This window comes from Diaporthe citri, assembly GCF_014595645.1.
Source record: "Diaporthe citri strain NFHF-8-4 chromosome Unknown scaffold_6, whole genome shotgun sequence".
NCBI lineage: Eukaryota > Fungi > Ascomycota > Sordariomycetes > Diaporthales > Diaporthaceae > Diaporthe > Diaporthe citri.
Genome location: NW_025064851.1, coordinates 2,906 through 246,698, shown reverse-complemented (window position 1 = coordinate 246,698; position 243,793 = coordinate 2,906). Strand labels below are relative to the sequence as shown.

Here is a 243,793-nt window from a genome sequence, read left to right as displayed (position 1 = left end):
GCCTTTCTTTTCCCCGGCTCGGCCTTTGGTCTCAGCAAAGCATTTTGTATCGTTGAGGAAGTCCATGACGGAGGTCGTTGTCTTGTCATTGCCATTCGCGGCAGTCGGACGACAATCCGTGACTGGACGACGAACCTCAACTCGGAACCGGCTGCACTTACGGAGATCGATGGCGGGATCCGATGCCATCAAGGATTTCTTGCTCTTTCCCGAAATATGCACGGCTATATCGACAAAGCTATCAAGAAACACACATTCGAACAAAACCCCATTGAAGAACATGTACCACTTCTGGGTCAGCCAACGAACATCATCTTCACAGGCCACTCTTCGGGTGCGGCTTTGGCACAGCTGATGTTCAGTACCATGTTTCGATCATGGGCTATCGGCTTAGGTGAGTAATTACATCTTTGAACCCCCTTTTCCATATCCAAGGCTTATAATGCCGGCATGTACAGATAAGACAATTGGCCAAGTGGACTGCATAACGTTTGGCGGTCCTCCCATAACATCACAGCCGCTCCCAATTCCCTCTGACGCTTCCTGCCTATTCTTGAATCTTGTGAATGAGGGCGATCCCGTTTCGTTGGCGCAACCGGCTTACATGGAAAGTCTTCTGGAAGCTTATACGACGAGTTCGACACCCACACAATCTGAATGGACGCTTCCAAGAGGCCTGCCTTATCGTTCTAGCGGCTGTCAAATACTCTTGAGGGATGTGGCTGAAGATGACACTGATGAGGAAGAGCCGTCCGCATTCTTGGTCGAGGATATGGACAGTAGATCAGTCATCTTTGGGAATCCTTTACGGCATAGCATGACACTGTATCTCAAGCGAGTTGAGACCATCTGCAGCCGGCTTGCTGAAGACAGCCACTTACAGTCCTAGGTGCTTAGGAGGACGGGACGTTAAGTATGACTTGTGATATACCCCGTACATAGACGCCGGCTATCCGCTCAGTGAGCCCCGACAAAATTGAATCAGGTTGAACTGTCAAGTTCGGAAAAACTTCCGATCTGCTGAATTGTCGATATCTGATCATATGTTTTGTGGCATTAAACCATATCCGTTCAGAGAATCCCCCATTGATCACACTGACAACGTACAATATAATCGTATTGGGGCGGATATATTAATTGCTTGCCATACGCGCCATCCTGGCCATACCCACCACAAAACTCCATGAAATCGCTGTTCAAAAAAAGGCCTCCCAATATCCCCGCTGAGCCATCATACATACATAAAACCAGGTTCTCTTCTCCCCATGAAGCGGACAACAACAGACTACACACACACGCAGTAGCGAGTACGCCAGAGGCTCAGGGCTCATCACCAATGATCCGCTCCTCTTCGTCGAGCAGGGGGTCCGTTTCTTCGAGCCCCCTCAGCATACCATGGATGTCAGAGGGGTCCGTAATCGCCCAGACGCCGCCGCCCTTGACGGCGTCGGTGCCCCTCATGCCGACCTCCTTGCCGACGAGGTTCCGGCCGACTTTCCCGGGCCCGATGCCGATCCAGCGCCGTACCTTCTCGTGCTGGTCGACGTAGCGGATGCTGTCCCACCAGCGCACCGTCTCGAGGCACGAGCGGGCCAGCAGGTCCTTGAGCTCGGCCTTTGAGCCGAACGGCCGCGCCGACACGTTGCTGATGCACTGCACCTTGCCCGGGAAGGTGACGATGTCGTCGGCCCCGCGGCCCGGGGCGCGGCTCTTACCCGCGAGCAGGGAGCGCATGGTCGCGACGGCGGGCTTCATGAGCGGGCTGTGGAAGGGGGAGTCGCTGTTGAGGCGCACGGCGCGCGGGTCGTGGCCCAGGTACTGGCGCACGTGGGCGACGAGGGTCTTGATCTTGGCCATGTTGCCGCTCAGCACGATCTGGTTCTTGGAGTTGATGTTTGCGATCAGGACCTGCTCGATGGGCGGGACGTCGCTGTCGGCGCCGCTGTCGGCCTTGTCGCTGCTGGGGTAGGCGACAAAGTTCTCGACGGCGTCGATGAGCTGGGGCAGGTACTCGGGCTCGGTGACGATGGCGACCATGCCGTACTCGCCGCCGTACTCGCTGCGGGCGGCGGCGGTGGCGGCGGCCATGACCTCGGCGCGCTTCTGCACCAGGTGCAGGCTGTCCTCGAAGGTGAGGTAGCCGCCGGCGACGAGGGCGGCGAACTCGCCCAGGCTGTGGCCCAGGGTGAAGTCGATGCGGGCGGCGACGTCGAAGCAGAACTCGACCTCGAGGATGCGCAGGATGAGGACCGAGGTGGCCATGATGGCGGGCTGGGCGTGGGGCGTGGCCGAGAGCTGCGAGTTGGGCCCCTCGCGGATGATGCGCGTCAGCGAGTAGCCCAGGACAGAGTCGATCTCGTCGATGATGGGGGCGGCGGTTCGTGGGAAGGCCTCGAGCCAGGGGTCGATCATGCCGACTTTCTGGACGCCTTGGCCTGGAGGACACCATGAAGGGTTAGTCTCGAGGCGAGTCAACAGCTTAGGGGAAGTCAGGATGGGATGGGCGAGGCATCGAAGGAAAGGGCAGCACAAGGAGTGTTGGCCAAGGAGGGCGCCCCGCACCTGGGAAGAACAAGGCCGTCTTGGGCCTCCTCGCATGCTCTGAAGCATGGCGTCGCTGTTGATGTCCGTTCCGTAACCGTACTCGACTGGCGATGGGCGTGATGACTGTCTGTTGAAGCGTCGCGTGCCGGGGCACGAGGAGGTGTGAGCTCGAGGCACCGCGCCGGCCAAGGCCCGTCACCACTGCGCTCGTCATCGTTTCCTCTCCTCTCCTCGCTCTTGCTCTTGCTCTTGTTCCTTCTATCCGTTCCAATGATTAGCTTCCAGAAGATGCGCCTCGCCAGCTAGGGGCAGCCAGAGCTGGAGGGGCGGGATCCAGGCGCCGTCGTCACGGCATCAGAATATAAAGCAACAGCTTCCCTTGGTGCGAGTCAATTGCGTGGGACGCAAGAGAAAAGAGTCACAGCGGAGGGGCCGAAGCAGGGACGAGGTGAGGTGAGGCTCGGCTGATCAGCGTCATGGTTAGTGGGGATCGCGTTCGGGGGGCCGCGCGGGACAGTGGAAGTGCAGGGGACAGCAGCCTTGAAATGTGGAGGATCAGCCGCTGCCACTCACAGCCGAGGTCCACCACAGCTCCGGGACGGCAGCGAGCGTTTTGTTTGCATTTGCCGCCAGGGTTCTTCTGCAGGCCTACCCTAACCTATCTGGACTAACGCGGTGGTTTACAGACACCAAGTTGACTCTTTTCGTGTGCTTCACGATAGACCAACAGACAGACATAGAGGCAGGAATTCAAACTACGACCATGGTTCGGATAACTTTCAAATAAAAAGGTCACTAGAGCAACACGTATATCACATGTTTCCGTCTTCTTCTCACCCCGTCTCACCACCCACTTGAACAGCCCATTAGGTAAGTAAATAAGGTAGACTACTCATACACCACCCAGTTACCACCCCATGGACTGCCATCATCCAAGCCTGTCTAATCAACACATTAGATAGACCATATCCACCCATTTCCTCGCCTGTCAACCTCCCGTCCCATCACATTCATCCCTCCTAAAAACATCCCATGGAGCCCTTTCCGTCCGCCCGCCCACTGTCCACCCATTCTATACCTGTCTCCTTCTGTATGACCCTGCCTACATATATACCCCTCGTAAATGCCTTTTGCAACAGAAAAACAGCAGAGGAAAAGCAAAGCAAAGCAAAAAGGAGACAAATGGAAAGTGCAAGCCCAAAGTCCTCCTTCAGCCTCTCACACAATCACGCCATAGGAAGTGACACTGAGACAGCAGGATGCCAGGGGAGAGACCGATGATCGGGACGTAAACAAAACGGCTTTTTTTTCATAAAGGGCATTAAGTGGGTATCTTGGGCAAGCAAGAACAGCCGGGCAACAGTTCGAGTAAAAAGCAGATCCAGAAACACAAGACCAAAAAAAATCAAAAAAAAAAAAAAATCAAAACAACATAGAAACAACACATGAGTGACGCAAGAGAACTGGGAACAGCCCTCCCCGTTTCCCTCCATCATCCCGTACAATCAATCAATCAATCAAATCAATCATCCATTATCGTCTCCACCAGGTGCGACGCCAGCCCGCGCTTGCTCTCTATGCTCTCTCTCGCGCTCTCTCTCTTTTCTCATGCGTACATTGAGGCGATGCCCCTCCTGACCTTGGCAGGGCTTCCGGCGACGATGACGTGCGAGGGTTGTGACTGTAGACACGATCAGTCAGTTATCATCATTATCATCTTCATAGCATGACCAAGGAATGTGAGAGAGGCAGAGTGGAAGAGAAGGCATAAAAACATACCTTGGTCACAAGACTCCCCGCGCCCACCGTCGTGCCCCTGCCGATCCTCACCCCGCCGAGGATGGTCACCGACCCGCCAATGAAGACGTCGTCCTCGATGACAATGCTCTTGCCCGTGCACGCCCCGCGCGCCCCGTTGCGCCGCCGCGGGTCCGTCGTCATGGTCGTCGTGTAGAAGCTGACGTTGGGCCCGATGACCACGTTGTTGCCGATGGTCAGCTCGCACGCGTCCAGCACCGTGCAGTTGCGCCCCACCATCGTGTTCTTGCCGATCGACACGTTGTACCCGTAGTCGCACGTGAAGGGCGCCTCCACCACCACGTTCTCGCCCACCCGCCCCGTGTGCGTCACGGGACTCGACTGCGTCGGCGACAGCTGGATCGGGTCCCGCGGCATCAGGATCTCCCGGAACAGCCGCGCCCGCTCGGCGGGCGACACCCCGTTGTTCGGGTTCGTGCTGTTGTTGAACCGCCAGCACGCCGCGTTGCACCGCTCCCGCTCCAGCACGAGCTCCTTCTCGAACGGGTAGAACGGCCGCCCCGCGATCATCTCATCCTTCTCCCGTCGCCCGGCGTTGTTGCTGATGCTGCCACTGCCACTGCTGCCCGGTCCGCCGCTACCCGGCACGCCGCCTGCTGCGCCGCCTGCCGCCTGTACTATCGGCGAGGGGAACTGCGACGTGTGCGACAGGGCGAGCTGCGCTGTCGTCTGTGGGTTCGCACCGGACTGCGATGTCGCGATCGGGCTGTTGGTGCGTGTCGCGTGCATGATGTTGATATGCGGCAGCGTCGTGCTCTGTGGCGTCAGGTCGGGCTCGGTCCGGGTGAGGTCGTGTAGCGGCGGCACGCGCTGGTACTCCTTGGGCCCTCGCTCCGGGAATGGCACTGGCGCGGCGCTGACGGGCGTCGGGAAAACGTTAGCCGGCGTGTTGGGGTACGCCGAGGACAGTGCTGACAGCTTCTCGTTGGGGTCCATCACGGAGGCGGTCGGCAGGGTCGAGGCGGTGAGCCTGTCGTCGTCGGTAAGTACGGGGCGCCCCTGAGGTGGTTCGATCCGCAGCGGCTGGCCTCGGTAGGACGGTAGGGGTTCACGTTTCCCCTGCTGGTGCGGGAATACGGCCGGTTGCGGCATCCCGTACGCGCCTGGCGGTACGTAGTTGGGGTCCTTGGACTCGATCTGGATGGTCTGCACCTTGCTCTCGGGCTTGGGCCACGTCCCCCGTTGCGGAGGATACCCAGCGCAGACAAAGCCGCCCCTCAGACAGTTGCTGCCTATACAAGACTCAGTGTTTGCTCTCTAACGACTCGACATACAGAAATCACACTCACACTCTGGCTTGGCCTCGTCGCACTTCTTCTTTCTCTTTCGACACGTCAGGCAGCCCGTCTTTGTCCGGTTGCTGAAGTTTCTTTTCCTTTTCTTCGGGTCCGACTGGATCACGCCGTCTCTCCTCTGTTCTGGGGTGTACTGTCCAGAGTAAGACATCGACATGTCATCGCCGTCCGGGCTGGTCTGTGGGTAGTCCTCCGTGGCTCTCCGCAAGGCGTCTCCGATTTGCTCTTCGGTGTTTGCCGAATCTGGCGCCGCCGAGGGTGGCTGACTGTAGGGATCCCGGTCATCCCTTCTCTCATGGGCAGAGTACCACGAGTCTCGGTCCCGCTCACGGTCCGTCTCGCGTCCACGCTCCCGCCCTTCGTCGCCGTACGATCGGTAATGCCGTCCTCGCGCGTCACGCTCGTATGGATCCCGCTCCCTTGGTTCCGAGTCCTGTGATCGTTCCAGACGGGTGTCCTCTTGTTGCCTCTCGGCCTGCGTAGGTGCTTCTCTCCGAGGTGATTCGGCAGAGCTTGACCTCTTGCGCTTGTGTGAGCTCTCCATGTCCGCATACTTCGCTGGAGAGTACTGCTGTCGGTCATGGCCTGGGCCGCCTTGGGCCCAGCCGTCCCGCTCCCTGTGGCTGGTGGTGGCGTCACTTGAGGACTGCTGTTTGGGCGCCTGATCTGAGCTCTGTGCAGGTCCGCTGGTCCGCTCCGAGGAGCCTGCACGCTTTGCAGCGCAATCCCCATTGGCATTGGCAGCCTTTGGTGACCCAGCCCCATTCATGGCTGTGAAGGTTGCCATTTTCATTCAATATGACGACAAGCTGTGCGCACGCGACTCGATGCTCATGCCCTCGGCACAATTTGTGGTGGCCCCGCAGGGTGGCAGTGCCGAAAATCTCGTGAAACCGGCGCGCTGCAAGAGTGAATATGCTGGACCATGCAAAACTTTCGTTGTTGTGTCCCGAGACTGATCGAGATGTCACCTGCGACAGCTAGGAAAGATGGTGCCGAGGATGCTTCGGCCGCGGTGTGAGCGGGGCCCACGAAGCGGTCGGTAGAGGCGGCAGTTTGGTGCTAGACGACCAGATTAAAGAATAGACCTGGGAAGCCGCGTCGATAGACCTCGTCCTCACAGAGGCGGGCGCGCTGCGTGGTTGCTGAGACGATTGAGCCCGCAAGTCTCGAAAATACGTCGTTCTGCCCGGAGCCCACTTCCTCGCCGCCCAAGTTTTAAGCGCCGGGGGTCGTTCCTCAACCCACGAGCCGAGGCCGCCTGCTCGTCAAAAGATCGTAAGATGCTGGGATCTGGGATCAGGTCTCACGAGAAGGAAATTCTAAATGCAATGCGGCCCAGGGAAGGTCTGTGTGTGCGCGCGCGCAAGAGTGATCGACAGGAGCCGACGTCCTGGTGGTAAACCCAAAGGGTGGAATGAGGAATAAGAGGCTTTGCGATCGTCTCGTGTGAGATGAGAATCTCGGATGAATCAGCGCGACTAATGTGTGATCAGCATGAAGGATTGGCCGTCTCCAAGGTTCAACAGAAAGGCGCGGGGGTTGTTCTGTAGTGTGGAGAAGAAGAGAATGGACAGGGGGGGAGGCGTCAAGGGCGCGGTAGTACTGTGCTGTACCGGACTGTACTGTACTTTGTAGCTCCGTGGTAGGTCTGGCGGCACCATGAAAAACAGCTATGCCGGACAAAGAATAGACGCTGGACGTACCTCCCAGGGTCGTCACCCAAGGTTACTTCGACTTCCGTGCCGATCGGCACCTGCGGCCGCTCAAGCTACGTATGTGGTACTGGTCTCGGTGAGACCTGTAGCCGACGGTGATTCGATGTAATTTGCTTTGCTTTGCTTTCTGACAGATGGTCAAGACGCGAAGCCCGGAGTCCTGTGGACTGTTAGAATGACCGTGTCGTGTGGTGGGCCGAAGCGCGGGAAGAGCAGGCACTACAGTGGCAATAGCTTCAGCACTTGGACTGAGGCTGATGTGATTTCTGACCCCAGGGTCTCATCCAACGTTGGTTGAGCGGTGCTGCACAGTAGACGCAGGACTAGACCGGGGGGGACTGCGCGGGTGTGAGGCACGAAGTCATCTCCGTATCTGCATCAAAAACCTGCACAGCCGCCGACCCTGACTCTTGACACGCCGCTTGGGAGCTTGGGCTAGGCGCAACGGGATGGGGCCTGGGGGGGGGGGCACATGGGAAGGGAAAGTCGGGAGAGGAAAGGTGATAAGAAATTCGGATGACACGTCAGAGGCACAGACACAATGCACTGCACCACAATGGGGAAGACGGTTTCGTCAACTCCGCTGGCTACCACCATCCGCGCATGCCATGCACGGATATAATAGTGAGCAATTGGGGAGGGTGAGTGGTCGGGACGAGTATGCATACAGGGGATGGCTGCAGAGTGTGATCGGGATTGCGTACTTGACTGTGGGTGCAACTCGCCCAGGCAAATAGTAAAGGCCGACCGAGCAAGGCTCGCCATGACAAGTTGGGCATGCTGCAGAGACTAAAAGGGAGTCTTTGGATGGTGGCACTTGAGAAAACGGCTGTGAACCTACCGGAAATAAACGAAGAGCTCGGGCTCGGGCTCGTTTGGGCGCCCCCAGCAGTCCCAAGTCTGTCTGGATTCGAACAGGCGACCGTCGGTCGTGAGCAAGCAGCTGCCAGTCTGCAGATGGACGGCTAGAAGTGCCGGGCGATGTCCGATAGGATGTGGACTGAGAACCTTGTCGTCGCCACAGCCCCTCGTTACTGCGTTATTGTGTCTCGACGTTTCGACTTGGTTTGCTATGCGTCGCCTTTTTCTTTGGACCGAAGCTTGTTGCCGAGCGTCTGCTGCGCTTGACTTCCGCAACTCAAAAATGGCCGGCGTGAGGTGGTGCTTTAGGGATGCCCTGCGGGGGAGAAGCGCCGTGAACGGTCTAAAAGCTCAGATGATTTGGGGTGCTGTGGCAGGATGCGGGCGCGCTTGGGGAGCTTCAGCTTTTTGACGCTGACGCGCGTTACGCCGGCTGGTCTGGTTGCGGGCTGAACCGGTTCTCGCTTCCTTGACAGGATTAATCGCAGTACAGTACGAGCTGTCAACGATTTTGAGCTGGCGCTGCACTAGAAATCCTGCCCTCCACAATACATCAGGTAGCCTTTTTCGATTTTGTGGTGTTTGCCCTGCAGGTCTTTGCCCACTCGCCCTGCAGATGGGCCGAGAAAGTTTGATAGGTTGACGCAAGGGCGGCACAGCTTGCAAGTTTCCTGCTTGCTCAAACGGGCGCGCCGGCGCGGAGGCTGAGTGTGAGCCCAGATACAATGGGGCAAAAATTGTGAAGTTTCCTCTCTGTCCTCTCCACGGCAGCAGCGAGCGCAACGCACAAGAGGGTTGGCCTGCTCCTTTTCGCTCTACGCGATTCGACCACTCGAGGGGTCCTGCTCACGATGCAGGGGATAGGCCGTGGCGGAGTCGCGAGGTGAGGTAAGATCAGACGGTTGATGCAGGTCCGCAGACAAGCTATGAAGGGGTCGGAAAGTTGAAGCGATGACACAGGACCTCAACAGAAAGTGGGATGCGGACCCAGCGGTTGTTAAGGCTGTGGCACGGCTTCAGTCAACCACTCAGACAAGGCCAAACTTTGTGTTTGATGAAGGCCCAAGTCTCAGGGCCCCCCAAATCCGTCAGAACGACCAGGCTGGAAAGATGGGTGCGGGATACGAATCGAAGAATTGTTCTGTAGCATGGGCTAGTCGATCAATCACCAAAACTAGGGAGCTCTCGGCAGTAATCTCTTCTCATCGCAACGAGGCCCTGAAGTCAGCAAGAGCACATGCCATGCAAGGTGCCATCTGGCCCAAGGCGACCAGGTGAGGAGCTGGGCTTATTAGCGAGCGGGTACATGGCGATGCTGGTACCGGTACATGTCGCCAGTTTCGATACCCGCAGGGCATCGCTAAGCCCGGACCGGCTCCAATATTGGGCGGCATGGCGCTTGTTGTCAGGGCGGTCTGATGTACCTGCCACCGGCCGCTGTACATGGGTACATGCGCCCTGCAACGTTGACTGTTGGCTGCAGCTTCTCAGGCATTTCCATCGACGGAGGACACCCCCGGACCTCCAGAGACATCCTTCAGCACCTCAACACAAACCTATTTAGATCGCCTGTGAAGTCGTTCGTGCTAAAGCAAAGACACGGGCTGGTTACTTGGTAGCGGCGCGGCCTCCCGCCCATCCCTGGACCCGACTCCCATGCTATGGCGGCCAGGACCAGGACGGACAAGGACGAAAGGATGTCAGGGTCGCCGACAGGGCCTATCCCTTGTCGCTAATCGCAGCCGCGGGCGGATGATAATCCCTCCCCATTGATGCTGACATATATCCCCATGTCTCGAAACCAAGCTTCATGGGTGGTAAGCGACAGCCGGGGCGCTGACTGGCTGGACTGGCCGCTGTCGCCGTGACGGGCCTCTCGAAGCCGGCGACAGGCTGTCTGTGCCGTCAGTAGCACAAAACCATACCGGCCGCATCGTCATCCCAACTGTGTGGTGTTCCCTCCTGGCCCCGGCCGGTCTAAAAGGTGCTGGGGCACACTAAGAAGAGGCGCTCTTTAGGCACCTCTGCGGCACAGCACACCCACCAACCGGCCTGTTGGTCCAGCAAGCGATGTCATGGTGCCAAAAGCGCTGCCCCGCTATGCTCTCACAAGCCAAACAGTGAGGAGGGCCTGCAGCTTCCGTCTGTACGCAATATCGACCTGCATGCATCGGGAGCCGGTCGGCTTGTACTGATGATCTGGGCCATGGGGAATCTCGCGGTTGCTGACATGATGTCTAGAGCAACCCACAGATTCATGACGCCTGTGCTGTACATTAAAGTGTCGCATGGATGTGATTTGCAGAAATTGCCCATGACTTAGTCTTACATGACCTTCCTGATGCGGCAACCCTTCAAGGCGAGAGTTGCACACCAGAAACGAGGCAGTCAACAGATGCTTGTCTAAGCAATTGGGCCTTGGTGACTGACCCGCGCTCTACTAGGCTACACGCGCTTGCCTCACGTTGATGAGACCGCCGGAGACAAGGAATGCTCGTGAACCGCAAGGTTCAGCCTCGCTCGATTCAGTGTTGTTGCCGCGATGTTGGTGGCCGTCTAGGATCTGAGGAGGCTTGCGGTACCAGATGGGCTGCCTCACCCTTTTCGTGCCCCACCGCAGCGGGGTTTGTGGTCGATGAAACTTCACAGCCAGGTGTCATTTCGCGAGGCTGGAATGCCCCCCGGCTGGTTGGGTCATAAAAGGCCCATCATAGTGTTTGGCCGCCACAAACGTGACGACGGGCACTTTCGTGGCCCGCTTGACCCGAACGAGGCCACGAGCCTGACATGCCGTCTTGTCCGGTTTAGGTGAAAACATGAACCGCGTGCGAGTGGGGTCTCGACCACCCGTAACATCGTAAATAGTAACATAATCCCCCTGTCGTGGTGGCAGACAGCGGCTTATGTCCTGCGATTGGAAGGGATAGGCCGCTGCATGGGGGGGCGCATTCGACCCTGGGCTACATTCTGGCACAGAAAGTTACCTGGGAAGTCTGTCAATCATAGCTCCCTCTCAAGGCAGATGCGTCACAGACGCCGAGAGCCAATGCCAGCGGAGGCAATGGTGTGGCCTGGATGCGTAAAAGGGAATGCACAAGCGGCAACCAATGGCACGCCCACGACAGGGACTGCCAAAGTTTCTATCGATTAGCGCGGGCAGGGCAAGTCTCAGCGCCCGGCGCAATTTGATAAATGCCCGCAGCGGTAGAGAGCTTCCAGTCGAGCCGAGTAGTATGAAGACCTTAACCAGGCGAGACCATGCTCACTAATAATCTGCGCGGGTTCCTGATTGTTGCAGAGAGTTCGTATTGCTGGACTGGACAGCCGCTCGAACGCGGCTGTGCAGCGATTTGTAGCGAGCGGCGGACGTCGGCAAATCCAGCCAAGACGCGCCTAAGCCGGCTTGATTAGCGGATGAGGACGCAACCCCCTCACTATCATCTGGCCTGGCGGGAGCTGAGTGGTGGGTTACCTGAGATGCCTTGCGCCGTCGGCTTGTTGATTCAAGTATCAGCTTGGTGCGTTCTCGATGTTGCTGGTGGTGACATCGTTGTATGTGGCGAAGGCCGTATGGGCCAGATGAGCAGAGTAGGGCGCCAAGGAACCAGTTCCAGACTTGCCAGAGCCTATTGTTCGCGTTCGGAAGTCTGTGTCTGGCGTGCCACCCCGGCCTGGATGAAACAGCCGAAAGGGTGATATTTTTAGCAGCTAATCCTCGTCCCCATCTCCGAGGGACTGCCAACCAAGCCTTTTGCCGCTCTGCTCCGCCTTGCCTTGCCCGAGATTAAACATGAGCTGGGCATCGTGAGAAGGCGAGGTGCTGGTGTTCTCGGTACTAACCAGGTGCGTGCCAGGAGTAGACAAATTCCGCAGAAGAGGCTGCAAAGCGGACCCGCCTGCACGCTGATGGCCTCGATGTGATGAAATTGAGGCGGCACCGTGGCCATGATTGGCTGGGTCAATACAGCATGCTGGCCTATGACAGGGCCGGAAAGTAGTAAAATAGCTGAAAGGGACCTGTGCGCCAAGCTCCATGGAGATAGAACTGGAAGTTGGAGGGCAGCGAGGGTGTGATACCAATCTTAGAACTGTAACACTCTACAACCGGGGGCATGTCCCGCGAGGAACGAGGGAAACTGTTGCTCTGGCGTTCGATGTGATGACATCCGGCTGCATTGCAGGCGCACCCGCGTTAGTGCAAAGCTGACGAGTCGCTTATCGCGATCCGCGAAGGTCCCGTTGGCGGTCACGCAGGTGAGCGACTCCATCGTCAACCTTTAATGCTATTCTTCCCGTCAAGTGAGACAAAAACCATGCACGAATGACTAAGGGTGCAATCCGCTTACGCAAATCGACTCTGGACTGTGTACGGCGTGGGATGGGGATGACTGACCACCCACCCATCGTCGTCTTCATGTCGCATTGCACGTCGTGTGCGCGCCCTCGCGGATTTGGCAGTAGAGCCCGAAGCCACGATACGCTTCAATCGCAACTTGGTTGCATTGTCCAGGCCTGACCTAGTCCAGTCCGGTTCGAACGAAGTGAGCAGGCCGCCAACACTCATCGCAACACTTGCCTGCAGCCTTGAGCTGTTGAACCTTGGCCGCGTCCTCACATGTCCCCGCTTGCCTGCAGGTATCGAGGCTGGTTCACGGCACAGCTTCTCTCTGCCTGCAAATAGTAGCTTGGGAGGGGCATATCGCAGGCCACTGTCACATTAGTCCTCTGTGAGTTCTGGGAATTGTTGGCGATCAAGGCCCACCGTGGGACCGATGAGGTCGCGGCGTATGGCGCTTCCTGGCTGAGCTTCTGGCCAGTGTAACAATGCCTGCCATTCACCATTGCACGCCGCGAGCCACCGACATGCTGCCTCCCTCGCAGAGTAAGCTTGCCGGCTGGTGGGTGATCGGTTCGTAGGCCGCTCGCTCGCTCGCAAGGACGGGGAGGCCGCGGCAGAGGTCGGGAGTTGACTTCCCCATCAGGCGCCGGTGAAACCAGACAAGCGAAGGCGCGGCGCAGCGCGGAAACGTGATCCGCGCAGGAATAAGGTACCTCGGCTGGGTACTTTTAACAACACACCACACGAAGGCATCCTGGCAGATTCCCAGGCGTCGAGTGGCAGGAAAGCTCTGTGCGTCAAGTGATATCGACATCAGCACAACACGCCTGGCTGGCGTGTAGCCTCCCTCTCCCTGCCCCCGCTGGGTCCGCTAGTACCAAGGTTCGACGAGGAACAACGGTCCCATGCGCCTGTGAGGCATTGTAACGTGACCACAAGCGTCGTTGTTGGCCATTGAATGTGGAGCCAGCCAGCCAGTGAAGTAGCCTTCGTCACCGAATGATCTGTCAGAGTCGAATTAGACGACAAGGGTTTGAGGAGTCCCAAGCGGTTGGTTGAGGGCAAATGGCGTCCGCCGGTCGACACAGTCCTGGGCAAAAAGTGTGTCTCTGTCAAGAACACCTGGCTGCTCACCGCCGTCTGGGGGCAAAAGGGTCATTTTGAACAAGCTTTGGACAGTCTGTACCAAATGAAAGGCCCTCTTCCTGCAGCTTTGCCGACCATGTTGGAGGGACAGCCCAAGCGGACGGCGTCTGTTCTGATTGGGCCCAACGACGGGAAGGAAGCCAACAGGAAAGCCACCTCCGAGCCATTGGGAATCTGGGCAAGCCCCAAGGAGATGGTGGCTATGGGGATGGCGTTGGTGTTGGTGTTGGTCGGGTCGAGCTCTGGACGTGCAGCAGCTTGGTCACCGCCGAGAGCGAGCTGCGTCGCTGCCCTCCTACTGGCCTCCTTCGTTCCTTCCGAGCACCATGCTCTAGAACGTGGCACCCTAACCCTGAGCCAGCTAGACCAAGCTGGGGGGAGGGGGGAGGTGGTTTCCATGTTCCCATCGACTCGACTTCCATGTTATGAACGTGGTTGCCCACTTCGGGAATTTCCTTGCCAGCATCACAAGCACCGCTCAGCATAGCAATCAGGTCTGTCAAAAAGTTTCAAACAAAAACAAGATTCCGATTCCTCGCTGACCCATGTCCAGACCCTCTCACGCACTCACCGCGCTGCGAGCAAGCAAGACTCCTGAGCAATCAGCGGGCTCCAAATAGCCGCCCACCAGTCGGTCTGCGACGTGTAAGCGCCGTCCAGACTTCTCACAACCTCACGACTTCCAGAAGGAGCTCTGGAAGGCCTCAAGGGCCACCAAAAATAGGCTCACCGACGTCTTCTCTGCCCACATGACTGGTCATCGTTCATCTATGGTTGAGATCTCTTGAGGGCAAGCGCCCAGGGTCCCCCTACTTTTGGTTCCACGGGTCCCTCGTCTGCATCGCCCAGCCTCAAAGCAAGATCTCGAGATGCAGGTGCGCATGCAGGGCACTTGAACACCTGCCGGGTCGACGGAGGGCGGCTGTTGGAAGACAGGACGAGGCGCCGGTGATGTCAGACACCGCCAGTGTGTTCGTTGGGTGTGTTCGCGCCGCAGAACACTGCAGATGGGATGCGATGGCATCGCGCTGTGGGTGGCGCCGGCGTCACGCTGGAAGGCGCCCCCTTCCTCCGCGCCTCCCCCGTGGTGTTCACCCGCCGACTCGGGCTGAAGGAACAAGAAGCCTTGTTGGACCTGCGCGTCTGTCGCCGTCGTCGTCGGGACCGCGTCGGCGGGTGGTCGGCCGCCCTCCACACCCATACACACCCCACGGGCGGTTAATGTGTGCTCTAAATCTGCCATCCCGCCGGTTTGCTGCAATGCAGGGCAATCTGGTGCCTGTCACATCTGCCCCATTGGTGTACCTGACAGATCACCCGCTAGGATGTGGCCTGGACATCGTAAAGGGTCCTCTGATAATGTCCAGAACAACCAACATCACCACCGACTGCGACTACCGGCATGAGACAAGATACTGGGCCCTTGGGAAAGGGGGCACGATCTATTTTAGGAGGCGGGTAACTTGCATCTTGCACGCGCTGTCTAGAGTCCTAGGCGCAGGTGCGTTGCTAAAATAAGGCGATGCGGCTGCACGAGGTAACTTGTCTATCACGACGACAACCTATCAAGCCCTGCTCGACAGCGGCGGTCTACACCTCAAAACCTGCCCCATCCCAGCCGAATACCCGCCTGTGGACACTGGAATATTCCAGGCTATTGGGAGCTGCAGAAAGTTTTGCAGATAAGACACCCACTAGTCGCCCAATCCCGCCTTGGTTGCTGTCCAACCGACCTGGATCCATATGGCACATCTCCGATCACACAAGCGCCCGGAGCTCCCGTGGCTGTCAACCTGCCCCAGTTGCCAGTTGATGTCTGGAGAGCCGCACGCGGTACACTCATGTATACAACTTGTACCGGTACGAAGGGCCTCTTGTCAAGAACAGTCGAGGTACGTTACGATTTGAAGACGCCTCGTTTCGACAGCCTTGCATACGATCCCTTGCCCCTTGGCAACAAACGAGGATGGGGCAGATCACGATGATCATCGGAGAGATCTGTGGTCACTATGAGTGGTCTTCTCATAGCGGGCTAAGAATAGATGCCTTCATTCCAATGGATGTGACTGATATGTCCAGATGACTGACTCCCAGCTGCGCCTAGACTCCATCATCACACGGTCAACATCGAGAGCCAAGATGGTTTTGATCTCATTTGATGTATTGGACAAAAGTATCGCTGTCCCTGGTCCTATCTCCTATCTTGTCTATTGCGTCACCGGGAGCGAATCTTGCACCCTCAGCAAGTCCGTGTGAACCATTGGCAGTTGTCTAGAACTGCAACGTGGTAGAATTATCTCATTAATCCATCATGTAACGTGGCCACCATCAATGGGACCAACGACCAAAAAATCTGCGTCAACAATCTGATGACCGCATCTTCACCCATCACTTCCTCTGTCTCTTGGCGCTCTTGTCGGACGTCGTGCTGAGAACACTCGCGCTGCGCTTGTTCCCAGAAGCGCCACCGCCGCTGCTGCCTGGTCTGCCGCCTTCCTCTTCCTTGACGACAGGAGTACTAGCATCATTACCAGCTGCGGCGGCACCGACGCCATTTGCAACGGGCGCATCTGCTGTCTGTTGTGCGTCAGCGCCGGTATCAGTCGATGTGCTGGCTGGTTCTCCGTTGGTCTTGGGAGGCTTGTCCTCGGATGCGGCTTCCGGCTTGGTCTCGGCGGGGCCTTCGTCGGCCTTCTTGTCTTGATTAGGATCTTCGTTGGCGCCATCGAGGCCAAGTACAACCCGGGCCTTGGCCCGTTCGGCCTTTTTGGCTTCTTCGATTTTGATTTCGCCGTCCAACTTGTCTCGCATCTTCCTCAGATCCACCAGGCCTGTCACTGCAAGTACCAGCTTCTCGTACTCCGCCACCACGGCTGCAGTCGGCATGTTGAGACGCACGGGTATGTCGAGTTCGGTAAGAACATTCTGTATCCGTTGCTGCTGTTGGCCGCTCTTGTGCGAGAATATCTTGTTGACCCGCTCATACCTAAAGGTCGGGCCTGACCCTAGACGTTCATGCGTTGAGACACCGTAGATCTGTTCCTCCTGCTCATTGAGCTTGCGCCGCTCTGGCGGTGGTTGGCCCTTCTTGTTACCCGCTGGTGTAGGCTTCTCGGCGCCGATGGACTCGCGAACTCCAGCTGAAGGCGCGGCAGTGCTCTCACGCCGACTCGGAGGCGCTTCAGATGTCGCACTAGCAGGCTGACCGTTGGGAGGAGCAGGGACAGCGGGGCTTGTGCCCTCCGGTCCGGTTATAGGCTTGCGCTTCTTGGCCTGGCTCATGTTTTGCAGCGTACCCAGGAGATTCGTAAGACCTGCACTGCCCTTGAAAGCATTGATGTCTTGGTCGGAGTGTGGGTATTCAAGCCTCTGGTAGAGCTCCTTGCGCTCCTCGTTGAACCTCTCCTGACGTGCCATTATGCGCTTGACCTCGATGAGCAGCGATTCCTCCTCCTTGGCTTCCTCCTTGGACCGAGACATGGAGTTCAACGCAAACTTCTTTCGCTCCCTCTCCTGCTCCGGTTTGAAGTTGACCATGGTTTGATGCAGGTCCCATTCAGGTTGGGTCATGTACTGGATTGCCTTCTGCAACTCCATCATCTTGGCTGCGACCTCGTAGTACCGTGCCTTGAGATCCTCCATGTCCCTAGGCTTGACCACGGGTACTACAGCTGAATCTGATCCATTCGTGTCCGTACCCTCGGGCACTTTTGGGCTGAAGTCGTATCTGTCCCATATAACCGGCCAGCGCAAGTCGTAAGCTTTCACCAACTCCATCAAATATGTGGTCTCCTCCTTTGTCCAGTCTTCGCTTTGCAGCTTCGCACTGTATTGCTCTTCGTTGTATTCAGGTATCTGCACCTTGACGTTGAACTTTGCGAATGCCGAGTCCTCGACCGCCTCCTCGTTTCTCTTACCCTCCTCTGCATTCTCGTTCGCTCCCTCTGTAGACTCGCCATCGGCAGGGTCACCAGGCTGGCCCGGTTCTGTTTTTCGTTTCCAATGACGCAGGATGAGGCCTTGATCAGAGCGCGCAGAGTTCCTAAACTGTTTGAGCTCCCATTTCGCGGCCGGTTTGCGATTAGCGAATCGACGTTTCTTGTAGAGAGAAACCTCTGGGACGATTGCAATGGGATTGTCGCCGCCTAGATTCTGGACTTCTCTTGCTAAGCCTTTGAGATTGTGTCGTGGTGCTGCGGTCTTCTGTTTTGGACGGTCGCGGGGTGAGGTCGTCGGAAGGAAGATTGAGGACATCGCGAACGTCGTTGGATGCCATGATGGAAGAAGTAGATGGTCAAGCCTTGGGTATCAAGAAGAGATGGAGTCATTTAAGAAGACATCGGGGATGGGAAAGGATGTGGACGATGGTTAAACACGCCGATTCGATGGAATTTGATGGGAATTTGATGGTGGTTCTGATGACGGAATGCAGAACAGTTTGGCGAGATCCACGTCAATCGCGGTATTGAGTCGCGCCCCTGCAAAAGATCTATTCCAACTGCCAAAAGTTAGCAGAGCGGAGCACGGATCACCTGGCGGTGCTTGCAGTAGCACCAAGCCGCTTCTGGTAAGCGGTTGCCGGCCGAGAGAGCTTGGGGAAGCTGGGCGGCGACAGCACCCTGGCTGGGATTTGCAGGAACGTGGCTCTTTTGGCTCCCAGCTCGTAAGCTAGTGAATGTCTGATCCTGTGCGCGTGTCAAGCTCGACACCAACATACAACCCACATCGACGACCTTGGTCCCGACTTTGATCTCCCGAATACCGATCAACGACCCATTGATCGCCGGGCACGGAGAAGCGCTTGCCGAACGGCCCGCGAGGATATCAAAACCTACCAAACGGAGCAGCCAACACCATGAGAGCCTTCCTCCCTCTGCTGGGCTTGAGTTCCCTGGCCCAAGTCACCCAGGCGCTCTACTTCTTCCTCGACGGCACCACGCAGAAGTGCTTCTACGAGGAGCTTCCCAAGGACACCTTAGTGGTCGGGCACTACACAGCGGAGGAGTTCGATGACCAGAGGAACGCGTGGTGGAAGCACGATGGCATCAGCATCTTTATCACTGTTGATGTATGTCAATTGGTGCCTGGAGAGTTGGATGCTCTGCGCTGACACATTCTTCACCAGGAACTATTTGACAACAACCACCGAATAGTCTCGCAAAAAGGCGGCGCTGGCGGGCGCTACACCTTCACTGCGCACGAGGCCGGCGACCACAAGATTTGCTTCACTCCATCCTCCGACAGCGGCAAGCCCGGCTGGCTCAGCACTTCCAACCCCAACGGCGGCATCAAATTGACCCTCGACATGACCATTGGAGAGTCGAGCGCGATCGAGAGCTCGGACAAAGACAAGCTGCAGGACATCCAGTCAAGGATCAAGGACCTCAACTCACGACTGCAGGACATTCGAAGGGAACAGGTCTTCCAAAGAGTATGATTACCACAGCTTGCCCCAGGTTACCAAAGACCGAGCCCAGAAGACTGACTAGCATAACAGGAACGAGAAGCTGAATTCCGAGACCAATCCGAGGCTACAAATTCCCGCGTCGTTCGATGGATGATGATCCAGCTGGTGATCCTGGGAGGAACGTGTGCGTGGCAGTTGTCCCATCTGCGGTCGTTCTTCATCAAGCAGAAGCTCACTTGAGGCAACTTCAATCCGATTTCTGGCGAAGCGAAACGGAAGACATGGGTTCGCATGTGAAATGTGGTTAGGAAAAGCATGTCTCATGAGAGGGCGTTTAGCTACCGGTTTATTAATGGAAATGTTATACAACGAACTGCGCCAACGAGCAGACACTGGGCTAGCGATCCCAGGTGCGCTGCGCGTGCGAGTGGTTCGAGCTTCATTGACGGAAATCGCCCGACGGCGCGGCATATCGAGCTTGTGGATCAATGTGCCATGCAAGACATCAATACCGGGCTATGATTATCTCGACTGGGAAGGTGGCCAGCATGCGAATCAAGAGACATATACATGAGTACTGCTGCATCCCGAAGCCAAATTCCGGGCTTCCTGGAGCGCAACATTGGCACACAACCTCCCTTATTATAGTATGGCCTGAACACCACATCCACTGCCTTTTCAGCCACACCAGTAATCACACCGCAAACAACTGCTTGTGTCACAAGACGGCACAAAACGGCACAAGCCGGAATCCCCAAAGATCTGCCAAATTTTGTTTGGGCCCAGCTCAGAGAGCGGCCGGGCCGGCCGTAAAATCCGAAGCCAAGTTAGAATTCCCCGAACGCCGATTTGTGAACCCCCTGGTTTTCTCCCGACTGATCCCATCTCATCTCCACCATCTCCGGCGCGGGCATTGAGCGACTGCTACTCTTCTGGGAAAGTATACTTAACAGGCTCGTGACCCTGTCCCGCCCTGGCTCATGTTCGCAGACACCCTTCGACACATTTTGCCAACAAGTGTCAAGTCATGCCCAACAACGGCGACACATCCAATTACACCTCTGTGTTCCGCCTGACGCCATTGGGTGACCCCCATCGCAAGGTGATCAAGCGCAACCGGCAGGTCGTCTCGTGCGTGCCATGCCGCACCCGGAAACTGAAGTGCGACCGCCAGCAGCCATGCAATTCCTGCGTCAAGAGGAGCGATGCTGTCTCGTGCAGGTTCTTTGGAGCCTCCGGCGCCGCTAGCGTGGGGGCTCATTCTCCGTCTGTGCCTCGGAAGCAAATGCAGATCAGGCTGCAGCAGTTGGAGGACCTCGTCAACGGGATGATAACGGAGTCGGGCGATTCGGCAGCGAAGGACACGAGTCGCGCGACACCCTCGGCAGAGGGACCACAGCTGGCCGTATCGACCTCAAGCCGTGATGAAGCCGTGTCGCCGGGGCAGTCCTCGGCTCAAGAACAGCTGGGCAGTGAGGGTAACAACGTGCGATATGCTGGAGGCACTAGTTATGCCGCTGTTCTCGAGTGTATTCACAATCTCCAGGAGATCGTGGACGAGGAAGCCCCTGACTACTTGTCGGCCAGTTCTCAGCATCTGTCTCGACCTGGAAGTCAGCATGAGGCCCGAGAAGGGCAACAACAACAGGAGCCTGTTTCTGCTCAGTCTTACGAATCTACAACACCACTTACGGTGCAGCAGATCATGGATTGCTTGCCATCAAGAACAGAGTGCGATAAAATCCTCACATTCTACTTCCAACAGGTCTGTATGTACGAGCTTTCTTTTCTGTTGCGCACAAGGCCTCGACCCGGAGAGCCATGTAGAACTCTCGATCTTGAGCTTTCTCACAGCTTGTTGACGAATCGTAGACATCATCCCGATGGCTATACACTCTGGCCAGTTTCAGCGGGCATACGAAGCATTCTGGAAAGAACCCAACAGTACCAGTCGGCTATGGATAAGCGCGCTATTCTCTGTTTTGTCAACCGCTGTCTTTCAGCAAGCCTCGAAAGCTGCCGGCTGTGAAGGCCTCGGCGAAGCGGGGATTCAAGATGCAGAAGCCAAAGAAAGGATTGAATTGTACAGCAGCATGGCATATCGTTGTCTTGTCGCTGGTGACCACCTTCTAGGGAAGCCGTATTCTGTTGAGGCTGCACTCCTCTTTGTCATGCACCTCGTCCTGCAGAAACGGGACACCGACCCGATGTGCTGGCATACCTTTGGCACTGCCATTCGACTGGCCCAACGAATGGGATATCACCGAGACCCGTCCTATCTGAATCGAAACAGCAACATGAAGATCTCACCCTTCGACGCTGAAATGCGCCGAAGGACCTGGTATACACTTGAACACCTGGACATTTCTTTTGGATTCCTACTCGGAATTCCACCTGTCATCCATGGCGACGATGTTGACACGCAGCTCCCTTCGAACCTGCGCGACGAAGAATTCAGCGAGCACAGCAAATCGCTACCACCATCAAGGCCAGCCTCAGACTTTACACCAGTTCTGTCGTATATTTTCTACGCCAGACAGGTGCAAGTTCTTCGCCGGATCGTCAGGCAGGCCATAGCCATCGCTCAGCCCTCTTATGGCGACGTAATCAGCCTCGACGCCGATCTACGTAGTTTGCACGATGATGTGCCGCCTAATCTTCGCTACAGGCCGATACGGGAAAGCAGTTTCGCCGATGCCCCTGACATAATAGTGCGCCGCATGATACTTGAGATCATGCACCTCAAAGGCATGTGTGTGCTGCACAGGCGCTATCTGACCCTGGGGAGGGAAAATGCCGTCTACGATCGGTCAAGAGAGGCATGCCGTGATGCGTCGCTAAAATTGCTAGATTTGCATGCTGAGTTTGATCAGCAGAGCGGTGATGGAGGGAGATTGTACGAAAAGAGGTACATGGTGACGAATGCTGGTTTCCATGTCTTCCTCTTAGCGGCCATGTGTCTTTGCCTTGACCTGGTGGCAAGCTTTGGGAACAGGTAAGTTGAGTGACTCAACGTTGGGGGACATTCCACTGATCATACCATGATTGCTAGTAAACAACCGTTCCACGATCATGCGGTCTCTGCCCTGAAGCGGGCACGCACAATATGGGGCCGAACAGCCAACGCCTCCAAGGAGTCGGCTCACGCAACAAAGATTCTTGATACTATTCTCACTAAAGTCTCACCACCCGAAAGAGTCTCAAGCCCACAGAACAGCGACAAGTACCGCTATAATGCGGCCGCAGCTGCGCCAACCTCGGCGAGGAGCCCTCATTCAAGCTCACCATCCGAGCAACCTGACACACCAGCGTCCAGCTGGTCAGCAGTAAACAACAAGGCCCCTTCGGCCGGCACAGCAACCAGAAGGGGCTTTTCCGTGGCATGGGACTTTGGAATGGACGCATTTCATTCCGGGCGCACGAGGAACCGAGACTCGGATGATCCGATAGACATGGCCGTAAACGGTGACATGGACTGGGTAAGTCTTGCACCATCTACACCTTTCCCCCTCATATCTGCAAGCCAAGGAGCTGACCTGGACATGCCAGAATGAACTCGATTCGTTTATCCTGGACCGTGAGCATATTGGAAGCACTACTGCTACGTCACCTGTGCCTACAGCCGCGGATGAAAACCCCAGGGAAGGATGGCCCTATATCGAGCGCGGTGGCAGGAAAGCCAGAGAGAACTGGCCATACCCGCAGTATGATCACAATGGCGGATCTACTGAATCGAGTACCATGAGTTTCCGCACCTGGGCGAGGGGCGGGACGACGTTGGGCGGCTTTGGTTTTCCTTGAAGGTCCTCTTGTTGCAAAGCCCGACGGTGAAGTACCGTTATTCAATCTCACGATGGAGATTGAATCAAGCGAGATAGATGAAGTCCACTATGACGAACGTCCCAGAAGGATAAGTTGTTGAATTGGATACATGTACAAAGCCCAGCATGGCGTGACGATGCATGAAATACCTATGTACATCACTTGCAACATTTCAAGCTGCAGAAATGTGGGAACCAAAGAAATCCACCAAGTCAAAAATACTCCTTTTGTAGTGCCTCGTCAACAGCCCATCCGTACGGTTGACCGTCTGCAGGCCATACTGGTTCTCATAGCTCCCAAACTCATTGTTGTCAGCAAAACTCCAGGCCAAGGCCCCAATGACATTCACGCCATCCTCATGGACGCTCTTCAGCGCCTCAGCCAGGAAGTCCAAGTAGTACAGCGAGCGCTCCAGGTCCTGCCGCTGGTCCCCGAGCGCGCGCGCGTACTCGCCGTAGACGGGGAACCCAAACTCGGTGACCATGATCCCGCCCGCGGGGCGGAACGTGTCCCACACGTACCCCAGCTGCTGCCGCACGTACTGCGGGGCGATGTACGAGTAGGCGTTGGACCGCGCGCCCATGGCCCAGCCGTTTAATTGCGTGTTGGATAGCGTTGCACAGGTCGGGAAGAGGGGGTGTGACGTGTTTGCGGCGCATGCTGCGATCCCGCCCGGGGCGGGGCTGGCGAACTGGGAGATGTAGGCGTCGACGGCGTAGAAGTCGCTTGTGCCGTTTATGTATGCGATCTCGTCGTCCGTTAGGGCCGGGAGGTCGACGCCGGATGTGTTGCGGACGACTTCTGGGTACTGCTCGCCCAGGTATAGCGGGTTTGACATGATGCCGAGCTGGAAGTCTTGGTAGCGGTTGGCCGCCTCTACATCGTCAGGGTTGGAGGGGTCCAATGGGAGAGCCAGTGTGCTGGAAATCTTTGTGGAGATTCGGCCTGTGCCGTTGAGCGTCTCCTTGTACCAATGGTAAACATCGGCATGTGCTAGGAGGATGTTCGGTAGAGCAGGATAGCCGAAGAAGTAGCCCACCAGGTTGGGCTCGTTGAATGTGATCCAGACCGGGACGCGGTCGGCGAAGCGCGTCATGACCTGTTTGGCATAGTAGAGGAAATGCTCCCGAAGCGATGCATCCTCAAGTGATATCAGGGCTGGATTGTCGATGTGCATAAGTGTCACTATGGGCGTCACACCGTACTCAAGACAAGTGCTGATAACGTCCTCGTAGTGATCAAGAGCTTGAGTGTTGACAGGAGAATCCGCAACGCCAAAAGGCACGACACGGCTCCACGAGATTGAGAATGAGTAATACGGAACCCCGATGGCTGCCAACCGTGCTATATCCTGTTTGTAGAGAAAGTAGTTCATGTCTGCAGTGTTGGAATCGTTCCCGCTGGTAGGATTGTCGGTTGTCCCCAAAGTGTCGAGCTGACCAGGCCCGCGGCCCTCGAGCTGGAGACCACCCTCGATCTGCCAGGCACTCCCTGCGACTCCCCAAATAAACTCAGACGAGAATTGAGACGCGTTCTGGTCAATTTGCGGTGCATTGTATAGAGCTGGTGGAAAGACAAGCTCGCTGCTGGCAACCGGAGTCGGAGAGGCCGTCGTGGTGAAAGGCGGCTCGGTTGAGTAAGTGTAATTATCCCATAGAGCTACATAAGCACTCTGACCGTAGATTCCATCGTTGGTGTAAGTGGCGTTCCGATCAAGTGAGTATGTTGTATAAGTGACGTTGGCTGGTAATAACGTAGAAGCGTCCGTGAATGAAGGGGCGTAAGGGGTCGCGTAGGTGACGGGCGACGGCAGAGGTGTTGGGTATCGATCCGAGGTCATCTGTGTGTAGGCAAAAGAGCTGTAGCTGAAGGTCGCTGCAGTAGGATCTGGCGCCAGCTGAACAGCATAAGACATGGTCACAAGTCCAGCCAAGGCAAGCCGCAGGACGTTGACACACATCGTGATGGTGGTAGATCTCCCCCTGCCAGAACAGGAGGACAGTTAGGAAGGCGGAGTGGTGAAAGGGCCAACATGTAGGGAACAAAGACAAAAGAACCGGAACAACAATACGACAATTTCGTCATGATATAATTTATCTCCAGCTAACAAATACCATATCCCTGCCATGGGGAACACGCGTTGACTGTGACTTTATTGCGGAGTATGCCGGTCTATAATTTCTAGTAGTAGGATTGAGTCGGGTTTTCCGCGCGGGTGCGGGAAATGAACCCGGCAATTCCCACTAGAAGTTCTCTCCAAATTCGGGCCAGGACTGGCCGAACCGTGTTCAAGAGGAGCGGCTACAACTTATGCGCCAATCATGAATGCCATGGCTCTGATCGATTTTGCTTTGACACTGTTTTCAAGACTTTGTTTCCAACAAGTGTCGCATCTCTACTTGTTCTTCCCGCCTGATTGGCCCTTACACGCAGTATGCCCCATCTCGTTGCGAAAACCGGCTGTTTTGCATGTCAATACCTCGTTGTGCTCGACGACATGTTGGTCGCAAGTATTTGGAAGTGTTGAGACAAATGGCCCGGGTCACCATCTCGGTGAGGTTGCACAGAGGATGGAAAACCCGAGCGGCCCAGTGAATAGACTGATTGTAGGCAAAGTTGATTCTGGGATGATTGGATAGACTGTGGTTTGACACTGACGTCAAGCCGTCTACTTTATTCTTTATTGATGTAGTTGGGTCTGGGCCAGCGAGGAGACCTGGCTAGGATTATTGGGCTCCCAGAAACTGAAGCATTACGTCCGGTCAACAGCGAGCCTTTGAAAGCCAGTTCATCAAAGTATGTTGTGAAAAACAAGTATTGGTCGCCGTAGATAGACGAGGACGAGGACGACATTTGCCTGATCGACCGGGGCTTGATAACTGAACTCTGGCTACGGATGCATTGTCGATGCTTGAGGAATCATCACAGAGCCACGATCAAATCTTCAAGTTGTGAACAGGGGTGTTTGCCCTGAAATACTCTGGCAATTTGCGGCGCACCAGTCCCCCACCATTTTTTCTGTTTTGAGCAGCGAAGGAGAATTGTGTCTCATTTTTATTTATAGAGGGCGAAGCTCGCTGGTCTGGCTCGATTGTTTAGCTACTTGGGACAATAAGACGGCCGAGAAAGTGATGTGCTGGACAACTGTTTTCTCACCGGATTTAGCGGGCTTTACAGCAAGGCGCAAAGCTCTATCCTTTGAAGTAGTGGGGTTGAGCTCGATCCCACGTCACGGACCCAGAAGATAGGATCTCGAGATCGACTCAGTTCATACTATAATTATAAATCCGGACAGCAGTCAGAGCTCGTGTCCACCATCGATTCAAGCTTCTATTTTGCTTGGCTCTCCCTCAACGCCTCATCCCACCACTCTCAACATGTCACTCTCAGGAAAGGTCGTCTTGATTACCGGTGCCTCGATGGGCATCGGCGCCGCAATCGCCCACCAACTTGCCAGAAAATCAGCAACGCTGATCCTCTGGTCACGGTCCTCTGACAAGCTTGAAGAATTAAGCAGCGAGCTGAAGGCCATCCCGGGCGCCGGTCCGGTCCACCACTTCGCCGTCGACGTGGGCAAGCACTCGCAGATTTCCGAGGCCATCAGCACCATCGTCAAGCAGCTTGACGCCCCCATCGACATCCTCATCAACAACGCCGGACTCGCCCTCGCCGCACCCAAGCTCTTCCCCGAGCAAAGCCTAGAGGACATCACCACCATGGTCAGCACCAACATCAACGGGATCCTTTACACCTCGCACGCAGTCCTGAATGAGGGCCGCATGCTCGCTGCCGGGAGGGGGCAGATCATCAACATTACGTCAGTGACTGGGCTGGAATGCCCGCCGTTCCCCGGCGAGGCTGTCTACCACACGAGCAAGGCCGCCCAGGAGGCATTTACGAACATTCTGAGGAATGAGCTGAAGGACACGGACATCAAGGTGCTCGCGGTGCGGCCGGGCGTGGTGGCTACGAATTTCCACGAGCAGAGGGTTGGTTATGACAAGGACAAGTACGAGGGTTTCATCGAGGGCTACGAGCCGCTGGTTGCAGATGACGTTGCCGAGACGGTGGCGTGGGTGCTGGAGAGGCCGGACAGGGTGAGCGTGAAGGCTCTGGATGTTGTTCCTACGGCCCAGAGGAGTCTGACCGTGTTTGATCGGAATTGGAACGAGAGGAGGGAATCTCGGGGCTAGACGGCTGGCATCACTTAGCTGGGCGAACACCCTTTGTGGCAAGCGGCATAATGCATAATGCGTTTGCCTGGGGTAGCCAACTCACTGAGACTTCATCCTCAAAGTGAAAACCTGCAGGTTTCAAAACAAATTGGCTTCGAAATTCCCGCCAGGCACCTTGAAGGCACGGTCCGGACACATTTAGGCATGCATCAGTTCCCCCGAGAATGCCCCCTCCCCCCTGAATTGCTGTTTAGCTACCTTTTTCGGGAAGATTGGTTACTTCGATGATGTCTGAGGCTGCAGAAGACCAGACACTGGGAACTTGAATTGACTGGTAGGTACATCTGTCAGTCAATTGTGCCAAAGACTGGCTTAGGTAACCGGATGACCGTCAGTTGTACTCGGGCTTAGTGGTCAGTGTCTTATACAAGCATGCACGTGCACTCGTTTTCCATAAGAAGGCATCATGGTATCAAGTGCCAAAAGAATTCATTCGCAATGTGCTGAATGGCTAGGGGCAAACCGCAACGGCCCACAGACGGTTTGTCGCCAACACCCAAAAGCCGTCACCTGTCAAAGAAGGTTCAAGTCTTTCATATCTGTCGGCGTCGAAGTTCCCACCTCAGCAATTCCAAAACTTCCCAACCCAGCGAATCCTCCGTTTTGGGCATGGTTTGCACCACCTCAAATCTACTCTGTGGCACAATCGGACTCGCCATCAGGGAGGCAGCGGCAAGTGCCGTGGCCGTTCTCGCTGCGCGCCTTGACGTGAGGAGGGTAGCAAGCATCGTAGAAGATCATCTCGTCGATGCCGGTGGACTCTTGAGCGCAGATGAGCTAGCCATCAAATATTAGAAAAGAGTCCGGCCTTCGAGTCTGACGCTGAGGATCTGGCCGGTTGTGCCCAAGGAGGAACAGGAAGGCTAGTTGATAGGGCAGGAAGGCAGCAAGGCAGGGCAGGAGAAGCAGAGGGCATTAACAACTGACCATTGCTCCAGTGAGGGCACAACCGTTCTGGTGGCCGTAGCAGGGGTCGCCAATGTTTCCGGTCCTTAGCAGTGTGTTAGAATTTACTCAAATCTCTGCCACTTCCAAGTCAACAAGAACGAAGGGCTGGGAAGGCAAGTACCAGCAGGTGGAGTTTTCAGCGGCGAGAGTGGCGGAAGCGAAGGCAACGATGGCGACGAGAATGCGTGGAGAGAACATCTTGACAGACTTGACTTGGTTGCCTTGGATGGGTTGACTTGTGTGATATCGACAACTTGATTTAAGAACTGAGTCTTGGTCGATGGGTCTTGACCGGTTCGAGGGTTGAAGGTGGAAGGATTCCTCGAAGTGTGTGGGAAGGGCAGAAGTTGGTGGGCTTTTGTACTTGTGGGAAGGGGGATAGCCAGAAAGGCAGTCACTGCAACGCCTGGCCTCGTATTGGCAGTGCCTTCCTAACCCGTGCGTCACTTCTGAAGAACATGGGCCGAAGCTGTTGCTCTCCAGTGAGTGGTCACGTGGCAAACAACACTGATGCTGAATTCTCTGTAAGGAAGATCAGTGAGTCACGGAGGATAAGTCTCCACTGTTGTTGGTGGTCGTTGCGAGAGGCTCTACGTTACGAGAAGCTCTATGAGTAATCCATGATGCCTGAGGATCACGGATAGGGAAACACAAATACAGCTGCAGACAAAGGAAGGGATCATCGGACGGTGGTGAGAGAGAAGGCATTATTTAGCAGTGTTGTCTCACATATTGATATCTTGAAGTGGGAGCAAAAGTAAAAAGGGCACATCTAAGCAGGAATTCACCCCTTGAACTGATTGCTAGGATCCTAGCCATGTAGGTCATTCTACTATGTAAGTGTCAGAGAAGCATTCCAAGGATCAGTGACCTTTCAACCAGAATGGGAGCTATGAAGAAAGAGCTGTCACTCTCTGTTCGGCTGTAGAATTCAACAGCAGCTACAAGCTTAGTGGATGTGCTTTCAAGGCGTATCGGACCGACAAACTCAAGGTTAGCAAAGCCAAATCGGAAGAGCTCCGACAGACATTGCAGACTGTAGTTCTCTCAAACATATTACATCTGTGCCATACGGAACGGAGAGGACGAGCAAGTTGACCCTGGGGGTTATATAAGTAGCTTTCCAGTCAAGATTTCTCAAGCTTTAGAGCTCCCGAGGGCATTGAGGTAGGGTTGATTTGTCAAAAGCTGGGGCCGCGGCTCTTCATATATGGAGCATTTCTCGACTTTAAGATGGCAAGGCACCGGAATAGCTTCAATATAAAGGACGTTCTGCTTGCAAGGCCTGACTTTCTGGGTCGGATAGACCTGTCCGATCAACAAGACAATATCAATTTGTTGAGAAAGCCACCTGTCACAGTCACACATCGTCTGGAATTATGCAATGCAAGAACTCTCTTTTAGTCATTCTTGAAGTGCTCTACCAAAAAGTCAAGGAAAGTCGACCTCAATGCTGAGCCCCAACGTCATTCTGGGAAAGATCCAGAAACGTCTGTCATGTGCCATTTGTCCACGTCGTGCTCCTTGAGTGGTATCCCAGAGCAACCACAGGCATTACATGCCATGGAACTCATGTCGGCAGTTGCTTGAATGGTCACGTCAGCGCCTAGTGAGCTTTCAAAAGCTGGGTCCAGTGAGAATCACCGCGCTCTTCTCTCAAGAAAACCAGAACTCGGGGTAAAATTCCAGTTTCCCATCGTCGATAAGGCGTTCTATCCACTTCCTGATTCTACAACACTCCTGCTGAATTGGCTCGTCATCTGGCGCGAGTTCACAGGCTCGGCGAATAGCTGCAAAAGCCGTCTCAGCCATTATCGAGGCATCTAGAAGCCGGAAGATAGTAGCCACTGTACAGCACAATTGAGCCTCCTGAAAAGGCTGGGGCGACCAGCCGTCGTTCTGAAAGCACTTTCCAGTCGTGCCTGAATCGGTGTAGCAGTGTAATACGAGATTTGCGTATTCACGTATCGAAGGTGGTGCCCAGCCACGACTCCTTGCAAGATGGCCGCCTTTCTGGATGAACCGAAGGATTCCAGAGACACGGTTGGCGATCAGCTTGTACTGGAGCTCGATGATGGGGACCACGCATTCGTCGCCCCCCTGACGCCTTAGTTGAGCCCACCGCTCTGTGTATAGCTGGATAGCATCTGACTCCAGGACTCTCCGGGAAATGCCAGCGGGGAACGACTCGTTTGACAAGCAGAAAGTCATTCGCGCAATCTCACATATCCCGAGCGCCTTGGTCCACGCCACATTCGCAGCTTCGGGGTCTCCTGCTGTCTGCTGCAGGATCTCGGATCCCTCCTGCTCCAAATCACGGATGTCGTCGAAGAACTCGGGCGGGTCCTTTTTGGATCGGATGTCCTGCAGAACGGCCGCGTATAGACCAGTTTCCCAACCAGTCCCTGCGCCACGAATCGAAATGTCCTTGAAACCATGGAGTATGGTTCGATATTGTTGAAGGATCCGTGACTGTGTCTCATATATGCTCATGGATTCACGTTGTGCATAAGTTGGGGGCCAATGAAGAATGAGGGTATGCTTGGATTTCGGCCCAAAGTAGCGGTCGGCTTCGATGTCGAATTTTCCCATTAGGGCGTGGCAGAAGGGCTTGACGTCTCGTTTGTGAAGGATGAATTGCCATTCGATCACGCTCTTGTTTGCATCAGGTCTGCTGGTTGTTCGTTCTGCATTGACTGGTAATTCAAATATTAGCAAGTGCGCCACATGCTGTTTACCAAACGATGATTGTTGCAAGCACTGGCACCATAATTGTGACAAGGTAGCAACCAAGGTGCTCATTCGAAGGTGGAAGAAATATCTTGGTACATACTGCGATGATGCATGATACAGAAATTGCGGTACTTGGGATGGATCACGGTGATCCCAGACTTGTCCGTCAAGATGCGCATAGAAACTTCGCAAGACATGTGAGATTGGTGGTACACGGGTGATCCAGATACCATGACCAGCTGAGCCCGACGCACGACCACATCTAGAGCCTCCCAGTATACCTTCCTGTTTGTCAACAGGATGTTGGTATTCATGTATCGCCATCCGGATGGGTCTCGGCCTGAACTGAACAACAGTCCAGGAGGGGTGAAGGCGAAGATGGCAGCTTCGTAAATGTCATCACGGATCTCTTGGGGTAAATCCATGAAACGGAAAGGGGTGACAGCTACCACCGAACTGGGATTCATTGTGGCTTGGCGATCGGTGACGAAGTCCTGAGCCCGGAACAAACGGTTTTGGATCTGGAGAGATCCAAAGGTGGTGTGGGAAGAGAAGGATTGAGTGGATCGGACGAACGTTTTGGTCGATGCAGAAAGCTGAGGGGGTGGCAACGAGGAGAGGTAGGCGCTCAAAACCGGATCAAGACTGGCTGATATGGGCGTAAAGGGCTCCGAGTCAAGCTGTTGAGATGCGAGACGTCTTGGATGACAAAAGGCAATTGTTTAGAGGCTGGGGACTTGTACAGCCAGGCACCTGTAAATGTGATCGAGAGCGAAGAAAGGTTGTTGGCGCCTGTCGATGGCGTCGTCGATCTCCAAGATCTGGATCAAACGGAGCGGATGATGTCCTTATGGACAGTGCACAAAGCTTGGTCACTGCGGTGCAGAACGGTGGATTGTCACATTCGTGGGATGACTTACCGTTTGTTGAATGAACCAAGACCCATCCCTTGCTTTGGACTGTGACTTGAGATCTCCACAGTTTGTGTTGGCCTGCTGCTTACGTGGATGTTGTGGACAGGATAGGGCTGGCCCAAGATGGTTGCTGTTGTGACCGACAGCCGACGAAAGATAGACACAGTGATGAAGTGTCACAAAAGGTTTGCAAGCCTCAAGGGACGGAGCTTGCCAAGAGAAAGAGTTGAGGAGGAGGGGTTTAGAGGCTGCTGTGATGGGTGTGCAGAGGAGGAGTGCACAGGGATGTGTAGATGAAAAATAAACGAAGAACGTCGCCCAGTGGGATAGGAAAAGGCTAACTACGAATAAAATTGGTCTTTAATGCAACTGGCAACACTGGTTTGGGCCTTCACACGTCACTCAAATAGGTGGCCTTGTTAATTCTAGCTTGTCACCGTCAAGGTGATCACTAAAGTTACCCAATGAGCAATGTTTCTCATTCACTCTACCTGGGATGCTCTTAACTATACGGAAGAGTTGAACAGGCTTTTCCCTTGCTGGCAGACTATTCATCCACACAATTCCAAACGAAAGGGAACTAGGCATTTGAGAGAACAGGCCAGGAGCCAGAGTGCACTGCCATTGTGTCCTTCAGGCAGATAAAGGAAATCAGAGTGGGGTGCTGGACTGCGAAGTTCTCACAGATAGAAGTCCTTGGCATTTTGGCAGTGCATGGGAGTGGAAGCCAGTGACACAAACACACATGTACGGATGATTGCAAACCTTGGAAGGCCAGGATTTATGGTCTTCTGGTAATTGGTTTTTGCATAATAAGATTTCAAATAGTTTCTGCCCACGAGCTTCATCAAGCAACATGACTAGGGCCTCGTCATAGTTTCATTAAATACACAATATTTCTTTTTGGCACTGTAGCCTCATCCAAGAGCTGCCTCCCGTTTCAACACGCAGCAGCTTTCAAGGCGCCCTGAGTCCATCATGTAAAAAGGGGTGGCTCTCCCTGGCAACAGCATCGCTCTCCTCATCACGACCATCAAAATGACAAAGTGTGTCTCTTCTCAGAAACCTCAAGCAGCCACTTAGGCTTACTCGAAGTTCCAAGAGACGGCGACACGGCCGATGTCCTGGGCGTACCCGAGCTCGGCGAACACGACGGGCGTGACGTCGACGTCGCCGGTGGCACAGCCGGCGCAGCGGTCGGCGACCGTGGCCAGGACCGAGTTGCCGTTGGGCCCGTGGACGCGGATCTTCTTGCCGCAGACCGGGCTCTCGTTGGGGTTTGCGTAGACGCCGTAGTCAGCTTCTGAGAGGGCGGCGATGTGCTGTAGAGAAAGACTCGGGTTAGCCGCTGTGGACCATACAGGTTTCTGAGGTGAGACCTCGAGGCAGGCAATGGACTTGTCAATTCTGTCGGAGGGGCTGCTGGGAGGACCGGTGGGTGACATACGTCAGTGAGGGTGTTCATGGTGCCGCAGGCGGTGAAGGCCGAGCCGATGCCCTCGGTGTACCATGTCAGGCTGCCGCTGGTGATGCCACGGGAGCTCTGGGGCGCGGGGGCGGCAGTGGCCAGGGCGGCGAGGGCCGTAAGGGCAGTGGCGATGCGGAACATTGTGAATGGTGGTTGTTTGAGATTATATTAGATCGGGGATTTTTCTTCTTCGTCTTTCAAACGAGAGTGTCGGCGGCCCAGTTTCGGGGATTAAAGAGTGACTTAATCAAAAATGAAGGTAGTTTAGTTGGTGATAGTGAGGGTTGGGGCGAATGAGTTGCTTGAAGGAGAGAAAGAGACGAGAGCTTCATTTGGATAAGAGGCCGCATTTATTTATTGTCGTCCAAAGACCGCAACAAGACCTGTCAACACCTCAAAGAGGATGCCCAGATCGGCGCGGGAGATTGGTTGGCCCATCGCTCCTCCCGTTCCGCTGGCTGATCGATATCTTGGTCGGTACTCCGTCGAGTCTGTTCAAAAGGGGCGACGATCACTCCGCCCTATTCGAGTATGCTCCGATACCCATCACTCGACCCATATGTAGGCTATTCCGGGCTTTGTAAAATACCACGAGCTCTCGGGGCATCGCAGGTTCACAGCAAGGATGTTGAGTCGTCAGGCGTGTGTCGCGATGTAAAATACGTATTATTCATCTCAGATGGGGCCTCCACAGGGCTGATGAGAACCCACTTCAGCACGACCACTGGGGCCAGTTGCTTATGCAGATCGACGCTTTCAAGGGGCAGGGTCAGGGACTACACGACATGTCATACGTAGACGCCGCGTCTGTACGATACTTCAGTCGCACAGCCCGCTCTCAGATTGTGCTCACCCACCCCCAGACCGCCCTGCGTACCCACTTACAGAAGCCACTTTGGAGTCTGTCAGCGACATACAGATGTGCTGGCAAGTTGCTCAAATCGATTGATCTAGGACTTGAGTTGCATTCGTATTGATGGGAACGAGTGACTAGTGCTGGAAGATCACATTGGCACGTCTGATCTGGGGGCTTTGACCCAGTGTCAGGATTGATGGGATGGACACCACGTGAAGGCTAAGGCAACGCTTGCGGAGGCAGCAACCAAGAAACTGAGGAAAAAAGCCATCTTCCAGGACAATCCTCATTACAGAAATTGTGAGCGATCTAACACTCAAAGGGGAACGAAGTCAAACCCAGGATTGGACTTCTCTCACCCTTCGATTACACCACTGTTCGGGCGTTTGGCCTGTGTGAATCCAGCAGCTTGATGGGCTCGTCATCTCTATTCTGTATTTGCGTCCGAAAAGTTTGCATCCAATCCGGGCCGTTCACTCATGACCATGTCTCAAATCCTTTGATCTTTGGCCTTAACAGCTATTCTGGAGGAGTTGGAAGAAAGACGGCAGGCGAAAGGTGCTAAGCTCCTCGGACTCAAGAGCAACGGAGAAGTAAGTTTGCAAGCCCTTTCGCTCTTTTCGAATCGAATGAGACCTGTGACTTCATGATCAGTAATCTTGATGCAGTGTGGTTCATATAGTTATGGACCCACATGATCTCATCAATGGCCTTGGTGTAGTTGTCACTGAAGTCTGGTTGTGATTTTGTGCGGAGGTACTCCTTCAGGCCCGCCGCGGCCTCTCCATCCCCCTTTTCGTAGTGACGCACCGGAAGATACACCTTGACAGTGAGGCCACTTTTGCCTCCCCCAAGTGAGAAGTATTATAGCATGCCCCCAGTCCGATGGCCTACTTTTGGCAGTTGAGGCTGAGTGTCTCCTCCGCTTGGAAGCCCGAAAACCAAATTCCATAGCCTCGTGAACTCCTCTAAGGCGACTCCTCGGCGTACTCGCACAGCAGGATCCACTAGGCAGAGTGTCTCGATCACAGACTCGAGTGAGGTGAATTGGCTTCGCATGTATATCTTGATGCGAGATTTCTCGGCTGCGACGATTTCAGGTGTTAGACTTCGACCCTGATGGTTTGACCTCAAAAACTCAAGGAGCTTCTTGTGTCCGTTCCTTACGCCCTGCGGTAGACCGGGAAGGCTTGCGATCCCATCATTGATGACCGACATTGTCGAGCGCCCAATGGCAGTAGCCTTGAACACGGGCATGTAATAAGCTTTTAACATCGGCCCGGCCTCGTTCAACTCGAGTGCAAGAAACGCTCGAGACTTGTGGGACGGGTTCAGCTCAGTGACTCCAGGGAGGTGTTTCTCGGTAGACCGAGAAAATACGTGTGGTTCGTCGAAGTGGATCAGTGATTTCCACATGTAGTTGAACCATAACAGATCACATCCCTCAACTTGACGATGTTAATTCGTCATGAATCGAAGTGCGGCGTACTGGTTGCTTGGATCCAACGCAGTTCCAGCTGCCTCTCCTATGGGCTCAAATGAGAACCGTATCACAGGAAATTCCGTGCCGCGGTTCCATGCCCAGATAAATTCGACAGGAGAATGATGATCGGTCATGAAGCTCTGCCAATGCTTCACCGTGCCATCGGGGCGTGGCCCATCACCGAGCTCCGGAACAATGACCTCGAAGTAGAATCTGAGATGTTTAATTTGCTCTTCGAACAAGTAGCCAGCCCTCTCGAGAAGAATGGCGAAAGGTATGCCGGTCGACTACCACCAGAAAACGTGGTTGAAGTTTCGGTCGGAATTTGTTCCACAGAGCTCTTCATCTACCATGACCCAGGCCTTGGGCAGACATTGTGGCTATGTGGAGGCTTCGAAAAGTTGGTCCTGATTTCTTTCAAAACATTACCGTCGATTTGGCCCGGAAGGATGCCGCCTGTTGTCGCATTTCTCCGGAAAGCGCGTTGCATTTCCGATATTTCGCCCCAATCCATTTTTTTTTTTTTCCAAACTAGAAGTCGACAGAGATTAGACCCTGAACACATCGTGGGATGGTGGAAAGCAAAACATGATAAGTGTATGTTATGCGGAAGTCGAACGGCAACCTCCTTTTGCAGTAGCGATTTCGTTCGCCCGGACGATTGGCCAAATCGGGTGCATCTACTGACATGGCCCTAGGCTCTACGTCAGCTCCAGCCCAGGAGATGGGTAGGCCGCAGCTTGGGCTTTCGAGCCATCTCTCCGGCCGGAAGACATCACTGTCTTCACCAAAGACAGCTGTGTCTTGGTTGAACACCCAGGCATTCACGCCGATCGTTGTTCCCGCTGGGATGAACTTCCCATGGAGGACCACTCCACCTTTTGGTACATAACGCTCGAACTTGAGACCTGTGCTGGGGTGGATCCGAAGCGCCTCTATGATGACGGCATTTCTGCATGTAGAGGTCGGGAACCGTCAGTATGGCTCATACACCATAGTAGTATTTGTAAATGCGATGTGACCTACACGTATTGGAGGTCGGAAGTTTCCCTTTGCTGCGTGATTTGAGAGAGTTTCCCGGCCAACTCGGCGTCTCGAATCTCGGCCTGGACCTTCGCCCGCATTGCAGGATTCTTTGCCAGGTAGTAAAGCACTGCGCGGAGGGAGATCGCCAGAACGTCGTGAGTGGTGACACTGCCTCTTGGCATCAGCCTCATATTTAAAAAGAGCCGAAGGGTATCACTCATACGTACAGGCTGATGTAAGAAGCCGCTATCATGTCACGTCTTCTAAAACCGGAGGGTCGTTCATCGTGTAAGATTAAGAAAGAGTCCAGTAAGTAGTTGGTGTTTCTCGGAAGCTTTTCACGTTGTTCTATGATATCCAGCGCGAACTAACAAGTGCTTCCCAGCGGACATCGTCCAGGTGGTTTGTAGAAGGCACCCACCTTGTGTAACGGGCTCGGTCCGCTCTTTTTGGTTAACGATACGAGGCCACTCCATATCTTTTCGAGTTGTGGCACCTGACCCATTTGCAGTTACCTTCTGCCAGCACCCAGCATATGAAGCTCACAACGCTTGACTCATACCAGGCCGAAGTAGGTCATGTTGTGGTGATTCTGTGCACAAAGTCCACCCACGTCCGTGCCAGTAGCCAGAAACCCAAGCTTCTTCGAGAATATGACCTCACCGATCGTGTCGAAAGCCCAGTATTGCATCCACGCACTTGCATCAATACGGACCCACCCAGACTCTTTTGTTATGGAATTGAGCCTCTCAAGCAGCAACTCGATAGTGCTGTCGATGTGACTCTCGCAACTTTGTATACCACTCTGTGAAAATAGGGCACCGACATGCCGTTTCACTGTTGCGTGCAGGGCTTTGTCTTGAGTGGAAAACAGGTTATGCAAGTCCTCTCCGTCCATCTTTGGCTGCAAGATACTATACGTTTCTGCCTATTTGGCCGCTATTCTATTGACTCATTATCGCCAGATCGTGTGCCGGATTGATTCTGACCTTCTGGAAACCGGTGCCCGCCCGGTAAATCGCGTGAACGGATTCGCGGCTTGACGCTGAGATGTAATTGGGCCCCAGACGTAGGAGAGGCCCATACTTTCTGTGCAGCCGCAGGCTGCGGTCGGACACGTCCACGAGCCATGCAAGTCGGAAGCGGTATAGGTTTGACAAGCTGGCCAGAAACGGTCCAGGCACACCGATCAGCCCAGATTGATATCTCTGCAACAAAAGGTGCAGAACAACGGTAGCAGTGAGAAAAAGAAGAATGGCTGTGGCATCAAACATGCTGATGATCTCGCTGTGATACTCTGGAATCGTTGGACCGAGCAGCACATACAGACGAAGTTGGTGCAGTGTGCAGTACAGAACTCTCTGAGTTGACAATGGCACCAAGGAGGCATTGATACTGTCGCATCGCGCTCGGTGGGCTTTGATGCAAGCCAAATGCATAAGCAATGACCAAGTACAGTAGTGTACCTCAACCCCTGCAGCAGGCACAAATAAAGTTTGGGATCTCCGAGGAGGCACGTGTATAGAGCCGCGCGACAGCCTTGCCGGCAAGGATATGAACATGTGGGGCAATGCACGTAAATGATAGCGCAATCAAAAGCCTGTGTTTTCCCGATGATTTTCCATTGTGAACTTTATTTTAAAGTCTACACCATATACTTTCGATCTACTGTTACGTTACAGCTACGGCAAATGGATGGATTGAGGCCTTGATGGATCATGGACTTGGTTGCACAGACCTGTTTGGGCAAGTTGGTCCGATGGCAACGCCACTCCTAAATAAAGTTTGATTGCGAGGCACATGGTCTGCGCGATCCGGATACATCTGTGCCACGCCGGCCAATGGTGATAAGAACGGCGCCGAGATCGACTCCACCCACCCGTTCCACAAGAACAACCACAAGGTGCATGTCATCGGCCAGGGCCGTGGCGGGTTTCCGTGGAAGGACGTCGAGGAGGCGGTCGCGGGCGGTGGGGCCGAGTACTTCAACCTAGTTAACCCGCCGTACAGGGACGGCTTCACCCTTTATGGTGGGGAGGGTGATTTCGTGGTCGTCCGCTATGAGATCACCTTCCCCGCAGTGAGCATGTTGCACTGCCATATGATCCATCATTTTGCGGTAAGCATCCACTTTCCCTCTCCTGTCAGACTCGGTACAAACTGACTTGAGGCACAGAGCGGGCAGCAGGTCATACTGCTAGAAGCCATGGAGGTCATGCCGCCAGTTCCTCAGGAGCTGAAAGACAAACCACATGTTGACTTCCAATTCCCGCCGCGTTATGGTCCTTTGGATTGAGGGCAATGATGCAACGTCACTGTGGATGAAGAGTATAACTGTCGAGACCGCCATCTCCTCGACAAGGAGGTTCGGTTACGACGAGGCCAGCGAGATTTCATTGGGCCTCATGATTTGGGCTAAGGCAAAAATCAGTAAAGAATTGTTTGATTCTTCGGTTTTGAATCCGGTTCCTATCTCGTTGTTCATGCTGGACGTACATGGGCTGGCCCAGTTGGTTCGAGCTTAGCGAAGCTGTTCGGTATATCGGACCCGACTTTACGATAAGTCGTTAATTTTTACTCGCTCAGTACTCAGTAGTGGTGTGGAATTCCTAGCGAATCAGTCTCTTAGTCTTGGCTGAGACTCGCTGCACAGATGTTTGCTTATATTGAGTAAAAGTGTCCGACGGCGAGACTCATGAAATGGCCAACTTATTAACGCGTGTCAACAACCTCAAAGCATCTTGCCTTTCAATACCCACCCTCCGTACAAGGCCGCTCCAGCCCCCGTGAAAATACCGACCCAGACTCCTAGTACCTTGAGCAGCACTTTGGTAGCGTAGCTGTCCGCCGCGGCGCCGTCATTCGCTCGCGGGAAAGGCTCTCTGAAATAATAGCGTTGGATGCTTAGTCTATTAGGCTAGCTAACGTCTATTCTACGGGAGGGAAGGCCCCTATTTATAGTTATTATCCTCCATATAGTGGCAAACGTATGGGGAAAAGGATATCCCGTATTAATAATAGCCTAGATATCTAGAATATTCCAACAGCCCCCCTTAAACTAATTCCCTTTTATTTATTTTATTTTATATATAAGGGATTTAGTTTATAAAAAAGGAATATTTAGTTATATAGTAAGAAAACCTTATAAAAGGGGAAAAACTTACTTATTAAGTATTTATATATTTAAGCAAAAAACCTAAAAATTTACTATTACTTAAACTTAAACTTATAGCTAATAGGGTATTATATATTAAATTATAATTTTATATAGGATTTATTAGTTATTTTATAATAATTATAATATATTACGGCATTTTTATATATTAAAGTTATACATTATTTTATTTATATTATATATATTATGAAAATACGTTTTATGTATAGAATTAAATATATATAAATATAGTATAGGTATATTATGATTATGTATATATATGGTATATATAGGCTATGTAAGTAATGCTTATTTTTTAGGAAAAACCTTTATTATTTTAATTATTTTTTTAAGGGAAAACCTTTAATATTTAGGGTAATATTATATATATATATAATTAAGTTTGCTTAATTTATTTATATATTTTATAAATAAAGGAAAAAAATCTTAACTTTAGTTATAAAAAGTAAATACCTTAATTTATTTTATGTATATTATAATATAAGTAGAAAATCTTTTTATTTTTTAGCTTAATATTTTTATATTATTTTTTTATTAAATTATACTTTTCTTTAAATTCTTTATAATATAGTTTATTTATTAATTTTATAAGCTAATTTATTAAATTTTGCTTAAAATTTATATATTTTAATATTACCTTATTATTTTTTATTGCTTTTCTTATATAATAATATATAATATTTATATATTTAGTTTTTTTATAAAATAAGGTATTTTTAGCTAATTTCTTAGCCTTATTATTATTTATATATATAATAAGGGGCTTAAGATTAAAGTTAATATTTAAATTATTATTAAAATATTTAAGTAAATTATATAAATATTTAGCTTTTTTTATAGCTTTTCTTAAAGCTATATATTTTACTTTTATAAAGGAAAGTGCTAATGTTTTTTATAGCTAAGAATTTTAGCTTATAGGATTTATTTTATTATTATTATTATTATTAATATTATATAGGCTAAATATATAACTAAAGGTGCTCTTTTTAGTAAATATATCATTACCTTAGTTTAAATTTATATAATTTATTAATTATAAATTATTTTCAAAGTAATTCTATACTTTAAATATATATAGGAATTTATATATATATCCTTATATTTTATTTAATTCTTTTATATGCTTTAGTCCTGGGTTTGCTATATATCTAGCTAATTTGTTTATAAAATAAGTTAAATTTAGCCTTATTTTTAAATTAGCATATAATATAAACTTTATTTATTGCTAATATAATTTTATAATATTTTTATTAGCTTAGTTAATGTATTTTTTTAATTTTGTATTAGGGGTATATAGTATAAGTTAAGGGATTATTTCCTTTTTCTTAACCTTTTCTTTTATATTAAATCTTTTTAATATTTTATTTATATATTTATTTTAATTTATAATTATTTATTTATCTTTTCTATTTATATATATATTACTTTTAAGGAAATCTATTAAATTTCCTTAAACATCTAGTGTTATATTCTTATATAATTTATTAATTATTAAATTTATATTATTATTATTAAATCTTATAATAATAATATTATTTATATAATATATAAATATAATTTATTTATTAAAGTATATAAATACCTCTTTATTATATAAGTAAATAATAAATCTTAACTTAGTTAATATATTTTTTAAGTATTTATATTAAAGCATAGGTAATTATTTTAATCCGTATAAAGCTTTATTTAGTTTTGCAACTTTATTTTTATATTTTAGTTTATTATATAACGGGTTTGTGTATTGCAAATGCTAAGCATTACCGTAGCTAAGCTTGGTTGGATAAAGAGAGAGAAAGAAAAAATATAAAAGCTAAATTGCTTAAATTTTAGCAATAAAATGCCGGAAACTTTAGGTTTTAGGCTAAAACTTAAAACCCTTACCTTAATAAGTTATATTTATTATATTACCCCTTTTTACTTTCTTTTTAAATTCTACTTATTATATTTAAAGGCGGTAGAAAATTGTTTGCAAGTAATAAAGATTTATTTATAAGGCCCTCCTTGTAATTATAAATACTTACTTAAATTATTACTTTCCGCTTCTTTCCTTCCTTTTATTAATAATATATATATTAAATAAGTACCCTAAACTTAAAATTATAATTTTTAATTCTTAATGATTAATATTTAAAGCTTTTTAATTAAAAATTAATAATTCCTAAAATTAAAAACTTATTATTTATTATACTATTTATTATTATTTACTTAGCTAAGTTTAAGAATTAAATAAATTTTTAATTTTTATAATTTTTAGCGGTTTTTATTTAATTTCTTAATATTTTCTTAAGGAGATTAATATAAATATTTCCCTTATTTTTTTAATAATTATAATTATAATCTTATTATTAATAAAAATAGTTAAATTTTAAAGGCTTATATTAATTATTAAAAGGAAAAATGTATAATTTTTATAGAAAAAGTATTAAAATTTAATTAATTATTTTTAATTACTTATAATATAATTCCTTTACTTATTCTTATTTATTAAGAAAAGCTTAAGAATAATAGCGTTAATATTATTAAAATTTATATAATAAGATTTTTATTAATTTTTAAGGAAAGATTATTAAAATCCGCTAACTTTTTTAAGATGCTTATTTTAAAAAGCTTTGCATTATATATTGCGTTATATTAAAGTATAAAGAAATAAGTATTTTTTTATTATAAGTTATTTTTCCTTTAATTTTTAAATATTTTTTAATAAAAATAGTAATTATACCTTTACTTGCTTTATTAACTTAATAGTTTAATATATTAATGCTAATAATTAAAACTTTTTTAATGTATTTTATTAAGTTTTTATAAGTTTTTATTTAAATTTTAAATTTAAATAGCTTAAGTTTTAATTAATTAATTTATAAATTAATAATGCTTTTAAATTAAGAAAAAAGGATTTTTTACCTTTATATTTTGCTTTATTATTATTTTAAATATTATAAAGATATTCTTAAAAATTTATTATTTTCCTTTGGAATTTAATATTTTTATATTATTATTATAAATTATTCCTTTAAGAGCTGCCTTTTACATCTTTTTTAATTAATTAATAAGGCTTATACTTTATTTTTTATAAGTATATACTTTATTTCTTTATACTTTATTTTCTTTAAAGGTAAAGAATGTATAAAAGTAAATCCTATTTTCTTGCCGTTATAGGTTTTATCTTTTTTATTTAAATGCCGTAAAATTATCCCTAAATTTTAGATTTTTCTTAACCTTATTTAAAATTTTGCTTTTTTTTATTTTTTCCTTCTTTCTTTTTTATTCTCCCTAGCATTAAATACATTCTTAATATTCCTTAAAAAGGGGTATACTTAAATATATTATTTTCCTCTTTATTTCCTTATATTTTTTTTAATTGCTTATATTATAATTTACCCTTTTTTTATTAATAATTATATATTATATAATTAGCTAAGAGCTTATTAGCTCTTTGCAGGTTTTTATATTTATATTTAAAGTAATTTTAAGTTATAATATTTATTAAGTTTTTTAAGTTAGTTTAATTAGGTTTTTTATACCTTACTTATTTTATTAAGCCTTTTCTTTTAAATTCCCTATTTATTTGCTTTAAGTATATATAAAGCAACTTCTTTATTAAATACTTTTAATATTTATTAATTATTATTATAAATAGCTAGGAATTTTTTTAAATTTAATTAAGTAATAGGTTTAAAGCAATATATTATAGTAACTTTATATAAATCTTAGCATATCTTTTATTTAAAAATTTAAATATTTTTATAGTTAAAGAGGATATTATGCATTTTATATAAAATTTTATATGCTTTTAATTAAGTTTCTTTTTATATTAAAGAAACTTATAATTTTTTAAATTTACTTAAATTAAGTTTTTTATTTAAAATTATATTACTAGGGTTTTTTTATAATTTGCTATAAATTCTTAAGTTTATATGGTAAATATTATAATAGCTTAATATAAGTTTAAGATTTGCTAAAGCTTTTTTTAAAATGCTTTTACTTTTTCTTTTAATAAGGTAGTTAAATAAGTTTTTTATTTAATAGTTTTAAATATTAAAATAATGGAATTAAGTTAATAATTATAAATTATAAAGAAGGTTAATATTCTTATATTAATATTTATTTAATTATTTAATATTATTTATATTATTAATACTTATTTTACTTAATTTTTTTAATTTTAATTAATAAAAGTTAATAAATAAGCCTTAATTTCTTAATTTATTTTCTTTAATTCTTTATTTATTTTTAAATAATATATTATATTAAGCTATTAATTAATTTATAATAGCTAATAAATATACTTTTAAAATTAGCTTATTTAATTTAAGCCTTAATTAAAAGTAATTATATTTAGCTATTAATAATACCTTGCTTAATATTATATAAAGTGCTTAGTATATATTTTTATATTTATAAAATGCATAGGTTTTAATATAATTTCCTTGCTTAAATAATTGCGAATTACTTAAAAATATTAATAATCTTAAAAGATAAAAATATTCTTAAATTTACCCCCTTTTAAGTTAAGTAATTTTATAATAAAATTTATAATAATTTTTTAATAATATTAATTAGGAATTAATAAGGATTTTAAAAATACTTTTTTAGCTTTTTTTTATGCTTTTATTTTCTTATAAGTATTATAGTTTTTTAAAAATTGCCTTACTTTTTATTATAATAATGATTAATAAAAATATTAGCTTATAATAAAAATTATTTCTTTTTTCTTAAAATACTTATTAATATTAAAATTATAAATATTTTAAATAATCTTTATATATAAAATATTAGCTTTTAAGTTTTTTAAGCTAATATTTTTATATTTATTTTTTATTATAATTAATACCCTTAGGATTTATAATTTATTATAATGTTTTAAGCATTTCTAAGAATTAATATTGCATTTAATTAATTAAATATAAAGTTTAAAATTTAAGTTTAATTTGCAATTCCCTTATAAAATCGCCTTATATATTATTATATACTTTTAATCTTTAAATATAGCTTTTAGCTATAATTATTATAAATTTAAATTATTAAAAACTTAAAATTTTTTTTAGCTTTATACCCCCTTTTAATTAAATAATATTAAAGCATTAATAATTAAGGATATCTTTTAATATTATTTAAATAGTTTTTATTTCTTTATTTATAAATATTATTTAGTTTTAATTTCTTTAGGAAAAGGCATTAAGTATTAATGCTTTCTTACTTAGCTTATATATTAAGTTAAATAAAAAGTTTACAAGGAATTTTATATACTAAGCTTATTTTTTTAAAAGTTGCTGTTTTATTATAAAATATTTTAAATATTTATAATTAAAAAGAATAATAAATTAATTTATATTTTTTAATTTTATGCATTATTAATAAAAATAATTTATAATTATTAATATTTCTTTATTAGCAATTTAATAATTATGCTTAGCTATTATTAATTTTTTTAAGTAAAAGGCTATAAGTTTTAATTAACTATTAATTTTATAAAATAATACCCCTTTTAATCCTCAATTATTATAATTAGCCTTTAAAAATATCTTTTTATTTAAATCTTATTATATTAAGATTAAAGCCTATATAAAGGCTTTCTTAAGCTTATTAAAAGCTTTTTAATAATCTTTTATTTATTAAAATAGCATGCCCTTTTTAATTAATATTATTAATAACATAGCTTTTATAAAATAATTCTTAATAAATATATAATAAAAGTTAGCGAAATTTAAAAAGCTTTATATCCCTTTAATTAAAGTAAGTACCTTTTATTTTAATATTATATATATTTTTTTAAGATTAGCATAACCTTTATGCCTATTATTATAATAAATTTTAAGTATTTAACCTTTTTTAAATAAATTTATATTTATTTAAGTTTAAATAAAACTTATTTTTTGCTAATTATTAAAATACCTTTTATATAGTTTTTATATATTAATTATAAGTTTTATTAATATATATTAAGATATTATTTATATAAGCTAAGTAATACTTATTTAATAAATTATATAAGATAAAATTAATATATTATTAAAATATAGCAAGGGCGTTATAAAGGCTAAAAGGTATAATTAATTACTTAAAAAGCTTATATTTTATTTAAAAAGCTATTTTTTATTTATAACCTTTCTTTATTTAAATCTTATAAAATGCTTAAATAATATTTATCTTAATAAATTAATAAGCTTTTATTAAATTTTTTAAAGTTTTTAAGATTAAAGGTAATAAGTATTAATTTATTTTTATAATTTAATTTAATACTTTATAATTATAATAAAATCGCAAGCTTTTGCTTAATTTTTAAATAAAAATTATTAAAAACCTTGCTTTATTACTATTAACTTTAATAAAGCCCTTATTTAAAAGGTTTTTAAGGGTTTTTTTAAAAATTAAAAGTTTTTTTTTAAGATATATTATAAATTAGCTTAAAAGAAATAAATACTTTTTAATTTTTTTTATTAATTTTAAGGTTAATTTTATAATTTATTTTAAGTTTATAAGAATTAAGCTTATTTACTTTTTTTTTATAAAAAGTAAAAGTATATTATAAAATTTTAACGGGATCTTTGCTTAAAGCTTTTTCTTTATAAGTAGGTTTTTATATATAAGGCTTTATTTATATTCTTTAAGGAAATAATAAATATTATAAGTTTTATTATAAATTTCTTATGATTTTTTTTAATTTTTTAAAAATATATTATAAAGGTTAACTTAGCAATTTAAATCGCTACCTTTAGCTCTTTTAGCTTATTAAAATATAATTATTAACTTATATAAGGAATTTAATAATTTATCTTTTTATATTAAATTTTCTTTTAATAAAGAATAAAAAAAACCTTATTTATTATTAATTATAGCTTTCTTAAAATTAAAAGGAATTCTAGGTTTAAAATAATATAAGCGTAAATTAATTCTTAATAGCTTTTAAATTTTATAATAAATTTTATAATCCCCTTAATAATTACTTTAATAATTCCTAATATAATACCCTTTAAAGTTTATAATTATATAAATATAATAAGGATGCTTATTTTATATATTATTTCTTTATTAATTATAATAAAATATTTATATTCTTTATTTATAAAGGTAATTTTTAAATTTATATTATTAATAATTATATAAATAAATATAAATTTTAATTTTAATATATTTATTTTTATTTATGCTTAAATATTCTTTATATACCTTATAGCTTATTTTTACTTTAAAGCTATTCTTTTTTTAGCTTAAATATATTAATTTTATTTTTTTATTTATTAAAAAGATTTAATTTAATTACTTAAGCTAAATTAAAATAGGAACTTAAGTTTTTTAAATTATAATTTAAATTTAAGGGTAAAGCATAGAAATATTCTTTTTAAAAGTAACTTAATGCTTTGCATTTCTTATACCTTTTGCTTTAAAAATAAGCCTTTCTTTCTTTCTTAAAAACTTACTTTGCTTATTAATGCCCTTAAAAGCTACTTATTATAAAGTATTTTTCATTTTACCTTTTATAATTTCCTTTCTTAACTATATAATTTATTTTTATTAAAATATTCCCTTTAAAATTTAAAATTAATCTTTTTTTATTTTTTAAAAATTATAAATTAAAGTTCTTATAATTTAAATTAAAAATAATAATAGCTAAGGCGAAATTCTTATACTTTTATTAATATTAATTTATAAGTAATTTAAACTTTTTTATTTATTTAAATTATTAAGTTATTTATTAAATTATCTTTATATATTTCTTAAATATTATAAAAAGCAATATAATTATTATTTTATTCTTTAAAACTTTTAATATTTCTTAATATAACTATATTATATAAAATTTATTATTTTATATATATTCTTTAGCTTTTATTAAGGTACTTTTAAAATTTATAAAAAACTTATTAAAAGGCTAGCTATTTCTTTACTTTAATTAAATTAAGTTATTTTATTTCTTTTCCTTATATATAATTATAAAAAATATATAATTTATATAAGTAATTAATTTTTATAAGTTAAAATCCTTATTTATATCTTTATTTTCTTAAAATACTTAAATCTTAAACTTTTAATTACCTCTTAAGTATTAATATATCTTATATTAAGCCTTTTGCTTTTTACTTATATACTTAGTAAGCTTATTAATAAAAAGTTTTAAAATTAAAAAGGCTTAAAAATTAATATATTTATTTAATTTATTATTCCATATAAGCTATAAAAAAGCCTTTTATAAAAAACCTATAAATGCAACCTTAAAGTTAATTTTAAATATTATCTTTAATTTATTAAATATATATTTATTATTATTAAAAATTACTAAGGTTTAATTAAGAAATAATAAGGTAAGAATAGTTATAAGGTATAATTATATTATTAATGCTAAATAAGGAGGTATTTATAGCTAACTTATTAATTTAATAAATTTCTTTAATTTTTATATAATTCCCTTTATTATATTAATAGCTATTCTTAATGCATTTTTAGCTGCTTACTATATAATATTATTTAATAAACCTTAATTTTATATAGCTACTTATATTACTTAGCTAAATATTAAATTTTAAATTGCATATTATAAAAAGTTAATTTTTATATTTAAAAATTTAAATCTTAATGGGTTTATATTAATGCTTAATGCATTATTAAAGTTTCTCCTTAATTTAGCGCTTTTTAATAAGTTTCCTAATATTTTTCCATAAATATTTTCTTTATAATGAAAATTATAAAAAATCCTAAGGAAATTTAATTAATTATAATAGGTTTATATATTATAAATATTAAGCATTATTATAGCTAAGCTTAATTAAATAAAGAAAGAAAAAGAAAAGGTATAAAAGCTAGATTACTTAAATTTTAATAATAAAATACTGGAAACCCTAGGTTTTAAGCTAAAACCCGAAACCCTTACCTTAATAAATTACACTCATTATATATTATATATATATATAAGTAATTTTATATATATTTTAAAATTAATATTAAAGTATAGAAATGCGTTTTTAACATTATAATTAAATATAAAATATCCTTTATTTATAGCTATTATTAATAATATAATATAAGTTTTAAGGCGGTAAATTATAAAAAAAGTTTTTAAATAATTTATGCTTAATTTTTAATTATATCCCTAAATAACCCATTTAAATTTAAATATAATATTATTTTCATTATTTACTATTTAACTAGGCTTTATAATAGCTAAGTTATTTATAAATTTCTTTTTATATACCTATTTCCCCCTTAAAGCCATATAACTAGGTGGTGAATCTATTATTATATAAGTATTGTATTCTTATAAATTATATATTTTATTTAGCATAAATTTAATTCATAAGGGTTTTTCTAGGTTATTTAATACTTTTTTTAAAGAAGAGGGTTTATTAATATTAGCTATAGTTAAGCAGTATTTTAATATATTTTCTTAGGAATTTAATATAAATATTTAGTTATTTAATAATATATCTTATATAATATATATATAGTTTTTTAAATTCCCTTAAATTATTATCTTATTTAAAATAAAAGGAGAATTTACTTTTTCATTTTCTTTTCTTTATTCTTATAATTCTAGGAATATATATATATTATTAATAATATTATTATTATTATTATTAATATTAATATCATTATTATTTATATATTGTCTTTTTAATATTTAAACATTTTAAATTAATATAGGCTTTTTATTATTTATATTTTATACTTAATATATATTTAATTTTAGGATTATATTTAATAATATACCCTTTTTATTTCTAGGTTTTAATTTAGTTTTATAATTATTATTTTAAAAATATATAATAAATTCCTATATTTTTAAGTTATTTATATAGGGCTTTTTTTTATTTATTACCTTATAAAAGCACTTATACCCTAGGTTTTTATAAGGTATAATATTATATAAATATATAGTATATTTTATTGCTTTTCCTTATAAATATATAAGTAAATTTATTATATATAAAAGGCTTTTTACTTTATTTATTATAGTTAAATTTAATCTTTTTATTAAGTTATTAAATCCTTTTATATATAGGGGCGTTATATAGTAATTTATAAAGTATTTATTTAATAAAACTTTAAATCTTTTATTTATATATTTATCTTTATTATTAATAAAGAATTCTTTTATTCTTTTATTATATTTATTTTCTGCCTTATTTTTATAATTATTAAAAGCTTTTAATGCTTTATCTTTATTTTTAAGTAAAGAAACTTTTAAATTTTAAGTTTCTTTATTAAAAAATAATATATAATATTTATATTTATTATATATAAATTTTAAGGGATTGCTTATATTACTATATACTCTTTTAAGTATATTATATACTTAGTTATTTAAGCTAATCTTATTTATTTTAATTATATATTTAGCTTTTAAATATACTTTATAGTTACTTATATATTCTTAAATAAGTTTATTTATTAATATATTTATTTTATATTTTTAAAGAAATATTTTTAAAGCTTAGATATTTATATAGCTTAATTTATAATGCTATTTACATATCTTTTTTTTATTTTTATTATTTATATTTAAATTTTATTAAGTTATATATGTTTTTTAAAAGGTATATTTAAGTTTATTTATTTATTTTATTATATTAATTTTTATAAAGTATAAGCTATCTTTTTAATATCCTTAAGTTATTAACTTATTTATTTCTTAAAAGTATAATTTAATAATATTTCCTTTTAATTTTAATTTAATTTTATTACTTATATACTTATAATTAAGTATATTTAAATTTAAAGAAGATATATAATATATATTAAAAAATTTCTTTATAATATTTATCTTTAAAAACTTAATTATTAAGTCCCTTATTTTATTTATAAATATAATATTCGCATTACTTTATTTTATAGTTTTATTAATTATATATATAATGTTAAAAAGGCATATATCTTTAAAACTTATTATATTTATAATAATATTTATGGCTATTTTTATAAAATTTATATATTATTAATTTCTTATAAATTTATTATTATTAGCTATTATTATTATTATATATATATATAGGGTATATATAAGATTATTTACCTTAATTTCCATTGAATTATTAAAAGAAAGTTATAAGAAATTTAATAAATTCTTATTATATTTAGTATTTTTTATTAAATTATTTATAGCCATATAAGCCATAAGTTCTTTCTAAGCGCCTTTTAAAGCCATAGGAAACTCTATGTTAATTAATAAAGCTAAGAGTTGCTCTTACATTTTCTCCCGTTTTTCTTAGCTTATATTCTTCCTTAAAAAACTTAGTTTTTCCTTTTTTTATTTATTTATTTTCTAGCTAATAGGCACCTTATTTAAATAAAGAAAATAGTAATTTTCTTAAGTATGCTTTTTTATTTTATAATTAAGGCATATAGTAATCTTTTTTTTATCTTTCTTGCTCTTTATATATAAAGCTTTTTTAAATAATTTAAAAGGTTTTCCTTTACTTTTATTTAATAAGTTAAAGAAGAGAAATTTAATTATATAAATATTTAAATCTTTTTTAAAACTTTAAGTTATATTTTAAATAAAGCTAATATATTTATTATTTAAGTTATGAAAAATTTAGCTAATTATAACTTATTTAAAAAAAATTATATTATTAACCTTTAAATCCTTTAAAAAAAGCTTTAGCTTATTAATATATTCTTTTATAATCTTAAAATTATTAAAATTAAGATTAAAAAACTTTTTATAAAATAAATATTAACTTATAAATTTAAAAGGTTTATAATAAAATTTAAGTATATTTTATGCTTCTTAAACATTATTTATATTTTTTATAAATATAATAAGCCCTTACTTATATATAAATTTAATATTAATAAGAGCTTTTTTATTTTAAGCTAAAGATAAGCCTTAAAAAAATTCTTAAGATTATTCTTAATAATGTTTTTATTGGTTGGGTTAACATACATTGGTTAATAGCAAACTGGTTATATTTAAATCAGCTATATAAAAGGAAGGAGGGTTGCGGCCATAAGCTATAAAACCTCCCTTTAGCTATAAATTATCTAAGGGTAATTATATGCTGCCACACATAACCCTTGCTTATCAATACTTTAATACTAATTGCCTATAATGCCTATTACCCATAATACTTATTATACTTAACGCTGCTATTCCTTTATAATATATTTATAACTATATTAGCAATTTTTAATTAAGTAATTAATATATATCTTTAAAAAATATATAAGAAAAAGAAATTAAATTAAACTTAAAACTGCTAAGTTTAAATTTATTAATTAATTAAATTAATTAAAGGTATGTATTTATTTAATTATGCTAAGTATTTATAAAAAATAGGTATATAAAAGGGCTTAAGTTATTATTAAGAAATTAAAGGTTAATTATTTTATTAAAGTATATAATTAATAAATAAAGATTATTTTAATAATTGCATATAATAAATTATTTTAATTATATTAATTAATAAAGCTTAAATTATTACTTTTATTATATAAACATTTTATTTATAATATATTTTATAAACTTATATTTTTATTATTTATAACGCTTAAGTTAAATAAGGATTAAATTAAACTCTTAAATTAATAATATTATTATTTAATCTTTAGCTTATAATATATCTTAATTTAATTTAGCTTAAGCTTAATTATACTTAATCTTTATAATTAAATAAAACTTAATTAGCTATAAAAAAAGAATAAATAAAATAAATTATAAAAGTTAATAAATAAGGTATTTAAATAAAAGAAAATAATTAAATGCAAGGAATTATTAAAAAATTATTTAATATTAATTAAGTTAATAAATAAAAATATATATAAAATTAATATATAGCTATTAAATTATAAAATTTAACTAAAGATGCTTATTAAATATAAGTTAATAACTTAAATACCCATAAAATAATAATAATCCTTATTATTTAAACTCTTAATGCATAAGCATTATTATAAAAATCTTAATTATAAAGTTTACTTTTAAAAGGAAAGTAATTTTAAATATAAGCTATATTATATTATTTCTTAAGGTAATTTATAATTAATTAATAAAAGGAAAATTTAAACTTTTATTAATTTTATATATTTTTATTAAATAAAAGCAAAGATTAAATTACTTTAGCAATCTTTTCTTTACAACCTTATTTATAATTAACTTAATTTATTAACTTTTATTAACTCTTATTTAAATATTTTCCTTAATAATAAGCAGTGCATTAAGCCTTAATATATCTTTTCTTCTTATTTAAGTAAATAACTATCCTTAATTAATATATTTCTATACCTTAATTATAATCTTATTAATATTTATAAGCTATTTAAGAGTTTTATTTAATATACTCTTTATAAAGGTATTTATTAAGTTATAATTACTTATAATTTATTAAATTTTAAAGATTTTATATTTCTTATATAATTATTAAAGTATTATTAAGTTAATTATAAAGCATTTTTTTAATTATATTAAGCTTAATTAAATACTTATATAAAGAATATAAATTTATATAAATTATAAAAGAAATAATATTAATATTAAGATAAATAATAATTTAATATAAAGTAATTATTAAAATAATATTTATATTAAATTTATAAATTATATTATAAATCTTAAAAGCTAAAATGCTTTTAATAATTTTTTTATATTTAATAAAAAATTAATAAATAATATTATTATATATTTAACTTTATAAAGTTATTATTTTTTAAGTTTTATTAATAAAAATAATAATAAAGCTTATTTAAAAGCTAAGATTTTAATTATTAATAAAAAAACTATTAATAAAGATAAGTAATTTAGCTATAATTAAGTTAAATAATACATATTATATATTATATTTAAGATAATTAGCTTATTATTAAAGCTTTTTATTAAGCTAAATATAATTTTCTTTATTTAAAATAATAATTTAAATAATTATAAATAAGTTAAATGCAATTTTTAATTAATAAATAAAAGCTAAATAAATATTATAAGCTTATTACTTAATATATTATTATCTTTAATTAAGAAAGGTAGTTTAAATAAGGACAATCTTTATACCTTAATTTTTTTAATATATATTAATAATATTGTTTTTTATAATAATAATCTTTATATTATTAAAGTTAAGTATTATTTTAAAAATAAATATTATTTTTAACTTATATTAAATATTTACCTTTTTAATTTTTTCTTTCTTTATTATTAAAAATATTAAAGTAATAATAAAGAAAGTATTATTTATTTATATAATTATAATATTAAAGTTATTTATATTATTATTTAAAATAAGAAAATATAAGTTATAAGTAAAGATAATTATACTTAATCTTTTATAATAATATTTATAATATATTATTTATTAATATATATTAAATTTAATAATATTATATAAAAAGTTAATAATATATATAATAATATTAAGAAAATACTTATTATAAATCTTTAATAATAACCTTATAAATATTATATATTTAAGCTTTAACTTTAATTATAAATAAGCTTAAATAATATCTTAAAGCTTAATATATATTTCTTATTAAAAAAAAATAATATTAAAATAATTAAAAATTATTAACTTAATTATTAAATATTAAAAAATTAAATAAGAATTTCTTTTTTATTATAATTATTATAATTAATTATTATAAAGCATAACTTTTTATAAAGCTTTTTAATTTTACCCTTAATTTTATATATTATTTAAAACTTAAAGAATTATATATTATTATATATCTTTTTATTATAAAATATAAACTTAAAGATATTATATTTAATTAAATTTAATACTTTTTTATAATTAAATTCCTTAAATAAATCTTTAAATATAATAATTATATTATTTTATTAAAGCTTTAATATAAGTTTATAATTATTCTTTTTATATTAAGTAATAAATATTTAATTAAAAAATACTTAAATAATAAATATTTATAATAAAAATATTTTAGTAAAAGTTTTTAATTTATTCTTTATTTTTAAAGATTATTTTTATTACCTTAATTTTAAAGAATTTAAGTATATATTTAAAGAATTTAGCTTAAAGTATATAATATATTATAAATTATTATTTAACTATAAAGTTTAAACTATAACATTCTTTATTTTATTATAATAATATAGCTATATTATTATAAATTAAAAGATTATTAAGCTATTTAAAAGATTTAAAGTAAGGTTATAATTATTAATAATAAAATATTTATATAAGTTTTATTATTTATTTTTTTTTTATTATATTTTTATATTATTTTATAATAATAAATTAAAAATTTTTATAATATTAAGTTTATTATAAGTATTAAAAGTTATATTTACTTATTATTTAATATTTATTTTCCTTAAAAACTTTATAATTATTTTAATAGTTTTAACTTATTTTTATATTAAAAAAGTTAAAGCTAAGTTTTTTATAAAATATAAATAAATCTTAAAAATAAATAATATTAATATAATGCTTTAAAGGTTATAAGTATTATTAATAACCTTTATTATTATTTAAAGAATAATTTTTTTATATAAATAATAATTAACTTAATATATAAAATATTAAATACTTATTAAAAAGGAATATAATAACGTTTAACCTTATTAATAAATTAATAAGCTTTTATTAAAACTTATTTATAAGCAATTCTTATTATTTATATTATTCCTTAAAACTTAATAAATATAAAGTTTATATTAGCATTATAAAGAATTTAATTAAAAGAATTAAAATAAGTATTAATTTAATATTTATAAAGTACCTTTTATATATCTTTAATTAAAAGTAATTTAAAAAATTAAGTTATTTAAAATATTATTATTAAATTAATAATATAAAGAATAAGCTTATTTTTAAAAGAATATATAATATTAATAATAATTTTATAATTAAAGTTATAATTATCTTTTAAAGTAAATTTAAATCTTTATAAAGTAAAATTATAAAGCTAATAGTAATAATAAAACTTTATAATAATTTTTAAAGTTTTTACTTTTATATTATATTTAATATTTTTTAATAAATAATTAAAATATTTAATTAATAAATATTTAAAATATTAATATAATTAATATAATTTTTTTTTATAAAGAATATAATAAGGGTATATAGAAAGTATTATAAATATTCTTATTTTTAAGTAATTAAAAATATTTTCTTAAAGTTATTTAATTATTATTAAATTAATTTATTTATTATATTTTATAAATAAATATATAACTTATTTATATTATTTATATAAAGTAAAAAAAGAATATATTTTTTAATAATATAAAAAGTAATTAAATTAATTATAGCCTTTATTATTATTATTTTTAAAAATAAAGCTTATAATTTCTTATTAAATTTAATAAGTGCTTTTTTTATTTATAAAGTATTAAGTTAAATAAAAAAGTTTTTATATTAAAAAGTAAGATATTATTTATATTTTATTATAAAAAAGATTATAATATTTATATTAAAAATAATACCTTAAAATTAAATATAAATATATTTTTTAATTAAAGTAAATTAAAAAGTAAAAATAAATATTATATCTTTTTTATCTTTATTAATATTATTTTCCTTAATAATTATATTTTTTAAAAAAAATTATAAAGAAAGGTATTATTTATAATAATTTAATAATATATTATATTATTTTTATAATTATTTTCTTTCTTATTAAAGATAATTTTTATATTAAGTTCTTTATACTTTATAAAAAATATAATATAATTAATATTAATAGCTTTATAATTAATATATTTTATTTATATAAAATATTAATTATAGTATTATTAATACTTTATTAATAAGTAATTTTAAAATTAATAATTACTTTTATTATAAATATAATACTTTTTATTTCTTAAAATATTATATTAATTATTATAATAAAAATTATATTAAGAATAAAAGCTATTATTATTAAAGTTATTTTAATTAAAGTTACCTTAATTAAAGTTATTATAATTAAAGCCTTTTTAATTATATTTATTATAACTTAATAGCTTATTATTTTAATATTAATAATTAATATAATATACTTTATTTTCCTTATTATTAATATTTTAATTATTTTTATTATAATATTAATTAATATTATATTAAAAATTAAATTTAAAAAAAGATTTTAATTTTAAAATAATACTTTATATAAATATTTAAGATTAAAAAGTATATATTATAATTTTAATATACTTATATAAGCATAAATAATTATTATTTATAAAAAGTTATTTTTTTAATAAAGTACATTAAGTACTTATTAATAGAATTATAGTTTATTAAATATTATAATAAAAACCTTTTAAGAATGCTTATTAATATTTTTTAAGTTAGCATATATTTTATTAAATATAATTAAGTGTTAGATCCAACCAACGGTGAATATACCGTGGTTGGACGGTCCCATGGTGAATTCACCGTGAATTTACTAGGGAACGGTAATTCACCGGTAATTCACCGTGAATTCACGGTGAATGCCTAAGGCACCAAGATTCACGGATAAAAACCAGCCCCCACCGTTCATTAGCTTAAAAAACAGAACAATAATTAAGCAATCATTACGTTAACCATTAAAATTGATTATATTTATAAGGATTTTATTATAAGATATGTATAGAATTTAATATTAAGATTTAATTATAAAAGTATTATTAATAATTAATCTTTATATTAAAATAAGTTTTAAGCTTTAAATATATATTATAAATAAAGGACTTTATATTAATATAATAAATATAATAAATTTTAATATAGTTTTTAAAAATTAAGAAAAATATTATATAAAATTATTTAAGTTTAATATTTATTATTTAATAAATATTAAGAAAGATTCTTATTTTATTATTTAGCAAATTATATAATTTATTACTTTAATTTTTATTTTTATTTTATATCTTATTAAATTATATATTATTATTAATATTAAAAACATTATTTATTATTTCTTAAAGAAATAAGTTTTAATATAAATTATATATTTATAAAGATTTTAATATTATAATAAATAATAATATTAAATATAAAGTCTTTATTAACTTTTTAAAGGAAATATTTATAAATTATTTTTTAAATTATAAAGTTTTTAAGTATTTTAATAAACTTAATTTTTATTAAAATAATATTTTTTAATATTTTAAAAAAGCCCTTATATTTAATTAATTAAAAGTTTTCTTTTTATAAAATAATAATTATAATATTTATTATAAGAAAGTTAATTAAATAAAGTTTTGCTTTAATTTTATAAATAATTAAAAATAAAAAGATTATAATTTTTAAAATTCTTTATTATCTTTAATAAAGAAAATTAATTACTTTAAATTTTAATAAAAAGAAGCAAAAGTTATAAATAATAAAATTATATTAATAATTAAAATTTCTTAAATTTCTTAAATAATAAGTATTTTTTAAGTATTTATTATTTTTAATTTTTAAAATTAAAGCTATTAAATATAAAACTTAAAGAGTTTATATATATTAACCGCCTTATATAATTCTTTTTTTTGCTATAAAGGATATTTATTATATATAAGCAATACTTTTAAGTTAATATATTACTTATTAATACTTCCTTTAATATTAATTCCTTTTTCTTAAAGGAATTTCTTAAAGTTTTAAATAATAATTAATTTTTTAAATATTATTATATTTTAAAAAGTAAAGTTTTTTATAAAGTATTAAAGTAAATTATTATTTATATTTTAATATTTTATTATTTTCTTTATAAACTTAAAAATAATAGCATTTATTTAATTAATTATGCTATTTATTTTTATTATTAATTTATCTTAATAGCTAAAATTAATTTATTAACTTTAAAATCTTTTATTAAAATTAAAAAGTAATTAAAGTTTTTATATAAAAGCATTATTAATGTTTAAGGGTATTTCTTTAACATTATTATTAAATTTAATTATTTTATTAAGCTATTAAAATTTTTAAGTAATTTATATATAAGGGAAAAATAAAAAGGGTAATTAAGAAAATATAATAAGGTTATTTTAAAATATAAAAAGAAAGTATTAATTATATAATAAAAGAATATTTATTAAAGAATATTTATTAACTTAAGTAAATATAGGTTATTATTTATATTAAAGTAAAGTAATTATAAGCATTCTTAATATTAATTATATAATAAAATATATTATATAATTAATAAATTTAAGGCATTATTAAAAATTTATTAATTAATAAATTAAATCTTTATAATAAAAAGATTAAGATATTATTAATCTTTTCTTATTAATTTTAATTATAGCATAGTTATTAATATTTAATTAAGTAAGGTTTTATTATTAATAATTGCTTATCTTTATAATATTAATATTAATTATTTAATATAAATATTATAATTTAATTATAATAATTCTTATTATTAATAATTATTACTTAATTAATAATAATATAAATTTATTACTTACTTATTTTATTATTTATAATTATTTATAAATAATTATTAATTAATATTAATTAAGTTAATATATATTAATTAATAATAAATTAATTATATTTAAATTAGCTATATAAAAGGATGAAGGGTTGCAGTTATAAGCTATAAAACCTTTCTTTAGCTATAAACTATTTAGGGGTGGTTATATGCTGCTGTATGTAACCCTTGCTTGCCGGTGCTTTAATGCTAATTGCCCATAATACCTATTGCCTATAATGCCTATTATGCCTAGTGCTGCTATACCCTTATAATACGTTTATAATTATAGTTTTTTTTTAAGTTAAGCTTAAATTTTAATGCCTTAATATATATAGTTTTTTATTTTATTAAAGAGTAAAATATTATATTTATTAAGAAATATTATTTTAAGATAAATAAATAAAGTATTTATTAAAATAATTAAAATAATAAAGAGAAAGATATAATAAATTTTAAATAAATTTAATAAGTTAAGAAATAAAAATATAAATATTAAAGTAATATAATTATAAAGAAAAGAAAAAGGGTTTTTAAATAATATATTTTTAAGGTATTATAAATTAAAGATAGCTAAGATATAATTAAGTATTTTTAAAGAAGTTTAAAGATTATTATAAGTTTATTAAAATTTACATTTTTAATATTAATTTAATATAATTTTTAACATTTAAAGAAATGCTCTTATTATTTTTAATAAGGGCTTTTAAATAATATATAAATTATATAAATAAATTAAGTATTAATAAAGAAATAATTAAGTATTTAAGTAAAAAAAGTATAGTTTTTATATATAGGCTTTAAATTAGGAAATAAGGTTAATTTATAATATTAAATAAGGCGATTTAATTAATTAAGGGCTTATTAATTAGCCTAATTAAGTAATTAATTAAAAAGTTTATCTTAAAGTATAAAGCTTATTTATTTAAAAGGTTTAAGAAGTGGTGGTGATTAAGGGTGTTATATAATGTATATTTTCTATATTAAGTTAGCATTACCGTTTTAAGTTAGCTCCAAGCTTATAACCTCTGAAATAATAGCGTTAAATGCTTAATTTATTAGGCTAGCTAACGTTTATTCTATGGGAGGGAAGGCCCCTATTTATAGTTATTATCCTTTATACAGTGGCAAATATATGGGGAAAAGGATATCCCGTATTAATAATAGCCTAGATATCTAGAATATTCCAACAGGCTCGTTAGGGACCGGTACTCCTAAGAATTTACACAACGGCTCCCAGCCTTCACTCAAATCCATTTCTAGTAACTGCTCTCTTCTTGGGACTGCAGCTCGCACCTTATCGTGATGAGCTTGTAAAATGTCTTCATTCAGAGCATCATTAGCACGTGACCAGAAGATCAAGCACGCAGTACTCACGGGGGCCACCCCTTTTAATCAGCTGAGACGGATCCGCTGTATCGTCAGTCCCTCCCAGGCCTGCGAGCTTGAGTGTGGAACGACTGTATTCCTTTGCAAATAAGTGGAGGTACCTCCACCCAGGGATCGGTGCCAGGACAAAACCGAGCCATGCTGGCGTCGTCCGGCTTGTAAGAGCGGCGACTTTGATCATGAAAGTCAATAATTGTACTAATTGGGTGAAGAGTCGAATGCCCGTTTATGGGAAAACCTTACTGCTGTTCCACCACTTGACCGGGTCCCTACGAACGAGCACCACTTTCGCATCCTACAAGCAATTGAAGTCAATCAGCACCATCTCCGGACCAACGGTCCACAACTGCCTCGAAGGGATCAACTTGCTTACCGGATACAGCTCCATCATCTCGGGAATAAAGTCAGCCGGTGGCAAGTCCGCAGTCCCAACGAAGCCCGCAGTCGCTTCACGGACAAGCTTCAGAGTCGTCTCCTTGTCCCCAGCATTCCTGGCCTGATATGCCTTGATCCAGAGGCTGCAATAGTCGTCGCCACGTATGAGGATCTGCGTCCCTCCGTGGAGAATCGGGCCGTCAAGGAGCTTGTCCAATGCCATCGACATTGACACGGTGCCAGTGCGGGAGTAGCCCGCGGAGATGACTTGCACCTCGCGCGATGGGTCTGTTGGAACAGATGCGACCCCGCCCATTATGTCGAATGGGGTTCCTAACCTGGGACTTCAAGAAGTCGAACGAGTTGAGTGTGTTGGGTTGTTTGACGCTTCTGGGTCGGGGCCTCAGCACGTTGTAGACTATATGCAGTTGGTTAAGCGCCAAGAGAATCCTGAACAGGGATGCTGACAGATTAAGGCGGTTCACAGCTGACACTGTCAATAAACCCTGGTTCCCACTATGCCCACCCCGAAACGCCTGATTATTAAAACTTCAGAGGATGCAATTAATAGGTACTGAAGTCTTATGGGCTCTGTTTGTGTTCAACACATCATGTTCCACGTGAGTTCTACGAGTAGACATTCACCCTTGTTCTTTAGGGGGTTAAACGGTGCTATAAGTTACGCCATGTATGGCAAATCCGTCAAGACCACAGCAGCTGCAGCACTTCATGCGGTGGGTGGAGTTGGCTCTGACCGTTGTTGTAGAATCTCTGCAGAAGCCACTCCTTTTCAACCTGTTCATCCTCCCATTCACGGGGAACCCAGCCTGCGAGCCCTCCATAGATATCGGTGCGCAAGGAAATGGGGACTGATATTCCGGGCAAAGGCGACTGGGTCGAGCTACTCCCGAAAGGCCTGATTCTTGCGTGGGTGTAGTCGATGAGTATAATCCGGGGCAAAGGTAGCCCGCCCGATGTATGCGTAGCCGGAGTCGAGGGTCTGCGTCGTTTTGGACGAGGAGAACATTGGGCCCGGCAAAATCTCATTGGTCAAGGCCGATTTGCAGCAGTCTGGCAAAGCCAACCATCGCCAGGGGAAATTGCCGGTGATTCTAGATGATTACTGGGATTTGTGGCGTCTTTTATAGGAGCGCAGCACATGGTTAGGCGGGTTGAGTTCAAAGGAGCAGAAGAATTTGCGCATCATACAAGCAAAATCAACTTGTTGATACGGAGAGGCTTTGCAGTAGACAACAGCGTCCCATAACCAGGCCGAGCCTACGGCGTCACCTGTGCTATACACTGCCTCTGAGGAGGCCCACGACTGCTCTTCAAATACAGTAGAATTCCGCATTTCGTAATTCAGGATCCACCAATTTGTAGGGAAAAGAGGTTGAATTGGACCTTGCGTCGCCAGTGTTTGGCGAAGGGACACCGGGTGCTAGCTCTTGACTATCTAACCGTGTGACACACCCCGCCAGACTTTCTCCAGACGTATCTTAGTAACCGCGTGAGAATCCCCTCCAGATGTTTTCCAGATATATCTTAGCCACCAATGGGTCCCCTTCCACTGCAGCTCTCGGTGTTGGGGTCGCAATCCTGACGGCGCCCGAATCCGCCGCTGACGAGGCCGGAGTTGACGTCGCGGGCGACTGGGTTGGCGGGGTCGTTGGGGACTTCATCGCCGACCTTCAGGTCGCCGTTGAACTCGACAAGGTTGAAGTTGGCCTTGTCGGCGCCCACGCAGTTGGCGGTAGCGACGACTTTGCCGGCGGCGTCGGTGCAGAAAGGCTTGGCTTCGGCGACTGCGGCCAAGAAAGCAACAGCTGCGAGCTGAAGCCCGGGGAGTGCGACGTGCTGAGTCTTCATCGTGCGTTGAGGGAATGTGCGAGGAGTTGGTTTGATTGAGGTATTAGTGAACGAAGTTGTGGTAATCAGTGACTTGTGCTTGATGTTCTATTGTTTGGTTGTGGCACGCATTTAAGACCTTTTTTATATTCCTAGATGGAGATGGTCTAGATTCATACAGGAGACTCCTGAGTCAAGATGGCAACACAATACTTGAGTCAACGACCCGAATGTTCCGACTATGTTATAAAAAAGGATGAGTATGTGAAACACCAACTGCTGGGTAAGGTAGTGATCGACAAAATAGACAAGACCAGTCCAGAATGTAAACAATGGTTACTTGCTAATATTAATATCGCTGTCTGGAAGTGTTGAAAAGAAAATGCCCATACATACTAGTAGGGTCCAATGTTCATACACACTCATGGCGACTACAATGCGACTCGGTTCTGGGTAATGATACGTATAAATTTGCACCTTAGATATGATCCTATCGTTGAAATCAACCTCTCGTCCTGTGACAGCCCTTCTTTTCCGCATGTCCCTTCATTATCTTGTCCTATTTGTCGCGCGTAATATTGTGGTCAGCAGACCAGTCAGGTGAGTTAAATATAGTATCTCGGAGCTCATTAGTACTTTGCGCTTTCTCACAACTCACTTGAGTCAGTACGCTGTCTGCCAATGGTACAATGAGTAAGTTTCTGCGTGATTGCCCATGGGGATTTGCAGATCATGACCTCTTTGATCTCAATTTTAACACGAGTCTTGATTCATTGTTTATGCTTCCTCAAGCCCAGGACGACATTTATAGTCGATCTACTTCGATGCAGCCGTTTTAGATTCTGATACCCAGTTCGTTGAGCTCGCGCGAGTCACCGAGAGCGCGCGTTGGAAAGAAAAAGAAAGGTGTCAATTGCCTAGATATATAGTAGTCATCATATAATATGGACACTGCCAGCCATACGTGTGAACGTTCCACGACTCGAACGCGCTAATTGACTTACACCAACCTAAGATTCCCAAAGCTACCCACAACTTGTTCATTTTGTTTACCATCTTCCCCGTTTTAACGTCAACACCTCTTCCTCCCGCCAAAAAAAGAAAATGCGCCGTGTTCCCTGCAAGCAGAGGCCGAATGCCACACGGCTCGTGCAGAGCCAAGGTCTTGTCTTTGGCGACGTGGTGGCTCCCGGTGCCAAGGAGCCGTACTGGCCAGACGACCGTTATTACTCGTTCACTGAGAAGGAGGTACTCCTCCTTGAAAGTGCCGCAAAAGACGTCTTTGACATGTGCTGCGAGGCGGCAGACTATCTTGTCGAGCACCCAGACATGATCACCAAGGACATGGCAGTTCCAGCCTTCGCACTCAAGCAGATCAAGGAGTCGTGGGACCCCGAGCCCGCTTGGGGCAGCATCTATGGCCGCTTCGACGTCTGCTTTGGAGGTCTCGACCATCCCGATCCACGATTGCGGGTGCCAAAGTTCTATGAGTTCAACGCAGATACGCCGACCTCGCTCGTGGAGGCTGGGTCGATCCAATGGCTGTGGTTGGAGCAGACAGGCCACGGCAACGATCAATACAACAGCATCACTGAGAAACTTGTTGACGGCTGGAAGCGCAACCTCTCGCTCATCAGCACAAAGTTTGGTTATAAGCCTGTTGTGCACTTCGCTGTCGGCGAGGGGGACCCCACAGGCGAAGATGCCGTGAATACCATGCTTTTGATGGAGACATGCCAGCAAGCAGGTTACACCACCGTGCCAGTGACGATGGAGGAGATATCCCTGTCAACCAAGGACGGCCGATTCTACACCAGACAGGGCGAACACATCGACGTTGTCTTCAAGCTTTACCCGTGTTCGTACCATTCTTCTCCTGCTACACATCCCCGATCTTTGTGCTTTAGAATGTTCCAGAATGTATCACTTTGGGATCCGTAGCAGGTGACTAACAGTACTAAGGGGAATTTATGGTCAACCAGGAGTTCGGCGAGGCGTGCTTCAAAGACATGGAGAACATCGGCAAGCATGACGAATCAGGGAACTACATCGGGGGAACCGTGTGGATTGAGCCACCGTACAAGCTCCTATGGAGCAACAAGGCGATATGTGCCGTCCTCTGGAAACTTTTCAAAGACGACCCGAGAAGCAAGTGGCTTCTCCCCACATACTTCGAGAACGAGAAGCCCGCTTCAATGACAAGTTTCGCTCGGAAGCCGATCTTTGCCCGTGAGGGTGCCGACGTGGTCTTGCGACAAGATGGCAAAGTGATCCAGGACGCGACCACTGGAGGGTACGGTATGGAAGGGTATATTGTGCAGGAGCTCGCTGTGCTCCCCGAGTTCAAAGATGCAGAGAACAACACGCATTATCCAGTGATTGGCTTATGGTTTGTCGACGGAGATCCGGCAGGTATGGGCATTCGGGAGGACCTGACGCCGATAACCACCAATGCCTCGGTGTTTGTTCCCCACTCTATTGAGGACGGACCCGTGAATTACACCAGGCAGAGGGTTCCTGACGAACAGGAAATCGAAGATGTTTTCAAGGCTGCAGAGTTTCGCGATTCGATTTCCAGGGAACAGAACGAGTTGATCAATTATATCAAGAGGGTCACAGTTTAGAAGCGATATTAGCGTGGGTAGATCTGGGTGTCGATAGAAGCGGTCTAGAATGAGGCATTATCTATCTGGCCGCAGAGAGAAAAGCCCAAGATCCAAACCATCAATGCAGCGAGGTCCCGAAACGCGGGCATTACCCTAACCCGCAGTATGCAAGCGGTATGGAAAACGGCTATCCCGAAGCATGCCGAGCTGTCGCCAACTGTTGGTTCCTTCCGAAGACAGCCACAAGCACGCCGAGTCACAATCCAGACCACAGGAACACCTGACCACGATTGACCAATGTTTCTGGGGACGTTCATTTTGAAGTCACTGTCGCTGTCATCTATGAGCCCATGACCACAGCAGTAAAGTCGGCTTGCAGCTGATGCTCAGCTGCGGCGAGCTCGTGGAGGGGTGGTTATGGACGCGGGGCCAAGCAGAAGGACGAGAGTCGTGAACGGCTGGTAGGTGGAGCTGCCCTTAGAATGGAAGTCTCTGAGTGGCTGACACTCGAAAACGGTGTCTAGCCAGGCCTGCAGAGGTGAGTTCACCGTGTTTCAGAGCGAGCATGGAGCCTGCTAATTGAGACACGACAGCCCGGCACGTCAAATGTGAGCTCCTGGTGCAGATCCCAGAGGGGTGTAAAACTCGTACTGATGGTCGCAGGTGACGAAAAGATACCATCATGCGAGTCTTGCACCAAAGATGGCATCGAATGTGTGCGGACTACGAATGTCCGATTCCGAGGCTTCAACAAATCTGGCTCAGAAAAGTATTCGTTCCCAGAGGACCAGACCTGGGTCCACAGCGCTGAAGAGTGTAAGTGCGTCACCCAATAGCCTCAGAGGCCGATAATTCTGACGGGGCAGTGACATACCTGGACGAGACGACCGCGGTCAGCAGATGGTATGAAGATCCGGACTACCTCGAAGCCGATCATGATGGCCCGTGGCCCGACGCCCGTGACCAAACCGGCATTGACGACTCGATATGTGCTCGTGGGCTTCCGACACCTGAGACCCAGGACGTAGTGATGACTGCGCATGGCTCTTCTCTCCCAAAGTCTTCGGATGGGGTGGGGAACAGCAGAGCCAGGCCTTATGCAATGTTGCACGCTATAACCCCGGTGCATGAAAACTATAGCCACACCATACTGTCGTCGACCCCAAGAACAGAGCCGTCTGCGGTTTATGGCTCACCCGAAAGCACATCTTCTCGCTCATACTCTACAGTTTACCCGCTCTCCGTAACCTCTGGGCCTCCGAATACTACACTGACACAGCGGGAGGCCGTGTTGATGCGGAACTTTACTGACAATATGGCCCTATGGGTAAGTGTCACTGACGCCACAACTTTTCTCCCTCGAGCGCTCTAACCGCGGGCCCAGGCCGACATCACCGATCGGGGACGCACTTTCGAGACAGAAGTACCTCGTCGAGCGTTGTTCCACCCGACCCTGCGTTACGCCATCTTCGCCTTCTCCTCACGGCATATCAACAGGCACCGCCGCGGACAGGAGTCAACCGAGGCCCTCGAGTATTACGACAAGTGCCTGAATCTCCTGATCCCTACCATCTCCAATCCCGAGAACTATGTTTCCGAGGAGATATTCGCCGCAGTGGCTATACTTCGACAATACGAGGAGATGGACTGTATGGTTACCTAAGCTCTGACTCCTGCTGGAAATCCAAAGTGACTTGCTGACAAACTCCCACAGCGGAGGACCGAGGACTCCATCTCACGGGGACGACACGCATAGTCAATTCGATGCGTGATTGGGGCTTCACCCCAGGCCTGAGAGAGGCATCAGCCTGGCTGTGCCTGCGCCAGGATATATACATATCCATGGTGCAGCAGTCGCCGCTCAAGACGGACCTGGAGGCATTCCTGCAGTCAGATATTTACAGCCGGGACGACGACATGGCGTATGCGGCGAGGATAGTCGTGATCGTGGCCCGCATACTGCTCGGCACCGCCGTCGAGGACATCGAGTCACGAAACCGCATATTGGACGAGGCACGCGCGGAGCTGGAAGCGTGGCACGATGCAAAGCCGGCGACGTTCAACCCAACTTGGGTAGGACCCGGTAGCGGCGAGGTAAGGAGGCTCCCTGAGATATGGATGCTTCTGCCATGTACTGGTATGTAACCCAGGGTCGACATAAAACGGTGGACGAAGAGGCCAGCTGATAATGACTAGCATTCGGACTGCAATATTATCATGTCGCTGTCATTTTGCTTGCGCTGTCGGAGCTAGCGACTCAGAAGTCTGGCTACGACGGCTTGAGAGAAAATAGACGTAGAGAGGTAAGTGACTCGGAGGCAGGGCGACGCCCTGAGAGTGCTATAATGTTGTCAGACAGACTCAGTTTAGGCCGGAGAAAGACTAACCATATTGTGAGCATCTAGAGTGTTGTGCGAAAGCATTTGAGGAGCATAATTGGTCTCGCGAACTCGAACCAGGGGGCGGAAAATCTGCTTTTCATGGCGAGACATGCCCTATCTGTTTGTAAGTCAAACTCATTAGCTTGTGTTTCATAGCTGCCACTAACAAGAGTAAATTCAAAGGGGGTGGAGTCCTTGTTGATAAGGCAGATCAGCAGGCGGTCAGGACATTCCTCCGGCACATGCAGCAGACCACATCGTGGAACACAGAGCCCATGGTCGCGTCCCTGCAAGAACAATGGGATGAGTTTTGACTTTTATCTACCAACACAAAATCTATGCCGCCATACCCGTGGTAGATGCTCACAGCTTGGGCTGCTCGATCCTCTTCCCGGTCTCATCGAACCGGATCTGCGTGCCCTTGACCAGCGCCTCCTGGATCCAAGCACCGATCTGTACGGCCTTGACCGCGTTGTTGATGTCCAGCGGCAACGCCTTGTTGTCCAAGCAGCACTCGGCGAACTCGTTCGCCTCCTGGACGAAGGCGCCCTCGAAGCGGCCGTAGTAGTGCGCGTGGACCTCGCGGGTGACGCCGTCGGGGCCGTAGTAGTTGACAAAGTTCTTCTGGGGGTTTGTGTTGACGGACAGCTTGCCCTCCGTCCCGATGACCTCCGTGACGTCCTCCTGGCCGTGCGCCATCATGCGCGAGCAGAAGTAGCTGGCGATCTGCCCGCCCCAGAACTCGACGATGCCCACGGCGTTGTCGTAGTCGTTGTACTTCTTGAGGTCTGGCTGCACGGCCGTGATTCCGTACGCGGAGACGCTCTTGGGCACGACGTTGTCGCCGAAGAACCACAGAGTCAGGTCGATGTCATGGACCGACATGTCGACGAAGACGCCGCCTGACCACGCTGCGTACTCCACGAAGAAGCCCGACGGGTCGTGCTTGTCGCACGTCTGGCTGCGGACCACGGAGGGCCGCCCGATCAGGCCCTGCTCCATCTTGGAGTGGGCGTCGCGGTAGGACTCGTCGAAGCGCCGGGTGAAACCGCACATGACCTTGAGTTGTGGCCGCTTGCGGGCCTCGGCGACGACTTGTCTGCACTGCACAGGAGCGTCACACCAAATTAGTCACTGCTTCTGGGACCGTGAACACACTCTACCACCACTACTCATCCAGGTCTAAAAGGTTACTCACGACGTCTATGCTTGTCGACAGCGGCTTCTCACACAGCACGTGCAAGTTCTTCTCCATGGCTTGTATGGCCTCCTCGGCGTGGACGGAGGTGGCGGTACCAATGACCACGGCCATGAGCCCCTCGTGCTCAATCATCTTCTTGTAATCATCGTAAAGGGTCACGCCGTACGGCTCGAGGCTCTCCTCCCCCCATGCCAGCTCAGAGGGGTCTGGCGAGAAGGCGGCGACGAGCTCGGCCCGCGGGGTTCTGTGCAGGAAGTTGATGGCATGACGCTTGCCCATGCGGCCGAGGCCGGCGGCCGCGATTTTCAGCTTTTGTGCCATGGTGGCGCGGGGGAAGAGGTGAAGTGCTGAGAGATAGGAGGGTTTCTTGGTCTGAAAGGTTGTAGGAGAACGGCGTGCCACGATTCACCAAAACCGAAGGGTTGGCGGAGGTGTCCCTCCTTTATACTTGTCCGGTCTCACATGCTGATGCGAATTTTCAAGGCACAGCAGACGTACTACCTTTGTGGGACTCTGGGTCCAGATACATGTCATATACGACGATGCATGGGGATTTCGTCTGTGGTTGAGCAAGCTCCGCGCGATATCTGTGCCATGGAGCCTTGTGTTTGTGGGGGCGTTGTCGCACTTACACCGGATACACTTACCCCTGGCTGCGATCCGCCGGAAAGACTTGCCCCAGCTTCGGAAAGAGATGCCCAGGCTTTTTCTGGGTTAACGTTTACCAGTTAGCACGTGCCATGGTGCCGTCAACAATTGCAGAGCCATGATCCCAGACCCGACACACCCTTCCGATCCAACCAAGCCCAGGATGGCGGGTGGTCCCCCAGATTGCAGATTCTGGGGAAATAATGGGGAAGACATCCGGAAACCTGGGGTATATCCCCTGCTGCATTCAGCCAAATGCGCCGATGAAATCCTCTGGCGAGTAAAATGTGCTTATTTGGGCCATTGGCTCGCTTCGTCCAGGTCTGGGCTTCCTGCCGAAGCTAGAACTTGATGCTCAAGTGCTGGCTGCGTCGGCTCCCCCCCAATCTTGTTGATCACCAATCTATAAGAATCGAGGATGCCCTCCCGTGGCGTATCCCATCCTATCTAATGGCTCTCAAGTTCAAGTCAGGGCGAAACGATCTGTCAAAGGCTGAACTGGGACTTCTTTCCTCGCTTGAACGATTCGTTAAAATAATTCTTTTCAACCTAGCGGTATGTCTGCCAACGACAAAGACGTGTCTAAAGGCGTTCCCGCCACTGAGCATCTCGAGCGTTCCATTTCAAACGACGCCGTCCTCAAAGTCGCCGAGCATGCCGACCTCGAGGCTATCGAAGAGACCACACCGGGCAGGTTCGTCTGGCTCTGTGCCTGTGCCACTGCCATAGGTGGCATGCTCTTCGGCTACGACGTACGTGTAATCTTTCTTGCACCACAAGGCTCCTCTTCCGCAGCCTGTACAACTCCCGAACTGAGCCTTGCGACGGGTTGTTGTTAATTCACGTCGAGACAGACTGGTGTCATCTCCGGTGTGCTGGTCGTCATTGGGTCAGACCTTGGGTAACAAGCCCATCAGCAACTCTGACAAGGAGCTCATCACCGCACTCTGTGCTGCGGGAGCTCTAGTCGGTGCTGTTGTTGCCGGAGTCACTGCGGACATGTACGGTCGTCGACCGGCCATCTGGTTTGCGTCCGTGTTGTTCACCGTCGGTGCTTGTCATACAAGCAAGCTCCTACACCATCGCTCAGATGTCTGTGGGTCGTGTCGCCGTTGGGCTGGGTGTCGGTTCCGCTTCCATGGCGAGTTCATCGTCCAATCGTTCTCATTTAACTTCAAGAAACAAGTACAAAAGGAAACGTCTTGCTGATTTAACTAATTCACCCCTTTGGATCGTTCCTCTATACATCGCAGAGATATCCCCAGCGAGGTTCCGCGGCAGGATGATCTCGGTCGACATGATCTTCCTCGGCTCCGGCTCGGTCCTTGCCTACGCTTTTGACGCGGCCTTCTACAAGGTGGCACACGGATGGAGGTACATGGTCGGCATCGGAGGCGTCCCGTCCATCATCCTCAGTGTCCTTCTCTTCTGGTGTCCCGAGTCGCCTCGCCAGCTCATGTTCCATGGCAGACGCGAAGAGTGCGAAAGGGTGCTGAGACGCATCTACCCTCATGCCACCGAGGAACATCTCGCCAACAATTTGCTGTCTCTTGAATACGGTGTCAACGCCTCCAAGGACCTCAGTGAGGAGATCTCGTGGCGCACTTCGCTCAAGAATATCTTCACCATCCCTGCGAACTTCAGGGCTACCATCGCAGCGTGTGGGATCATGGCGTTTCAGCAGTTCTGCGGCTTCAATACACTCATGTACTACTCCTCAACGCTCTTCGATATCGCGGGGTTCCCGAACCCTACTAGTATCACAGTCGAGACCGTCGTCGCCGTACCGTCCTTTCAATCTTCCTCATTGACCGCACAGGTCGGCGTAGGATTCTGCTCTGGACAATGTGGGGAATGCCCGTCTGCCTGGTCATCGCGGCCGTCGCCTTCCACTGGATCCCTCTAGACCTAAACACCCTGGAGCCCACAGAAACGAACATCGGCTGGCCGGCCTACGTGGTGCTCGTCATGATGATCCTGTTCGTCGCCTTCTATGCCGCCGGCCTCGGTTGCGTGCCGTGGCAGGCGAACGAGTTCCTGCCGATGGAGGTCCGGGCCATGGGTACCACGCTGATCAATATCTCCAACTGGGGGCCCAACATCGTCGTCTCGGCCACGTTCCTGACCATGATGCGGAACATGACGCCCTCTGGCACGTTCTGGTTCTACGCTGGCCTGTCTTTCCTCGGCTGGGTCTTTGTGTATTTCTGCTTCTCTGAGGCGGCGAACATGACGCTTGAGGAGGTTCGCGTTGTGTTTCAGCATGGGTTTGGTGTTAGGTACGCTGAGGAGTGGCGCAAGCAGCGCAAGATTCAGCAGACTGCTTTTACTGGAGACGTATGAGATGATAATGGAGGCGCAGCGCTGCGTGCAACACCGCGTAAATATGAGAGCGTCGTGGTTATGTTTGTCGGGCCCATCGCTTGACCTGCACACGTGTCAAAGAGTAGTTGGACACGAGGACAGAACAGTAAGTAAATGAGATGGATCGAGTCTTCTCAGCAGTACAGTCTTGATTCGCTAGCAAAATTCAGAACATGGTTCTAACAAGGGTATGATAGATCGTATCAACAAACACACTCATCTGGACGCAGGTCCACAAAAAGTCCCAGGAGAACGCCTCGTGCCGTCGAGCCGGTGTCCAACAAACAGGCACCAAGTAACCCAAACTCCAGACTGGTTTTGGTGTTTCGAAAACAAATTACAACGAAAAGAAAAATCGGAAACATCACTCCTTCGTCAATTCCAAGAATCGTCATTCCGCTACCACTGGGTCCCCCATACCAAAATTGAAGTACCTCGAGCCTCCCACAGAGCTCACCACCACACACCAAATAGCTCTAGACCCCTCAAGCCTGGCCGAACTCCCCAGTCTGAGCCCTCCGGACGGTCGTGACACCAACCTTGCGGTTCTCCTTACTCAACATGGTAAAGCCAAAGATGAAGCCAGAGATAAGCTCGCTAGGGTTAAGCAAACCAAGCCAGGCCCAGACGCCGAGGAAGCCACCCTGGTACCTCGTGCCCGCGGCGCCGACGGCGGCGTAAGGGCCGGCGGGCTTGTGGGGAGGCGGCGGGGAGCCGCCGGCCGAGGTGCCGGACTCGAGGTCGGCCTGGGCGAGGGGCATGTGCTTGCCGGCGTTCTCGAGGTAGTAGGGCTTCACGTCGTAGGCGAAGTGGAAGAAGATGGAGAAGGGGACGGTGAGCAGGGCCATGACCATGACCGGGATGCCGATGAAGTCGTCGGACCAGGAGAAGTAGGCTGTTGGCTTGAGGGGGGAGGGGCTGATGGAGCGGAGGATCCAGTAGATGAGCTGGGAACGAGGGTTCATGTTGTTAGTCTGGCTGTACTGTGTGATTTTGAGGGGTGGATCGGAGCCTTGTGGGGACCTACCTGGATGATACCGGTGATGGCGACAAGCAGTTTGAACGCAGCCAGCTTGGCGAGGGGCTTGTGGTGCGCCAGACGCCCCTTGAGAGCACCGTAGAGCCTCAGACAGGACATGATTGCCAGTGTCAAGCTGACATTGTGGATGATGTCGAGCCAGAGATGGCCAAAGTAGGGCTTGCTGCTCACGAGGCAGTAGACGCCCTGCGACTCGAAGATGGCGGTGAAGATGGCCACGAGCGCCTGGACGGCCGGGTACTGGAAGATGAGCATCCACATCTTGCGGTACCACTCGAGGCCGTTGATGGGCTCCTCTTCGACCTCAGGCTGCGGGCCATGGTCCCCGCGACGGCCTCTGCCCCGCCGACCAGCGCTGCTCTTCTTATTCTTCTGCGGCACCTTGAGGGCGGCGAAGAAGACCTCGCGGTGCTGGTCCGAGGGGGACACGAACTGGCACATGAGGAGGAAGAAGTTGCACAGGGCGATGGCCTGGACAAAGTCGAGCCAGGGGTTGATGTAGACGTAGGCATTCGGGAAGGAGACCTCGAGGAAGCAGCCGACGGCGAAGACGGGCAGGTAGCAGCAGATCCTCAGGATGTTGAGCTGCTCGTTGGGCCTCGACAGGTGGGTTGCATGTCTGAACATGAGGATGAACAGGCTGAGCAGGGTGAAGCAGGCACAGGCGCCGGTGATGATCTGGTTGATGGTGAAGAAATCATGGCCGCCGGCCAGCTTGGCGGTCTCGGTGTTGGTCAGCGGCCGGGGCATGGCGCACACATGGCCGTTCTTGCTTGTGTAGTTGTATGGCTCGAAGTCGTCGGACCGGCCCACCAGTCGAGGCAGGCTGGCGACCATGCGGTCGTAGAGCGGTGCAGCCATGGCTGGGGGTTTGTTTGTTGCCACCACTACTGCTTGAGAATTTTGGGAACTGCACTGTTGAGGGATTGGACAGGTGATGCCAAGGTCTTGACGGGTATCTTAGTAGAAGAGAGGCAAATGGTGTAAGGGAGATGGGTGCGGTATATGGAAAAAGGTCTAGGACGGAAGTTGAGGAGCAGCAGCGAGGAATGGGACCATTGAATGGGATTAGGAATGGGAACGAGAGTAGGGACAGGAGTGGCCATTTTCTCTTTTATTCTAGTAACCCAGCTGCGGTTGTCATCACGGTAGGCTACGACGCCCTCATCTGCACAGTCTGACAAGACTTCGTTCCGCATTGTCAAAGCTGGCTGGGCTGAGACCGTGATTGCGTCGAGCCCGTTGGCTGGACATGTCAGCCACGGCAGGGATGTGCATCCTGTGGCAGGGGCCGTGTAGCGGGATCGCGCTCGGTATCGCACCAGTGGGGCTGTGGGGCCAATAGGGCAGCGCCCGGGTGACAGGGTTCCGTTTTCCCAAAAGCTTGTCTCGAAAAACGGTCCCGTCTTTCTCTTCGGCTGCGGAGCTAGTCCTCGTTTGACAAAAGGCACCACGCAGTCAGTTACATTCAATGCCAGAGCCAGTGCCAAATTCCCCAAGTCACCCAAACGGGAAACCAACCGTGCATGGTGAATACCGCGTTCCCGTTGGCCCAGCATCTGCATCTGCATCTGCAATGCGCTTCCGTGGTCGGCCAATATAATTCGGTACCTTAATTCTGTCCCTCGCAGACCAGCACAGATCAACTTCTCAGCCTAGTACTCTGCACCGCCCACCCCGTCGGGTTCGTTCCACCTCGCCCCAATGCACCCAATCCAGAGGCAACCAAAAAGCTTGTCGAAGCTTGTCTTGTCTTACTGCACTACTTACTGCACGACCTGGTGTGCTACGCCGCAAGCTAAGACCATGACCACCCGCACATCCATCCTGACATCCATCCTTCCCACTCCTTTACCCCATTTATCCACATTACTTCGTCACCCCGGCTTATCTGCCTGGATTTTCGGGCGCCTGCTTAGTATGAGCACGGTTCACACACAGTGTCATACCCGCTTTCCGTCTCCCGACTGTGGCGCCCCACCCGGCAAGCTATAACAGAACTCCCGCCCCACTCTCCCTACAGACTTTTCTCTCCTTTGTAAAACTCGGTTCGACCTCCCCATCCATCAACAACAGGACTATTGGCCCAATGGCAAGGCGTCTGACTACGACTCGTGATCCTCTCACGAGATATTCGCAATCAGGAGATTGCAGGTTCGACCCCTGCATAGTCCTCTTATAGGCCCTGTAAAGCACATATTTGGTCCAAGGCTCCCCGTACTGCATCCATTTTGCAGTTCCAGACAGAGGGAGGTTATTAAGGACGTCGTACCTCCAGCCTACTACGTTCGATAGTCAGGGCGGGTTCTTTTGTATTCTCTTGCGAGAGCAATTTGCAAACAACATGAAGTTGTGATACATGTCTACGCGGTGTCATTCCGGCGGCGCAAAATTTGGCAGTGATGCTTTTTTTGACTTGACTCCTTACAAGGCGCCACATTTGGTCAAGTGCCCAAGACAGTCAAGTACGCGGTACTAGTAGCGCGGGTGTCTTTTACGACCACAGCGCCTATTGCGCGGGGCGACTGGCCAGTATTGACATTGAAACCTCCAAACCTTCCATGCCACTCACTCCTTATGCTCAGCGTTTTCCAACATTTCATCCTCCCATCCGTTGTCCTTCAGGTATATCTCAAATGCCTTGTCCTCAGCCAAGAGATCTGCCTGCGTCATGTCTTCGATCATGAACCTGGAGTCCAGTGTTAGCAAAAGCTGTAACTTCCAAACATGGCTGGTCAACCACAAGACCTACCAGTACACAGCCATTCCAACAGCACCGAAGACGGCTGCGAAGAAGAAGGTCCACCTCTGGCCAAAGTTCTCCTTGATAGGCGTGAACACCTCCGTCCCAACGGCGGCGCCCGCCTTGCCCAGGGCCGCTGAAATCGCATAGCAGACACCTCGGATGGCAGTCGGGTACGACTCTGTCGACACGAGCCCGAGGGTCGCACCAGGTCCCATGTGCCCCAGGCTCTGCATCAGTCCGTACATGACGACAAACGCCGGGATGACCTCGGTGATCTGCGCGAATGAACACCCGACGATCAGGCCGACGAGCAGGTAGCCGCCAAACCCCAGGATCCCGGTCCACCGGCGGCCCAGCTTGTTGACGAGGAAGATGCCGACAAACACGCCCGGCAGCGTCATCAGGGAGAGGATGAGCTGCCACATGGCCACCGTCTGTAGGGCCTTGCCCGGCACCAGGGAGTTAATAATCGTGCTGGACATGATACTGTTCGGGAAGTTAACAAAGTCGTAGATGAAGAACGCGCCGCCGGTGCCCAGGAGGCGGACCCAGTATCTCTTGAAGATAAGCCGGAGCGGGATCCTGACCGTCTTCGTCGACTTGAAGTTGGACCGTTGGAAAAGCCTCGAGTCCTGCATGCGGAGGCGGAACATGAAGACAAATAGCGGGAGAATGACCGAGACGGCGTTGACCGCGATGTACGTCGTGTCGAGGTTGTTGTTGGATGCAATCAGAGTCATCAGATACACGAACACGCAGACTGGCCCTCCCCAGCAGGTGATGAATGTCGTCGCGCACACGAAGACGGGGCCGCGGGACTTGGGCTTGTAATCCTCCATTCCTTCGCAGGCGGCCTAACGGCAGAAGTTAGCATCACGACACTAGCCCAACACTTGGGTATGGGTGAACTCACAGCCGCTCCGGCTGGGAATTCGCCCCCAACACCAACCCCAGCCATGCCACGGACGATGGTAAGATACCATAGCATATTCTCAACGCCCAGGCGCTCGACCCTGAGCGCCAGTGTGGCCATCAGGCTTCCGATCACGACAAGCGACGAGGTGAAGACCATACCCGCCTTTCGCGACCACCAGTCCGTGACGAAGCCCAGAAGCAGGATCCCAAAGACCTGCCCGACGATCAGGGCGTTGGAGATCCTCGTCTTGTCGTCTGATGTGTACTGATTGCCGAGCATGTGCGCGAAGATGACGTTCACCGTGGAGGCGACGTGCTGCTGGTAGCCATCGGAGAAGTTGGCTGCCGTCTGTGCGACAGGATCAAGTTCTCTTGTCAGCTGATTTCTTTCCCATTGGTTGAGCAGGGCCTCGAGGACTCACACAGCCTGCCACTGCAAATATCGATGTCGTGCGGGAACTCTTCCGTCCACCCCCTCCATCCAGAGGCGCCGCGGCAGCGCCCGAGGCTTGCTTCTTTTCGCTCAGATCGGTTGCGGACGTAGGTCCCAGCTGCTCAAACACGGCTACCTGGGGTGGCGACGACATTTTGGGCTTGGTGGTGCCTCATATGTTTTTCTTTGGAAACCGTCCATGCCAAGGGATCCATCTTTATATATCACTCACACGCCCTTACGATCCACCAAAAATCTTGTACTGTTGCAATGCTAGATAGGTGGGCCGGCGGTGGGTCCTCATGCGTCCGGTGATGGTCCGCGGAGTAGCTCGCCGCGGACCTCGCCGCTGATAAGATGTGTTTCCTAATGAGAAATGCTCACATTAGTGGGATTGGTTACGTGTGATGACGGGGAGTGGACACTATGGTGTGTTTTCGTTTTGACTTGCCTCCACCAAGTCTAGGCGTTGTACTTGCCACTCATTCTATGTTTCATGCTGTCTCTGTATGACGGCGAGGAGGATTGTCGTTGTAGAGTGCAATGGTCTATTGACCCTTTGTACATTAAGGCCTGGAAGTAACCTCGCGGGGTACCGCGGTGTTATGAATGTGGACCTAGGATTTCAGCCATTCTTCAAGCCAAATTCCCCTTTCAACTGCGCGCGCGGCGAATGCCAGGTCGAATTTTGCCACCGTCCTATAGCCCCTGATTGCAGTCAACCACGAAAAGCCTTACCCAGGCTTTTAGCCTTGCCGTCCATGTCTATAATTCGGAGGTGGATTATGTGACTGGTATACCCGAGGCAAAGCAAGCACGCGAAAAAACCTCATCTGTGACGACATGGGAGGCGAGGGTACGAGAACATGTGCAAGGTCTCGCACATTTACCGCAATGGTACAAATTTCCGTCTTGGGACCAGAGTATCTCAAAAAGCAATACAGTGCTAGGTATTCACTATTCATTCTTGACCTAGGTACAAATGCAGGTACTACTATTCATTGCCAATTTCGAACCCCAAACCAAGAAAAATGTGTCGTTCTCACCAGACAGTCTCATGTTGAATCCTCGCCATGCCACGAAAGTCCTGACCCAGTCACTTTCTCGCTCACTTGTGCAGCTCCTTCCCAATCTTCTCAAACTCCTCAGTCCAGGCCCCAACATCATCAACCCTCTTGTACGGGTCAAAGTTGAGGTGCTCAGCGTCCACGAAGACGGACTCGCCAAGGACCATCGTCCCCCTGCCGACAAGCCCGTCCTCGCTGCCATCACGCCCGAGCGCACCCCAGGCGCTCAGCGTGTGCTCGGCGTCATTACCCCCAGGTGTGGGGTCCTCCCAGACGCTGACCTCGAACTCCTTGCCGGGGCGGAAGAAGAAGTCGGGCAGCGAGGCGAGGACGGAGTTCTCGCTGGGGAAGGGCTGCATCTGCTCCTCCCGGACGTTGTCGAGCATCAGGACGAGAGGTCGCTTGGCATCTGATGGCGGTGGTGACGAGCGGGAGAGGTCCAGCTTGACGTCTGCGGCCGAGAGCTGGATGTTGGGCGACGTGAGGAGGGCGTGGTCGATGTGGTGCTCCGTGTCGCTTCCGTAGAGGTAGAAGGGCATGCGGCCCGTGGGGTAGCTGGAGGCGAGGTATAGGCCGTTGAGGTGGCGGTCCACGGTGGGTTGAGTGATGTTCAGAGTGAAGTTTGGCAGCATGGGAGCACCGTAACTAGATAGGCCATGGGCCCATGGTCAGTCGGTCCTGTTCACCCATTATGGTCAAGGGTCCATCTCATGGTGGATGGACTCACGAGGCACCGGAGGTGATGAAGCCAGTCAGGGCTCCGCCGCTCTTGATCGCTTCGGTGAGATCGACATCCTTGACTGTCTTGAAGGTGAAGATCTCTCCAGGGTACTGAGACCTAAGTGTGGAATACCATTCCTGGGCAGCCTGTGGGAGTTCAACTTCCAAGACCGTCTGCCGCCGGTGATTTGCCACATGGAAACTGGGATTGTGGAGGAGACAGACCGGGTTCTCGCCTTGCATCAGGAAGGAGTGAATACCCTTGGTTTCTTCATTACGACCGCGGGAGACCTTATCAATCACAAATAATGTCAGTCTGTGGCCTTTCACGAAGGTGGAAGAGAAGAACATAATCCGCTTGGACGACTCACGTCGACTGCTTCCAACGCGACTTTCTTGAAGATGCCAGCCAGTTCGGCAATGAAGTCTTTCTCGGTGGGGAACGGAGACATGACGACATTGCGCAGCACAAATAGATCTTGTTTGTCATCCTTGAGACCGAGTCTCTCCTTGAATTTGGCCGCGCATTCTCCATAGAGATCCGTCGAGAACTCCGTGGAGGTGAGATAGAGAGGGATCTTTGTCGGGTCGTCGCCGGGAGAGTCCACCGAGAGGCTCTCAACGATGCGCTGCATGAAGTAGTTTGCCTCAAGAACGTCAGTGTTCAAGTCCCCATTGCTGTATTTGAAGTTGCAAGCAAACGCGTTGATGTTCAGGTCCGATCCCAACTTTCGGAGAAGGGTGAGGGCATCATCGCCCCCCGGGCTGGTGCTGGTGTTGGTCACAATCTCGAGGTTGGAGGCGGAGAGGATGTTGTCTCGGATCCATTGTCTCTCGGCCTCGATAGACTCCTCAGTTGCATCATCCGCCAGCTCGGAGGGGAGCATGTTGAAAGGGATGACCGTGAATGGCATGCTGTCATCAGTCATGGCTGCCCATTGTGCCGATAACTACGGAAATTTACTCAGATTATCCTGAAATTTCAACAGTGAGCAGCCAAACGAGCATCTTGCTTACCCGACTACACGTGAAGGTGACCTCCCCTAGCAGTGCGCCGTAGCCATCGGGGTTGAGCCCAATGCAACTGTTGGCAAGGTATGTGGATACGGCTGAAGCTCCCGGCTTGCTGTGCACTGGTCAGTCACCTTGGTGCCATCCCCTAGAAGACTGGTTATATGCATAGAAATCGACTTGCCTTCCCTCCACCCCATATATTCCAATACTCTCAGTCGATCCCTGTGACAGATAGGGACTCGTCCAAGTGAGCTGGTACCGCATCCGTCCGTCCTTGTAGCACAGCCCACCCGCAGGGTAGGGGATGTACCCAGCTTTGTGTGGATCGACAGTGATGGAGTCTGCATGCCGCAGCCACCAGAGGTCATCTTGGGTATCGGGCCGCAGACCGCTGTCCGGCACGAATCCCGTAGCTGGTCCCAGCCCGATCGGCAGAGGGCCCGAGAATTTGCTTCCGGGGAGATAATCCTTCGGAAGCATTGAAGCAAAGTATCCTCCCCAGGCCGCGTCGGCGTGGACGACAAAGGAGAGACCGCGAGCCTGGAAGCGGCGTCGCATGTTGAGTACCTCGCCAAGTGGGTCGACCGCGCCTTCTTCGGTCGTCCCCATAATTGCGACTACAGCATACACCGGCTGCTTTTCCTTGAGGCTGAGCTCAAGCTGCTCCTCGAGCTTGGACAGGTCGAGGCGTGCGCCATGGTCGACCGCGATGCTGACCACATTTTGAGATCCAATCCCAGCGATGGCTATAATTATCATCGATGATTGTCAATGGAGGGCATTATCAACTCAAAGTTGAACGACAGGACGTACCTGCTGCTTTAGGCCAGGAATAGTGCCGTGTGCTGGACAGCATGTACTGTGCTGGCTTTTCGATGCCGAACTGTTTCTCGATTTCATCCTTCCCCAGGGATTGGATCCCATAATCATCCATCACTTTCTCCAGATACTTGGAAGAAATACCGTAATCACGATTCAAGCGATCTGGGAGATCGAGTATGGTCTCTACCTTCAGGTTGAGAAGGTCCCATGTCGGCATGTTGACCAACAGGTCTTCCTTGTTCTGGGCGTTGACGACTGTGAATGTCTCGCCAACATTCTTCAGTGGTCCGTCGAGAGCCATGCGAAGCGAGAGGGGATAGAATTTGAGATTTCTTGCTGCATTTCCAAGGTTGTAAGGACCTGAATTGAGCCAGGAAGCGCCGAACTGGGCCATAAAGGTAATACTCACCAGCCCTGTACCAGTCAGTGTGATGATCCCAGAAAAGTTGAATTTTGAGGTCTGGGGCTTACCACATTGACTCCAAGTTGGCAATAGTACCGTCGCATGTGACATGGCCCCAGGGGCTCGGCCTCGAATCATTGGGCCTATTGCCCTTTGCTTCAACGCTGACGTTGTATCCGAACATTTCACACAGCTGCTCTCCAACCTTGATCTCTGCCAACGTGGAGAGCGGTGATGCCTCGCTGAACAAACCATGGTATTAGCTTGATTCCTCTCAAGGAAGACTCATCGCCCACCGAAGGCAGGAACGAAGAATGACTGAGTGATGAGAACAACGAAATTCAATTGTTCCTGTTGAACTATACGGCCCCCCATGTCCTGGGAAATGAAGGGGACCAGGGCGTCATGAAACCAAGTTGAAGTTTGACTCACAAGGCAACATTGTTTGGGTTGTACAGCATCGCTATTGTTTGTTAGTAAACTGATAAATACCCTAGAATGATGTGTTCCGAAACTTTGAGAAAATTGCTATACAGAGGTGTAGTCAAACGAAACAGAAAAAAGAGATTAAACGCACTGGTGAAGTATCCAAGAAGTGCCGGCATAGACATATCCATACACATGTGCGCCTGATAGCGAGGTGACCAGAACGGGATCGAGTGTTTGCCTAATAGCTCTCCTGTCTTGCGAACGGCGTTGGCAACGGCCGTAGTACGGTCCTGGAACTCTGCCGAGTTCTGAATCTGCTCCGTGATGAAAGCCTGTCGAGATGGCAAATTTGTCAATTATCTCGATCCTGCGTTCTAAGAAAGGTTACGAATGGTGGAGACTGACGCCGTCTTCAGGAAAGTAGTTCACCCTCGACTGCTCGAGTTGGTTGAGGATTTCGTCCATGTTCTTCCTGAAGAACTTCATGTTCTCGGCTTGCGGGCCTATGAAGTAGGAGCAGACAGCCTGGTGGGAGATGTCATTGACGGTCTCTGCGTCCGTGGCTCCACTGCGAAAGACATTTCCCTTGTCTTTGGTGAGCTTGATGTCTCCAGTGAGGCCGTTGACTCCTTTAGACAGGTCGATGCCAATGTTTGAGGAGACACTTCCGACCTTGGGGATCTTCAATCCACTGCTCCCGCTTGCCTTTCCGAAGCCGGGCACGTTGATGCCGCTCTGGAAGGTAGCTCCGCCCACGTTGAAAGTGGCCATGTTCGGTTCTTGTGACGGTTTGCGGGTTTAGAAGAGATGAGGTTTGATACAGGAAACGAGACTGTGAAAAGGGTTCCATTTGTGCCTTTTTATGCCCCATTCCTCATCTTGGAAGGGCTCCTTGAGCTGCCCATTACTTCCTGTTCATCCTATTCCTCCCGTCTTCAATGACGACCAGATGCAACCAACAACGTCCAGTGCCCGAGAGGGGACTGCATGGAATGAGCGGTACTTTACGCAATGTGTCACTTCCAACATGCCTCTTCGTCATAGTTTCCTGCAAGATCGTCCTCCGATGTGTTTTCCGTGCTGCGAATCAAGCTTCAGTGGTAACAGTGCATATGTGCGTTGTTCATCTCAGCGGACGAACACGGAACTTTGCCGAACAGCATATTCTAGTGTAGCTTGGAAGGACCATAAAGAGTGCGTGCAATTGGAATGAGGCCAATGCATTGGTACCCGTTTTTGTCTTGTGCATAGGTGCGGTCCGGATCGAGAGGAGACTATTGGATTGGCGGTGCGGAAAGCGCTCGTGTGGCGTTTACCAACTGCGCTGTGGTCCCCGTCGGCGACACTCTGCAGAAGAAGCCCCTCTCTCGCTAAAACATCGATCGATTATTGGGTTGATCAGGGTAGATTTGAATGACGGTGTTCAACCTCTGCACGTGTGTGAATAGTGTGCATCTTTGAAGCTGCGTGCTCCAGCGAGGCAATGAAGTTGAATCACAGCATGATGGGCAGTGTGCATTAGAAATCCTAGGACCGTACCGCCACAGATCTGGCAACAGAATTATCAACCTATCTCGATTTCACTTCATCAAAGGTGTAGAAAAAGAGTGCGGAGGTTGTAGCGGGGGTACTGAACACTCCGACAAGCAGAGCACTGCCACTTGATAATTACATAAACGTGGGGGAGGGTACACAGATGCACCAACTCAGCCCCATGTCTCATACTCGTGTGAGGAAAGTGATTGTGCACCGCATCACATGAACGAGAAATTGGATCGGCACAATCCGAGATCCCCCGCAGTGGTTCCTGCTGTGCAACGTCCGATCGGTGCGCTCTCAAAACTGAGTACCACGGTGAATCTGATTCTGCGGATAGTTTGCTGTCACCCGGAAGCCGTGTGTTATCTCCCTGCAAATGGGTTACCTCATACATGGTACAAATCCACCACATTAAATGCTGTCACACTAGCTCACTAACAAAGAAGTAAGCAGAAATTCGCTCGAGAGCCGTCTGGATTGATATTGACCGAAGAATAGGAGACGGACGAGCGTATTGATTGCCGAGACTCTGGTGAGGCTGCCATAGGCTACTCACATATGTAGAGTTAGTTATGTCACCCGTTAGGAGTCAGTATCTAGATATCTAGCTTTTCGAGGGACCATCAGTGGCCGCAGCATGTGGATGTGACTTTCCTCAGTTTTTGTTTACAGACTTTGTAGACACAGTACACTGCAATTCTACCTCACCAGTTGGCGGTACATGTTTTTGTTTTGTTCGCAGGCCTCAAAAACTGCGAAGCATGTCAGCTTCAAGGTCTCTGGTGTCGAAACAATTAAGGTTCATCGCGTGCATATGCACGTCCTTGCCTTTCGTGTTGTGGACGTCAGACCCAAAGACAGAGGCAACGCAGTAGGCAACGCGGTAACGGCGCCCGTGACAGTTGGCGCCACCACCGTTAGACCGGGTCATAGCATACATGTGAAGAGGATTTTCTGTTGGAAGCAAGCGAGCGGCGTGACCACAGCTCGATCCAGACCTTCCTCAAGCAGCCACATGGCCATTGGCCGGAGGGCGTGTAGCAGAGCCAGGGCATGATTGGTAGGAGCAGGGTGTCTCTTTAGCGGATGAGATAGTAAGCAGCAGCATCTCACCTCAGGCTACCGTAAGGCAGTGCCAAACCTAGGTCTTAGTCTACCAAGGGTTCGGGCTGTGGTGTGGATTTAAAAGCCGTCATCCCCCTTGGGGTACCATTAGGCCATCAATTTTAACACTATCTTCCCATTTTCTTCTTTCACTCATCTTCTGTATCATGGATTCCCTTGAAGCTTTCGAACGAGGCCGAGCTCTTCCTCCTGAGGCTCTAAATCACGGCTCGCCCATCAATCCATTCAAGGCGGAGATCATTCCGCTCAGGGTCGAGCCATCCATTCCCCATGTCTGGCAAGGCTTTAACCGCTCAGCAGTCTTCTTCTTAGATGAGCACCTTGTCTTAAAAGCTCAAAAGCAGTACCATATCCCCAATGTCCCCTTACCGGGAGATCGTGTGCTCCTAGAACTCGGGCTCGCCAACTTCACGGGTACACAGCTTGAACGGCAGGTCTTTACCATCTTGCAATCTTCGCCACATCCTAACCTGGTTCGTTGCCTAGATGTCCGCGGAGTCAAGGATTCAGATATACTGGAAGGTATACTGTTCTTCGAGAGACTTGATCCACTGAGTACAGCCTTGGCTGAGTCCAATATGACTTGTCGACGACGCTCGGTTGTCGAGCTCGCTTCGGCCTTTGCGCATCTCGAATCGCTCGGGCTCATACCCACGCATGCATGTGCCCAAGATCTAGGGCTTGATAAGTACGTTCTAACATTGTGTACAATGACACCTCGCCATACTCGCCCCAGCACCGTGCTTCCCCATGCCTGATGGGACATTTCCACCCTACACGTCAGCAGTGTCTCAGCCGTGTGCTTGACAACGATTCTGATCCAGATACAAATCACGAGTGGCTAAATTGGAATTGCAGAAACGGACGACTTAAGCTGATGGGGTTCGGCGCCTCGCCACGCCGTTCTTATCCAGGAGTCCAGGGACATGAAGAAACGGCCGCGGACGAGCCCATTCCTAGTGCCGAGGTTATACGCCAAAACATAGGAAGTGCCCACCAGCGCCTCGCGTCTTGTCTACACTACATCCTTACCGGTGTTGACCCGGATGAGCAGGCTCAGCAACTGGGCGACGCACGTTATAGCCAGACAGAAAGGATCCAGTGGCGCGAAAAGGTCCGGCGCGGGGAGTACGCTATCGCCCCTGGTGCAGAGCCAATCGCGGGTATTCTCCAGGATGCCTGGACTCTGAGAACCACAACTGGTGACAAGGCTACGTCTTTCTCAGAGGTGGAACAGATGATTCGAGGCGCCCTTGGCCCCGTCGATATCGAGTATGGCGGGGGACTTCAGCCAGTCAACAATGTTGATGTGGAATTGATTGAAGAGAGATGTCGTGCGTGGCTCGGGGCGCAAGAGCGGGAGACGAAGTGGATGGGATGGAGGGAATATGAAGAGGCAGTCAGAGAGGCGACGGTCGACTATAATGCTTGAGGATGGAGTCTTGAAAGATAGAATGTCAGCTCAGTAGCTTCCAGAAGTCTTCAGTTTAGTCTACTGATAGTATTGAATGATGTTTCATACATTGTAAAAATAATTTAGCAGTTGAGTGTCAAATAATAGCGTTGGATGCTTGGTCTATTAGGCTAGCTAACGTCTATTCTACGGGAGGGAAGGCCCCTATTTATAGTTATTATCCTCCATACAATAGCAAACATATAGGGAAAAGGATATCCCGTATTAATAATAGCCTAGATATCTAAAATATTCCAACAGCCCCCCTTAAACTAATTTCCTTTTATTTATTTTATTTTATATATATAAGGGATTTAGTTTATAAAAAAGGAATATTCGCTATATAATAAGAAAACCTTATAAAAAGGAAAAAACTCACTTATATAAGTATATATATATATATATATATATATAGGCAAAAAACCCAAAAATTTGCTATCACTTAAACTTAAACTTATAGCTAGTAGGGTATTACATATTAAATTATGGTTTTATATGGGATTTACTAATTATTTTATAATAGTTACGATATATCACGGCATTTTTATATATTAAAGTTATACATCATTTTATTTATACTATATACACTATGGAAATACGTTTTCTATATAAAATTAAACATATATAAACGCAGTATAGGTATATTATAACTATATATATATATAGTATATATAGGCTGTATAAGTAACGCTTATTTTTCAGGAAAAACCTTTATTATTTTAATTATTTCTTCTAAGGGAAAACCTCCAGTATTTAGGGTAATATTATATATATATATAATTAAATCTGCTTTATTTATTTATATATTTTATAAGTAGAGGAAAAAATCTTAACCCTAGTTATTAAAAAGTAAACACCTTAATTTATTTTACGCGCATTATAATATAAATAAAAAATCTCTCTATTCTCTAGCTTAATATTTATATTATTTTTCTATTAAACTACACTTTTCTTTAAACTCTCTATAGTATAGTTTATCTATTAATTTTATAAGCCAATCTACTAAATTCTGCTTAAAATTTATATATTTTAATATTACTTTATTATTTTCTATTGCTTTTCTTATATAATGATATGCAATATTTATATATTTAATTCTTTTATAAAATAAAGTATTTTTAATTAATTTCTTAGCCCTATTATTATTTATATATATAATAGGGGGCTTAAGATTAAAGCTAATATTTAAATTATTATTAAAATATTTAAGTAAATTATATAAATATTTAGCTTTTTTTATAGCTTTTCTTAAAGCTATATATTTTACTTCCATAAAGGAAAGTGCTAGTGTTTTTTATAGTTAAGAATTCTAGCTTATAGGGTTTATTTTATTATTATTATTATTATTAATATTATATAGGCTAAATATATAACTAAAGGTGCTCTTTTTAATGAATATATCGTTACCTTAGTTTAAATTTATATAGCTTATTAATTATAAATTATTTCTAAAGCAATTATATACTTTAAATATATATGGGAATTTATATATATATCTTTATATTTTATTTAATTCTTTTATATACTTTAATCCTGGGTTTACCATATATCTAGCTAATTCATTTATAAAATAGGTTAAATCTATCCTTATTTTTAAGCTAGCATATAATATAAACCTTATTTATTGCTAATATAATTCTATAATATTTTTATTAGCTTGGTTAGTATATTTTTTTAATTTTCTATTAAGAGTATATAGTGTAAGTTAAGGAATTATTTCCTTTTTCTTAACCTTTTCTTTTATATTAAATCTTTTTAATATTTTATTTATATATTTATTTTGATTTATAATTATTTGTTTATATTCTCTGTTTATATATATATTGCTTTTAAAGAAATTTGTTAAATCTCCTTAAAAATCTAATTTTATATTCTTATATAATTTATTAATTATTAAATTTATATTATTATTATTAGGTCTTATAACGATAATATCGTTTATATGACATATAAATATAATTTATTTATTAAAGTATATAAATACTCCTTCGTTATATAGGCAAATAATAAATCCAAGCTTGGTTAATATATTTTTTAAATATTTATATCAAAGCATAAGTGATTGTCTTAGCCTATATAAAGCTTTATTTAGTTTTGCAACTTTATTTTTATATTTTGGTTTATTATATATATATGCAGGTAATTTTATATATATTTTAAAATTAATATTAAAGTATAGAAATGCATTTTTAATATTATAATTATATATATAATATCCTTTATTTATTACTATTATTAATAGCATAATATAGGTCTTAGGGCGGCAGACTATAGAAAAAGTCTCTAAATAATTTATGCCTAATTTTTGGTTATATCCTTAAATAACCCATTTAAATTTAAATTTAATATTATTCTTGTTATTTACTACCTAACTAAGCTTTATAATAACTAGGTTATTTATAAATTTCTTTTTATATACTCATTTCCCCTCTAAAGCCATATAGCTAGATGGTAAATCCATTATTATATAAGTATTTTGTTTTTATAAACTATATATTTTATTTAGCATAAATTTAATCTATAAAGGTTTTTTTAAGTTATTTAATACCTCTTTTAAAAAAAAAGGTTTATTAATATTAGTTATAGTTAAGCAGTATTTTAATATATTTTCTTAAGTATTTAATATAGATATTTAATTATTTAATAGTATATCTTATATAATATATATATAATCTTCTGGATTCCCTTGAACTATTATTTCATTTAAAATAAAAGGGGAATTTTCTTCCCTTTGTTCTTATAATTTTAGGAATATATATATATTATTATTATTATTATTATTATTATTATTAATATTAATATCGTTATTATTTATATATTGCCCTTTTAATATTTGGATATCTTAAATTAATATAGGCTTTTTATTATTTATATCCCATACTTAATATATATTTAATTTTGGGATTATATTTAATAATATATCCTTTTTATTTCTAGGTTTTAATTTAGTTTTATAATTATTATTTTAAAAATATATAATAAATTCCTATAATTTTAAGTTATTTATATAAGGTTTCTTTTTATTTATTATCTTATAAGGGCACTTATACCTTAGGCTTTTATAGGGTGTAATATTATATAAATATATAGTATATTTTATTGCTTCTCTTTATAAATATATAGGTAAATTTGCCGTATATAAAAGGCTTTTAACTTTATTTATTATGGTTAGATTTAATCTTTTTATTAAGCCATTTAGTTCTTTTATATATAGGGGCGTTATATGGTAAGTTATGGAGTATTTATTTAATAAGATTTTAAATCTTTTATTTATATATTCTCCTTTATTATTAGTAAAGAATTCTTTTATTCTTTTATTATATTTATTTTCTACCTTATTTTTATAATTATTAAAAGCTTTTAATACTTTATCTTTATTTTTAAGCAAAGAAACTTTTAAATATTAAGTTCTTTTATTAAGAAATAATATATAATATTTATATTTATTATATATAGGTTTTAAGAAACTGCTTATATTATTATATACTTTTTTAAGTATATTATATACTTAATTATTTAAGCTAGTTTTATTTATTTTAATTATATGCTTAGCTTTTAAGTATACTTTATAATTGCCTATATATTTTTAAATAAGTTTATTTATTAATATATTTATTTTATATTTTTAAAGAAATATTTTTAAAGCTTAGATATTTATATAGCTTAGTTTATAATGCTATTTATATATCTCTTCTTTATTTTTATTATTTATATTTAAATTTTATTAAGTTGTATATATTTTTTAAAAGGTATATTTAGGCTTGTTTATTTATTTTATTATATTAATTCTTATAAAATATAAGCTATCTTTTTAATATCCTTAAGTTATTAGCTTATTTATTTCTTAAAAGTATAATTTAATAATATTTCCTTTTAATTTTAATTTGATTTTATTACTTATACACTTATATTTAAGTATATTTAAACTTAAAAAAAGTATATAATATATATAAAAAAATCTTTTTATAATATTTATTTTTAAAAACTTAATTATTAAGTTCCTTATTTTATTTATGGATATAATATTTACATTACCTTATTTCATGGTTTTATTAATTATATATATAATATTAAAGAGGTATATATCTTTAAAACTTATTATATTTACAGCAGTATTTATAGCTATTTCTATGGAATTTATATATTATTAATTTCTTATAAATTTATTATTATTAGCTATTATTATTATTATATATATATATAGGGTATATATAAGGTTATTTACTTTAATTTCCATTAACTTATTAAAAGAGAGTTATAAGAGATTTAATAAATTCTTATTATATTTAATATTTTTTATTGAATTATTTATAGCTATATAAGCTATAGGTTCTTCCTAAGCGCTTTTTAAAGCTATAGGAGATTTTATATTAGTTAATAAAGTTAGGAGTTGCTTTTGCATTTTCTCTTATTTTTTTTAGCTTATATTTTTCCTTAAAAGAGTAGTTTTTTTCTTTTCTTTTCTTTATTTATTTATTTTTCAGTTGGTAAGTGCCTTATTTAAATAAAGGAAATAGCAATTTTCTTAAGTATGCCTCTTTATTTTATAATTAAGGCATAATAATCTTTTTCTTATCTTTCTTATTTTTTATATATTGTAATGGGCTTGGGCTAGAAGCCCAAGCCTTATATAGTGTGGCTAGATAATCCAAGGGAGCTTGGATTATTACGTACCTTTTGGCCTAGTTAAAAGGTTGCTGCTTTGCAGCTTATGGGAGAAGGCGCTAGCCAGCCTACAGCCCCTTTGGGGCCAGCCCATAATAAATAATCCAAGCTTTAGGGTTAAGGGTTTAAGTTATGTTTGCCGCAAATGCGGGCACCCCTTTCGTGAAGAAAATCCCTGGCTTAAAAAGGCGATATCGCGGGTAAGCTTTAGGGGTAATTATACTACTATATTAAGGGGGGTCTTAGGGGAAAGGGCTATATGATAGGCTTGGGCTAAAAGCCCAAGCCTTATATAATATGGCTAAATAATCCAAGGGAGCTTGGATTATTACATACCTTTTGGCCTAGTTAAAAGGTTGCTGCTTTACAGCTTATGGGAGAAGGCGCTAGCCAGCCTGCAGCCCCTCTAGGGCCAGCCCATAACATATATAAAGCTTTTTTAAATAATTTAAAGAGTTTTCCTTTATTTTTATTTAATAGGCTAAAGAAGAGAAATTTAATTATATAGGCATTTAAATCTTTTTTAAGACTTTAAATTATATTTTAAATAAAGCTAATATATTTATTATTTAAGCTATGGAAAATTTAGTTAATTATAATTTATTTAAGAAGAATTATATTATTAGCCTTTAAATTCTTTAAAAAGAGCTTTAGCTTATTAATATATTTTTTTATAATCTTAAAATTATTAAAATTAATATTAAAGAACTCTTTATAAAGTAAATATTAGCTTGTAAACTTAAAGGGTTTATAGTAAGATTTAAGTATATTTTACGTTTTTTAAGTACTATTTATATTTTTTATAAATATAATAGGCTCTTGCTTATATATAAGTTTAATATTAATAAAGGCTTTTTTATTTTAAGCTAAAGATAAGCCTTAAAAAAGATTCTTAGGATTATTTTTAATAGCGTTTTTTTTTTAAATTAGGCTTAGATTTTAATATTTTAATATATATAGTTTTCTATTTTATTAAGGAGTGGAATATTATATTTATTAAGGGATGCTATTTTAAGGTAAATAGATAAAGTATTTATTAAGATAATTAAGATAATAAAAAGAAGGGTATAATAAATTTTAAATAAGTTTAATAAGTTAAGAAATAAAGATATAAGTATTAAAGTAGTATAGTTATAAAGAGAAGAAAAAGGGCTTTTAAATAATATATTTTTAAGATATTATAAATTAAAAATAGCTAAGATATAATTAAGTATTTTTAAGGGAGTTTTAAGGATTATTATAGTTTTATTAAAATTTACGTTTTTAGTATTAATTTAGTGTGATTTTTGAAATTTAAAAAAATGCTTTTATTATTTTTAATAAGGGCTTTTAAATAATATATAAATTATATGGATAGGTTAAGTATTAATAAAGAAACGGTTGAGTATTTAGGTAGAGGAGGTGTGGTTTTTATATATAGGCTTTGGGTTAAGAGATGAAATTAATTTATAATATTAAATAAGGCGATTTAATTAGTTAAAAGCTTATTAATTAGCTTAATTAAGTAATTAGTTAAAAAATATGTCTTTAAGTATAAAGCTTATCTTATTTAAAAGGTTTAAGAAGTGGTAGCAATTAGGGGTGTTATGTAATATATGTTTTTTATATTAAGTTAGCGTTATTACTTTAAGTAAGCTTTAGGCCTTATAACTTATTAATAATATTAAATGCTTAATTTATTAAGCTAGTTAATATTTATTTTATAAGAGGGAAGGCCCCTATTTATAGTTATTATCCTTTATATAGTAGCAAACGTATAGGGAAAAGGATATCCCGTATTAATAATAGCCTAGATATCTAGAATATTCCAACATTAAGTGCAGAGTACGAGAAACGATGCGCTCAATACAAAACTATGCTCCGGCCTTGACGAAGCAGCAGGCTCATGTGGGTATACTTGGTCTTCCCACCAAACACCACCGCTGTTAATAAATGCTACCATGATGTTGTGCTAACTGGGTAAAACATTAGGGATCATGCTGATGCAAAACACTGAAGCAAATTCTGGATGACGTCTTCTAATAGCTATGAACAATTAAATTCCAAAAAGTCCTGTGTGTGACCAAATAAGTACGTTTTCGCGAGGGCCATGTAACAGCGAGGTTCTTTACGTCCGGAGTGTGCATTGGACTGTCTGCCATCGGATGGACGAAACCTGCAAAATTAAGAGATGTTAAATTATCCTTCAGCCACTCTTCCTGGATATGCTCATCCGGTCATATTTCTTGGTGAAAAACATTTTGCAACAAGGCGGTCAATTATGTCCCTTCGTACAGAGGTAGAATTGGGGGACTAGCGCGACCAATAGAGTCAGGTCTGGTGTAATTGGTAATCTGAATTGCCCATGGATCATCCGGGTGCAACCTTCGAAGGATGCTGCCCATCCCGCGACGATGCGCCCTTGCTAAAGTCTGCTTAACTAGCAAGACTTTTAGTCAGCAGGACCTTCTATCAAACGGAATAAAGTGCTGACCCGTCACGACTTCAACCTCTTGTCTTACCTGTAATATTGTGGATATATGCTCTGTTCTGGACATCTGACGGCGTGCTTTAATCCATATAACAATGGGCCGCTCCGCCGACTTACATCTGGGCAGATAACTCATCGCACACCATACACCAATAATTTCCCAACCATGCCCTCCCTTCATCAGGGTCGTATCGACCAACAGTCGTCATGCGCTCCTCAACCTTTCACTGTTGTGGCTGTCTCGCGCTCGCGGGTAGTCAGTCAAATGGTACATTCCCAGCCAACCTTGACAGCGATCGTCCGATCTCCGTCCACTACACCGTTAATTCTTACCCCCGAGTACGGCATCGAGGGACACAAGTCTGCTGTACACGATCCGCAGGTGTATGCCTTTTTCTCAAAACATTACGATTACTGGACCGCACGTCTAAATATCGAGCGGTCTCAATGGGACTGGGCCTTTTGGGGAGAGAATTTGACACTAGATGTGCCTGAAGGCATCGACGAGAGCAACATCATGCTCGGGGATCGTTGGGTGTTCTCGAGCCCTTCACACAAGGGAAAGAGGCATGTGGACAGTACCGACGACGAACGTTTAGCAATGGGAGACGAATCGGTCGTCCTCGAAGTTTGCGGTGGGCGGAGCCCGTGTTCACGGCTCGCGTGGCGATGTGGACAGCCGGCCAGCTGGCTGACTGAGGCTGCGAGGACAGGGTTCTGCGGCGTGTACCTGAAGGTCGTGGGCGGAGGCTCGACATCCCCCGGCGACACGGTAACAGTCATCACAACCAAGAGCAAACAGACTGCTCCTGTGGCGACCATTGCCCAGTGTTTGTTTGCGCCGCTCACAGACCCCAACACCCGCAAAATGGCGCAGCGCATTCTGCGCGTGGAGGGCCTCCAGAACATGAACAAGAAGACCGTTGCGCGCAGGCTGGCGATGATCGAGGATGCCGAAGCAGCGGGGCGGAATCGGTGGCGCGGATGGCGGACGCTCAAGGTGACCAGGGTGGTTGATGAGTGTCCGCTCGTAAAGTCATTCCACCTCGCCCCAGTCGATGACAAGCCCTTGGCAGATTATGTCCCAGGACAGTACCTCACGATTAAGCTTCCATCCGGCCAGATTCGCTGCTGGTCCATCTCTTCCTGGTCCCCCGCCACAACGACCTCAGTCCCGCCCTCCTACCGCATCACAGTCAAGCGGGGACCATCTGCCTCACTTTACCTTCACTCCGAAGTCCGTGCTGGTGACATTATCTTGGCACGCTCCCCGTCTGGAGCCTTTGTCCCTGATTGGGCAAAAGGAACCCCAAGCCGACAGGTCTACATCAGTGCTGGAATCGGCGTGACACCGATTCTAACCATGCTCCAAGCTCATCTTGCCCATCCAACCTTGAGCAAGACACAAGCTGTCTTGATCCACGTCAGCCGAAACAGTGAGGAGGAGGTCCCACTACTGAAATCCGAGATTGCGGCTTCTTCGTTCCTCCGTACGATCACATTCTACACTGCGCCGATACCCGGCGTGGATGTCAGAGGCAGAGACTACGATCACGAGGGAAGGCCGACATTTGAACAACTAGCCCCCATATTGGGAGAGTCGTACTACATCGATCCACTGGGAGTCACTCCGATCGAGTTGCCAGGTCACGCGTCCAATGCTTACATATGTGGATCGCGGTCATTCGTTGAGGATATGAGAACCTCCCTTGAACAGTGCAACGTCCCAACGAACGCCATTCGTCAAGAAACCTTCACATACGGGTCCCCCCCCTCTTCGGTGGGAAACGAAATCTCAGGCACGGACGGCTTGGATCTCCCTGACGAAGCGACTGTGCGATTCCGGGGAAATGAGGTCAGCTGGGAGAAGGGTGACGGTCTCTCGCTGCTGGAGCTCATGGAGCAAGAGGGGAGAGGCGAAAATCCTGAGTCAGCATGTCGCGTGGGAGAATGTGGGACTTGTTAGGTGAGGATTCTGAAAGGAGAAGCCCGAGTGTCAAAGAGTGCTGGCAAGGAGGCGAAAGAGTCGGCTGGGAAACCTGGAACTGTGATCAGATCGTGCTGCTCATTCCCGGCAAGTAAAACTTTGGATCTGGAATTTTGAATACCATAGGTGCGAGGGTTGCCGCATTGACTCCGTCGAAAGGATCGTGGATGAGAGAGCTAACAAGGCTTAAGGAATAAGTACTTGCGCTTATACTCATCGCAAGGATGCGTATTCATTTCAATGTCTATGATGGATATACGTGACTGCTCCATTGAGTGATGCGAAACTATAATATTGGCCCACAGTCCTTCCAAAGATATCTGTCTCCGAGGATCGGTGTGACATCCTTGGACATGTATAAAGGACAATAGAGAGTACAGTCCACTGATTACTCCATGTAGCCATTACCTTACCGTGACTCTGAACTGTTCAACAGTTATCGCACTGACTTCACCAACACTGATAAAGGTGGCTTCTCCCATAATGTCCAATTCTTGTTCCGCTCAAGCCACGTGCTGATATCTGGGCCAATATCGAGGTCAAAATTCCATAACAGCCGGGCCATTATCAGGCGCATCTCGGCATACGCAAGACTGAGGTATGTGTTAACTCGATCCAAACACGGGACCTCTCTGTGTGGTGACCTACGTTTTTCCAATGCAGTTCCGCGGGCCCAGAGAAAAAGGAACGCTGGCCGCCTTGTCGTCATTCTCATACGCCGGATCGTGGAGCCAGCGCTCAGGAACGAAGGACTCCGGGTTGTGGAAGTTCTTCCAAAGGTGGGCAGCCACGTATTGGCTGTTGAGAACATGTGTCTAAATCGGTGTTATCATAGAGAAACCCTTGCATTTAGAGAAGTGGCAAGCCTTACCTTTGGAGGCACATGGTAGCCCCCGAGCACTGCACCCTCGGCCGAGACTATACGTGGAGAACCAAGAGCGACGGGAGGATAGATCCGCATAGCCTCCTCCAAGGTCGCGAGAAGGTATGGTAGCTTGTTGCAACTCGTTATGTCTATATCGGCTTCGTCCGTGAAAGCATCTCTGATTTCGATCACCAGCTTCTGTTTGACTTGTGGGTTCTGCAGCAAGTAGTACACCGTGCCTGCGAGGAGTGTTGCTGTCGTGTCGCTACCGCCCAATATCAGGAGCTGAGAGCTTGCTTCAATCTCCGCGCGGCTCATTTCCCTTTGCTTCCCTTCTTGGCGAAGTATCTGAGCCAAGAAATCCAGGCGATCGGTGGCGGACGCAACGCGATGGTCAACCCGCTCTCTTGCAAACTTGAAACCCTTTTCTCTGGCCGCGAGAATCTTTTCACGGTCCAGCCACATCAGGAACCTGGTAATGAGAGGGTAACGAGCGAGTTCGCTTCGAATCATGACGGCTTTTACACTGCCAAAGACGAACGGAATCCATTCGTGGTAGGCTTGGTTCCGGAGGCAATCGAATGACCGGTCAAAGGTCAAGTCGCCAATCACGTCGAAAGTCGTCCAGTTGAACCAGGCAACCATATCCTGAGGTCCGTCTTTGGCACGTTGGTGCAAGCCCTGAATGAGCAGATCAACATAGGTTTTGAGAACAACCTCTTGATCCCGTATGGCTCGCTCTGAGAAGCCAGGCGATAGAAGGCGACGATACCGGCTGTGATCCTCATCGCTCAGTACACTCAGTATACTACGAGCTCCATTTGGCGACTTATGGTACAATTCCGGGTCTTTCTGCAGCTGATCACGTCCCAGCTTATTGATCAAGATGTCTTTGTTGGCCTGAGAGCTTGAGAAGGACAGAGTACCGGGGCGGATGCGAACAACATCGCCGTAGCGCTCATGAAGTGAGACCAGGTACCTCGGGAAGTTCCCGCGTAGAAACTGGTACGAGGCTGGGAGATGCCAGACGGCATTCCACTTAGGCCCAGGAAATTTCGCCAGCGGGTGAAACCAGAGATTATACACCACAGTTCCTAGAACCAATAACGCGCCCTATGGTTCGGTGTGTCAGTGACCAACCCGAATCGGATAATTCAGAAATCATGGAGTGTGATGCTGTACTACCGTGCAAAAAATAGCAAATATAATAGACATGCTGAGGCCCTCGGTGGGTATTGGGATTGTCATGGTTCACAGAGGCAAGTCGTTTGGAATGAAAAGGCAGGACAAGTTCAAATGTTAGCAATTTAGGTCTACAGTAAGCAGCAAGTATTAACAATGACTTTTAATCCAATAACAGTCTGAGAATCCCGTGAATCCCGGTAACTGTCATTTGCAATAAGAAACTTATGAAAATGATGAGGTTCCTTCAAACAAGTGTATTGGTGTTATGAGGATAGACATAAACGAGGTGCTCTGGAACTATCCACTAGTGGCTCAACCACGAGTTGGTTGTAGGATTGAATCCTGCAGCCAGATCTGATGCAAGATGGGTCAGACAAAGTGGAACTCGGCAAACTGTGCCGCTTAGGTTAGCCCGTAAGCCCTACTCGAATCCTACAAAGGCCGGTAGTAAAGACCCTGCATAAAAATCCTGCTGCAAGTCCAGCCGATCAGACCACCGAGGTTCAATGTCCGATTGGCTTTATCTGTGGATTCACTCGACTCAGCTGAGCGACAAAAGAACCCTGAGGACCATACACAACGGAGCCTCGTGAGACATATCCGACGAATCCAACCCCGGCGAATGCCTCAACCCCGGCTGTCGGTACCGTTCCTGATGACAGGCTTGTGGCGAAGACAAAGGTGTCAAGTACAGGTACCTGGGTGACTAGTGCAACCTCCCGTTAGATAGGACCTCGATATATGATATGCATTGTTAATTCCGGTATCGAGTTTAGGTGACGAGCCAAGCCAGCTGTACCCAGACCGTGGTAACCTGAGCCTACCTCATCAAATGGAATCTGACTACTCTCACCTGTCTTCTATTCCGTGTCCTCTGAGCCTGAGACATCATTTTCATTACTAGAGATTTGATCCCACATACCCTGTGCGGTGCTCACAATACCTTTTCCTTGTCGGCACAAGGTGATACACAGCAGTCATCGTCTCATCAGCAGTATGAAGGTTGACACTCTACCTCAGTCCACAGCTCCTCGGCCGAGGCGTGCAGGAGCATCAAGGTGGTCTGCCTTGACCATTGGCATTTTTGTGTTCTTTTGTTACAAGTGGTATTGTTACAAGCACCCAAACGTCATTGCTCCTTCTACTTTCGATTTACGCCAAACACTGCTCTCCGTTCCTTCTCATGAACATGCACGCAACTGGAGTGCGTATTATACGTCAGAGACGCACCTTGCCGGTCAAGGCTGGGAGCAGGCGCTATGGACACAGGCCAAGTGGAAGGAATTTGGAATCGGAAATACCACCATTTCTTCCCACGACACCCGGCTTCCCATGCCGACAAACCAGCAGCGGCTCGCTCTCTTGGAGAATGACAAAGTCCTCTACGAGGCGCCTTTGGTGGACGCCAACACGTCTGCCGGCTTTGCACCTGCGTACTTTGGCTTTTCGGCCAACGCCAACATCTCTGGGTCCTACGTCTTCTGCAACTTCGGTAGCCCGGAAGACTTCGAGGCTCTCGTTGAGAGCAATGTGAGCCTCGCCGGAAACATCGGCATCATCAAGCTGGGTACTGCAACGCCATATGTGCGCGAGCAGAACTTGTCGTTGTTTCGTGCCCTCTCCGTGCACAACGCTGAGCAAGCGGGCATGGTCGGTGTGGTCTTGTACACTGACCCCGGGAATGACGGCCCTATGAGGGAGAGTAACGGGTACAAGCCGTTCCCTGATGGACCAGCGCGACCGCTCGAGGCCATTGAAAGAGGAGGTTTTGGTAGTATAGGTAAGTTGTGTTCATGTCAAGTCTGTGGTGATGAGGTCTTGCTGACCGATATCATCTAGAGGATTACAACAGCGGCGGACTACCTAAGATTCCCTGCATACCCATGTCCTCTGTCGATGCAATCGAGCTCTTGAGCAAGCTGAACGGCCACGGCCCTCCAGCGAAGGAGCTCGGTGATCGCTGGCAAGAGGGCGGGTTGGGGTTTTATGGTGTCAACTACAATGTCGGCCCATCACCTCCCGAGCTCTCTCTGCACATCGTCAACCACGCGGATATTCGGGCTACCCAGATCCACAATGTGATCGGCACTATTCCTGGCAAAGCAACTGACGAGGTCGTCATCGTTGGCAACCACCGCGATGCCTGGGGCCCTGGCGCCGGAGATCCCGGCAGCGGCTCCGCTGCCCTCAACGAGGTCGTTCGCAGCTTTGGGGTAGCCCTCCAGCAGGGCTGGCAGCCGGAGCGCACCATTGTCTTCGTAAGCTTCGAAGGAGAGGAGTTTCTCCAGGTTGGCTCCCTACTCTGGGTCACCAAGCACCTTGACTGGCTGCGCACCTCGGCCGTCGCATATCTCAACGTCGTCGTCGCGGCATCCGGGAGCCATTTCCACGCCAAGGCCAGCCCGCTCTTGTACTCCACGGTGCTCTCTGCCACCGACGCCGTACTGTCGCCAAATCAAAGCTCACCTGGTCAGTCCGTACGAGATGTGTGGGGAGGCAAGATCGATCCTGCCGGCAGCGGTGACGCAAACCGCTTCATGTCCATCCCCTGTGTGTCAACGATCGACTTTGGATTCACGCCCGCGTTGTTGGAGCCCGCCTTCCCTTACCACACTGGCTTCGATAGCTTCGAATGGATGGACCAAGTCGGTGACCCGGGGTGGAAGTACCATGTCACCAGTGCGAAGATATGGTCCCTCCTGGCGGCACACCTCGTAGAGCCCAAGGTGCTGAACGTGAGTGTCACCGATTACGCGCTGGCAATCCATGGGTGGCTAGGGGAGCTCCATGATCGTGGCCTGTGGTCTCGAAAGGTTGATCTCAAGGTCATGACTGACGCAGTCGAGCGACTGCACGAGGCGGCCAGCCGTTTTGACGGCTTTGCCGGCTCCCTGGAAGGGTCTTCTCGGTGCGCATGGTGGAAGTTCTGGGCCGGATGCGGGCAGGACTCCGCCATTAGTGCCGTGAACAAAGTCTACATCGCATTCGAACGCCAGTTCTACTACGGAAAGGGAATGGACGGACACTCTGATTGGCACCATGTTGTCTTCACGCCGTCTGCCTGGCATAACACGCCGCCACCTATGGCCGGGCTCACCAAGAGTTTGCAGAAGGGAGACTGGAAGAACGCCCAGGTGAGACTTCAGCACATGCCCTTATCCGTATTGACAGAATAGTGGTGCTGACTGCAACAGCGATGGAGAGATATCCTGACAGAGAAGATAAGCAATGCGGCTTGTCTGCTGGAAGACCATCTGGAACACGTGGATACGCAAAACGCTCCTGGTTTCGTTAACTGGGTGCGGCAGACTTTCCGATCATATAACTATGAGCTCTAAGATCCAAGAGAAATGAATACCCGGGATGAAATTCAGAGTTGTGAATGATTCAGTGTTTTTGGGTGGCTTTCATAGGAAAACAAATTTCAACCTGATAGAGGATGCTGCGACAATTGCCGCAAATGTAGTGATGGGTATCTTGTATACTAGAAGTTGATTGAAGGTAGCATTATCGGATACAACTTGTTCGTTTCCGTCTTCACCTCTACTCGGGTCTTCCGTATAGAAGCAAATGTCAGGATTTCACCTAATCCAGACCGTCTCTTCCTCCTGGTTCTCAAACTGAACTGCCGCAAACCCCTCCGGCGTGAGCTCATTGACGAAGCTATCGTAACGTGATCGGAAAGTTCCAATCCTCCTATATATTTCGCCATTCCCGTCCAGACGTTGCAATAGTAGGCCTCGTAAGTCTGTCGAATCCCTTTCTCCAAAACTTGCTCCTATGGGTAGGAGAAACATGGATTGATCGACGGGATCGAGGGGATCGCAGCACACCCCCCCCTCATGAAAAGGACCGTACATTTCTAGGGAGCCCCGAAACATGTCGTCGTCAAGTCCGGAAGGTTGATCTGGCCGTATCTCAATCTTGAGCTCGATTTGGCGAGTTGACAAATCTGCAGGTATTGCTCGTGCAGAAGATAGATCACGCTCGTAGTGGCCATGGCTCCCTCTCGCGAACAGGCTGCGCTTGACACTCAATCCAGATCTGCAGCCTAGTCTCATCATGTATCCGCGAATGCGCAGCTTATAGTGCTGCACAGCGCCATGGTGATTGCCCTCGCGTGGACTTTCCAACAGTGTGGCGCCGAGATACTCTGCAAGCGGTTCCAAGGAATCGTGTATACCGATTTCAGTGAACACGGGTCGCCTTCCTCTAACGGATACCCAGGACCAGGATGGTGTGAAGGAAGCGTTGACTGTCTGCTGGTAGTCTTCTGGGTGGAGAAACCAGAGCAAGGATTGTAAGAGTCGATATTCAAAATGACCGGCCAAGTACTTCGAACCCGTCAGCTTCTGAACATGGCTCCCGATGCCTTGAATCGCCGGGAGTCTGTCGCTATCGCGGCTACAATGTCTGGCAACGAATTCATTTGCCACAATTGCATACCACCGCTTGATAGGTGAATACGTGGTATGCTCCTTGATGAGGGCGGCATCGTGGCACACAACGCACCCGGAGTGATCCTGAGAGACGACTCGATTTGGAGTTTCCAAAAAACACTTGCGACTGGACCAGTAAAGCAAAAGATTAGACGAAATTTCGAAGTCTAGGAAATGGTTGAGCACGTCGTGTGTAAATTCAGCGTTTGTTGGCACGCCTTTGGTCCACAACTCATGTGCCGTTAGGCTGCAGCATTCCCACATAAGTCCGGTCGTCGTGAGGTGAAGGGTTCTCGGAGACTAAGTCCAGGCACTTCAGTCTCGTTCACTTTACTGCATCTGATGATTTTGCTGTAGCAGGACCTACCAGAAGAGACTCCTGTAGAGCCCAACCGCGGGACTGCAGCGGAAACTCATCGTCCAACATGTGACCCCATATAACAAGATATTCTCTCCCTTGACCTGTTCTGAACCGCGGCGGCACAACCGCCCATCTTGATCTTGATTGCATGCCATCAAATCCATGAGCGAAGCTAGTCGAGGACAAAGTGACCACGGCATGTTTGTAGATAACCCCATACGAGGGATCTCGTCTTCCCAGTCTTCGATAGTTCCCTGCTCGTCTGTGTCTTGAATGATGCACAGAGAATCGATCCAAAGGTATGTATACCCAAGAAGCCCAGTGATGGATATAGCCTCTGCAAAGGTCTTGTTGAAATCATGGCTTTCGAGAGGCAGACTTCGCTCAAAGTCCTCGAGGTTACTCTTCTGGAGCGTAATAAACTTCTTTCCGCCCCAGCAATGGCTCAGGGCAAGGTATTGCAGGTCATCAGAAAGGCTGACGGTGTTGACAAGCCGAGCACTTGGTCCCGCGCCCTCCATCGCCACGTGTATGAGCCTCTTCGGTCTGCTTTCCATGTCGACAGCGTACTCCTTGGGGCATCCGCTGTGATGACTTGTACATTCATCAATCCAAGTTGCTCTGATATGTCGCGCCGCATCGTGCGTGAGGATGCTTGCCGGGATGGAGGCTGCCATGTGAGGTACTTCGTAAGTGCTCGCAGAGCTTCCTATGGTCCAGTGGCACCGACGTATCTGCTACAGAACACTTGTTCTATCGCACGATAAGTTTGTCTTGGATAAGAGGAAGATCTTGTGTTGGTCTGACTGACCCTCTGTGTTCAGGATCGTGAAGCGTGTCATCTCCTTCCGGTGAACCTCCTTCCGGAAAGCAAAGCAGTGGAAAAGAAAAGGATCCGCCGCTCCATTTAAGCCGTCATCGTTGGTTGATTTGAACCATTCAATGCTTGCTGAAGGGTCTTCGGGTTCAAAAGCTAGCTTAGCGAGCTGATGGCAGATGTAGCAGCTTGATTGACGTGCAATAATGTCATCGGGTGCGTAGCCGGTGGTGGGTTGTTCCCAGAGTCCCCGACCACGTCTCACGTCATTGGCCAAGTGCTGGATGAAGGTTTCGAATGTATTAAGGCAGTGCTCACAAAGCATGCCTACATGGTTCTCTGTGTCGGAGTAAATTTTGTCTGGGTGCAAGGCCGGGTGATGGCTGGTGAGGGTACTGTTTGTCAGAATATATAAACTCTCTAAGCTGCACACTGGCAGCGCTTTTTATTTCTTACACTGTTGTAGGCTCCGATTTCAGATGATGCCGGCGGGGCGTGACTTGCTGTCCTGTAGGAGCCTCAGCTTGATATGCTAGGGTATAACCCTACACCAGTTCAAAATTCTAAAGCATGCCTGCAGGGTTACCAGGGACAGTTATGGCAGAACTGCATCCCGTCAATAGTCCCCATATTTCGTTCTAAACGTGCAAGCTCACCCAATAAGAATAGTCTCCGCTATATTAAAATACAACAAAAATAATTTAAAATAAACACATATGTTCATATAACATTGCTTAAAGCCTCTTTAATTAAAACTCAAACTTAACCTCACCATCGGGTTTTATAGGCACATAGGAGTGTACCTACCTTTCAGAGCATACACTGGTGACCTGCCAGTAAAAGCGGGAAGTTTGAGCTTACTGTAGGTAGTGATAAGTGAAATTGCAGGGCTGTTCCACCTGTGTCGCACCCCTGATAGCACCATGGCTGCCCTGCACACAAGAGTTGCAATCCAAAGCCTGCAGCTGGCCACGCTTGTAGTGCAGCACTATACCTTCTTGGCACGGTGGCTGACTATGTGGGGCATTTGAGTACGGATCAATGACCTATCAAATGGAGCTTATCCTCGACCAGCTGCATGCCTTGTGCAGCATGCCACTACGTGCTTACTCTCTTCCTGCCCTTTCTTCGCCCCGACACACAATCCCGCGTCTGTACCTCATCCTGCGAAAATACTGAGCGCCCGCCTGCCGTCCTCACCATTTTCTCAGCTTCAAGGTTCGACATCGTCCGAGATCGTGCCACGGCAATCACCATGGCCCCCAGCCCGCGCCTTGCTAACATCCTCCGCCCAATTGGCCTGATCTGGTTCTCCATTCGCTGTGAGCTCTGGTCATTCATCGCTTTCGCAAACTCTGCTAATCCTCCCCACAGTGCACTGGGAAGCATTCAAGGATGCGTACCGTCAACACGGTTTCGGAGCATTTGGGCGCATATCGCAGATTCGAGATGCCGCCTCAGCAAAGCTGTTCTCTGTGACCTGTAATACCGCTGCCAGAATTCGTCCTGAACTCGTATACAGACTGGCTGACCACCCTTCGTAGCCAACGGCTTCGTCGCGTTCGAGGACACGACCATTATCCCCTCGCTCCTGAAAGCCGCCGATGGCGTTGTCCTTGAGCTAGGGCCCGGGCCAGGCAACCAGCTGCACCGTTTTGACATGTCCCGCGTCAACAAGATCTACGGCGTGGAGCCTAACTCCCGCTACCAGGACGGCATAAATGCCAAGCTGCAGAAGAACGGCATTCAGGATAAGTACAAGCTCATCGTTTCCGGCATTGAGGACAGCGACGTTCTGAGGAAGGAGGGGATCACCGAAGGCAGCCTGGATTCCGTGCTGTCCATCCAGGTCCTGTGCGCGGTGCGGGATCCAAAGGCCGTGATGAAGGAGGTGTGGAAGCTACTCAAGCCTGGAGGGAAATTCATCTTTTGGGAGCATGGGTGGAGCAGGAGCTCCTTGACGGTTGCTGAGCAAAGTAAGTCTCTCATAGTCCTTCTGCCCAGGCAGGACCCGATGATGGGTGTCTCCATCGAGAGCGCTGCAGACGTGACTAACATGCGAAAAGTTATTCTCAACCCTGCTTGGAGCACATTCGTCGGATGCTCAATGACCCGCAATGTGCTGGGGGACATTCTCAACGCTGGAGAGTGGGAGAACCCCCAGGATATCGAAGAGCCTGAAGATTTAGTCAGCATGCTGCCTAGGATCCAGGGCGTGCTTATCAAGAAGGCTTGATCGGACCGTGATGGGAGCGATCCCCTCCCTTCATTCTGTGGATGGGGTATCAACTTTGGAATAGAGGCTGCCCGACAATGAATTGCAGCTCATGCCTGGGGAGTGATAGCGGCGCTTTTCACCCGGAAACCACCCGGAAACCGTTTGGACTCCCGGTCGTTGGTGTTGCACGTGTTGGGAGTCAAGAATCGTTGAAGACACTGTTCACTGAGTCGGAAGTGGGTTAGCTACGCACTCCACCGACCGGGCTTTTCATCGTCGTGGAAATGTCGGACAGGTTGTACACAGGAAAGACGACTGCATTGTATCTTGGAACTCAACACATCATCACCATGCTCTCCGCCAACTCGAATTCTAATGAGATAGACCTCAGTAGACTCAACAGACAGTGCTGCATTTTCTACAGTGTTTTTGTATACGACCTTCTATCATGCCTCTCTAGTCTTCCGCGTTGTAACTATGTGTTACGATAAATCACGACCCCACGCTCATTAAATTCCCTCACCTCAACAGCCTTTATCCCACCCTGACAACTATCCATCATCAAGAAGCTGCAATGTCGAAGGTTGTATATCACAGTTCCCTAAGAGTGTCGCATTAGTCAGTGGATCATCAGCCGAATTGCATCGTCTACATACTCTGTCGTCGCATTATACAAGCGTTCGATGGCATCGACGAGCTCATCAACACCAGGGCCGTTGGGACATTCCAGCCACGTGTCATTGTCCCCATCCCGGATACAGTAAACCTTCTCGTTCAATCGGATTGTACCACTGATGTGCACGCCCGCCTGCCCGGTAGTAATTTCAGTTAGTCCGTCTTTGATCAAGATATCAAGAAACCGTGTGGCAAATTGTCGTTGGTGAAGACACGGGGCACAATGTTTTCACTGACATCAATGGTACGCTGAGCACTTTTCCGAAGTAGCTCGTATGCGTATGCTCCTCCATCCCTAGCAGCACACTGGTCCACCTTCTCAAGATCGATGGAGTTCTTTGCGGCGCAGGCCTCGTAATGTGCGCGCTCGGGGATCCGCTGGTACTCATTCGTCAAGCATTCGAGGAAGCCAACAAGACTCCTGGAGTCCCGGTGTGTATCCTGCGTGCAGAGCTCCATCATGGCAGCTTTGCACTCCTCGGGGCCATGCTTGCAGTGCATGCCCTCTTCGGTTTCTCTGAGTGGGCGGCGGAGCGTGGTGAGAAAGCCTGCGCGTTGATCTAAGGCTTGGTACCAATGTGATCGCTCACTCACCTCGCGAGAATGCTGAGTCTGAAGTCGACTTTGTCATGCACACGCTCAATGGTCGGGAGCACCAAGGCCGTCAAGGCAACCTAAACGCCGACACAGCATGAGTCATTTGAGATTTTATTATCGAGAGAATCGTTGAAAGAAGCTCTCACCTGCGCATTGGGACACTTGACTATGTTATGAATCTCGAGTGGTACCCTCTTTGGAGCAAGCGGCTGAAGCGTCTGCTTCAGACGTTCCCTGGGTACTCTAACCTTGTAGACGTTGTAAATGACCAGAAGACTGAGTACCACAAGGAATATCTGACGGAGGAGTGGGAATGATGCCCGGGGCCGACGGCGTAGGCTCTCGGGAGCTGTGTGGCCAGCTGCAGCTGGTGACTTCTCATCCATATTCATGGCGGCGGGCTGTGAGTAGCGCTGTTGCTTGTGTACAGGAATTGACACTGGCACAAGATCTTGCCCTTGGAAAGAAGGAGTAGGAATCTTGGAATTCTCTCTCTGTCGTTTTGACGGGCACAGCCTGGACCCTGTATTCCTGGTAAAGTTTCCAACCGGAATCCGTCTAATAACCCGGTTTCGCATCCACCAACGTTCTTTCCGCCTATGGATTAGACGAGGATTGATCACTTTCAAAGGACCGATACGTAATATCTACCGGCAACACTTTCAGGGAAGGTGTGAGCGTGATCCTACGCCCCCATTTCCAGCGATGGACGCGTCACCGTGGGTCCGTCATTGTGTCTAGCCACGGGCGTCTGGGTTTCCGACGTATTGTGGGCGGTGAAAGGGGAAAACGGCATCTAGGCTCCAAAAGGACCCTTAATTTCTGACGATGCTGAAACTGAAGGATTCTGATGCTCATCGTCATCTATACCACCCGAGGGAAGACTAGCTCGGCTCCAAGGATGAGCAGATTTACTAGCTCGGCTCCAAGGATTGGGCTCGCGGGATGGACTCCGGGGAGGCGTCAGCCCCGGGACGGATCGACAAGCTTGTAGTTGAACTAAACTAGCCAACGGCTGCAATTCCGGCGCTACAACTGAAATCTCGGTCAAGAATGTCAGAGGATTCGAAGGATTAATACAGTCGCTTACCTCAGATTGTGTTCGTGGAGCCTTAGGAGCCTGTGCCGCTCGGCTAGTAGGGGAGACTAAGTCATGTTCCTAGTAGCTATCACAATAGTGACGGAGACTGTACTGCTCGGGTGTAATATGGTATATTCCGCGACAGGGGACTGGGTAGTCAGCCGCATGTCGATAGCCAATCGGCAGAGTCCAACCGGTGGACTTCCTTTATCTCTTTGTGGAACGTAGTAAGACTCCTATTTCTTGGCCAAATTGTCCGAGTTCCGATGCGACGTCGACGAAAACCGAGCAGGCCGATACGTTGCCTGCAGTCATTAGCACCGGAAGTCGGTCAAGCCACGAACGAGCCTAGCACGGAACGGGAGCCATCTTAATTCGCAAGTAGATTCCTTCAAATGCAGTTAGAACAAGCTTTGTGGTCGTGTTCATCGTGCCGCCCCGCACACGTATTTACGCGATACCCTTTCGGGTCACAAACCTTACCCATCAGATTCAAAAGTATGCACTAATCGACCGCCAAGTATCGAGTGAATAATCCCGACAACTAAGTGCTTTGGATATGCGTTTCTGTGAGATGCATCATATCCTTGATATGTGCATACTCCTCAATTTGCATACCAGAAAATAATCGCATTGCGAATGGGTCGATGATACTCGATTAACGTAGATACCCCCTTCTGCTCTATTGAAGGCAGGAAATAGCCCAGTAAGCGTGCCCTATCTTACTTGACGTAGAGAAAGTGTTCCGTAAAGCCCAGGTGCTGCATCCACCGTGTATCTGTTCCGTTTGATAGGTGCACATTAGTTACCTGTCTGCAAGCCATTGTCTCATCTCCTGTCTTTTTTTGCACCATCAGGGATCCTGTCATAGTCGCCATATTCTTTCTCTGCGACGGAAAATTCATCTCATCATCTTGCTCATTGTTTTGACTGGAAAAGCCTCACGCCGGCTGAAGCACCCACAAGAATATGCCGCGATCCGATAGTTCTTCAGAGGCCTCAAGCGGATCCTCATCCGCCCCAGGCTCTCCAAGTCCTTTCGGTACCTCAAGTCAGTCCTCATTAGCTCCAGGCGTTATGGAAAACACACCAAATGAATACACGCCACTTCTCAAGCCCGCCGGGAATGGCTACGACACTGAATCGCATCCCGTGCCACCCGAGCATCAAACGATATCAGCTCCCCAAGACGACGAGACAATAGTCAAGCCCCAAGAGCTGCCGTTCAGTAGACTTGCCATCATCTTCTCAACTGCCTGGATAGGCGTCTTTCTTGGGGCCGTCGACTCCAGCGTCATTGTGACTCTCACCGCGCCCATCTCCAGCGAGTTCCAGTCTCTCAGCTTGCTCTCATGGCTGGCCAGCGCATACCTCATCTCCAACGCCGTCTGCCAACCAATCTCCGGCCGCCTGACAGATATTTTCGGGCGCGGACCCGGTTTGGTCTTCAGTCACATATTCTTCTCTGCCGGTAATCTTATCTGTGGATACGCCAAACACGAGTCGCACCTCATTTTCGGCCGGGCCATCGCTGGAATTGGCGGCGGTGGACTGATGAGCATTGCTACTTTCTTGGGGTCCGATTTGGTCCCCTTGAGGAAGCGAGGTGTGGTTCAGGGCATCCTGAATCTATGCTTTGGGTCGGGAGCCATGATGGGTGGCGTTTTTGGCGGTCTCCTCAACGACTATAGCAGCCAAGGCTGGAGACTTGCATTCATCGTTCAAGCTCCTCCATCTCTGATGGCGGCTGTGGCTTGCTACTTCTTTATCAAAACACCACCGAAGCAGTCAAACAAATCTTATCTGGGGCGTATAGATTTCGTTGGAGTCTTTCTTATTACCTCTTTCCTCGTTCTGCTCCTCGTGGGCTTGAACGCGGGCGGGAATATTGTCCCTTGGAATCATCCATTGCCTCTCACGACCATTCCCCTATCCGTTGTTGCATTCTTCATGTTCGTTTGGTGGGAATCGAGGGCAAGGCAACATATCATTCCAGTGAGACTCTTACTGGAACGGACCGTGCTTGCTGCTTGCTTGTCGAACTGCTTGTGCACCATGGTCATGTTTGCTCTACTCTTCTACGTTCCTTTGTATCTGCAAATTCGCGGGAGCACGGCGACAGAAGTTGGCCTACTCATCCTTTTTTCCCCAATGGGAACTTCAATCAGCTCCCTTGGGGCAGGGATCATCATGAACAAGACCGGAAAATACAACGGACTGGGTGTTGCCAGCCTGATCATCATGATCGCTGGAGTCATTGTCTTTGGATTTCATGACGAGAACACCCAGGGCTGGTTGACAGCCATGGTCTTCTTCCTCATTGGAACTGGTTACGCGTCTCTGCTGACGACTACTTTACTGGCTTGCATCGCTGCCGTGGATCACGCTCACCAGGCTGTTGTCACTTCTGCCACCTGTGAGTTATTTTCACTTCTTCCCATTCGTCTCTTCGCATATCTGCTAACTTAGTCTCTAGATTTGGCCCGAAGTATTGGAAGCACAATTGGCATCACCATCAGCTCAGCAGTGTTCCAGAATGTTCTGAATTGTCAGCTATGGAAAAGATTTGGGGACTACCCAGACGCAGCGGAAGAGATTGCGCGCATTCGGAACAGTATTGCGGAGCTCAAAAACCTTCCGGATGGGTGGTATGCGGGAGTCATGAAATCTTTCATGGATGCATTTCATGCCGTCTTCCTTACACTGCTGGGGCTTTCAGTTCTGGGCTTGGTGTGCGTATCGCTCATGAGACAACACACCCTGCACTCAAGCATGGACCGAGATGGGCGATAAGTCAGAGTATTTAGTCTAGATTTGTTCCGCATAACTAGATCTTTTAAAACTACAAATTCTTGTGCATGTGAGCCATTACTCCATATCAATCGCATCGCACTAACAACAGTGAGAGATGTATTTATCATATGACAGATCGATATTGACATGCGAATCAAGTTATTATAAACTTCTCTATTGTAAATTGTGACTTGGCCATTATCCCTACTCATCATGACTTCAACATAGACATCGGAGCCCCGAAGTAGTCGAGCTCGACCTTCCTGGTGTTGATGAGGCTGGCGTTCCCTCGCCACCGGTTCACGTCCGTCTCTCCCAACAACCGCATCTCGGTGATCATCTCCGTGTTCAAGATTTTGAGCATCTTTTCTACCCCCTCCTGGCCGTAGACATTAGCGAACATGGGAGGCCGCCCAAGACCGACGGCGCGGACTCCCAGGGCAAGCAGCATGAGCACATGGTTGCCACGGCGGACCCCGCCGTCGGCGTAGATCTCGATCTGGTCGAACACCTCTGGATACTGCATATGTAGATCGAGTAGTACCTCGACCGAGGTCGGCGTGTTGTCGACCACGCGGCCCCCGTGGTTTGAGATGTAGACAGCTTGAAACCCTAGGTCGGCGCAAAGCTTTACGTCCTTGGCTGTCTTGATGCCCTTGGGTATAATAGGCAAGGACGTCCAGCTGCGCAGCTCATTCAGCGCCTCGATGGTGAAGTTGAAACTGCGGCCCCCGTCGCTGCCAGGCGTGAAGCGCTGCGCGCGGTCGCGGACGCCACCCACGCCGGTGTTGTCGATGGCCAGCACGATGGCCTTGAACCCGGCAGCTTCCATGCGGCTGAGCTCGTTCTTGATCTGCGACTTGTTGGACCAGATATACTCCTGGTGGAACATGACTTGGTCTTCGGCCCCGGCAGCCGCGATCGCCTCGATCTTGAGTCTAGCCCCAATAGATGGTATATACAAAATACCAGCTCCAGCAGCCGCGCGCACCAGGTTTGCCTCTGCTTCAGGATTGGGGACGTTCAGATTGGCCGCCGGGGCAATGAAGTACGGCGCTGAGAAATTATATCCCAGGATGGTGGTGCTTGAACGTTGGCCCAGTCAGCATGGAGCAATACGGAATCTAGTAGAATAGAATGGGAGCAAACATACTTGAGATTCAAGTTCGAGACATCCTGGAGGATAGTGGGATTCAACAGAACTTTGCGATAGATGTTCAAATTATTAATATAAGCTGCATTGACTCAGGTTAGCAGCAGTCCACGGACATTCTCAAAGAGTTTTCATACTTGTTTCGTCCAGAGTACCGGTGCGATATTGCGCGTAGTCTCCTGGGGCCATGGTGTTCTTGGCTGCAATCTGGAAGTCGTTGAGAGTGAACAGGTCAGAAATATTTGGGAGGACGCCGGTAGTCCAACTGGACGTGTCCAGACCAGTGTCCGGAATGCCCTCATCCAGTTCCTGATCAATGACCGCGGCGCCAATCGATTGTGCGAGAAGAAGCCCGCAGGCCAGACCAGAGAGGAAACGAGCCATGACGCACAGTCTGAGGGGCGAAGAAGCTGGAGAGGAAAGTGCAAAGAGAAAACGAAGGAGGTGAAGTTGATGACTACAAGAGTAAAGTAAATGTGGGTTATCAAGAGCTCAGGGCCTAGCGGCTGACATGGAGACGCCAAGTCGTTAAAATTTACAGGCGTCGATTGAGTGGCATATCTGCATGATCCTTTGCAAGCTGGCTTGCCGGCCAATGGAATTGATGCTGACATTCGGCACAGGCTTGAATGCATCGGTTTTAGTTCCGTTTTGGGTACCGTAATACGGAAAATACCCACCGAACCGTCTCTGATGCTAGCCTGTCCTCCCTCGCCTTACTTTCGGCTGCCCGTGCCGGTCCAGTCCTGACCCATCCTCATCCATCTTCACCCGTCCTCATTCATCCTCACCAACCCCATCCCGTCCTCATCTATCCACTACCTATCTTGATCCACCCTCACCCGTAGGGTATGCCTGGTGGAGGCGTATGAAAGCATTCAGACATATGCTCACAATGCAAAGTGGATAGTTGTGGGCGGCATCTCTTTGGGTGCAAGGACGCAGGTGTCCGTTATTTCTGGTTTCTCCTCTCGTATGGCAATTTATGTTGACCAATCTTTCTATGTGCTCAATCTTTATCCACCCGCGGAAAAGGTTGCTGGCCGCCACTTTTCTATGTCATCATGTCACCACAGACCCTTTCCAAAGCCTTCATCAGTCCTTCCACGGTCCCCCTCAACGTCTCGCAGTTCACGACAACGCGGAAAAAGCTACCTTGTGGTCCTGGAGAATAATCCACCATGAAACCGCTTGGTACCAGTTTCTTCACCACTTCGCTTGTCCGTCGGGTATTTTCCTTCGGATCGTCTGCCAATGCGCCGCCAGGAGCATAGTAGAAACACACCTGCAGACATGGCGGCGGGTTGGTGCTTATCAGCTGGAAATCCGGATGTTGCTGAATCAATGACGCAAGATATGAAGACATTACAAACGCGTGGTCGATTCTCTCCTCGAATCCACTGGATCCGTAGTATACCCAGGCGAGGGCAAGCTTGAGCGCATCTCCACGGCGGCCACACTGAAGGGTCAGATCAGCAAGGTCCCAGTATTCCTTGTCCTCTTCTTCAGCTTCCCCGTCCCCATCTTCATGGAAAAGGTACCCGGCAGCCAAACTATTCGCCCTCTTAAGAATGCTCAGGTCGTTGACCAGCAAGAAGGAGCACGTCACCGGCACGTTGAGCATCTTGTGAGGGTTGACCGTGATAGAGTCTGCGAGCTCGATACCATCGAGCTTGTGCCGCTGCGCTGACGAAAACACAACGCTGCCCCCAAGACCCATCGACGTGGAGCCACAGGTTGAACTCCTTGCAGACCTCCGAGACGGCCCGGAACGGGTCGAAGGAGCCAAACACTGTGGTCCCAGCCGTGGCGTTCACATAGAACGGGGTCTTGCCATCCCTCTTTGCCTGTATCACCAACTCGCGCAGTGCACTGGGGACAAGGCAGCCAGCTTCGTCCACAGGCACGAGGATGACGGCCGCCTTGCCGAGGCCCAGCGTCGTCGCGGCTTTCTCGACCGAGTAATGGCCATGTTGGCTGGTGAACACAGCCAAGTTGTGGGTCCCATTTCCGTTGAGTTTCGTCTCGGGGAATAACGTGTTACGAGCTGTAACAATCGATGTGAGGTTGGAAGATGAGCCTCCTTGGCATGTAACGCCTCCGGCGCGTGGACCGTTGAATCCGAACAAGTTGGCCAGCGACTTGGCAGTCTGTCGCTCGATGGCTGTGAGAGCGGGTGACACATTGTATACGTGAAGCTTCATCGTTGATCAGTTGGATATACTGGGTCTGAGTAGGTATGTACCCAAGTATGCATTGTTACTTACATTGGTATTCAAGACCGCGAGTACAAGCTCTGATACCACACCGACCTTGAGAGCCATTAGTTACTACATCAGTGCACAATGTTTGTGGTTCATCCGGCTTACGGCATTGGTGCTTGCGTAAAGCTTGTCAAGGAAACCCTGATCCCAAGTATTGACACTGTACTTCAGCAGGTTCTGGATGGTCTCAAGCAGTCCATGCCGCCCTCTGCCTTGATTTGCTGGCAGGGAAAATGCCATTTTTTCTACCAATGCCTTTGGCGGTTGTGCGTCGACGAGCACGCTAGGTTGCGACGTGAGGCTGGCCCCCGCAGCCCTTTCTGGTGCTGCATCATCTGCGGCTTTGATGAAAGGCAGCAGTAACGACTGGACTGCACTCAGGAGCTACGACACGTGTTAGTCCAGGTGGATCCCAAGAGCTACTGGGCTATATTACATCGTCAACCTCAGCCGCCCTGTTCAAAGTTGGCGCCGGTACCACGTGGTTGGCATGGCCATTGGTGCCGTTCGAAGCATTGGCGTCCTGAGTCATTTTGAGTCTTTGTCGGTTCGTTGGGATAATTGATGTTTTCAACAAGAGCCTTGTAATAGGGGGAAGACTTTATGTAGAATAAGATGCGAATTTCTGCTGGTCAAGTAGACGAATCCTGTTGAATTCCAATAACCATCACGTGAGACAGGTGTGAAGATGCGTGTGTGTCATCGAAGAGAGACAAGTGCGCAGGAACTGTCCCGGGGGGCCGGCTGTCTAATATGGATAAGCAGTGGGATGTGTGCCTGCAGCGGTGCTGGTCTCATTCCCATGTCAACCACTTCAGCAAAACCCAAACCCTCCTGTGCAGTACTACGGGTCATCAGTTGGTATGGCGTATTTTTGGGACTTGCGCGTATTTTACCGCCTGCAGGGTCCTCTCCCCCTCCCCTTCCACTCAACACGGACGATTTGGCGGCTGGCACAACCGTTTTGCCGATAGTTCGACCCAATTGAGGTCACATCTCGCAGAACCCACATGCGATTTTGTCCCACGATTTAAGCCACACGAGCTGACTGTGCCCACAACTTGTTCCTTTCTGCTCAGGCCTGGCATGGGATTTTCAACGCTGCGAAATTCATCCGCTGGCTATCTATTCGTGCTGATTACGAGAATTACTTGGCAGTTTCAATCAATAGTACCCATACATCACACGAGTTCATGATAGCTTTCTCTCGATCTAAGAGACTGGCAAGTACTTACATTTCGATAATTTTCACAACAGGAGTCATCACGATCTTTTCCTGACTCTAATAGTAAATTGTTTCATAGTTCTCTGGATACTAATGCCAATTTTGCGTATGCCCACAAGGTAGAAAACTAGCGCCCGTTCGCCTCACCAAAGGCTGTGATGGTATCCCTAGAAGCTTTGATATCCTCGAGCTGGATGCCGCTGCGATCACACATACCCCTGAAGATACCGTCCTCCTTGGCAAAGAGACTCGCAGGCGTGTCCAACTCTGCGATCTGCCCACCATCCACGACGCAGATCCGGTCATACCCTATAATGGTCCGGAGACGGTGTGCGATGCAAAGCACCGTCTTGCCACGGAAGCCGGCTGCCATTGTGACTTGTATCTTCTCATCCGTGCCCATATCCACGCTCGAAGTGGCCTCGTCACAGATGATGATGCGGGAATCGCGCACCAGAGCTCTTGCTAGGGCCATGAGCTGTCGCTGGCCGAGTGAGAAATTCAAACCGTCTTCTTCGACAACGCTGTCGAGATGGATTCTGGCATCGTTGGCCTGGCGGCCTTCCGACGTGACGTCTTCCTGCTGGGCCAGCCCTGTCCGCCGTAGAGCGTCCCAAAGTTCCATATCCGTGCGCTTGGAAAATGGGTCCAGGTTGCTGCGGACGGTGCCCTGGAACAACATGGGATCTTGCGGAACGATAGTCAATCGCGATCGCAGATCTTGGAGTCCAATCCGCGAGATATCGATACCATCAATAGAGATCGAGCCCCCAGATATTTCCACGAGTCTAAACAGGACACTGATAATTGACGACTTGCCCGCACCGGTACGGCCGATGATGCCCATACGCTCACCGCCGTTGATGTGTATAGACAGGTCCTGTAAGACGAGAGGTAGATTCTTGCGATACCGCATTTGGACGTTCTTGAGAACGATCTCTCCCTTGTCGGGCCAACTCTCAGGCATGTCCATGATATGGGCGGGAGCTTCTTCCTCAAGCTCCTCGCCAAAGTAGCGCAGGCGTTCGACTGCATTGATACCCTTATCCACTTCCGATAGTTGACGGATTGAGAATTGGAGCATCTGAACCACGGAGAGGATATAGCTCAGTACGAGGCCGCTGATTGAAGGGTTTACACTGAATCGCGAGGTGACCACAAGAATGCCAACGACAAAGACGAGTACGTTGCCGGCAGCATCAAGTCGCATGGTGAGCCACCGCTGATTGGCCATAGTGATATAGTAGGCAGCATTCATCGAATCAATCGACGAACGAAGCTCATGGACGAACTGATCTTTGAGACCGTAAGCCTGGATGGTGGCCACACCGCTGAGGCCCTCGATGAACCTGGATACCACTTTAGACCGCAGAACTGACTCGTAACGCTTGACCGTACGGGCAGACGAACGGTAGTATGATGCGGCCCCAACATAGAGGATATAGAAGGGAACAAGCGCGATGGCGAAATAGTAAAAGTACGCTATGATGAGGATGAAGACCGCACCGGCGTAGCTAACGGTTATGAAAAACATGCGGAAGTTATCGGCGCTTTGGTTGTCCATAATGTCCACATCACTTGAAAAGCGGTTGATGATGCGCCCAAGAGGTGTTGTGTCAAAAAACGAGATAGGCGCGCGCAAAACTCGCGTCATCGCTTGCCGGAACATGGTCTTGCTAGCATTTGTCGCCGTGACTGATAGCGCAAGCGAGAAAGCGAACAGGATCAATGCTTGTGCACCGCCCAGGGCAGCGTAGATGCCAATATAGAGACCGGTTGAGAGGTCAAACTTGTCCGATGTCCAGAAGGAGAGCCAGAGATTCGTGGCGATGTTGGCTCCTCGAGACGCTATCAGGAGTAGAAGCACAAGAGGCAAATTCCAGAGCGTTCCAGAAGCGCGCACGTAAGTGGCGTAAACGGACCATGGTACTGAATCTTTGGCCTGGTCCTCTTTCTGCATCAACGGCGAGGCTTTATGGTCCTTCTTGACTTCCTTGGCTTTCTTGAGTTCAGCAGTTTCTTCAACAGGGTCGAGATCCTCGATGAGTTGGTCGGCATTTTCCGGCTCCTGCATCTCCTTCGGGGCCATACTTGATTCCATCAGGGTCTGGAAGGCTTGGTGGTTCTTCTTCAAGCTCTCGAAGGAACCAACGGCCTGGATCTTGCCATCGTCCATCCAGACAATGCGATCGCATCGATCTAGTACCCACAGTTGATGTGTAACCAAGATGATGCATTTTCCCTTCAGCAGGCCGAGGATAGCTTTGTCAAAGATGTGGCGGCCGACGTGAGCATCAACAGCACTGAGAGGATCATCCATCAAAATGATATCAGCGTCCGAGTAAATCGCTCTCGCGATATTGAGGCGCTGCTTTTGACCCCCGGAGATGGTGATACCTCGCTCGCCGATCTCGGTCTGGTCACCGTCGGGAAGCATGTCGATATCAGCCTGGAGCGCGCAGCTATCGGAGCCGTCAGCCACCTTTGTAACGAGAGTAGGGTACCTACATAGGTAGGGTAAGGTGAATAAGTAGACTTACGCATCAATGATCTTGTCATACCAAGCCTGATCTAGTTCTTTCCCGAAAGTGATGTTGTTCTGCAGCGAAGTATTCTGGATCCAAGCGTATTGGGGGCAAAAGGCTCGAGATGCACCAAAGATGGCAGCCCCATCGGTCTTGCGCATATAACCAGCCATGGCAGCCAACAGCGAGCTCTTGCCGCTACCGACACCGCCGATCACGGCAATCAACTCGTTGCGACCGGCCTGGAAGTTCACGTCCTGCAGCTGAAAGGGTTCCCGCTGATCCATGACCGGGGGGCCATCGGAAGGTGCCGTGGGTTGAACACGTCCGGATTTCTCAGGGTCCCGTTTGGGCTTGTTGTCCTTCCCCTTGGTAGCATCTTCGCTGCCGTCACTCTCCTGCTTCTGCGTTTTCTCGCGCGTGAAACTTGCGCTTCGCAGATCGATGGCATATTCTCCTTCCGGCTCCCAGATCATGTCTTCCTCCCTGTCTTCCTGCACCAAGAAGTGCTCGATCCGCATCACAGAGGAATATGCGTCACTAGCATCACCAAGGGCACGAGGCAGGAGGTTCAGAGGGAGCCTCAGACTGTTGAACAGAGCCAGCGAGGAGAAAACCTTGGCGGGGTCCAGCCCGTTGCCCGTGAGCGAGTAGGTGATGAAGGACAGCATGGATGCGAAGATGGGAAGAGACATGCTGATGGCGTTGATGGCGTTCCGAACAGCCAGAAGCCCCTGAATGCTGTGGATCTCTTTCATGCGGAGCTGCTCCAGGCGGTCGAGAAAGGCGGGCTCCCAGCCATAGTATTTGACGAAGCGTACCGATTGGATGATCTCTTGGGTGAGCGAGATGCGTTGATCCGTAATCTTGTTGATAGCCCTTCGTCGATGAACAAAACTCCGAATAGCGAGAGTGAAAAGAGGTACGCCGATAGCGAGGAGCGCAAAGCCTGTGAGAGCGCTGTACGTCAAGTTGATCAAGAGCAGCACCAGAGAGATGATACACGCAAACGGTGTAGCCCAGAGCGAGTGCAGCGCCGTACAGAACATGTCGATACGATTAGTATCAATGCTCATGAGGGTCGAGATGCGTCCATTAGTCCATCCGGCACCATTCTCGAGTTCATCCTTCTTTTTTCGGTCTCTCCGCTTTCTCCACGTCTTGCTGATTGTAGTCGCCTGTTTTTCGCTCTTTTGTGTGTCATTGGGGGCCGGTGTTGTAGCAACGGAAGTTCCGCCTGCTTTGGCGCGGCTGGAGATTGTCATGGCTTTCTCATAGATCAAACTAGTGAGAACACCACGACTCTGACCACAAGCATCATGCCCTTGTAAAAGTACTGGCTAGCAGTGACACTTTGTATTATCTGCATCCCCATGATTCCAAGGACAAGACCGATTCCATGCGCTATTGGTGGAGCGACTTGGTTGTGTGATTGAGCTGCATAAGCATCCGTGGCGAACTGAATAAGAAAACGCAGGGTGAAAGGAGTGAGGATCTGAACCGAGTAGTACACCAAGGCGTAAATGCCGCTGAGGTAGAACTCGGACTTGAAAGTCTCGCGTAACGCTCCCAGAAGCGGTCTTTTCACTCCATCCTGCACTCGTCGCTGAAATGATTCCTTGACCTTCTGGGTCAGAGGGTCAACCGCTCTATCTGGGTTCACTTGCCAGATGTCGCGTTCGTCAAGTTGGCGTTTATAGCCAGTCTAGACAGAATGGTTAGCATCGACTCGGACGAGGCCTTCTCGAAACAGGGTGCAGACTCACCACCATCAAGGGCGTGACCCAGTTAAAGGTTAAGCGGCTCAGAAGACCAGCCTTGTGCTCAGGCGATATGACACGCTCATCGGGCACAGGTGGAATTCCGCCCCACCGCAAGGGGTTTGATGTTTTGTACCAAGGTCTGGTCTGTGGCCTGGTGTCTTCAGCTGCGCTTTCAGTGCTAGCCGAACTGTTGGATTCGAATTCTTTGTCAACCACAGAAGTGCGCTTCTCTGATTGAGGGAACGAGGGTGAAATGCTGTTGCGTTCTTCCGCTACAGCCTGCTGTGTTGTAACCTCTGCCCGGGTGGCAGTGTCTGGAGTTCTACTCTCCTCCTTGGAGTCTGCCATTATGCCAACTAGAAACCAGAAGCCGTTTCAGTTTTCAGAAAATTGGCCCAGGAGGGTGTAATCTGAAAATGATGGTTGACGACACTTCGTAAAGGAAGTGGACAAATGTTAAGGCGAGCGTGAGACTGGGCAGCAGAAGTTATTACTGATCCAGTTTTCTAACACAATGCAACTTAACTTAGGCAGTTCACAGCGTTCTGGCCTGCACTGAACGTTCTCCAGCATCTCAGGTAGGGAACATTGAGCGTGGACATGAATCCAACACATACTCACGAGTTCGTGGACATGAAACGGATAGGTTGACCGCGTGTTCGTTAGAACGATATGTTAAGGCCCCGTTACCGGCTAAGCGAGGTGGTACGTACTGTACCTGACCGAAGCCAGTATCAGTACTTGGTGGGGCAATTCATTCTCAGCAGCATGCTGTCGATCCACTCTAGTAAACCGTTCGGACTAGTCGTGGCGACCTCACATCAGCCCCTGCCTGCCATTTTAGGAAGCAAGATTGTCGGCGATGTACGGATCCCGGACTTACTTTAGGAAGCGAGATCGTCGGTGATGCTCGGATGCCGGAGCGGCTGACGAGGCTTGCAGTAGGGAATTGGAAGCGAAAATCCTTCCAATCAGTCAAATCCCTCTTACGGACCATCTAGAGTCTGCACGGCGTTCCGATTCGTCTGCTCTTGCTGATTTGATGGCTGCCCAAGCGAAGGATCTGTTTAGTCCGATGCCTGCCGGCGAGCACAATCTGAAAGTATCATATCACACTCAGATTCAGGGGAGGTAAGGCGGAGGTATGGGTCCGGGATAATGATGTGGGTTCGTTAAGAGTATCACAGCTGGGATCGTAGTGTAGTAGTCAGCAACGAAGGATTCGATAGCCTTTGGTTTCAACATTGCAATTTGTCTCCACCAGCTAGTCATTAGCACCCGTCACCGTGAGACGACCAATCCACCAACCCGCATGTTCAGGTCCATGACGCGGTTCACAATACCTCTTACAGCTAGGCATCCAAAAGGAGCCTCAAGGCTTAGACGAGATAAGCCCTTGCCTGAAGAGCGGTGTAGGACCGGCATCCGGTTGGGGGCGGAGATTCGAGGGCAAGGCAGATCTTGATCCTTCTCATGTGTGTATCGAACCTATTAGTGCAGGCCATTAGATTCACCCGGTTAGTGACGGCGCAGCAACACTTGTACATGATAGCAATGCAACGTGGCAGCTGGGCGACACGATCCAGGTTCCGGAGCAAGCAAGTCCAGAGTTGGAGACGGCAAAATAGCAATTCTATTCGATTCGATTGAGTGTTAGCTGTTCGAGAAAGTGAACCACGGAATCGAGCAAACAGCTGTCATTGACAATCGTTCAGCATCACCATGGCAATGGAGATTCTACCTACAACTGATTTCCATGGCACACATCATGTTGGCACATCACAGGATGAGACTCCATTTGATAAGCTCGTGGCCTCCTTGGCAGAGACTTTGAGCACATCGTCTGGCCTAACGTTAGACGATGTTAATGTGGCTTCACTGATGCGTTCAATGAAGCTCTACAACAGTCAGGAGTGTGACTGGGCAAAGTATGCCTTTGGCAACAATGCTGTGGATTATACAAGGAACCTGATCGACGAAGGGAATGGTAAGAGCAATCTGGTATGTTTACTTTATTCCAAATCAGATCACTTCTGTTTTGTTTCTGACGAGTGTACCAACGTAGCTCGTGCTCGTATGGTGTCCTGGTAGGGGCAGCCCTGTACATGATCATGGTAACGCCCACTGTTTGATGAAGATTCTCAAAGGCAACTTGACAGAGACGCGGTATGCGTTTCCACAACAAGGACAAAGTCAGCCATTGAATATAATCTCGGAGAGGACCCACGCGGAGAACGATGTCGCATACATGGCCGATGATCTTGGGTTACATCGCATGTCGAATAAAGGCAGCGACTTTGCTGTATCCCTTCACTGTAAGCCTGACGTACATCTGTGTTTCTCCTGCATATACCATACTGATGAATTTGACTCTAGTATACACTCCTCCACACGTAGCCAGGAAAGGTTGCTATATATTTGATGAAGACACAGGAAAGAGGAAACATGTTCCAGGCCACAACTATCATTCAGCCTACGGTAGAGTTTTAGAGGAGTGAGAATAGGTACATCGGAGTGTTGCAATCCAAAGTAGATAGAATAGCAACTATATCATCTGTATTAATTCACTTTTAAATGACACCTTCGCGTCTTCACTCCTCATTTTTCGCTCAGTTGCCAATTTCCATGTTTAGGCGGGGAATTGACGCATGAGTTGGAGTGGACCCTGCAGTTTATTGGCATCGGTTCACGGAAACTGACGCAATGCTTCCGTTGGCCTACATGAGTAAAAATGGTAAATAAGAGAAGTGGTTTAGGCAAAGAGGTTGCGTGCTTGGGTACTTTTTCGTGTGGGGAAGTCCTAGATCTACTTGGGGGGCATGCGGTGTGCGCAAGTCCGACAAAAAGAGTTTTCAGCTCAATCTTCCTCCTGATTCCGTTGTTTTCCATCACGTTTCAAGCCATGGTCTTGAATCCATAAACATGCGCAGACATGAATGGCAATGAGTATACCGAAAGAGGCGAATACCGCATGGAGCCCTTCCATGTACCCTTGTGACACCAATGTCTTTTCCTCCCTAGTGAGATTTAAATCATCTAATGCGAAGGCTGACGAGATCATTTTCGCAATGGTTTCCTTACTGAAACTGGACTTCAACTGAGAATATAGCACGTTGCTTAAGATGGTGCCAGAAACTACACGATGTCAGACTCAGCGTTTATGAGATGTCACCATATCAGAGACGTACCTGTAGTACTGGTCGCTCCTCCCATATCTCTCAAAAAGTTCCGCAGGCCTGTCAAAACGGCTCGGTCGTCTGGATCCGAGCCCGCGAAAAGGCCAACAAGGACTGGACAGGTGATGTTGGGTCAACGCAGAACCTTTGGAAGCGAAAGAAAATCTGGAGTCACTTACCAGGCTGCATAGAACATCCAACGCCCACGCCATCCAGGATGCCAACCACGATCATCTCCCAAATGGGAGTTTGTTGGTCGTAAAACAACTTTGCCGCAGCTAAAGCCCAACAGACCGCTCCTGTCACAATGATGGGCTTATAATGTCCGCACGCGGATATGATGATGCCAGTAAGAGCTGATGTCAGTCCGTGAGCGATGACCATGGGGAGCAGCAGAATCCCAGCCTGGGATGGGCTTGCCCCTCGGACGTTCTGAAAGTACAACGGGAGAATGAAGAGATTGCCCCAGTAAATCCAGCCGACGAGAATGTTGATGCTAATCAAAATATTTGTGGAGTAGCCGTAGCTGAACAGTCGTGCTGGTAGCAGAGGCAGCTTTGCAAACCGCCACTCGACGATCAAAAAGACGCCAAGCAGCGCGATTCCTGTGACTAGCATGCCTATGGTCGCCGGCGATGTCCAAGGCATGGTAGCTCCGCCTTGCGAGATGGGAATCTGACTCGTATCATCAATACCCCCAAGTATTCCAGGCATTAACAGCACTTCAGATTAACTCACCAAGAACAATGCAATCCCAAATGGACTCAAAAAAGCTCCAGTCCAGTCGATCAACTTTAGCTTGTCCTAGATCCGGCCCTTGGCATGGGAGGAAGAAGACGTCGGCCACACCGACACGAGATAATACACGGCCATGGCGCACAAGGGACAGACAAACCAGAAGGCCCACTGCCATCCAGCCATCTGCGTGAGGGCTCCCCCAATGACAGGACCAAGCCCATTACCGAGCGCGGTGGCGGCACCAACCATGCCGAAGTAATATCCACGCTGCTCCAACGTCGTGATATCCGCAATGGCAATCTGGACAAGCGCATTGATGGCCCCGGCGCCAAAGCCGGTGAATGCCCTGGCGGCAAATAGTTGGAGCGGCGTCTCACAAAAGCCCGAGACAAGGTTGCCGCCCCCCATTATCGCAAGGGCCGCAACCAGCGAGGTCTTGCGGCCCCAAATGTCCGATAGTCTTCCATTGATCAGCTGTATGCTGGTGCTAGTGATGAGGAAACAGGCCCCGACTAGGGATATGGAGGCTCCGGTACTGAGCGCGGATGCTATAGCGGGCAGACTTGTGGATATGGACGTTTGATCAAGGAAGGATGTAAATTGTATGAGCGCCAGAGCTGGAAATATGACCAAAAGCCGCTTTTGTGGCAGAGAATGCAACTGGTTCTGAAGAAGGGGTGTAGACTCGTCCATAGTGAACGAACGGAAGCGAAAGCCGAGGTTTCTGACAGGAAGTTCAGTCAGAATGTCATTTTTTTCCACTTTCAGCCCCCAGTAAGAAGACACGGAGACTTAAATATTGAATGTAAGCCGGGGGGAACAGGGGATTCTGCTGGGATTGGGTTGCTAACGGGCGGCTAACAGCACCTAGGGTTAGGGTTAGGGTAAGATTTTTGATGATCAACCACAAGGCCATTGAGAATCGTAGCAATGGGTAACCTCGTATGAAGAGGGACAGCACGATCCCCACGATGATTACCAGGTAAGCTCATTCAAGAACAGCAATATGCAAATACACATGTAACTGACGCGGAATTAATAGAGGATCGTGATGCTGAATTATTCTACCTAACGCTGCTGAAAAGAAAAAAAAAGAAGAAAAACACCACGCGGTTCTGATGCTTTACTCCGAGCCAATTGCTGAGTCATTACTGGGAAAGGGAACGGCGTCCCAACGAAGGCGACGCAGGTGACGCTTTGGGTCATTGATGTTGTTTCGAGCATGCAACCAACGACGATTGTCGATTAGTATGATGGTTCCGGTAGGGAATGCAGCAGACGCGAGGTGTACTGTCGATGGTGTATCCTTTTGAGCCAAGCACGAGTCAAGCTCCTCGAGCGCCTTTGAGGCCCCTTCCGTCAACGGGGTCACAATGTCTCTTCTGAAGCGCATCATACATGACTGGCTTTCCTGGTCAAAGGCCATCAAATTCCCTACAATTTCCTGCTTCGCCGGATCTTTCACAAACTCCTTGGGGGATGTTAATCCTGTACTCCCGTCGCATCAACGATGCCTGGGTGGATGGGGACAGAGACTGGTTGAGCCGCTGGATGTTCATGGCCGAGAGAGTGCCGCCACCGAACCTATCGTGCTGGAGAACCTGGAGAGCAAAGTACCGTGGCACCATCTCTTCATAGCTGCAGTCGGTGTGCCAGGGGAATTCATCCATTGTCTCGGATCTTGCACGGTGGTTAGCTGTCTGGAAGGAGACGCTTTCTGGTCGGACGTCCCAGAACCACCCGCGCGAGGCGCTGTGTGTGATCGGGAGCTGATGGTTGAATTGTTTATTCAGACTGACAACGAGTCGTTCAAGATACTGGCTGTCAGGATCCGGGTGACCCAGGCTGATCTTGAGTATGCCATGCTTTCGGAGTTGGTCATGGACATTGCGAACATGGTTTCGCTGTATTGAGTGTTCAATAGTCGGTGCAGTCATGTGAGGCACCATAAGTGGCTCCAGAGGGATGAACCCGGCGGAGGGTTGAGAGGTAGTTCCTGCTGCCACCGCATTGGTTTGAATTCCACGACAGTGACTATGAGTCTGAAATCTTGTTGAAAGAGACAAGCTACACGCTCGACGGGCTAAGGGACGCATTGTGGATTGATTCCCAAAGCATAGGCTAGGTGGCCTGGCGCAAAGTGGGCGAACTTGTGGATGAGAGTCCTTGATCTGAGTCGCAGTCCGAAAAGCAAGCGAGCCGATGGAAGTCGTCTGCAGAATACTCCGTACGGAGACACCTCGAATTCGTCTTAACCCTTGGGCCCTTCACGACGCTCGGATTCTTCACACCCGTCGTCAACCGCTCCGACGGATCTGTACAAGGGAGTTATTGGAAAGCTAAATTCTGACATTCATCATCGTGTCATCGTTATCAATCTATGCATCATGGTACGACGGATAAGTGACTCAAGGAAGTGGTAGGGGTTTACGGCGGTCACATCCCAAAGGATTCAGGCTGCTCGTGGTACGACGAATAAGGGACTTAGTGAAGTAGTAGAGTTTCACGTCGGACTCATCCCAAAGGATTTAATCTGCTCGTGGGGACCTCACATCAGCCGCCACTCACTGAGGCGACGTTACGCGGCGTGCAGATCCAGCCAGCCCCATACTTCACGCTTACCATCCTCGACGAGGCTCGCGGCGTGGATCACACCGCTTGCCCTAAGAGAGGCGCAGGAGGCACAGAAAAATGCGCGACTCGTATAAGCTCACAAGGGCTAAAGCCGTTGGTAGTCGGTAGCAGGAGTTTGAATTATTAGGTCAGACAACGTTAGATCCACTCATCTCCGAGCAGCTGGGATAGATGACATGGCCCGTGATCCTTTGTTGTTACCTTACCCCGATATCCGGAACTCCCCGCCAGCCCCGGCCGTCGGGAGCCTCAACGGGAATCGGAGACAACCTCACTGTGGATCTGCCAATCAAAAGAGGCTAGCCAACTTGATCCGCCGATCCTTTGCGAAAGTTCAGGGACTGTGATCGAACACGCTCAATATGCCTACAATGGGAAAGTCCTTGCACTCAAGGGGATAGCAAGGGAGCCAAGAGAGGGAAACGCTACACGCACCACGTCTTGCACTTATTGATGCCCGGGATACTGCCGTGAATGGAATTACCTATCTTTTGTATATCCCCTTTTAATGAATATATCTTATTATTGATCAGCCGTTGACATGTAGATAATATATTGAACCTTTTGTTCGACATATACTATGTAGGTAAATTTATTTAATTAAAGAATATCTTCACCATTTCTTCGACATATAGTACACAAGTACTTTTATTGAATTAGGGAGTCTGTTCACATCGACGCTCCTTGAACCTCTCTTCAAGGAGCTCTCACGGAGTCCAAAAAATTCGCCAGCGAAGATCCATGAAAAACAGACGGCGTCATTGCAACGTGAAGACGTGGGCATTCGCATTTTCTCCCCCTCCTCAGGAACAACCATGATTCTCGCTCTCGCTGTTGTGGCCATTCTGGTGCTGGTGGCGGTCTTGCGCCATCTTTTCCAGTCCGACTCCGAATTCTCTTCAACTGAGATCGGGCTAGAAGACTTGAAAGCACTAAGAATACGCCATGATGTTCACTCGGCATTCATGGTCATGGTCAACGATGAAGGCGCTGGATCATGGCCACCGCGAGCTACTCATGACGACTTCCCGCCAGCGCTCCGTCCCTACCAGCACATTTACGCAGCCATGGCGCCATTGCTCCCATACGCCAACCCATCACTTGACGATGAGTGCAACAAAATACGTATCGCAGATTTTCGTTCCCGTATGCAGACTCTGCTCACCGAGAAGGTTGATGTGGATGCGGTTCAGAGTATTCTGGAACTCGTTGAGTCGGGCAATTGGGATGCCTTCCCACGAGACGCCTACAATGGTTTCTACTCGTGCATTGCTTGCTTGCGCCACGCTTATCGGTAAGTGCAGCCATTCACAAGTATACCATGACCTGTCCGCTGAGTTGACATTCATTTCTCTATGCAGGTGGTCAACGAATCCAGTCGTGAGGGTCGCCCAAGAAGAAAAGCAACTTCGCTTCCCCTCGGAGCTGGACATGCCATGGTCCTTTTTGCAGCGCAGATACGATATCACGTCTCCCAGTGGGAATATCACGGCAAACATTCTGTGCAATCTTGATCCAAATGGGCAGATAACATATCCGATAAATGAAGGCATGTCTGACGAGATAAAGAGAAACGAACTCACTTGGTGTCACATATTCTACGACTCGGAATTCCTGGTAGGTGATCCTGTCGCAGACTGACGTCGTATGGAAGAATTTCTCATACTCATCACAGGCTATCCCGATTTATTATTACATGATCCAAGCCATGGTCAGCTTCGAGCGGGGTGACAAGCGATCATGTCTTGCTCACGTGGAAACAGCCTCGACCAAGCTGCGCAAGGTGTTGCTCTATCTGTATGAGAAGATGAACGAACCTTATGTGTCCCGCGCGATTTGGGTGAGACATGTCTCAGGTGTTCATAGCTGGGGCATGACACACGAGAGCGACCGCTGCCCCGTCGAGTATGGTGGCCTGTCCGGAAGCCAGATCCTCCTCTTCTTGGCGGTAGATGCATTCCTCGGAATTGAGCGCTACCACACAAATGCTCAACACAAGATGCATATCTTGAAGAACTTCAGAAACGTAGCTGAGACTATACGCAGACATTCTTTTCGACATCAACTAACAGGAAAATCCGACGAAGATGTTGCCATCGAAAACGCATTTCAACGCATCATCAAGCAGCTACGGGTAAGCAAAGACACAGCTCACTGAAAGTCCATAATTTTCCAGATGATCTAACCAGGCATGAAACAGTCTTTCAGAGCTGTTCACAAGGTCCGGGCGGTCCGTTATCTCTCGGCCCCTGCCCCCGAGAGAGTCCCCATGACAGCGGCACTCTCCGTTCTACCACGCAAAGGTGAAGAGGGACAAGCCGCGGACTCTTTCAAGTTCATTGACGAAGTTCTGACAAAGAGGTTGAACGAAACACTGTAATTTGGTGGCCTTAGAAGAGGAAGGAGATGAATCGATGTTGTCCGACCAACACGTCTCCGAAGCATTTTTTACTCGGGTCAAATGTTGTGGTACCGCTAGCAAGATAGATTTAGAGCCGCAACAAAAGTCGCTCAATGAGTGAGGCGTCATATGGTTGACACATGAGAGCCTTTCAGTTAAAATAATGTTGTCAGATAGGCACTTTGATGAATGCGGAGATCACCAAGTGAATTTGTTTAGCAGTGTCTGGTCCGTGCTAATACTGCCACTACCCAACGTGAAGATACCTAGGTAGCGCTTGAGTGCGTTGGAATAGCGCTCAGGCCTTTCTTTCCAGGCTGTTATCTAAGAAGAAAATGAACGAGTATCATTTCAGTTGGAGTCTTGAACAGTCCGTGGACGGAAATCTATAAGCTACACTTAGGTTCATTACGCAGCCACTGCGATAGGCAAGCCGCAGAACTCGACATCATGCGGCGGGTTCTCTACAGCAAACCAGTCTCGGCCACAATCTCCCGCATAGAAAAAGTCCTCCATGACCTGATACTTGATAGGCTTCCCTGTGGCCGTACGTGGTAGATCCTCTTGCGGGCCCAGAAGTCGCAGAAGGGTTGGCAGACTGGTGACATCCAAATCGGCCTGAAGATCTGCTCTGACTCGATCCAGCGTAATCTTCTCCGGCTCAACGCCATTCTTGAGTCTGACAACAGCACCACATAGCTGTTTGCCTTGTTCCACGGGCACGGCAACAACGCAGGCCACAGCAATGTAGGAGAGCCCCATCAAGCAATTTTCCACCTTGATGGCCGAGGTCCAGGAGTTGCCATAAACGATATCTGCAAGTGAGAGAAGAAAAAAAAAAAAGATCAACGACTGAAACAAACAACGCAGTAATGGGCCTTGGAAGACTTACAGTCATCCCGCTCACGTCCGAGCAAAAGCAGCTCGTCGTCTCTCAAATCCACCATATCTCCGGTATGGTAGTACCCTTCCTCATCGAGGGCCTCCCGTGTTTTTTCTGGCTCGCCGAGATAGCTGCAAGTCATTAATTTCAGAATGAATAGATCACTATGAAGTGAATGGAGTATCTCGAAGCACTTACCCTAGAAACCTGTTGGGAGACTTGATGGACAATCTGCCATGTCTCCCCTCTGACAGCTTCATTTCAATGCCAGGCGAAAGTTTTCCAACGGAGCCCTTGGATGGAAGGATTTAGTAAAGAACAGGCAGCGTCAATGTTGGAATGCGCAAGCGGTCACTTACATTGATCTTGGTCAGTCCAGTCGTAACGAGTCCTGTCAGCTCGCTGGCGCCATATCGATTCTGCAGCGGGCGCCCGATCACTGCTTCCCAGAAGTCGACCGTCGGTTGGTCGACCAGACCCCCAATACACAGGAAGAACTTCAACCCACTGAAATAGGCCGGAAACTTCTCCTGCTTTTCCTTTGTGAGCTGCTCGTCGCCCAGCAGGATATCTCGCATTCCCCGAAGAAGCGCTGGATTGAAGACGAAATAGGTGATCCGCTCGCGCTGGAAGACATCAAGCACAGCTCTGGCGCCGGCCGGGCACTCGAGTGCGAACACCTTCTTGCCCAGGGCTATGCTCTCGATGACGTTCTTGGCCCCGCCGAGCCAGTGGCTCTCGTTGTAGTTGACTTGGGCACCGCCCTGTTCCTCAAGCGGCTCAGATGTCAAATCAACCGGGTGAGATGTGAGGCATGTTCGCCGGATCACGACTCCCTTGGAGTAGCCGGTGGTGCCCGATGTCATACAGACGTACCCAGGACCATCCGGGTCCAGATGGAGGGACTCATCAATACTGATGTTGAGTTCCGGCAGCGCAGGCGAGTCGCATGGGATAGGCACCGTGACCAATGATTTCCCCTCGGTCTCGTCTACGTAGCCGCGCAGGCGCTCAAGCTCCGCAGTGCAACCCCTGTCGAACAACACACAGTTTGCTTTTCCTCTGGAGATGACCGAGGCCTGTCTTTCAACAGATGCTCTGGGATCTAGTCTAGAGTTAAATTTTGGCCCATCTTTTTCTCATTCAGGGGGTAGCATACCTAGCGGCGTGTAAGCCCCTCCCAATGCTCTGACAGCATAGAAGGCAACAACATATTGATAGCCGGTTCGCGTCAGAGCTGTGACGTATACATTCTCCTCATGAAGGAGGCCTCTTGCATCGAAATTAGAGGATGGTATCAGCGACTTGAGCTGATCGCGTGTCTCCAAGACGTCAGCCAGAAGCTCTAGGTATGTCTTTCTGAAACCCGTGAAGTCCTCGATGATGACCTCAGAGCCGCCGACACGCTTGGCGGCTTCAAGCAGCCTGACAAGAAGTGGATCGTTGGGGAAGCGAAAAGCCGCTGAGGGGGAAGGAGCCGTCTCTGCCATCTTGAACTTGGCGTTTGATATTCCACGAGGTACTGAGAAATGTTTGAATTTCGTATATGTGTCTTTAACGACAGATGACGTGTTCTCTCTCGAGCAGATCAAAGAGGTTGAGAGCCTGAGGAGACCGGTTCTCTTGTTCGCTGCCTCCGTAGACTGCGGCCCTACTTCGTTTGATAGATAAGTTGCTAAGCGGGTACCTATGCAATAAACGGGGTGTTCAAAAGTACTTTCCGCGAGTATCTAATGGATTTCCCCTGTTCAGCTGACAGTTTGTTACGGTGGAGGCGAAAATACTTAGTTACCCCTGCTCCGTTTAAAGGATCATCACTACGGTCATAGCTCTACCTGAGAAGGCAGGCAATCTCCGTAGGAAGCTGACCTGCATATTTGACTCCATATTCCGTGAGACTGAGAGAGTTCTTATCATGGTCGCACGAAGGATTAGTCGCTTCCGTGAGGCGCAAGTCCATGTACCCACTCAGGCACCACGCCACCCCACTCACGCACAGAAGAGGACGTATTACACGCAGCCTAAATGTTCTGTTCAGTTTATGCGATCTAGACTCAATATATTGAATCTGGAGAGTTGAATTAAGGTCCGTAAAACTTATGCAATTGATTGGGACTTGATCATGGGTGTGAGTGTGCGTGAGGGGGTGGGTGATGCTGGAGTGGGTACATGGACTGCAAGTGAATAAACCGACCGGAAAACGTCAATAACGAACGTATCTTAAACGACATCTAAATCGCTTGAGATCCATCGTGAAATAACTCCTCGCGTAACAAAAAAGGCAGATGCAAAATGGCATGCACTTTTACGGACTTACAAGCTTCCAGTAATACCACCGTGACTGCCTTGCTCCCAGTATTAAAGTACGTAGTTGCTGTTGAAGTTTAATATTCTCCGAATGGATACTTACAATGACGTCGGGTTCAAATTTAAATTTGACACGAGTCGATTTGCGGTGATTTCAGATCGTATTTCATCATTGGTCCTGAAAGAGTTGATGTGTAATGATGGCCAGTAACATACATATCACTACATGCAATCGCTGGCCGCTTGGACTCCGCCAAAAGAAGCGCCATCATTGTTGACAAATTACGCAGGACCTTGAAATAAATAGGGAACGAGTGAATGAAAAAGGTACTCACTAGCAGAGGAAGCTACTCACTATAGCGCAAAAACGGCAGTAGAATGGCAACCTGGGAGTGGCATCGGCGATATCCCCCGTGCTTGCGAAAAGATCGCGACCCATCTCGGTTCCAAGACTAGGACTCTGTAGCCGCGATGCTGCAAAATTATGCGTTTCCAGAATAGAGGCAGGTATGGCGTTCTCAGGGGGGAAAAAACGAGAGCAAAACAAAAAGATGGGTTCTATCGTCGAGCTATCATTAAGTCCTATGTAGGAAAGCCGCCCATGCCAGTGACTGATTCGCATAACCGGGCCATGCGCCGATCAACCGGGCCTCCGCAACATCCGCCCGGACTCGGCGTTCACGCCGCGCCCAGGTGGGGGTGTTCAGTGGATCATCTGGGGATGCTAACCGTCCCTCAGGCTCGAGAAAGCGTGGAATTCGGAGTGAGAGAGTATTGACAAACACTGTGAAGGTGGCCCTCAAAACTCACCTCGTCGATATTTCTAGCTTCACGGGTAGAAGAAGGGTACGTTTGAGGTGAGGCTACGGGCTTTGAGTCTTGGAACGTATGGTGGCGGACTTGTTCTGCTGGGAATAATCCATCGGGACTGCCGTGGCGGGGAAAGTACCCTCGAGTCAACTTTGACTGCATGTATCGTGTCACGCGAACCTTTTCAGTCCTGTCCCTGTTCATACAAGCCGGTTTCGTAACACCACACTTTAGGCCGGTCTTTCCCGGCGGAAAGTTCCACCCTCGCGGATAATTCGATCATCATCATCCGAAAGTTCTTGGTGACGATCTAAGCAGTTCCGCAACGGACACTCTTGGGGAAATGAAACCAGCCACTACGTTCTTGAAACTGCTTCACTTTGACCTTCGGCTTGACGCCATCGCGCCCGAGACGTACGACGTTGTGGTCTACGGCTCAACTTCCGGAGCCGTCGCGACTGCCATCCAGTCTTCGCGACTGGGAAGGTCGGTTGCCTTGGTCTCGCCAGTGAAGCACATAGGTATTTTAAACTGCTAGTCGTCAAGACGACAGATTGAAAATTCACAAAAGTGACAAAGTGTAAACTGAATGGACCACAGGCGGCATCCAAATCAACGGCCTCGGAGCAACAGACATTGACAACCAGGCCGAGTTCCAGAATAGCAACACGCTGGGAGGGCTGAATCTTGAGCTTCACCAGAGGATCAGCCGACACTATGGACGCTTGAAGAGATTGAATGAAGTCGTTGAGAAGAAGCTCAAGGATCCTGATGTCTGGAGGTTTGAGGCAAAGGTTGCTGAACAGATAATCAGGGAGTGGTTGGCTGAGAATCCGTCTATTACCGTTATCAAGGTCAGCCTTCCATGAGCTATCAGACTGGCGAGCACTGATGATGTGGCATTAGTCCCGACTTGTCGACAAATATGCCGTTGAGAAAGACGGGGCAGTTATCGAGGCGCTACATCTTGAAAACGGTCAAAGGATTTCTGGAAAGGTGAGCGCCGAAGGTCGTTCGGGATCACACAAGACCCGCTCACATTCCCAGGTTTTCGTGGAAGCAAGCTACGAAGGGGACCTTCTAGCCGCTTGCTCCATCTCTTGGACTCGTGGCCGCGAGTCATCTGCAACATACTCCGAATCCCTGGCTGGCGTCCGCGCAGAGACAACATACCGTCAAATCGACGTCCACGTCGACCCCTACATCACCCCGAAAGATCCATCGAGTGGTCTCCTCTACGGTATCTCTTCTGAGCCCTTTGGGACCCCCGGTGATGGGGATCTGCATCTGCAAGCGTACTCTTACCGGGTGCTTCTAACGGATGACCCCGAGAACTTGGTGCCGTTTACAAAGCCTGACGGGTACGATCCTGCACACTTCGAGCTACATAGGAGATTTTCAACAGCGGGAGGCGAATTCTACAATCCGAGCAAAAGGTTACCTGGTGGAAAGACCGATCTGATTGGGAGTGAAGGAGCATTGTCTACGGATTTGCTAGGGATGAATGATCAGTGGTCCGTTGCGGATTATCAAGGTCGGCAGAAGATTTTGGAAGACACCAAAAACTTCACCAAGGGCTTCCTTTGGTTCCTGGCAACGGACGAGGCCGTTCCGGTCAGTTGCAAAATCCCCTCTGCATGATGCGTCATACTGATGATGCCAGGGACCCATCCGTAAAGAATGGTCTCGGTTTGGCTACTGCCGCGACGACTTCCCAGACAACGGCCACTTTCCCCGCGAGCTCTACGTGCGCGATGCGCGGCGGATGGTGTCGGACTACGTCATCACGCAGGCAACGGCCTCGCAGGACGGCGACCCTGAGGTCCTCGACCCGGTCGCCGTGGCGTACTGGCCGACGGACACGCACAGTGTGCGGCGGATCCTGCGGGGCGGGCGCGTGCACAATGAGGGCTTTATCTTCAAGGACGGGCATCGGTGGCGGCCGTTCGGTATTGCGTACCGCGCTTTGCTGCCGAGGAGGAGGGAGGCGAGGAATTTTGTTAGTGTGACGTGTCCCAGCTCGTCCCATGTTGGATATGGTGAGCATTGGTCTTTTCTTTTTCCTTTGTGAATCCAGCAGATCTCTTTTTCTACTGACTAGGCATTCTAGGAGCTGTGAGGCTAGAACATCAATTTTACGCCCTCGGACAGGCGGCTGCTAATGCGTGTGATATCGCTATTGAAAAAGAGGTTGGGTTGCATGATGTACCGCATGAGCACCTGAGGGAGAGATTGTTGGGGCAGGGAGTTGTTGTGGATGTCTCTTTAGTCGGGCTCCCATCGTTTGGTGACTGGTGAAAGTGTGATGGGAAATTGTAAGGCAGGAATGGTTGGACGAATCGAATAAAAGTTACTGGTGAGGTTGAAAATCTCTAGATGTGTTGTCGGCTAGATTTGTGTTGAGAAGAGACTCTAGTTGTTTCATGGCCGCCATGACATCGACCAAATCACGATACCATCGCCGTTCTTCTTTGGCAGACCATCGCGGCCAACCTTACCCTTCCCTAGGATGATCTCACCATGGTTTTGGAAACCATGCTTCAGGTACAGAGCTAACGATGACTTCGTTATGGCCTCTAGCCAAAGCGGTCTCCCATCAGTTCTACCCCGCTCTTGCATATCCACAAGTAAGGCACTGGCAAGTCCTTGTCGTTGACGATCAACAGATGTGCCCATAATAAACACATACCAGTGCTTCTTCATCTCTTCCTTGGTGAACACCTGTTCCATCATTCTTTCAGCAGCGGGGGCGTATTCGAACAGGGCACGCTGTGGGGACGCCTTGTGAGTCAGATGCTCAACAGATGCAAACAGGTACAAGAGAGACGTACCACAAATACCCCCGCGCCGATGCTCCAAAGCGCGGGTAGGATCCGTGCCTGTAGCATTGTCCAGGGGTTCTCAACTCCTGCCCCTGGCGGCATAAGAAGACCGCAGCAACCAAAGTCGCCCACTTCGATGAACATGCCTTTGTTGAGTGCGCACTGTGTGAAAAAGCCGCGGAAGAGCCTGGGGAGCACCGACTCGTGCTTTTGGGAGTCGAATGTGTGTAAGAACCATGTGTAGACGGGATCGCCACGGAAAGCGGGCGTCAAGACTTCGATGGTTCTCTCTACTCGTTCTGTTGGGAAGCTGGTTAGAGTCCGTGCATGGGTGTCATGGATGTATGGAAGCCAGACCTTTGCCGCCATATGTGACTGCGAGTTTCTGCTCAGTAGCCATGCCGGACGGGGAAATATGAGACCTCAAATGAGATCGCGAGCGCCAAAATGTGCGTTGAATGGACCACTGGGAGGAGTGCAAAGTAGCGGGTTTCCCATGTCGCGTTGGTCAGTCGTCGGGTAGATAAGTCACAGGCCCCTCTCGATCCTTTCAACCTCCAAACCTCCGTCCATGACCAACAAGCTTGGCTCGTCCATGACCAACACTAGCGCTGATAGTTGGCCTCAGACCCAGCCGGGGACATTTGATATCACGTCACGTAATGCCTATAGACAACGACAAACAAACAATGCTCGGGAAGTAGCGCAAACGATTGTCATTCGCTGCCACCACACAGGCAGAAGAACAAGTCATGCTGTACCGGTCTCAGATGCAGTCAAAAGTGTATCGCAACCATACCTAGATACCTTGGGTACTCTCAAAATGCACCGGCGATATAGAGGAAGTTCTGTACGGGTACCGCTGACGAAGGCAGTGCACAGATCACTGTGGCAATGGGGGCAAGCGCATGGCCGTATATCACGCGGCATCAGCCCCACCACAAAACAATATACAAACTGAGGGCAAGCAAGACGCATTCACGTGCCACGCGTTTACCTGGTCCTATCCACGGTAAACAGAAGTGGAACACGACCGAGATCGGCTTCTGCAGAACGGTATTCCCGGAATTGATCATCAGTCTGCATGAATATGATTTGATAGCGATCACTTCATGTCTGCAGGCTCCTTTGCAACTTTTCTCACCAGCCCTGCCATTGATAAAGATCCTTTTCGTTGCCCTTTATTCCAAGTTGTAGGTTGCCTGCTTGCTGACCTCCTCAGTCTCTCTATTCTATGCTGTAGTCGGCCAGCAACGGTGTCATCTCTGTTGATGACCACAAACACTTTACACTTACACAGTCCAAACAGATTTCAGCTCTACCGGATCCCGCTTCCTGTTCATCGAATACGCTCTTAGTTTTCCCTTCTCAAATGATCGCTTGATCGGAAGTTGCATCATTTTCCTTCCGTCCTGGATCCCATTTTATACCTCTCTAGATAGACTTGAGGACACCGCAAATCTCGACTGAGCATCTTCCGAAAGCGACTTAAACCCCGGAATGTGGACATGTCTCCAGAGATCCCCTATCGATACACCGGTCTGAAGCCAAGAGACCAAATCATTCGACTCGTGAGCTTGTATCCAGGTCAATTCTTAGATGATGTTTTCGTATCTATCTCCCACGTCGACCTCAGTGGAGCAAAGTACGAAGCATTCTCATACACCTGGGGGCCTCCAACACAACATACAAGGAATCTCTACATCAGGCCAAAACAGTCTTCAGGTGAAAGTAACTACTCAGAGTGAGAGGTACAAAATCAGACCATCACTTCTGGAGGCACTGAGATATCTGCGGTCTCCTGATGTGACACGAGTTCTTCGGATCGATGCTGTGTGTATAAATCAGCAGAGCCTGTCTGAGCGGAGCCAGGAGGTTCCACGCATGGGTGAAATATACAACAGGGCACAGCAGGTGGTAGTGTGGCTGGGCCCTGAAGAGACTGGGACCCATATGGCCTTAAAGACTGTCGAGGATCTGAGTGCAGGCGTTATTGTGGCATGGCACCATCGAAACATCACCACTGTCCCTGGGACCGAGGCCGAACTTATCAAGCACTATCCAGAATAGTCGACCTTGTCGCTTGCACAATGGGCTGCTTTAAAAAGCCTTCTCACTCGGCCATGGTTTCAAAGGCTGTGGGTCCACCAGGAAGTGAGATTGGCCTCAAAGGTGGTGGTGAGGTGTGGTCCGTTCGAGGCCGCGTGGGAGGACATTGAGAAAGTGGCTCTGCTTCTGAAGCATTCGGACGTACAAAGCCACATCAGCATCCGAGATGTTCTGTTCTGCCGCTCGCTCTTCGCGTATCATGGATCGGACAAGTTGTCTTACGTTCTGCATCGATCCAGCCTGTGTGGCTATCCCGAACGTCACGATCTCGTCTATGCAAACTTTGGGCTGTCGCCGGCAATCAGGACACTTCACATCGACCCTGACTACACCCTGCCTGTTGCAGTCGCCTACCAAGATCTTGTCTACAAGTATTTACAACACTGGGGAACTCTAGAGATTTTGCGCTCGTGCAATATTCAGACTGCATTAGAAGGAGTCGGGTCCTTCGTTCCTAATTTCTCGGTCCCTAAGTCCAGTACCATCGGATTATGGGATCCAGGAGCCGCATATGTTCCGCTCCTTCCTCACAAGCCGTTCCTTCCATGCACCCACAGCTCCTTCTGCTTTAAGCCGTTCAAAACCCCCCTGAGCGGCTTATTCGTTGAGCAGCTTATCACAAGAAGCTGTTGTTAAGCGGCTTATCGGTCATTTAAGCAGTGTGTACGCGACTCGTCTCCCGTGAGTGGAATATGTGCGGCCTGGGAAGGCGTACATACCGCTCATGGAGACAGGTGTGCCGGGGATATGCCCGCACATGGGAGGAGAGTGGTAGACTGAGAAGCTCGGCGAGAAAGCTCGGAATCTTTGGCCAAAAATGCAGAGAGTTGAACAAACGGATCCATGCCGCGGTGCCAGACTCTGCGTAAACTGTTGTACATTCTCGTAAAGATTTATGTGTAATCACAGTATTAGATCAATGAAGGTCGCATCGCGTCGTAGAAAAACCCAATCGTGGTCGTTGGGGTATCTGCATCTTTCTTCGTAATTCTACGCAAAGTTTTAGCAGTCCCTTAGCAGGGACTAAGTCACAGCATTCCGCAGCTTACTCAAAGTAACGAAAACGTTGCCTGAACTTCTTATTCAAGGATAGCGTTTCCGGCATATTACTTAGGCGGCAATTCCTTCTTGGCTGCTTCAACTCGAGCCTCAGTTTTGCTCCAGAACCAATCCGCATCATCCATAACACGCTGACTCCACCCATCCAGGGGCCCCATAACCTCAATGTGCTTCTGGCTACCCTGCAAGATTTGGACGCAGTCGTCTGCTGGGGTAAAGTTTGTAGCGTTGTTAGGGCCCGTCAGCTCCATGAGCTGCTGCGCACTTGCGGCATAGACGACTCTTCCGATATTCGCCCAGTATGTTGTACCGGCGCACATCGCACACGGCTCCCATGTAGTGTACATGGTACATTGCCAGAGGTAGCCCGGGGGGAACTGATCGGCAGCTGAGAGAGCGAGGGTGGATTCGGCGTGCCTGATGTAGGAGACGTTGTGCTGTTTAAGAAGCACCGTCTTGTGGTCCGGTGCGACGAGAATGCAGGCAAATGGTGGTTTTTTATGTTGGACCATGCAGGCATGCTGAACCTCCAACGCGATGGCCATGTTCTGGGAATAGAATTAGGGCTTGAGCTGTTGTATATCGTTGCGTGGCTCCAGTGGCGCGGTGTCCAACCACTCTGAAAACTTACTGTGTCTGTTTGCACCTGTGTGGGAGCATCTCTCCGTGGAAACCATTCCGCCTTGATATCGTCGGTAAACCCCATGATGTTTTCTTTGTCTTATGATAAATAATGGTTTTCTCAGTTCTTTGATGACCATTGACAATGGAAGAGCCGGGTATTATGGGAGTTCCGCGAGTTGAGATCGATTTATCCCTAATCGTTGATTCCAGACCCCGGCTACGTATCGGAAATCGCCGTTGGTTATCATTACCTAATTTCCGCCGACTTCTCGGCCGAGATTTGCCTCTCCTCCACAGCTAGCCATCAACTCCGAGTCTACGTCATGCAGCTCCAAACAGCTTCCGCCCACATTAATGCCCTGTCTGTTTAAATGCGGCCCTTGGCGGAGACCTGGTAGCCTTTTTCGACGATGTCATATTGATTGATACAGATAGAATCGGCTCACAGAGTGCGAGGTTTCTCCAGGAGCCTCGTTTGATGAAATGCCTCTGCTTGTCGTGATCGGCAAAGACCTCTCGTGGATGAGGATGGACTGATATTTTCCATTTGAGCCCCAGGTATAAGATATTGCTTCAAAACGAAGCCAGATCTGGGTTGTTGAAGTCAACCGTCTTTATGCTGCCAGAAAGGGCATCTTCGCCTGTGCCGGGATTGATGATCAGGAGGCGAATGTGGGTTTTAGTAGGCAATGGCTGGTACCTGTTTGAACCATAGAAGGACGCGCTCGCTTCCACAATCACGGGCTTGCCAAGCGATGAATTTTTCTCCTGGACATGGTTTCTGCGGCAATAATGCTTTAGAAGACGTGAAGAGTCCGCAGTGAAAAGCACAGCTTGAAGAAGGGAGCAATGAGCCAGGAGATTGGGTCAAAGAAAACAGCGCCAATGGTAAAATGAGGAATAGAGTTCTGGTACGTGCGATTTATGTGGTTGCCAGCTCGACCCCGCCCATGAAGCTGCCATCGTACACGGCTTGCCAAGATCTTCTCTGTTCATTGCTATGTATAAATATTCAGTGAAAGCCCATCATGCAGGATCCTCAGCTTTGTAAGATGGAAACATAGTTTGACCACAAACGTCAACGAAGGCGCCCTTTACGTAAACAACCTCTGGATTCTCCGGTTGTTCCATTCCCAAGCCGTAATATCCTCATCGTAGCGGCACGGCGTAGCAGCAGTGACAAACTCCTGGAGTGGCAGAAGCGAAGCATCCCTGTTCGGCTTGCCAAAGTAGGCGACGGAGTATCGCTCAGGGATTACTTTGTTATCGCCGGCTTTTATACTTGGGGGGTAAGTGACGCGGTGGCACGCAGCCCTGAAAGTGTCGTTGGTGAGCCGCTGGAGCGAGTCGCCGATGTTGATGATGATATCTGTGTTCGCGGAGGAAATCACGTCGTGGAAGGTGCCGTGCTGGTCCTGATTCTCGACCTGGAGCCCGCCCGTAGAGTCTTGGAAGAGCAGGGTGAGCGAGCCGAAGTCGGTGTGTTCGGCGATGCGTGTGGAGGTGCCGTCCGCGAGGGTCGAGGCCGGGATCTCGGGATAGTGTAGGAGCCTGAACTCGTTCTCTGCCTTGTTGTGCAGGGACCTGAGGTGCTGCTCCGAGACGCCGAGCGCGATCGCGATGGCGGACAGGAGCTCCATCTCGGTCCTGAAGGCCTCGTCGTAGAACTTCTCCATGAAGGCGCGGAAGCCGGGAAGGGCTTCCTCCGCGACCCAGATGTTGTCCACGAGGTGATCTGTTGCGGCTCCCATGTCATAAGTTTCCTGCAAAAATAATTAGACGAATGAGTTAATAAAGTTGAACTGCATAGACATTTCGTACCTTGACATCTTTGGTCGTGCCAGGACCAAGTCCCTTATCGTATCCGCTAATACCAGCTACGTTTTCCTGGCCAACGTAACTGTACCCACGGTTGGGGTTGGCTTGGGGAGGGTGTTTAGCTGTCATTTTCTCATCGTGAGAAAGATTGAAGAACTTGCGTGTCTGTCTACTGGTAAGCTAAGACTCCAAGGAAAAGGACTCGAGTCCTACCCACCCATTCGAATAGTGCTTGGATCATCTCATCCGGGATTCTGTGGTTTTGAACTTTGATACAGCCCTTCTTCTTCAACATCGTGACCAGGTTATTGCTGAAGGTTTGTTTTTGTTCTGGTGTTCCGTAGAACAGGGACATATCGACGGAGTCAGCTTGAGAAGCCATCACGATAATTTGAAGATAGTGTTTGCGTTCAGGTCCTTTGATTTGGATTGAAAATTATGTGCTTGCTTTTAATTGCCTATGTAAAGTCTACAACTGAAACTCTCTGTCTTGGACGAGCTTGATATATACACAACAGATGCTCATAGACCTATACTGGCAATACGAACGTCGAGCGGAAATGCTCGGCTTAAGACAAAGCTCTCCATCTCATGACCTAGATGGCAATGATGATATCCTCTGCATGTTATGGATCAAGGCTCCCGAATCGTGCCTGATCGTAGCTCCGAGACGGTCTACACACAAACGATTTAGGAAGGCAAGCCCGATAAGCCCGAAAAGCCACACTTCAAAGACAATACTACCATCCCGGAAACATTGCTGCATCATAATACTCAAGGCCTCGAGCACAGGACGATGTTTCTATTGAATTCAAATCCGGCGTTGTGCTAACAGACTGGAGTATTGAAATTGTCTCAACGCTGCCCTTTTAGTCGCGATGGTGGATGCAGAAGGCCGGGGCCGGGAACCCTCCTCAGAACGCACGTCGCGTTGACTTTCCACGTTGAACGATAACCCGAACCTAGTATTCCCCGAACCTCCCACTCCCATACACCGAGCCTCCCCGGATCTTGTTATCAGGGAGGTTGCCGGGGGCCGAGATGGATACCAGGCTCGCTTTGAATCGGATATTTCCTGACAGGTTCCCAGTCTTCAGCTTCATAGACACCTGATGTGGAGTGCGCCCAGATGTATTTCCTGATGATATACGTCAACAGCTATTAACGCGCATGGCACCTAGTAAAACGGGGCTGTCATCTGAACGACAGAACGTCTATCTAGTATAAACTACCTAGATGCCGTGGGACAGACTCAAACTACTTTGGGCTCCTGACTTGCATTAGATCATCCCACGCTTCTCACTTCGCACAAGTAATTGCTGGAGAAGAGCCTGTATCCTTTAGCTGCAACATATCTACATTTGGCGACTTTGTGAAGTCCTTTATTTTACACATCATCCCCTACGCCCTTCGCAGGATGGCAATAAAGCAAAGTGTCCCAAGCCCTAGATGAAGACGACGATAATGCTCACACAGCTACAGCTGCTATCAAGGTGTCCTGTTGTTCGTAGATCGAGACGGCTCATAATGACTCTCGTATTGGTACAAGCTACCTCTCCCGACCTTGCTCTGAGAATCTCGATCATCCAAGTTTCCGATTCCCATCCTCCATCGATCCACCATGCCTGAGTATCCGCTGATTCAATCTGCCGTAATACGCTCCCCGCCCCCCTGCAACTGTCCCGAACGCCCATCTGTCATTTATTGGCAGTCATGATAGACCCCTTCCGCTGCTTTAGCTGGTATGCAATCTCCACCAATCGTGTCCGGAAGTCAATCAAACCCGCAGCGGCTGCGCTGTTTTCTTGAGTGCGCCTTCCGGCTCACGTTCCCTGCCACTTTTCCTCTCCCCATCCTCGAGGCCATCGAGTAAAAACGGGAGGATCGAAGCCTCCCAGATCACCTCTCTGTTGCGCCCCATGAAGCCAGAAGTTAATATGATGGCCAACAGCAGGATCAAGGTGCCGGCCACCACTGCCAGCGGGTAAAGCAGCCACTCCCAGCGGAACTGTATGCATACGACCATCTCATAGGAGGTTTCTATAGCCACCGTCTTGTTGCCGTCCCAGTCCTCCCCGATTGTGCGTAGCTGGGCGGTCAAGCTATCAAACCCCCGCTTCATGAAGGCATCGACGGATGCGACAGAGGCGTTGCCTCCGTTGTATATGCTGCTCAGCCACCACGTGCGTGGGCATACCATGGCCGTATAGTTGGCTGATTCTTTGCAAGTCTCGTACTGGTGCGCAGTCAGATTATTGGTAGCAAGTATGATGATGGGAAGTGTCGAGTGCTTGAAGACGGGCCACCAGTCGTTAGAGGAGCCGTATAGACAGCTTTTAGGGCCTGTTGTGTTGGGAAGAACGGTTAGTCCCCCAGGTACATCGGTGAAGTTCGCGCTGGTGTTTGTATATATGACATTGTCGACAATGCAGTTTCTGATATCCCGTACAACGTCTGGTGTCTGTGGGGGCGGTCAGCAGCAGTAGGCGTCCTGCCCTCAGCCCCTTACGATACGCTGCAAACGCAATCCCAAATCGACGAAAGAAATGACGACTCAGGCCAGAGGATGAGTAGACCGGGGCTGGACTGGGACCGCGGGGGCGGCGGCACTGCGCACATAGCAATCCCCATTTTGTATTGGCCGCATATTCTACCTTCAATTTCTTCAAATGCTCACTGTCTGAGTGCCGTGTCTCAGAGAACTTGGAACTCGTCCCACGTTCCGTTTCGTCGTGATGGTCCGGCAAAACCTGCAGGTCAGCAACTGATGTCACACCTCACGCCGAACTCGTCGAATTAACACTGCAAAATGCCTCTGAACGTAGAGATTTGGTCGCCAGAGACGCGGCCCGTAGACAGACCGAGGACCTCAACAATGAGAACGGATATTCGCACCTGCAATGCTACAACGGTACACCGCCAGCACGCCCGCCCAATTCACACACCTAATTTACACACTCAACTCACATGCTTGTGGCTATTTAAATGCCTAGGATTAATTTGGTATACTAGGTAGATATGTGAATCGGGTATGTGAATCGGGTGTCTGGGTCTCGGTGTTTGGGTGTTGGGTGTGTAGGTGTTGGGTCCTGGGTGATGCGCTGGCTGTAGCTCTGGTGTGAATGATGTACTGGTGTACCATCTCATTTTATAGGTACGAGTACCTGTTCTCTCAACATTCTCTGGACACTACTTTCTGACGCTTCATGGCACGGATGCGGCACAAGAAACACCTCCAGAGTGACAAGTATCAAGTACACACTGCTCAGGGCTGACGCCTGCTGCGCCTGTTGACGTCTCCTCCAACACCTTCATCTGACCGCCGGCCATGGACATTGCAAGCGTTCCGAGCCGTACCAAAAGTCTGATTCACGTCAGACCAAGGGACACTGCCATTCTGCGTGACCGTGGAGGTCAACACAACACAACGCCACACTCGATGTTGTTAGGGTTCTAGAACTCCTTCCTAATTCTCTATACATTCAGGACGACTGATTGGGAAGGTGGTATCAAACAGAAATACCAACAAACTACCATGAGTCAGCTAGTGGGCTGTGAAGCTTCCTAAGCTGCTTCTGTCACCCAGCCGCAACCAGGATGAGCTTTCCTGACATGCGTCACATGCTCGCGACCCTCTCCTTGTTGAAATGTGCACGGCGTGCTACATGGTTCCCAGCTTCCGTTCGACACCTCGAGACGCGCGCACTACAACTCAAGTCCCAGAATTAGTGGTGTAAGCCACCACTCACTGCACATCATTGCTTGCTTGAATGTGGCCAGCTATTCGGGCTTGGGAGGCACGACGATCACCGCAGACACCGCCTCCACTACTACGCCGACTCGGACGCAGACTAGACATACTCTTCCCCGTCGAGTAGCGACGGAACTTACCGAATCTCATACACCCTTCCTTCTTAGAAGTTGACACCGGCCGCACCGCGTCCTCGGCTACCCAAGGTCCAGTGAGGAAATTGCCCTACCTCTTAGCTTCCCAGGGGTGCGTGATTTAATTTCCAGCCTGAGGCCTTTTCCCTGCCCGAGGTAAACAATGGACAAATATAGCTCGAAATGACCCAAACTTCCTTGCAAGGGACAGGGTCGCCGCGGTGAAAAGAGGCACGCTTCTGCTTTCCAGGGGAAGACCTCGAAACCCCCTTCTGCTACATGCGGCTTTCATATTGCACTAGGTATCATCGCTACACTAGCGCTTATGTCGCGTCTACCTCGCCGAACACTAACCTCCAAACAAGTAAACTCTTACTAAATTAGTTGACCAATCCCTACACAAGGAGTATAGTGCAAGGTTGTCCAGCTACGAGAAGCGCAGCAGTAAGCGTCCCTCGCGAGGCTCTAGTCCGTCCTGGCGACGCTTAAAATTAGTCTGGAGGGGGTTTACGACAGAACTCGGAAGTCAGTCAAGCGAAACCAACTACAAATGGACCATACTTGCCTTCACGATGCTTCCTACGTGCTTGGCGGCAGTCGCCCCGCGTTCCAGCCGGGCCGTTCGCCTCCAACGGTCGGTGGTGGCCGCCGTGAGGCGTTCAAGGCTTTCCCCAAATAACGGTCACTAGTCGAGAAAGCTTAGTTTTGGCTGGGCGATGGGTTCTCAGCCGCTCTGTCAGGTGCAGGGCTAGAGCCTTTCACCTTGTCAGGCACGCAGGGGACAGGAGCGATGGATCTGGAGTTGATGCAGGCTGCACGATACTATACTACCTCGGACGGGGGAGGCAAGGCTGTGGCAACGTTACCTGCTACCAGCGCATCTGTATTTACATATGTGTGTTGAGTTTATCCGGTTATGTGAGGACTTAGGTAATATAGTTCTGGAAGGCTTTTGCTCTCTTCTAGTTAGTGTGCTGGGACTATTACTCATCAGCCTCAAGACATCTCCGAGTACGTGCATCGCCGTTATTGGCTTGGCGACCTGACTTGGCAGAATGACCGCAACAAATCATCAGAGTCGTGGGTTCATGTGTCAGGAAAGCACCAGATCGTGGAATATTTCTGGATTCAAGTCGTTGGCTACAGCAGTGCTTCGAACAGCCTCACGAGTATAAAAGGCTCCAAAAAGAAGCATATTGAGCATGATGACCGCGGCACTATCTCAATCGATACAGTCATTTATCACTTGCCCATTGTCCTTTCATACATGATCCGAATTTCCAAAATGCAGGTCGTCAAGTTCATCGTTGCTTGCACGCCTCTGGCCATCTTGGCCTCACCTATTGAACAGCGCGGAGCTGATCTCGTTGATCGCGAGGCTGCTCCTGACGGCTGGGTAGAGGTCGCTGGCTTCTCGGAGAGGCGTGACGAACCCAACGAGCTTTTCCGACGTAAGTGCCATCAGTACTTCCAAAGATGAACAGACCTATTCTCTAGTAGTGTCCATGTGCCTGACACCTTGAATCCTAATAGGCAACATCGATTGCAACATCATCGGCTCGAGTTCCACAGTCAACTGCCGCGAGTCCCCCAATACCAGCTCCGATATTGTTACCACTTTCAAGGTTGGCTCGTCACACAGCTTCAAGTGTGCCGTCAAGGGCCAATGCGTGACTATCAATGGAGTGACGAACTGGTGAGATTTATTCTAATTGCTCTCGTGCCTTGTTTTCTGTCCGGACTTTTGACATGCGCTGTCCAATAGCTCGTGGGACAAGGCCGATCGAACGCTGGCCAAAGACTGCTGGGTCAACGGATACTACACTGACAGCAGGTGCACGCTTGGTAAGTAGTAGGATCCAATGCCAATTCCACAGTAGTACTCTCTGTCATCTCTAACTGGGTCCCAACAGCTGCTTTGGGTTCCAATTGCTAGTTGATCTTGCGCAGTGGCTAGCATGGGTGCTTATAACGACCGCGTCGTCAGGGCCCCTGTGGTCATGGTCAATATTGCAAGAGCAAGGCCAGGCATTTGAAGTCCCAAGGCATCGAGATTGGAACCACACTCATTAGCATCTGGGTATTCTATCGTTGAGTTTCGTGATACACATGACATATAGCAGAAAAGGAAAGGTTGTTTCTTCGAACTCGCACAGATTCATATGATGCTGCTGGTACACGTGCGTCAGTACGTAGGTGATTGTGTTATTCATGGCATTGTCGTCACCGTAATTGGAGAGCCCAGCACCATCCAAGGTTTTCAAGTAGCTACCCGCTTTGAACTCCATGCCTGCGAGTGAATTTAGTCGTGATCATGGTGCAACGGGCTACAGTCGTCCACAAATATGTGGCAGACTGCTCCTTGAGCATCTTGAATACAATTATTAAAGAGCGTAAATTGAATACACTTGATCAGTCCTGACCGGGAGCTAAGAAGGAACGGTGAAGGCGTCGTCCCGCTCGCCAGGCACAGGTTGGACGATTGTCACGTGAGTTATTTCGCCTGCAATCGGGTTCCCGTTGGCGACGAGGAGGTTTAGGACAAAGTTGGCGACCGTACCATCCAAGCTATTTTGAAAATGACATCTGAATGAGTGGGGATCCTTTTCTTGCGTTGAAGTCATCTCTCGGTTGCCTGGAGGCAATCGGGTTGCTGCAGGTACGCAATGTTTTGGAAGAACTTTGTCTTCGTTTGTCTCTCTTGCTCTCTGGAGAGTTTTCCTTCCAGGTCAATACATGGTCGCATTTGGAGCTACCCCGCATGGTCAATTCACAGAAGACGGCAAACAAGCAAATCGAATCACTTTCCATACGCCCGACTTCCTTTCGCACCTTTTCTGAAGCCAACTCGGACGAAGGCAGCATCAGCTGCAACCACCAATTTGAACAGCATCAACAAACCCGACACAAACATCATGGACGAGGATAAGAAGTTCAAGGCTCGGCTCGATCAGCTGCAGCAGCAAAAAGAGTTGCTAAAGAAGGCCAAGTCTCGAACTGGCCAGAAGCCGACCCAGGCAATGCGACGATCGCGCGCGCAGCTCCAAGAACAGTTCTTCGCTGGGGTAATGTGCTGCTCTATCCAACAAAACGATGCACTGCTTGGTACTGACGAAGTTCTGTTTGCCCAGTCTCTCAACGCCAAAATGATGGCTCTGATGAATCAGCACCACATGAGGACGACGTTCATCGGAGAAGCCTACCCACCGTCGATCGAGCCCATCTCCAGTCTCACGTCCATTCTGTTGCACGACCTGAAGCTAGAGACACACCACAGAGGCCGAGTACTCATCGTCAAGACTTTTTGTGAGCCCATACGCATCTCGTCCATTCAAAATGCCGTCGAAGATGTTCAGGGCTCCGTCGATCGTCTCTCAGTCTACAATCTCCCCTCTGCATCCCCGATGGACAAAGTTCTACCCAAGGGAGCCATAGTCGCAGTGAAGGAGCCATATTTCAAGGCTACAGCCGACGGTAGCGTCATGGTGCGGGTGGACCACCCTTCCGACTTCGTTTTGCTCGAACCTCACGACTCGTTGGTTCCGCCTCAATGGAGGAAGGGCCCGAAGGCCGCCAGGGCTATGTTTCAATTAAAAGAGGAGGGAAACACTGCTTTCAAGCGTGGCCACTGGCAGGAGGCTGGCGAATGTTATACCAAAGCTTTAGCCAAGGCCGACAATCACACAGACTTGCGTCAAACCCTCCATCGAAACCGAGCTCAAGTTTGCCTCAACCTGGGCCAATACCAGTTTGCTTCGGAAGACGCCGTTGCATCTGTCATTGCCGGGGATGATACTCCACACCAAGCCAAGATGCTAAACGTGAAGTCATATTTCCGCGCGGGAAGAGCGCAGTACCAGCTAGGCAATTTTGACTTGGCCAGAGAGTATCTAGACGAAGCTCTACGCCTCGATCCTACAGACGACACTGTCAAAGCTGACCTAACACGGACCAAGCTGCGGATTCTTGAACAGCAGAAGGGCGATTACAACTTTGCTGCCATGGCTCAAAATGCTACCGCGTCCCACAAAAAGCTCGACCATGCTACGTTCACCAGTAACACGAAAATTGCTCCCGCTGGAAAGCGAGGCCGGGGCTTGGTCGCCATAAAGAACATCAAGCATGGCGATCTTGTCATGGTCGAGAAGGCATTTTGTGTGCGCTTTGGGGACGAGCTCGGCAAGGAATACTCACTGCTTATCAACATCAACACCGACCGGGTCGAGTATGGCACACACGCTGAGTGCCTGTACAAAACTATCGACAAGTTGAGACGAAACCCAGACCAAGCCTCGAAATTCTTTGATCTTTTTGACGGGGACAGGTTCAAGGGAGACAAAGTCAGAAATCTTGACGGCGTTGTTGTTCTTGATGTCTTCCAGGTTCAAGCTATTACCGAGCTGAACGGATTTGGCTGTCCAAGCATTCGATCCAGCATCGACGAGGAGGAAAAGCGGGGTGGAGAGTCGAGCGGGATCTGGCTGCGCGCCTCCTACATGAATCACTCTTGCCTGCCTAATACAAAGCGGGCATTCATAGGCGACATGATGATCGTGCGTGCTGTGCGCGACATCAAAGCCGGCGAGGAGATTCTGACATCGTACCAACCAGCCTCAACGAGCTTCCCAAAGAGAAAGGAGAAACTCAGCTTGTGGGGTTTTCAGTGCGACTGCCCGCTGTGTCAGCTGGAGAAAAAGCTGCCAGCTTCCGTCTTCGCAGCCAGAGACCGGATCGTGCAAGAGGCCAGGGGTTTCATTGCCGCCAACCCAAGGACCCAAGCCAACTTCGGCCAGCCAGTCAGCGCGGCCAAGATTGCCCAGGGAAAAGATATTCTGAGGCGTCTCGAGTCAAACTATGAGATGCCTATGTATGAAACCTTTCCTCGCCTGGATTGCGTTTCTCTTGACCTGTGGCTGGTTCAGGCCAGCCTCTCTGCCTTGCAGGCAGGGCTGTCGCCAACGCTGGACATTGCTGCCACAACTCGATTGATGCAGGACCTGGGATACAGGGTGAAAGTGAAGAACTCAGAGGCCTCCATCGACAGAACGAATGGTGTCGTGCACCCGGAGGTTGTGCACGCTGCTATGTACAGCCAGGAGGCATGGCGCGGGGCTGGCAAGCCCAAGGCCGCGAGAGCGTTTGTCGAGCTCGCCAAGGAGGTGTACCTGGCTATCTGCGGAGCCATGGACGGTTTCGAGGAGACATTCGGTGATCTGTAGATTTTGAGCTTGTGAGCCTGCCGACTTTGGAGGCCAATTCAGCCGTACACTCATGAGGGCCTGTCTTCCATAAGAGACTTGCATTCCAACTCGTGTTTTAGATCGCTTCTGTCACAGAAACCCAACGCAACTGGACGTTGGGGGGAGGATGAGGATTCTCAACGCAGGAAGCTTGCAGAATTCAGAAAATGTATAGCATGAACCTATGGTCTCTCAGATACGTGTGAGACGTCCCCACGGCTGGCCGAATGCCAATGTCCACCCCTCACGCGTGTTAGCAAATCGAAGTTGCTAACCTTTGGTGGCGGAAATGGATTTCCGCTTCAACCCCACCCGGTGGAAAAGAAGCCCGCAGATCATCTGGGCTGCTCCTGTACCCTAACTGGATTCTAGTATTGTCTGCAAAATTAGGAGATCGTGAATGCGCCACTCTCCTCTCCATCGAGTATCCCGGGAACTGCACCATCTAGTGCTTGTGCAGTCGAGTCTACCCCGGCCAACAGGTCCGAGTCTATTTACGCCCAATTGAGGAGATGCCAAGCGTCGTACATATCACCACCCTCTCTCGGAAAGTTGCCCAACGATGTGTTATTGTCCGCGGTCGTCCTGAACGTCTCAAGATTGGTAGGCGTGGTAAATCTCGGCGGATTGGAGGGGTCAAAAACTAACAGTGAAGCCCGTCTCCTGGCCAGTCTCGAGCTACCGCTTTCGCCATGGTCACCAGGGCCTTGCCCCGTCATCCTCCCCCTCTTTTGGCTGTTGGCCACGGTGCGATTTGCTGCAAGTTTCTGCCACCCTCGTTTGACGAGTATGACGACGTCCAGCGCTCGGGTGGCATTTCTATAGCACTCGCCAATTTCACCGAGTGACTGACAGCAGAACTGTAGATCGTCGAGTGCTTCCTGTGACTCCTGCGGGCTGCAATTTGAAGTGCATGCGTTGTAGACGTGGATTAATGACGCCGTGAAAATCAGATACACGATTTGTACATTTGTGTACTTGAGTGAGTACTGCTTTCGGTAGCATCGCAGGGCGTCCGCCATATTGTGCGCGGCCGAGATGCACTCAGCACGCACTGAAGCCACAGCTATGCGGTCATCTTGGGATGGCATCGCCTGGGTAAGACGCAGGAGGTCGCGAGAGAAGTAGGGCCGCAGGAGGAATATCAGCACGGCGTAGAACTGCATGCTGTTCGAAGGCGTCAGTGAGTAGAATATATTGCTCGTCAATTGACAAGCTATACCCACTGTAATTGTATCACGTGTGGAAGATAGAGTGACTCTGTGTTCAGTGTATTAATGCGCAACTGGGGATGAAGACCGTCTTTCCAGGACTCAAATTCCTGCCGCATTTCTCGTAAGAATCGGACTAGATCGTCGAGTCCTACTTGTCTTCCAGCGTATCTATGTCGAGATTAGCTGAAAGTGTCTCGAATTCAGGGTGAGGTCAGCTCACAGTGTCCTATTTATCCGTCTCATAAATTCACACAAGGTGATGTTGGCGTCTGTACAAGAGTCCAGCAGATCCAGAAGTCCCCCATTAGGAAGCTGGGCTTGGGGGTTGATGGGTGGATATGGTTTCCATATATTGCGCCTGATATCGTCAAGCTCCTTCATAGGCCGTAAGACGGAGATGTCGCGTATGCTAATGCCCCACGGTCTTCCCACATACATGCCCCACATGCTATCGCTTCATTAGCATGACGCTACAATACCAGGTGCATTACTCGTACTTGTCATGGATGAAGAAACCCCAGAAAGTAGTTCTTCGAACGTCGAAGTCCCTTTGACTCAGCATTCCGTTGCGGTATTCTTCTATCACATCAAGGTGTAGCCCGAGGTGGGCACTGAGCTGCACAGCCATACCTATCACTCTCATCAGTTTCCTATCACTCTCATCAGTTTCCTATCACTCTCATCAGTTTCCTATCACTCTCATCAGTTTCCTATCACTCTCATCAGTTTCCTATCACTCTCATCAGTTTCCTATCACTCTCATCAGTTTCCTATCACTCTCATCAGTTTCCTATCACTCTCATCAGTTTCCTATCACTCTCATCAGTTTCCTATCACTCTCATCAGTTTCCTTGTCTTCTTGCGTGGACATGTATCAACCTACCGCTGTACAGCCAGCCTCGAGCGTCCCGAGTAAATGCTGCTTCAGTAGCACTCATGATAACCAACGCCTGAACAGTTGCCACGTTGGGACTGTCCATCTCGACATCGAGCAGAGCTCTGGCTCTGGCTGAGAAGAACTCGGGACCTGGTATATCCACTGCACCTCGTTCACCAGTGGCAAGACTAGCCCCAATTGCACAGCTGAACATGTTAATCACCTATGTCGACGATTACTGGTAGTCAATACTTGCATGGCGTTATTCAGTGTCTCAGAGTAGTATGGTGTATTGGTATGCCCAGACTTCCACTTCTGCCTTTCCAAGAGAAAGACCTCCTCGTCAACCACATGTAAGTCAGAGTACCCAGTCACGCACACGCCCCCTCCCGCACAGCCGTTTCCCACCAAAAAGCCCGATTTCAGCTATATAATAACTAAATATATAAATATACCACAACTATATAAAGTTTATATATATTTAAAAGAATTTATATTTAGTATAAATCTAATTTTTAAGTAATTATTATAAATCTTTAACAATATTAAACAAATAGAAGTATTAAAAATGTTGATAAGTTAAAGGTCTTTTACTGCAAAATTGCTCGAGTCAGAGGTCTTGGCTGCAAAAATGGTAACTTTTTTCCAACAAAATCTCTATTTCTATTTATTTTTTTATATTAACTGTATATAATAAATATCATTAAACTCTATTTTAGATATATAAAAAGTTCTTGAAATTAATTTGTGCTTATTATGTTTTTATGTTTTTATAGATTTAGTTATTAATAGGTTGAAATCGGGCTTTTGGTGGGAAACGGCTGTGCGGGAGGGGGTGTGTGCGTGACTGGGTACTTTGACTTATTGCCGGGTCTTCCCATGCGAAGTATAATTCCGCCAGGTGGCGCTCGACATCCGGGGGGACAGGGTGATCCGGTCCAGCCCGCGCCAAAACTTGTGCACCTTCTGTGGCGACGTGTCGGATGGTAGATCGTGACAAGGAGTGGAGCCCAGCGTGGTATAGGTGTAGGTTCGAGGTTGGGCCGTAGTAGCGCAGCTGGCCGTCTTCTGCGATCTGAAGCGACCCCATCCGTGCCGAGAGCGAGCTAGTAATGTTGTCTGGATCGGTCGGTTCTGTCTGACTGATTCCTGCGTAATTTGTCAACCTTGGACTGGGTGACGAATCTGCATTGAGCGGCATTGCATCGTCTAAAGTTCTGTATGCTTCGAAGCTTGCCCGGATGGTTCGAGTCCCATTAAAGAGTTGGCACGCCTCAATATTCTGGGCCTGGGCATGATCGTTCGACTAGAGTTGATTTGAGATGGTAGATGGCGGAGTCTTCTCTCTTGGTATAATCGATGACATTCGCTTTGGCTCATCACATTCAATAATGCTGTCTGAGGAAACCGTGGGTTCAGCCCTCGTGTGGGGAGAAGTGTCACTGCTGCGGCTGGATGAGATGCTCTGTGCCGATCGTCTTCGTGCCGAGTCCTGGTCACGATTCGCACTGTCACCAGGTGTCTGTGGTGGGAGCTCGATGTTGTGTGCTTGTAAAGTGTGCTCGAGCTGTGAAAGTCGGGCACGCAAAGCATGTGTTGTTTTCGCTGGTATTCCTCTCTTTGCATCAGTCAAGCTGCTTGCACATGGTCTCAGGTTCGGGGGAATCATAATCATACTTTCGCTTGTCGTCGGCTGCGTTGTAGACGCAATCGCGCTTGCTCAGTTGACAATGCGAACATGGTGTCTCGCCGTTACACTGGAAGTTTCCAGGATCAGTGATTGGATAAGCAGGAGAATGTGTGAGGATGACTGGATCTGGCAACTGGGGACCAACCTTGATTTTCCTACAGCACAAGTTCTTATTAGTGGACGGTGGCGCTCGAGTCGAGGGCAATACTGGACTGACCTTCGGCGACAGTGGGTGCAAGCAGTCGTTACATGCTTCTTTCCGTCCATAGCTGAAGGTGTACAATTCGCGGTCAAATCAGCTCCGGACTCAAATGTGTGTCCAGGGTTGGTACAAACGGTATTCGGGATCCACATGCATCTAGGGGTGGTAGAGATGTCTGCAGCTGAAATACAGGGAAAAGGATAAGCATAATTCCACTCAGTTGCGGGGAAAGGATACGTTAGCGCTGTCGTGTGAGTATGGAGACTGGGGGATCTGCAAGTGTGGGTCTTCAAATCTGGGGTAGATAGGTTTAGTGCTGGGTTGTCCCAGACGCCAGACCGACCTATCACAATCAATGATGACTTCCGCGTCCCGAGCTGAGTGGACCATTTTCTTGGTCAACTTGTAGACTAAAGATACTACATAGGTTGGTCCGAGACGACTCTGTCAAACACTTCGATGTCCTTGCTATCGAATGCCAGCCATTTGGTCGTATATGGTTCCACATGTCTATGTTGTCATCTACAAGCGGCGCCATTTATGGGCAGACAGGAGAGTCCCATCAGGAGTGTCGCTAGTGGCGTGACAAATCACTTTAATCTATACATCAGGCTCAGAACTGTAACGAAAACGGATCGAAACGTCGGAATTATCTATAATGTGTTGGGCATCGCCATGGCCCACGCATTAAAATGCAGGCTAGGCTATGCTGACTTTGAGGCAAGGCCCAAGTCTACGCTACATGTATGCCGTAGCTGACAGTCTGAATAGGTCTTTGAGAAGCGCGATTCTATTGGAGGCACGTGGAAAGCCAACACATATCCTGGATGGTAAGGCAGAAGAACATCACAGATTGAGCAACACGCTGACCATCTTCAAGCGGTTCTGATGTGCCCATCCACCTCTATTCTTATTCCTTCAACTTGAATCCAGATTGGAGTGAGGAGTTGTGCGATCAATCAGAAATACTGCAATGTGAGCACCATTTCCCATGTCTAGGATCATGCCGCCACCAGTACTAAAAGAAGCGACAGACATCGAAAACACCGTCGACAAATTTTTATTGCGCTCGCATTTCAGGCTCAACTTGGCTTGCACTGGCGCAAGATGGCTATCCCAAGAGGAGCTATGGGAGGTTGAGTTCATTGACACAATGACTAAAGAGAGGGTGACGAGAAAGTATGCCATCCTCCTAACTGCCGTAGGGGGCTTTTCCACTCCAAGGGAAATTCATCTCCCCGGATTGGAATCCTTTGGGGGTCAGATATTCCACACAGCCCAATGGGACCACACGTGCGACTACAGGGGCAAGCGAGTCGCCGTCATAGGAAACGGTTGCAGTGCGGCTCAGGTTGTGCCATCGGTCGCCAAGCATGTATTCAAACTAACACAGTTAGCTTCCATTTGCTCTCAATTCATGACTCAGTTGCGACTGACATCAACACATAGGTTCGCACGAGGCCGGCAATGGTACCATCCACGGCCAAACCACCGATTCAGTCCTTTCGAATGCTTCTGTTTTCGATATATCCCCCTCTGGTAGCGATATTATCGCCTCAAGACTTTCCTGGACACCGACAGCCTCGCGGCATCGTATGGGTCTTCGCCCAAGGAGGTCAAACAGCGCATGGAGACCGAGGAGAATGCCAAGGCGTACATCTACTCTCAAGCGCCAAGGAAGTATCACGAAGTCTTGGTGCCAGAATTTGCTCTCGGTTGCAAGAGGCGCATCTTCGATCCAAACTATCTGTCGTCTCTCCATCTGGACCATGTAGACCTGATAGCGGAGGGGATCCGTGAGGTCACCAAGACTGGAATAATCAGCGAAAGCGGGTACGAAGAGGAATTTGACATCATCTTCTTGGCCACAGGCTTCCAAGGGTCGAATTTCTTGACTCCCATGCAAATCGTGGGCAAAACCGGAATGGCGATCAAGGATCAGTTGGAGTCCAAAAAGGGAGCACAGGCTTACATTCGTCCACAACTTCCCCAATTTCGGCATGCTCTTTGGACCGAACACGTTCCCTGAGTTCAATTCTGTTATCTACGCGGTCGAAGTGCAGTTTGACTACCTGGCCAAGACGCTCTTCAAGACCGTCATTGACGGCTACGCGGACGTGGTAGAGGTCAGAGAAGAAGCCGAGGCGCAATCCGTCACGGAGCTCGATAAGACACTGGCACAGACAGTATTCAATTCCGGTTGCAACAATTGGTACATCAACTCTGCAGGTCGTAATTCTGCTTCCTGGCCTGGAATGGCTTCTTCGTTCTGGCGGGCGACATTCTTTCCTCGCTGGGGAGACTTTGCACTTGAGGGCGGAAATGCGGCTTGGTTTCTTGGCAGGGCTCTTCGAATCATTAAGATGGCTTCAACGTGGGTATGGCTGGCAATGCTATTTGTGGTAGTCTCAGCTTTTGACACGTACTTGGGAGGCCCGGTGTTGCGAGGCCTTGGAGGCTGAGAACAGAGATATTGTCTTGGGATTTCATTATATTGTATACGAGACCCCTACAGAATTGAAATGATTCAGTAATGCTATCACTCCAGAATCCAACGCCTTCTTGTATAAGAGCGGAATTTGCTTTAGGAAGCTGAGCTCAGTATTCATCCACACCACGGTCTTGTTCACGCCCCAGATCCATTGCCATCCCAATTTGTGACTAATGGCGACTTGGGTCTGATGGCCTTAAAACGCCATTGTAATTCCGAAGAGTCAGCGGAATAGACAAGTGAACACACGGCAATTCTGGTGGCTGCCAAGTCAGCCGCGGCCGGGTCTGTTGATGGTCACTGGTTAATAATATTACCCAGCCAACCCGCCGCGGCACACGGATTTCAAGGATTAAATCTCATAATATTTAATGATTATTCTCAACGGTGGTCAAAAGCTCCGTTGTTTCGCTTAATTATTGCATCAAATATCACCTCATGGATCCATCACAGTCTACAAGAAGGCTAGGGCGATGATGAAAAGCCCATGATTTTGTCTGATTTGAGATAGAATGCACGATGTGGACGGTTCTGAGACAAATATTATGGATACCATGAGATACTTCCTATAGCAAAGATCTGATGGCATCGAGCTACTTATCTCAAGAGGCACTGTGAACTTAAAAGAGCTCTGAATGTGGTCGGCAAGACTTCGGCATCAGTATCGTCGGCCGTTGAAGCATGAGAGAGAGCTGAGACTTTAAGCCGGCCTGAACGTCACAGACGGTCGGGACCACAGCGACGGCGCCAGAGTGGGAGTGGGAGTGGAGATTCGATAAGTAGCCGTCATTGAATGCTGTACCAATAGCCATAACTGAAACATTGGAACCTTGTACGTCTTTGATCCCACAGCTCGTGCACACGTGGACTGACAGGTTGCTTGACAAATTCGTAACCCCTGTACGGTCCCCTGATAGGCAAATTGTGATGATGCCGATATGAACATGTCTGTCTTTGTGCCTCGGGGGCCAGGAATCTCGTTCGCCCGGCGGTGGTCACCAGGGTGCTAACCAACAAATGACAACAGCTAACCGTTTCTGTCCACCCACCCGTCGCCGCCACTAGCCCCCTGCTTGGTTGTCTAGACGTCTCTAGCGTCGCCGCCAAGATGCCAGTCACGGTCAAGCCTCGACAAGCTTCAGCATCAGCCGTCTGGGCGAGTGAACCGCCTACAGGTACCCGACTTCATGTACGGGGCGGGACAATAGTGAAATTCGGCCACATATTCCAAGCTGGGAGACCAAAAAGCTAGTATACATACGGCTGTCGGTCACCTAACGCACCGTCAGCATCATAAATGGGACTTGCCCATGTCACATGAAGAATGGCCCTATCTCGGCAATCTTGTCAGCCTCTGTCGTGAGACAAGGATGGGTGGCCGACCATCCAGCGAATCCTTCCGGGTGTGCGCAGCTGTTCTGTCCGCTTGTTCGTTGGTCGATGCCTTAGATCCCGCTAGAACAGCCACGCCCCGGGACATGGGCCATCTAAGTGCAACATTCCGCGTCTACTCGTCCGCTCTCATTAAATGCCGGCGAGAGCCCCTCGCTTACGCCGACGCTCATCTTTTCAGCCACACTTCCCTCTAGATCTGCTGGCAGCCCGAATTTTGGCTTGCTTTTTTCTAGTCTTTCTCACAACATTCGCAATCAACCGAAGTTGCTTGGTCTCGTGATACACCACTACGGACAGAGCTTGCTCTATAACAACACCAGCGGGTGCCTCTCAAGCCGTCTCACCGACCGATAACGACACTCGATCAGCCGGCAGTGGCACATCCCGACGTAACACGCGACAACTCCCACCATGGCCGACAAGGACAGGATATCCGCCGCGGCGACGCCCCATCAGCATGATCCGGCCAACGAAAAAGTAGATGCCAGCGATGCTGACATAGCCCTTGCGGCCATGGGCTACAAACCCGTGAGTGGCACACGAGCGACCACGCGTCCTGCGTGTGCGTAAGCATTCAACAGTGCGCTCAGTCTAACGACGTCTCCTGCCTTCGGCATCAACAGGTCTTCAAGCGCGAGTTCGGGCTGTGGTCCGCTTTCAGCTTCGCCCTGTCCATCTCGGGCCTGTACGGCACGGTCATGACGACCTACTCCTACCCTCTTTACGCCGGCGGCGCGGCGTCCGCGGTGTGGTGCTGGTTGATTGCTGGTATTGGGGCTATGTGTCTGGCTCTGTCAATCTCTGAGGTTGCCTCAGCCTACCCGACTTCTGGTGCGCTGCCTCTACTGATGGTCCCCATCTTGTGTGACAGTCGTTGGAACACGGCTAAGAGCAAACGCGAATTATGCTAACTACTATATTTTCGCGCAGGTGCCATGTACTTCACAATCAAGTACCTCGCGCCGGAGAAGTATGTGCCCGTGATTGCCTGGATCGACGGTATGTGACTTACACATTGACCCGGTTCCGTTCCGACGGACCGGGCCTTTCCTAACCTCCCTTCCGTACCGCTCCGTTCGAAGGTTGCACCGTACGGACACGCGCATACCTCGAAATGCTAATTATGTGTATAATGGATAGGCTGGCTCAACCTCATTGGCCAGATCTGTGGCAGTGCCTCGTCTAGCTACGGTGCGTCTCAGATGTTGCTCGCTGCTGTGGCCATCGGATCCGACTTCACGTACTCGCCAACGCAAGTAAGATCTATCGTACCGCAGCATGACTTCATGATACTGGTCACAATAACTGACAGCACGTAGGGACATATCATTGGGGTTATGGCCGCCTTGTCCGTCTTTCACGCACTTGTGAACTGCCTGAATACTGCCTGGTTATCCAAGATCGCCAGCACATATGCTGTGATCCACATTGCGGTGCTGTTCTCTTGCTGTGTCGCCCTTCTTGTTCTCCAGAAGGACAAGAACACGGCTAGTTACGTCTTCACTGAGGTCCACCCCGACTCTGGATGGAACCCACCGGGATTCAGCTTCCTGTTCGGATTCCTGTCGGTGGCATGGGGTAAGTCTTGGCAGACATCACGGAGGAAATAGAACGCGAATAAGGCGTGATGCTAACTTGGTATTTGCGAACACAGTCATGACAGATTACGATGCCGCAGCGCAGTAAGTTTCCCCTTACTAGTGCCTACCATTCTATTATTTGCTTTTTCACGACGAATCTTCGATTGGAAGACACAGACGAACAGAATTCATTCGCCAGACGAATAAAGTAAACTAACACATGTCGACAGCATCGCGGAAGAAACAAGGAACCCAGCAATCACCGTCCCAACTGCCATATCCTCGGCCCTCGGCTTCACCTACGTCGTCGGATGGCTCTTCACCATCGTCCTGGCCTTCTGCATGGGACCCCTGGACCTGACCTCAGACGACCCGTCGCAGAACATCCTCGCCTCCGCCATCGAGCAGCCCGTCGTGCAGATCTACTACAACGTGATGGGCAAGCGCGCGGCCATCTTCTTCGCCGTGTCCGCCTTCATCATCATGAACTTCGTGTGCATCACGGCCCTGCAGGCCGGCAGCCGCACCATCTGGGCCTTCTCCCGCGACGAGATGCTGCCGGGCTCGCGCGTGTGGTACAAGATCTGGGGCCGCACCGACACCCCCGTCCTGGCCGTGTGGCTGTACACCCTCATCTGCATCCTGATCAACCTCATCGGGCTGGGCAGCTACATCACCATCTCGGCCATCTTCAACCTGTGCGCCATCGCCCTGGACTGGTCGTACTGCATCCCCATCCTGTGCAAGCTCCTGTTCAACAAGTTCGAGCGCGGGCCCTGGCACCTCGGCCCTGCGAGCCTCTTCGTCAACGTCTGGGCCTGCTCTTGGACCGCCTTTGTGTCTGTCATCTTCCTCTTCCCCACGGTTAGGCCCGTTGCTGCGGACACTGTGAGTGCTTGTTCCGTTATGCCCTACCTTGTCTTTTATTTGCTAACTCCTTGACCGTAGATGAACTACGCTGTTGTGATTTTGGTCTTTGTGCTCCTCTTCTCATTGGTCTACTGGTTCATTGCAGGCAGGAAGTACTACGTCGGTCCACGGACCGAAGCTCATGTTGTCGATGGTATGATTATTAAGGATCCCAGCGAGTCAGAGCTTCGTGACAGGGAGAAGCACGTGAATACCACGGAGGGTATCGTAGATAGGTAACAAGTTTAGGATGGAATGAAGGAGTCAAGATGGGATGGTCAGAGTTGGTGAGATGAGGCATGATGACTTGAGATACCTACTTTGCTCATATAGCTCTATACCCCGTATCTTGAAAGAAGGAAATGCTCTTATGCAGTTTCAAAGCAATTGGGATCTAAACATCTTCCGCTACGCAATGGAGGAGCTAAACTATGAGCATGAGCATAAACAGTATAGCTATTTGATTAAGTCTATACCTTGGGTCTATAGTCCATTAGCTTATAAGACAAAAAGAGGAGAGGAAAGAAATCAGAAATTCGCAACTGCAAAGACGGAGGATACACAGTCTATCAACTCCCGTTACAACTGTAGCCAATCGGAGCTCATCACCCCGGCCTAAGTCTTTCACCTACACCCCAACACCCACACACCTAAGTCAAATTAGGCATATAAATTAGGTGTGCAAGTTGGGTTTACGGGTGTTGGGTGTGGGTGTGGGTGTTCGGATTGGGTGTCATCATTAATAACATCTGCCCGTCCAGGGCACGGTCGAAAACATCGAGACCCGAGGCTTGATCAAGAAGGCCGAAACTTCGCCATCCACCTACACGCAGGGAGATGACAGCGGCTACTGGGTCTACACATACACATATGAGGGATTGCTACGCCATCCTGTGCTGCCCTGATGGTGGGGTGGTGTGCGGGCCGACTTCGCGAGATTGGCAGTACACGTTTTGATGTTCAATAGCACGCGGGAAAAGTCAACTTAGTGAGAAGTGCGGTTTCAGTTTAACTGAATTCCATTACATGAATGACCTGGATTAGAACTAACGCACCTGATTGATCTTCTGACGGATCTCATGGAAAAGGCCTTCCCGCCATAGACTATGATGTTCAACGCCCGTCACATTGCGTTCATCCCTCAATCATTGCAAACAAACTCTAAACCGTAGAAAGTTTGGTCAGTCCTTTAAGAAACCTTCCCCCGTTACTGTAACGCAGCAGCATCATAGGGATGCCTTATGGCCCGGAATGGCCCTTGTGCTTGGAATGGCTCTTGTGCTCGACGGCCCGCACGACGCCGTCCACAATCTGCGCGGAGTTCTTTACGCCCTGCACGGAGTCCTTGATGAACTTCAGCACGAACTTGGGGTCGGCCCAGACGGAATCCTCCTTCTTGCCGTGCTTTCCGTGCTTGCCGTGGTTGTGGTGTTTCTTGGTGGTCGCGTACATGAGGTCGCGGACGACCGGCTGGTCGAGGAAGCCCTTGAGGCGGTCCCCGTCCTGCCCGAAGATCTCAAGAATGTCAGGGTCGGCCAGACTAGCGACTCGTACGCCCTCAGCGATTTCGTCGTCGACTTCCGAGAAGATGTCCTCGGCGAGGGATGCGGCGTTGAGGCTGCGGCGAACGAATTGGCTTACATGGGAGGTCGAGTTGGCAGGCAAGGCCGGGTTGAAACGGCGAGTCAAGTTGCCAGAGAAGAGCGAATCGAGATGGCGAGTTGAGTTGTTCGGCGCCGTGGCGAGCAGGGTCGAGTTGTTAGGGACGGTCGAGTTTCCAGGCAAGCCTAGCTCGTAGATCCAATCGATAAGGTCATCGACAAGGTGAAGTAACTCGTCAACATCACGCGTGCAATTGGCAAGCAGGGTCGAGTTGTCAGGGACGGCCGAGTTGCCAGGCAAAGTTAGGTTGAAGATCCAATCGATAAAGTCAGTCGAGTTGTGAAGAGCCGTAGAATTGGCAAGCAGGGTTGAGTTGGCAGGAACTGTGGCGTTCGCGGGGATATGACTTCTCTTAGGGAGGAAGCCGATGGCGTCATCTCCGACTTTGACCAGAATTTGGTGATCGTTTCCGTCAGAAACATTGGGGTTGTTGCGGACGTAGCCAATGACGCCGTCGATGACTTTGATCTTGGTCTGGCGCTCGTTGTCAATCACGTCGGTGACGACATGCCGTCTCTCGGGCTGTGGCCTCCTCAGGGGCAAGTTCCTTATGTGACCCTGGTCCTCCGCCCAGCTGAGAATGATCTCATCCAGCATTTGCTCACTGGTGAACCGCTTTACCAAAGCGGCACACTTCTCGGTTTCGTTTGTTGCCGGGTCGAGTCCCGAGTTCTCGGCCACTGCCTGGATACGGACCTGATGGAGCAGACCGTTCACTTCATTGGCGTCGTAGTTGGAATCCTGGCCCACCAGACCACGGCCTTTGCTCTCGATCAGGAAATTCGTCCACCCACCGTTGCTGATGAGCTCCTGCCAACGCTCCCTGCCTGCCTCCTTGATGGCGTCCCTGATACAGCCCTGCAACGGATCCTCATCGAGGCGGTAATACTTCTGATCATCGATGTCTGGGTGGAATGGGAAGGGAAGCGAGGGTGGCTCATCCCTTGGAGCAATTGGAGACCATACAAGTGGAAGCTGGATCTCATTAGCATTATTCTGACGCAGCATCGAGCGGGAATCCTTTCTGGGTAGCGATGAAGGCAAGGATGTGAAGTAGACATTTTCCACTCCTTGATGGACAAAACGGGGGATGGAGTTATATGAAGAGATATGCGTGCCGAATAAAAGTCTTGGGGTCAGAGCGCTGCGTGGGCAAGCGCGGCCACACGACAAGTAAATTTAAGAAGGCTCTGAACCCAACGTGGAAGTCAAGTTAGATTGAACTTACCACAGGTACCGGAGCACCAAATTTGAATGCATCGAAGTTACCAGTAGCAACTGGGATCCCTGGTACTCCCGTTGCCTGTGTTGAATGACCGGGAACAGAGGTGGAATGGGGGGTGATGGTAGATGACAGTGCCGTCACCATAGTCGTGGTCTCGCGGGGAAAATACATCTTGGCTTTTCCAACCGAGTTGATGATGTTATTGTGGTAACACTGTGGGAAAGGTCTTGAATAGGCGTGAGGCGGTGACACGTGTGGGTTCGAAAGTTGTTCAAGATGAAAACGGAAAAGTAAGAAAGGGTTCAGGAGCGACGAGAAGAGCTCATTAATATTCAAGCATCAGGGAAAAAATCACTTGCGTACTAGCCATTCATTTGGAAGTGATGGCTGGTAGACTAATCATAATCAATGAGTCTGTGCAAACTTCTCGGACAGTCTACACTTGATTCTGTTGACAGATTTTCCACTCTATATGGTCTATTTGGACTCGGTCCCGACGGCCTCCCCACTTGCTTCATATCAGACCGACAACGCAACCTAGGCAGGTTTCGAGGCACAACTGAAGCTGTTCGGCGCGCGACTTAGATATGACGGAAGCTTTTCGGCCCTCACATGGTCTTGCTAGCGAGGCCCGGCCAATCTGACTAGCTCCCGGCGATAACCCTTCTTCCCGAGACTAAATAGTCTCTGGTTTGTCTCTGGCGGATAAAATATTCTGTCACTTTTGCTTTTACATTATCGACGTGACATGTCCTTGCGCAGGCTAGGGTCAAATGTCAGGGCCTGATCTATCACATGCCTTCACAGGTAGTCATCAACTCCAGAAAAACGCCGCGAGCCAGAAGCCAAGCTTGGCTGTGATTCAAAGGAGCGTACACTCGTACTTGACATAGCCTACATAGACACGTGGGCATTTCAAGTAATACATGTTGTGCGTGTGGAAAGCTGTAGCGCGGACCCATGTAACGCGAACTTTCAACGATCCCTTAGCCAGCAGCGAGCGTATAGCACTGGGCTCACTAGCGTAGAAAGATTCTTCAAAAGCCCTGCCCACATCTCCCACGAAAATAATTAATACGGTCTGTCTGTGAAGCAAAAACCAGTCCGTGTCTTCATGATTAGCTCGTCCATGTCCGTAAGCCTATGGCAGTTCGCGGCATCTGTTCCGTGATTGCAACACAAATATTCTCCAACAAGCCGCATTTCTTGCACTTAAACGCAAGCAGTAGAGTGGTTTACTGAAACCGATGAGCACCGTGTATTCATGCTACAAGGTTCTTGCAAAGATAAATACGCAATTTCAAGTCGCCAGTCTGTTGTCCCGAACCTACGGTTGAGGATAGCTAGCTGAAAATCATGTCAAATAGTTGAATTACGTTCCGAATACCCTCCACACCTGGAAAGCTCATGCACCACATAAATGTACGTAACTAATTGCGGCTACTGTGAAACAATACCACACAGCAATGACTGAGGAAAACATGATCACTGAGACTATGGATCGAGCGGTCATCCAATCTCCAACCAGAATGTGAAGCATGAGAACGAGCCTGTATGCTCAAGACACCTCGTCCACATCCCTCTATGGGACGAAGCCGTCTTAACTATCCATTACCATTGACCCATTGTGCAAATACCCTCAATTTACCAAGACGTCCCTTAGGCATCTGTCATTAAGACCAGCGCACGGGCCCGACAAGCCGACCCGGGCGCAAAACGCCGAGCAGAACAGGTGGTATAATTTGCGACCCATTCTATAATTAGCATGCACATTATCTGATGCTGAGTCCTGTGGTAAGTATGTCTGTTTCCGTGTCCGTGCCGACAATGTGGTCGCCAGCTGCGATGCAGTGGTTGGTTGACTCCAAGGGCCCCCGTAGCACGAGCTCCATGGACGACAGCGACCTCCAGGCTCCGTAGCAGGTGATTAACAAATAACAGAAGCGTTTCTGAGTGCGCTCAAGCCGATCCGCCTTTTCTGTCTTTGCAGGCCACAGTATCCTATAGACGAACTTCTTGTGGGATAGCCTGCTGTGGGATGGCCTCCTGTGAGATAACCCCTTCTAGGATGCTGTCATGTGGGATGACTTCAGAGCAACACTAATTCCACCGCCATTTTGTGATTGCTAACCTTCCCAAGACGGCACCGGATTCAGTCCATCACTGGAATGCAGTTTCCCATGTATTGGTATTGACAGAAACCTTGCACGTACGAAGCTGACATCTCTCAAAAGCATCTCCGGAAGCAAAGTCGTGGACTCATGGCCATTGAAAGACAGCGGCGACTAGAATTGAAAACTCCACTTCTTAGCATGAATTGGGACTTGTGATTGAATGAATATGAAAGCATGTCGTCTGAAGTCCGTTTCAGGTGACGTCAAATTGACCTTTGCGTGCTCGTCACGTGCACCCCAGGCGATGACCTCATCTTTTGTTTACGACCTGACCCTCCGGTGGCGACAACAAATCGGACACCTTGCCACTCTCACCCCAATCTACTCATGCACAGCAGAACCTTCAATTGCTCCTGAAGTACACAGCATATTCTTCCGGAAACAGCACAACCATGTCTTCCTACAGCTTCTCCTCTAGTACGACATTCTCCTCCAGCGCGACCCGCAACGGCAGGACGACCAACCAGGCCTACACCGAGGAGCAACATTCCAACCCCCAGGGCACGACGGTGCGCTCGACCAGGCAGAACGACCCCAACGCGCCCCCCGTGCAGGAGCTGCGCTACTTCGACGCGGGCGGGCACGAGATCCCGGCCGAGAGGGCCGCGCACAGGGGCCTGGGGGGTGCTGCCCCGCCCGGCGACGGCGGCAGGCGCATCGAGGGTGTGAGCGACCGGGACAGTCACGAGAGAGACGTCGATCGGTTGTATCGTGAGCGGATGGAGGACGAGTATGCGAAGAGGGAGGGTGGGGCTTGATGAGGTTGCTGGGACGTGGAATGACGGGATTTCGGGAATGTCAAGATGGTCGGATCAGCCAGTGTCGTCGCAGACGTCGCGACATGGAGGCACATCTCGGACATGTGGCACGAGTGGGACAACGAGACTCAGAGAATCCACCTCAGACTGTGTGACCATGAAGGCCATATGATATGGACTGCACGAGGACTATCAACAGCATACATAACCAAGTGTCTAACATAATATCGCAACATTCAGGCGCACTAACACAATTTCCCTAAATTGTCCCAGGCCCCCGTGGTCACCAACCCGATATATCCAAATTATATTTGTGTGCAGTATGACAGAGAGGAGTGGCCTGGCGTGCACGCTTGGTATTCTCTTCGCTTGAGATGTAACAGCTCGGAGTGGTCGTTCCGTGTGTATAACTAGTTGTCTCTCTTCGCATTCACCACCCGTTCAGCCACGGGCCGCTTATAAAACCTGGCCTGGAGCTCCCAGTCCCGCGCGTCAGCTGAGGTGTAAGTTCGTTCTCTCACAGGAACAGACAAGGCAGAAGGGAACATAATATTAATACTTCTCAAGTTAGTCTAGGTTCTTGCGAAGGCGTTGCTGCATGAACTCCATCGCTTCACCCGTCTCAAACTAACAGTAACCCTGACCCCATCCAGAGCAGTCACCACCAGCATAGAAGTCTTTCCCGCAGTACTCCTCCATGGCGCATATCGGTGGATATTCGTAGTCCTTTCGCTGATATACCGATACCTTGTTGGGGTGCAAGATGACTGTTCTCTCACCTTCGCCGCCGAAAGCCACCACCTCCCGCAAACTCTGGTAATGACTACTCCACACAGAAGAATAGAGCTCGCAGACCATTCCCAGAGGCTCGTTGTATCTCAGTTCATAAGCCACGAACATGCTGCAGACAGGGTAGGCGTTGTTCGTAAAAGGGAAAGAGGGAGTGGCGGCGTTTGTGATGTTCGAGCAGAGATGGGCGCAGACGGTAGGGTCGTATTTTTCAAGAGTGGCCGAGGCGTTGTAGTAGCTGTAGTACAAGGGTTCATGTGCCAGGAGTGTGCTGTAGCCGCCCGTCGGCTCGTCGGGGACCAGGAAGGCCGCATCATTGTCGACGTCTACTCGCGGCCCGCTGAATCCCAATTTGCTGAGATCGAGAGGCCCATGTATCTTGTTGTACAGGTTGGAGCCTGCGATGACGACTTGGAAATCCTCCCGTACCTCCCCGAAGTTGATGGCTTCGTCCGCTTCGAGGTGAGAATGCCAGAGCACGCAGTTTATATTTGTAGTTGAGGGCGGGTTGGGGCAGCCGGCCGTCCTGTTGGGTTCATAGATGGGGTCTCGTTCGAAGTACAAGTTGAAGGACGCGCAGGTCGGCAGATCGTCGCAAAAGCTGGCACACTGGTCGGTATCGTAGTGCTCGAGGAGATGGGTACCAAGGAATGTTAGGTCGTTCTCCATTGCGCCGTCCAAATCCCGGGCGGCCAACTTGTAGCCTCGCGGACTCCGTGCCGACCTCGAAGCGTCGTGTAAATACATGGAACGGCGAAAGGCACTAGGTGTGTCCTCGCTACACTGACATTAGTTGGAAAAGGCCGCTTGGTGTGTCTTTTGAGGACTTACACCGGGCGCGGGCCAAACCCCTCGGGCTGTGGCACGCACTTATAGTAGTCTTGATCCTCTTCGGTTGCTAATTCGGTCTCTGGAACACTGGCTTGCCCACTCCCATTAAAGCCTTCCTAGGAATGCGACGGAGTAGTCTCGCCATCGCGGATGTCTGTATGACGCTGACCGTCAAGCTTGTGTCGGGGGGTGTGGGGCGAAGAAAGCGAGGGTAAAGCAGGTACGCCTGCCGCAGATACAAGCATCTGAGCGATGGCAATGAAGGGGATGATGGTACGCATAGCTACTGAGAGAACCGTGGTGGTAGGTGCCTGATGATCATCATGATGTTGTGTGCGGATGCTAATGTTGAAGTGGACAGCGATGATGCCAAGGCAAGCTGGTCAAGGGTCAGGCGAAACGCCGTGGACAATTGCACAACCATGGACGACGACAAACACGGGAAGGCGCGCTCACAGCCAGGATAACCCCAGCATTCCAGTGGCACTCCGTTCCTTCCCTGCTGCCCTCTTTCTAACCGATCGACCTCTACGTCGGCATAGGCCGGCCTTGTATCAGTTATAGTACAAGATCACATGAGCTTTCGGGATGAGAATCGTTGAGTTGTTTGTTTCATGCGCCAGTCGAGATGTGTTTGTGCCGCATGTCATCTGCATTCCCCTTTTCCCCTCACCCCTGAGCATAAAAACTTCCCTTATTCTCTGGCAGGTTACCTTGTGGGAACATATTATCTGTGAGGTTACACTTTTGAAGTTTCTCCTCTCGGAGATCTTCCTGTTGGAGGTCGTCCTTCAAAAGGCTATCCCATGCGAGATTATTACGTGTGAGATCGATCTTCTAGCTACTATCCTTTGTAAGAATTGCCCCAAAGATGCTCGCACAACCTAGGAATCTCACAAGACACCGATTGAAAGTGCGGCTGTTATGAGGAACTATCTGCCAAAATGTGGCAGAAAGGTCACAGGTGGAATATCCTTTGAAACCGCCTTGCATGAAGCGGCAGTGCCATACTTACGGTTCTCATCATGACAAAAGCTCTGTAATGTTAGTGGTTCATCCGGCGTCCGGGACGGAGTGGTTTGGCCGTATTAACTAGATCCTATAGTTGCGCTAAAATGTCCGTCATACTTTAGACCTGCCACAATCGCCATTCAACCAATAGATATCGTTAAATTTGTCCTGCACTAAAACATGACGGAGGTGATATGTAGAGGGTATGCAGTCAGCACAAGACCTGTCAGCTGGAGCAGAGCCGCACTGCTGGTACCTTTCCCATTCCCTACTTCCGTTTCCCCTGCTTGCGTCTGCCTCCGGCTTGCACAAACTATACCTTGAGCAACCGCTCCAGTCCCTTGCTTCTGTTCTCTTTCGCACGCCTTTCGGACGGTCACCACTCACCTAACCAGTATGGACGATCTAGCCCCCCCATACGAAACTCCCAACGCCCAGCTCTATCAGCCCTTGTCTCATCCAGACTCCATACGCGTTCTGACCGTGTTCGAGTGCGACAGTGCGGATGATGACATCGAGTGCCACCTTGCCGAAAAGCGCCTCTCTGATTCAAATGACGGGGATGAAGGTTACACAGCCATTTCATACGCGTGGGGTGATCTCAAGTTCACCAATGAGATCTGGCTTGGCGACCAGAGGCTTCTCATCGGCGCCAACCTGGACGCCGCTCTTCGCCATCTCCGCCGTCGGGATATCCCTATTCGCCTCTGGGTCGACGCAGTGTGCATCAACCAGGGGAATGTAACGGAGAAGAGCCAGCAAGTTCAGCAGATGCGCAATGTTTTCTCAGCCGCCTCCGACACCATCATCTGGTTAGGGCCGGGTGGCGGTAATACTAGCGTGGCTGCCTGGAACCTACTCGAGAGGCACAGCTCATGGGCCCTAAACGACCGCGGTGAGCGCGATCAAACGCTCCCCGCCAAGCTGGAAGAGGACTTGCTGTGTTTTCGTGGGGAATTCAGAGACGTTGAGATTGACGTCTTATCAAGGCCCTGGTTTAGAAGGTTGTGGGTCTTCCAGGAGGCAGTTCTCTCGCGAAGCTTATCTATCCAGTGCGGCTATCGACGGATCTCGTGGGACGACTTCAGCAAGACGGTGCTCCAGTCTGAGAGGCATCAAGATCGATATGGGTTTAGCACGTGGGACGATGGCAAAAAGGGTATTGTGCGAGACATAAGCCGTGCTCGATGCGAACACCTGCATAAGCACGGCGTTGACGACTCTCACCCGTCATGCCAATTTTCAGGAGCATCCAGCAGTCCATTGCGCACGTTGAATATCTTGAAACTACTTCACAGAGGGAGATACCTGGAAACCTCGGATGCGAGAGACAGGATATTTGGATTCATGGGGATAGCTGAGGGGATCGACACGAACGACCCCAGATTCCGCGTCGACTATGAAGTGGATACACGCAGCCTGTATGTTCAATTCACCAGAAACGTGATCGAAACGACCGATTCGTTGGAGATTCTGTCCTACGTCAACTTCTCGGCCCCAGAAAGACCCCTTGCGAATGTCGAAATGCCGTCCTGGGCTCCATGTTGGTATTACTACAATCAGTTTGTTAGCCGCGGTGTTCATCGCAGCAACCAGACTATACTGGATACCCTCCCAAAAGAGTCAGATGAAGAAAGCAGATCCCGCAGGTGTCGAATTGCAGACAGTAACATAATCTGGTCTCATCTTGAATCGGAGTCGGCTTCAATGGAGATCTCAGGGCGCGTGGTGGGACGGATAGGAGCTCTCACCGCACCAATATGGCTGAATAGGAATGACCACGTTTTGTTGAAGCATTTGATGGAAGCTGCTCACGAGGAGGACAAGAATTTCATCCTGATGATGGCACTCTGGGCCCGAAAATTGACTTCGACAAACCATAGCGTCGACGCCAAAGCAGGCATGGATTTCATCAACCGGGCCAGGATTGACGGTGTTCCTTGGGAAGAGCTTGCCCGCGCTGACCAAGATGACCCCAACTTCCCGGAAGGATCCCGAAGATCAAACGATCTTCGAGGCCTTCGTCTTCACCTCAAGCAGGCAAGGGCTGACGACCCCAACCTTCCGGTGCAGCTACACCTCTACCGTAGAGGACAAATTGCTGCGAACTGGTCCGGTCCGATTATTGACAGGGACGTCCCCATGTTTTGGACGAGCGTCACAGATGACGAGTCCATAGTCGATGGAAGAAGTCTTGCCGTCTGTGTGAGCGAGACAACGACCCCCACCGATGATCCTGAGCAGGCAGCGGGGCAGCTTGCCCTTGTTCCTGACGTAGCAAAAGAGGGGGATGTGATAATCCAGATCAGTGGGGCGCGTGTCCCATTTGTGCTCCGGAGGCGGGCGAATGACTCGTCAGACTTCGCTGGCACTGGAGATGTAGCATCGCCGACTCAAAAGGGCCATACGAGGGCCATGAAGTCATGGATCTTGCCGTGGGAGCTCATTGGGGATTGTGTACTCAACGGATTCGAAGAGCTGGCTGAAGAGGCGATGGATGCAAGGTTTCGGCTAGTCTGAGAAGGAGCTGCTGTCAGTGTGATTTGGGTATAATGTTGACATTAGCCCATCTCTCGAATGTGCTTTGAAATCAAGCACTTTCGATAATCCACAAGATACTCTTGCAACGTCGCCCTTGGTGTTAAAGAGCCAGGATTAGACCATCGCATGGGAGGTTATCCTATAGGACGTTATTTGATGGTAGCTTGTATTCTAGGAAGTTGTTTAGCCGCCAATATTTTTACTGCAATGCCAGTGACCTGGTCATGGTTCCGGTTCGGTGGCTGGTCACGTCTGCCGCCGTCTGGCTTCCTCTCAAGCCGTGACGTAACTAGCTATGCAGCCAAAGGTGCCCTCCTGCCCCTACTCAAGTAGTATTGTACCGTTGCGACGGGTTCGCACAGGGTTGAATTAAGCCTTGCCGCGCACAAATTTTCCGGTCTAGTTGCTCCTGTCTTGTCTTTATGATTGAGGAAGACGACGTTGCCCCCGGAATCATGCACACCGATTGCTTCTTCGGGTAAGCACGCGGAGTTTGGCATAAGGGACGGTGGAAGGATGACCCTTGAACTCTAGCCACGAACGGAAAGGTACAACACGGTGCGTAGCGTTGATTACCACATGCGTCTTGTAACAGCGAAAACATTTCCTTAAGGGTCACTAATAAGCCTTTCATTGGCACTTGTTCATATAACGGTCATGTTACTGTAACAGCCCTAATTCCTTCCTCCGTGCACACCTAGCACATGAATGGATAATGGCTTTGCTGTGGAGCAAAAGCAATCGTCAAGGCACACTACAACGGTCTAACCTGCAACCTTCCCCACAATAAAAGATCCCAGCATCTCCTTCCAGTAACGCTCTTCTGATCCGCTCGGAAACGTTTTGATCCTCCAATAGGACTTGGCGCGAAATTTACCTGCCCAGGCAGTTGAGTAATTCGATCTTTAGGCTTGGAATGATGTTCTAGGTGTGGGTGATGATGAGCCGCCGGTAAATCCACTAGTAGAACGATGCTGCCCTTCGACAACCCCTTTATCATTACCCTAACTCTATAAATCGCTCCGAACCTCCTAATCTTCGTGCACGTCTTGCTGTCTTCACTTTGTCACGCAGACCCTGTGATTCTTGATACTCCTTCTGTCCTGATCTTACAAGCTTCATATCTCCGTAACGATCTCGCCAACATGAAATCTATCTTGCTGATTGGTCTCCCTGCGGTCTCCGCCGCCGTGACTCCTCGTCAAAGCTACTTCAGCTTTGGGAACTACTTTTCGACAGGCCCGGTTGCAACCAATTCATGGATTCGGCAGGCAACCACAACACTCATCCTGCCAGCCCTCAACAGCCCCCACACCGGAAACCTAGGCTTGTGGCCTGGAATGGGCACCAAGTTTGACTCGGGAGCAGATGGACATCTCGTCCAAGGCCTTGCCATCTCCACTGTTGGATATGGGTGAGCCTGCATCATGATTCGAATTCGCTGGCTCTAAAGCTCATGCAAACAGATCTCCATGCAACTTTGCTTCCGGCGACGTCAACTGGTGTGCCGTTGCAAGCACATATGACGGTATGGCCCATTCCCCTTTTGAGCCTGGACGGTTCTCACCCGTCTCTAGGGAACCAACACGATGGTACTCCATACAGAGCAAAGCCTGGCGACCGTGTCACATACGACTGTAAGTTTTACCGTAAATTTCCGAATCGACGCTACATTGCAGTGCTTACGCCTTCGCAGACAAGTACAATGATGCCACTTCCCAATTCGATCAGACGGTGTCGGTGAACGGCGCTGTAGTGTCGACCTTGTCCACAAGTACGGTCCCCTGCTCGACTTACGGTAGACGTACGTGCTGACCATTCACAGCGAGCGGCCATGGCGCAGGTTGGGGCACAGGTCAGTTGAATCGCCCAAGAATTTTCACATAGAGTCGATGTACTGACCGTCCTTTCACAACAGCGATGGAATGCCAGCAGGCGAAATGCGGAACCGTCCCGGAGCATCACTACGTCAACACGACGATCATCATGAACACCGCTGATCCGAACTACTCCAAGACCGTTGGGCTCAACGGTGCTACGGGCAGTCTGGTCACCTCAAACGGCGGCAAGACCTGGACTGCGGCTGACATCACCATCCAGCAGTACACCTACACTTAGATGAGCTGGAGTGAGTGTGCAAGGGCTTTGGGGATGAAGAGACTGTTTCAAACTGTATCGTCCGTTAAGGTAGTCTTGTGAGTAAAGCCTGCCAGGGCTCTCACTATTGAGTTATGCAAATCACATTCAGGTGCATTCCGGACGCAGATTAAAGCTTGTGCAATCTCTTTTTACAGAGATATCTATGCTCCTTCATACACGGCACCCAAAGCCTAATTGATACCGTTTCAGACCATGAACAGACCAAATTGAAGGCTTCGTGATATTCTATCCATCTCAAGAATGTCAAGCCATTTCATTTAGCGTGCACAGCATGTACGTGCGAGGCTGACCTGCTTCGATCCATATATGTACTACTTTGTGTTGTATCTTAAATCATCCAGTGCCCAAGTATGTGAAGTACAAGGACCTCAATAAGTGACAACGGGTAGGTACCCATAGCCCCAGTTTGGGATGAACCAACAGCCGAGCTACGAACCAACAGTTCCAGTGCAATGTAATAGCTCATTCCTGGAACAAGGCCACGGTTCTCCGTACCTCTCTTAGATTTTCGATCATCTTTTAAATATGCTTTTCCACCTGAACCCTTTCAGGCTTGGATAGATTTTGACTCAACGTGACTTCAAGGGAGACTGTTCTCATCACTGGTTGCAGCGATGGCGGCATTGGCCCTGCCCTAGCCCTCGTCTTGCAGCAGCGTGGGCTCCATGTTTTTGCCACAGCTCGCGATGTCTCCAAGATGTCGCATCTTAATGGCCTACCCAACGTCACGATGCTGGCACTTGACGTCGTCAAGACTGACGACATCGAGGCTGCTGTCGAAATAGTTACCAAGCAGACGGGCGGCACTCTGAATTACCTCGTTAACAACGCCGGACGCAACCATTTCATGCCGATTCTAGACGAGGACCTGGACATGGTTAGAAACCCATTTGAGGTCAACTTCTACGGTCCACTTTCCATTACCCAAGCCTTCGCCGCTTTGCTCATTAAAGCAAAGGGGATGGCTGTGTATGTCACCTCGATCTCCGGGTACATTAACGTTCCCTTCATGGGTAGGTGCCTTGAGCCATGACCAGTTGACCATCTACTCATCCAGAACTAATATGAGAACTTGAAGGAACATATGCGGCATCAAAGAGATCCCTGGAGCTTGCAGCGGAAACCTTGCGCCTTGAGTTAGCCCCCTTTGGTGTTGACGTTCTTGAAGTCGTTACTGGGGGAGTCAAGACCAGAGGTCAGACATATTTCGGCGATTTCAAACTCCCGGACAAGTCGCTGTACAAGAACACCGAAGACGTCATTGCGAGCAGGGCTCAAGGCAAGGATGGCCTGCCCCGAATGGAGGCGGCTGAATATGCTGCTGCGGCTGCGGACCAGATTACAAGCCGCACCACAGGTCGCTTCTGGTATGGAAACAACGCCGAGAGTACTAGAATGAGCACAACAGCGACAGCAGTCCCGCAGTCCGCCATGGTAAGTCCGACCTGGGCCTGTGTATTTGGGTATGATTCTAACGAAGCCAAGGATGCTGGAATGTCACACGGGTGTGGGTTGGATGCTTTGAAGTGAGGCGGTCTGAGGTACATGCCACTACAGGAACATATGTGGCTCATCCGCCTATTACGCATTGTCCTTCATCTCGCTCGAGGGCTGAGTCACAGGGGCTCTCGGGCTGTCCAACTCATGACCCATCTCTCGTGAAGACCCCGCCTTAGGCCTCCATAGTGATAACCATATTCGCTGAAGACGGTCTGAGGAAGAAAGACTGTGCAGATATGGGGCGCAGTGTTCACCAATTCGGCAAGTAATTTTATCACTGAGGTGCACGACAAGAACAGGAGTCGAGGTGTGGGCAGAACCAGACCATATTTGAGCCCCTGTCACATCCGAAGATAGCACCAGACCGCAGAGCTCATCAGTGCCATTATGAAAGCTATATTTGGCTCAAATTACTGCAGTATAATGTCCAATGCATATCTCTTTGAACAGGATCAGTTCGGCTTGACTTTTCTGGCAAACCCTAAGTGAAACATTTAACAACAATATTCCCCTCCTTCTTGACTGAACGTGTATTGCTGTAAGTCCCAGATAACCAATTATGTCTAGCAATTCAGGTATGAACAAAATCATCTGCAGCGAGGAGGGCAAGGGGAGATTTGTAAAGATCCTTCCATCACTGTAGAGAGCTACCCCATTTACTATGGCTGTGGTACCTACCAGGGGGAGGGGGGGTTTTCGTATAGGTGCTGTAAGCAAGTCAATAGAATAGTAACATGATAGTAACATGCTATCAAGGTTTTGATAGTATGTTTTTTTGTGTGCCTTGCATTATTTACACATCACTAACATGTACTCATTCTTGACATGGTGTTAACATAATGTTAATGTTTAATATGGAGGGGAAAAAAAAACCTTTTTTTTCCCTCATCCCCAACCCAACTACTTATTTACTCTTTACTAACTTAATTATTTACTATAGGGGGATTTATAGAATTACGGAAATATTTAAAAATAGAAATAGATTTAAAGTTAATAAGGTTTAAACCAAAGCTTTTAATATAAATCTATTTTAATATTAGCTAATATTAACTGATATAAAGTTAATCTTAATATAAAGTCAATATTAACATAATTTAAAGCCTTAATATAATTAACTTCTGATAGTATTTTAATAGTATTTTGCTAGTATTGCATTATAATTTCAAAATTTTGTTTAGATCTTAAAACATGATTGCGTTACGTGACCCATACAAAGACCCCCCCTCCCCCTGGTAGGTATTGATGGCCGTGATCACGACATCCCAACTTCGCAGGCCTTGTCCAACGGCATTGTTCTCTACTCACCCCCACGAACGATCCTATCATCGAGAATGCATTGCCATCACTAACGCCTTCTAAGGGTAAAGACCGGCAGTTGCCCACAAGAATCCCTCGCTCCACTGCTGCTGGAAGTCGCCCGACCGGGATGTCGACAAAGGACCAGAAACAGCCTTCAACGTCGCGCGGGCTGAGAAAGAGAAAAGGGGCCTCCCGGGACAGGAGCATACTGGAGGGTCTCCCCGCGGACCCTGAGGTAGTCATGTCACACGGTGGACCTCGCGGTAAGTATCCAGGCCGAGGCGTTTAAGCAGGTGTGCTCCAGCATTGCTCGGCGGGGCCCAGTGCTGGCGTTCCAGAAGGACCGCGAGGACGCAAAGGACGCGGAAGTGAACAGTACGGCGGGCTTTAGCTCTTTCTACCTCATGAATGATACAAGTGGCAAGGCCATGGGTGGTCGTAGTCGTGGTGCATGATGTGCCACTCAGGCGTGTAAGTATTTCCGTGCTTTACAGAACCTTGGAAAAAGCTTCGACACTCATCTTTTCGATATAACCCAAGCTGCAGGCCTTTTCTCCTACCATTTTGCTAACTAATGATTTCTTTTCACAGCCGTGTACTCCAGCAACAAGAACTTGATACTATGGAGCTACCCTCTGGTTCGTAACTACGATGTCAGAGAGCAAAAGCTGTTTGCAATCTCTTCAGACACACGTGTCCTCTTCATCAAAGGCACAAAAGACTGGGTAAGCCTCGTTTGACTATTTAACAAGTTTAAAACACTCTAACATCTTAAGCTAACTTCTATTTCATCCAGATGGCTGCTGAGATTATTTTTGGCCCAGTCCGCCGGGAAATGAAAGCCAATACATGGCGTATCTATGTACAAGACATGAATCACAATTTTCACTGCAAGTCAGATTTGCAGGAACAGAAGCTTTGCAATGCTATTGGCACCACTGGCATATGGTTGAACGGTGACCCCGAGGACAATAACACGCCTTGGAAATCTGAGGACGGTACTGAGATGGCGATGGACTGGGACGAGAAACGTGGGGAGGTCGTCTGGACAGAGTGGCAGCCGCTGGGCGATATGCCACCTCAGAGTACTATTATACATGATATCGCAGGTCTAGATTAGAGCTATTAGTTTTAAAAGGAAATTAAATTATTCTACCTGCATACGGTATTCTTCTGATCAGCCCAGTCATGAAGCCTGAGAATGAGCTCCCCAGCAAGAATTGGCCCAGCTTCGTGGAGATCTTTCTCTAGTGTCTCACGGTCCTTGAAGTCGCTCGCATAAAGGAGCCATCGAATTTGAGTTGAGCTAAAGCCCAGCTCAGACTTCAGAGTATTTCGTGTGTCGAGCAACCTCTGCTCCGATGTGGGAGGCTTGGTCGACCACACAGTTCTGCTGACACCCTCCCCAAGGTCTTCATTTACGACGAGGGCCTCCCATTTGATCCAAGGCTCCTCGAGGGGCCTCAGACTACCGTCTAGCTGCCAGATCGTGTCCTTAATCCTTCCGCCAACGTTAGTGAAAATTACCATGCTGCACTTGGGGTGGATTACTGGGGGGTCCCGGGTAGCTCCCTTGTCACCGTAATATAGGTATTCACAACTTCGGAGCAATATGAAGTCCATGTCGAAACCTTTGTTCTTGGCTTCAGCCCCCAAAAGTTGGGGAATATCGGTGAGTGTCTTTGCTCGTGCGGGTGCCCAGACCTGGACCTTGGAGCGGAGCTGGGCGTCGAGTCCGGATGCTGCAGATTGAATATATGATGTGAGATCAGCGCGGTCCTTACCGGTCAAGGCCATCGGAGTCGTGGTTGTGGAGGCTGACGACTCACTGGCTCTCTTCCCTCCACTCTTTCTGCAGCAGAAACTTGTCATCCAGGGGGACAACAATACAGGCAACAAAGTCACCTAGATCACGGTCTTTGGCCACGTGTTGCAGGGCATCTACAAGGCAAGCAACATAGCCGGTATGGGGAGGGTTGAAAGCTCAACAGTAGATGATGACGCGATTATTTTGGGAGTCTCTAAACGAGGGCCCATGTGGTACGCTTAGGTCCTTTCGTGTGCTCAAGTAGCTCCGGCCGCCTTCAGGAGTTTGCACACGTGCCACCTCACGCAGAAACATGTCCACCGACATGGAATCCGAGCGTCCCGTTTGCTGTTCTTGGTTTTTTATCATTATTTTTAGGAGTTTTAAAAGCTGTGTTGATGGTTTCTGTTTGTGACGAACTGCTGATGAGGGAAATCATAACTTCGACATCCTCTTATATTTGTACTGGACTATCGCGGTCTGACACAAACTAGCTGTTGATTCACAACCTCATTGTGATTGAAGCATCTTCTACATACTCCTTACCCACAGCACGCCGATGGTAGAACGGCTTTGTGAGATCTAAAGTGCCTGGAATTAGACCAGCGCATCGTAAAGCACTTTCACTTGCGCCAGGCGGTGCGAATTGAAGACGAGGGGGAAAGACCAGGCACTCAAGAAGTTCAGGTTCATTGGCAGGGGTCAATGTGCAAGGGCTCTTAACTCATCAGAACAGCAGGTTTATAGTTTATAGTAGCCTTTTGATTCAGAGGGCGCTCATAAGGACAGACTCCTTGCTCAGGCTTCAATGATAGTCACTATTCGGGCCCTATCACTATGCCGACACACCAACCTCTGACAGCCATAATCCCATTCTTCCATGACGCACCGGTACAGAAACAACAATGGCATTTAGTCAAAAGTTTAAACGGCCCCAGGTTACAAAAGAATGTACTCACCCAGTAACTTTGAGAAGCTCCTGCCCGTCGTCCATAATACCCACAATTAGATTTTGCGTTCGATTGCAAACATGGAAGCCCACACAGTACCGGGTCAGGAGCCCGGACGCACGTGTCCTGATAGCATGAAGACAATATCAGCGTCATCTAGTTCGGGTTCTACCCGTCTCTTATGTCTTCGCCCAGAGGACAAGGCTTTATATGAGCAATTTTCCCAGGCATTGATTCCAATTGGCGAATTCTTTGACTGCCTCAACCGCCACGGCATCACAGCCCAAGCAGATGAATTTGGAACGGTTGAAATATTTCGACTGTCGACAGTTGGCGCCAGCAAACTCCCCGGTTTGAAATATCTAAAAGGCGTTCACTGGAAGGTCGAGATAGCGCATATGGTCAATCTTACATGCGTAAAATTGCTCGCCTAAGATCTGATTCACCCTTAGAAGAAGAATCAGGGTAAATTAACGTAAAGAAATCCGTTTCCAGTATATATCCAGGAAATCTCTGCGCACAAATATTTTCCAGTCCACTTTCATAGGTGTAAACATAGCCACACCAACCCTCTCAAAATATTCACCGGCTTTCTTTACACAGAGACCAAGGTAACAAGCTAAGAGGATAAAGCCCTCTACAGTGTGGTCCTCCGAGTCCAACCTGGCTATGACAAAGAGGTCAGAAGCAAATTTCAAATGCCACTCCCCTCCCTGTATCTCAACCCAGCGCATACTTCTATTCGTAGGGAAGGGAATATATGGGCCAAGAAATTCCAGCACACCTGGTGTAACAGAAGAGGAACGGGCAAACCTGTCTTGGCCACTTCTGGGTGAAACCAGCTCCAATAGTTCAGACGGACTGATAAAGAGGGACCGCCGATTCCGTTCTGTGTGCTTGTAGGAGAGCACGTTACCAGGAAATCGAACTCTATCGACAGCGTTGCCATTTTCGAAAGAAAGGCACCACTCTTTGATCAGACACCAAGTTTCTCCAGCGGGTAAAGAGTTGCCAAAGGCTTCAGAGTTCGAAAACGGTGCGCCTTTAGCCGTGGCGAAGTCAACTGCTGCAATCCGCGAGGTCCAAGACCAAGTCGATGGTCTAAATCCAGCGGCGTTCCTTCGCGGTTTGCGGCGGTGGCTCGTTGTGAACCATAGCAAAAACTCGCAGAAGCCTTGCATGGGGATTCCCTGAAGTGAGTTCATTCCAATATCGTGAACTTCGGCATTCCTCCTTCTAAGGTGATACTTGGTTCTGGACCAGAGAAGAAGTTTCGAGAAGATTCGTAAGGGATTGCCCTGGAGTGCGTTGAGTATTCCAAAGCCATGAACATCGGCACTGGCGTATAACCTCTGATATATGCCCGCAAGAGCATTCAATACGTCTCCTGGGTCCGTGAGTTGCTTCCGAGAGTATATAGAGACAATTTCCTGGAACGTTTCTTGGGGCGGGGTTGACAGCCAGGGAGCCCACTCAAGCGCCACAGCGTTTTCGTATCCTTCTGTGGTATAACGATTATATCCGGCCCACATTGGAGCACCAAACATAACCGTGAAGTCACTGGAGTTTTCAAACCCATACCCTTCTCTTCTTTCATGACGCAAATGATGACCTTTGCACTCGTAGAAGACTTCATGGGGGGTAAAATATAGTTTTCGAGGTGACAAGAGCCGCTCCTGGTATGTCCATCCGCGGGTATTCCATTTGGAGGATCGTATCTGCTCGTCGAGAGAGATTCGGCTAATTCCAATACTTTGAGTACCATCAACCTCATGAAAAATATATTGTCGCCCATCATTATCTGCAACAGAACTCCGGGGGCGGATCCCAGCAAGGCCAGCATCTGCATCGCTGCCAGATAAAGCAACAACAGTAAGGATTGCGTTCTCGTATATGCAGTCCATACTGTTAATCAGCCTCGATTTCTCATCCAAATCGTCCTGGATGATACACAGACTATCGATCCATAAGTATCTCTGTCCAATAGATCGGCACAACGTGATCGTGTCCACAATTGTGCGCGGAATCCGGCTAGCACTCTGATGTCCTCCATGCGGATCCAAAGATGAAGGCTCGTACAGCGCCGAGACGTTCTGTCTGTTCGTGCGAAGAGGCTCGAGTTGGCCCCAAACATACGAAAGGGCGACATAAGCGCAAGGATCGGTCTTCTCGACTAGTCTCCCTTCAACGACATCAATTAGCCGAAATCCGTGCTCGAACAGCTCCAGGTTTGACTGCCGAAATTTTGAGCCGAAATTGCATTCTTTATGGTCTCGGCACTCTTTGAACCAGCTCTGCACTAAGTCGAGATCGATACACGGTGGTATTGACCGTCTGAGCGAAGGAAATCCACGGGCATTTCGAACCCTTGTAGGATCCACTTCTAATTCAGTGAGGATGTATTTGAACACACCGGCTCATCTTTCAAAGCTCGGCCCATCGCTTGGATACTTGAGTTTGAAGGCGGTCGGTCAAGCACTAACACAATTCGATACACGCTCTTCACAGTGGGTACTGTATCATAGATTGAATACCACTTCCTGCTTTGCATGCGCACAACTGATCGATGGACGTTGGCATCTGTTGGCTGTGGTTGAGAACCCCAGTGCAACTGGGCAAAATGCCGTATTGTGTCGCATAATTGACAATGTGGGTCATCGAATGAGTCCAAGAAGCCTATGGCCTTTATCTTCGATTCCCTCATCAACAGTTTTCCCAACTCGAGCGCTTTGCACCTCTTGCACATGTGTGGAGCGTTTCTGGGGGCGTGTGCGGTCGAGTTGTTGATCGAGACGGGTCGGGCACGCATCGCCCACCTGCGGCGTTAATTCACCGCCGCTCTTGCAGATACTCATATTTATTTCATTTTGAGGTGCAAGATGATCAGGCAACATCGACATTGAAATCGACATTTCTCGGCGGAAACCCAGGCACAAGGAGTGGCAAAGTCAAACAGTAAAAATGAGGAGGCAGAGTTTTGGGAGGGTTGAAGGTTGCAAGAACCGAAAAGCGACGAAGAAAGCAAGAGGGGGGCAACGAGGTCGTCTTAGATCAGCGGCCACCGTACTCAACTTGATCAGTGGCAATCATGCCTAAGCACCCTCTCCAAGTATTGGTCGCCTGCACTGGCGGTGGTCCGAGCTTCAAGCAGGTTTCCAGGACATTGGATAAGGGTCGAATCAAACCTACCAATCACGTTTTTACACTTCCGTAGTAACGGTTGCCTACGGTTGCCTAGGTCTCAATCAAGCGGGGAAGAATTCTCATCTGAATTTCCTTCTTGCTGTGCCATTGCCAGTTGCAACCGACTCACTGGTTGTCGATAAATTTGATTAGATGTCCAAGACAAAAACGCATTTATCGACTCGACTGCTTAATGCATGATTTGTCATGGCCGAAAGCCAGCAGCTCTAAGTCAAGTCCTCGTCTACCAAGGAGCGCCGTGGTGCCATTGCATATTCTACTTCCCATTCGCTCATAGAGCCCAGAGCTACCTGACAACGAGATCGCCGTGACGCAAGATGAAAGCTCACAGTATGCACAACCACCAAAAGAAAATCATACAAGACCAACCCAACAAAATCGAGCAAGAAATGCGCATAAAAAAGCCGAGGCGGGTCATGACTCCTCCGCCAAACCGATGTACAGATCGTAGCCAAAATCGGCGCTCGGGTCATTGAACCGCGCCTTCTGGTCCATAGCCCGGGTGGCGGCCAGGTCCTCGTCGTCCAGCACGATCCTGTCGGCTTCCACACTCGCACATCCCATTGGAGCGCACTCCGAGTGGCTGTCTTGTAACAAAGTATCAGTCATCCACGCGTTAAATTCATGAGGCCATTCCCATTGACTTAGAACTACGTTGCACTATGGTCTCGGAGCCGGTTTAGCAACGCTGAGGCCGAGCCGCCCGAACAACCCCACTCGGCACCGAGATTCGACTTTGGTAATAACTGCCAAGTCGTGTTACTGAGTTTATTGGAGATCCTAGAGGGGTTGGGGGTTTTGTCTGTGATGTTCAAGAGCTTTCGTCTACCCCACAGGCGATCAACAGTTTTCACGGCCTTGACCACCAACTCATAACCATGACTGCTGGCCACGCTATTTACCCAAGCCTGCATGGCAAGAATGTGGTCGTCACAGGCGGCGCAGAGGGCATCGGCGCCGCCGCAGTCGAGCTATTCGCGCTCCAGGGCTCGCGCGTCTTCTTCCTGGACATCGCTAGCGACTCGGCTCAGAAAACCATCGACCGGGTGGCCTCGGTCTCATCCAAGGAAGGGGGCCCGGCCCTGGTACCACCGGTCTACTTCCACTGCGACGTGACGGACCTGGACAGGCTGCAGGCGACGGCCAGCAAGATCCTCGAAGAGCACGGCGTCGTGCACGTGCTGGTCAACAACGCGGCGGCGGCGGCGGCGGCGTGCCGGGTGGGCACGGAGGACGTCACCCCCGCGTCGTGGGACCTCAGCATCAACACCAACCTGCGGCACGTCTTCTTCCTGTCGCAGGCCTTCCTGCCGGCCATGAAGAGCGCCGGCGGCGGCAGCATCATCAACATGGGGTCCATCACCTGGCGCATCCCCGCCGCCGGCACGCCCGCGTACGCCGCCTGCAAGGCCGGCATCATGGGCATGACGAGGTCCCAGAGCAAGGAGTTCGGCCGGTTCGGCGTCCGCATCAACAGCGTCATGCCGGGGTCCATCGCCACGCAGCGCCAGGTCGACGAGGTCCTGACCGACGAGTACCGCGCCGAGGTCTTGAGGTCGCAGAGTCTGCAGCGGCACCTGACGCCCATGGACGTGGCAAAGGTTATTGTGTTCCTGGGCAGCGACGAGGCCAGCGGTGTCACTGGGAGTTCGTACACCGTCGACGGTGGTTGGTGCAGCGACCCTTGAGCGCCGTGAGACCGTGGACGGGATAGCTGGATGTGGCGGCTGAGCTCTTCCAGCAGGTAGTCCTGAATAGACGCGGAATGTGGGCTCAGGAGGATGGGCCCTCGCTCGGCGATACCACGTTCGAGTTGAATATCATCGAGCAGCTTGATGCTGTTTTTAAGAAGATTGCAACTTGCTCGATATTGTTTCCAGACAAACTCGAGGCAAGCAAAGACGATGCTGGAGACAAGCGCCACGCGCGTAATTTTCTTGGTCTTGACAGTAAGGTGTGGCTGTAAAAGGGAGATGGCGCTGCTGTGGTCTGGCAATACAGTACGCTGTTGACTGTCAGAGAGCCAAATAATTTCTCACCCGGGTTATCGCGGGAGAAAACTTTTTGATGGGCTGCACCCAGAGCCAGGACAGCTTGGAGAATTGCAGGCTCGGCTCAACTCGCTTGTAAAAAACCAGGGAATCCCAGAATTTGGACTCAAACACATCCGGCATCTTGTTGCTGGTACAGGCTACGAACCACTCAAATTCGGCCCTTTCGGAGTCGCTCGTGTTGGCAAGGGTAAGTGCGACAAGTGATCTTGCAAGGTGGCTCCTGCGAACTTCAGTCGGATGGGCTCGGCATCCGTGACTGTCCCAGATGCCGCAGCCGTCCCATGCCCGGCCTGTACTGTTATATCGCTGGCATGCAGGACGTCCTTCATCGCACTTGACTTTGCGAATCCTGAGAGATACTGTGAGCCTGCTAGTAGCCGATACAAGGCTGCTGATGCAGTGGGCGAGGGCTCGGATCTTACTTGCGGGTCCGGCATCCTGTTCTCGCCTTCGGGCGATCCAGGACTTGTTGAGACCTCCTATATGGGGTCATCTGGTCCAGAGAGGTATTTAATACCATAGCGGTGTCGAGCCACAATGACAGCTAGAATATGGGTACCGCAAGTGCCGCCGATCACTGAGTCCGTTTTCCTCTATGAGTGGGCATTGGTATCATGATAATGACAAGCACCATTGCAACTTGCAAGATTTCCCAAGCCCACCCCCCTTCTCTCTGCCTGTCTCTGTCCCCCTTCTCTCTGCCTGTCTCTGTCCCCCTTTTCTTTTTCTCTTTTTCTCTTTCTCTTTTCCTCTCTCTCTTTTCCTCTCTCTCTTCTCCTCTCTCTCTCCTCCTCTCTCTCTCTCTCTCTCTCTCTCCTCCTCTCTCTCTCCTCCTCTCTCTCTCTCTCTCTCTCTCTCTCTCTCTCTCTCTCTCTCTCTCTCTCTCTCTCTCTCTCTCTCTCCTCTCTCTCTCCTCTCTCTCTCTCTCTCTCTCTCTCTCTCTCCTCTCTCTCTCTCTCCTCTCTCTCTCTCTCTCCTCTCTCTCTCTCCTCTCTCTCTCTCCTCCTCTCTCTCCTCCTCTCTCTCTCTCGCCTCTCTGCCTCGCCTCTCTGCCTCTTTTTCTTGGCCTCTTTCTCTTTCTCTTGGCCTCTTTCTCTTTCTCTTGGCCTCTTTCTCTTTCTCTTGGCCTCTTCTCTTGGCCTCTTCTCTTGGCCTCTTCTCTTGGCCTCTTCTCTTGGCTCCTTCCCCGCCCCGTCTCCCCCCCTCCCTTTCCCATTTACCAAGGTTGGTCAGGGCCTTTTTGCCATTTTAAGCTCATAGAATAATGGCATGGTAATGCATATGCTGATTAATCATAAGCAATATATCAACCTATGATACATTCAAAAAGTCATCAATCGTTGGCAGCGCGATACATCTCGACAAATACCCACAGCGAAGTCTGAGGAAACGGCACAAGCAATATGGCGAGATATACGCAGTCAAACTATTTGCTTTCGATTGGGTCTTTCTCAATTCGCCGCAGGCCGTGAAAGCGATTCTGGACAAGCAGTCCGCAAGCACGTCGGATCGGGTTCCAATTCCAGTGGCAACCGAAGCAATCTGCAAAAGCCTGAGGCTGGTCTTGATGCCATATGGGCCCCTCTGGCGCAGGCTACGAGGCAAGGTGCACCAGGTTCTCACCCACAGGATGTCCAATACATTTCGGCCCATGCAAGAATTCGAGGCCAAGCAAACGCTATGCGATATCCTCACGAATAATCGCGACAACGAGCTTTTCAAAGAGCATATTCGCCGGTACGTGAGCTCTGTGATGATGACGTTTATCTATGGACAGCGAGTGCCGGTACCAGTGAGTTCCTTCAGTCAAAAGGCTCAATCTTTCAGGAGTAGTGACACGTGCTTTCTCAAATTGCAGGACTGCGAAGAAATACGTGAAATTTACGGAGTCATGGCAGACTTCGCCAAAACGACTGTACCATACCAATACCTGGCAGATCTTCTTCCCTTCATAGCCAAGCTCCCAACAGGTTTACAATGGTGGAGGGGAAAGGCACAATCGTCAAGTTAACCTGTGGATGAAGCTCTGGAATCAGCTTGCGGCCAAGATCGCGGAGAGCCGGGCTCCAGACTGTTTCGTGACAAAGTGGCAGCTCACGGACAAGGAGAGCTCCGGTATTATGGATCTCGAAGGTGCTTTCACGGCTGGGAGTATGTCATTACCGCGCGTCGCACACTATCCAGCCCTTCTCCCTCATATCAAAGCTTCGCTGACAATATCACCGGGTTTGTAGCCATGATCGAAGCAGGATCTGAGAGCACTAGTTCTGCGTCGTACTCGTGCATCAAGTACCTGGCCATGTCGCCCCAGGTGCAGAAACGCGCAAACGAGGAGCTGAGCCGGGTCGTCGTGGACCAGAGATCGCCCTCGTTCGACGACCACGACGAGCTGCCGCACATCCGGGCGATCGCCAAAGAAATCATCCGCCTCCGGCCCATCGCGCCCGTCTCACCCCCGCACCACACCACGGCCGATGTACTAGGAAGTAACTAAGGGTGAGGGCCCTTTACGCTATCGCTTTCCTGCCAACAACAGTAATGGGTCTATCAACAACCAATCATTTGACTATAATGATTGCAGGACGTATTTTACCATAGCGTAGGTCTTGGAAAATAAAATTGCCGTCGAAGCTTTGTCATCTGGGCCAAACATTGTTTTTATGCGTGTCCTCAGGACAGTGTCGAGAATTTTGTGCTGTGGATAGCAGGCTATGGAAACCGCCGTGAGCGAAACTCCGGCAGCGTGCGACGGCGTTAAAGGGTCTGGCTGCGCAGTACACTTTACAGGTAATGATCGCTGGCGGTGCGGCTATCAAAGTATGAATTAATTAGACTGATGACTGAAGAGATTGACCCGATCATATCGTAAGGAGAGCTCCAGAGGAGTTAACCCAGTGAAAATCATGCCAGAAGAGGCTATCCCGCAGAAGGTTACCGGTATCCCAGAGCCTATTCAACATAGAAGGCTGCTCATGCGAGCGTGGATGTCGAAGTGCCGGGCGACATGCATACAGACTGTTAAATGTAAGCTACATCAGGAAGCTGGGATCACTACATCACAAAAACAGACTTTTAGCAGCTATAAGAGATTCAGTTCCCCGCTTTATGTGGTGGAAGTCGGTTTTTTCAGGGGCTCAACTACCTGCTGGCCCATTTCCTGAAGCATTTGTTAGGTGGTCCGTGTAGGAGGCAGGAAGTAGGAAGGCCGGGAGTGTGGGGAAAGAGATCGACGGCAGTGGAGACATCGGGCGTCAGCACGGGCCACCCTACATCTAGACCCATCCTGCCTCCCGCGTCAGATGTCATTGCCGCATCTGGACGGTAGCAGTCGTCGACATGACGTAGATGGACGATGGACAACCAGCCATCTCCAGCTAAGCAGGCAGTGCAAGACAGGGCAGGCTCCAGAGCCAGGGCAGGTTGCCATGCGGGACGACGGTGAAATCATAGGTGACTAGGCAGCTAGCTCCCTTGGAAAGGTACGCCAGGCATGGCAGGGGATGGGTCGACTACGTAGGTACAGGTATATTAGCCCGGACGAAGCAAAGCCAATCCCACCTCCTCATCACCCAATGCTTCCCCTCCTGTGACACACCTGCCTCCAATTTTCAAACCCCCTCCTCAATCACACCAGAGCTCGGGCTTCGTGATCTGATTGCCATTCAACGACTCTGCACAACACACGCTCAGTCGTACTCACCGTACCACACTCACCCACGCGCAAATCATCCAAACCACAATGTCTCGATCAAGAGCCCCTCTCCTACTCGGCCTGACCGCCGCCGGTGGTGTCGGATACTACCTGTACGGAGCCGGAGGAAACCCCAAGGTAGCTGAGAAGCAGTTTGAGGGTAAGCGCCCGGCGTCGCTTCCTCCACCATCCCCAGCATCAATGCCCGCGAGAGGCTTCAACTTTGGCTGACACGGATGCTTCCCGCCCCTCTAACAGCCGACGTCCACAAGGCCTCCGCAAAGGTCAAGGGAGAGCTGCCCGGCCGGGGCCAGCAGTACGAGAAGGAGGCAGAGGCCACGGGCCGCCAGGCTGGTGCCAAGTTCGACGAGGCCGTATGTTCCTTCCCCCATGCTCAATCACCCTGCCATGTGTGCTCCTGGCATATCCCTCTGCAATCCCAATGGGTTTCCACCACTCTCCACTGACACAATGACCACCCCAACAGCTCGCCAAGACCCAGGCCGAGCTCCAAAAAGGCAAGGCCGAGGCCGCAAACTACGCAAAGGACGCCAAGAATGCCACCATCCAGGAGATCGACAAGTTCGACAAGAAGGTCGAGGAGAAGGCCAGCCAGGCCAAGAGCGGCATCTCGAGCTGGTTCGGCGGGAAGTAAGAGGTGCCACAGATGGACTTTATATGGAAGACACTTTAGGAAGCTGGCCGGGGACACGTTTTGGACGATTCTATACTTGACATGACCGGTGCAAGGCATAATGGTACTCATGATACTTTAATGGCAATGCATTTTATATCTTCTGTCTGTCTCCTTCTTCCACTATGAAGAACTTGGTGCGTGGACTTCAACACCTCTCCTGTGATATAAATCGCAGCCAATAATACACGCCCAGTCTAAGCCGGCAACGAGGCAGTGACGAGCTTCAGGATCTGCTCGACCCCGGCCCGCGCGTTGCGAGGGTCCTTGGCGATGGGCTGCCAGTACTCGCCGTGGCGGGGGTCGCTGGCGACGCACTTGCTGATGACCTCGCCCCTCTTCTCCTCGGTGCCGTGCTGCAGCAGGAACTTGTAGTACCACGCCCAGCTGTCGCCGACGTCGCCGTCGAGCACGATGGCCTTCTCGAACCAGCTCTGCGCGCGGTCCAGCTTGCGCTCCAGCCAGAAGATGCGCGCCACCGCCACGAACAGGATCGGGTCGTTCTCCACCTCCTTGATGGCCTGCAGCGCCAGCGGCTTGCGCTGCGTGCGCGCCTCGAGGTGCCAGATCCGCTCCGACCACAGCAGCCCGCTCTTGGGCATCTCCTTGAGCGCCGTCGCCATCAGGTTCTTGGCCTGCGCCGCGTTGCCCGCCCGCCGCTCCACCCGGATCAGCTCGCACCAGAGTTCCGGTGACTTGGGTACTGCGGTACGCGCCCGGTCCAGCACGCTGCGCGCCTTGACCGTCGCCCCGGCCTTCTCCTCCAGCCGCGAGTACAGGATCCACAGCGGCACGCTGCGCGGGCACGCCTTGACGCCGATGCTGTACGCCCCGCGCGCGGGCGCGACCTGGCCCTCGTCCTCGTAGATCTGGCCCTTGAGCATGTGCAGCTTGGCGCTCGCCGGGAACAGCTGCAGCGCGTCGCCCACCAGCGCCAGCGCCGCCTCGTTGTTGCCCTGCTGCCGCTCGAACACCACGCTGCGCACGAACACCCGGTCCGTCGGCGCCTGCTGCCGCGCCGTCTTGAGCAGCTCGCGCGCCTGCTCCGGGAAGTCGTGGTCCGACTCGAGCTTGACCGCCGCCAGCCAGATGTCCTCGTTGTTGGGGTTTTGCTGGAACGCCTCGCCCAGCACCTTGCGCGCCTCGTCCAGCTCGCCGGCCAGGAGCTTCTCCTTGGCCCGCATGAGCCACAGCACCTCCGAGTTGGGGCACGCCTCCGTTGCCTTCTTGAGCACGTTCCACAGGGCGTCCTTGCTTCCGTGATTCCGCTCCAGGTCCACTGCTTCCTTCCAGACTGTCCTGCTCGTAGGGAACACACGTAGTGCGTAGGCATAGATTGCCCTTGCTGTCTCGTATCTGCCCCGGCCGATGCTCATCTTGGCGTCCTCCATCCACGTGTCCTTGCGGTCGTCGTCTTCGTCCAAGCCCCAGCCCAGTGTCTCCTGGACAATATTTGCGCACGTTAGGATCGCGCCCTCGGCCTCACACTTCTCGGCCTCTGTGATCCACTCCTCACGCTTTGGCATGGCTCCTTCCTTTGCAAGAGCGAGGACAGCACGCTTCATCATGTTGACCTTGCTGTCGCCCAGCTGCTCCATCAGACGCGCACCAGCGATCCAAATCTCGTGGCTTTGCGGGTTCGCCTTTTGTGCCTTCTGGATGATCTTCCTTGCGTTTTGTGGTTTCTCGAGATGGGCCAGAGCGAGCCACAGTTCGACACTGTTGGGTATCTCCTCCACCGCCTTGGCCAGCAGTAGCCGGGCGTCCTCCGGATCCTCCTCCAAGTTGACCGCTTCCTTCCACAGCATCTCGCTCTTCGGTATGTGGAGCAGCGCCTGCCTGATGACCTTCTTTTTCGACCGCGGGTCTGCTTCCAACTTCATGGCTTCCACCCACAGCCTGACTGACTTGTTGTTCGCCTTGATGGCCTCGGCCGCGATGATTTTGGCATTGCGTGCCTCGTTGAGTCTGATGTTTTCCAGCCACAGGTCTTCCGACCGAAGGTTCTTGGCGCATCCCTTGGCAATCAAGTTCCTCGCGGCGACTGTCTTGCCTGCTAGCTCCTCGACTCGGGCGGCAGCGATCCAGGCAGGTGGGTGTAGAGGGTTGGACTCGTAGGCCGACTTCAGCAGCTTCCGCGCAAAGTCCACATCCCCGACGCTGACCTCTGGTATCTCACCAGCCCTGGCCATGGACGTGAGGTAGCCCTTTGCGTCCACACTTGTCGAAGATCCTAGTGATGTTGCTGTACCACTGCTCTGTGACGCCTGATCGAGTCTTGCCTGGAGCACCTTGTCCCTCGCAGCACCGATCTTGGCAAAGTTTGTCATCGAGCCGTCCTTCGCATCGCCGCCGTCGTCCGCCACGGTCGTGCCCATCTCGCCAACATCTCGCGCAGCTGCCAGCACGGAGTCGGGGACGGCGTAGAATCTCTGTCGGCGGGCTTCTCGCTCTCGCTTCGTCTTGCCGGTCATGTCCTTGACGTCGGGGAGGTTGGCCCACTCCTCATCGGTCACGGAGCCGAGGGCTCGCTTGAGGTCGGCAAACTGCTGTTGGATCTTGGGGTTCTTCCGCTCGTACTCGTCGATCTCTTCGCGTTCGCGCGCTTCCCTGTGGAGAGAGAAAGTTGTGTCGGTACTCTGCTCATCTATCATCACAAACGATAAACCTTTTGCTTGACGAGGAAGGAGTAGGTGCTGAGGGGGGGGGAGGCAAGGTCTAGATACGGGGAGGACGAACCTTTGCTTCTGGCGACGCTTTGCCATCTTCTCATCTACCTCCTGCCAAATGCGATCGGCCTCCTCGTCATCCTTCTCGTAGATGCCGCCGGCGAAAAGACCGACCTCGTTGTCGGGATCCTGGTAGCGGCTATCATCGCCACCGCCGCCACCTTTGTCGTCGTCGTCACCTTCCTTGGCCTCGGTCAGACCAAGCTGCTCGGAGCGCTTCTTGATGGCGGATGAGATCTGCTCCTCGCTGGGGCCGTCGCGCGCGGGCCCCAGGTCCGACCGGGTGGTGAAGCCGACAGCACCTCGACCGATACCTGCGACATAGTTCTCGGGCGCCGGCTGGCTCAGGAAGTCTCGACGGCTGGCCATTGTGTTGATGTTGTGGTCAAATCGGCAATGTTTTGGGTTCGGCCCGCAGAGGAATGCGAATGCGACGGGCCCAGGCATCAAAAGCTGGAGCGGCCGGTCGGGAAACGGAACCCCACGCTGATTGGTTGTATCGGAGCGGAGTCGGCAATGCGTCGACAGGGGTCTTGAGGGCCTTGATGGCCTAGCTAGGACTGCAGCTGTGACCCCGAAGACAAGATTGTGGTCAAGAACTTCGCGTAGGCTGCTGGTAATTCCTAGTCAGTTCTCTCTCCAGGATAAATTCATATCTGAACGCAGCCCTTGAAAGACAATGAGGTTTCACTGGCTCAAAGCGCATGGTCTTTGTGATTACAGCACCATCTGGGTCAGGCAAACTCTTGCCAGCACCACGCAGTCACTGACGCAGGAAAGGGGCCAAGCACGAGGCTCACCAGCATTGATTCATCCAGCTGGAATTAACTGAAGCTGTTTTTGGTGTTCCCTCCGAAGACAAAGGGTCTATCATCCTCACCGAAGTAGCCCTTCCGTCCTCACCAAAAATTCGTACCATCCCAAGGAGCAGGCGGGCTTCCTCCTCTCCCACCCAGGCACATCACAGATCCGTCCCCGCTTACCGGCGGCCGTTCCTGTAGGTGGACAGAGGCATAATTCCCTTCCGTCCCTTCTTCTCTCCCTTGTTTCGCTGCTCATGCGACTCGATGTGGCGCTCCATTTCCGAGAATCTGAAGCTGCCGCCGAAATAGACGCCGCAGCAGCCGTGGTAGGGGCAACAGAGGGCGAAACCGGGGTCCTTGACATGCTTCTCGTCAGTGTGACGCTTGCGATCGCGGTCCCGGTACGGGCAGCCGGGGCATCCGCACTTCCGACCGAGGACGCGCTTGCCCCTGCTGTTGGTGCCCCAGCTAGAGCGCTTCTTAGTATCAAGGCGATCGTACTCAAGTGGCACGGGGACTAAACTAACGTAGGTTTCTTAGCAAAGGGGTACCCATGGCCAGCACGCGATGCAAGGAGCCGTAGAGCGAGCGCGTTTGGCGTATCCTGGTGGTAGGCGTGGTATTTCGCACCGAGGTTCTCCAGAGCGACGAGCTCCCGGTAGATCAGCTCGCCCTCAGTGTATGGTCGTGCAATGCCAGGGCGTGTGGCGTTGTGGTACTGCGCCGCGGCGGTCGCACCAGGAATGAGTCCGCACTCGGCGACGATCTCAGCAAGCGCTCGGCTAGCCTGGTTGAGGTCCAGGTTGGCAGACAGCTGAGGCGGCTTGGGCAACTGTCCGGTGGGTGCGGGAGAGGTAGAAGGAGGAATGGGAGGGATACGAGGTGGAAAGCCGAAACGGGGCACCGAGGCAGTAATGGTGACCACTTGGGCCTGGGTAACAGGGTGGATGTTGCTGGACATCTTGGCAAAATGTCTTGGTAGAGGATGTCTTGGTAGAGGAGTTGCGTGTTGCTTGGTTTGGCGAAGACCGAGATTGTCGCGATGTTGACAGCCACAGTTTGAGGAACAGGAGTGGGTTAAAAAGCTGTGGGCAGGCCAGAATTTGACTTGATGTGTGTTGACTCGCCGATCTGGGGACTAGGGCTATAATCACATTGACTGGACATGATGTGACACTTCTTTGGGGTCATGGAGCTAGAAGAATCCTCGAGGGTGCTGCTCGCCGGGATATAGAGCATGGGAGAAAGAGCACAGCCCGAGGCTCCACCGCCGGGCTGACCAGCAAGGCGACACTACAAACAGATCTATGTTGCTCGTGGACAGTGAGCCTACTTCAGAGGTGATTTAGAATGGCATACAGCCTATCTATTAGATGATGGTCTCCATGTGTACTCTATGGAAGATGTCGCTTCCATCACATCCAGGGGGCGATGGACATCACTAGACCAAGGCACTTGACGACTCCCCTTGTCGCTTCCAAGGAGCCGTATGGCCAAGGGCAGACCATTACGATGCCCGCTGTCTCGCAGATATGCACATAACTGTATCCATAAGGCCAGGCATGTTCATCTCGCTAGAAATGCGCATACTGTTAGAGACATTATTGATGAGTTAGTAAATGAATGATACCTCTCGATAGTCTAGAAGAATCCCGGGAAGGCCACATGTAGAACAAATCGGAAAGTCATATTAGATGTTGTGCCTGGTGATATGTCCGTGCAACATGGCTCTGCTCGACACCCTGTACATCTTTCTAGGTGTCCAATATATGTGTTATGGTTGGTGCTACCGTAAATCAAGTCGTTTACGGCCTCACATTCTCATGCATGAATTTGTACTAGAGTATGTCTAACTGTTGGTGACGATGCACATTGCCAATACTCCAACAAGGTAGAGCACGCATAGGGCGTCACGGGGATCAGTGCATCTGTACATATCAAAGCTCATGCCTAGACAGATCATCATTCACTGTGGGGTAGCAGTTAAGAAGTGACTGAACCTCGTATTTCCTAGCACTCCGCTTTATGACCACAAGAACATGGTATGTGCTCCTCCCCTGTAGGTACGTCGCTGAGGCAACGACGCCGCATATGTCTGTCTGTTCGGCATCCCGTTTGCCTGTATCCCCAAACCCTCGCTGAAATTTTGAAGGAGCGTATTCTTTTGTGGATGGTGGATCTGCTGCACGTGTTTGGAGCAGCCAGCAAAATCAGGGACTGCAAACGAGACGTCGATAGGACATGGTCCCGTAAAACGTACCACCTGACTTGTTTCCACCCAGCAGATTGATTTGACAAGTCATGGGCGAAGACAGTGCCATGATTGTTCGACTGGACATGTCTTCTTACACCTATCACATCAAAACTATCTCCAACCACTGAGACCGTGGTATGCTGACTGCTCTCGGCGTGGTGTTAATGTCTTGACAGAACCAACCTCATCCGGATATCCCATCTGAAGTACTGTCGTCCCATGCCTCTGGTAGATAACTTCGCAGTGATTCCTGACTATTTCACTACTGTTGTATGTGCCGTTTTGGCAGAGGAGATAGCTCGGGCAAGGTATCTCTAGAAGCCTCACTCGTATGTCAGGTCTTCAAAGTCAATCAGTTCATTGCCATACATAGGCAGAGGAGGCAAATGATCAAGACACCGAACAGCATACATCGTCCGGCCCACAGCGGCTAGGTTAGGATATTTAATTTTATATGAGACCGGGGATGCATTAACCCAATGGTCGGAGGCAATGTCATGGAGCTGCAAGAAATCCATTGTCTCCATGCTTTCCAGAGGGAGAATACCACTTAGGATGAGAATATTTATGCTACCAATTGCCACGGTACTGTGCTCCTGGCAGGTATTCGGGATCGAGGCCACCACCAAGACGTGCAGGACGCGGCCGTCGCCACAACATCGGTCAGACCGAGCGGGGCCAGAACAAAGCGAGAATAGAGATACACGATGTCCAATGCCGCCATACCGGTACATACAAGGGTCTGATGAGAAAATAACATGGCTTGTAAAATGAGATATCCCTTGAGAGAACAAATATTCGCACCTGCAAAAACGAATAGTACACTGGTACATTACCAGCACTAAACCAATACCCATACCCAATTCGCACACCAAGCACCCAGCACCCAGCACCCAGCACCCAGCACCCAGCACCCACAAGCCAGCACCCACGCGCCTAGCACCCATACACCCAGCTCTCATACACCCAGCTCCTATAAACCCAGCAACTACATGCCTAGCACCTATGTACTTAGCATCCCATTACGTATATAAATTAGGTATAGAGGTATCAGGTATATAAGTGTTAGGCATGTAGGTATTAGATATGGAAGTATGCAAATAGGCTTAGGTGATAAGCTCTGATTAGGTGTAGTTATGGCATAAGTGATGTACTGGTGTACCATCCGTTTCTACAGGTGGAATATCCGTTCTCTCTCCTGATATCTGTGCATGCATATCGGTGTATGTCTGTCTCTGATTGCGGGTAAAGTTGGTAAGCGGGAATAAATCGGACACACCTATGTACGACAATTTAAGGTTTCGTGCCTATGTACTAAGTAAGCATTTGAAGGAGTTGCTAAAATCTGACGCCCGTTGGTACCCGCTGAAGAAATCTCTCCCGAGGTCTCGGGTGGATCAAGTGCGACATACCCACTCGCAGGGAGCACCGCCGACTTGTGCGCCCCAGTTGCTGCCGATGGGGGCACTTTTAGAGCCCTTTGTCGTGACCAAGTCAGGAAAGAGGGATAAAATTTGAATTTATCTTGTGGAGAGCGTAACCCGTGCCGTTCGGAAGACCTCGGATCCGGGCAGATTAAATCATTCGACATCGTATGCAGTTTGGCAGGCACACCACAGGCAGGGTGACTACATGCACATTCCATCCTAAAGTAAACCGGTAAATATATATGTATATAAAAAACAGTGCAATTTACATCGTTTTACTCATATCTCTCATTCCGTTATATAATTTGTATTATCTATAAGTGTACATATCACCTCTGTGTAGTACGTGTCCCTGAATGGAAGTTAAAGTTTAAGAACACTCTTAGCGGATTATAACTCATCAATTTGTCAACAACCAAAAGAGCAGCTGTTACACTAATTATACATAGGAGTTGACAAGACTGGCGTCCTCCCATGCCTCAGGATGGTTGGCATCCGCAAATGGTGATTGAAGGACTGTGATGGTGTCGGTGCAGCTCCACATTTGCTTCCACACGGCTGGTGCCAAGACACAGCGGAGACGTACTTCAACGACGCGCGTCTATCCCCTTCGATGTACACTCTCTACTGTATGCTAAGCTTATGCCAGGAACATTGCGGAGTATGGCCCCAGTTGTCGATCAGCCTATGATACGCATAAATGCTTATCCTGAGGTACTTCGCTGTAGCCTGGACTACAGTAAGTCCCCAAGTGTATCTTGAATTGCGAGAGCTCCCCCTACCTTTTTGAATGGTTGCGCCGTCTCTCAATTCTCTGGATGAATTCTATCCATACTCAAAGCGCGTACCATTAAAAAAGGACATACGGTTTCTTTTTTTGCCTTTCCCGTAAAATGCCATGTCCGGCTTAGACTCGTTGTCAGATACTTGGCTTAAGTGTCCACATTTCATCGGCGCCCACTCTATTCAAGTTTAAAGTCCCATGCACGCCGGAGCCGCACCGAAGATGGAAAGGTCTGAGAACGCAATATGGAACTTTGAGAGTCATGCCAGTCAGAACCCATATCAACAGTGACGTCTTGCATCGGCACGGAGATATCAGTGGATACAATCTACAACTTGTATCCAAACGACTCTAGACCGCCGTATCTTTACAGTAATAGTCTAACAGGTTTTTACCCCATCCGTATTAACTACCAATGTAGATAAGTGGTCGAGTACTGATATTTTACTTATCAGTACAAGTACTGCTACCTCGTCCAGGCCTCCATGGCGGGTCTTAATCTGGCTCGTATTTCGTGGATTGCCATCTGGGCAACGGGCACCCGACAATGCGGAAGCCAACCTTCGTGACGCAAGCACCGACTTCAGCTCAAGGGGCTGGAGACTTCAGGAGACCGGGTCATAACCTTCCGATCATCGTTTCGCTAGGATAACTTGAAGAGATCGTTGTTCAGACTCCGGATATATCAGGACTCATCAAATATATCTCACGAGGACCATCTTGTAACTCTGGCCCCCATCATTGCACATTATTCTCTATACTTGCTCAGAAACATCTCACGTCGTTCAATCCCGATGAAAATGATATTTGATTTTGCCTTGTCCTTGTTGCCTCTGGCAAGCTACGCCTTTGCGGATTCGGATCCTCTGTCCTGCCAACATTCCACTTCCTTCGCCGGGAGCTTCCCCGGCTGTACTTCGTTAAACCAAAGAAAATCATGGTACATTGGACCCTTGGATGTTGCTAGCTACCACTACTTGAAGCATACGCTGATACTGCGGAAGGACCTCTCCGACGGACGCCGAGAAGAAGTCGTACATCTCCCCAGAGGTCTGCCTCATGAATTCTGTGCCCAAGTTAAACTTCACGGGTTCCCAAAACATCTGGGACGACTTGATGTACACTCACATTGTTCAAGCAAATGTCATTCACAACAATGGTCCCTTGCTTCCGTGGCACAGGCTATACAGTGAGATCTCCTCGCCACTTCATTCCCACCCAATGATGACTGACCGGGGCTACTATAGTGCGCGTGCATGATGTGTACCTGCAGTACGAGTGCGGCTACACCGGAGCGCAGCCACACTGGGATGAGATGGCGGACGCAGAGGGCGGGCCCTTGAATCAGTCTGCCGTCTTCGACCCTGTCACCGGATTCGGAAGCGGCGCCGTGGATGCAAACGGGTGCATCACAGACGGGCCTCGTGTGAATCTCACGATGCACCTGAACCAGAGCAGCAATACCGCCAACGCCTGCCTGTCTCGTGAGCTTGACCAGGAGAATTTCTACTGGGCGAACAGCACTTACATCGACGAGTGCCTGGTTCTTGAGACGTACGCGGATGTTTGGAACTGCTGGGGCACGAGCCGCCATCTTGCAGGGCACTTTGGAGTGGGCGGCACGGTAGGCTACCCTTCCCCTCTGGAGCGTTATTAAACGAAAACGGGATGTCTGATGGTGTCTAGATGTTGGATGTTGTGTCAAGCCCGGGTGACCCGTTCTTCTACTTGTATCACACAAACCTCGATCGCTTATGGTGGCAATGGCAGTCTGTAGACCTGACGGCCCGCCTCAACGACATAAGCGGCTCAACGGTTGCGTCGGATGAGTTCATCACTCAGATGGGTCTTGGGTACCCGGGCCGAGAGCTCCTGGACCACGACGGGGGTGATGGCAACGTGACTACCATGAACCACAACTTGTGGACTTCGGGTCTACTTCCAAACATCACAATAGCAGACGTTATGGACCTCCATAGCGACTTCAACTATGCTGAGTATGTTAAGTAGGACCTTGGAGGATATTTGGGGAAACTAACATGTAGTCTTGAGTCTGCATTCTCGCCCTCCCAACATTTCCAATCTTTACTATGCGACCTGGATGAGGACTCATTAGAGAAAAGTCAAATACACACTGAGAATTCATTCCCCTTGCCTATGCAGAGATCGATCATTGCGTGCAAAATCTGGTGAGAATTTCAAGTTGCACTTGTGGCATGTCATATGTTTTACACAGCGTAGACGCCCTTGGAAAGGCACAGCACTATAGCCCGGGCACAACTAAGCTTTCATTTTACTAGAATCTATGTCACATCATGCTGTGGATTTGGTCAGATCACGAAGCCGTGAGTATGCCGAAGTCGAAAGCGCATGGTGGCGATTGACCTGGAGGCCTAGATATGTTAAAATGTCGACGTCGTCATAGAACACATGTGATACTAATTGAGGGCTTCGTCGTCCGCTAGCAGTATTGAGCATGTTCTCGACCTTCTGTGGGATGACTGTCACGAGAGGGACTGAGAGAAATAGCAGCTGGCCTCAATTACGTCAATTCAAGTTAAGCGGGCGCTGTCTTTTTTGGGTAAAAAGGAGGCCATTCAGATGGCCCTGGGGCGCTGCAGAAGTAGGCACCAAGACGGCGTGTGGCGAGGGTTCAGTCGGCCGATATTGTAAGCAGCAGGCTGCACTGCACCCACGCACCCACGCACCCAGACACACATCCCCTCTCAAGTGACCTAAGAAGAAATGGTTGGTCTTGTCATTGGCCTCAGCCATTTCACCGCAAGCACCGACGGAGCTTTCGTGCAGCGGGGGGATACAATTTCGGGACCGATTCTTAGCATACCCGGCCACGTGTGTCGCCTAGCGTCCAATAGAAAATGACGTTCGGCACTTCAGCTGACCTGAAGGAACTACACACCCTACCAGCACCTGCGACTCACAGCCGCGCTGACTGGAATTGGAAGTTGATGCTGGGGTAGTCCGACGGCCCTTCCATCGGCAGTGCAACGGCCGTGGCACAGAACAGGCTTCGCTGCGGACTGGGGCTCGGGATGATGATACATTAATAGACGTGGGGATGAACTGGTTTGCAGTAGTGACGGACGTCCCGGCTTCTGGCCAACTCTGCCAAAAACCCGGAGGTGCCTTTCTACATAAAGAAGCACGCACCAAGCGACAAGGACACTGTCGAGCTGAACGTTTCAGAAGTTCGGCTTCAGTGTCGAGTTGATGCTCGATATGCGAATGCACCCGTCCTGGCAAAATGTCCACGCCGCCTAGGATCGTGTTAGAGGTGCCCAGGGAGCCCAGCCTTGAGGATGGCCCGTGGTCACCAAGATGGCCAGAACAAGCGTACTATAATGATGCTCCCTGGAGGCCAAGAGCCCTACTTGATGAAGAACACGCAGAACCACGTTCAAGTTTAGACACTATTGCAACACCATACAACCCTGGAGAGCCCAAGAAGGACCCTGATCTTGTAAGTCACACCACGCTTCACACAACTACTTTATTTATCTTCGTATCACCAACGGCCCGGTGTGATGTGCAACCAGCTAATCACATGAGGTCACGATCGAACAGGTAGCATGGGACGGCCCAAACGACCCAGAGAACCCCAAGAACTGGCCGATGGGCAAGAAATGGGCCACCACGATGGTGGTGTCGGCCTTCACCTTCATCTCGCCCGTGTCGTCGTCCATGGTGGCGCCAGCACTAGGGGTAATGGCGCGCGACCTCCACATTCACAGTGAAGTTGAGTCGCAGATGACGCTGTCCATCTTTGTGCTCGCGTTCGCCATCGGCCCGCTCTTCTTCGGCCCCCTGTCCGAGAGCTTCGGCAGGAAGCCGGTCCTGCTAATCACCAACTTCCTCTACCTGATGTTCAACTTCGGGTGCGGTTTCTCACAGACCGGGGCCCAGATGCTGGTCTGCCGCTTCATGAGTGGCATTGGGGGTAGTGCGCCTTTGGCTGTTGGCGGTGGAGTTCTGAGGTAAGGCTGTTTGTCACTTCCTCTTGCTTTCTATTTGCCCCAGGGACCATGCCACCGGCTCTGAACATCTTGACTAACTCTGTCTTAACCAGTGATTGCTGGGCCCCAGAGCAGCGCGGCAAAGCCGTCGGGATATACAGTCTGGCACCGCTTCTTGGCCCCGTCATCGGGCCCCTGGCCGGCGGCTTCATCGCAGAAAATACCACGTGGCGTTGGGTGTTCTACGCAACGACCATCGCCGCCATCGCGATCCAATTCGCGGGCGTCTACCACCTGCCCGAGTCTCATGCCACTATCATCCTCGAGAAGCGCCGCAACCGGTTGGCCAAGAAGACGGGCAACCGGAACCTGTACATCACCAAGGACAAGCAAGAGACGCTGCGCCAGGCCGTCGCCACCTCCATGGCGCGGCCGACGCGGCTGCTGGCCACGCAACCAATCGTGCAGCTTGTTGCCCTGTACATGGGCTACCTGTTTGGCCTCTTCTACCTGATCCTGTCGACCTTCCCCACCCTCTTCGGCGAGGTCTATGGCCAACCTCTCGGCATCAGCGGCCTGCACTACATCTCGCTGGGCCTGGGCTTCACGATCGGGGCGCAGGTGAACGCGCAGATCACGGACCGGCTGTACAAGAGGCTCACAGCCAAGCACTACGAGAAGCTGCAGAAGGAGAGGCCCATCTCGTGCCACTGCAACTGCTCGTGCCACAACGTGCACCGCAACAGCCTGCTCCCAATAATGGCCCCCACGATGCCGCCCGGGGCGCCCCGAAAGGGCCGCCCGGAGTTCCGGATCCCGTCCATGTTCGTCGGGTCGCTGCTCATCCCCGTCGGGCTCTTCTGGTACGGGTGGAGCGCGCAGGCCCGGCTGCACTGGATCATGCCGGACATCGGCATCACCATCTTCGCGGCCGGGTCCATCACCTGCCTGCAGTGCATGCAGGCCTACATCATCGACTCGTACATGCGCTTCGCCGCCAGCGGCATGGCCGCCGTCATCGTCCTGCGCAGCCTGGCCGGCTTCGGCTTCCCGCTCTTCGCGCCCTACATGTACTCGGCCCTGGGCTACGGCTGGGGCAACAGCGTGCTGGGCTTCGTCAGCATCGTCGTTGGCATCCCGGCCCCGTACTTCTTCTGGTTCTATGGTCAAAAGTTGCGTTCCAAGTCGAAGTACGCTGTTGGTTGAGGGGGATGGGGGGGGGGGGGAAGTTGTTACGGTATGTAAGTGAAAGTCATCGTAATGCTGTCGGCATTGAAGCATCCCTCCTTTGGTTGGTGTTATGGCGCAAGGGGCTTTCTTGTTCCATCAGGGGTCACATCTTCGACTCCATGACATCCCGATACAACGGGAAATGAAAGATTGGCGTTGGAAATTCATTGGCATAGAATGTACATGAGGCGATGACTGGCATCGTCATATTTTGGCGTCTATTTAAATCTATTTACTACAATCCATGTGGCGCCGGTTTGATAACGTCGCAAACAGTCAAATGATTCACTTGCAATGTAGCAGGGAAGAAGCAAAGCTGTGGGAGCAATGCATTGCAAAGTTATCACAAAAAAGTCCAAAAGTGAGACTCACAGAAGCAGAACACAAGACATGGATGGCGCACAACAACCTTTCCATTCTTAATCTTGGTAACCAACGTCCCTTGGCTGCATGCTGCAAAGGTGCTTGAGAGGGACGCAGGAAATTTCATAAAGATGTACCCATTATCCGCGTGCCGATTGTCAAAGGATGTTGCCTGTCTCACGGTGACAGGACTAATTGCACTAAGCCCCGGCTGAAAGCAGCGGCAGCTATTCCAAGGAGAGACGAGTGATTCTCTTATGGAATAGGAATGGCCTCCGTCCAACTGTCTGGAGCTCAGGCAGCAGTAGGTGCATCGTGGCAGTTGATCCGAAAGAAGAAAGAACGGCAAAAAGCATGCGGTGAGGCGAGATCGAATCGCCGACCTACAGATATCATGTCTGAAGTTGCCTTCAGTCTGTCGCTCTCCCAACCTTTTTCTATGTTAGTGGAATTTGTATTTATCACAATCCATGTGGTTATTAAATACTTACTGAGCTATCCCCGCTGATAATGTGGTTCCGTGTCCATTTTTCAATGTCATATAGAGTGTACAGCTTTTCCCACCTTGATCACCCTGGAATCCCCAACCACACGCAAGCGCCCCAGTGGAGTGGACACACACTCAGTTCAAAATCGCTGGTTGCCCTCTGATTCTACTTCTAACCATGTATATCTATGTCCTGGTTGGAGAGACCGTGACATACTAGAGCCGACGGTAACGCTAAAATGTCCGTCGTACTTTAGGTCTACCACGCTCGCGACCCTTACATGATAGGCGGACCTCTAGAGGCTGTTTGACTCTGTGCGGAGCCTTCGTCCACAATGTTGGATTATATCTAAAAAAGAGTTTCAAAGAATGAGGACTTGTAAATAGGATGATATGGTGGCTTTTTCCCTTTTCAGTCTAGTGTGATGTACCAGGAGTACGAGAAACCTTCCAAAGTTGACTCGCCCGTCTAGTGTATCATCATAGGTATGTTAATTATTTGGACATTTCGTATGGTTCACGCAGCTTCAAAGTTCCTCCGATACTTTGGACTAACAGGAATGAGTGGCAGGTTTGAGCTTTGCTCCAATCTGGTTATGGTCATTTTTGTCAATAAATCTCGTCTCCCACCTAGTTAGATTTGAGATTTAAAAACAGACTCTCATCCTACAAGAAGACTTTCTGGACGAGCATAGTTCAATAAGAAACATTGCAGGCTTCATCACAAGAAATATCCAGCCAGCATGGGCATTTTCAACGCCAAAGTCGGCGACCCTCGTCGGACTCGGAGTACTCAACGCGATTCCGACCTAACTCCACCGAAGAATACAAACACGCCTGTCTCCCCACAAGAAATCGTGGAGTGGGAGCGGATCTATAAAGAAAGGTTCTCCAGAGCGATAGTATTATCGACCTACAAACTGGAACCACAATCAAATGGCCTTTGGAAACCTACAACGGACCGCTGCTGGCAAGACCATCTGGACACCCACCTTGGTTGCAATCAATGCAACCCGCGCTACAAAGGCTTAAAACCAGAGCCTCTGGCCAAAGAGCTGGCAGAACGAACAAGACACGAGCTGTGGTATCCAACGTTTGCCAGGCTGTGGCCCTCGACAGAGGTCACATGCGTCGAGTTGCAGACTTGCATGGGCAACAGGACAAAGTAGTAGCATTTCTACCACTTTTTCACATATATGGTGATGCCGGCCCTTTTCATTTCATCTCCTGTCTTGCTTACCCCGAGACTTGAACATCTATCGTAGGCAGCGGCTAACTCACCTGCGTCTCTCTTTTCACAGGACTAAATGTTCATGCTCTTCGGCCAGTCTTCGCTGGGTATCATACGGTCCTGATGGCCAAGTTCGATTTGGAAAGGTTTTGTTCAGTGATCCAGCCTCATCGAGCGACAGTGGCTTACGTTGCGCCGCCAGTAGTCCTCGCCCTGGAGAGCAGTCCGGTCGTGCAGCGATACGATCTTTCCAGTCTCCGGATGATCATGTCAGGCACCGCCCCTTTGGGCAGTGACCTTATCAAGAGACTCTACGACAAGCTGAACATACCACTCAGGCAAAGCTATGGCTTGACCGAGACCAGCCCTGCAGCATTCTCACGGAATTGGGCTGACTGGGATGAAGCAATCGGCTCTGTGGGCAAGTTGGTCCCAAACATGCAGGCCAAATACATGACCCTAGACGGCGACGGTAGCCCGCCGATGGAACTGCGCCTGGGGGAGACGGGGGAGATCTACCTACGGGGGTCCAATATTTTCCAAGGGTATCACAATAACCCAGAGGCTACAGACCAAGCACTCACTGCCGAGGGCTGGTTCCGCACGGGGGACATTGGCCACCAGGACGCCAAGGGTAACCTTTTCATCACCGGTAGGGCCAAAGACCTGATCAAGTACAAAGGCTTTCAGATCGCCCCGAACCCACTACACCGAACCCAACGTATTGCAATACGTGACCCAGCCAACAACTATACAAATAGATTTGGCTAAGATACTTACTGCTTTTTGACAACTCATCGTCATTGCATACTTGACACTTGTCCTCCAGGTAAAATCATCTCGCGCGTGTCTTGTACTTCCAATCACACTCAAAACAACGAGATTTTTAGCTTTAATGAAAAAACCTCAGTCTGCAATTGGATGTCATTCTTCGGAAGAGCATAGTCGCATCGGCCATTCCATTAGGCGGCGAGCAGTATGTAGTAGAGAGCCATCGCAAGAATCGACTACTATTCGGGGACAATCGGCCCGATACTTCTCCAGAAATCGCATCTCGCCCCGCGTCCCCCTTCCCAAGCATACGCGTCCACGACCCGGAAGTCGTTTCTCAATCCCGGCTCCGAACGCAATGTCACATTCCTGTCCTTGTCCCCAGCTACCGTGAGCGGCCCGCCGTTCCGGACCTGCACCGCCGTGAACTCGTAAGGGGTACCGCCCGTCTGGTTGAAATCAATCATCAGGGGTTGTGCAGGGCAAAACTCGGGCCAGCGCTCTAGGGGGGTGGGGCTCCGGGCCAGCACTGCTGTCCGCCCCGTTTGCCGCGCCCGAGGGGACGGACGGGTCGCCGAAGCGCACGAAGTTCCCCCAGCTTAGCTGCAACGCGCGCAGGAAGCCCGCGCCTTGGTTCCTGCGCGGGGGGCCGAAGTAGGCTTCTAGGTCGTAGCCGTGTAGTGCCGTGGGGATCGAGTATTGGTACTTGTAGCTGTGGTGTCCCGTGCCGGGCGAGCTGAAGGCGGTCGCGAGCCAGTAGGATGGGCACATGAAGGTCGTCTCGCCCAGGATGAGGTTGGCGCGTTGCTGGTGCCCGGATGCGATTTGGCTGGTGGATACCGCGGTGGCGCCGGAATCTTCGGCGGTCGGATACGTGAGGGTGGTGTTATCTGACGGCGGGAGGGAAGGGTAGTAGTATAGAATCCTGTTTGCGTCTTCGACATCCAGAAGAGGGAACGTATGGAGCAGCCATGCGATTAAGTCTTCTTCCGACGTGATGGTCTGTGGTGTGTAAGCAGGCCCTTCCTCCGCAGTGTTGCTTGTGAGGAGCCTAAGACCATTGATCCTCCGTTTGAGGAGGGCCTGACTTGGACTTTCGCGAATGAAGTGTCCGTCTGTGACGGGGAGAAATCCCCAGGATCCAAACGTGCCTGAGGTAGAGATATTATGAGACGCCTGCTGAAGGATGAGACTATCCTGGGACTGAAGACATTCGAAGATCGTCTTGGTCGTGTTTCCGTACGCAAAGCTTGCCGGACATCCCGCTGCCCCGGCAAAAGTATAGTACGCTCGGGTAGGCAGGAAATCATTATAGTTGTATTGCGTTGGCAGGTATGGAGACGCAGCAATGGACTAGAATGGAATATCAGCACGCTCGATTGCAGACTATGGCACCGGCCACATACACTCGTGAAGAGGGAGGTTCCGAGGGTCCCTCCATATGCAATGGTGTGAAGCACTGGGTCATTTCGAGTCAGCCATCTCCGCTTGTGTTTTCTAGACAAGTTTAGGCTTTTTCTCTTGCTCCTGGCAAGCCGTAGATTCCCGAGGAATCGAGTAGTAGAACATGTGAGAAGAGGCAGGCAAGGAGTGCTGGGGTTACTTACTGACTGAACCCGCCCCAGCTGACAAACCCGAAATGGTCACTCGTGAAGGATCCCCTCCAAACTTTTCGATGTGCTGTTGGATCCATTCTAGGGCAAACTGTTGATCCAGAAGCCCGGCGTTGAGGGTGCCGCGTCGGACCACCTCATCTGAGGACAGGAAGCCGAAGGCCCCAAGCTATAGCATTAGTGAGCATTCAAAGAATCTAGTTATTCGTATTTTCAGTTGAGCATCTTACCCTATATTGAATACCCACGCCTATGAATGTGTTGTTGCTCGTCATGATAATCGAAGACAAATCCTGTTGCCCATTGTAGAATCCATAGCCACCACCATGAATCCATACCAGGACCGGCAGATTGTCAGCGTTGGCGGGCGCATACACATTTAGGTAGAGACAATCCTCATCGCCGAGGACGAAGTCGTTTCCTGGTACCGCGTTGAAGCTCTGTGGGCAAATCGGCCCGTAGGATACCGCAGGCTGCACCGAGGTACGGTTCAAGGCTGGTCCCTGGGGAGGTTGCCAGCGGAGGGACCCAGTTGGGGGTGCCGCGAAGCGGATACTGTCAAAAAGTTAATCTAAAGACACACGCATGGACTCATGGTCAGAGGTCGTATACCCACCCTTTGAAAGTGTTCAATCCAGTCGAGGCGTTGGCTACACCTTTGTAGATCGCATATCCTAAGTCAACTTGTACCGAATCGTTTCCACTAAATATATTGCTACTCTGCAGATGGATGAGAGCATCAGTTGAAGATATCATATAATGGATTGGTGTTTGTAGACACAAGATTGTAAACGTTAAGAGGCGTCGTAACAGCGACATGTTATGATGCTGAGTGAATCCCTTTAGAAGCAATGTTAGCGGTGAAGGACGTTCAAGTTTGCTCATGTTGACCCGAGTGCTGTTGGAAGGTGCGAGGGTCGTATGCCCATACGCTAGCGCTAGCCTACAAATAGGCTCCTTTTAAGCGTTTAATAGCGGGGAGATTTCACTCCTTAATAATAATAATTAACTATTATTTACTTTATTGCTTTATTGCTTTATTAAGTTATAAGCTTAGCATTACTTAAGATATCTTAAACCATTAAGAAACATTAATACTCTTATTTTTATAATTATTTTTATATTTAAATTATTAAGATTTTAACATTATTAATCTTTATTTATATATTATTATTATACTTTATAATAATTATTATAATTAATAATAATTTATAATAATTTAATATTCTTACCTTATTTAATATTTTAACTACTTACTCCTTTTTATTTATTTATTTATATTAATTAATATTAATTATTATAAATAAATAAATATATAAATATTATTTAAAATATACTTAAAGATATATAAATATTATTTAAAAGATATTAAATATACTTAACTTTAAGCTTAATTTATTATTTTTCTTAAAGTTAAACTTAAAAGGAAAGAACTTTTTAAATTAAAGAGTAGCATAAAGTTACGGCTTTTAATTTACTAGCCTTAATAAATACATTATAAGCATTAAGGAATAATTAAATAAGAATGCAGCCTTTATAAAATAAAAAAAGCTTAATAATTAAGTTTTTATTATGCTTTTAAGCTTAATATATTTAAGCTTTATAATATTTATTATATTATATATAAAATCTTTTAATGCTTAAAAAATATTAATTAATTAATTTAATTATAATATTAATAACTTAATTATTTACCTTTTTTATTAATTAATAAACTTATAATATAAAAATAGCTTTAATTTATAAAGTTATTTAAATACCTTTTAAAATCTTTAAATAAAACTTTATATTAAAACCTTAATATTAAAATAATTAATTAAAAAGTTAATAAAGTTACTTTTTAAAAGTAATAAGGTTAAAAGATTTTTTTTCTTAATAATATTATTAAGTATTATAAATAATATTATTAATAACTTAAGTAATTAAAACCTTATAATATTTTTTAAAATTAAATTTAAGATAATAAATATTATTTTTTATATAAAGGTTAAATAATTTAAAGCTTATTTTATCTTTATTTAAAAAAGGTTAGTATTAAAAAGTATAAAAAAGGCTATAAAGTTTATATTAATAAGTATTAACTTTATATTAAGTAATAAAAAATATATTTAATATTATATATAAAATTTTATATTTATTAATTAATTATATTTTAATTATATAAAGTTTGCTAAATATAAAGCTAATTAAAAATAAAAAAAGAATAAGAAATAAGTTACTATAAATTAAGCTATAAATAAAAAAGTTATTAAAATATTTAATAATAATAAAAAAGATATAATAATATTATATATTAATATTTTAATATATATAGCAAAGTTATTAATAATTATAAATATTTTAATATTATAAATTTTTAATTTTAATGCTTTAAAGTATATAATAAAATATATAAAAAACTTTAATTTTTTATAATTATATTTAAGTATAATTATTATTATAAGTAATAATTAACTTATTATAAAAAGCATTAGCTTTATAAAAATCTTTTTATAATTATTAAATAAATTAATTATTAAAAGCATTTTTATTAATATTTTATATAATTATATATTAAAGAATATTTATTTATTTAGCTAAATTATAATTTAAAAAAGGTTTTAATTAAATATATAAGGAAATAATATCTTTTTATTATTAAAAGATAATAAATTTCATAAAATATTATAAGCAAAGTTTTAATATAAAAATTTTAAAATTTAAATAATAAAAAAAAACTTTATAATATTTATAATATATAATAAATTTTATAAAGCTTTTAATTATAATAATTTATTAAAATTAATTACTTAATGCTTATATAAAAATAAAGATATTATATTAAATAAATTAATAAATTTTTATTATAAATTATGCTAATTTATAAAGTTTATTAAGAAATACTTATATTTATTATTAAAATAATAATTTATATAGCTATTTAAGTATATTTAATTTAATTTATTAAGTAAATTTTTAATATAATTATTAAAAAACTCTTAATACTTTATTTTATTTATTAATAATTATACTTAACTTTATTAAGTTTACTTTATTACTTAAAAGAATAATATTTTAAATATTATTAAGGAATTTTTAAATATAATTAAAATTTAATTTAACGTAAAAGTTAAGATATTTAGTTTAAATAATAAAGGTAAATATATAAATAAAATAATTATTATAATATTTTAAAGATATAAAATTATTTATAAGAAATTATTTCCTTATTATTATAAATTAAATAATATGCTTAAAAAGTTTATGCATATTATTATTATTAATGCTTATATAATAATTTATAATAAAAACTATTAATGTTTATAGCTTAAAGTAATTTTTTATATAATATATTTATAAAATTAAAAGTTATACTTAGCCTTATTATATTAAATAACGCTATTTAAGGTGCTTTATAAATAAAAGCTTAATATTAAATATTTTTAATTATATTTTTGCTTTATATATTTTTATATTTTTATTAAGGCTTATAAATTAAAAATGAAATTATTAAATAAAGCTAAAAAGATATATTTTATAAGATTTAAGGCTAATAATAAAACTTTCTTTTATTTATTTATATTACTTTAAAAAGTTATTATAATTATAATATTAAGCTATATTATTTAATTTAATTTAATAATAAAGATTATATAAATAATTAGCTAATTAAATAAAAACATGTTACTTAAAATAAAAGTATTATTAATATTTTAATTCATAAAACTTATTAATAATGCAAGACCCGCAAACAAACCGCTTAAATTTACAAGACCCGTTAATAAATTACTTAAATCCATAGAATTTATATAATTATAGAGTTTTTAAAGATAATAAATTTAGCCTTTATAAAAAGTAAAAGAAAATGCAAATATTACTATAAATTATTTTAAAGATTTTAATAATTTAATATTAATTAATATAAACTTTATATTAAATCCTACTTAATTAATATTAATTAATGCTAATTACCTTAATTAAATCTTTACTTAAGCATTATTTATTAATATAATAAATATTAATAATATTTTTAATATATATATATAGGCTATAAAAAGTAATAAAAAAAAATACTTAGCAATAAGCTATTAAAAGGGAACTTAAATTATTTTTAAATATAAATATATAAGTTAAAGTACTTATTATTATAAATTAATATATTATTAATCCTTGCTAAGTTTATATAAAGAAGTTTAATGCTTTTAATAAGCTTATTTATTATAAAGCTTAACTTATTGCTTATAAATATATATAAATCCATAATATAAATTATAATAATATTTATAACCTTATAATGCATTATAATAGTTTAAGATTAATTATTATTATTACCGCTATAATAAGTTAATAGCTTTAGCAATTTAATATTAAAATAATATACTTATATAATTATTTAAAACATAATATTTATATATAATTACTATAAGAGTATTAAATATTATTTAATAATTAGCAAGTTATTTTAAAACTTTTAAGTGCTTTATATAAACTTAAATAATTAAGCTGCAAATAATTTAATATTTAATAAAGATAATATTTAACCCTTGCATTTTCATTAAAAATTAAATTATCATTACTATTTATATTAATAATATTCTTATTATTAAGAGTTCCTTTTAAGTTAATAAATTTCATACTAAGCTTATGCAATATTTTAAATATAAGGATCTTAATTTTTATAAATACCTACTTAAATTAAAAATTATATAAATTAATAATAAAATTTACATTTCTTAAAAGGAATATACTTAATGAATTTTAAAATACTTTAATATATTTAATTATAATTAAAAATAAATTTTATAAATTTAAATTTATTTCTATAATAAGAAGAATTTAATGATATTGCAATAAATATAATAATATATTAATTGCTTATTAAATTTATTAATTTTCTTATTATTAAAATAAAACTTAATCTTATATTTTTATATTATTAATAGGGGCAAAGAAATACGTAAGGAATAATACTGCGCTAAATTCCGGCTAGCTATAAAAAGCTAGCTTTTATGCTTATTTTAAATATTTTTAAAAAAATTAATTCTTTTCTTTTTTTATATATTTAATGCTTTAATTAAGCTTTTCTTATTTTTAAAATTTTTTAAAATACTTGCTTTTTCCCTTTTTTAGCTCCTTTTTATTCTTATCTTCCCTTTTTATTATATTAAAACTCTTCCTTAAGTTGCCCTTAAAAGAATTTAGCAAAACTTATTCCTTATTTATTTAAATAGCTTATCTTTATTAATAATTTAGCTTAAGTATAATTTTAATTTTATATATTTTTAATTAATAATAAAGAAAATAAAAAATTAATTATAAGTTAATTATTTATTAATTTTATTTTTATTTATTTTTATATTAAATATTATTAAATTATTTTATATTTTAATTTAAAGCTTTAATTAAAGCTTATATTTATCTTTAACTTATTATAAAGAAAAGTTAAATATAATTAAACTTATAATAATATTATAAATATTTTAAAATTATTTTTTAATCTTAAAATATTTTTTATACTTTTAATATTTAAATAAAATATTACTTTAATTTTATATTTATATATTATTAAGCTTTAAATTTATTTTAAGTTTTTTATTAAAAATTATACTTAAATATAATAATAATATAAATTTAAAATTAAAATAATAAATTTAAATTTTATAAATATTATTTAATATTAATTAAAAATATTTTAAATTTTTAATTAATATTTATTATTATTATTATAATTTTAAATTTAAAGTAAAAAAAGTTATAATATAAAATTAAAATGCTTACCTTACTTATTTATAAATTTAATAAGTAATATTATATTATATATTTTATATTAATTAAATTATATAAAAAGCTTAAATTTAAAATATAATTTATTTAAGCTTTAATTAAATTTAAATTTAAATTATTAAGAGTTTAATATAATATTAATAAATAAAGTATTAAATATAAATTTAAAAAGCTTTCTTTATTAAAATTTAATAATATTTATTTTTTAATAAAATATCTTTTTATTAAATTTATTTTATTTATTATATTTATTAATACCTTTATTCTTTAAATTTTAATTTAAATATATTATAATAATATTAAAAATAAATTCCTTAAAAATAATTACTTTAATTAAAAATATTATTATTTTTAAGTTTTTTTATTTTAATACTATTTTAATAAAAATTATTATAATATATATATTATATTTTTAAGCTTAAAATCTTTTTAAATTTACTTTTATTTTAAAAATATTTTTAAACTTTAAAAATTATTTATTTTTTTTATTTAAAGTTAAAAAAGGAATTTTAAGAAATTTATTAAAGAAAAAAGAAAACTTAATTTTATTTATTATTAATTAAAATATAAATTTTACTTTAATTAAACTTTATAATTTATTATTAATAATAAATTAAAAATTTAAATTAATATTTTAAAAGTTTTATTTTTTATTTATATAATAACTTTATTATAAATAACATTATTTATAATTTATAATTTAAATATTTTAAAATTATTATTTATTAATTTTCTTATTTAAATAATTAAATTTTAAAATTATTTAAATAATATTATATTACTTTAAATTTAATAAAAATAATTAAAAATATTATTATTAAGTAATTTATTTAAATAAATTAAAAGAAAAAGCTTTTTATTTTTTATAAATTTAATAATTAAACTTATTATATAAATTTAAAAATAATTATTAAAAATATTATTTATAATAATTTTTATAATAACTTAAAAATATAAAAAAGAAAAATTATAAAATATAATTAAAAACTTAATAATATAAATAATATTTTTTTTATTATAACTTAATTTTTTTATAAAGTATTTTTATTATATTTAAAAAAATAATTAATAAAAAAAAGGATTATTTATAAATTAATAAGGAATATTTTTTAATTAAATTTTAAATATATTTTATTAAAACTTATTAATTAAAAACTTAAATATTTTAAATAAAATAAATACTTATTTATATAAAATAATTTTAATTAAAATTTATTTAATATAAAAAGGTTAAATCTTTTTTAAAAAGTTAAATTAATTTTAATTTTTTAAATTATTTTTAAAATAAAAACTTATAAGCTTAATAATCTTTATTTAAATTTAATTATATTAATATTATGAAAAAATATAATTAAAATTTATAAAATATAAATAAATTTATTAAAAAGTTTATAAAATTAAAGCTTAATTTAATTAAATTTAAAAATAAATTTAAATATTATAATAAAATATTAAAGCTTTTTTTTAAAATAAATAATAAAATAATTTTAATAATAATAAAATATAAGCTATAATTTTAATGCTTTTCTTTAAAATAAATAAATTACTTAAAGTTTATTATAATTATACTTTTTAAAATTATAATATATTAATATAATAAACTTAAATAACTTTTTTAAAATAATTTATTAATAATTTTAAAGTTAAAAAAATTATTAATATTTTTTAACTTATTTAAAAATATTTAAGTTAAAACTTTTAAAATATTTAAACTTTATTTATATTTAATTATATTATAATTAAAATAGCTATAATTTAAAAAAATATATTTATAATTAATTAAAATCTTTATTTAAAAATAATTTATTTTATTTTATATATATAATAAAAATATTATAAGTTTATTAAAAAAAAAATTTATTTAAAAAAAAAAAACCTTATTAAAAATTTTAAAAATAATTTAAAAATTTAATAATTAAGAAAAAATTAACTTAATTTTAATATTTATAAATTTTATAAATTAAATAATTTATATTAAAAAAAAGCTTATAATTATAAATAATAATAAGCTATTTTAAATAAATATTATTATAATTAAAAAAAAGTATATAGCTAAAGATATTAAAAATTAAAATAAAGTTATAAAAATTATAAAAATTAATTAAGCTTAATTTAAAAATTATAAAAAAATAAAAAATAATTAATTTTAAATTATTAATAATAAATTATAATTAAAGAATAAAAAAAAAAAAAAAGAAAAATTAATTTATTAATTAAAATTAAATTTAAAAAAACAATATTAAGTTTTTTATAATAAAAATAAGTTTAATAAATATAATAAACTTAAAATTAAAAAAGTATATTTAATAACTTTTATTACTTAAAAAAAAAGTAGTTTAATAATATTAATTTAATTTTAATTAAGTATTTATTAATAATATAATTTAAAGTATATATTTTATTAAAGATATTTTTTAAATTAATATATTTTAAAAATTATATTAAAGGTTTATTTTTTAAAATTAATATTAAAATTAATATTTTAATTAATTTATTATAAATTATTTAATATTAAATTAACTTTATTATTATATTTATCATAAATATAATTAATTAAAAATATTTTAATTTAACTTAATTAATAATTTATATAAAAATAAATAATTATTTTTTATAATTTATTTTTTTAAATATTAAAATTAAAATATATTTTTTATCTTTATTATATTATAAATATAATAAACTTTTATATATTTTACTTAATAATATAAACTTAATAATATATAATAAAAATTTTATATTTTTAATTAAAGTTATAAAAAAGTAAATTTATATTAATTTAAATAAAATTAAAATAATATTTTTTATTATTAATAATAAAGTTCTTAATATTTTATATTATATTTTTTTAAAAATACTTTTTTTTAAATATAAATTTAATATTTAAATAATTTAAGAAATAATTTTATATTTATTTTATTTTTAATAATATTAAAATAATATATAATTTAAAATAAAAAAATTAAAAGCCCTTTAAAGTAGCTTTACTTAAGAAAGCTTAAGTTTTTTAAAAATATTTATTAATTTTTAAAAGCATTTCTTTATTTTTTTTAAATTTTAATTAAAGCTTAATATTAATTAATATATTAATTATATTAATATATTTTAATATAATTATAAAAAAAATAAAAAAGTTTTAAGTATTTTTTTAAATAAAAATATGCCATTCTTTTAAAATGGTTTTATATCCTATCTAAGGGATAAGCTTTAATACCCATTTCCCACTAAAAAATATTAATTCTCTTTGCCATTATATAATTTATATTAAACTACTTTCTGGAATTTCCTATATTTAATAAATATAATATATAAGTTTTATACTCTCTTAATAATATATAAATTTAATATCTTATTAAAATTAATTCTTATTTTATTTATATTTTATATTAAAAATTTAGCATTTAATTTATAATTTAAATTTTTATATTTATATACTTTTAATTAAATAAGCATTATTATTAAACTTTATATTATTATCTTATTTTATTATATAAATTATTTTCTTAATTATTTTAATAATAAACTTTTATTTTATAATACTTAAAGTTATTAACTTTAATTTCTTTTAAATATTTAATAACTTTATATTATTATAATATTAGCATTTATAATTATAATATTATTAACTAAAGATTAATATATAAGTTTATTTAAATTATTTAATCTTTTATATATATTTATTAATATATTTTAGCTATAAGTAATTATATTTAAAATATTTTATTAAAGATTTAATATTTCTTATCCTTTAAGATAATTAAAACGTTATTATTATTATTAGCATAGCATTATTCTTAATTAAATTTATTCTTAATATTATACCTTTATATTAATAAGATTTAAAACCTTATAGCTTATTTAATTTAAATATTTAATAAGAAAGTAAAAAAGCTTTATAAGTAATATAAAAATTAAAAGAATTTATAATTACTTTATATAATTAGCTTTATACTTATTATATAAATAATAATGCATAAGGCTTATATAAATTATTATTATAATAATAAGGCTTATAATTATAAAATGCATATATATTACCTTAATTATATTATATTAAGTTTTTATTAATTTTTTATTCTTTTTATATTAAATAATTTAATAAGAAATACTTAATATAATTAAGATTAAGAAAAAGTAAAGATTTAAAAGGGATTATTTATATTTAATTTATATAATGCTTTATATTATTTAAATTTAAGTTTAAATAATTTATAAAGATAATTTAAGTAATTTAATAATATAATAACTTTAAATATATTTATTATTATTAATAATATTATAGCTTTTATATAAAAGTTTTAAAATTATAAATAAAGGTTATAACATTATAATTATTCTTAAATATAATATAATGGAAATTTATTAATTAAATATATATAATAAGGTTCTTTATAGCATTTAACTTATAATAAGCAAGGTTATTATAAATATCTTAAAATATTATCTTAAAGCTATTTTATAATTTAAAGTTAATTATATATTATTTATATTATATATATTAAGTTAAAATTTATTATTTATATTAATTAGCTTAAGTATATTTTATAATTATTATATTATTTATATAGCTTTAATAATATAGCTATTATTTTTTAATAAACTTATATTATATGCATTTTTATTTAATGTAATATAAGGTAAGTCCTTAAGATATGGTTTAAGGCATGGTTTGCAATAAATTGCAACTTAATTTATACCTTAGAATGGATTATTTTTAATTTTATATATATTAAAATAAATATTTATTAAGTAAAGTTTATATTAATATATTATAAGGAATAATATAATAATATAATTTTTATATAAAAAGTAATTATTTTATATTATTATTTATAATTACCTTTTTAATATTAATATAAATTAATATTTTAATATATTTAAAGTATTTTATAAACTTTATAAGATATTAAGTATAATTTAATTACTTAAGTTAATAAGCTTAAGCATTTAAATGCTTAAGAGTATTTTATATTTAAATAAGGTAATATAAGTAATAATAAGATTAATATTATAAGTTTTATTTAATTGCATTCTTAAATTAATAATAATCTTCTTAAATATCATTTTTTGTAATTTATAATTTATTAAGGTAAATGCTAATATATAAATAAGCTTGCATTAAATATACTTTTTTATAAGAAATTTAAACTTATTTTATATTAATTGTATTTTAATTTTATTTATAATTAATAAAATTTACTTTTTTAATAATTTAAGAATCTTAATATTTTATATTTCTTTAAACTTAAAGAAAATAGTTATTAGTAGCTTAAAATGAATAATTATATTAGTTTTAATTTATAATTTTACATTATATTAATCTTGTAAGATAATACCTTTAGCTTTAAACTTTATATTATTTATAAATTTTAAATTAAGATATTAATTTTTATTTATTAAAATTAATATCTTATTTATATAAAAGAATATCTTAAATATATTTATTTAGCTATTATTTTTATAATATATAATTATTGCTTTTTATAATTAATTTATATTAATTTATATATAATATAAAATAAATATTTAAATAACTTAGTTTTAAGCTTTAGTAAATTTAATAACTATATTTATATTTAATTATTATTTTATAGCATTAATTAATATAATTACTTAAGTTTCCTTTTAATTAATTTATTATTTTATAATAATACCTTTATTATTTAGCTTTTATTAATATTTTTTATTTAAGTTATTATTATGCAATTCTTATAATATTTTTTAAAGATTTAGGTTTTTAATCCTTATTTATTTATTTAATATAATTATATCTTTAAATTTATTAAAGAGTTTAAAGCTTGCTAATTATTTTATTATTATTATAATATCTTAAAATGCAATATTAATTAGTAATTTATTATTATTATTATTAATAAAAAGGGCTATTAATATTTTACCTTTTGCTAAGAATATTATAAGGATAGTATTAATAAATAGAAATTAAGTAAAGTTACTTAGCATTATTATAATAAAGGTTTATTTAAATAATATATTCTTAGCATTATAATAACCTCTTAAATAATTTAATTTTTTATTAATTGTATTAAAAAGATAGCTAGAAATTATATTAAGTTTATTAAGTATTAATATTTTAATTTTCTTTTATTTATTTATTAATAAATTCTTTATTTTTTATAAGTAAAAGCCTTTTAAGCTAAGATTTATAGCTAAATATATTATTTTATTATTAATATTTATTATTATAAAGTTAATATTAACTATTATATAAAATAAATAGTAATTATTTATAATTTAAAATAACTTTTTAATAGCTTAAATAAGTTAGCTTTTATTAATATTATTGCTTTTATTAATATATAAAAAAAGTTAATTCTTTTTTATATTTTATATATTTTAACTTTTTATTACTTATAAGTATTGCATAATCTTCTTTATTATAAGTAATTATTAAATATTAAGGTTTTAAGCTAACTTAATATTATTAATAATAATAATTTATAAAATTATATTTAAATATTAAACCTTTATTAATAATTATATATAATAAATTAAATTACTTATATACCATTATTAATAATGCTTAAATAAGTAATATTTATGCTTATAACTTACTTATTATATTATATTAAATATTAAAGTTTAAGATTTTATTTAACTATATTTTTAGGTTTATACTTTTACTTTTAAAGTAAGATTTAAGTATGTTGTGATTTATAATATATTATATTTTTAAAAAGGCATTTATATTAGCTTATATAATGTTGCAATTTAATAAATTAATATTAATATTTTACTTATACCTTTAATTATTTATAAATAATATTTTATTTAATTTATTATATAGTAATTAAAAAAAAATAAGTCCCATTTTATACTTAATTTTTATTTATAAGATATTATATAAGATTTTTAATTATTTAGCCTTTAAGATAAGTATTTTAATTACTTTATTTATATTATTAAGGTTTTAATAATTATTAATAATATATTTACTTATATATATTTATTTACCTAAGCTTTTGCATTAACTTATATATTCTTAGCTAATTAATAAAGTAAGCTGCTATTTTTAATATAAAAAAATAATTTATTCTTTAAGTTCTTTTTTTATTATAATTATATTTTATTAAGATTATTAATATTATTATATTAAAATTTATATTATAATATAAAAAGATTAAAATATTATATCTTAGCTTAAGCAAGGAAGTTTAAGTTTTTACTTTTAAATTATAAGTTAATATATTTAAATAAGCATAAAATAATAAAGTAAGATATTTATATTTCTTATATTTATTATAAGAATAAATTATTTTTTTAAGGAAATAATATAAGATTTATTAATAAGAATTATATTTTTTTATAACTTATTAAAATATAATTAATATTATATAATTATATAAATATAGTATTTTATAAATTAAACTTTAATATAAGTAAGTAAGTAAGTAGCTAATTTTAATTTTGCTTTAAGTCATAATAATACCCTTATTTAAGTTTAAAAGAAGGTTTTAAGTTAATATTAATTTATAAGTATATAGCTAATACTTAAGGATAGAAATATATAGGTTATATATAAAAATAGTTAGCTATTAAGAGCTAGCTATTAATATTAGTAATATAAATAAGTTAAAGTTAAGTAAGTATAAAGTTATTTTAATTAATAATAATTTTTATTTAATATTAATATAATTAGCTATATATATAAAAAATTACCTTGCCTTATTAATATATTTATTATTTACTTATATTATTTTATTATTTTTTTACTTTTGCTTAATTTCTTAAAATTATAAAACTTATATAATATATATAAGATGCTTTTATATTAATAAATTAAATTTAATAAAATAGTTAATTATATAATATATTAATAATAAGCTTTTTACTTTAATATATATAAAGGTTATATTATAATTATATTAAAATGTTAAGGTTAATGCTTTATTATAAGTAATAATATATTTATAGTTTTATTTAAGCTTAAATATATAATTATTTTTAATATTAATTTTATTTTTTTTAATTTAAGGATAATTAAAGTAGTAATAAGTTATCTTATATTTATAATAAGTTATTATATAATAATAAAGCTATAAGGTATATATAATGTAATTAAAATCTTTAATAAGTTCTTCCTAAGCAATAATTAAGTTATTATTTATTAAATTATTTAAAAAAATATAAATATTAAGCTTTTTTATTATTACTTATATTATATCTTCCTTATTTAATATTTAATAAAGTATAATATTAGCCTACTTTTTTATTTATTATTTTAAATTCTCTTTTAAATATTTAAACTTTAAGTTAAGTTTATCTTAAGAGAATATTTTTAATATTTATAAAAGCTATAAATTTTTATTTAATTAAATTATATTATATAAATAAAGCATATTATATTTATTAGTTTTTATTGCATTAATATAATAGCTTACTTTATTTAAGTTAAACTTTATATTAATTAAAATAAAATGCTAAAAGAAAATATTAATCTTTTTATAAAAAAATAATATTAAGCTAATAAAATTCTTAATGCTAAATCTTATTTTATAATAATTATCTTTAAGGTTTTAAAATAAGTTTTTAATTTTCTTTAATAAGGTAAATTAATATATATTAAGCTACTTTTTAATTAAACTTATAAAGTTATTAAAGTTAATTATAAACTAAATAATTAAAAGCTTAAAATATATTAAAAAGCTTTATATCCTTTTTTATATTTATAGCTATGTCTTTATAAATAAAGAAAATAAATAATTAAATAAAGATAATTATCTTATAAGCTCTTATATATCCTTATTTTTTATCTTTTTAATATTTTTTTTTTTTTTAGCTGCGTTTTTTAATTATTTTAATATAAAGAATTGCTACTTATTTTTAAAATAATAAAATAATATATTAATTATTTATTATATACTTATTTATTAATTATTTATTTAATTTAATATATATATTAAAAATTATAAACTTAAAAATAATATAATAAGTAAATTAATTATTATAGCAAAGAAGATATATATTTAATTAATATTATAAGCTAAACTTATTTATTAAATACTTATTTTTTTTAAAATTATTTTTATTTTAAGTTTTTAATTTTAATAAATTTTTAATCCTTATGCTATTAACTTTATATAAAAAGAATATTAAAAATATTTTAAGTTAAAATTAAGTATTATTAATATTTATAAATTCTTTTTTATAATAAATATATATATATAGAATTAATATTTAAGTAGTTTTAAGTTTAATTTTTGCATTAAGTAAATCCCTTATTGCATTTTCTTTAATTAATTAACCATTAATTAATATTAAGCTTTTAATTATTATACTTAAGGCATTTATTATAAATTAAAGCTAATTTATATTTATGCTTTTTAAAAAACCCTTAATATTAAATATTTTAAAAGAATTATATTTATAAATTATATTCTTTTTATTAATTATTATTTTAATTATTATATTAATTAAGTTAAATTCTTCTTAAGATCTTATATTTTATAAAATTCTTATTTTTAATTTTTATAAATTAATATCTTTAATTTTATTTATAATTCTATAATTTTTAGCTATTATATAATAAGTAATATTTATCTTTTTATTTATAATAAGCTTTATATACTATATATAAGCGTAAATAACCATTATAATTTATATTTCTATTTATTTAAAAAGCTTTTTAATATTAATAATAATATTATTATATATAAAGTTATTTATTTTAAGTTAAAGTAATGCTTTCTTAATTATAAGTAATTAAATAATTAAATATGCATAAAGATCCTTATTTATTAATTCTTTATAGCTATTTTAAGTAATAAAAAAGTTTTTTATTATTAATTATAAGATATATAATAAGATATTAATTATTAAATTATAAATATTATTAAGAAAGATATAAATATAATTTTTAATATACTTTTTATACTTTATATTAACTTATTATAAATTTATATATAGCTTTATTATAAATTTAAATAATATATTAATATTAATAGCCCTTTTTTTAAGTAATATAAAGTTTATTAGCTTTTTAGGATATTAATATATATAATAAAGATATAATTATAAGAAAGATACTTATGTTATAAGCTTTATATATTATTCTTTATTTATTTATTAAAAACTTATTATTATATAATATATTTTATAAATAAAAATAAAGAATAGCGAGTAACTTTTAAAATATTTAATTATAAAGTATTAATTATATTTTATAAAAATATATATTTAATTTTAAGCTTTTTATATAAGGCTTTTATAATATTCTTACTATAATTAAATATTATTAAGAAAATCTTTTTTATAATATATTATTTAATATTAATAATAATATATATATTTAATATTTATCTTTTTTAATTCCTTTATAATATTATTATTTTTCTTATAATAATAGTTTATTACCTTTATTTATATAGCTTTTAAGATAAAAAAAATAATTAAAGTTTATTAAATTTAATTGCTTTTTTATAAATTTTATATATAAAAATTAGTATATTATATTAATAAGGTTTAATTTCTTAAAGTTAATTGCATTTAGCTTCTTTAATAATTAAGTATATAATTAAAAAGGGGTATTATTTAAATTTCTTTTTTATTTATTTTTTAAGCTATATAAATAACCTTAGATTTAATATTTAAAGGAATTATAATTTAAATTTAAGTTTAGCGCTATAATTATTAATATAATAAAGGTTAATAAGGTATAGTTTTTAAATTAATTATAATTTTTTTAATCTTAAAATTTAATTTAATCCTTATTATTTTATATTTAATTATGTATTTTAATTAATATAAGTTTATAATATTTTTAATTAGCCTTTAATAAGCCTTTATATATTAAATTTCCCATTTTTATTATTATTTTCTTCTTAATGAAATTAATTTTAATTATATACTTATTTATTATATACCTTTTATATATATTAATTTCCTTATTTAAGCTTAATTTAAAGTTTTAAACTTTATTATTAGCTTATTTATTATATATTATAGCTTTATTATTATTGCATAAAATATAAAATATTTTTAATAAAAATATATATAATAAGCCCTTATTATATTTTTTTAATATTACTTTTTATTTTTATTCTTAAAATTTATTAATTTAATTAATTATTTACTATATAAAGATATTAATATTATATAATTATTATAATATAAAGCATAAAATAATATAAGTAAGAGAATAAAGTTAATATTTAATGCTATAATTTCTTTTACTTTTATATTAAGTATTATTTATTAATATATAGTTTATATCTTTATATTATTTAAAATACCCTTATTATTATATTTTTATTTTTAAAATTTTTAACTTCTTAATTTAATTTATTATAATATTAAATATTATATTAATTTTCTATAAATATCTTTAATTATATTTCTTAATTTTATTAGCATTTTTATTAATCTTAATAATAATAATATTTTTATTATTAATAATAATATTTTTATTTATAAAAACTTTTAAAAGGCTGCAATATTTAATAATAATAAGGTTAATATTTATATTAATAATAAAGGCATTATTTATATCTTAAAATAAATTATTATTAAAATCCTAATTCTTTTATTATTTAATTTAATAATCTTTAAGAAAAGTTATAAGCTTTATATAATTATATTAACTTAAATTAATAAAATAAATAAGCTTTTTAAAATTAATAAAATTATATTTAAGTTAATAAAGTACTTTTAATTATTATTTCTTTTTAAGCTTATTAATATTTAAAATAAAAAGGCTAATATTTTACTTAATAATAATATAAATTAAAATATTAATATCCTTACTTTAGCTTATGCCCTTAATGCTTTAATTAAGAAATTTATATTATAAATATAAAATATTAAAAGTTATTTTTACTTTAATTAAGTTATATAAAAACATTAAATAATAAATAATTCTTTTAAGGTTTTTATAAATTAAATATATTAATTTATTGCAATTATTTATTTATTTATTCCTATAAATAATAGCCTTTAAAAGTTAATTTTAATATATTATTGCTTACTTAATACTTTATATATTAATATTTTTTATATAAAGTTAAGGTAATTATTAATAAAAGTCTTAAATTATTTATTAATTTTATAATTATTTATAACTTTAATATTTATAACTTAAATAAGTATTATTAAAAAAATGCTTATAGCCTTTTAAATTAGCTAAATAAAATAAAAAGGATTAAAACTATAAAGTTTTTAAAAATAAGTACTTAATTTAATATAAGAAAGGTTAAGTAAGGAAATGCATTAAAAATTCCATTAAGTAGCGATTATTCTTTTTATATCCTTCTTTATTAGCTTAAATTTATTATCTTTCTTTATTTTATAAAGTATAAAGATTTAATTAATAATAAAGGGCTTAGCTTTTTTTATATAAATAGCTATATAATTTACTTTATAAGAAAGCTAGTTAACCTTTTAAAGATATTATTACTTTATAATATTTCTTTAAGTATATTTATTTTAATTATTATTTCCTTTAATATAAATATTAATAAAGTTATTAAATTTAATATTAATAAAAGTTAATTTAATAATTTAAAGTTAAGAATAATACTTAAAAAGAATATAAGGAATGCTAAAAGCTATACTTTTAATAAGGCTAATATAATATTATTTTTTATTAAAATATTTCCTTTTACAGCTAAGATTAATTAAGATTATAAAGGTAATTTTAATATATAAAAATTATAAAAAGAAAGGTTAAATGCTTTGCTAAGCATTAAATTAAATATATCTTTTAATAAATTAATTATTATTAATTAAACTTAAAACTTAATAATTATAAATATTAATAATATTAATATAGCTTTATAATTAAATATTATAAAAAAGGATTTCTTAAGAAAGGAAAACTTATTAAATTAATTTTATAAAGCTTTTTTATTATTTTAAACTTAAAATATTATAATTAATAATAAAGAAAGTATTAATAATATTATTAATAATGCTAATAATAATATTATAACTTAATTAAATATAAAACTTAAAATATAAAGTTAAAAAAGAATAAAAGCTAAAAAAGAAATTATAATTAAAAGATTTTTTATAAAAAGGTATATTAAAGCAAAGTATTAATTAAAAAATAATTATTATTAAATTAAAAATAAAAAGCTTAATATAATTTAAATTAAAACCTTTTTACTTAAGCATTATGCTAAACATAATTACATAAGTTTATAATAATAACTTAATATTAATAATAAATATAGCTATATTAATTAAAAGTAAATATATTAAATTATTATATTAATATAGTAATTTATTATAAAATGCTAATATTAATTTTATAGCTATATTAAATTAATATAAATATATTAAATAATAGTTTTAATATTAATAATTTATAGTAAATTATAAGTTTATTTATAATAATATAAATATTAAAAAGAGTTTATAAAGTAGTTTTATTATTTTCTTAAGAAATTTATTAATTATATAAAATATAGCTATTATAAAATTACTTAAATATATAATTTATTTAATAAATATATAATTAAGCTTATTTTTAATAAATATACTTTAAATAACAATATTAAGGCTTAAAAATATATTAATATTATCTTTAAATAAAGTAATTTAATTTAAAATTACTTAAATTCCTTTTTTATAATAAAATAATATATTTATATTATTAATTTATTAAATTATAGCTTAATTAACTTAATATTTAATTTTTTAACATAACCATTATTATAATTTATATTATTAAATAAATTAATTATATATATAATCTTATTATAAGTAAGTTACCTTATCTTTATATTTTCCTAATAATTACTAACTTCTTTATATATTATATTAATAATTTTTTTAGTTATAATTAAAGTATTTTTAAGCTTATAATACTTAAAAAGCTAATTTAGCTTTTTTTATAAATTTAAATTAAATTTAGCTTATTATTTTTAAATCTTTATATTATTATTTATATTATTATTTTTTAAAAAACTAAGGGCATTACTTTAATTTAAGATTAATAAAAGCTTTAATAAAGAATTTTCTTTATAATTAATTAATAATTAAGTCTTTAATTAATATTATTATATTAAAGGCTAACTTTATTATTATCTTAAAAGATTTATAAAATCTTTTCTTTATAATAATAATAAGGTTAAATAATTATAATAAGCATAATTTAATATTATTAATTATATTAAGAATCTTTTATATATTATATTTCTTAAGATTATATTATATATTTACTTATTTATTAATAATAAGCTTATTAATATTAAGTAATTAATATTATTTTGCTATTATATAATATTAATAGCAAGCTATTAACTTTCTTTTCTTAGCTAAAATTAATTAATATAGCTAAGGTTTATTAACTTATAAGCAAACTTATTAATTTAATTATAGCATATATCTTTTTATTTACTCTTTTTAAAGATTTTAAGTTAATTTTTAATATATAAAATGCATAGTTTTATTCTTTATTAATCTTTCTTAAAACCTTTATTATCTTTTTTTTATTTCTTTATTAATATTAATAGTAAGGTTAAATAATTATAATTTAATATAGCTTATTAAAAACTTAAAATAAAATGCTTTAAATATAAAGAAATTTAATTATTATAATTACTTATATAAAGTAATATTAAAAATAAAAAATAATAAAATTTAAAGAATATAAGAAGTAAATAATATAAAAGCTTTTAATATATTTATTACTTATAAGGTTAATTAAATTACTTTATAATAATTAAGATATAATCTTTAAAGTTAATTAATTTATATTTTCTACTTTTTATTTATATTTAAATAAAATAACTTTAATTAATTAATTAATTTTTTAAACCTTATAATTAATATTTAAAGTAATATTTTCTTATTATAATAATTAATTATTTATTAATACTACTTTAAGCACCTTTTATAATATTATAATATATAACTTATTACTATCCTTATTAAATAATTTATTACCTTTTATAAAGCAATCTTAATATAATTACTTAAAAACTTACCTTTTTAAATTTCTTAAAATATATTAAATTCTTAATTTATATTCTTAAAAGCTTAATGCCTTAAAAAACTATACCTTCCCTATAACTTTTTCTTTTTTTAAGTTTTTAAAATTCTTAATATTAAATTATTTATTTAAAGATAACTTAAAAAATTTTTTTAAATAATTTATAAAATTATTTTAAAAAGGTAATAATATAATAAGTTTCTTTTTTATTATAAATAAATAATTAATATTTATTAAGTATAATAGCTAGCAATTAATAAATTATTAATAGCTTTTTAGCTTAATTACTTAATTAATAATATTATTTTTAAAGAATAAGCTTATATAAGATTTCTTTTTTTATTATATAATTAGCTAATATTAATTATATTTAATAATTAATAGCTTTTAAATTATTTATAATATTTTATTATAGCTAATTAATTTATGCTTAAATTTATAAAATATATATTTATAATAAATTTCTTTTTTACTTAATTATATAATTAATATTAATTTAGCTTAATAATTAATAATTATTAAATTTTAATGCTATATTTTATAAATAATTATTATTAAGCAAGCTTATAAGCTTAAAGTTATTTTTTAAATTACTTTTATAATAATATGCTTATTAGCTAAAGTTAAATTTATTATAAGCATTGCTAAATTTAATTATAAATATAAAAAAAGATTTCTTTTAAAACTTAAGTTACTTATTAATAAGATTTTAATATAATTTCCTCCTTATTTTAATAAGTTATTCCTTTTTAGCCTTTATTAATAAGCTATTTAAGATATTAAATTATTAAAATATTTCTTATAATATTAAAAATGCTAAAAAAGAATTAATAAAAATAAATAATAATTCATTTTTATTAAATAAGCTTAATTTTATATTATTATTATTAATTATTAATTATTAAAATAACCTTATGCTTAAAGAAGAAAATGCATTTAATAATATTTTTAATATAATAGCTATAATATTATATAAGCTTAATCTTGCATTATTAATATTAATTGCAAATTACTTAGTTAACTATATATTTAAAGATAAAAGCATTAAAAATAGCTTTTTTATTTATTAAATGCAATATTAAATAAGCTTAACTTTATATTATTAAATTAAAAATAAAATTATTAAGCTAACTTTTTATTTAAAAAAAAAAGTATATTACTTAATTTATATAATTTAAATATTAAAGCAAAAGCAGAAAGTTAATAAGGAGTAATATTAATATATTAATATTTATATTAAAGCATTAAGAAAGATATTAATATTAAATTAATAAAAGGAAAATTTAAAAGTTTAAATAATTTATTAAATAATTTTAAGATAATTTATTTAAATTAAAGTTAAAGTTATAAATAGCTTATAATATTATACTTTATATTATTAAATATAAGTAAGCTAAAACTTATTTATAAACTTAAGAAAGTAGCTAAGGTTATTAATAATTTATAGCTAATTTAATTATAAATAATTTAGCTAAGCTTAGCCCTTTTATTAAATATAATTACTTTAATATTTAATTAATAGCTAAAGAATATAAATAAGTATATAAAGAATTTATAGCTAATTAAAAAATTAATAATTTTAATAAAATTATTCCTTTTTATAATATTTAATTTAAAACCCTTTTTAATAAAAAAAAAAGTTTAAATATTAATATTATATATTTTACATTTTAAAATATATATTTATAATAAAAAAAGCTTAATTATAATAAATTATTAATATACTTATTATTTAATATATTATAACTTAATTTTAAAAATTTAAATATATTAATTAATAATTAATAATATATAGGAAAGATTGCTTATTTAAAGTATTAAAAAAAAAAGAAATTTTATAATGCATTTTTAAAATTTATAAAGAAAAGATATATAATCTTTTTAGCTTAATAAGCTTAAATTTATATTTAATTATAAGTATATAGCTAATATAATTTAATTTAAGATATTAAATGCTAAATTTATTAAATATTAAAAAGTAAAGATAAAAAAAAATATAAAAAGTTATTTTTAATTATAAGTTAAGCATTATAAGCTTTATAATATATATAAAAGATAAATATAGCTATTATAAATATGCTTTTATAAAGCTTATAAATAAAGAAATATTAATTATTATAAGGATTTTATATTAAAGAATAAAAGGTATAAATAAATTTAAATTCTTTTAACTTATACTTAAGGCTTTAAAATAAAGTTATTATTTATACTTTTTTAATAAATTTATAATATTAATTATAATAAATTAAGCTTAAAGTAATTAATATTAATTATTACTTTAAAATAAATATTAAATAATAAAGGGAAAATAAAAACTTAAAGAATTAAAATTATAAAGATAAGGTTATTATTTTATAACTTAAATATTATTTATTTAAAATATTATTTAATAAATAATAAACTTATATAATATAAGTTAAACTTTTATAATTTATAATAAATTATTATTATTAATATTTTATATATATATAAATTAACTTAATATAATTTATATTAAATTATTATTATTAATATTATATAATAATTTAATATATATATTTATAATAATTAATTATAATTATTAAAGGTTTTAATTATTAACTTATAATAATTACTTAAATTATAATAATAAATTCTTAAATATATAAGCTTAATTATTTAAGTTTTATTAATAAGCTTATTAATTAATATTAATATTAATTCTTTATAAATATATATTATTATAATATATATATTATTTATGCTTTTAAACTTATTGCTTATTAATTTAATATTTTTATTTTATTAAAGCTTTTTTTTTTTATTTTAAGTTATTAATATAATATTATTTCTTAATAAATAACTTTTTTTATTAATATTAAGGCTAAGAATTAGCTAATTTTTCTTATAAATACTTTAAGATTTAACGCTTTTTAAATTACTTATTTTAAAGCTATTAATGCTTAAGGCTTTATTTTTAATATTATTATTATTTAAGGCTTTATTATTAAAAGCATTATTGCTTAAGGCCTTATTTTTAAAGTTATTATTGCTTAAGGCTTTATTATTAAAGGCATTACTGCTTAAAGCTTTATCTTTAAAGCTATTATTGCTTAAGGCTTTATCTTTAATATTATTATTAATTAAAACTTTATTATTAAAGTTGCTATTATTTAAAGCCTTATTTTTAATATTATTATTACTTAAAAGCTTTATTATTAAATTTTATTATTTAAAGCTTTTTTTTAGCATTATTATTGCTTAAGGCCTTATTATTAAGCTATTATTACTTAAAAAAGTCTTTTTAAAATTTATATTATTAATATTATTTTTTTATTAATATACTATACTTATTAAAAAGCTGCTTTTAATAAACTTTATAATATTATTATTTTTACTTTTTAAATAAGGAAATTATATTTAAATTTATATTTTTTATAATTTTATTTTATATCTTAATTATTAAAAGTTTTTATAGCTATATTCTTTAGCCTTATAATTAATATTCTTTATTTTATTTTTAATATTACTTTTATTATAATCTTTTTAATTATATAATAAATTATTTTAATTTATATTTTTATATATAAAATATTTAAATAATTTTTAAGTTTTGCTTATAATAATTTTAAATATAATTATAACTTTAAAGGTTCTTTAATTTTTCCTTTATTAATATTAACTTATATATTAAAGTTTTGCTATTATTATTAATAATAAAATAAAGTTGCTTAAATATTTTATTAATTATAATTAATAAAATTAATAAAAAGATATTCTTTAATTATATAATTTATTTACTTTAACTTTAATATTTAATATTAATTATTAATTATTATAATATATTATTTAAATAATATTAAATGCTTTTATTTATTATATATATTTTTTTTTTTTTAAATATTAAATTAAACTTAAATTTAAATATTAAAATTATTCTTTAAACTTATTAATAAATATTTATTAATTAAGCTAGGCTTATATTTATTATAGCTAAGTTTATAAGCAATACTTAATAAAAAATACTTATAATATAAGCTAATTATAATTTACTTTTTTATTATTAAAATTAAATTTATTAAATTTAAATATAAAAAAGTATATTTAAAATATAAGCTTAAAATATAGTAAATTAATATAAAGATTATTATTTTAATATTTAAAATAGCGATAAATTTATAATATAAAGCTAATATATATTTTTAAAATTATAACTCTTAAGCTTATTAAATTTTATTATATTATAATTTATATTATAATATAAGTTATAATAATTAAAGTAAAGCTATAAATAAACTTTATTATTTTAAATTTACCCTCTTTTTAAATAAAAATGCAATGCCTTAATATTTATTATAAATATATTATATAATATATATTAGCTATTAAATATAATGCTAAATTATATATTTTAATATTATTAAATATAAAGCAGTAAAAATAATATAATTTTATTATTATTTAAAAAAATTTAATATAAAATTTTAAAACTTTAATTATTATAAAGAGCCTTAATAAATATTAATAAATAATATATATTTCTTATTTATTAAGCTATAAATTATTTTGCTATTTCTTTATAATAAAGCTTAATTAACTTACCTTATAAATAAATAAGCTAATAAAATAATAGCTATTAATATTTTATTAATTACTATTAGCTAACTTATAAAAGTTTATTTCTTTATAATATTATTATTTAAACTTTATAATATTATATATATAATTAATACTTACTTTATTATTTTATTAATAATATAAACTTGTTTTTAAATTTCTTTTAATAATATATTTAAAATTTATAAAGCATTAATAATAATAATAATAATTAATTCTTTTATAAAAAGCATAATTATATAAATATTTCCTTAAATATTATATTTAATCTTTTAATTTACTACTTATAACTTAATAACTTAATACTTAATATTTCTTTATTAATTAAACTATTTTATGCCTTTTAAAAATATTATACTTTTAAAATAAGTACTTTAATATATATATTTATAATATAATTTATTTTAGCAAAAATAAATATAATTTACTTTATAAAAATAATAAAGCATAATATATAATATATTTAATTTAAAAGCGTTGCTATATTAATATAGCTATTAATATCTTTAATTAGCTATTTATTATTTAAATAAAATAAAACTAAGGTTAAGCTATTTAATAAATAAACTTTACTTAAGAAATAAAGTATTAAAATATAAATAAATAATATATTTTAAAACCTTAGCATTATTATTTTTTTTTAATTAAGTTTAAATAAGTAAATTTTAAAAAATAATAATATTTAATAGTTTTTTAATAAGAATAGTTTTTAATATTAAGCTATAATTTAAATATTTTAGCTATATAAAATTTAAAGATTAAATAAAGATATTATTATAAATTCCGCTAAAATAAGCTTATATATTTTTTAATTATAAGCTTATTTAATACCTTAAAGAAAATAATCTTATAATTAAAGGTTAACTTTATAATTATATTAACTAAACTTTAAATTAATACTTTTAAACCTTATTTTTAAATAAATATAAGTAACTTTTTTTTTTTAAAAAGCTTAGTTAATTATATTACTTATTTTTTAGCTTATTATTTAAGTTAAGCAATTTAAAACTCTTATATTAAAAAAAGAGTATTTATTAATACCTTATTTTATATTTATTATTTTTAATAATAATAATAATAATAAGCAAAAGATTTTTTTTATAAATAACTTATTAAGGCTATTTATATAATTAAAATTATTTATAATAGCTATCTTAAGTAAGCTATAAAAGATAAATTAAATATTAACTTAAGGCTTTATAAGTTTTATTTTAAGATTTTAAAAAAAGCTTTAATATTTTTTAATATTAATATTAATAAATAAGATAAATATATTATTAAAGGTATAAAGATTTTTATATATATTTAGTAAATTTTTAATATATATTAAATATTTATAAATTTAATTATTATAAATATATATAAGCATTATATTAACTTAAATATTAAGTATAATAAGATAATATTAATACTTTTATATTTTTATATAAAAGCTTGCTTTATTAGCTTTAAAAAGATAGTTTAAAAGAAATAAGTAATAAAAAAGCCTAATTATTATTTTTTAAAGAATTATAAAGATAATAAATATTATTGCTTTATATAAGATATATAAATAATTTAATGCCTTTATTTTATAAATTATAAAATTTAAGATATTTTTAATTATATAATTAACCTTTTTATTTTTATAATTAGCTTATTAAATTTAAAAAGCATATAAATATAATAAATAGCCATTACTTTTAAGAACTTTAAGAAGGAAAATTTATATTTTTATAGCCTTATTATCTTTATAAAGAGCTAATATTTAAATAAAATCTTTATAATCTTAAATAAAAACAAAATAATATTAAGGATACTTAAGGGGTTTTTAATTAAGAATTAAATATTTTAATATTAAAATTAATAATATATATATATATTTTTTTATTAGCTTTTTAATAGCTTTAAAGCTATTAATTAAGTTTAAATAACTTAGGAAGCTAATTTTATAAGCTGCATTTAACATTATTATTTTTAATAAAATATAAAACTTTAAAGGCTTTAAAAAAAAAAAAATTAAATTATTTAAAGCTATATAAAAAATTATAAATATTAATAAGCATTTTATTATATTATTTATATTATATAAAAGATAATTATAAAAAAAGAACTTAGCATTATAAAAGCAATAATAAATTACTTTAAGAATTAATAAAAAAGGTTTAATATTAATAATAACCTTTATTTTAAAATTAAATTTAATAACTTACTTATTATTTTACTTAAGTAAAATTAATATATTATTAAACTTTATAAATAACTTATTTATAATTTTATAAGTAGCTTTATAAATAATATTAAAAAAAATAAGATTATTAATAAGATTTAATTATATTATTAATTATTTATTATATACTTTTAATAAAATTAAATATAATATAAAAGTTTATTAAATTACTTATTAGCATTTAATGCTTATAATATTAATATTAACTTATTTAATAATATTAAAATAAAGTAGCTTAATTAATATTTATTATAAATATATAAACTTTAATTATTAAAAAGCTTAAATTAATAAAAGCTAATTAAAATAAAAAAAAAAATTAGCTAAGAAAAAAGATAAGAAATTTTATAATAAAGAGTTAATTAAATAAAATATAATTAAAAAATAAATAATTAATAATAATTATAACCTTATATAGCTTAACCTTACTTATATTTCTTTATATTCTTACTTAATAATCTTATAATAAATAAAAATAATTAAGTATAAAATATTTAACTTTAAGAATAATTAAAATATTTTTATATAAGTTTAAATTAAATTAAAATATAATTTAAAGATATATTATATAAATATTAAGAATTTTAATAAATAAAATTTTAAAAACTATGCAAAAAAACTTTAAAATAATAGCCTTAAATTATAGCAATTTTATAAATAATTAATAAAATGATAAATAATAATAATAAAAATATAAAGCTAAAAAATAATCCTTATAAAAAGTAATATATTATTATCTTTTATAATTATATTATTAATATTATATTAATATACTTCTTTTTAATTATAAATAAGGAATTATATAAAAAGATTAAATTAATTTTATTTACCTTTAGCATTAATAATAAAAAAAAGATAAAAAATAAAAAAAAGAAATAAATTAATATAAAAAACTAAATAATAAGTATAAGATCCTTATTATTATAATAAATATTACGGCTAAAAGTTTTAATCTTTAATATATAAATAATTTTTAATTTATAAAAATCCCCCTTATATTAATTAAATATTTATAAGTAATTAAGCATATATATTAAATAAATTAAATAATAAAAGTTATATTATTAAAATATTTAATAAAAATAATTTATTAAAAAAAAAAATATTAATATATTAATAAATAAAAAGATTATATTAAAGTATATTTATAATATTAAGATTGCTAAAATTATGCTTATAAAAGCTTAAAATTATTAATAATATATTTTAAGATAAAAGCTTAGCGAATTACTTATAAATTAAGGCTAAATAATATTAAAAGAAAATAATTTTACCTTTAATTTCCTTAAATAAAGTTTATTAATATTATTAAAATAATAAACTTTAAATCCCCCCTTAATAATAATGCTATTTATTCTTAAAACTAAGTAATGTTTATTAAAAAATAAAATAATTTATTATAATTTATTATTAATTATATTAATTTAAATTATATAATATAATACCCTTTATTTCTTAAAATAATACTTTAATAAATATAAATTATTTTTTTCTTATTTTTACTTTTTATAAAACTTAATACCTTTTTTTTCTTTAAATACTTTCTTATATAATATTAATATTATTATACCTAACTTTTTATTACCTTAAGAATTAATTAATTAATTAATAAAATAAATAATATTAATTTAAGTATATAATTAATTTATTTATTAATTATAATAATAAATTATAAATATAAGTATATTAATTAAGCATTACTTATAATATTAATATATTAATTTAATTTAGCCTTAATATTAATTTATTAAATCTTATTAAATGCTAATTATATTTATTTTTATTATTAAAATTATTAAATTAAAATTTTTATTAAGCGCCTTAATATAAGCTTTTTTTATTATTTATATCTTATTTTTACTTAATTTATACTTATTTAAAATATATAGTAACTTAAGCACGCTATTTTAAATACTTTTAAGTAATATTATATATTTATAATATTAATTATAATAATATTAATATAATTTATAATTATTACTTTATATATAATCTTTATTAAAGTTTTTATTAATTATTAATTTAATATAATAAAGATAAAGTATATTTCTTAAAGTAAGTTTTAGCTTAAGCTTTAAATTCTTTTTTTTATTTCTTTTCTTAATTATTTTATTAATATTTTAAGGCTTAATTAATATCTTTTTATGCTTTAAGGTAATAATCTTATATTTAGCAAAAGCCTTAAGCTTTATTAAGGCCTTAAGCTTTATTAAGGCCTTAAGCTTTATAAAAATCTTTTTTTTAGCTTTTTTAGCTTTAAATCTTATTTTTAAATTAAATATATAAATAAAATAATTATATTTAAGTATTTAAATAATATAAAATAATCCTTATATATAAATATAATTTAAATAAGAAATTTAAAGATATTAATAAGAATTTAATTATATATATAATTCTTATATTATATTTTTTAATAATATAATTTTAAATTTCTTATTTTATTTATATATATTATTAATAAATATAATATAAATGCATATAATAAATATTAATATTAATATACTTAAAAAAACAGCTTTATTTCTTATATAAAGAATAATATCCTTAAACCTTATATAATTAATTCTTAATAATAATAAAAGCTATATATATTTATTAAGTAATATAATATATTAATTTAAGGTTATTATTATTAAAAGATAAATAAAGTTTATTTAAGCTAAATTAATTTAATAATAATAATAATAATAATTTTATAATTAAAAAATCTTTTTATTAATTTAATAGAAATTATAATTAAAATTAATATAATATATATATAATATTTTAATAAAATTTTATAAATATAATTAACTTTATAAAGTTACTTTTAATAAGTTTAAATATATTATAATATTTAATATTATTTTTAATGAAAAAGTTATTAATATAATAAATTAAGAAAATTTAAATAAAATTAATATTTTTTTTATAATTTTTAAGGGGTTTTAAGTTTATAAAATTATATATTAAATATAATACACTTAATTCTTAAATTTTTATTTAAGGTTTTAAATACTTATTACTTTACTACTTTAAGATATCTTTATAGCTTTTAAATATTTTTAAAAAGTAATTTTTATAACTTTAAAAGTTTTTTAAAATATATAAAAAACTTTATTAACTTTATAATCTTAAAGCTTCTTTAAAGTATTAAACATTATATAATTATAAAATATTTATTTTAAGCTTTAAATTATTTTTATTTTTAAATATTCTTAATATTATTTTTATTATTATAATTAATAATAATTTATTATATATTTAAGGTTATTATTATAATAAGTTTATATTATAAACTTTTAAATTATTTTTATATTTTATAAAGTATATTAAATTTAGCTAATAATGCTTTTTTTAAAAATATAATATTAAATTTAATTTATTTTTTACTTAATAATATTATTATTATAATAAAGTTCTTATTTAGCAATAAGTATAATATTATTTAAAAGTTATTAATAAGGTTATAAAAAAAATGCTTTTATTTAATTTTTTAAGCATTATATAAAAAGAAAGTAAAGCTTTTGCTTTTTAAAGTTAAAAAAGGCTTAATATATTATATATAAATAATATATAAATTATATAAAAAATAAATTATATATAAAATTTTAAGTAATTAATAAAAGCTTTAATATTAATATTAATATTATATAATTAAAAAGTAAAATTAAGTTAAGATTTTTAGCAATTAATAATTTTTTATTAAAATAATATAAATATAGCTTAAAAAAGTAATATTTTATTAAATAAAAAGCCTTAAAGTATTTATTAAGTTAAACTTAAGTTTATTTTAAAAAAAAGGCTTTGCCTTTAAATAAAAAGCTTTATATTAAATATTTAATTAAATAATTTTTAAAAAAAAGATAGTTTTATTATAAAGCATAATATATTATAATATTATTAATAAAGAATTTTAAATATTAATAAAGGTTAGCGTTATATACTTAAATTCTTTAATTTATTATAATTATATTTATAAAAAAAAAGCCTTTTTAAATATAAGGTGCTCCTTAAGGCTATTAATAATTATATTAATTATTACTTTCCTCTTATTAATATAATAATGCTTTATATGCTTTTTTTAAGCATTTAATTTAAATAAATTAATAAATGCTACTTAATAAAGTAAATTACTAATTATATTATATAAATACTTAATAATAATAAGCTATATATTAAGAAATTAGCTAGCTATTATTAAGTAAATATTTATTTTAAGGTTTATTTATATAGTTTTTTTAATAATTAATTAAATTAAGAAGTTATTAATAAAATTATAAGGTTTTAAGTAATATATTATTAGCATTAAAAAGGTTGCTAAATAAGCTTATAATATTCTTTAAATATAAAAATAGCTTATTAATTATATTTTTTATATCTTTATATTATATAAGCTAATAAAAAACCTTTAAAACCTTATAAAAATTAATAATTATAATTACTTAAATTATAACTATACTTTTTATTATATTAAGCTTAATATATTTAATATAATTATATAAATTAAAGGTAAGAGTATTATTAAAAAACATTATATTTAAAATATAATATTAAATAAAGGTTAATAATAAATATAAAGGATTTTGTTTAATATTTAATTTAAAAATATATAAAATATATATTTTTAAGAAAAATTATTTAAATTTTAAGGTTAAGGTTTTTTTTATCTTAATAATAATAAATTAATTAATAAGTATTAATAAATAATTAATTAATTATATTTACCTTATAAAATAAGTAATAAAAAGTTATTATAATTAACTTTAAAGTAAATAACCTTAAAAGTTAAAGATTAATAATAAAACTTAATTTATTAAACTTATAAATAGTAATTTATAATAAGTTATTTTAATTTTATTTTAAAAATAGCTTATTTTATTAATTTATTATAAATTATTAAAAATATACTTAAATAATATACCTTAAAATAATTAATTTATAACAAATTACATAAGTTTTTATATAATTTTATAAAAATATTATATATTTATTAATATTTAAACTTTTTAAATTAAAAGCTTTATTTAAATAATTTAGGAACTTTTTAACTTATTTAAATGCTAAGTTAGTTTTTTAAAGGTTTATTTAATTTAAAGCAATATCTTATTACTTTAATTAAATTTATATTAAGTTTATTATAATTTTTATTAATATTTTTTAATTTATATTTAATAATTTAAATAAACTTTAAGTTATAAAGTTTTATTTTATTCTTTTATACTTACTTAAACTTAATAATATTTAATTATAATACTTAAAATTAAAATAGCTTATATTTTTTAAATAAAAATTAAATAATTACTTTTATAATAAGTTTTTTATAATTTTTAACTTTTATTTTTATATTTATAATATAAGATATAACTTTTTATAAACTTAGCTTATATATTAAGATAATAAACTAAGTTAAATTTCTTTTTAACTTTTTTACTTATATATATTTTATAATTATTAATATATACTTAAGTATTAATATTAATTAAATTATTAATATTATTATTAAATAAAATAATTATTATTAATTAATTATTATTATATATAAAGCTTTTTATATTAAAGATATTAATTAAGTTTTATTAAAAATAGGTATTAACTATAACCCTTTTTATAATATATTTATAATTATTAGCTAAATCTTAACTTTAATTACTTAATATTAATAAATATTTAATAACTTATAATATTATAATAAGATTATATATATTTATTTTAATAATATCTTTGCTAATATTATATTTATTATTATATATATAAGTTTATAGGATTTGCATATCTTATTATTAATTATAATTAAAAGCTTAAAGATATAAGAAATAATAATTTAATTAAGGTTTTATAGCTAAGCATTTTATTTATTATTATTAAATAAAAGGTAAACTAAGCTATTAATAATTATATTAAAAGCCTTTATTAATTAAAAAAGGCTTTTATAATTAATATTATTAATAACTTTTATAATATAGCAATTAAATTATATAGCTTTATTTTTAAAATATTTAAGAAAGAAATTATTATTTTTATAAAGAAATTAATAATTATAAGCTTTTTATATTAAATTTTATATTTAAAATATAATTAACATTTTATAATAAAACCTTATATATATAATATATAATAAATTGCTTTTTTAGTTTTAAGCTAAAGCCTTTAAAAATTACCTTTTTATATAAATAAATAATAAAAGAATTAAACTTAAGGTAGCTTTTATAAATAATAGTTTTTTTTTAATTAAGGTAATTTAATTAAGCTATAGCTTAAAAAATTATATTATATAAAATAATTATATCTTTTTAATAATTTATTTACCTTTAATAATAAAAAACTTATATAATAATGTTTTAATAATATTTTAAGTTTTAATTATAAAATAAAATCTTTATATAAAAAATATAAATATTATTAATTATTACTTAGTTTTAATTTTAAGTCTTACTTATATTTAATATATTCTTAATATTTTTATATAACTTAAAACCTTTAAGCATAAATAAATATATACTTCTTTAATTTTTAATTTAAAAAGAATTTATAAGTTTTCTTTTATTAGCTTATAAGGGTTTTTTTATATAAAAATAAATATATTAAGAAAGGAAGTATTAAGGCTATAAATATTTTTAATAAAAGCTAAGGATTTTAAAAATTATATAGCTATTAAGAATAATAAATTATAATATATTTATTAAAAAAAAAGAAGCATTTTAATTATTACTTTTATTATTATATTAATAATAAATAAAGAATAATAAAGTTAATATTAATGCTTATAATAATATAAATATTTCTTTAATAAAAACTAAGTTAATATTTTATTAAGGCTATATTATTAATAAAAATTAAGCTTAATTAATTTTAATATTAATTTTAAGCTTTATTACTTAATTAATTAGCTTATTTATAATATAATTTAATTATTATATATAATAAAATATTCCTTTTATATTTTATTTATTATTAATAAATATATTAACTTTTATATTAATATTATAATAAGCAAAAGCTTTAAGTTAAAGATTTTATATAATATATATTATATTTATATTTTAATATTAAAATTAATTAATTATTAAAATTATAATTTATAACTTATAATTTCTTTAAGAAATTATTTATAAGCACTTTTATTTATAAAATTAAATTATATTAAATAATTTATAAACTTTCCTTTTTAGCTTTTTATATATAATATTAAATAAACTCTTAAGTATAAAGAAAAAGAGAAAAAGTAATTAAAACTTATAGCATTAATATGCTTATAATTTTTATACCTTAATAACTTACTTTGCAATAAATAAACTTATTAATACTTTACCTTTTATAATCTTACTTTTACTTTAAATCTAATAGCATTTTTATTTTAACTATATATATAAGCTATTTTTATTATTAATGCTATATTTTTATAATATAAATTTAATAATAATTGCATTAAATAATGCCTTTTATAAAGTCATCTTAATTATATATTAATATACCTTTATTAAAACTTAATAATTACTTATTTTCCCTTATCTTATATTATAATTTTTATATTTATAAATAAATACTTTATAAGAATATTTTAAAGATTAGCTAAATAGCTATTTAATTTTTTATTTTTAATAAGCAATCCTTAAAATTAATAGCCTTAATAATTTTTATTTAGCATAAAATATTTAAAAATAAATAATGCTAACTTATAAAGATTATAATTTCTTAAAATATAAATTAAATTTAGCTAAGATTAAAAAAAAAAAGAAAGTATATTAATAATAAGTTATTACTTATATATTTACCTTAATTTAGCTTAATAATATATAAAGTAAGAGCTAATTAATTAACTTACTTAATAATAAAAATATAAGAAATAAGCTTAATATCCTTATTATTATTAATAAAGTTTTTTATTAAAAATATAAAGAAATTATAATAATTTATATAGTTATAAGTATAAATAAAGTAAAATTAAGTATAATTATAATTATATAAATATATTATTATAATTAATATTATAAATAAATAAATAAAACTTAATATTATAATTAATATTATAAGTAAATTTATAATACCTATTATTATAATATATATTATATATTAATAAATAAAACTTAAAATTATAGTTAATATTATAAGTAAATAAATAAAACTTTAATATTATAGTTAATATTATAAGTATATTAATAACTTTTAATTAAGTAATTAAAGGTATATTATAAGCTTTATTTCTTAAGTAAATATTTTTATATATATGCTAATAATATTTATAATTAAGACTTTAATATATATTTTAAATAACCTTAATATATTTATATTAAATTTTATTTATAATAATATCCTTTTTATATATATAAATAATATTTACTTTATTAAGTAATATATAAAAAAGATTAAACCTTTTTATTAAAGGTAAATTTAAAAAAATTAATAAATAAGAATTATATTAATAATTATAATATTATTACCTTAAAGCATTATTTTAAATAATACCTTTATTATATTAAGTTATAATATTTTTTAAATTTAAATTATTAAATATATTTAATTTTAATATATAATTTTATGCATATTGCTTAAAATTAAAATTAAATTATAACTTAAGTATTATATAATTATAAAGTTTTTTTATTATAATTATAATAAGATTTATAATAAGAAAGAAATAATAAATTTATATTTTATGCTTTTTAAAAATTAAAACTATTAATATATACTTAAATTTTTTTTATAAGTCCTTAAATAAAAATAAAGAATTCCTAATTTAATATTTTAATATTATATAGCTTTATAATTAATATTTATTAATTATAAAGTTAAAAGATTAAGAGTTTATAAAGAAATATAAAGAAAATCTTTAAAAACTTAATAATATTATTATTAAGATTTAAGAAAAAATAAAAAGTAAGGCTTTAATAAAGATATTATTATTATTTATTTTAATTAACTTAGTAAAGCTATTATAAAAAAAGTAAATATATATTAATTTTAATAATAGTTTTAAATAATATTTCTTATTATTATATTTTATATTTTATTTAATTTATAAAATAATAGCATTTTTTTAATATATATTATTTTTTATAATAATAAATAATTTTATAAATAAAGTTTAAAAATATTTAATTAAGGTTTTAAAATAAAATTATTAATTATATTATTATACTTTTATATATATAATATTAATAATATAATTTCTTAAAATTACCTTAAATAATTATATAAATTTTATATTTTTTTATTATAAATTTTATATTATTAATTAAATTTATATTTAAGGATAGCTTAAGTTATTATATTATACCTTTTTATATTAAAAATCTTAATAAATAAGTTATATTATAAATAAAAATAAATATTAAAAAAAGCTTAATAAGCTATAAATTTCTTATATTATTAAAGATACCTTTAATATAATTATATTTATATACTTATATAAAAAGCATTTAAAAATAGCTATTATTTAAATATTATAATTTATTAATAATATAAAGTTAAATATATTTTTATAATAATTATAAAACCTAAGGGTTATAATAAAATATTAAGCTTAAAATTTATTTTTAATAAGGTTAGCAAAAAATATTAAGCTATAAAAATTAAATAATTTATTAAAAACCTTTAAAAGTTACTTTTTAGCTTTTATATTAATATTAATATTTATTTTAAAGATATATAATTATTAAATATTATAATTATTATTTATAAAAATTAGCTATTTAATATATATAAGTTAATAATTAAAATAATAAAATTATTAAAGGTATATTTTAAGTATATCTTTATAATAATATATTAATAAAAGTAATATAAAGGTTAAAATACCTTATTTTTTATTAATATCTTTAAATTTATATATAAGTATTATATATTTTTCCTTAAAGCTATATTAAAGTTAATTTATAATAATAATTATTTAAATATTTAAAGATTTATTTTTAAAATTAAAAATAAAACCTTTTAACTTTATATATTACTTAATAAATATAAAATAAATATTATAAAAAATATAATATATAACCTTAAGAAAAATTTTATATTTCTTTTATTTAATATTAATATTATTTCTTATTTAAAGCTAAAACTTAATTATGCTTAAATAAAAAATATTTTAATTAATATTAAAAAGATTTAATGCTTAATAATAATAAAAAGTTGCTTTTAATGCTAAAAATATATAAAAAGTAAGTTTAATTAATAATAAATATAATATAAAAGCATTATTAATAATAATAGTTAATAAATTTCTTTAAAAGCTAATATAAATCTTAAGAAATTTATAGTTAAAATTATTAATTAAAAGCATAAAAGATTTATAAAAACTTTTAAACTTTTATTTTAAGTAATTACTTAAATTATACTCTTTTTATACTTAATATTTATTTATAAATTTTTAAGCCTTAAATTAACTTTTTTTATAAATTAATTTATAATTATTTTATTAATTATTATAAACTTATTATAATTAAATCTTATAATATATAATAAGCATTTATACTTTTAAATAATTTTAAAAAAAATATTTATTTATTATTAAAAAAAATAAATTCTTAATAAGTATTACTTAATTTATTTATATAAGCTAATAATTAAATTATTATATTTTTATACTTTTAAATTAAAACTTATTTTATTAAATTCTTTACTTTTTAATATATACTTATTTATTTAATTCTTAATTTACTTTTATAATATTGCTTTTTTAAATATAGTTTAATTATTTCTTTCCCTTATAATTATAATTTCTTTTTTTTAA

General features: G+C 41.9%; 61 protein-coding genes and 1 non-coding gene across 62 annotated transcripts; 30 read left to right on the top strand and 32 right to left on the bottom strand.

Annotated features, from left to right (window-relative positions):
* Positions 1-1,320: 1,320 nt before the first annotated feature.
* INS49_012101 (uncharacterized protein) lies at positions 1,321-2,758 on the bottom strand (the record flags this gene model as incomplete). The annotated part of the gene is made up of 2 exons (XM_043172806.1): positions 1,321-2,435; positions 2,563-2,758. 2 exons carry the CDS (start codon positions 2,756-2,758, stop codon positions 1,321-1,323), a joined length of 1,311 nt encoding a protein of 436 aa, XP_043022103.1.
* A 1,392-nt stretch (positions 2,759-4,150) lies between these two features.
* On the bottom strand, positions 4,151-6,444 carry INS49_012100 (uncharacterized protein; the record flags this gene model as incomplete). Its single annotated transcript, XM_043172805.1, has 3 exons — positions 4,151-4,225; positions 4,324-5,594; positions 5,652-6,444. The coding sequence occupies 3 exons, from the start codon at positions 6,442-6,444 to the stop codon at positions 4,151-4,153; spliced, it is 2,139 nt and encodes a 712-aa protein (XP_043022102.1).
* A 9,665-nt stretch (positions 6,445-16,109) lies between these two features.
* INS49_012099 (uncharacterized protein) lies at positions 16,110-17,975 on the bottom strand (the record flags this gene model as incomplete). The annotated part of the gene is made up of 1 exon (XM_043172804.1): positions 16,110-17,975. One exon carries the CDS (start codon positions 17,973-17,975, stop codon positions 16,110-16,112), a length of 1,866 nt encoding a protein of 621 aa, XP_043022101.1.
* Positions 17,976-18,576: 601 nt separating this feature from the next.
* On the top strand, positions 18,577-19,368 carry INS49_012098 (uncharacterized protein; the record flags this gene model as incomplete). The annotated part of the gene is made up of 3 exons (XM_043172803.1): positions 18,577-18,789; positions 18,847-19,152; positions 19,219-19,368. 3 exons carry the CDS (start codon positions 18,577-18,579, stop codon positions 19,366-19,368), a joined length of 669 nt encoding a protein of 222 aa, XP_043022100.1.
* A 787-nt stretch (positions 19,369-20,155) lies between these two features.
* On the top strand, positions 20,156-22,929 carry INS49_012097 (uncharacterized protein; the record flags this gene model as incomplete). The annotated part of the gene is made up of 4 exons (XM_043172802.1): positions 20,156-20,897; positions 21,001-22,123; positions 22,181-22,607; positions 22,678-22,929. 4 exons carry the CDS (start codon positions 20,156-20,158, stop codon positions 22,927-22,929), a joined length of 2,544 nt encoding a protein of 847 aa, XP_043022099.1.
* A 193-nt stretch (positions 22,930-23,122) lies between these two features.
* INS49_012096 (uncharacterized protein) lies at positions 23,123-24,865 on the bottom strand (the record flags this gene model as incomplete). Its single annotated transcript, XM_043172801.1, has 1 exon — positions 23,123-24,865. One exon carries the CDS (start codon positions 24,863-24,865, stop codon positions 23,123-23,125), a length of 1,743 nt encoding a protein of 580 aa, XP_043022098.1.
* Positions 24,866-26,327: 1,462 nt separating this feature from the next.
* Positions 26,328-27,143, top strand: INS49_012095 (uncharacterized protein; the record flags this gene model as incomplete). Its single annotated transcript, XM_043172800.1, has 1 exon — positions 26,328-27,143. One exon carries the CDS (start codon positions 26,328-26,330, stop codon positions 27,141-27,143), a length of 816 nt encoding a protein of 271 aa, XP_043022097.1.
* Positions 27,144-27,815: 672 nt separating this feature from the next.
* On the bottom strand, positions 27,816-28,331 carry INS49_012094 (uncharacterized protein; the record flags this gene model as incomplete). The annotated part of the gene is made up of 3 exons (XM_043172799.1): positions 27,816-27,962; positions 28,113-28,176; positions 28,255-28,331. The coding sequence occupies 3 exons, from the start codon at positions 28,329-28,331 to the stop codon at positions 27,816-27,818; spliced, it is 288 nt and encodes a 95-aa protein (XP_043022096.1).
* A 1,458-nt stretch (positions 28,332-29,789) lies between these two features.
* INS49_012093 (uncharacterized protein) lies at positions 29,790-31,333 on the bottom strand (the record flags this gene model as incomplete). Its single annotated transcript, XM_043172798.1, has 2 exons — positions 29,790-30,829; positions 30,967-31,333. The coding sequence occupies 2 exons, from the start codon at positions 31,331-31,333 to the stop codon at positions 29,790-29,792; spliced, it is 1,407 nt and encodes a 468-aa protein (XP_043022095.1).
* A 1,532-nt stretch (positions 31,334-32,865) lies between these two features.
* On the bottom strand, positions 32,866-33,389 carry INS49_012092 (uncharacterized protein; the record flags this gene model as incomplete). Its single annotated transcript, XM_043172797.1, has 2 exons — positions 32,866-33,102; positions 33,228-33,389. The coding sequence occupies 2 exons, from the start codon at positions 33,387-33,389 to the stop codon at positions 32,866-32,868; spliced, it is 399 nt and encodes a 132-aa protein (XP_043022094.1).
* Positions 33,390-34,616: 1,227 nt separating this feature from the next.
* INS49_012091 (uncharacterized protein) lies at positions 34,617-36,866 on the bottom strand (the record flags this gene model as incomplete). The annotated part of the gene is made up of 5 exons (XM_043172796.1): positions 34,617-34,740; positions 34,799-34,942; positions 36,276-36,539; positions 36,614-36,781; positions 36,841-36,866. The coding sequence occupies 5 exons, from the start codon at positions 36,864-36,866 to the stop codon at positions 34,617-34,619; spliced, it is 726 nt and encodes a 241-aa protein (XP_043022093.1).
* A 1,547-nt stretch (positions 36,867-38,413) lies between these two features.
* Positions 38,414-38,909, top strand: INS49_012090 (uncharacterized protein; the record flags this gene model as incomplete). Its single annotated transcript, XM_043172795.1, has 3 exons — positions 38,414-38,416; positions 38,466-38,732; positions 38,790-38,909. The coding sequence occupies 3 exons, from the start codon at positions 38,414-38,416 to the stop codon at positions 38,907-38,909; spliced, it is 390 nt and encodes a 129-aa protein (XP_043022092.1).
* Positions 38,910-60,444: 21,535 nt separating this feature from the next.
* INS49_012089 (uncharacterized protein) lies at positions 60,445-61,185 on the bottom strand (the record flags this gene model as incomplete). The annotated part of the gene is made up of 3 exons (XM_043172794.1): positions 60,445-60,665; positions 60,738-60,789; positions 60,868-61,185. The coding sequence occupies 3 exons, from the start codon at positions 61,183-61,185 to the stop codon at positions 60,445-60,447; spliced, it is 591 nt and encodes a 196-aa protein (XP_043022091.1).
* Positions 61,186-62,414: 1,229 nt separating this feature from the next.
* Positions 62,415-62,738, bottom strand: INS49_012088 (uncharacterized protein; the record flags this gene model as incomplete). Its single annotated transcript, XM_043172793.1, has 1 exon — positions 62,415-62,738. One exon carries the CDS (start codon positions 62,736-62,738, stop codon positions 62,415-62,417), a length of 324 nt encoding a protein of 107 aa, XP_043022090.1.
* A 1,083-nt stretch (positions 62,739-63,821) lies between these two features.
* INS49_012087 (uncharacterized protein) lies at positions 63,822-65,341 on the top strand (the record flags this gene model as incomplete). Its single annotated transcript, XM_043172792.1, has 2 exons — positions 63,822-64,575; positions 64,680-65,341. 2 exons carry the CDS (start codon positions 63,822-63,824, stop codon positions 65,339-65,341), a joined length of 1,416 nt encoding a protein of 471 aa, XP_043022089.1.
* A 399-nt stretch (positions 65,342-65,740) lies between these two features.
* Positions 65,741-67,709, top strand: INS49_012086 (uncharacterized protein; the record flags this gene model as incomplete). The annotated part of the gene is made up of 9 exons (XM_043172791.1): positions 65,741-65,784; positions 65,848-65,861; positions 65,917-65,931; positions 65,987-66,139; positions 66,190-66,650; positions 66,708-66,972; positions 67,038-67,460; positions 67,520-67,626; positions 67,683-67,709. 9 exons carry the CDS (start codon positions 65,741-65,743, stop codon positions 67,707-67,709), a joined length of 1,509 nt encoding a protein of 502 aa, XP_043022088.1.
* A 358-nt stretch (positions 67,710-68,067) lies between these two features.
* Positions 68,068-69,226, bottom strand: INS49_012085 (uncharacterized protein; the record flags this gene model as incomplete). The annotated part of the gene is made up of 2 exons (XM_043172790.1): positions 68,068-68,808; positions 68,903-69,226. The coding sequence occupies 2 exons, from the start codon at positions 69,224-69,226 to the stop codon at positions 68,068-68,070; spliced, it is 1,065 nt and encodes a 354-aa protein (XP_043022087.1).
* An 884-nt stretch (positions 69,227-70,110) lies between these two features.
* On the top strand, positions 70,111-71,896 carry INS49_012084 (uncharacterized protein; the record flags this gene model as incomplete). Its single annotated transcript, XM_043172789.1, has 4 exons — positions 70,111-70,305; positions 70,448-70,584; positions 70,835-71,310; positions 71,373-71,896. 4 exons carry the CDS (start codon positions 70,111-70,113, stop codon positions 71,894-71,896), a joined length of 1,332 nt encoding a protein of 443 aa, XP_043022086.1.
* Positions 71,897-72,402: 506 nt separating this feature from the next.
* INS49_012083 (uncharacterized protein) lies at positions 72,403-73,817 on the bottom strand (the record flags this gene model as incomplete). Its single annotated transcript, XM_043172788.1, has 2 exons — positions 72,403-72,864; positions 72,945-73,817. 2 exons carry the CDS (start codon positions 73,815-73,817, stop codon positions 72,403-72,405), a joined length of 1,335 nt encoding a protein of 444 aa, XP_043022085.1.
* A 1,214-nt stretch (positions 73,818-75,031) lies between these two features.
* INS49_012082 lies at positions 75,032-75,131 on the top strand. The gene has a single exon. It is a non-coding gene; the product is annotated as a tRNA-Arg (tRNA).
* Positions 75,132-75,524: 393 nt separating this feature from the next.
* INS49_012081 (uncharacterized protein) lies at positions 75,525-77,204 on the bottom strand (the record flags this gene model as incomplete). The annotated part of the gene is made up of 4 exons (XM_043172787.1): positions 75,525-75,645; positions 75,709-76,556; positions 76,616-76,966; positions 77,040-77,204. The coding sequence occupies 4 exons, from the start codon at positions 77,202-77,204 to the stop codon at positions 75,525-75,527; spliced, it is 1,485 nt and encodes a 494-aa protein (XP_043022084.1).
* A 954-nt stretch (positions 77,205-78,158) lies between these two features.
* On the bottom strand, positions 78,159-82,276 carry INS49_012080 (uncharacterized protein; the record flags this gene model as incomplete). Its single annotated transcript, XM_043172786.1, has 10 exons — positions 78,159-78,762; positions 78,845-79,128; positions 79,209-79,787; positions 79,855-79,963; positions 80,210-80,597; positions 80,665-81,087; positions 81,173-81,318; positions 81,509-81,539; positions 81,654-81,837; positions 81,911-82,276. The coding sequence occupies 10 exons, from the start codon at positions 82,274-82,276 to the stop codon at positions 78,159-78,161; spliced, it is 3,114 nt and encodes a 1,037-aa protein (XP_043022083.1).
* A 2,039-nt stretch (positions 82,277-84,315) lies between these two features.
* Positions 84,316-85,601, top strand: INS49_012079 (uncharacterized protein; the record flags this gene model as incomplete). Its single annotated transcript, XM_043172785.1, has 2 exons — positions 84,316-84,857; positions 85,028-85,601. The coding sequence occupies 2 exons, from the start codon at positions 84,316-84,318 to the stop codon at positions 85,599-85,601; spliced, it is 1,116 nt and encodes a 371-aa protein (XP_043022082.1).
* Positions 85,602-92,923: 7,322 nt separating this feature from the next.
* Positions 92,924-94,723, top strand: INS49_012078 (uncharacterized protein; the record flags this gene model as incomplete). Its single annotated transcript, XM_043172784.1, has 1 exon — positions 92,924-94,723. One exon carries the CDS (start codon positions 92,924-92,926, stop codon positions 94,721-94,723), a length of 1,800 nt encoding a protein of 599 aa, XP_043022081.1.
* A 457-nt stretch (positions 94,724-95,180) lies between these two features.
* Positions 95,181-96,254, bottom strand: INS49_012077 (uncharacterized protein; the record flags this gene model as incomplete). Its single annotated transcript, XM_043172783.1, has 3 exons — positions 95,181-95,337; positions 95,393-95,559; positions 95,616-96,254. The coding sequence occupies 3 exons, from the start codon at positions 96,252-96,254 to the stop codon at positions 95,181-95,183; spliced, it is 963 nt and encodes a 320-aa protein (XP_043022080.1).
* A 1,872-nt stretch (positions 96,255-98,126) lies between these two features.
* INS49_012076 (uncharacterized protein) lies at positions 98,127-100,132 on the top strand (the record flags this gene model as incomplete). The annotated part of the gene is made up of 3 exons (XM_043172782.1): positions 98,127-98,574; positions 98,634-99,928; positions 99,989-100,132. The coding sequence occupies 3 exons, from the start codon at positions 98,127-98,129 to the stop codon at positions 100,130-100,132; spliced, it is 1,887 nt and encodes a 628-aa protein (XP_043022079.1).
* A 1,333-nt stretch (positions 100,133-101,465) lies between these two features.
* INS49_012075 (uncharacterized protein) lies at positions 101,466-102,271 on the bottom strand (the record flags this gene model as incomplete). The annotated part of the gene is made up of 2 exons (XM_043172781.1): positions 101,466-101,533; positions 101,815-102,271. 2 exons carry the CDS (start codon positions 102,269-102,271, stop codon positions 101,466-101,468), a joined length of 525 nt encoding a protein of 174 aa, XP_043022078.1.
* A 1,395-nt stretch (positions 102,272-103,666) lies between these two features.
* On the top strand, positions 103,667-104,647 carry INS49_012074 (uncharacterized protein; the record flags this gene model as incomplete). The annotated part of the gene is made up of 4 exons (XM_043172780.1): positions 103,667-103,733; positions 103,786-103,893; positions 103,956-104,387; positions 104,478-104,647. The coding sequence occupies 4 exons, from the start codon at positions 103,667-103,669 to the stop codon at positions 104,645-104,647; spliced, it is 777 nt and encodes a 258-aa protein (XP_043022077.1).
* A 573-nt stretch (positions 104,648-105,220) lies between these two features.
* Positions 105,221-106,293, bottom strand: INS49_012073 (uncharacterized protein; the record flags this gene model as incomplete). The annotated part of the gene is made up of 5 exons (XM_043172779.1): positions 105,221-105,230; positions 105,286-105,437; positions 105,542-105,821; positions 105,899-105,978; positions 106,048-106,293. The coding sequence occupies 5 exons, from the start codon at positions 106,291-106,293 to the stop codon at positions 105,221-105,223; spliced, it is 768 nt and encodes a 255-aa protein (XP_043022076.1).
* Positions 106,294-108,059: 1,766 nt separating this feature from the next.
* Positions 108,060-109,775, top strand: INS49_012072 (uncharacterized protein; the record flags this gene model as incomplete). The annotated part of the gene is made up of 2 exons (XM_043172778.1): positions 108,060-109,398; positions 109,459-109,775. The coding sequence occupies 2 exons, from the start codon at positions 108,060-108,062 to the stop codon at positions 109,773-109,775; spliced, it is 1,656 nt and encodes a 551-aa protein (XP_043022075.1).
* A 211-nt stretch (positions 109,776-109,986) lies between these two features.
* Positions 109,987-113,724, bottom strand: INS49_012071 (uncharacterized protein; the record flags this gene model as incomplete). The annotated part of the gene is made up of 8 exons (XM_043172777.1): positions 109,987-110,860; positions 110,929-110,977; positions 111,066-111,237; positions 112,214-112,609; positions 112,683-113,126; positions 113,196-113,240; positions 113,298-113,576; positions 113,638-113,724. 8 exons carry the CDS (start codon positions 113,722-113,724, stop codon positions 109,987-109,989), a joined length of 2,346 nt encoding a protein of 781 aa, XP_043022074.1.
* Positions 113,725-114,544: 820 nt separating this feature from the next.
* On the bottom strand, positions 114,545-118,207 carry INS49_012070 (uncharacterized protein; the record flags this gene model as incomplete). The annotated part of the gene is made up of 2 exons (XM_043172776.1): positions 114,545-116,879; positions 116,958-118,207. 2 exons carry the CDS (start codon positions 118,205-118,207, stop codon positions 114,545-114,547), a joined length of 3,585 nt encoding a protein of 1,194 aa, XP_043022073.1.
* Positions 118,208-120,427: 2,220 nt separating this feature from the next.
* Positions 120,428-121,195, top strand: INS49_012069 (uncharacterized protein; the record flags this gene model as incomplete). The annotated part of the gene is made up of 4 exons (XM_043172775.1): positions 120,428-120,706; positions 120,771-121,020; positions 121,082-121,111; positions 121,188-121,195. The coding sequence occupies 4 exons, from the start codon at positions 120,428-120,430 to the stop codon at positions 121,193-121,195; spliced, it is 567 nt and encodes a 188-aa protein (XP_043022072.1).
* Positions 121,196-121,562: 367 nt separating this feature from the next.
* Positions 121,563-122,529, bottom strand: INS49_012068 (uncharacterized protein; the record flags this gene model as incomplete). Its single annotated transcript, XM_043172774.1, has 3 exons — positions 121,563-121,840; positions 121,894-121,995; positions 122,061-122,529. The coding sequence occupies 3 exons, from the start codon at positions 122,527-122,529 to the stop codon at positions 121,563-121,565; spliced, it is 849 nt and encodes a 282-aa protein (XP_043022071.1).
* Positions 122,530-122,685: 156 nt separating this feature from the next.
* INS49_012067 (uncharacterized protein) lies at positions 122,686-123,312 on the bottom strand (the record flags this gene model as incomplete). Its single annotated transcript, XM_043172773.1, has 1 exon — positions 122,686-123,312. The coding sequence occupies one exon, from the start codon at positions 123,310-123,312 to the stop codon at positions 122,686-122,688; it is 627 nt and encodes a 208-aa protein (XP_043022070.1).
* A 680-nt stretch (positions 123,313-123,992) lies between these two features.
* INS49_012066 (uncharacterized protein) lies at positions 123,993-124,532 on the top strand (the record flags this gene model as incomplete). Its single annotated transcript, XM_043172772.1, has 1 exon — positions 123,993-124,532. The coding sequence occupies one exon, from the start codon at positions 123,993-123,995 to the stop codon at positions 124,530-124,532; it is 540 nt and encodes a 179-aa protein (XP_043022069.1).
* A 1,536-nt stretch (positions 124,533-126,068) lies between these two features.
* INS49_012065 (uncharacterized protein) lies at positions 126,069-127,633 on the top strand (the record flags this gene model as incomplete). The annotated part of the gene is made up of 4 exons (XM_043172771.1): positions 126,069-126,547; positions 126,615-126,870; positions 126,929-127,387; positions 127,454-127,633. The coding sequence occupies 4 exons, from the start codon at positions 126,069-126,071 to the stop codon at positions 127,631-127,633; spliced, it is 1,374 nt and encodes a 457-aa protein (XP_043022068.1).
* A 429-nt stretch (positions 127,634-128,062) lies between these two features.
* Positions 128,063-130,027, bottom strand: INS49_012064 (uncharacterized protein; the record flags this gene model as incomplete). Its single annotated transcript, XM_043172770.1, has 5 exons — positions 128,063-128,469; positions 128,547-128,668; positions 128,736-128,830; positions 128,897-129,642; positions 129,697-130,027. 5 exons carry the CDS (start codon positions 130,025-130,027, stop codon positions 128,063-128,065), a joined length of 1,701 nt encoding a protein of 566 aa, XP_043022067.1.
* A 1,970-nt stretch (positions 130,028-131,997) lies between these two features.
* INS49_012063 (uncharacterized protein) lies at positions 131,998-133,779 on the top strand (the record flags this gene model as incomplete). The annotated part of the gene is made up of 6 exons (XM_043172769.1): positions 131,998-132,175; positions 132,255-132,508; positions 132,561-132,650; positions 132,702-133,268; positions 133,318-133,693; positions 133,775-133,779. 6 exons carry the CDS (start codon positions 131,998-132,000, stop codon positions 133,777-133,779), a joined length of 1,470 nt encoding a protein of 489 aa, XP_043022066.1.
* A 296-nt stretch (positions 133,780-134,075) lies between these two features.
* INS49_012062 (uncharacterized protein) lies at positions 134,076-134,876 on the bottom strand (the record flags this gene model as incomplete). Its single annotated transcript, XM_043172768.1, has 3 exons — positions 134,076-134,423; positions 134,486-134,775; positions 134,834-134,876. 3 exons carry the CDS (start codon positions 134,874-134,876, stop codon positions 134,076-134,078), a joined length of 681 nt encoding a protein of 226 aa, XP_043022065.1.
* Positions 134,877-137,691: 2,815 nt separating this feature from the next.
* On the bottom strand, positions 137,692-138,350 carry INS49_012061 (uncharacterized protein; the record flags this gene model as incomplete). The annotated part of the gene is made up of 3 exons (XM_043172767.1): positions 137,692-137,926; positions 137,990-138,081; positions 138,276-138,350. 3 exons carry the CDS (start codon positions 138,348-138,350, stop codon positions 137,692-137,694), a joined length of 402 nt encoding a protein of 133 aa, XP_043022064.1.
* A 1,012-nt stretch (positions 138,351-139,362) lies between these two features.
* INS49_012060 (uncharacterized protein) lies at positions 139,363-142,286 on the bottom strand (the record flags this gene model as incomplete). Its single annotated transcript, XM_043172766.1, has 3 exons — positions 139,363-140,031; positions 140,090-140,190; positions 141,914-142,286. 3 exons carry the CDS (start codon positions 142,284-142,286, stop codon positions 139,363-139,365), a joined length of 1,143 nt encoding a protein of 380 aa, XP_043022063.1.
* Positions 142,287-145,238: 2,952 nt separating this feature from the next.
* On the top strand, positions 145,239-146,007 carry INS49_012059 (uncharacterized protein; the record flags this gene model as incomplete). Its single annotated transcript, XM_043172765.1, has 4 exons — positions 145,239-145,422; positions 145,505-145,667; positions 145,737-145,816; positions 145,922-146,007. The coding sequence occupies 4 exons, from the start codon at positions 145,239-145,241 to the stop codon at positions 146,005-146,007; spliced, it is 513 nt and encodes a 170-aa protein (XP_043022062.1).
* Positions 146,008-146,886: 879 nt separating this feature from the next.
* On the top strand, positions 146,887-149,190 carry INS49_012058 (uncharacterized protein; the record flags this gene model as incomplete). The annotated part of the gene is made up of 2 exons (XM_043172764.1): positions 146,887-147,036; positions 147,103-149,190. 2 exons carry the CDS (start codon positions 146,887-146,889, stop codon positions 149,188-149,190), a joined length of 2,238 nt encoding a protein of 745 aa, XP_043022061.1.
* A 515-nt stretch (positions 149,191-149,705) lies between these two features.
* INS49_012057 (uncharacterized protein) lies at positions 149,706-151,053 on the bottom strand (the record flags this gene model as incomplete). Its single annotated transcript, XM_043172763.1, has 4 exons — positions 149,706-150,378; positions 150,438-150,593; positions 150,646-150,873; positions 150,923-151,053. 4 exons carry the CDS (start codon positions 151,051-151,053, stop codon positions 149,706-149,708), a joined length of 1,188 nt encoding a protein of 395 aa, XP_043022060.1.
* Positions 151,054-153,869: 2,816 nt separating this feature from the next.
* Positions 153,870-155,656, top strand: INS49_012056 (uncharacterized protein; the record flags this gene model as incomplete). The annotated part of the gene is made up of 7 exons (XM_043172762.1): positions 153,870-153,938; positions 153,966-154,024; positions 154,075-154,169; positions 154,229-154,569; positions 154,644-154,664; positions 154,738-155,075; positions 155,152-155,656. 7 exons carry the CDS (start codon positions 153,870-153,872, stop codon positions 155,654-155,656), a joined length of 1,428 nt encoding a protein of 475 aa, XP_043022059.1.
* A 1,835-nt stretch (positions 155,657-157,491) lies between these two features.
* On the top strand, positions 157,492-159,809 carry INS49_012055 (uncharacterized protein; the record flags this gene model as incomplete). The annotated part of the gene is made up of 8 exons (XM_043172761.1): positions 157,492-157,608; positions 157,704-157,848; positions 158,011-158,079; positions 158,221-158,336; positions 158,400-158,658; positions 158,735-158,762; positions 158,891-159,548; positions 159,609-159,809. 8 exons carry the CDS (start codon positions 157,492-157,494, stop codon positions 159,807-159,809), a joined length of 1,593 nt encoding a protein of 530 aa, XP_043022058.1.
* Positions 159,810-160,808: 999 nt separating this feature from the next.
* On the bottom strand, positions 160,809-162,627 carry INS49_012054 (uncharacterized protein; the record flags this gene model as incomplete). The annotated part of the gene is made up of 2 exons (XM_043172760.1): positions 160,809-162,206; positions 162,460-162,627. 2 exons carry the CDS (start codon positions 162,625-162,627, stop codon positions 160,809-160,811), a joined length of 1,566 nt encoding a protein of 521 aa, XP_043022057.1.
* A 2,395-nt stretch (positions 162,628-165,022) lies between these two features.
* INS49_012053 (uncharacterized protein) lies at positions 165,023-165,388 on the top strand (the record flags this gene model as incomplete). The annotated part of the gene is made up of 1 exon (XM_043172759.1): positions 165,023-165,388. One exon carries the CDS (start codon positions 165,023-165,025, stop codon positions 165,386-165,388), a length of 366 nt encoding a protein of 121 aa, XP_043022056.1.
* A 627-nt stretch (positions 165,389-166,015) lies between these two features.
* INS49_012052 (uncharacterized protein) lies at positions 166,016-166,846 on the bottom strand (the record flags this gene model as incomplete). The annotated part of the gene is made up of 1 exon (XM_043172758.1): positions 166,016-166,846. The coding sequence occupies one exon, from the start codon at positions 166,844-166,846 to the stop codon at positions 166,016-166,018; it is 831 nt and encodes a 276-aa protein (XP_043022055.1).
* Positions 166,847-168,415: 1,569 nt separating this feature from the next.
* Positions 168,416-170,539, top strand: INS49_012051 (uncharacterized protein; the record flags this gene model as incomplete). Its single annotated transcript, XM_043172757.1, has 1 exon — positions 168,416-170,539. The coding sequence occupies one exon, from the start codon at positions 168,416-168,418 to the stop codon at positions 170,537-170,539; it is 2,124 nt and encodes a 707-aa protein (XP_043022054.1).
* Positions 170,540-171,705: 1,166 nt separating this feature from the next.
* INS49_012050 (uncharacterized protein) lies at positions 171,706-172,678 on the top strand (the record flags this gene model as incomplete). The annotated part of the gene is made up of 6 exons (XM_043172756.1): positions 171,706-171,974; positions 172,027-172,088; positions 172,138-172,197; positions 172,257-172,334; positions 172,386-172,415; positions 172,479-172,678. The coding sequence occupies 6 exons, from the start codon at positions 171,706-171,708 to the stop codon at positions 172,676-172,678; spliced, it is 699 nt and encodes a 232-aa protein (XP_043022053.1).
* Positions 172,679-173,417: 739 nt separating this feature from the next.
* On the top strand, positions 173,418-176,639 carry INS49_012049 (uncharacterized protein; the record flags this gene model as incomplete). Its single annotated transcript, XM_043172755.1, has 7 exons — positions 173,418-173,733; positions 173,799-174,154; positions 175,581-175,782; positions 175,844-175,894; positions 176,111-176,244; positions 176,316-176,373; positions 176,419-176,639. 7 exons carry the CDS (start codon positions 173,418-173,420, stop codon positions 176,637-176,639), a joined length of 1,338 nt encoding a protein of 445 aa, XP_043022052.1.
* A 32-nt stretch (positions 176,640-176,671) lies between these two features.
* INS49_012048 (uncharacterized protein) lies at positions 176,672-177,316 on the bottom strand (the record flags this gene model as incomplete). The annotated part of the gene is made up of 1 exon (XM_043172754.1): positions 176,672-177,316. One exon carries the CDS (start codon positions 177,314-177,316, stop codon positions 176,672-176,674), a length of 645 nt encoding a protein of 214 aa, XP_043022051.1.
* A 5,042-nt stretch (positions 177,317-182,358) lies between these two features.
* Positions 182,359-183,168, top strand: INS49_012047 (uncharacterized protein; the record flags this gene model as incomplete). Its single annotated transcript, XM_043172753.1, has 1 exon — positions 182,359-183,168. One exon carries the CDS (start codon positions 182,359-182,361, stop codon positions 183,166-183,168), a length of 810 nt encoding a protein of 269 aa, XP_043022050.1.
* A 1,996-nt stretch (positions 183,169-185,164) lies between these two features.
* On the top strand, positions 185,165-186,028 carry INS49_012046 (uncharacterized protein; the record flags this gene model as incomplete). The annotated part of the gene is made up of 3 exons (XM_043172752.1): positions 185,165-185,326; positions 185,559-185,685; positions 185,769-186,028. The coding sequence occupies 3 exons, from the start codon at positions 185,165-185,167 to the stop codon at positions 186,026-186,028; spliced, it is 549 nt and encodes a 182-aa protein (XP_043022049.1).
* A 1,245-nt stretch (positions 186,029-187,273) lies between these two features.
* INS49_012045 (uncharacterized protein) lies at positions 187,274-187,880 on the top strand (the record flags this gene model as incomplete). Its single annotated transcript, XM_043172751.1, has 3 exons — positions 187,274-187,385; positions 187,484-187,599; positions 187,713-187,880. 3 exons carry the CDS (start codon positions 187,274-187,276, stop codon positions 187,878-187,880), a joined length of 396 nt encoding a protein of 131 aa, XP_043022048.1.
* A 236-nt stretch (positions 187,881-188,116) lies between these two features.
* INS49_012044 (uncharacterized protein) lies at positions 188,117-191,017 on the bottom strand (the record flags this gene model as incomplete). Its single annotated transcript, XM_043172750.1, has 2 exons — positions 188,117-190,529; positions 190,659-191,017. 2 exons carry the CDS (start codon positions 191,015-191,017, stop codon positions 188,117-188,119), a joined length of 2,772 nt encoding a protein of 923 aa, XP_043022047.1.
* Positions 191,018-191,627: 610 nt separating this feature from the next.
* INS49_012043 (uncharacterized protein) lies at positions 191,628-192,412 on the bottom strand (the record flags this gene model as incomplete). The annotated part of the gene is made up of 2 exons (XM_043172749.1): positions 191,628-191,919; positions 191,979-192,412. The coding sequence occupies 2 exons, from the start codon at positions 192,410-192,412 to the stop codon at positions 191,628-191,630; spliced, it is 726 nt and encodes a 241-aa protein (XP_043022046.1).
* A 3,726-nt stretch (positions 192,413-196,138) lies between these two features.
* INS49_012042 (uncharacterized protein) lies at positions 196,139-201,096 on the top strand (the record flags this gene model as incomplete). The annotated part of the gene is made up of 6 exons (XM_043172748.1): positions 196,139-196,184; positions 197,164-197,540; positions 197,603-197,913; positions 199,340-199,397; positions 199,502-199,911; positions 200,004-201,096. The coding sequence occupies 6 exons, from the start codon at positions 196,139-196,141 to the stop codon at positions 201,094-201,096; spliced, it is 2,295 nt and encodes a 764-aa protein (XP_043022045.1).
* A 2,181-nt stretch (positions 201,097-203,277) lies between these two features.
* On the top strand, positions 203,278-203,972 carry INS49_012040 (uncharacterized protein; the record flags this gene model as incomplete). Its single annotated transcript, XM_043172747.1, has 2 exons — positions 203,278-203,308; positions 203,383-203,972. 2 exons carry the CDS (start codon positions 203,278-203,280, stop codon positions 203,970-203,972), a joined length of 621 nt encoding a protein of 206 aa, XP_043022044.1.
* Positions 203,973-204,431: 459 nt separating this feature from the next.
* On the bottom strand, positions 204,432-205,860 carry INS49_012039 (uncharacterized protein; the record flags this gene model as incomplete). Its single annotated transcript, XM_043172746.1, has 4 exons — positions 204,432-205,325; positions 205,379-205,431; positions 205,580-205,754; positions 205,816-205,860. 4 exons carry the CDS (start codon positions 205,858-205,860, stop codon positions 204,432-204,434), a joined length of 1,167 nt encoding a protein of 388 aa, XP_043022043.1.
* Positions 205,861-243,793: the final 37,933 nt, after the last annotated feature.